General features: G+C 29.0%; 15 protein-coding genes, 6 long non-coding RNA genes, 2 other non-coding genes and 6 pseudogenes across 51 annotated transcripts; 13 read left to right on the forward strand and 16 right to left on the reverse strand.

The window, feature by feature from the left end:
• Positions 1-2,515: 2,515 nt before the first annotated feature.
• On the forward strand, positions 2,516-31,275 carry LOC149888608 (uncharacterized). Of its 2 annotated transcripts, none has more exons than XM_090087393.1 (16): positions 2,516-2,787; positions 18,669-18,770; positions 18,940-18,996; positions 19,185-19,212; positions 26,598-26,652; positions 26,743-26,894; positions 27,038-27,160; positions 27,251-27,298; positions 28,452-28,554; positions 28,678-29,037; positions 29,113-29,219; positions 29,316-29,407; positions 29,632-29,658; positions 29,751-29,824; positions 30,273-30,431; positions 30,658-31,275. In XM_090087393.1, exons 2-16 carry the CDS (start codon positions 18,678-18,680, stop codon positions 30,851-30,853), a joined length of 1,674 nt encoding a protein of 557 aa, XP_089943519.1. In that variant the 5' UTR covers positions 2,516-2,787; positions 18,669-18,677; the 3' UTR covers positions 30,854-31,275. The 2 variants fall into 2 exon arrangements, with proteins under 2 accessions (XP_089943519.1, XP_089943520.1); XM_090087394.1 differs by having other exon boundaries at positions 18,672-18,770.
• On the reverse strand, positions 9,261-10,070 carry LOC149888609 (uncharacterized). Its single transcript, XR_016452489.1, has 3 exons — positions 9,817-10,070; positions 9,467-9,561; positions 9,261-9,308 (listed from the first exon to the last, which is right to left on the reverse strand). It is a non-coding gene; the product is annotated as an uncharacterized LOC149888609 (long non-coding RNA).
• On the reverse strand, positions 10,646-12,601 carry LOC149888610 (uncharacterized; annotated as a pseudogene).
• LOC149888611 (zinc finger BED domain-containing protein 4-like) lies at positions 12,806-14,224 on the reverse strand (annotated as a pseudogene). Its single transcript, XR_016452487.1, has 2 exons — positions 13,398-14,224; positions 12,806-13,163 (listed from the first exon to the last, which is right to left on the reverse strand). The product of XR_016452487.1 is annotated as a zinc finger BED domain-containing protein 4-like (transcript).
• LOC149888612 (zinc finger BED domain-containing protein 4-like) lies at positions 14,222-15,264 on the reverse strand (annotated as a pseudogene).
• LOC149888613 (uncharacterized) lies at positions 15,922-17,710 on the reverse strand (annotated as a pseudogene).
• A 2,515-nt stretch (positions 31,276-33,790) lies between the features above and the next one.
• Positions 33,791-47,132, forward strand: LOC145187225 (uncharacterized). 11 transcript variants are annotated; one of them, XM_090087387.1, is made up of 16 exons: positions 33,798-34,080; positions 40,553-40,659; positions 40,788-40,844; positions 41,033-41,060; positions 42,656-42,710; positions 42,800-42,951; positions 43,085-43,207; positions 43,301-43,348; positions 44,628-44,730; positions 44,854-45,249; positions 45,326-45,432; positions 45,529-45,620; positions 45,852-45,878; positions 45,971-46,044; positions 46,453-46,611; positions 46,838-47,132. In XM_090087387.1, exons 2-16 carry the CDS (start codon positions 40,567-40,569, stop codon positions 47,031-47,033), a joined length of 1,710 nt encoding a protein of 569 aa, XP_089943513.1. In that variant the 5' UTR covers positions 33,798-34,080; positions 40,553-40,566; the 3' UTR covers positions 47,034-47,132. The 11 variants fall into 11 exon arrangements, with proteins under 11 accessions (XP_089943516.1, XP_089943513.1, XP_089943508.1 ...); XM_090087382.1 differs by having other exon boundaries at positions 33,801-34,080; positions 40,553-40,651; XM_090087381.1 differs by having other exon boundaries at positions 33,803-34,080; positions 40,550-40,651.
• On the reverse strand, positions 34,336-39,941 carry LOC145189507 (uncharacterized; annotated as a pseudogene). Its single transcript, XR_016452488.1, has 13 exons — positions 39,922-39,941; positions 39,634-39,706; positions 39,474-39,546; positions 39,272-39,394; positions 38,933-39,093; positions 38,717-38,827; positions 38,394-38,540; positions 37,538-37,758; positions 37,008-37,421; positions 36,698-36,845; positions 36,389-36,564; positions 34,684-36,261; positions 34,336-34,477 (listed from the first exon to the last, which is right to left on the reverse strand). The product of XR_016452488.1 is annotated as an uncharacterized LOC145189507 (transcript).
• A 137-nt stretch (positions 47,133-47,269) lies between the features above and the next one.
• Positions 47,270-48,533, forward strand: LOC149888614 (uncharacterized; annotated as a pseudogene). Its single transcript, XR_016452486.1, has 2 exons — positions 47,270-47,401; positions 47,526-48,533. The product of XR_016452486.1 is annotated as an uncharacterized LOC149888614 (transcript).
• An 8,564-nt stretch (positions 48,534-57,097) lies between these two features.
• Positions 57,098-80,669, reverse strand: LOC149888615 (uncharacterized). 3 transcript variants are annotated; one of them, XM_090088500.1, is made up of 24 exons: positions 80,448-80,669; positions 80,174-80,329; positions 78,821-78,925; positions 77,726-77,911; positions 77,346-77,473; positions 76,811-76,930; positions 75,993-76,217; positions 72,385-72,454; positions 72,231-72,304; positions 68,930-69,050; positions 68,517-68,730; positions 68,378-68,447; positions 68,228-68,301; positions 67,970-68,108; positions 67,023-67,085; positions 66,862-66,938; positions 66,487-66,531; positions 66,255-66,354; positions 65,860-65,934; positions 60,915-60,955; positions 60,709-60,795; positions 60,478-60,511; positions 58,740-58,810; positions 57,098-57,323 (listed from the first exon to the last, which is right to left on the reverse strand). In XM_090088500.1, exons 1-24 carry the CDS (start codon positions 80,590-80,592, stop codon positions 57,278-57,280), a joined length of 2,466 nt encoding a protein of 821 aa, XP_089944626.1. In that variant the 5' UTR covers positions 80,593-80,669; the 3' UTR covers positions 57,098-57,277. The 3 variants fall into 3 exon arrangements, with proteins under 3 accessions (XP_089944626.1, XP_089944625.1, XP_089944627.1); XM_090088499.1 differs by having other exon boundaries at positions 77,337-77,473; XM_090088501.1 differs by lacking the exons at positions 75,993-76,217; positions 76,811-76,930; positions 77,346-77,473; ... (2 more) ...; positions 80,174-80,329; positions 80,448-80,669 and adding an exon at positions 72,594-72,719.
• A 1,094-nt stretch (positions 80,670-81,763) lies between these two features.
• On the reverse strand, positions 81,764-117,596 carry LOC149888616 (NBAS subunit of NRZ tethering complex-like). 3 transcript variants are annotated; one of them, XM_090088502.1, is made up of 52 exons: positions 117,508-117,596; positions 116,974-117,046; positions 116,759-116,801; positions 116,582-116,665; positions 116,240-116,287; positions 115,876-115,919; positions 114,998-115,073; positions 112,516-112,570; positions 112,275-112,354; positions 112,042-112,098; positions 111,388-111,533; positions 111,151-111,251; positions 110,759-110,827; positions 110,532-110,660; positions 110,215-110,260; positions 110,021-110,076; positions 109,734-109,786; positions 109,512-109,602; positions 109,169-109,294; positions 108,663-108,718; positions 108,433-108,502; positions 105,682-105,807; positions 103,201-103,412; positions 102,961-103,039; positions 102,196-102,437; positions 101,447-102,050; positions 101,165-101,298; positions 100,799-101,087; positions 100,426-100,649; positions 100,068-100,180; positions 93,841-93,920; positions 93,564-93,739; positions 93,328-93,369; positions 93,126-93,213; positions 92,860-92,928; positions 92,490-92,705; positions 92,045-92,186; positions 91,830-91,903; positions 91,444-91,732; positions 87,929-87,995; positions 87,564-87,674; positions 87,208-87,400; positions 86,942-87,115; positions 86,719-86,802; positions 86,318-86,529; positions 85,954-86,062; positions 85,520-85,725; positions 84,951-85,200; positions 83,203-83,333; positions 82,809-82,929; positions 82,472-82,597; positions 81,764-82,357 (listed from the first exon to the last, which is right to left on the reverse strand). In XM_090088502.1, exons 1-52 carry the CDS (start codon positions 117,571-117,573, stop codon positions 82,091-82,093), a joined length of 6,819 nt encoding a protein of 2,272 aa, XP_089944628.1. In that variant the 5' UTR covers positions 117,574-117,596; the 3' UTR covers positions 81,764-82,090. The 3 variants fall into 3 exon arrangements, with proteins under 3 accessions (XP_089944628.1, XP_089944630.1, XP_089944629.1); XM_090088503.1 differs by having other exon boundaries at positions 81,948-82,357; positions 85,954-86,059; XM_090088504.1 differs by lacking the exons at positions 111,151-111,251; positions 111,388-111,533; positions 112,042-112,098; ... (7 more) ...; positions 116,974-117,046; positions 117,508-117,596 and having other exon boundaries at positions 110,532-110,672; positions 110,759-110,819.
• A 401-nt stretch (positions 117,597-117,997) lies between these two features.
• On the reverse strand, positions 117,998-119,198 carry LOC149888617 (ubiquinone biosynthesis protein COQ9-B, mitochondrial-like). Its single transcript, XM_090088505.1, has one exon. It carries the CDS (start codon positions 119,082-119,084, stop codon positions 118,122-118,124), a length of 963 nt encoding a protein of 320 aa, XP_089944631.1. The 5' UTR covers positions 119,085-119,198; the 3' UTR covers positions 117,998-118,121.
• Positions 119,199-123,802: 4,604 nt separating this feature from the next.
• Positions 123,803-126,672, forward strand: LOC149888618 (creatine kinase B-type-like). The gene is made up of 8 exons (XM_090088497.1): positions 123,803-124,042; positions 124,289-124,551; positions 124,957-125,103; positions 125,396-125,642; positions 125,722-125,878; positions 126,042-126,102; positions 126,196-126,254; positions 126,330-126,672. Exons 1-8 carry the CDS (start codon positions 123,837-123,839, stop codon positions 126,447-126,449), a joined length of 1,260 nt encoding a protein of 419 aa, XP_089944623.1. The 5' UTR covers positions 123,803-123,836; the 3' UTR covers positions 126,450-126,672.
• Positions 126,673-142,573: 15,901 nt separating this feature from the next.
• LOC149888619 (ubiquitin-conjugating enzyme E2 J1-like) lies at positions 142,574-145,759 on the reverse strand. Its single transcript, XM_090087738.1, has 8 exons — positions 145,543-145,759; positions 145,177-145,250; positions 144,858-144,989; positions 144,696-144,780; positions 144,399-144,504; positions 143,444-143,502; positions 143,195-143,259; positions 142,574-143,080 (listed from the first exon to the last, which is right to left on the reverse strand). Exons 1-8 carry the CDS (start codon positions 145,580-145,582, stop codon positions 142,799-142,801), a joined length of 843 nt encoding a protein of 280 aa, XP_089943864.1. The 5' UTR covers positions 145,583-145,759; the 3' UTR covers positions 142,574-142,798.
• Positions 145,760-151,776: 6,017 nt separating this feature from the next.
• On the forward strand, positions 151,777-153,303 carry LOC149888620 (uncharacterized). The gene is made up of 5 exons (XR_016452883.1): positions 151,777-151,941; positions 152,031-152,079; positions 152,154-152,231; positions 152,921-152,994; positions 153,171-153,303. It is a non-coding gene; the product is annotated as an uncharacterized LOC149888620 (long non-coding RNA).
• A 6,295-nt stretch (positions 153,304-159,598) lies between these two features.
• Positions 159,599-159,670, reverse strand: Trnag-ucc (transfer RNA glycine (anticodon UCC)). The gene has a single exon. It is a non-coding gene; the product is annotated as a tRNA-Gly (tRNA).
• Positions 159,671-164,220: 4,550 nt separating this feature from the next.
• Positions 164,221-164,292, reverse strand: Trnag-ucc (transfer RNA glycine (anticodon UCC)). Its single transcript has one exon. It is a non-coding gene; the product is annotated as a tRNA-Gly (tRNA).
• A 1,094-nt stretch (positions 164,293-165,386) lies between these two features.
• LOC149888622 (uncharacterized) lies at positions 165,387-178,255 on the reverse strand. 3 transcript variants are annotated; one of them, XR_016452501.1, is made up of 7 exons: positions 178,171-178,255; positions 176,345-176,469; positions 175,918-176,141; positions 169,161-169,209; positions 168,606-168,686; positions 168,325-168,397; positions 165,387-167,835 (listed from the first exon to the last, which is right to left on the reverse strand). It is a non-coding gene; the product is annotated as an uncharacterized LOC149888622 (long non-coding RNA). The 3 variants fall into 3 exon arrangements; XR_016452502.1 differs by lacking the exons at positions 175,918-176,141; positions 176,345-176,469; positions 178,171-178,255 and adding an exon at positions 169,459-169,531; XR_016452500.1 differs by lacking the exons at positions 175,918-176,141; positions 176,345-176,469; positions 178,171-178,255 and having other exon boundaries at positions 169,161-169,403.
• On the forward strand, positions 169,827-172,771 carry LOC145188587 (uncharacterized). 3 transcript variants are annotated; one of them, XM_090087427.1, is made up of 6 exons: positions 169,827-169,929; positions 171,195-171,487; positions 171,645-171,759; positions 171,948-172,002; positions 172,084-172,219; positions 172,403-172,771. In XM_090087427.1, exons 2-6 carry the CDS (start codon positions 171,260-171,262, stop codon positions 172,535-172,537), a joined length of 669 nt encoding a protein of 222 aa, XP_089943553.1. In that variant the 5' UTR covers positions 169,827-169,929; positions 171,195-171,259; the 3' UTR covers positions 172,538-172,771. The 3 variants fall into 3 exon arrangements, with proteins under 3 accessions (XP_089943553.1, XP_089943554.1, XP_089943552.1); XM_090087428.1 differs by having other exon boundaries at positions 169,880-169,929; positions 171,213-171,487; XM_090087426.1 differs by lacking the exon at positions 169,827-169,929 and having other exon boundaries at positions 171,112-171,487.
• On the forward strand, positions 175,420-183,327 carry LOC149888623 (uncharacterized). 2 transcript variants are annotated; one of them, XM_090087425.1, is made up of 5 exons: positions 175,420-175,532; positions 180,157-180,192; positions 180,840-181,697; positions 182,065-182,357; positions 182,489-183,327. In XM_090087425.1, exons 2-5 carry the CDS (start codon positions 180,159-180,161, stop codon positions 183,236-183,238), a joined length of 1,935 nt encoding a protein of 644 aa, XP_089943551.1. In that variant the 5' UTR covers positions 175,420-175,532; positions 180,157-180,158; the 3' UTR covers positions 183,239-183,327. The 2 variants fall into 2 exon arrangements, with proteins under 2 accessions (XP_089943551.1, XP_089943550.1); XM_090087424.1 differs by lacking the exon at positions 175,420-175,532 and adding an exon at positions 179,088-179,435.
• Positions 183,328-186,731: 3,404 nt separating this feature from the next.
• LOC149888624 (uncharacterized) lies at positions 186,732-188,401 on the forward strand. 2 transcript variants are annotated; one of them, XR_016452807.1, is made up of 4 exons: positions 186,732-187,303; positions 187,436-187,625; positions 187,743-187,946; positions 188,215-188,401. It is a non-coding gene; the product is annotated as an uncharacterized LOC149888624 (long non-coding RNA). The 2 variants fall into 2 exon arrangements; XR_016452806.1 differs by having other exon boundaries at positions 186,732-187,625.
• A 3,374-nt stretch (positions 188,402-191,775) lies between these two features.
• LOC149888625 (uncharacterized) lies at positions 191,776-193,539 on the reverse strand. Of its 2 annotated transcripts, none has more exons than XR_016452810.1 (3): positions 193,077-193,539; positions 192,663-192,890; positions 191,776-192,028 (listed from the first exon to the last, which is right to left on the reverse strand). It is a non-coding gene; the product is annotated as an uncharacterized LOC149888625 (long non-coding RNA). The 2 variants fall into 2 exon arrangements; XR_016452808.1 differs by having other exon boundaries at positions 191,776-192,096.
• A 295-nt stretch (positions 193,540-193,834) lies between these two features.
• LOC149888626 (uncharacterized) lies at positions 193,835-197,193 on the forward strand. Of its 2 annotated transcripts, none has more exons than XM_090088438.1 (4): positions 193,835-193,896; positions 194,057-194,090; positions 195,491-195,653; positions 195,973-197,193. In XM_090088438.1, exons 1-4 carry the CDS (start codon positions 193,883-193,885, stop codon positions 197,034-197,036), a joined length of 1,275 nt encoding a protein of 424 aa, XP_089944564.1. In that variant the 5' UTR covers positions 193,835-193,882; the 3' UTR covers positions 197,037-197,193. The 2 variants fall into 2 exon arrangements, with proteins under 2 accessions (XP_089944564.1, XP_089944565.1); XM_090088439.1 differs by having other exon boundaries at positions 193,837-193,896; positions 194,008-194,090.
• Positions 197,194-205,174: 7,981 nt separating this feature from the next.
• LOC149888627 (uncharacterized) lies at positions 205,175-212,951 on the forward strand. 2 transcript variants are annotated; one of them, XM_090088155.1, is made up of 4 exons: positions 205,175-205,493; positions 206,044-206,723; positions 206,826-207,495; positions 209,890-212,951. In XM_090088155.1, the coding sequence occupies exons 1-4, from the start codon at positions 205,355-205,357 to the stop codon at positions 212,700-212,702; spliced, it is 4,302 nt and encodes a 1,433-aa protein (XP_089944281.1). In that variant the 5' UTR covers positions 205,175-205,354; the 3' UTR covers positions 212,703-212,951. The 2 variants fall into 2 exon arrangements, with proteins under 2 accessions (XP_089944281.1, XP_089944282.1); XM_090088156.1 differs by having other exon boundaries at positions 205,203-205,493; positions 209,893-212,951.
• A 1,091-nt stretch (positions 212,952-214,042) lies between these two features.
• Positions 214,043-214,924, forward strand: LOC145188742 (uncharacterized). 2 transcript variants are annotated; one of them, XR_016452707.1, is made up of 3 exons: positions 214,043-214,206; positions 214,352-214,429; positions 214,597-214,924. It is a non-coding gene; the product is annotated as an uncharacterized LOC145188742 (long non-coding RNA). The 2 variants fall into 2 exon arrangements; XR_016452708.1 differs by having other exon boundaries at positions 214,384-214,429.
• Positions 214,925-225,815: 10,891 nt separating this feature from the next.
• On the reverse strand, positions 225,816-229,293 carry LOC149888628 (cilia- and flagella-associated protein 299-like). The gene is made up of 10 exons (XM_090087291.1): positions 228,861-229,293; positions 228,653-228,706; positions 228,165-228,241; positions 227,414-227,504; positions 227,252-227,290; positions 226,771-226,809; positions 226,626-226,690; positions 226,447-226,501; positions 226,214-226,288; positions 225,816-226,096 (listed from the first exon to the last, which is right to left on the reverse strand). Exons 1-10 carry the CDS (start codon positions 228,966-228,968, stop codon positions 225,998-226,000), a joined length of 702 nt encoding a protein of 233 aa, XP_089943417.1. The 5' UTR covers positions 228,969-229,293; the 3' UTR covers positions 225,816-225,997.
• On the forward strand, positions 229,264-236,834 carry LOC145188731 (uncharacterized). The gene is made up of 13 exons (XM_080065206.2): positions 229,264-230,167; positions 230,827-230,905; positions 231,075-231,391; positions 231,862-232,143; positions 232,337-232,468; positions 233,225-233,350; positions 233,669-233,758; positions 233,950-234,024; positions 234,270-234,508; positions 234,673-234,856; positions 235,004-235,226; positions 235,429-235,648; positions 236,444-236,834. The coding sequence occupies exons 1-13, from the start codon at positions 229,667-229,669 to the stop codon at positions 236,448-236,450; spliced, it is 2,475 nt and encodes an 824-aa protein (XP_079921332.2). The 5' UTR covers positions 229,264-229,666; the 3' UTR covers positions 236,451-236,834.
• A 2,703-nt stretch (positions 236,835-239,537) lies between these two features.
• On the forward strand, positions 239,538-242,474 carry LOC149888629 (alpha-1A adrenergic receptor-like). Its single transcript, XM_090087750.1, has 2 exons — positions 239,538-239,634; positions 240,913-242,474. The coding sequence occupies exon 2, from the start codon at positions 240,913-240,915 to the stop codon at positions 242,080-242,082; it is 1,170 nt and encodes a 389-aa protein (XP_089943876.1). The 5' UTR covers positions 239,538-239,634; the 3' UTR covers positions 242,083-242,474.
• LOC145188588 (methionine aminopeptidase 1-like) lies at positions 240,042-251,142 on the reverse strand. Its single transcript, XM_090087749.1, has 14 exons — positions 250,938-251,142; positions 248,906-248,957; positions 248,660-248,793; positions 248,164-248,224; positions 247,917-248,008; positions 244,049-244,132; positions 243,731-243,798; positions 243,352-243,422; positions 243,139-243,270; positions 242,933-243,038; positions 242,719-242,756; positions 242,228-242,293; positions 240,419-240,468; positions 240,042-240,306 (listed from the first exon to the last, which is right to left on the reverse strand). Exons 1-14 carry the CDS (start codon positions 251,052-251,054, stop codon positions 240,181-240,183), a joined length of 1,197 nt encoding a protein of 398 aa, XP_089943875.1. The 5' UTR covers positions 251,055-251,142; the 3' UTR covers positions 240,042-240,180.
• Positions 251,143-265,296: the final 14,154 nt, after the last annotated feature.

Consider the following 265,296-nt stretch of genomic DNA (forward strand, 5'->3'; position numbering starts at 1 on the left):
TCAGTTGAAAGCAGCTTTTTATAATGTGGACAATTTTCTCAACATTTTCCATTTGAAGAACAATAACCACTTTTTCAATAACATCATTTAAATAGACCAGGCCGTTGTTTGGATTCAAAATAGTTCTCAAATGACACACTAATCTCATTCTAAAAACCAGACGGAGTAAGTGGAAAACTCAAGGAAATTTTTCATGTCAGCAGTTTTTTGTTTCATTGTCAAGTATCTTTATCCCACTTATTTAAAATGTTTGGAACTCAAAAAATAATTTTTTTAAACTGCAAATGGGTTCATTTTAACATTTTAGGTCACAAAATTTTTCAAAATTTTCAACATAAACCTTTTACTGAGTTGGACTGAACTGAAAAACATTTATAGCCTGCAAAATGTGTTTGCGCTTTAGATGTGTTTCAGATTTGTAAATAAAAATATATTTTGAACAATAATATTTTGAATATTATTACAATTTAAAAATCAATAAAATGATATCAAGCAATGGCGTTAAATCTTTTATTCTTCGATAAGTTTACCATTTAGTTTAAACACACACACACACAAAAACAAAAAAAAACGTGACGAAAACTTGAAGAATATTTTTTTACATAATTGCGTCAAAAATCCTCAAAGGAGGAAACCTTCAAAAGACTTGGCATACGAGTTCTTGCAGTCCTTGCCAACTCTCCCCTCTCACTATTGCGAAGTTCATCGACTAAAAAGTACTTAGAACAATATCACACTTCTCATTCTGGACTGTACTAGGTATACAAGGAGTTTAGTGAAGAAAAAAATATCAAACCAGTAGAAAGAAAAGTATTCATGAAAATTTTTCAGGAACTGAATCATGCTTTTTATGCACCGTAAAAGGACAAATGCGATGTCTGTTGCTTGTTTGAAGTGAATCATTAGTATTGAGTTAAATATTGACATCTACCAGAAATTTTTTGAAAAGGAGCACACCCAAATGGAATGTGATTTAGTGCATAACACAGTTGAACAGAGCTTAAAAAAAGAAAGAAATTTATCTTCCTAGTGATTACATTAAATGCACAAGGGATAGCTGAACAAAACCTACACCATACAATGTATTTGAAGTGGATCACTTTTGTAAAGAAGCATTCTGAAACATCGACAATGGTATACTCATCAATACGTCCTGGAGTTTTTGCTGGCGATCCAACAGTGACAAACCTTCGATGTCTACGATACAAGCCCGACGGAAAAGTGTTCTACAAACTGGACTTTAACGAAAATTGGAAACTTCTGCCAAGAAGACCAAAGAAAATTAACTTTCCGATCACTTTCAACCTTCTCCATCAAGACAGGCTAAAAAAAAACCGAAGAAATATCAGTATTTTCAAGAGTTCAAAGACATTCTGCCGAGTGACTGCCACGCTTTCTATGATAACTTACCTCACTGAGCCTCAATAAACGTTGTTTCAATTGCATAGGACCTTCCTTTTTAATATGATATTGTAATATGAACTTGTTTGTAATCACGTTTTTTCAAAAGTCAAAATACTTTTGGTTCTTATTTTAGCATAATAGTGTTATAAAATGTGAGCCAGGAAGTTCCGTTAAGAACTGGCATTTTCCATTCACAAAGCGTACTGACATGTCAATAAAACAAATTTGCATTTAATGGTCAAAATTTTTTTATTGTTTTTTGCCCTAAAGAATAGAAAAATTAGGAACTGAACCATTGATAAACAAATTGATTTTTCTTGTTTTTTTCGAAGAATAAATTTAAACGTTAATCAAAATATTTTTTTCTTGCAGGGTTTTTTTTTACTACTTGTAAATATTACAGTTTTGAAAGAAAATAGGCCTACATATCCTTGAAGTTCGTAGGAAATAGTTTGTTTTGTTATTGGTAGTAGCAACTAATTTAATTTCAAATCTAGAAAAGTAATTTACATAGAAATTTAATCCAAGACCGTAACACCTATGTGATATAAAAATAAGGCAGTAGCGCCTAAGTGACACAATTTTAATAAAAAATTCACTTTCTTAAATTTATTTTACATAATAGTGTTATAATACATATTTCACATATAAGTAAGCAGCTTATATGCCTTTGAAATGAAAAATGCGTCTGTCATTCAGTTTTTTCTTCCTCCTGTAAACTTTGGAATTGATCACACAGAAGGTATTGCCTGCGCAATGACGATATCCAGTTAATATATCGCGAGGTTAGAATTATTTTGTTCCATCTTTAAGTTTAAATGTTGGGAGAAAGTTTTTAATTTTTTCTTAAAGTAAAAATTGATTAAAGTTTTAGCTATAATTTTTAAAAAAATAATAACTTATGTTTTAAAAAATTTATGTTTAAGCAAATTATTTAGAAAAAAATATATAAAATAATGCATATTTTAAAAGTTATTATTACTAACTAAAATTAACAACTCATTTTCTCCCAACTTATAAAATGGGAGATAAAACAAAGTAACTCTAACCTCGTGATGTCATTGGTTGTACGAGAATGAAAAATGACAATAATACTGAGAACCGTGTTTTTGAAAACGAATATCAACAACAAACATTTCAACGCATTCGTCAACATAGCAAATATAGAAGCGATTTTTGAAAACATGTAAAGGTTCATGTAAAAAAGTGATGAATGTAAATCTTTTTGCTGGTGAATTTTTAAATGGAGCAAATCTGTGAAAATTTTAAAAGAGGATATAGTTATGTTTCTTTGATTTGATTTTCCAAATTTCCCAGAATGCAATTTATTTAACTTGGATTTGGAGATTATTGTTTGTGCTTCAGCGTTTACTAGAGCAAAAAGTAACGAAGAATTCTATTTGTTTTTTTTTTGTTGTTTTGTTTTTTTGAATGTTTGTAAAAGGCATCTTTTTAAAGTTGTTAGAAGATAAAAAATATTATAACATCCCAATGAAAATTACGAGCAACAATTATAGATATTTAATTTCAAGAACTTGTAACTTACGTAACTAATTAACATTGCATAAAAAACAAAAATTAAAAATGACACTCATTGGTTAATCTTAAAAACTGGTTCGCATCTCTGACATGAGCTTTAAAGCATAAGCCTTATGCGCATAATATGTACAGAAAGTACACAGTGCACATTCTCATACTTGTGTAAATCTGCTTGCCAAGTGAGCACGCCACGAAATATAAACGTTTTATTCACGTATTTTATTCGGAAACACGATTAAAATACGTGAATAAAACGTTTTTATTTCGTGGCGTGCTCACTGGGTACCAACTTAATTTTAAACCAAGTTGACATGAAGGCTCCAGAGATAAACTCCATCAATGAACTCCAGATTTTTAAAATCCTTCCAAATAATGTTTTAGTTCTTTTTATAGTTCAAGTATAAAAATCCTTCACTTTTTTTTTTGATATTTTATTTCGCACAAGCATTCAATGTGGCATTATTATTACATTCCGGCGAACAAATTTTCTCTTTGCAAGTAATAATTTAGTGTTCAAATCAAGAAGCCAATCTGTTCTTGGCTCATTCCATTAAATAATTTGGCGATTAAAATTCAAGATATCAAACAGTTTTTCAAGTTTAGCAACAAATCTATCTTTATCATTGAAGCTCACTTTTCCCCTGGCAACTAAAGTGGTGTCCACCAACATTGTAGTAATATAATGCTCTAATGTATTACAGGATAGACAAATAGATTGAGTTCACATCGTTCATTAAATATTTTATTGGGTAGTTTCTTTTGCTTTTTGAGTTTATTTCTTTAAAAACAAAACTTATCTAAGAAGATCTTTTAGTGTAGGAAACTCCGATATCAGAAGATCTTTCCCGAGGCCTATATATTAAGAAAGCGTTGACCCGCTTTTCTTTCTTTTTCTCGATATCGATTCTGCTATGCTTCAATATCGAGATTGATCATTTGTAAACCTTTAGTGTATTGTTGCGTTATTAAAGAAACTTTTTTTACACGCTTATATTAGCGTCGTTTCCACAACTACCGCGAGTTTAAGAAAATTGTAATATGTTAGTTAACTAAAAAAGTAAAAAAAGCATTAGAAATGAATTTTTTGCAACCAACAAATATAAAGTTTTAAGAATTTGTTTAAAATTTTTCTCACTCTGAAACTTAAATCATTTATGAACTAACTTTGGTGGAACTTTTGAGACACAGTGTTCTAGTCTTATCGCATGTGTTTCACACTTATCGTATATTTTAAAATCTACTTTTGTGTCTGATTAACAATTCTCTCATGGTGCTACGTTTCAGATATCAAAACGTTCAATTTTGTGCTCGGACATTTGGATTTTTTTGTTTCGGCCATTTTAAAACGTATTCAATTGGATTTACAATATCTGTTGCTGTTTTTAAACTGAAACAAGTTGTTTCTGGTTCTGTTACCGCTGCAATGTTATAATCAACATTTCCACATAGGCATAATTTGCACATTTTCTACATTACAGCTTAGTGATTCATTTTCATTATTCTGTTGTACGTCATCAGACAACGTTTTGGTTTTACTTGTTTTATATGAGACTCTCTTTCAAAAAAATGATAAAGCTGCAGGTATTTAAAATCACCTTGATAACCTAAGTGATTGTCAGTTTTTTTTGAACTGCTCTAATATACTTGGATCATGGGCGCCGGCAGGATTTTTTTCAAGGATGGGGGGGGGGGGGGGCAAAATAAAATTCAAAAGTGATATTTCAAAAACTACAAAAATGCATCAATTAATCAAGTCATTTTATTAAACCAGTGGCAACAGAAAGTTAAAGAAAATGTAAAAATAAAAACACAAGAGTTAAATCATTGTTATTCAGTAAATAGATATTGTAGTCGTCTGCGTTCACTGCCAAACTTATTTACAATTTGTTCCATAAACTCAGAATATCTGGAGCGTATTTTTTCACGATGCACGCTCAGTATGCAAAGCCCAGACAAACGCTCATAATGCTAATAATGCTAAACTATACCAAATAATGCTAAATTATATAATAATATAATGATTAATAAAAAAAATTTATTAAATACAAATTAGACATATTCCAAAAAACAAAACAAAAATTAAAATGCAGCAGGTTAATTCAAGTTAATCAAATTAAATATATATAATTATAATAATCAACATTTAGCTAGCAAAAAACATAAGGTAATATATTATTAAAATGAATATAACACAATAAATAGGAAAAAAATAAATAGAAATACAATACAAACAAGAAACATTTTGCCAACAAACAAAAAAACAACAGCATAAAAAAGTAAATGAAACTGACACATTAAAAAATCATTTCAAAAATTTGATCAGTGCATCCAATTCTTTCTTGGTTAGTTTGAAGTTAATTTGTTTGCGTAAAAACTTTGTTATTGTAATTCGATTTCTTTATTATTATTATTATTTCCTTTATTTTCCTTTTTTTTTCTTCCTCTCTTCTTTTTGTTTTCTATATTTCTCCTTTATCTATTGTTTTTTTCTATTTATTCCTTTTTTATTTTTCTATGATCTATTTCTATCATATTTTTTAAAAATTTTATTCAAACATCTTTTTTTAAAAACATAAAATATGCCTTTATAAAAAAAGCTTCCGCCATCGTGGAAGTCATTGCATTCGATAGTAATATTTCATTTAAACTGTTGTTATTTCCATTACGGTGAGTAAACTATAAATGAGTTAAATTGATAAGATATCGAAATAAATAGTTAAAAGAAATTTTGTAAGTATCAAAGTTTGTTTTTTTGCTTTTCCAGGGGGGGGGGGGGCGCAACTGCCCCACCTTGCTCTTGCCTGCCGGCGCCCATGACTTGGATCAATGCACAATTCAGTATGGGATTATGAGAGAAGAAGCTGAGAAGTTGAAAGGTTCTGCTCTAAATAAGTTGTTGGAGCCTCAATTACAATCGGCACAGCTAATCTTTGACTAAGTTCAGTGTAGTTAACGCTATTAGTATCGAATAAAAAAACTCTGGTCTTTTCAAAACCATTTTTGATACTTGCCATAGAAGGTTTGATTATAAATGAATTTAAATGCTACTCGTATATTGTTTTGTTCCCGCCCTTCATTTTCGATGCGCCATTGTCGGCAAAAAGGTTTCCACTTTGCTTACAATGGCCAAAAAACAGTTACATCGAGTGTCTGTAAGATATTTGCTGCCTTTGGGAACTAAGCAACAAAAATTATTTCATTTTCAGAGCAAAATTCGCAAAGTTTGACAGAAAAATTTTCTAAAGATACATCTTGCTATATACAAAATTGTACCTTTTTTTTGTCGTGGCATTGTAAATATAATATTTGTTTTTATTTTTACAGTAAAAAGGCGTAAATCATTCATTGGACATACGATATGTATGGAATCACATACTTTTAGCTCATCCTTATCGTACATTCAAAAATACTACATTTATACAATGATGATGAGCAGTTTTATTAAAAATTGTTCATGTTTTAATTTGTTTATTGAGTTCAATTTAGAAATAGACTTTTACGTAATCCTTTCGAAACTGCTAAGCTTGCTTGAGAACTCCTTAATTGCTGTTAATTGCTCTGTTACTTCAAAAAAACTATTTTTAAGTATTTTTAATTCATATATATATATATATATATATGTTCATATATATATATATGTTCATATATATATATATATATATATATATATATATATATATATATATATATATATATATATATATATATATATATATATATATATGAACAACGTGGCCTAGCACTTCCATTTGAATACAAAGAAACCACAATACATTGTTACTTTTATGAATACAATATATATATATATATATATATATATATATATATATATATATATATATATATATATATATATATATATATATATATATATATATATATATATATATATATATATATGCTTAGGCGCCGAGTTCACGGGGGCAACAGGAGCAGTGCCCCCCCCCCCCCCCCAAGATAATCCGTAATAATATATTATTAGTATAGATGCCCCTGTTGCCCCCATGAACTCGGCGCCTATATATATACAGTGTCCGACAAAAAAAAAAGCTTAGGTAAACTCTCAAAAAATTACAACAAAAAAGAATGACAATCAAATATTCTTTACAATATATATATATTTTTAATACTATTTCAGGAAGAAATAATTCATTTCAATAGTGTATCTTTAATATTCTAGAAATATCTTTGGGCAAACTACAACCACATGTTTACGTCATTTTATTATTTGTCAATTAGAGCTTGACATGTCGAACTCCGGACAAATTTTTAGCGAGTTGTGAAAAAAAATATTTATTGTGAGCGAAAACGTAATCCTAAATTATTTTTCTTGCTTCAATTGTTGCTTTTTCTATCAAAGCACCCAAGTCGAACAATGCGCCAGACAACTCAAAAAAAGATAAGAAAACAACTCACTGAGTTTGAAAAGGGCCTAATTCTGGCATGGCATGAAAGTGGATACACTGACCATGAAATTGGAAAAAAATTGAATCGATGGTGCACTACAATTCGAAGATTTTTGTTCAAATATTATTTGACCGGAAGTTTTAAACGCAAAGAAGGGAGCGGAAGAAGGCGTAAAATAACTGTCAGAGAGGACAGATTAATTATAAGAGAGGTTCGAAAGAATAGAAAGATAACAGCGGCTGAAATAAAGAGAAATTTTAAACTGGATGTTGACGAACGGACGGTTCTTCGAAGGATCCATTCTATTGGGAAATTTAAATCTTACTGGAGCGTTATAAAACCATTTATTTCTGAAAGTAACCGGAAAAAAAGACTTCAATGGGCAAAGCAATATCAGAATTGGACAATCGAACAATGGAAAAATGTTTTATGGAGTGATGAGTCACCATTTTGTTTGCGCTTCAGTGGACGGTCGCGTGTTTGGCGGTTACATAATGAACGTTACGATCCATTAGTAACACAGCCAACAGTAAAGCACGATAAAAAAAGTGAATGTATGGGGATGTTTCACTTCATCGGGTGTTGGTCGTTTGTATAAAATTCCTGGTATTATGGACAGTAAAATGTACAAACAAATCTTAATTCATCAACTGATACCTAGTGCAAATGAGCTCTTTAAAGATAAAAGTTGGGTTTTTCAGCAAGATAATAACCCGAAACATACGGCAAACAATGTGAAAAATTATTTGAAGAACAAAAAATTAGTGGTTCTTTCTTGGCCAGCTCAAAGTCTGAAACCTATCGAGAATCTCTGGAGTATATTGGAAGAGTTGTTTCAAATTCTTCAAAATCAATGGAAGAACATTTCTGGGGAACTCTTACAATCATTTGTTGAGAGTATACCTCGTCGGTGCAAGGCAGTGATCAAAAGCCATGGCTTCACCACAAAGTATTAGTTTGGTCTATTTCGTTATTTCAATAAAAATTCTCAAATTTTCTTCATTTTTTTCTTGTTTTTTTTCTATCGAAGAATCAATGCACTAAGTAAAAAGATTTTGTTTATTTTTTTCTATATCAGTTGTAGAAATTTAGTTGAGTTCTCTTGCATGTATATATATATATATATATATATATAAGTTCGATTTTATAAAGTCAGACTTGAAAAATTGACTTGAGCGAGTGCGTAAAAGAGACTTGAAAATTCAAAAATTCTCGTTTTTCAAGTCTGACCTCAGTTCAATTTCGTTTCTTGCATTCCGTTCAGTCAGATTTGAAGTCTGACTTAAAATTTAAAGTCTGTTTCTTGCATTCGGAAGGAATTTTTGCTCTCTCAAGTCTGGTTTGAAGTCAGACTTGAAAACGGTCAATTTTTGGCGGTTTTCAAGTCTGCCCAGCAAACAAAAAGACATCTTTTAGTCGTCTTAAAGACGTCTTTTCAAGATCGTAAAAGACGTCTTAAAGATGTTTTAAAAAGGTCTACGTTGTTCGTCGAAAAGACGTGTTACTTAAGATTGTTTAAAGACGTCTTCCTGAAGACAGCCTAAAGATTTATTTAATTATATTTTAAGAAAACTGTGTAGTATTAATGGTAAAATTACGTTGCTACTACCGATTATAATGGGTATTAACAACATTAAAAACACCATTAAGCAAGTTCAAGTTCTTACTCTGTTTTTTAGAAACATTGTAAAAGAAGAAAAAGAAAATTATTTAAAAAAAAAAACAAGGCAAATAATTTAAAAATGTACATATAATACAGTTAGTTTGATTGTTACTAAGTATCTTTCTATTTAACAATTTATACAACATATAATAATATATATAATATATAACAATAAAAAAGAATTTCTTTTTTTTTAGTTTTGTTTTTTGCCGTGAAGGAGCATTTTTACAATACCGTCCAATTTGCTGTTTAATTTCAACATTTGAAACCTTTTCAAACCTTCTTTTTACAACTTCTAAAAATCAAATAAAGCATCATGTAGGATATATTTATCAAATATATTGGAAATAAATTTAACTTAACATAGATTTTTGACTAAATTAAAAGTATTAGAATTAAAATAAAAAAAAAAGATTAGAATTAAAAGAATAATTTAAACTTATTTTAGATTACCATCTATTAAGTCATACAGTTTTGTTGATAATAAACCAATCTTTCCACCAGAACCTTTTAAGTTGAGCTGTGTCAACAGGTTATTTGTAAATAATCTAAAAAAAATATCGAATAAATAATAAAATTTATGAAAAATATTAAACAATTTATAATTATTGATATTGCTATACAAAAAATAATTTAAAAAATTTATTCATGACCAATCTTGTCAGTTGTTTAAAATCTTCTTCATCTAAAAAACTGAGCTGTTTAACCTAAATAAAAGTTTGGCAAAATAATTATACAAAGATAACTATTTTCACTTTTAATTTACAAGGATTATTAAGTTTTATATATGGATAAAGATTTACCAAATAAAGTCGAACACAATCATCCTCTAAACTTTTGATAAAATCCTCATACACTGCAATAGTGTCTAATTTCTTGATTGCAAAATTACTATGGGGTTGTTTGTTTAAGGCTAAAATGAGCTCCTGGTTTTCAAAAACCTTTAAAACCATCTTGAACATCATGTGCTGGTATTCTAAATTATATGAAGAAATGAAAAAAGAAATATATAGAATGCAAAATATTTATTAATACGTTTTCAAAACTATCTACAACTATTATTCTTATACCTAAAAAAAATACAATGTGATTACAAACACACTCCACATTTTACTTACTGCAAACACACTCCACATTTTACCTACTGCAAACACACTCCACATTTTACTTACTGCAAACACACTCCACATTTTACTTACTGCAAACACACTCCACATTTTACTTACTGCAAACACACTCCACATTTTACTTACTGCAAACACACTCCACATTTTACTTACTGCAAATAAAAAAATCCAGTAAATGAGCTTACTTAAGATCTTTTTTAAAAATTTTTGGTACTTTGTTATTATTAATACATTTTCTTCTTATTTGAATGCCTGTCCAAGGCTGTGGCTTTAGCTCCTCGAGACCACAAAAGATGAGGGGTAAGAGGGAAGGGGAACTTAAAATTTTTTAGTTTGGAGTCTATAAAAAAAAAAATTATACATAAAAAAAAATTTGATTGTTCCATTTCATTTGATTGTGAAGGTAAAAAGAAGCGAGGCAAAGTTAAAGTTAACAATAAAAGAATATTCCAACTTTAATGAACAAAAAAAGTAGAAAATTCTAAAGTAATACATACATAGTGCACTAGAATAATACATAACATAGTGCACCAGAATATGAAGGTGATTGTTCCTCTGTTGTTGAATAAAGAAGTAAAAAAGTGTCAGCTAAAAATAAAAAATTCAGTAATAGTGTAGATTAAAAATATATAAATAGTGTAGATTAAAAATATATAAATAGTGTAGATTAAAAATATATAAATAGTGTAGATTAAAAATATATAAATAGCGTAGATTAAAAATATATAAATAGTGTAGATTAAAAATATATAAATAGTGTAGATTAAAAATATATAAATAGTGTAGATTAAAAATATATAAATAGTGTAGATTAAAAATATATAAATAGTGTAGATTAAAAATATATAAATAGTGTAGATTAAAAACATATAAATTTTGAAAAAATTGAAAATTAAGAGACAAAGTGTACCAGAACACAGATTAGATTGTTTGAAAGTAGATCCAGATGACAAATTAGAGTCAAAAGATCTTTTTAACGGTTTTTTCAACACAGATTTAAAAACTGGCGTAGGCAAAGGAAAATCATGTAACTCTAAAACATAGTAGTTTTATTATTTTTTTAGCATTTAGAAAAACATAGTAATTTACAATATAGATTTGACATTAAACAAATAAAAATAAATAATTAACATAAAAATAGTTAAATGTAATTATACCATTAACATTACTTTTCACTTAAAAGGTATCTTTGAAATACAAATATCTATTTCATCTTCTTCCTCTGCTGCTGTGGTGTAACAATATTCTTTTAGTTCCTCAATATTATCTAAAAAAATCAAAACTCTTGTAAATCCAATATAAAAATCAGATATTTTGCCAGCACATACATGATGGCAAAATATCTGATGTTTACTCTTTTACCCCCCCCCCCCCCGGCTATTAAATTTTAGAAAAAATTCCATCCAAGACAAGACAATTTTTTATAAAAGTTTTCTTTTTCACTACTTACGTTACGTAATATCATTCATTCAAAAAAAAGAACGTTCTATTTTCTTCTTTCTATCGTTACGTCATTATTCATTAAAAAAGAAATTTTCTTCTTTCTATCGTCACTTCATATCCTTTACAGTACTTATTTACTTGTATACGTTGTAATATCAGAGTGTAAGAACGAAATGGCGACTGCGAAAAGAATTTTTAAAAGGACAGAAAGAAGCCAATATAGTAACGTAGAAAAAATGGAGCTTGGAAAAATTGTGGAAAAGTTCAAAGAAGAGTACGATGCCGAAGTGATAAAAAAACAAAGGAAAGACGAAATACGATGCAAAAAGAAAACGACACGTACCAATAAAACCGACAACTGGATATGTTGCAAAGTCTGTCCGATTCTTTTATGCTGATTTGGTCGATGTTTAGACTTTAGTACTTCTTTATTATATATTTACTTGTTTTCAGACACTAATATATATGTTAATAATTAGCAAAAACATTACTTAGTTATTGCTTTAAGTATTTAAAAAAACTCGAAGTTTTCCAACCCCCCCCCCCCCGCTTTTTATCCAGTCCCCGCCCCCCCCCCCCGCTTTTTAAGTTTTAGTGATATTTCCAACCCCCCCCCCCCCCCCGCTTATTCCAACCTCCTCTTCTATTAGGCACCAAAGAGTTGGATTTATAAGAGCTATAATATATATATATAATGTATATATATATATATATATATATATATATATATATATATATATATATATATATATATATATATATATATGTAAACACACATAGTTTTGTGTGAAAATTTTATACCACTCTCAAATTTGATTTTAACAAGTTTATATTTGTCCTATGTTTCATCCACATCCAATTCATCTTTAATAGCTCTATAATAAGATACACATGCAGGCCAGAATAATATTTTTTTATCTGTATCTATCCACCTTCTAGGCACAACATCTTCTATTTCCTCAAAGTTCTCTATCCAAACAGTTCTTGCCCAAATCATGGTGTTAAACTAAATCATGAAAAAAAAATTTTTTTTAATATCAACAAAAGCCTTATAATATGTTGGAATAACAGAAATAAGTATATAACTTAAAGATCCAAACTATACAAAGAGAGAAGTTCAAAAACAAGAAATGCAAATTTAAAAAATATAAACATGAAGTATAACATATTTTAAGCATAATCGAACAATTTGTGTTTTGTTAGAAAGAAATACAAACTTTTATAATGTTATGAAAAGTAATAAAATATGTTATATAAAGCTGTGAATCTATTTTTTTGTTTCCATTTCTCCAAAAAAATTCCAATTCGCATGCACAAAAGCTGGATGTTCTCCGTGTTCTGCAGTTAGTCGGGACCGTGTCGGTTCATAATTATTTCCCCCAGTACTAAACAATCTTTCACTGAACACAGAAGAAGGCGGAGCTCCTAAATATTTTTTTGCTAGGTATGAGAGGTCTAAAGTACTATTGCTGCTAAAGTGTTTCTTTATACATGTTTCTTTGTAATTTCCCCACCATTTATAAGAAAATTCTTTTTGATGCAGATTAGGCAGTGATAAGTAAAAGTTTATTTCATCAACTCTATAAGAAATGTAAGTAAATAAAAAAATCAAACTATAATAAAAAATCCTAATTTTTATTGTTCAAAATACTAACCATTAATGAATATTATCAATATTATTTTATTTTCATAACTATTATTTATATAAAAATTCATAATAATTTGGAATAACATTTTTTTTTTAATAATTTAAATTAAATTAGACAAGAACAAATTGTAAGCAAAGTTTTTATTTTAAAATTATTACAACTTACATTTTTTCCTTTTTCTCAAAATAAATTTGTGTCTCTGTTGAAAGTTTTTTACAGTTCTTCGCTTTCGTTGATTTTTTTTAATTCAGGTGGTGTTTTTGAAACTTGATAAAAATTGTATATGCTTCTGCCATTTTTAATTTTTTGAGTGGAGAGCTAGATACTTGGGTTGATTCAGATGAAGCGTTTATTTCATCATCTGATATAGTTAAGTTGTCGGTAGTTATAAGGCTCTCTTTAATATCCGTTTTATTTAGCTTCATGTATTGTTCTAGAATATTTGATTTTATAGCCTCTTTCTCCTCATCTGATATGACATAACTCAGTTTGAATCTTGGATCTAAAACTGTAGAAATGTTCAGGCTTTTATTAAATTTATAGCCGGAAAACCTTGAAATAAAATCTTTTTTTAACTCTTCTATTATAGTTTTTATTTCACCTGCATTTTCTGAAGCATAGGCTAGGTACGCTTCCATTGAAACTATAAATGGAACAATTTGAGACACTGATGCCCTGTTTTCACTCATCTCTAGTGTAGCCGCCTCAAAATGCTTTAAAACTAAGATAAGTGTCTCAGCTAATAACCATTGTTTTCTGTAAGATTAGAGGCATTGCACTTTGGATTTCTGATAAAAAATAATGTCAGCGAGGTTTTTTGTTCAACTAACCTTTCTAGCATGTAAAATGTTGAGTTCCATCTCGTAATTACATCTTGTATAAGTGAATGTAGGGGTAACTTTAGCTGTTGTTGAATTTCATGTAGCATGTCCATGGAGGACGAAGAATGGTGAAAGTGTGTGGCAATTTTTCTAGCCTTAGCTATAAGATCATTCACAATTGTTTGCTGCTTAAAAAGCTCATCGGTTATACAAAGTTGAAGAGTGTGGATTACGCAGCTTAGAGAATTTTTTTCTAAACCAGCTTCTTTTATGGCTAATTTCATATTAGCAGCATTATCTGAGAGGACAAAGTACGCTTTGTTAGTTGGTATTTTCCATTCATTTAAAGAATCCTTTATAAATTTTGATATTTTTACACCTGTATGAGAGCCTGTTACTTTTTTAAGTTGAAGCACCGCTGTCATAGAATTAAACTCTGAGTTTATCCAGTGTGCTGATAAAGAATAAAAGCTTAGAATATTGTGATGTGTAGTCCATCCGTCAGTGGTGAAACTCAAAAAATCTGCTTTTGCTAAACCATTCATAATTTGTATTTTCATTTTTTCATAGATTAGAGGAACAACTGTTTCGGCCATATGTTTTCTAGAGGGCATGGCATACCTAGGTTCAAGATGCATAATTAGTTTGCTAAATCCTTGATCTGTAACTAAAGAATATGGCTGAATGTCTACGCATATCATTTCTCCGATAAGCAGAGTTATTTTTTGAGCTCTTTGATCACTTGATGTCCATTTCTTATGCTTATTAATAATATCTTCAAGCTTAGGTTGATGTTTTTGGTCTAGAGTAACTGTAACACTATTGCTAAAGGAATCTTTGCTGTTATCATTCTCTTTACTGGTTGAAGTAGCTATTTTTTTCTGTGTTCATTTTTTTGAAACCATTTAGATCTTCTATTTTCTGAAAAACTTTTACATGTTTTGCTTTCATATGTCCTCTTAAATTGGATGTTGTCATTTTTTTGCCAGATGAGCCTCCTCTTGATATTTTCATTTTGCAAAATTTACAAATTGCCTTTGAACGATTTTTTTCATCAATATCAAAATAGTCCCAGATTAGACTTTTAGTTGCTTTGCTCATTGTTGATTTGTTTTTAATTTATTATTATATCTAAGCTAAAAATGAAAATTCTATGTTAAAAATGAAAAGTCTTATTCCATTACGCGCCAGAAGCGTAGAATAAAAGAGAAAGAATTTTTTTTGTGTAATTTTACTTTAAATGAATGATAAAGTAGCATTTTAAACTTTTTTGTAATTTTTTTGCTTTTTCACTCTTTTTTTAGAAAATAAAAGTTTGTATAAACTTTGAATGAATGAGAATTGAAAGAGAAAACTGATTCATTCGAGACTCTTGCAGTTATTCTTAACTATTAAAATGTTTCATTATATTTACATTAACGTTAAATTAAAAACAAGTTTATTATTAAATTAAAAGCGTTTAAAAAATAAACATTCAATATAAGAGATGTTATATAACTTAATTTCGAACAAACATTTGCTTAAAATTTGCTAATTATAAGAAGTAATAATTATATAAAAACTTTCTTAATAAAAAAAAAAGACAAAATCGTTTTAATTCAAACAGAACGACATTTAGAAAACAAGCTTTTCATTAAAAGCATTAGCTCTAATTAATAAGAGAAAAGGTGGATAATAAAAATCAACAATAAAACTTAAAAAATGTTGTTTTGATTGTCACTGAAATGGAATCTAGCATTTCCATTCCAGTATATAATTCCATCCTATATCCAATATATACTACTTATTTGCTTTCAGGACCGATGCCGATGCATCATGCCTGTTCCCATTGGCATCGGCATCGGCCAAAAGTAGGCATTGGTGCACCCCTAGTAAAAACATGAATTATTCAGCTTCACTGAAACTTTTAGTTTTCGAGATTTTGTATTTAACAAAGATTGTATACTTTGATATTACTTGGCTATTTGAACAACAGGACTCTTTGAGTTTTTACTGCTTTCTTTAATGTCTGCATATAATTTTCAAAGGGAAAACAAGATATGTCATTTAGTGAACAATTAAATTTAACAATATCATCACAAATATGAAGTAAACAGTGAACATTGTAAACACAAAATGAATTTGTATATAAATGTTTGAATTGATAACAAAATAATTAATAAGTTCTCTAGCAAAAGCAAGATAATGTTTCCTAAATTCACTGTCTTCATTTAAGAGAATCACGATTGCAACATGCAATGTTAGAAAACGATTATAAATTTCTTTGCTAACAACACCCTTTAAAACTAAGGGACCAGTGTATAAGATAAATTGTCTGAACTCTGTTGTTTTCCACTGATCTAACTCTGAAAGGGAACGTGGTTGTTGAGCAAATTCAGATGGCATCATACCACATAAGCTTAATAGATAATCAGAATTTTTTTTATTTGGACATTTGAAAGTCTACAATGTTTTGGACCAGACTTTAAAAAAGTAAGTATGCGTCTTATTACACCAAGACAAACCATGTGCATATAATCCAAAATAAAATCAGAAGCACAAGATATTTTAAGTTTAGCTAAAGGAGTAAAAGATTTCTGATGATCAGTGTACTAAAAGGAATTAAACTCCTCAGTTAATCTTGGAGTTGATGGGTTGTTATCAATAAAAACCACTCTATGTTCCTCATAAAATCCTTCAATTTGGCATCGTTTACAGGAGTAATATCCTGTATGACTTTGTATACATTTAAGAAAAGAGCGAGAAGGTGCATCACATATGAATGAAATCAATTTTTTTATCATTATAGTATAAACCTTCACCAATTAATAATAAAGATTCTTTGAGAAAATCATTGAGAAAATCATCCAAGCAGTCTGGTTTACCATCACCACAGAAAAGTTCAATGATAAAAATATAGTTTTCTATTAGACCAACTATTGGCCATAATTGAAGATTAGAAGACTTGAAAAGAGGTAGCCCATCAACATTAATAGTAATAGATAACCCAGTACATTGAGATACATTTTTTAAATTCAAAAAATTATTTATGCCATCAGCAATAGTAAAGTACGCATAAATTCCACCACACTTCCTATCTACTGTAACAACTTTAGAGGGTTTTAAAAGGGTTCTTGCATCTTTTGGTAACTCTGAATGACAGTGTTTTTTAAGATTACTCAAAAGCTCGTTTAATTGGTTTTGAGAAATTTTGCTTTTGGAAGACCACATTGCCAAATCTCCTGATAATGTTTCTGTTGTCAAAAGTGGTGCTGCATTACAAGATTCAAAATTCTCATAATTACAACTCGAAGACTTACTGTTTTCTCCACATTCTTTAAAAACATTATTTAGGGCTTTACAAGGATTTTTAGGCTCAGCCTGAGAAGCATTAAATTCAGGATTCAAATTCGATGTACTATCATTAATATCTCCATCTTCAAATGTCATTATAAAATTCAACATACTTTTATTTAAGCGACGACGCTTCATTCGATTTTCGTTTTCCATAATGATACCTATATAAAACCTTTTGCTAGAATAATGATTTAGAGAATTAATATTGGTCGATATAAAACTTTATATGAAAAATTTCATATCTTTAAAAGACAAGAAGTTTATTCACGCCGAAAGTCTTTTTAAAAACGTCTTTAAGAAGACTAAAAGACGTCTTTTTGTTTGCTAGAATTATTCGAAAAATAAAGACGTCTTCTAGACGTCTTTCGAAAACGAGCAATTTTTCACGAGATTCAGTCTTTTAAAAGACATCTTGAAGATGTCTTCAAGACTTCATTAGAAGACAAGACCATTTAAAGACCTGAATAAGACGGTCTTAAGACGTCTTATGTTTGCTGGATGACTTGAATTAAAGATCGCTTTATGCATTCGCTCAAGTCGCACTTCACGTTTGAAGTTCGACTTCAAACTTGAAGTTCAGTTCTTGAATTCCACCCTAAATTTCTATTGTTTAAAAAAATAGATTTTTAACAATACTCAACTGGCATGGTTTGCAAAAAAACAACAAGGTTGCATGTGTTTCTCTGCACGTGTTGCACGTCCGTGGAAATCCAGTTTTAATTTTGTTCTCCAGATTATTTTCGGTTTTTTCTCGGCAATTTTCCGGTAAATGACATGAAAAAAGTAAAAATAAAGCAATGAAATATAACAGAAAATAATAGTATAATTACTCGGGATTTGATTATATTTGGTATAGATTGGTACTTTGCAGGTGACACTTCCTTGTGTTGTTAATTAATATCACTACGTATACATTTTGTGCAAATTTAAAAGTTGTGCTGATGCGTCTTACAATAACGTTGCAAATCATACGAAGAATAATATCATACCTCTAACCATGGCCGCCGAGAGGGGAGTGGACGGTGGACGGGGAAGATTCCCTGGGCCCCGTGTGTGTACAAAGAAATTTTTAAAAATAATTTTCAAAAGATTTAAATAGTTTTGACTTTTAAAAGGTTTAATTAATTTTTTTTTTTAATTTTCAATGCCCAGAGCACGCTTCTTTTGGTCCTGGGTATATAATCAATCATAATGAGGGCCCCTTCAGAAAACTTCCCCGGAGCCGAAATTTCTCTCGGCTGCTATGCCTCTAATTAAAAACGATGCATTTTGATTTCAGCAGCGTATAATGAATTTATGGCAAAAGGTGCAGAGCTTCATTCACAACGAAAATACAAGACCACTTCCAAAAATGGCTCTTTTCACGTTATTTTTGTTAACGGTAGGAAGGCTTGCTAATTTTTTAATATTTTGAAAGGCTTTTTAACATTTTCCTTTGTAATGTTTGATACATTTCCAAGTATTTACAAAAAATAAAAACCAAATTCTTTATGGAAGTAGTATTATATTACTTTGTCACTAAAATGTGATGATGATGCGTTTTACTTTAGTTTGTCGATGACATGACAATGACGACTTTATTTTCTTATCTTCCAAAGCTTGTAAAGGTATACTTTAGACGCCATAATGGAATTTTAAATCTTTATACCAGGTAAAGCGTTTGACCTAAAATTCAAAAATTGAAAACTCAAAATCTTTTAAATCTTCTCTTTATCTTCATTTGTCTCATAAGAATTTTTTTTTCTTTCAAAAAAACGGAAAAAACCTTTTTTTTATAAAACTTTTTCTTCTTTAGTGGTTTGGAACTGCAGAGATACAAACAGGTAATTTTATTACTCTGAACTTCTAAGATGAAACATTTAAACAAAATTTAAAAAAAATTTTGATATTTTTGTGTGCACTGCAGAAAAACTTCGATCTGACTTTTGTAGTAACGAAAAGGAAAACCTTTCACTTTGTTAAACAGTTTGTCGACATAATTCTAGTTAGTTTGGTGAACTTTTCATCTCAAACTTCACAAACTCACGTGTGTTTTCTTTTTTTACCTTAGCGAGATAATTGAGTAAGTGCCTTATTTTAAAAAAAAAATCAATTTATTGACGCATTTTAGTTTACAATACACACCTGCCCGGAGAGCCTTAAAACATAACAGTCATACTCAAAAAATAAAACCAATTGGGTTTGGTAGCCCACACATCCATGTTTCAAAAAATAAAAAAATTGAAATCATCTGCTTACGTCCAAGAAAAAAAATGACTTTGATTCTTCAGATTTTTTTGTTCCTTGCTTTATTGCCCGGAGAGCCTCAAACCACAAAAGACACATTCAAAAATAAGAAATAAATAATAAAACTGATAATACTATTATTGATATGCATAGTCTATACATAGAGGCTTTAAAAATAAAAAATTAAGCCATCAGTCAATGTGTAGGAAATCATTGTTACTTTGAACCTGTCAGTCATTTTGACCTTACTTTTAATGGAAACGATTTAAAGAAATCGTTTCCATTAAAAATAAGGTCAAACCACCATTTTTTCTTTGAATTTGAATCATTTCTAAACTTAAAACACTGCTGCAAAATAAAAAAACTATTAAAATAGTGTCTATAATTAAACTTTGGCAAAGGCTGTTTCGAAATTCTAAATAATATAGGTTTTATTTACTGTGGGTTTTTTTTACAGGTTAAATAAATAAATATTTAAAAAGACTTAATTTCGTAAATGAATTTTTGAATCAGTTTAAATAAATCCATAAGTATTTTCTCATTTGATTTTTTTTGTCACAAACACTTATTCTGAAGTAGCAAGGTTTCAATGTTCATTAAAGATGCAACAGACATACTTCACCTAAATGTGCTGGCTATTGTATTCAACCACACATCTTTCAAGCCAATTTCCATATTGTGGATGTAATTTTGAATGTTTGTATCTTTGCCACTGAACAGAAAAATCGTGATGAAGAGCTTCTAAAGATTGTTCACTGAAAGGACCAAGGGACTTTTTCTTCATTCTGATAAAATCATCAATGTGAAAAAAAAACAATGTGCACTTTTGGGGTCACACTTACAAATCCTAGACTTAAGAAAGATGTCCAAAATTCTTCAATTTTTTTTTCATATTCCTTGTCAAGGACGTTTCCAAAGCAGACTCATTCAACAGCACTGAAATTTTTGAATAGATTAATGATGGCCAAAACTAATGAATCTAGGTTCTCAAAGAGCTGATTTATCACTTCAATATTTTTCAGGAGTTTTTAGCAATCGTTGCCAGCAAATTGTCCGCCATGATATGGTTGGATTGTGATGTTAAGTCTTTTTGGCCACTCATCTGCTTCTGGCAATGCTTTTTTTAGTGCTTTGAACAAGTAATTTACTATCCCAATAAGCAGTTGAAGTTCCATTGGGGGAATTAGTTCGAAAATGAATTTGCTTGGATCAGCTTTTAGAAGTGGTTTATGGACAACATTGTTAAAAAACTTTGCCCTCCTAATGTCACCACCTTTTGAAAGAAAATCTGTGCAACAATTTTGAAGATCAGACAGCGTCCTGAGCACACCTTTTTCAACTAAGTTCTTTGCTTCACTATCACAGTATAGGCAGGGATGTGAGCTAGAGTGATATTGCAAGCCACATAAAATGTTAGCAACTTTCAAGTCGCAAGAGACCAGAAAGTCTACATTTCCAGGTTGAACAAGCTCAATAAAGTTTTTGATGTTGCTGTAATTCTCATGTAGATCCTCTACAACTGCAATTAGAAATTGCTTTTTAACTCCACTGTCTTTTGGAGCTCAAGAGATAACAATTTTTTTTGAAGGTGGACTGCTTGAATCATCTTCATCATTCATTCTTTGAAGACTTACTGTAAGCTTTAGGAAGTCTCCACCTCCATCAACCCCAACTTTTATGAGATGACCTGCTTGAAGTTGTCTCTTAAGTGAAATTTCTGCTAGAAAGTAAGAGAGATTTTTGCAGTGAACAACTGTGTACTCTTTGTGTGGCATTTTTTCGCCTGATGATGCAATTTTAGTTTTTGTAAAAAAATTTGCAAGTTGCAACCCTGCTTCATGAAAATTTGCTCAATAGTTTGGCTCAAAAAGAGACGATTTGGAAACCAAAATTAGCGTTGTTGAAATTATCTTGACTCCAATACTAGACATGCCTGTAGCTTGCTGAATTTGCACCAGGTCTTGGGCACTTAACTTATACTTTTCTGCAGTTGTTGATTTTGAACATGATGCTCCTTAAGACAAATTTTAAAAAACTTTGTAATGAAATGTAATCTTAGATCAGACAAAATAGGACCATTAAAAACAGGAAAGATTCAAAATTGAAATTACCGAGGGTAACAGGTAATGGACGACCTCCCTCAGTCACTGACAGCCTGATTGTAATTCTGTTACAGAAAGTTCTAGAACATTTAATGTCGTTAGGGATTTAATAGTTTTAAAAGTTTTTAACAGTAAAAACCAAAAAATTGTAAATATGTGTTTGCGGTTATTGATGACAGTTTTTGAAGGATATTTTAGGAAAAGTGTAGAGTATAAATGAAGGAGAAAATTTGTAACAGAGAGTTTTAGTTAGGAGAGAAGATTATTGCTATTAAGTGATTTGTTGATTACGAGAAAAAACTACACTGATTGTCCCACCTGGTGATGATTCTTGACCTTTGATAGTTGCAGAGGCTATCTGTTCAAAAACTTTTTTGTTTTTTGTTGAAATTTCTCTAAGGTTTATATTCAAAGAAGTAGAGTTGTATTTATGAGGTAAGCCTTTCCCTAGTGGTGACAAACAATCTCAACATCTTTTCAGGGGATTTGTGGGATTAGAAGTTGTAGAATTATCCAAAGGATGTTTTTCAGTCAGCTTTAGCTTACCAATTTGGCAAATCAGGTAGTTACAGTTGGAACCTCTTGTCACAGTTTTGACATTGATAGTTGTAAAGAGTAGGCAACTTCCCAGTGGGCATGCATCGTCCGCACGACGTCCCGTGGACGTCCGGCGGATGACTGTACGTCTTATGGACGTCCTACGGACGCCGTGTGGACGATGCATGTCCATTGGGTTGCCAGATACTCCTTTTTCAACCCTTCTAAGTTGGTTTCTACACGTTCCTCACATTCCAGTTGGAACTCTAGAGTCCAAAAAGTCAATGTCAGTTGCAAAAATGTTTTTGAATCTCTCAAAGGCTTTACCAGAAATTGATGAATTGCACTTTTTCATACATACAACACACACTGTTTTTCTACACTCTTCATGAGATTTGGCACTATTGGGCATTTTGAAAGGGTCAAAGTAAAGTTAAAACTGCAAAAAGTACTTGTTTGTGTTTTCATTTGATAAAGCACTAATTTTATTGTCAGCAACTAATAAAAAAATTTATGTTTTTACAGCTTCTTTATTTCACTATTAAATAAATATGTAACACTGTAACATTAAATACTAAGCAATAAAATGGACCTAGCTATTCAAAAAAGATGGGCTTAAAAAAACGTTTAAAACACTTGACTTTTAAAAGAAAGCGAATTAGCAGGTAAAGATACCCCTAGGGTTTTTCAATTTAAAATGGATTAACAATAAAAGCAATCTAGTTTCATTTTGTTTATTTTATATGGTTACTTTTTATCAAATTTTATTTTTTCTTGTGATTATCTATCAAATTTTATAGTTATTTATAAATAAGTATCATCTTTTCTTCCTTATGCGTTTAGGAAAGGAGCCAATAGCATGAGAAAATTCAAAGTCATTTTTTTTTCTTGGACGTAGGCGGATGATTTTAATTTTTTTATTTTTTGAAACATGGATGTATGGGCTACCAAACCTAATTGGTTTTATTTTTTGAGCATGACTTTTATGTTTTGAGGCTCTCCAGGCAGGTGTGAATATTTAATGTGTTTTTAACAGTGCTGTTATTGACTTCGACTAAATCGACTAAAAGCTGACTAGTTAAAAGTCGAAATAAGTCGACTTTGAAAAATCGGTTTCCTTCTAATCAACTAAAATTCGATTTAGTCGGGTAATCATCCTAACATCCTTATTTCTATTTTTTCACTTGATTTAAATTTTTCAACCTTTAATATTGTTATGATGCTGACCAATTAATAAAGAGATATCTTTAAAAGTTGTTTATCTTGTAAAGATCAATTATTTATTAAGATTGAGCCATAAGCGTCTGCGTCTCGTTATTTTTTTATTCGAGACGAGACAAAAGCTTTGTCCCAATTAGCGATAAAAATCGAAACATTTTCAACTTTCAGTCGAAATCCGGGACGATACCGAGAAGAGACGACATGTCCCGGAAAAAATAGGAGCTTTACAATTTCCTGGAATTTACATCTTTTTAACGGGATATAACGAGACATAACGAGACATACTAGTTAATCCTTAATGTGAAATTTAAATAATGAATTTCTGGCACAATTACCATTATTTATTTCAGCTGCTACTATTGATATTGTTTTACCATTTATATAAACATAGCTTTAGCAAAGTTAATGGTAGCAGCTGAAATCAGAGAAAAAAAAATTTTTTTAGGATTGTATTTAACTTTTTCCACTAAAATATCGTGCAAGAAGGTGATAAGTATGTGTCCAATGGCTAAGTTTCTGATCATTGAATACTGACCTCAGTTTATCGCTGAGGTCAGTATTCACTTCTAATGCAAGAGCTTGCTCTACACTCATATTTAAAGGAAAGGTTTTATCCAAAGTACCTTTAAATTTTTTGATCTGTAAAACATTTCACTTTTTTTAAAAAGTGTAATTCTTGCAGAGAGTAATAATAGAGCATAATGTTCAACACCTAGTTCTTTTATTTTTTTCTCTTTTCCTTTGTTCTCCAAGGACCACCCATTGATTATGGAGTTTTCCAGAACCAAAATAGCTAATGGAAACCATTGGTATTCTTTTTCTATAAAAGAATCATTATTTCTACCACATTGTTTTAGTTTTTTTCTTCACTTTTGAAATAAATCTATCTAAAGTAGCCTTAATTTATGTTCTCTTTGCAAATTTCTTCAGTTTTATTTGATTTCGTTAAGTAAATCCTTTCATAATCCTAATTTATCCACTCAAACATTTTTGAGTACTTGATATAATTTTTCACTTTACACTGTTTAACATTTTATGTCATAGTTTCTTTGGCAATTATCACATTAAGTTTCCTATGATGCTTAAGTAAATAATGTTACTTATATATTACAGGAAATACTGAAGTTGTTAAGTAATACTATTTCAAATATGTAGTACTTCTCAAATAATAAATCATTATTCAAAAAAAAAACATTTTAACAAATTTCTAAGTAGCATATAATGAGAAAAATATGTTTCTTGAAACTATATTTGATATGTTGAAACAAGTCATACAAGTAAAAAACTCAAGTTCAAGATATACAAATGTCAATGAGTCCATAAAAACCATTGTTTTCCGCCATTTTCATTTATTTTGATATAATAAACAAATGTTAAAAAAAGGCGGAAGACAAGGTTTTTATGGGTACATTTGTATTTCTTCAATAACTCCCTATACCGCAGGTGACCGCAGCAATCCCTTTCATATTCTAAAAGTTGAAGTGTTAATTAACTGAAAAAAAAAACATCTCCTTAGAACTCAGTGGAACATTTTTTTTTAGCTGGTATTTAAAACAAAAAAGTATTTTATTTTAGAAAATTCTTCTAATTTGAACCAAAAAAATAAGATTGCAATTTTTTTATTCGATATATTTGAAATATATTTGAAATATATTTGAAATATATAAAGTTAAAAGATTATCTTAAAAGTAAATACAAACTTTAATTTAGATTAAAAGGTTTCCATTTTTGCTAAATAAAAATCTCTCATTTTTTAGATTTCTTTGAAACTAATATTAAAATTTTTAACTTCTTTTAACCATAAAATATAAAATATAAGTTTTATGAAAAAACTGTTTTTACTTTTTAAATAAATGATCATTCTTATTTAATATTATTTAAAAAAGGGCACTATATTTACAAAAAAGATGTGAGGGGTTTATAACCGTTTTTTTGTTGTTTTGAGTCACTGTGCGTCATTTCTGGCTGGCAAAATAAACTTGGTTGGCAAAAACTCTTTTTCACTGCGAAAGCGCGAGTTAGATATCTAGTTAATATAATTGATCTGTCTTGTAACGTTTTATAATTATCCGGGACACAGTTTTTAAATTCCGAGACAAAATTTATTTCCCGATTTATAACTTTATTCCGGGACAACCTTTTCTTTTGTCTCGTTATTTTTTTCCGAGAAATTTCTCGTCTCGTTACAGTTGTCCCGGTTCATTTCGAGAAATCGGTTCCGAGACGCAGACGCTTATTGAGCCATGCATAAGAATATCACTTATAGCGGTTTTTAAATTAAACCAAAATATCTAAACATTGAATCTAATTTGCAGTATCGCATAAACTTAACTCTTAGCTTTCTGTATGTAGCACCGCTTCATTAATATTTCCTTTTTCTCATTATAGTAACCAGTTGATGCTTTTAAAACGAAATATTAAGTAATAAGTTATGACACTCAGTTAAAGATGTGAAAAAGTTTTAATAATCTGCTACCCCAAAAAAAGTTTAGCCGCCCCATCTGTCCCCACCCATCTACGTCACTTTTTTTGTTATTAGTTAAGCTTTTATTAATTTTTTGCTTTAATTGTTGTAAAAAATAATTTAAAATGCTTATCTATGTTTTTTTTCTTCTCTACTTTGTGATTGTAATTTTGTTTGTTTATTCGATTTTTAATTCATCTAATAGATCAGATGAATTAAAAATGAACAAAGAAAATGCTCTTGATATAACAAAAGCATGTGTTATTATGACAGTATTACATACGACCTGGTTTCTTTGTTTACTCTCTTGAAGTTCTATTTTTTTCATAGCATCTAAAAAATAAATTGTCAAGCAACATTAAAGTATATGATAATAATAAATTTTTTTATTAAAATATTTCAACTGAATCGACTTCTCGTCGAATAATTTTAAAGTCGTAACAACACTAGTTTTTAAGTAGTTTTCGCGCTCCTTTACAGATGTTACCTCCATCAAAGATAATAAGCTCTCGTCTAGCAGCTCCAAGAGCATAAGCGTGCAAATCAGAACCACCATTAGGCTGCAATAAAAATTTTTTTATAAAAGTATAAAAAGCATAAAAGTATAAATGTTCTTATAATTTTTACACTCATTTATTTTTTGATATTATTTGTCTAGGATATTCTGCCGGAATTTTAGCCTCTTCTTTGTACTTATCACGCATATTTAGCAGGTAATTCAACTTTCTTACAATAACAAACTGGAAAGCCATTCCTGTGAAAGTAAGTTATTCCGATTCTTTTTTTTTTTTTTTTTTTTTTAGTTGTATTTGGGGTTACATCGCTGATCATAAAGGAAGAAAATTTGCTTTACTCGCAACAACAAGCGGTTTGATGCTAGCCACTCTCGCCTTTGGATTTAGTACCAATTTTGCCTGGGCATTAGTTTGCAGAACTTTGCAAGGATCTTTTATGGGTTTGTTATTTATAAGTATTTCTGTTAACGCATTTTCCTGCGAAATGGAATTAGGCGCACCTAGAAAGAGGCGCACCTAATTTTGTTTTCGAAAATGTGTTGTCATGGCATTTAAAATATTTCTATATAAAATTATTTTTCAGGTCTTATTGTTATAAGTAAAGCGATCCTACGTGACGTATGCGACGAAACAAATATTGCATTAGCAATGTCCATTATGTTTACCGGCTATACAACAGGAGGAATGATTGGGCCCGGAATGGCAGGTTTACAACTATTTAAGTTGTAGCTAAAAAAAAGGCGAAACTTGTTTCAACTTTTAATAGATTTCTTCATTTAGATTTCTTTTTTTTAAGGTTATGTCGCTTTTCCAACAGATCTTTATCCCAACACTTTTCCTAAAGGTAAGGAGTTTTGTCACGTGACATTTTATCGCGGAAAAAATTTTTGAAAAACTTCGTCCAAAAAACGCAACAAACGATTTTATGTAGGTGTCGAAGAATGAAAACCCAGCCATGAAAATAAATAGTATATACCTATGTATAATGTTGTTTTTTTTAGAAAAGGTTGCACTACAGTTATTTTTTTGGGGACGTCGTTTTGTTTTAGAATTGATAAAGCTATTTAATTTTAAATGTTTTAGTTTTGTTTATATACAAGTAAATTAAGTTAACTCTTTCGTCCCACTTAAAAATAGATTTTGCAACTATTTATTTATTATGTCAATCAGTTTTTTTTAGTTTTTTTTTGGTAGTCTAATTGGGTGGGTTTATACAAATAATGCTCTCTTACTCTACTTGAATTGTTTAATATTGTTTTTATCAATTATTCCTCTTTCTGTTCTTTTTTTTTTTATACGAATATCTCTTCTTTATTTAAAACGGCTAAAATCTTCTGGTTATTGTTCTTTGATTAATATTTCTTCTGAATTCTGTTTAATTCCACTTCTTTTTCTCTTTTCTTCATAAAACTTCTTGTTTATTCCAATATTTTTCAAAAATTCTCTCTAAGATTCTTTTTAAAAACTTTCTTAAAGCTCTCTTTTACTTCTCTTTAAAACTCCCTCTTCTTCCTTCGTCTCCCTTCTTTCTGTAAAACTCTATTTTTTTTGAGCTTTTATAGTTTTGGGTTGTTTTCGGTTGCGATGCATCATTTATTTATGCATCATTTATTTATTTGGCCGGTTGCTGAGACTCCGTGTTTACGTCTTTTCCCAGTTGTTTTTTTTAGCTTTTCTTCTTTCCATTTTATCATTTACTTACATAACAGGTGGATCAATCACCATGTGTAAGTCTCCGGTCGTTGTTTTTAACTTCTTTTCGCTTGATTATTTATTTGCATGGCAAGTTGAATTAGTCTCAGTGTGTGTAGGTCTTTTCGTAGTTGTTGTTTTTAATTTAATTCTTTTTGCTTTATCATTTATTTATACGAAGGGTTGACGAGTCATCTTGCGTACCTCTCATATTTTTGTATACCATAAATGTTTATCATATATTGATAATGATAATGGTTCAAATTAAAAATGAATTTCGTTCAATTAAATTATTTTATTTCTAGATGGGTTTTTCTTTAAATTTGCAATTTTTCTGCCTAACTTTATTATTACTGGAGGATTTCTACTTTGCATCATCATCGCCTATAAATATATCCCTTCAGATAAGTAAGTTTTTCCATTATGTTATTAAACTTGAAATAAAATTAAAAAGAATATGTTGTGAAATTCATGACAACTTCTTTTTCAAACCGAAATTATATCTTTCACTGTCGTGTTTTCTTTCGGTAGGAAGTATTTCAAAATAGAAGACTTAAAACCGAATCCTGATCATTGCACCATCAACAACAATAAGTCGAATCCTGATGATTGCATCATCAACAACAATGAGTCGAATCTTGATATTTGCACCATCAACAACAATAAGTCGAATCCTGATCTTTGCACCATCAACAACAATAAGTCGAATCCTGATCTTTGCACCATCAACAACAATAAGCAAAGTAACAACACAGTTACTTACACTAAGACTGAATGTATCGAAGTTGAACACCTGGAAAAAGTAAAACACTTAAATTATAACACAACGACGCCTTGGTACAAAGTACTTCAGAATTATATTAAAAACTTAAGCGTATTAAAGTTGCTAAGGTAATGCTAGCTCTTTTGGTAACGGACAGTAGATGGTACAATCATATAAAAATAAAGATTTAATTTTTCTTTAAGAACAAAAGACTGCTTTTATGCTGTCATCTTGTATGGAACATATTCAATTGTAGCCATTGGATTTATTGAAATGTTTCCTGTGTATGCTGCCACCTCGGAACAATACAGTTTGTGTTTGACTTTTTTACGCTAAACTATTAGAATACACTTTTTTAATAATAAAAATATTATTTTAAAGTAATTGATTCATAAATTTTACTTAGATGGATTGGCCATGTTACCAAATGATATTGGGACGTTGTTTTTGGTGACATCTTTATTAACATGTTTCCCGCAAATATTTGTTTCGCCTAAGGTAACTTGTTCTAACAGTACTAAAAACACCTTTTGTATATCTAATTTATGCAGCTACGCTCTTGTTTATGCTAATATAATAATTATGCAATTAATTTAAGCAGTTAATTAATCTTTGCAACTGTGCAAATATTTATCAAAGCACAATCAATCAATTGATATGCAACGTCAAATTAAACGTTTGTTTATGAATAATTTATGTAAAATTTATTCTTTTTCATTTAGTTTTTGAATACATTTGGAGCCAAAAAAGTAAGTATTGGACCTAGATGTGAAACTAATAGCAAAAACAAGGTTCAGTTTTTTGACCTCCTCAAATAACTTAATGATATATTTCCTTTAAGACATTTTGTGGGTGTTCATTATTATTCGCTGTAGTATTATCGCTAACTCCGGTAGTTGGCAACATTAAACACAAGTAAGTTTATATGATGCTAATCTGTTTTTATATTTCAATATATTTACGGAAGAAGGATAAAAGTACATCAATCCAAAGAGTTTCCATTTCGTTTAAACTTCAATTAAATAAAACCTTGCTACTTAAAACCAAGTTTTATTCAATTTCAAAAAAAACTGCTTTAGCTACCTGTCTGTCAGCCTTTAGCTACCTGTCTGTCAGCCTTTAGCTACCTGTCTGTCAGCTATTTGCTTCCCGTACGTTAACATAACCTTCTTCTCTCTTACATCCTTCTTTGACAAACCTAACCATCTTTATTAATTCATTCTTTTACCTAAGCTTGATAGTCAACATCGTCATTCATTTTATTTAAAAGCTCGTTTTAATTAGTTTACTTTACCGAATATTTAAATTTTTTAAGAACAAGGTTGTATGGGCACTTTATATAATTTGTCTTTCAAAAATACAGAACCGCTCGTTGGTTGACATTATTGGCGCTTCAAGTAATTGTTGGTTTTGTGAACAACTGCTGCATGATCGCCGTTAACATGTTCATTAACAACTCAGTTCTTGCTGAAAATGTAGGCCTGGCCAACGGATTGGGAATGTCATCTTCGTCAATAGGGAGGTTAGAAAAAATGAGGCTTGTATTAAACAAATTATCAATCAGATATTATAACTATCAAAATCTATAATTTTCTTCTCAAATAATTTAATGATATACTTCCTTTAAGACAAATATTTTAACTTTTTAAATCTATGATTTTGTTGTTACGATGCCGTAGATTTAGATATTCTACGTATTCTCATCATTAAAAACAAGTTGATATAAAATCTCAACTATTTGGTTTCAGAACAATAGCACCAATTTGCTTTGGAAGGATTTACACGTGGTCTCTCAGTAACATTAGTTCACCTAACCACAATCAACAAAAGTTAAACTTTCCGTTCAACCAATATTTTGTATTCTTTTTAATGTCCGTATTGAGTGTTCTAAACGCAGCGTTTGTATATTTCTTTCCCGACACGTTGAACAGCAACAAGCGTTGAATAGCGAATCGATTGCGATAAGTAGTTCTACAGCGAAAAAGCGAACTTTTCACGAAGAGAAATTTAAAACGCTTTGAGTAAAATAATGTAAACATTGTTTGTTTGAAAGTTAATTCTATTCAATTTTTAATTACATATCTTGTTTGGTTATTTTTAAACTGATAAGTCCTGAGAAATAAGTGTACAAAGTTTAGGTCATATTTCAGTGACTCGCAGAAAAGCCCTGCTTGCTAAACTTATTCTCCTATTGAAATTACTCAAATTAGTCTACACAAATTGCAAGTACCTAGTCTCCCTTTTTAAACTAATCGAGCAATCTTTTTTTATAAGTAAAATTTTTGAAGAATCATTTATAAATAGAATGTCTGTATTGTTGATTGTCGAAATTTTTCGTTTAAAAGAAATAGCATTTAAAATCCTCATGTTTCCGTCGTCTTCAATGAAAGCCACCATTCAAGCCTCCGTTTTTGTTAACACAAATATTACTTGTATGCACATACACGCACGTACACGCACGAAAAGCAAGTTTATCTAATATAACTAATACTCGGGTGATTTAAGGCATGTCTGGCTCTTATCATTTTTCGGTTGCACCACTAAATATTTCTTTTGAGCATAACTTTTTTTGGTAAATAATAATCACTAAAATGAAAGTTGCCAGGCAAAAGTTGTTAAAAATAAAGATATTAATTTTTTGCGACGTAATGGGTTATGACGGATTTTGTCTTTTCTGAAAAAGGAGAATATCTTTAAAAATAAACAAAATGATCTCTAAGCACAACTTTTTCAGTAATGTTCAGTCTAACGGTAACACTTCAGTAATGTTCAGTCTAACGGTAACACTTCAGTAATGTTCAGTCTAACGGTAACACTTCAGTAATGTTCAGTCTAACGGTAACACTTCAGTAATGTTCAGTCTAAAGGTAACACTTCGATTATTGTTATTATCCACTTGTACAACTTGTGATTTGTGGTACGATTAGAAAATCCGACATTTTTATAAATTTCCGGCGTAGCTCCTAACACCACTAAAAAGAGCGAACCGTACTCAAAAAAGAAAAGTGATAATGTCAAAATAAATGTCAAAAATGTATATTTTGCTAGCAAAAAAAGTTTGAAGTTATTACTTATTTAGATCAAGAAAATTTACTAAATAAAAAAAACGGAACTTTTTTCTAAATGCAGACATGGAAATAAGTACCTTTTAAAAAATTATAAAAACAAATGACCAAACTTACTACTGTGATCAAAAAGTAAGGTGAATTTTTTTATAAAATGAAAAATCTTTATTTATTCTTCCAAATCTGTATCGTCCCCCTCAAAATAATCCCCCCCCCCCGGCCCCAATGCACTTTTGCCAACGTTTTTTCCAGTCTTCGAAGCATGCCGAAAAGTCCTCGGTAAGGATAGCCTTCAATGCGCGTGCCGATTCACGTTGGATCTCTTCAATGGACTCAAAACGATTTCCCCGGAGTGGTCTCTTGAGCTTTGGGAACAGCCAGAAGTCACACGGTGCTAAGTCGGGCGAATACGGTGGTTGTGGAGCAACATGGGTAGAGTTTTTGGCGAAAAACTCACGAAGAACCAGTGCTGTGTGCGAAGGCGCATTATCGTGGTGCAAAATCCAAGAGTTATTGGCCCATAATTCCGGTCTCTTTTTGCGAATAGCTTCACGCAAACGTCGCATAACGCTTAAATAATATTCCTTGTTGACAGTTTGGCCAGTTGGAAGGAATTTGTAGTGCACGACACCACAATAATCAAAGAAAACAGTCAACATGACCTTGATTTTTGAGCGACTTTGACGTGGTTGCTTCGGTCTCGGCTCGCCTTTTTCACGGTATTCACTCGATTGGTCGGTTGTTTCAGGGTCGTATGCGTAGACCCAAGTCTCATCGCCAGTAATAGTTTGTTTGTAGACGTCTTGATAGTCAGAAAGCATTGCTTCACACGTTTTAACGCGACGCTCTTTTTCAAAGAAATTGAGAAATTTCGGCACCAAACGTGATTTGAGTCCTCTGAGGCCCAAATGATCCTTCAAAATCGCTTGCACCGACCCAAATGATATTCCAACCATGTCAACAAGGTCTCGAATGGTTAACCGACGATTTGCAAGCACCAATTCTTTGATTTTGTTGATGTGGCGATCATCAATCGAAGTCGATGGTCGTCCGGAGCGTTCCAAGTCATCAACACGTTCTCGGCCTTCTTTGAAGTCTTTGTACCACTTGTAAACATTTTTTGAGACATAGTCTCTTCACCGAAGGCCTTTTGCAACATTCGATACGTTTCAGCAGCAGAAATATCATTCCGCAAACAAAATTTAATAGCACTTCTTTGCTCAATAAAATTAGACATCGTGAAAATCGCCGAATGCACTTTTGGTACTTCAGAAACAAGCGTAAACAAAAAAAAAAAATTATGAATTTGACATGTAATTTGGCGCAAATGTTAATGACATTCCTACCAACTTAAAAATAAAAAAGATTGGACGATTCGAATAAGGCGGGAAGTTTAAATTAAAAATTCACCTTACTTTTTGATCACAGTAGTATTAACTAAATTTATTTAATTCTAAATACCAATTAAAAATAATAAATTTATATACACACACACACACACACACATATATATATATATATATATATATATATATATATATATATATATATATATATATATATATATATATATATATAGATATAGATATATAGATATATAGATATGTGTGTATATATAATGACCACATGCTCTATTTTGTTTATAACGAATAACTTCAACCGACAGAAACCATTCTGTTTATGCGGTCATCAAAAAGCCTTTTAAAACAAAATCGCTAAGTATTACCGAGTTCTCGACACTTCAGTATCTAGATTTATATCATAGGCACAAATTTCACAGAAGCAGCTGTTTATACATCACGGACAAGTCTGGTTATTGCAAAACCCATTTCTAGTTTGAATTTGGATGTTTCTCTGGTTGCGTGGTAAAACGTGTTGATTGAGACCAATAAGACTTGTAAGCAACTTCAAGCAAAATAATTAACCGAATTAAACCGGAACTATTATAAAAAAGAAAAAAAAAACACAACAAAAGCAACCTTTAGGCTGTGTGTGTTCACATTGCCTAACTAATGGATATACGGAATAAACACATTAGACCGTTCACCGTGCAACCATGTTATAAAAGCTTTTGTCATGTTGCAGCGGGTGATTAAGATCCAAAAGGTATCATATATGTTTTTTGAAACTATGTTTAAACACTGTTTTGTCTTTTTCAAATGCTGCTTCAAACACCTAGTTATCTTGTCACATGATATCCAGCCATGAGATTTTTCTAAGAAAAAAATATATATATATTAACTTAAATATTGTAGACTCTAAACTTTTAAAGTATAACTACAATTTCAATGACTCTGAATTACTCAAATTATAAACTACTTTAAACTAAATAAGAAAGGTTTGTAAATATTAAAGAACTATTCAAGTTAAAATACTACACTGTAAAGTTATTGTGCATCGGCAACAATACAACTCAGCAGTCTCACATTCCAAAATATATTGAGGTATACGTTCACAATCACGGTGAAACCAACGTTCACATTTTCCACATTGCACCGTATGTCTAAATAGATTAATACAAAGTGTACAAATGAATTCTGAACAGAAGTAGCACAATAATATATATATATATATATATATATATATATATATATATATATATATATATATATATATATATATATATATATATATATATATATATATATATATATATGTAGAGAGAGAGATTGAAAAGCTGAAACAAAATTTTATTACTACTTCACTTACTTATCTTTGATAAATTTATCTGAAGCCATCCAAATTTGCCGGTATATGCAGTAAAGAGTAAACTTAAATTCTTTTTCTTTACAAAACCTTGCCAATTTTTCAGTATTTGGAAAATCATTTAACTGGTTTTCCACAATACTTTGAAGTAAATGGTTTCTCATTTCATTGCTTTCAAATGAAACAACATAGCATGGATTTGAGCCAGTAGAAGCAATATGCTGTGCAAATGCTAATGCAAACAAACCACAATCTACATTATTTGTTTGTTGTTGCACTGGTAAAACTCGTACTGTCAAGTTATCTTTGGAACACTGCATTATTGTACAAATTTGCCAGACAACACAATTTTTCACTTTTCCTTTAAACATGCTGTCTAAAAGACTTACCTCACCTTCAGAACAGCCAAAAGTGCTAATTGTCAGCCAATGTAAATCACCATCATGTAATATCTGTACCAATGATTCCTTTACCACTCAAAATGACAAATTTTGGCCCAAAACTGGATCCTGCAGACCAGAAACACCAGTTATCATTTTTTGCACTGAGTTGATAACAGTGTCTGACAACATCTGGTCGGTTGTAATATCTTTTATATCATCCGAGGAAAGATTTTTCTTAAAAAACATAGTTAATTTTTTTGCTGAATGTTCATTACCATTATCAGAAAGAACAATCACCTGGTTAGCAATAAACATTTCCTTGTTTACCGGCTCTTCAACAATTTCTTTTTTAAATGTGCCTGCTAAGTAACTCTCTTCAGTTATAAATACTTTAGAAGCAATGATTGTTTTTTCGTTCCGAGCTCCAACACGCTTTGTTTGAACTTTTACTGGTTTCCGAACAGAAATTGAAATGTGCTTATTTTTATTTTTTGATTTAACATCTGTTTCAGTAACCGGAATCCCAGATTCTCTAGCTCTTCCTTTATTCAGTTTGTCTATGAGAGAAGAAAGAGTTTTGTGTAACATAACAATTTAATCGGAGTTTGCCTCAAATTCAAAAGAGAGATTCTTATAGTATTAAGCATTTCCCTAACATCAACACCAGAATAAATGTGAGTATATTGTTGAGCTTCTACAATAGTCTCTTCTTCTTTTAAAGGCAAAAATGACTCTTTTAGAGGTGAAAATGACTCCATAGAAGATAACAAGGAGTTTGAAAATGTAAAAGGGGGTTTTTCTTGCAATATATCAGTCATCTGCATCCAAATTCAAGAATGGAGAATTTATGTAAAGTTTTGATAATGAATCCCATGACCAAGTAGGATACTTTCGGAATACAGTAAAGAAGTGTTTGCATGGGGAGCCTGTTAACATCCAATCATAACAAGTACATTTTGGTGTAGTGTTCTCATTACCAAAGTACACAAAGTATTTGTTAGACGACTCAATAGTACTAGATACAGCAAAGATACTTTCTTTTATCATTACAACACTGTTTAAATCCATGTGATCAGCAGTTGATCTTCGCAATAAGCAATGCTTAACAAAACTATGAGGTTAATTAAAAAGATATTTTGGCACACAGCAGCAATACCTTCTGTACTGTGCATCCATTTTAAAGTTGGCATCAGTGCAGCTAAATTGAATTGATAAAACACAATAAGTAATAGTTTTATAATAACATCATTACTATGAACAATTTACAAATTGATATTAGCCCCATCAAACATTAATTCAATAACTTAATTTTATTTTTAACTTACCTTTCTAGCTTATCAGTGAAGAATTCTTCAATCAATAAAGTTAACATGCCTGTCAATGAGAAGTTGTTATATTTCTTTAAATAGGAATATTTAAACGATTTATTTTGTCTTTCCATACCATTATTTGTGTTGCAATAAATTAAAAGACGATTTTGTCTGTACCATGAGATCCACCTCTAAATTAAATATAAAGCAATTCTACCTTCACAAGCCTTGCCTTAAAATAATGCAAACTCAACCAAATAGTTGTGATAAGTATTGGTCTCAAATAAAAGTTTAATTATTCAAAGTCATCCTTTTCTGAAATACTTTTTTTATAGGAATCCAAAAGGTTTCAAGATAATGTTCAACATTCTTAAAATATCATCTTTTCTGCTACAACAACCATTTGTTGTTTTTTTAATCCAACGATCCCATGCCTGTTCTCTATGAAAATCACAGATGAATACTTCACATCCTAATAAAATAACAAAATGTTATTAACGAGTAACTAGAACTTATGTTGCTTGAAATATAAATATATGAGATATATAATATAAATATATGAGATATATAATATAAATATATGAGATATATAATATAAATATATGAGATATATAGGGATAAAATAAAGACACACCAATAAAAACAGATTCCAAAGCACGTATCCCCTCATTACAATAGTCAGTCATGCAATATAAAGGTTGAAAATTGACATTCCAAGATTTAATAACATTGAGCGCTTTTGAAATTGTCTCAAAAGTTTCACTTTCAGATACAAATGTTGCAACTATTTGATAATTAACATTTGTTTTTACCACAAAGAAAAACAATGGCAACGAATATCGAGTAGTTTTGTATGTTGCATCTAAAAACACCACTTTGTAACCATATCTATGTAGAAGTTTTTTTTGCCAATTAGCTTGATATACAAACAAAAGCTCATCACTTCTATGACTACTTTTTGGATGAAAATGTATTTTCACAGAAGTATCAGCCTTCCACTTGCTTTTTTTTTTTTTTTTCTAAACAATCTTGATCAATGCTTGAGAATCTTTAAAGTTAATAAATTATATATAATAATTAATAATTAAAATTATTCAATGATTATACTAATCATCGAATAATTTTATAGATTAAACCAAAACTCAAAATTAAAAAAATTATTACCTGAGCTTTTGACTTTCAATACCTATGTGTGAACAAATGACATTATTTCTTGGGTAGAATCTTCTGTTGTTAGAAGGAGGTAAATCCTTTTTTCCAAACATATCACTCACAGTAATTTTTAAAAGTCTCTTCATCTCGCGAACATTTGAAACACCTTGTTTTACAAATTCAGAAATCTTTGCTGACAATCGATGATCAATTTTTTGAGAGAGAAGTTCACTCTGAAGTTTTAAACAACACATGATGTAACTAATCTACATTACTATAACTATATTTGTTCCCATTAATGGAGTACTCAAACATACATGTAACAAAAAGTTAAAACTATGTGCATGCAAAAAATAAAAAAAAAAACAATACATGTGTAGAAGTAAGCCTTACCATAAAAATTTGAATATATTCAAATGAGTTGTAAGAAAAACATTTTAAAAAATCCAATTTTATATCAAATTCAATTTCTGTTTCGGAAATTTTTTCCAGACATGTCTGAACAAATGTTGTACTCTATATAAATTATTTTTATGGTGCTGTTTTCTCATATTTTTCACATTTTCATGTAAAAAATATATTTGCTTTCCCTCTGAGTATATTTTATCCTACTTAAAGTTTTTAAAAATAACATTTATTTTCTACATCCTTTACATCACAGATAAAATTTTCTGCATTGTTGAATAATTATTTATTGTAAAAACAATTTTGGCCAAATTTTTACTTATTCTGGATCACATTGCTGTATCTATAATTTTAGTAGTTATGAACAAAGAAGACTATAATTTTAAAATAATTACTCAAATTTTATTTATTTAACAAAAATCAATACAGCCTGCAATATTCAATCAAAGCACAAAATAATTACCTTTCCAAAGGGATGATTTCTGTGACACATTAGGCAGTCAATTTCCACTTTAATTTTTCTAGAATATACTAGAATATTTTGTTTTGTCAAAGAATTTTTAACATCTTTTGACACTAGACTCTTGTAATAATTTGTTAGATTGACAACCTGAAAAAAAGTGACAGAATTGATCAGACTTTTTATGTGAACAATATTTCTATCTTTAAAATAAATATCATACAAAAATAACAAAAATTGTAAAATATCATGCAAAAATAATTTTTAAAAATTTCATACAAAAAGTGTAACTGGAAAAGTAAACTTAACAAATATCATTAAAATACCATTAAATTAGTAAAATATATAATCTCTTTCATATTAACTTTAGCTGGACATTCAAATTTCTTAGTGTTTTAAATAATCACATATTCGGATTTGTACCAATGATCAAGCTTCTGTAATAAAAAATAAAGACATTTACTTTTTTATTATTTAATATCTTAAAAGATTTTTAAATGAAATTGCAAATTTTCACAATTAAAATTAAATTTGCTTTTTACTTTTTGATTTTCTTTTGCTTCAATATACTTTTGCTTAGCATTATAATTCCAATCAAATCCATGATGAAAGTCAAACCTTTTTACTGACAAAACAATGTAAGGAGTATTACAAAATTCTGGGGATGTTTCCCATAATACCTTATGCTTGCGGGAAAATATATCTATATATATATATATATATATATATATATATATATATATATATATATATATATATATATATATATATATATATATATATATATATATATAGATAATAAAACACTAAGATACATATTACAACTTTATTGAGGTAACTCTGAAAAATCGTTTAGTTGTCATTGTTTCAATATTTTTTACCTGTACTACCAAATGCTTTTGGAGTTGAGAAAGCAGCAAACCAAACAGTATTGTATATCTCATAGTTATGAAAACATTGATTAGCTTCCTCAACCGAATTACATATGTAGGTATCAATTTTATCTGAAATGTGAATATCTAATTATTTCAAAATAAATGGAAAAAGATTGTAGAGCAAAAAATATCTAAAAATCATGCAAACTTGAAACTTTTGTAGGGTCATTAACAGATAGAACACAGCACTCAGCTTCTTCAACAGTATTGTAAATACAACTCTATCTGAAAATTTAATTTACATAGCTTAGTGACTTTTTAGAATAACAAAATTTAAAAATTCAGGTAAGTGATAAGTTAACCAAAACACCTTGCAAACTTAAAACATCTTCTGCCTCACCATTTGGTATGTCTGTGTCATCACAATCTGAAATATCTGAACTAATAACATAATTGTAAAATTTGATTACAATAAATCATTTGTTGTTTTTCTTTTCATTTAAATTTTTCTTAATCTAGAGTTTACTTCATTTGTTAAATGAAACAATTTTTTTTTTAAATTTAAAAAAATTGAATATTAACTTATATTTTCTAGATTGATAAAAATTTAAAAATATCAAAACTATAAAAATTTAAACATTTAAATTAACATATGCCTTGTCATTTCCATTTCCATTTCAAAATTTCTATTTTTTTAGCATCAAAACCTTTTATTTTCTCTTAGCTAAGAAGCCTGTAAAATATTTTAAATTAAAACGCGTTTTCAAAAATTAAATATTAAAATTGAATATTTCGCATAACTTAGGAATAATTATTTACGCATAATTATGTATTGAGAGTTAGCTGACTTTGATCGCATTTTGAGTGATACTTTCTTGCGCTTACCCTGGAATGGTATGCAAAAAAATAAAAAGGTTACATGTGTTTCTCTGCACATGTTGCTTTGCACGTGTTCTCTTCACGTGTTGCACGTGTCCGTGGAAAACCTGTTTTAATTTTGTTCTCCAGATTATTTTCGGTTTTTTCTCGGCAATTTTCCGGTAAATGACACGAAAAAAGTAAAAATAAAACAATGAAATATAACTGAAAATAATAGTATAAAACTCGGGATTTGATTATATTTGGCATAGGTTGGTATTTTACAGGTAACACTTCTTTGTGCTGTTAATTAATATATCACTACGTGTACATTTTTTGCAAATTTAAAAGTTGTGTCTTACAATAAACGTTGCAAATCAAACGAAGAATAATATCATACCTAAAAATGATGCATTTTGATTTCAGCAGCGTATAATGAATTTATGGCAAAAGGTGCAGAGCTTCTTTCACAACGGATATACAAGACCACTACCAAAAATGGCTCTTTTCACGTTATTTTTATTAACGGTAGGAAGGTTTGTTAGTTTTTTAATATTTTAAAAGGCTTTTTAACATTTACGTTTGTAATGTTTGATACATTTTCAAGTATTTACAAAACTATTACTTTGTCACTAAAATGTGATGATGATGCGTTTTACTTTAGTTTGTCGATGACATGACAATGACGACTTTATTTTCTTATCTTCCAAAGCTTGTAAAGGTATACTTTAGACGCCATAATGGAATTTTAAATCTTTGTACCAGGTAAAGCGTTTGGCCTAAAATTCAAAAATTGAAAACTCAAAATCTTTTAAATCTTCTCTTAATCTTCATTTGTCCCATAAGAATTTTTTTTTCTTTCAAAAAAGCAGAAAAAACCTTTTTTTTATAAAACTTTTTCTTCTTTAGTGGTTTGGAACTACAGAGATACAAACAGGTAATTTTTTGACTCTGAACTTCTTTCATGAAACATTTAACTAAATTAAAAAAAAAAATTTTGATATTTTTGTGTGCACTGCAGAAAAACTTCGATCTGACTTTTATAGTAACGAAAAGGAAAACCTTTCACTTTATTAAGCAGTTTGTCGACATAATTCTAGTTAATTTGGTGAAATTTTCATCTCAAACTTCACAAACGCAAGTGTGCTTTCTTTTTTTACCTTAGCGAGATAATTGAGGAAGTGCCTTATTAAAAAAAAAAAAGATCAATTTATAGACATATTTTAGTTAACATCTAATGCTTTTTTAATAATGTTGTTATTGACTTCGACTAAATCGACTAAAAGTCGACTAGTTGAAAGTCGAAATTAGTCGACTTTGAACTAGTCGACTTTTAGTCGATTAGTTCAAAGTTGACTAGTTTCGACTTTCGAATCGAATAGTCAATTAAATCGAATAGTCGATTTAATTGACTATTGGCTTCCTACTAATCGACTAAAAGTCGATTTAGTCGGATAATTATCCTAACATCCTTACTTCTATTTTTTCGCTTGATTTAATATTTTCAACCTTTAATATTGTTATGATGCGGACCAATTAGTAAAGAGATATCTTTATTAGTTGTTTATCTTGTAAAGATAAATTATTTATTAAGATTGAGCCATGCGTAAGAATCTGACCATTCAACCTTATTTGCTGTATTACATAAACTCAACTCTTATCTTATTGTATGTAACACCAATTCATAAATATTTCTTTTTTCTCATTATAGTAACCAGTTGATGCTTTTTAAAACAAAATGTTAAGAAATGAGTTATGGTTTTCTGTTAGGGATGCGGAAAAGTTTTATAAATCTGCCATTCAAAAAAAAGTTTATCAGCCCCATCTGCCCCCACCTCTCTACGCCACTGTTTTTTATTAGTTAAATTTTTGTTAATTTTTTGCTTTAATTGTTGTAAAAAATAATTTAAAATGCTTATCTGTGTTTTTTTTCTTCTCTACTTTGTGATAGTAATTTTGTTTGTTTATTCGATTTTTAATTCATCTAATAGATAAGATGAATTAAAAATGAACAAAGAAAATGCTCTTGATATAACAACAGCATGTGTTATTATGACAGTATTACGTACGACCTACTTTTTTTTTTTTTTTTTTACCCTCTTAAAGTTTACTTGGTTTATAGCATCTAAAAAATAAATTGTCAAGCAACATTAAAGTGTATGATTGTTTTAAAATTTTTCATTCGAATATTTCGGCTAAATCAACTTTTAGTCGACTTAGTCGATTTTAAAAATGTATTAGTCGATTTTGGATGACTTTGAAAAATACATTAATCGATTTAGTCTACAGTCGTAACAACAGTAGTTTTTAAGTAATTTTCGCACTTCTTTACAGATGTGACCTCCATCAACAATAATAAGCTTTCGTCTAGCAGCTCCACAGAGCATAAGCGTGCAAATCAGAACCACCATTAGGCTGCAATAAAAATTTTTTTATAAAAGTATAAATTTTTATAAAAGCATAAAAAGCATAAAAGTATAAATGTTCTTATAATTTTTTTTACTCAATTATTTTTTGATATTATTTGTCTAGGATATTCTGCCGGAATTTTAGCCTCTTCTTTGTACTTATCACGCATATTTAGCAGGTAATTCAACTTTCTTACAATAACAAACTGGAAAGCCATTCCTGTGAAAGTAAGTTATTCCGATTCTCTTTTTTTTTTTTTTTTTTTAGTTGCATTTGGGGTTACATCGCTGATCATAAAGGAAGAAAATTTGCTTTACTCGCAACAACAAGCGGTTTGATGCTAGCCACTCTCGCCTTTGGATTTAGTACCAATTTTGCCTGGGCATTAGTTTGCAGAACTTTGCAAGGATCTTTTATGGGTTTGTTATTTATAAGTATTTCTGTTAACGCATTTTCCTGCGAAATGGAATTTGAAAGAAACTCACCAAACTTTGTTTTCGAAAATGTGTTGTCATGGCATTTAAAATATTTCTATACAAAATTATTTTTCAGGTCTTATTGTTGTAAGTAAAGCGATCCTACGCGACGTATGCGACGAAACAAACATTGCATTAGCAATGTCCATTATGTTTACCGGCTATACAACAGGAGGAATGATTGGGCCCGGAATGGCAGGTTTACAACTATTTAAGTTGTAGTTAAAAAAAAACGCAAAACTTGGTTCAACTTTTAATAGATTTCTTTAATTAGATTTTTTTATCTTTTAAGGTTATGTCGCTTTTCCAACAGATCTTTATCCCAACACTTTTCCTAAAGGTAATTAGTAGAAACAGATTGCATTCTTGGTATTGCCTTTATTTTTGTCTGCGTAAGAATCATGTATCATGAAAATTACATTATTTTTTTATTTTTAAAAGTATATTATAAAATAACGTTATATTTTATTATTATTAACTATTATTCGTTTGTATGCTTTCCTCTTGTATATTATACTTTTATATATTATATTTCACATATTATATTGTTATATAATATCATTATTTATTTTGATACTATGTATTATTGTGAGGGCGGCGTTTTTAATAATAATTAAATGTTTTTGATTAGTTAGTTGGTTTAACTGTTTGTCCGTTTGTAGTATGTAGCTGTAGTAAGGTTTAGGATTTAGGGAGGTTTGGGTCTAGTGTTACGTGTAAAGGGTTAAGGTTGTGCTTGCCATCCTCAGTATATTCTATTATATAATATAACTAAATAAACGTTCTGTTAGCGTGTAATGGTTAGCACTCTTTTATTCGTTGCGTTTATGTAAATACAAAATAATGCTCTTTTACTCTACATATAATGTTCGATATTGTTTTTATTAATTATTCCTCTTTCTGTTCTTTTTTTTTTATACGAATATCTCTTCTTTATTTGAAATGGCTAAAATCTTCTGGTTATTGTTCTTTGATTAATATTTCTTCTGACTTCTGTTTAATTCCACTTCTTTTTCTCTTTTCTTCATAAAACTTCTTGTTTATTTCAATATTTTTCAAAAATTCTCTCTAAGATTCTTTTTAAAAACTTTCTTAAAGCTCTCTTTTACTTCTCTTTAAAACTCCCTCTTCTTCCTTCGTCTCCCTTCTTTCTGTAAAACTCTATTTTTTTTGAGCTTTTATAGTTTTGGGTTGTTTTCGGTTGCGATGCATCATTTATTTATGCATCATTTATTTATTTGGCCGGTTGCTGAGACTCCGTGTTTACGTCTTTTCCCAGTTGTTTTTTTTAGCTTTTCTTCTTTCCATTTTATCATTTACTTACATAACAGGTGGATCAATCACCATGTGTAAGTCTCCGGTCGTTGTTTTTAACTTCTTTTCGCTTGATTATTTATTTGCATGGCAAGTTGAATTAGTCTCAGTGTGTGTAGGTCTTTTCGTAGTTGTTGTTTTTAATTTAATTCTTTTTGCTTTATCATTTATTTATACGAAGGGTTGACGAGTCATCTTGCGTACCTCTCATATTTTTGTATACCATAAATGTTTATCATATATTGATAATGATAATGGTTCAAATTAAAAATGAATTTCGTTCAATTAAATTATTTTATTTCTAGATGGGTTTTTCTTTAAATTTGCAATTTTTCTGCCTAACTTTATTATTACTGGAGGATTTCTACTTTGCATCATCATCGCCTTTAAATATATCCCTTCAGATAAGTAAGTTTTTCCATTATGTTATTAAACTTGAAATAAAATTAAAAAGAATATGTTGTGAAATTCATGACAATTTCTTTTTCAAACCGAAATTTTTTCTTTCACTGTCGTGTTTTCTTTCGGTAGGAAGTATTTCAAAATGGAAGACTTAAAGTCGAATCCTGATCATTGCACCATCAACAACAATAAGTCGAATCCTGATGATTGCATCATCAACAACAATAAGTCGAATCTTGATCTTTGCACCATCAACAACAATAAGTCGAATCCTGATCTTTGCACCACCAACAACAATAAGTCGAATCCTGATCTTTGCACCACCAACAACAATAAGTCGAATCCTGATCTTTGCACCATCAACAACAATAAGCAAAGTAACAACACAGTTACTTACACTAAGACTGCATGGATCGAAGTTGAACACCCGGAAAAAGTAAAACTCCTAAATTATAAGACAATGACGCCTTGGTACAAAGTACTTCAGAATAATATCAAAAACTTAAGCGTACTAAAGTTACTAAGGTAATCTTAGCTCTTTTAGTAACGGATAGTAGATGGTACAATCATGTAAAATAAAAGATTTAATTTTTTTTTTAAGAACAAAAGACTGCTTTTATGCTGTCATCTTGTATGGAACATATTCAATTGTAGCCATTGGATTTACTGAAATGTTTCCTGTGTATGCTGCCACCTCAGAAGAATACAGTTTGTGTTTGACTTTTTTACGCTAAATTGTTAATATACACTTTTTTAATAATAAAAATATTATTTAATAATAATTCGTTCATAAATTATACTTAGATGGATTGGCCATGTTACCAAATGATATTGGGACGTTGTTTTTGGTGACATCTGTATTGACATTTTTCCTGCAAATATTTGTTTCGCCTAAGGTAACTTGTTCTTACAGTTACTAAAATCACCCAATACTTTAGTATATAAAATTTATGCAGCTATGCTCTTGTTTATGCTAATATAATGATTATGCAATTAATTTAAGCAGTTAATTAATTTTTGCAACTGTGCAAATATTTATCGAAGCACAATCAATCAATTGATATGCAACGTCAAATTAAACGTTTGTTTATGAATAATTTATGTAAAATTTATTCTTTTTCATTTAGTTTTTGAATACATTTGGAGCCAAAAAAGTAAGTATTGGACCTAGATGTGAAACTAATAGCAAAAACAAGGTTCAGTTTTTTGACCTCCTCAAATAACTTAATGATATATTTCCTTTAAGACATTTTGTGGGTGTTCATTATTATTCGCTGTAGTATTATCGCTAACTCCGGTAATTGGCAACATTAAACACAAGTGAGTTTACACGATGCTAATTTGTTTTTATATTTCAATATATTTACGGAAGAAGGATAAAAGTATATCTATCCAAAGAGTTTCCATTTCGTTTAAACTTCAATTACATAAAATCTTGCGACTTAAAACTAAATTTTATTCAATTTCAAAAAAACTGTTTTAGCTACCTGTCTGTCAGCCTTTTGCTTCCCGTACGTTAACATAACCTTCTTCTCTTTTAATGCCTTCTTTGACGAGCCTAAGTATCTTTGTTAATTCTTTCTTTTACCTAAACTTGATAATCAACATCTTCATTCATTTTGTTTAAAAGCTCGTTTTAATTAGTTTACTTTAACAAATATTTAAACTTTTTAAGAGCAAGGTTATATGAGTTAAGCACTTTATATAATTTATCTTTCAAAAATACAGAACAGCTCGTTGGTTGACATTATTGGCGCTTCGAATAACGATCGGCTTTGTGAACAACTGCTGTATGATCGCCGTTAACATGTTCATTAACAACTCAGTTCTTGCTGAAAATGTAGGCCTAGCTAACGGATTGGGAATGTCATCTTCGTCATTAGGGAGGTTAGAAAAAATGCGGTTTGTATTAAACAAATTATCAATCAAGTATTATAACTATTAAAATTTATAATTTTCTTCTCAAATAACTTAATGATAAATTTCCTTTAAGACAAATATTATAACTATTAATATCTTTGATTTTGTTTTTACGATGCTGTAGATTTAGATATTCTACGTATTCTCATCATTAAAAACAAGTTGATATAAAATCTCAACTATTTGGTTTCAGAACAATAGCACCAATTTGCTTTGGAAGGATTTATACGTGGTCTCTCGGTAACATTAATTCACCTAACCACAATCAACAAAAGTTAAACTTTCCGTTCAACCAATACTTTGTCTTCTTTTTAATGTCCGTATTGAGTGTTCTAAACTCAACATTCGTATATTTCTTTCCCGACACGTTGAACAGCAACAAGCGTTGAATAGCGAGTCGATTGCGATAAGTAGTTCTACAGCGAAAAAGCGAACTTTTCATGAAGAAAAATTTAAAAACGTTTTGAGTAAAATAATGTAAATACTGTTTGTTTTATAGTCTACTTTACACACGGCTGGGTATGTTGCATCATAGTCTATAGAAATATACCCTGGTCTGGAAGCTATTGTTTTATTCTTTTGTTTTCCGAGTTTTCAAAAAAAATCACGTGATCAATGTAGCTGCAAAACAAATATTTAAATGGCCAACGCCTCAAGTTACTCTCAACAAAATACACTAGAAATCTTCGTTAATTTCTTAAATAGCGACGATTTTAAAGAAGAAATTGAAATAGAAATTGAAGACACAGGTTCAGAGGTAAAAATCATATATCAAAAATAAATTTAAATCTTGTTTTTTTACAGTTTTAAACTAATCAAGTTAAAATTACTTATGTTAAATTACTTTCTTATGATATGTGTTATGTGTTACTTTTCTTTAGATTTCTGACCAATTAAATCAGCTTTGTCTTCAATGTTCAAAGTCATATAAAACTAAAGGAGGTCTCAAAAGACACATACGATCAAAACATATGACTAATAAAGATAAAATTTCTTGTATCAGCATTGAAGATATTGATTCATTAATTACACATGCCAAAAAAAAGATATTAAATACATCCTATTATCCCAATCATTTAACGTAACCTATTAAAGAATATAATTTTGTTGTAACTGATCACTTTTATGCTGAAACTAAAAAGTATTTTATTGAACTTTGTAAGTCTGGTGATGTAGAAAGATATTTTTCTAAAATATATGCAGACTTTGTTCATGGTGCAGAATCCTACTTTTCTGGATTGCAAAAGCCTTATTGCACTCTTTTTGCAACCAAATATGTGGATAAACTAATATCACATTCAAAAAAAGTAAAAGAGTTTGGTAATAAAGAACCCATTCAAGTTAACGCAATTACAGAGTCTGAAATGGATGCTTTACAATTTTTAGCTGGTTATGTGGTTAAAAAGTTTTTAAAAAAATATAAAAATAGCAAATACTTTAAAAACTATCAATCTCTTATCTTGTTACTAGAAAGTATGCTAACCAATGATATAAAACAAAAGTTAATTGATGTGCAAAACAGAGGAGGATTATCAGCTGTTAACAAAAACATGCAGCATTTATTTATTAAAGTCAAGGAATGTTTTCGAATAAAAACTGGTTTTTATAGCATTAAAAAAATTGACATTCCAAAAATTACAAATGAATTATTAAGGAATGAAGAAATATTATGCTATTATAATAGTCATTGCGATGCTTCAGGAATAGTTGTGGAGAAAGAATTAAAAAAAAATTTATTAGAAAATATAATGCAATTATATTGTAGAGTGCGCTCCTTTTCATTGGCAAAGGACATTCCAGAAAAGCATAAAAAGTATTTAAAAGTGGAAAAGTCTAAGGGACTTAGAAACAATATAAAAAAGGTGACAGAAACTTATAATATATATTAAATAAAGTATTTTAATTACAAATGTAGAATAAATAATATACCAGATAAATATATACAACTCATTAAATAATTTTTCTTCCAAATGTATGGTTATTTTTAATTTTGGGTAAATATATATATATATATATATATATATATATATATATATATATATATATATATATATACATATATATATATATATATATATATATATATATATATATATATATTTATGTATGTATGTAAAAGTTAAGGACTCCACCATCCCAAATTTTTATTATGAACATACTTTTGATAGGTATGAACTTTTTTTCAAGTTTGGACTTTGCACAATATGTGAAAGTGTCCTATCCAAAACATTAAAAAAAAACACAAACAAAACAGTCAGATGATCTCAATTAAGTCTTTACTTCAGGTGGAGAACCATCAATAATATGATTAAAATTGGTTTTACATGACACTGTATGTAACAGCAAATCAGGAGAACTTATGTTTCTAATACCATCACATATATTATAAGACAAAAGTTCTTGCAGTAGCAAAGAAATTGTTATATTTTTTAGAGATCTTGAATGTAATTTATATAGCTCAGTGCTGATTGGTAAAGATAGGTACTTTAATATCGGCCGTAACTTGAGTCGGAAATCGCCCTTGGTTTTTCATATACTATATAAACCCGATTTTTAGTCATGTCTGGATAGTGTGTTTTTTTAAAACCAGACTGCTCTTTAAATTCTCTAGATTTTAAAATAGGCTTGTTTGTATTTCAACATTGAATACTTAATCTTTTTATAAATAACTTGGAATATCTTCATCCAGCGTGTTGTTAGTGAAAAATTTGATTTTTAAAACAAGGTAAGTTTTTATTTTCAAAATTTTTTGCTTTTTGTGCTAGATAGTAATTTTTTTATTAAATATGCATGAGCATATATGTATTTAATTTACTTTTATGTATTTTTTATGTAAATAAATTACCCAATTTTAAAAATAAAAGCTTCCCAACGAATTTACCCACAAGTAACCTATTATTAATACCGATAATGGGCATTTGTGGTGTTGCACAATCCAATTTAGAATAAATGTTTTAAACACAAGTTTCTTAAACTACTATTGTTATTTTTTCAAAATATGGTTGAATACTAATTTCATGAAATTTGACTTTTTTTTTACTTAGTTATAATGATAATAAAGTGTAATAATTTGTGCTTAGCTTAAATGGCATAATAATTAATAAATCAATAATACTATAATTGAAATAGCAATGTCTTATTTATCGTACATTAGTTGCTAATTCAAAGATTTATTTAAAAATTAATACTTAGTAGTTTTTCTTTGTTTTTATTAAGTAGCCTTGTTAATTATTAAATATATAAAATCACTTTTTTTATTTCAGTTTTTTACAATAACTAGTTTTTGTGACATGGAGAAAATAATGAAAAAGGCAGAAGACTTTAAAATACCAGTAGATAGCCTCTTGGCTGACGTTGCTCTTGGTGATTTAGTTTTCTATTGATTCAGGTTCTGCATTTAGTTACCGGTATTTAAATATTAGACAAATGTTTACAATAGCATTTTATTTTAGTTATGCATTTTAATTTTTTTGTTCTTTTGAACGTATTATTTTTTATGATTAAATGTGTTTAACTTTGTTGTTGTCAGTTTTACTCCATTTTAAAAGATTTTCAGTATTATATTAATAATTATTATTTATATGAGCCTCCTTTGAGCAGACAAGTAATTTGTACCTTAAACATAAAGTTTATGTAATGAGTCATATACCTTAGAAAAATTCTTCTTTGCACTTAGTTTGTGAACTATTAATTTTTAAAATTCACCCTCGTCAAAATCCACCCCTACCCCGTTTTTTTTTTCTTATCTGATAAGATGTAAGCTATTTGATCTATAAAAAATGTAATAAAATAAAGATCTAATAATGATGAATCATTGTTTAAAATTTTATTACATTATCTCAATCTGTTTTTTAGTTATGCAGTTTTTAGTGCCAGTAACAAAATATTGGTCACGGTTTTTCTTAATTTTCTATAGCAGAAATTACCACTTTTACACGCGGAAAAAAAATCATAACTTCCGTCATAATTAACATAGACAGACAAATGAGGCGTCATAGGATAGCTCTCATTAAGCTCTATGTAACAGTATAAGTTTTGTAATTGTATTACTATATTGAATTTTTTATCAAAGTACCTAGTAAAGACCAACCAAAAACAATGCATGAATAATCTAAACTTGTGTCAACAAACACTTCAAACTTTGATGATAAAAACGGATTTTCTATGTGCTTAAACAGAATTGTTTCATCAAAAATACTAATTTCCCATTCATTCAACTTTAACTTTCGAATACGCATTTTAAATTCTTCAAAAGTATTGTATACAGCCTTGTTGGCATTTTTATTTATTGTTGCTATATCTTTAACTATATTTAAGTCCCTTCTTTCAGTTGATTTAGTAGTTGGATGTGATTTAACAGGTAAATTTAAGGTAGGAACAACACCAAGTCATAATGTTTTTCTTCCAGTCTCTAAAAAGAGACAACAGTACAGGTAAGTTTTTTTACATAAATAATTTTAACTTAATAGTGTAAATGACAAGTAGTCATTTACACCATTGAGTTGAAAACAATTATGTATACATATATATATATATTTATATATATATGTAGTTGTACTAACTAGTTGCATGTTGTTTCATGGATCTATTTAATACCAAAATGAATACAAAAGCTGCCTTGGCTACTTGGTTTATAAATTAGACATAAGACTAGTCTAAATTATTTAACGAAGTGCACCAACGAGAAGGTAAGCCATAGGACTTTGCACTCCATTTCTAAAATGATATACATTTTAACTATAATGATCATTATAATTACAATGCAATACCATTATATATTACTCATGCATAACAATATAAAATGTGACTCGCCATGAAAATTATGTACTCACTTGTAAATTCTATATCTTCCGGAGAAAAGTTTTTCTTGCAAAAATAAACATTTCCTTTTGTTATTCTTTCTTTTAATAATCCATCTAATGGACGGTAAATAGCAAGAAAATCAATCAACTTTTTCCTCCAAATGGTATGGTATTCATCTTTTCTTGTAGATATTTGAAATAGTCCAATATCCTTGTGTTTATTTGTATCTGAGACTGTGCACTGTGGAAGACAGCAATTTCTACCTGGCATTGCTTTTTTTTTTTACAAGTACGATTACTTAAGTTCAAATCTAGTTCTAAAAAGGACTGTTTAATTAAATTTTAAGTGAAAATTCCTTGATACGTCTTTTAACATTCACTAACTGGAATTGCTTAAAATATATTAGTTATATGTAGTTATAAAAAGTACTGTTTAAATAATTTATAATTGAAAATTCTTTGATATATCTTTTAAAATTCACTTCGACGGCTGATTTGTTTTGCAATTACATTGATCACGTGACCGAAAAAAAAATTAAAACAAAAGCTTCCAGATCAGGGTATATTTCTATAGACTATGGTTGCATAAATAAACCGAAAATTAGAAGGCCAGTTTTTCAGTATTTTAACTTTCTGTGTTTTAAAACGTAAAATAGTTTTAACAGTAACACTTAACGTTTCCTAAGTTTTTTAAGTTTAAAGTTTATTAAGTATTCGTTATTTAAAATTTTTTAGGATAACTCATCTGTGTTTTAAAATATTTAATATTTAATAAGTAATTAAATTATCAAATATTAAATTAGTAAAACCATATTTCACAGTTCATTTCAAATATATTCAGTATTGTAAAAAAAGTTAAGAACCACTAAATAAAAAAAAAATTTTTTCAAATAAATTTAATTAATTTTTATTCTAAAGATAATAAAATAGTCCTTTTCTTCAAACATATTAAATAGAACATGAGAAAAAAGATTTTTTTTTTTTGAAAAATAATTAATAGAACCTTTAAAAATAAGGATTAAATATTATGTGTTAGTTTTTTTTATATTTTTTTTGTGAAAAAGTTAAGAACCACAAAGATTTTTGTGCTAAATGCGGCGGAAACATCTTTTTTAATTTATTTTTACCTTTTTTGTTTAAATATTTTATCAATGACCTGAGTCATTACCAAAAAACCAATAAAAGTATTTAGTTCCAAGCAAAAAAAAGTTATTTTCTTTTGAAAAAATGAGCAGAAAAGCTATTACCTATGAAGATCGTGTAAAAGTGGTACACTTTCATCAGGAAGGAAAATCCGCTCGTAAAAATTAGAAATATAATAAAGCGATCACATAATTCAGTGCTAACAATCATCAAAAGATTCAAAGAGACAAAATCTTACGTTGATGATTGTCTTTTAATCAGGGTGGCGAAGAAAAATAGAACCATGCAGTCGCATGAATTAAGAAGGGTATGGAACCTTTCAAATGGACATCAAGCCTCGGCATCACTTGTGCGTAGGAAACTAATAGCTAACAATACGTTATGGAAAAAAACTGTTCTAAAACCGCGACTTACCAAACAAAATATAAAAAAGCAAAAAGAATTTTGCCAAAATGTCGAAGAATGGACAAAACAAAAATGGAGGACAGTAATGTTCAGTGATGAGATGAATATCAAGGATGATAACTGAAAAATTTTGATTCGCAGGCAGTCTTCAAAAAATTATCATCTCGATTGTATCGTTCAAAGAACAAAACAAGGTTGGAACCAAGGTAGCGGGTTGGTTGGAATATGGTGTTGCAAGACATTTAATGGTCTTGGTATGTTTAAATTGTTTGATGGTTGACTCAACTCTATTTATTACGTCTTTATTTTAAATAACAACTTGTTACCGTCAATTGATGCACTTGAGCAACGCTATTCGTTCATTTTTTAGCAAAACAATGCACCATGTCACAGGGCTAAAATTGCCTCTGAATGGATTGAAAGCAAAAATATTGAGCGTCTAACTTGGCCACCAAATAGCCCAGATCTAAATTGCATTGAAAATCTTTGGAGTTGGCCTGATAAAGATATTGCCAAGAAAGCGCCAAGGAGCCTTGAGAAGTTATGCAATATTTTATCAGCAATACTTAGAAATGTTCCCAAAAATATTTTAGAGAATTTAATAAATTCAATGCCAAATCATATAAATGAGTGCTTAAAAATTCATTGTAGAATTATACGGTATTAGGTAAAAATTACCGTTTTTTGTTCTGTGGTTCTTAACTTTTTCACAATTTTTTTTTAAATAAAAATTACCTCAAAATTTTAAATACATTTTTTTTATTTGTTTAAAAGTTTTTATCATTATTTTTTTTTTTTATTTTGTTTGTCTATTTTCTAAAATTTATTATTATTATTATTATTTTACCAGAAAAATATATTCAGTTAAATAAAAATTTAAAAACAAAAATAAATTGTGATTTTTTTTTTTGGTGGTTCTTAACTTTTTCACAATACTGTAATTTTTAACATTTAAAATATAACGGATGCCTTTATAAGATAGCATTTAGAGTTGAGATATAAATGATGTTTAAATTATAAACAAAATAATAGTTAAAACAATTTATTTGTGTAAACAATATATATATATATATATATATATGTTTATTCACTACATTTTATTTTTTCTTCTTTTTTCTATTTGTCTCCTTTTGAAAGATAATACAGTATCTTTGTGTTTGCTACCACTTACAATCTTTTGTTCATTATTATAAAAAATATTTATTACTGTTTGATTGACAAGAGGAAATTGCCACTTAAAATAAGTACCACAAAGAAATTTTTGGTTCAAATTATATTCATATAAAATATTTTTGCTAACTTTTCTGATGTCAAGAGTTTCCAGCGTAAGTAGACCTTGTTTTACTACATCAAGCATAACAAAGCAACTAATAACATGACTTGCAATTAACTTTGAGATTTTTTAAGTAACTTTCTGCATATCTAGCAATAAAAATAGCAACCTCTCTACTGTCTTCATCTAACTCACATTCCTGAATTTAATTATTAAAAAGTCCTGAAATTGAATTTAGATTCACTTCTGAATAAAAAGGTTTTAAATCCAGTTTTAAAAAGTCAAAGTTCTTTTTTAATAATGATCTCATTTGCAAAATTCTACCACTAAGGTAAAATCTACCATTGCGGTATTCACCAGATTGCTGGAGATACATTTCATCAAAAAGAATAACACAATTATTGCTTATTTTGTTCTCATTTAACAATATTTTTAATTATTTATTGAATCAATTCCACCTGATACTAACTTTTTTAATAATGACTTTGACGGTAAAGGAAGTTGTTCCAAAAGATGCGAAAAGCCTGAGATGATTAATACCTTTGCATTAGTGCAAAACGTAACACCTTTGAAGAATACGGAGGATGACTTTTAGATTTGAAAACGGTTAGTTTTGAAAATTCATTAACTAAATAATGGGAATTTCCTTCAACAAGGTTGTGCATATAAAAGACACAGACACCAAAAGACACCAAATTATTTAAAACAGATAAACTTGTGCGTTTACAATTAATGATATTTCTAAACCAATGAAGAAGTGGAAGTGGACAACTTTTTTGTAGTTTTACATGCAAATTGTTATTAACACTTATTGATTCGATAAAAGGAGTACAAAAAAGGAGTCTACAAAAAACAAACGATAATATAAAACAAAGCATATCTTTTAAAACTAAATCCATTTAGAGGGTTTCATATCTTTGAAAACTAAATCCATTTAGAGAGTTAGATTCATGAAGCATTTCAATGTTTTTTAATTTATCCATTTTTTGAAATGAATTTAAATTGGGATAGTAGAATCTCGATTAGTCGGTGGTTTACGAAAGTTAGAAACATTGAGGCATTACAGAAGATGGAATGCATGTTTCTTCAGAATAAATGGAAGGAACAGGTTTTAACTCATGTTTTAAAGTAACTCGTTTTCCATATTTTAAATGCTCTGCTTCAAAATGATGCATTTAACTGAATGTTTGCTTGGTTTCCAATCAAAACGACGTCCCTGGTGAAAAAAAAACGCTGAAAACTGGCCTTCTAATTTTCGGCTTATTTATGCAACATATCCGGCCGTGTATAAAGTAGGACATGTTTGTTTGAGAGTTAATACTATTCAATTATTTATTAAATATCTTGTTTGGTTATTTTTAAACTCCAAAGCCCTGAGAAATAATTATACAGAGTTTAATTCATATTTCAGTGACTCGCAGAAAAGCCCTGCTTGCCAAGCTTTTTCTCCTATTGAAATTACTCGAATTAATCTACACAAACAGCAAGTACGTAATCTCCCTTTTTAAACTATGTCTGGCATGTCTGGCTCTAATCATGGTTCGGTTGCACCGCTACATACTTCTTTTGAGCATAACTTTTTTTGGTAAATAATTCACTAAAATGAACGTTGCCAGGCAAAAGTTGTTAAAAATTAAGATAATAATTTTTCACGACGTAATGGGTCATGACGGATTTAGACTTATCTGAAAAAGGAGAATACCTTTAAATATAAACAAAACGATCTCTAAGCACAACTTTTTCAGTAATGTTCAGTCTAACGGTAACACTTCGATAGTTGTTATTATCCACTTGTATAACAAGTGATTTGTGGTACGATTAGAAAATCCGACGTTTTTTGTAAACTTCCGGAGTCGCCCTTAACACCACTGAAAAGAGTGAACCTCGTTAACGAAATTTTGAGATATAAAGTTGATTAGCGAAGTAAAGGTTTGTTTTTTTATGGGGCGAAACCACGTGATCAAAGTGACATTTTTACTTAAATGTTGAAAAGCTAATACTTGGGAAATGAGTCTCTTCTGCCGTTGGTAAAAAAAGTATATGATGATCAGTAAATAAAAATATCAGTAACGAGCAAACAATCTTGTATGGCCAATCTTTTATGGTTTCTTGTTGACCTGTGATTAAAAGATTTAAACTGGTCTATGAAATTTTAGATTTTTAAATATTTTGTCGCTGTTTCAAGCAAAAAAAAAAAAAATTATTCTCATGTTTATCTTTTTGTTTTTGGTTTTTACTTGAAAATGAATTTCATGTTTCACTTAATCTTTTCTAATTTTTGTGCTTCATTTACATATACTTGGTATATGTAAACTCAGTACATCTTAAAACCTTAAAAATATAAATACTTGCAGGTACAAACATACATGCATGCATACATACATACATACATACATACATACATACATACATACATACATACATACATGCATGCATGTATGCATGCATGTTTCTTCAAATTCATGCCGAAAAAAGATTTTTACAGAAAATCTAGTGAATTATCTCATTTTTTCCGTAAAAAGAGTTGTTGAAGCAAGAAAAGGATTGAGCAGTTTTCTCAAAAACCATCCAATATTTTGGAACCTCAAGTTCAATAAGAACATACACTTTATAATAGGTAAATATAAACATTTACATTTAGTAAAAATTATACTTTAATTTTATTAAATATAAATGTTTATATTTACCTGAATATTTTTGTCTATTTTATCGGCTGTTTCTGAAAAAACCATGTTGGACTTTGAAAACTGTATACTAAACGTCAGATTCTTAATGTGAAAACACGTCACCCGCGTTTAAACAAAAATAACACGAAAAAAACACGAAATTCTTTCAGACTGGCCTTAAATCACCCGAGTATTTACGCTCGACTATATACAAATTGTAATAACATAGCTACTCTAACTTCCGGTTCTTTTGCTTGATGCGGAAATTAAAAACTTTAGCATTTTTAAACAGACCAGATTCAACATTCAAACCACAATCTTAGATGCTGCACGACAGTTATTTATTACGTTTTCAACTGACTTTTTACTTCTCGCAGCATCAAACGCAACCTATAAAAAGATAAGAATATTTCTAATACTTGAAATTACTGAAAAATTTACCAAAAGCTATTATTGCTTTTACTTTATTTGGGTTTTAAAAAACTTTCCTTTTTTTAACTTGCTTAAAGAATATGAATAATTTTAAGTCTCTTACTCTCTTATTATTACTTATATTATTCACTTATTATTACTTATATTATTCACTTATTATTACTTATATTATTCACTTATTATTATTTATATATTCACTTATTATTACTTATATTATTCACTTATTATTACTTATATTATTCACTTATTATTACTTATATTATTCACTTATTATTACTTATATTATTTACTTATTATTACTTATATTATTCACTTATTATCTTGGATCTTGAACAGTATTACATATAATGCAGACTCTATAAGGTTTAAACTAAAAAGGGTTACAGCGAATGCGAGTGCGAATTTCCTAATAAATCTACATTCAGGTAAAAAACTTGAAGCTGGAGAAACAAATATATCATGGAGGCAACAGTTTGCTAGTTTTGGTTTCAACAAACGTTCAGAATTATTTGTGAGATTTGTCAAGAGCTGAGTGGTCACATCTATTTAGATAAATGCTTCGGTATATTATGCTGAACCACTTATGAATTATGATCTGGATTGTAGATGGCAAATATTCACGGCTTGAAATGTTTCTTGAAGATATCCACCTTCACAGCAGACTGAATAAAAAAAGGAAGCATTCGAGGCCATTTGAATAAAAAAAGGAAGCATTCGAGGCCATTTGAATAAAAAAAGGAAGCATTCGAGGCCATTTGAATAAAAAAAGGAAGCATTCGAGGCCATTTGAATAAAAAAAGGAAGCATTCGAGGCCATTTGAATAAAAAAAGGAAGCATTCGAGGCCATTTGACAGAACTAGATTAAACATCGTGAACGAGAGTGGATAATTGGTTCTAAATAATTATTTGACGGACTCAAGGAGAATAAATGTTAAACCGATTCTGTTAAATACAGAACTGATTGTCAACTCGGACTTAGTCCTTTCTTACATCGCTTCTGATAGTGTGCTCACTATCAGAACTTTCCCATCGGACTATCGTACGGATCTCACTAGATTGAAACTCGATCCTTAAAAGATTTGTTCAACTAAGGAGTGCAAGCAAGCCTTGTCAAATCACTGTCAGATTTTTGAAAATGTGAAATCATTCTATAAACTGTACCGATTAGCAATGTGTTTTAGCGTAGTGCCATTCATTTAATAATTGTCTGACTTTATAAATTATTTGAATAATTTTGTTGCGCCTATTATTGGTTTTAATGGTTTTCGTTTGTGATATAAAAACAATCTGTAATTAAGTAATATATTTATCGTGAAATTCGTGGTCACCCACGATAAATAAATGTATAATGGGAGATAGTAAAAAAGACCTACGCTTTTATTTCAGCCTGATACTTTAACTCTTCTTGTCTGATGGTCATTTCTCGGATTTGTTGTATAGAACGCTGTATAAGTGTATTTAAAAAATTTAAAACATACATACATACATACATACATACATACATACATACATACATACATACATACATACATACATACATACATACATACATACATACATACATACATATATACATACATACATACATACATACATACATACATACATACATACATACATAAATACATATAACACCAAATTTTTTCCAGTTTAAAGAATCACTTTTTCAAATTAGCTAAAATTTTTAAAAACGTTATTTACATTAATTCAATTCACAATAGATACCACAAAAGTTATAAATTATAACGGTTAAAATTTTTTTCTTTTTTTGAAAAGGATTCTGTGCTAATGTTTAGAAACTACTGAATTTCAATAAAAAAAATTACATTTTGATGATTTTTTATATAAAAAATCAAATATAAATTTTTCAAAAAAATACTTTCAATAAGACAGTATTTTAAACCAACATCACAACGATAACACATCGAATCAACTAAATTAATGAGAACATCCTGAGGAATGCTATACTAACACTCTTTAATTAAAGCAAATAATTGGTCTTTGATGGTTTTCTACCAACTAATTACCGATCGAAATACTCCAAAGATGTTGAATAGAATTGAGATCTGGGCTCTGTGAACGCCATCCAAGAATTGCGATTTTTTGTAACTTAAAGTGATCCTCAACAGATCAGACACAATGCTTTGGATCATTATCCTGTTAAAAAATCCAATTACGAGTCGTTTTATGATTTTCATGTGGCAGCATAATACTTTTCACGATGTCTAAATAAACACTCTGGTCTGATCTGGCTTTTGAATTTTTTGTAGATACCAGCGGTTTCGTAATTGGACGGCGGCCATACAGATTATTCTGATGTAGTCGACGTATAGTTGTATTGGAGCTACAGCTTCTGCCGTGAAACTGTTCCATAATTGTATTAAGTTCGACAGCAATCTTTCGAGGATCATTTAATACCTTACCAACAACCCATCATCCTTTTCGGTGGTAACTTTAGGTTTTGCGCAGACGAAATCTCTTAATAAAAGAACTTATTCCTGGTTTTGAAACATCGAAAAGTTCAGAGATCTTTTTTTCCATCTTTCTGTAAGACATTTTTTCCACTTTTACAGTGATTTTTTTCTTATTTCATTTGAAACTTCCTTTTGAAATTTCACCAAAAAAAGTTTCACAAATATTTTGATAGTTACACTTCACTGCTTTTCAAATATATTTAATATTTAATATTTTCAAATATATTTAATATTTAATATTTTCAAATATATTTAATATTTAATATTTTCAAATATATTTAATTGAATTGCTAAATTACACAAATAATTTGGCCTTTAATTATCCTTATGTTAATAAAAACATTATTTCATTTAGGATATGATACTCTTTCTAAATATTTGGCACCGAAGCCTTTTAAAAAAAAAACCAAGTTTAAACCGTTACAATTTAGCTTTTCTGGTTTTTGTTATGAGTTGAACTAATGTAAAGAGCATTTTTTTAAAATTTCAGCTGATTTTGGAAAGTTTGTAAAAAGTTATGCTTTAAAAATTGGGAAAACTTTAGAAAAACTTTAGTGTGTGTGTGTGTGCGCGCGCGCGTGTATGTGTGTAGACCAGACAAAGGAAAAATAAATAGCATATAAAAAATGTAGATTACCTCAACATTTTTTGCTCCTTGTCGAAATAGCATCCTTAAAAAGATCTTATAAGTTTTGATAATAGCATAAAGAAGATATAATAACAAAAAACAGGCTTGCAAAATAATCAGTATAATATTCGACAGCTGTTTAACATCTGAGAGCGAAAATTATTCAAAAGATTACATTTTACTTCTAGATTTCATACACTCGGTTTGAAATATTTACACAGTGATGGAAGAGTTTCTCACTTTTTAGTTGGGGTTTGATAGAGTGTCCCATCAATATTTTTTCCAATGCGTACTTCTACAATAAATCTTTCTTCATGCTGAGTATTCCTAATGACAAACATTTCTTCTTATAAGTGTAGAGTTTAATGTGCAACTTGGGTTTTTAACAAAAATGTAAAAAGTGATTTAAAAAGTAGTTCAGCCCAGAAAAAAATATATATATATACCCTTGAATAGAACTATTTTTCATCACAGGTATAAAATGGATCTGAAAAAAATATTGACAAAATGTTAGTTCTTTATTAAACTTCTATGTAAACAATTATATAAACAATCAATTATACAATCTTTTACTGTTTTGTCAGTAATATAAGAACAAAAGTAATTAAAAAGTTGAAACTTGAAGTATATGTACTAGTGATAACAGACTACACAATGATACTAACACGTCAGTAATCTTTTATAGTTCTTGTATAACAGGAAAGATAAAATAATTATGCAAAAAAGGGCCACTAATATTTGAACTCACTGCGAGTGTGTGTATATACTGTACTGTGAATAAGTTTTAGCCCACCATAATTTTATAAGTATTTTTGATTTTATCGTAAAAATATGAAGGACTTATGAAGTAAAATAAAAATCAGGTTTATAGACATATTACAAACAAAAATATCTAGAAATAATTTAATAAAACATGATACAAAAAGAAAAAACAATTAATACTTCGTATGTCCACCCTTTGCATTGATCACAGAAGCGAATCTCCTGGAAATTGATTCATACAAATTTGTAATGAATTTTTGTGGAATATTGTCCCACTCTCTTTTTAATAATCGAAGACATTCTTCGACATTTTTGGGGTTATATTCAGCCTTTTTTTTTATCCAAATAATCCCAAACATGTTCAATAATGTTCAAATCTTGACTTTGAGGAGACCAGTTAATTACTTCGAGAACTCTCTCCTCACAAATGTCCTATAAATATTTTTTGGCCACTCGGGAACAATGTTTGGGATCATTATTTTGCTTTAGAATGAAATTATTACCAATTAGTCTCATTCCAGATGGTATTGAATGATGTCTTAAAATTTCTATATATTGTTCTCCTGTCAGTTTGTCATCAATTCTGATTAAATAACCTACTAGAGATGATGAAATACACCCCCAAACTAAAACAGAACCTCCCCCTGCTTGATTGTTGGATGTAGACAATCAGGGCGATAGGCCTCTCCAACCCTTCTTCTTACATACTGTCGTCTTCTGCTACCGAACAATTCAAATTTTGATTAATGTGTATAGTACACGGTTTAACATTTCTTGCATCCAATTATTATGCTGTTTTGCATATTTAAGTCTTTTTCTTTATTGCCATGACGCTGTAAAGGCTTTCAAAGTGCAAAACACCCTCTTAACCCAGCTTTTAGCAAATGTCGTCGAACGCAAGATGAGGAAACATTTGTTCCAGTCGCAGCCTGAATGCCTTGGGCTAGTTCACTGGAGGTTTTTTTCCGATTTCGCAGAGACACATTTTAAAAATACTTTATGTCATTTTTGTAAGCTTTGGAGGTCTTCGACTTCGAGTTTTATCCTCAAGAGATCCCGTGTTATTAAACTTTTTTATAATTTATCTAATGGCTGTCCTTGAATATTTTGTTTTTTGGACAATTTGTCGTTGAGAATAACCTTCTTCATGAAGCATGATAATTTTTTTTACGTTCCAGTAGTGGAATTTTACCCATTTTATTACTTAAATAACAATAAACATAATAATAATAAAAAAAAAAACTTAAATTAGAATAAGTTTTGCTCTTAGAAAAACAAAAAATAATATTAAACACAAAGTATCTATGAAATATCTTTGTAAACTGTATTATCATCTAATATGAAGCCTTCGCAGCAATAAATAAACAAAAATACAAGAGCAAACTATAAACAAACAAGCTGATACGAATTGGGTTCAGACCAGCATTCAATAAAAATAAACACGTTAGATATCTAAATACTAAAATCTATGTAAAATTTTGATAAATATTGCTTTTGTTTGTTAAAATAGAGTTTAGTATTGTTTGAAGTTAGACATTATTTTATATAAAAAATAATCAGAAGCTATTATTCAAAATATGTTTAAAAAACATGAGTTTTAATTAGTGGGCTAAAACTTATTCACATAACTGTATATATATACAGTACTGTGCAAAAGAAAGTAGCACCTAAGAAATTTTTTAAAAAAATGCACATTTAAATAAATATAAGTAAATAATATTGAGTTTTTATTAAATTAAACTAAGATATTCTTTTAAATAAAACTATATTTATTTATTTTAGTTAATGATTTCGTTAATAATATAATTTTTTTATTAATATTTATTAGATGGTTTCAACTCGTATCATTTTTCACCCACTTATAATCTTTGCTCATTTATTGCGGACAAGGATCAACACTAGAAATTGATTACATCAATCACTGTACTATTTATTTATTTTGTTTAAATTTATTATTGTTAAATATTTTTTGATAAATAAGAATGTGGCGAAGAATTTTTAGTTACTGTTGAGTTCTCGCGTTAATTACAGATTTTTTCGTCTAAAAAAATTTTTTTTTTTTTCAAAAGTTTTGTTTTATAATAAAGTTACTTTTCAGTACTAATAAAATCCCAAAGATATCAATAAATGACAGAAATCGCATAATTGTTTTACACGAAGAGGGCTATAGTCAAGTTAAAATAGCCAAACGTGTGAATTGTTCACGAGCCTCAGTTCAAAAAATAGTTAAAAAATATAATGAAACTGGTGATGTAGTGATGAACCTATGTGATGAACAGTTTTTAAAAATAACAGCGCTACGAAATCGCAAGAAAGTAAGCGCAGAACTCGTTCAAGATCTTAAAAGAGCTAGTGGAACTTTAGTACATGCATCTACTGTGCGACGATCTCTAATAAAATCTGGATTAAAAGGCTGTGTAGCTATTAAATAACCTTTACTACGCAAAGGTAATAAAGAAAAAAGATTAAAATTCGCCAGAGAGCACAAAGAGTGGCAGAAAAATCAATGGGACAAGGTATTGTATACAGACGAATCTAAATTTCAAATATTTGGGACGAATAGACGTCAGTATGTTAGGCGAAGAAAGGGAGAGGCATTGAAAGAGCCATGTCTAGCATCAACTATCAAACATGGTGGGGGGAATATTCAAGTTTGGGGGTGTATTTCAATAAAAGGGGAAGGGGACATTGTTAGAATAACAGATAAGCTTACAGGTGAAAAATATAAAAATATTTTACATAATCATACTGTGCCTTCTGGACGACAACTGATCGGGGATTATTTTATCCTACAACAGGATAACGATCCCAAACATACTTGCAAATTAGTTAAAAAATTTTTGTCAAATCTGGAAGAGGAGGGAGTGCTTAAAACCATACCTTAGCCTCCTCAGAGCCCTGATTTGAACATAATCGAACATGTGTGGGACTACTTAGACAGAAAGAAGATGGAAAGGTTGCCAAAGAATGTAAATGAACTTTGGAATGTTTTAAAAGAAGAATGGTATAATATCCCCATCACATTTATTGAAAATCTGTATAAAAGTATAACTAAAAGGTTCCAAGATGTTATTGTAAATAACGGTGGTCACACTAAATATTAATTAAGTCTCTATGTATAGTTATAAATTTAAATGTTTTTAATAAAACTTGTATTATATTACACAATTTGATAAAAAATATGTTTATACATATATCTTTGCTTTAATTTCATTTTGTTTGACATTTTATCTTGAATATGTAAAAATTCTCTTAGGTGCTACTTTCTTTTGCACAGTACTGTATATATATATATATATATATATATATATATATATATATATATATATATATATATATATATATATATATATATATATATATATATATAAACCAATAGAAAATAGCCAACAAGTTTGAGGTCTCTAAGCATATGGGAAGTCACAAACAATTTAAACCTTTCTTCAACATTCTCTTGTTTATGAACTTCCTATTATTTGTTAGCCACCATTATGTGCTGTCTCTGACTTTCTTGTCTTGAAGTAGATAAATTTTCTGCAAATTTTTGAAAAATTCAATATTAGGACAAAATTTTTGTAAAACTTGAAACTAAATTGAAGATTCACAAATATATTATCAGAAACCCACGACAAAATATCTTCCTGGCCGAAATTTAGGATAAAAATCAGCTACCAGCTATTTATCCAAACTAACTTCTGCAACAGAGTGTTCTTGTCAATGATTATGTCACCTCTTTACATCAAAGCAAGATAGGGACATTTCATCAGTTCTTGTATCATTAGTGGTTTTTCCTCATCACCTACATTTGTGTCAGCAAGTGATTAAGTAACATCTTCTACCAAGTACCAAGTATGTTTAAGAAGAGAGTTCTTAAGAACCTAGCATTTCATGATATTCTTCCACATTTTCAGCAACTTCAAAACCCCTATTATTATAACTAATGTGCTGAGAAACCAAGAAATTTATAAAACAGCAACATAAGGTACCACTTTTTAACAAATTTTCTTTCCTTCTCTGTCATCAAGGCAAGTTTTTTGTTGGTATGTAAAAGCATCAATAAATATATTCCATTTACTGTTAACCTAGGCTCATGGAAAACAGGAGGCTGGCATTAAGAGAAGTCTATAATTTCATTGCCTCAGCTGAATGATCCTCAAACAACCTTCTGTAGTTCTGTCTTCAAAAAAGCTGTTCTGGATAATTGCATTTTCTTAGCCTCCTGTGCATGAAGAAGCCAGTTTGCAAAATATTCCAAATAGGGCACCCTACCACTTAAACTTGAGAATTAGGTGATTTGGTAGATGATCTCCAATAGCTTCTAACAAAATATAAAAATGCAGTTAATCCTTAAACTTAGCATCACTTTGATCAAAATGGATAACAGCAATAATATTCTTATTTCTTTCTGTCACATTATTTCATTTTCATGGGTTTTAGGATCATGCTGCATACAGCTACTTCAACTGCAATAATCATTGGAAATGTGCTGATAAAACTTGATTTAGGCAAAAACTAACAATAAGAATTTGCTCAAACTACATTCTAACTATTTTGTTGTGAATATATTTTGAAATATATGTATATGATATATTATTTAATATATACTAGGATATATGTGCTGATACTCACTTCATATTTATCATGCCTAATTTTTGGAGTATGTCTTTCGCACAAATCATCTATTCCAAGACGGATGTTATCTCTCTATAAAAAGAAAAAAAAAAAGAAAAAAAAAAGTTTGATTTTTTCAAAAAATATATAACAAAATAGGAATGAAAAAGATAATTAATATAAGATTATTGACCTGATATATCCTAAAAGATGTAAATGATTACAAGAAAACTTGTCATGATTTAAAATTCATTACCTAGCTCTTGTTTTATAGAACTTCTTTATTGATGAGCTTTTTAAACAAAATGATTTGATAAAAACTTTTTGGTTGTTTATACATCAAAATTCTATCGAAGTTTTTTTTAAACAAAAAATAAAAGCAGAAACAAAATTTAAACAATTAATTTAGGTACCTCCCTTCTTGTGATTTTAATACCAATAATACGTGCTGCAACATCTACTCCCACATAAATTACACCTCCCTCGCTTGAATTTAGTAAAGCACAAATTGTACTGTGGCAGAAAAAAGTGAGTTAACAACTTATGAAAACTTTAACAAGAATAGGAGTTACAAAAAATAAAAAAGATAAATATTTTAAAATGATGGCACCTTTGCAAAAAAAACAAAACTTATCAACAAATTACTTGCTAATTGAACTTGTCTTTATGTTTTGGACATCAGGTGAAAAGCTAAAAGAACAAACTTGCATATCATATTACACATAATGCTTTGTCATAGTGTCATAATACACAGCTGTGGTAAACCCTTCGAAACATTTAAAACTATGATAACTAAATATGTAAAAGAAGAAAATAAATGCATTTAAGATATTTTCTAGTTGAGAGATCTAGATTTTTAGTTGCTCCAATTATCACACAAACTAAACTCAGTTTTGTTGAAGCACTGGGTTCATAGTCTACTAGCTAATTCTTTATAGTTCATCAATTACACAAAATAGTTGAATTAAAATTTAAATCATCCAGAATATACCAAATATTTTAAAAGAGAAATAAACCCACAAAAAAGCATTTTTGCTATCTTCTTTGACATTAAGAATTTGTTGGAAACAATATTCTGAGAGCTCAGAGGTGCCATTCTATAAATATAAAACACAAGTAATATTTTTATCAGCCATAAATTTATTACCAGCTAAGTAACATTCTTTATTTAAAATACTTACACTGCCTTTGATGCTTTTTGAGTCTAGTGATTTATCAGTCAGCACGACTTCTTTTTCTGTTAACTTTAGAATAAAAAATAAACACTTAATTCTCAGATTAAAGAATTTATGACTGATGCTGCTGTGAGAAATCTATGATGAAAGATGTCAGCAACGAATTATAATTGCAATCAAGGATGTCAGCAATTTTGTTTTGCAAAACATATTATTAAAAAATGAGTAACATTCAACTCTTATCTCTGTTTTTTTTTTAATCTCTTTTTAATATGCATTTGGGTTCTTTTTCAGTTTTATCCAGAAAAGCAAAAATAAAAAATTTTTAGTTAAATTCAAGCTTCATTAATGAGTTTAATACAACTGACTATTTGGTTGTGTTAGGGATTGTTTACATATTATGTAATCAAGGAGGGGGGAGAAGCATCACTACTAATGCTTATGCCTGATTATGGGGATATGATGCCATAAACATGTCAAAAAGTTTAAAGGGTTATTTTTGGCATTTCTATCTTTTTGAAACCTGGATTTTTTAATTACAAGAATGTGCAAGATACAAATACTGATCTTTTTGTACTTTATTTGTGAGTTTCCCCTATTTTTCTAGCTATTCATCTTTGTCAAGTGTGTTTACAAAGTTCAAAAATCTAACTGTAATGAAAACAACTGAAAAGTGTTGAGTTTTCTGGGTTACTTTGACAAAATAATTAAAGTTTACTGAAGAATAGAAGTTTTCCAATCATTCTTTGTATCATAGCAGGGGATTGGGGGATAAATAATTGATGATGCATATTTGGGTCTACCAAATGATTACACATGATTATAAGGGGAGGGGGTGGTCAAAAATGATGAAAAACTGATTACCATAACATGTGAATGAACTAAAAATTTTTATTTTAAAACCAAAAAAACAGTTTTGAAATTCATGAAATTTTAAAGGTTGAAATGATTACCATAGGAACTAGATAAATGTCTTCACCATCAGTCTCTGTCTTATAACCAGAATCAGATCTCTCAACAAATTTATTCATCATATCCTTTATTGTCAATGACTTACATGTTGGATCTGAACTAGCTTCACCCTTGTGCAAGCTAAAAAAAAAGAAATTTACTGTTATAAAAAATTAAAAAAGTTAAAAACCCTTCACAAAAAGCTCTCAAATCTACCATCCATTCTGCAACCCCCTTGTAAAAAAAATTTAAATTCTCACACTCGTTTGCTTTTTCTTTCTCTTACTGCATTTAATACTTCGTCATTGCAAATTTTTTGAAGACCAAAGCAACCCTGAAAATTAATATCTGTATTTTTTTTAAATAGATATGTTTTTAGGAGCATCTAATGATGATTTTATTCTACATACCTTTAACCTGCCTACATTTCCCTCAATTATACTACGAACATCTGGAACATTCATAGGGTCAATCAACCTCCTAAAAATGCAATAATGAGAAAGAATGCTTAAGTTTAATTTTTTAGTTGCTTATTTTTAAAACTCTTACCATCCATATCGAATAAGATTTTTCATGACTGTCAAGAGGAGGTTCTTATTGTTTAAACTTGTAAAACTTGACTGATAAATTTTGATCAACCACAGCAGACCATTTGCATCTGCAATAATTTTTCGATTTGAAAAACATTTGGTAATTAGGTTGAGGAGACAAGTAAGTAGATTTGTTAATAGTTCATCGTTGTTCATATTTTCATGACACATCTCTGAAAAAAGAAATCACTTGCATTTCTCTTTCTAACTTTGTAAAAGCAAAAGAATTCAAGAAATATTTTAAGACAAGTAAAAAACAAGAAAAAAAATCAAAAAATCAAAATATTTAAAAAAATATATAGCTACTTTTGTATACATGGTTTATTTTAAATTTCTAAAAATCCAAATATAAAATTTTCAACAAAAATTTACCAAGAATATATTGAGTTCCACCCAATACACCTATTTCTTTTCGAATAATAAAATTGTGAGAAAGATTAGTAAGACCAGCTGCTGCTTTTATCAAAATATTTTTGTCAGGCAGATGACACAACTAAAAATAAAAAGTAATGACCATTCTATATGACATTAATACAAATAAATGCAATTGATTTTTTAAGCTTCTTAATTTTACATAAGTTTATTCCTGAAAATATCTACATTTTATCTTTAATTCACAATTCCAAAAAAAAAAATCCATTATAATAGTTACACTAATATGTCAGTCCCTGTGGTTTCATGCCTTCCCCTCAACTTTGTTTTTAGCACAGGACATCAAGTGGCCAGTGAAAGCTTTTTCTAAACTGACTGAAAAAATTGGAGTGAATTTTTAAAATATTTTTAGGAAATTTTAAGCTTTTTGGATTGATCAACACCAAGTGTTTGTTGATACATACTTTACAACCAATCAGCTCTCTCCTTTTCTGCTCATGTGTCAACATGTCACAAAAAGTTACAAGAGAAGAAAAATGTTTCTTTGTGTACTTACAAAGCATGCAAAGTGAAGGAAGACAGGGACGTTTTTGTTAGTTAAATAATTGTTGAAGTAAAAGACAGTTAATTGTTACAAGCGCTAAGCTCATCTGTTATCTAAAAAAATCTGTTCTGCTCTGCTGCTCATCTATAAAAATCAATGAAGGCATTTTTGTGCTTGATCTTTTCTGCTACTTTATCGGACCCAAACTCTCCATTATCTTTTTTTATTTTTTTAAGAATGCTTCTAAATAGTTGCTATTCCATTTAGTTGTTATTTTCAGACAGAAAAAAAGAAATTGCCTACCATTGGCATGTGCTATTTTCTTAAACATTTTAGCAAAATAGAAATGAAACTTTATTTTAAAACTTCTTTTTATTTTTAGCTAACACCAAAGATTCTATCGCTAAGTTTTTTTATATTGCTGATGTTGTGTTAGCTGTAAATTAGTTTTACAAGAACTTACTTAGTTTTTATTTAGTTGATTATCAGCCTATTATCATTATTATTTATATTTATTTTGAATTAGGAAGTTGTTTTGTTATGGGTTTCTATGGAGAAAGCATTTAGTTCAATACAACCTATAAGTTTTTAGCAATTAAAGAAGTTTTTTTATCTTATTTGTTTTTAGCTAGTGAGCTTTGCAAGCCAACTTGGTAAATTTAATTTGTTAAGCTATTTATTTTTTTCTTTTTTGTGATACTTTGGATTTCGACTATAATTGTGATTTTTATTTGTTAGTTATAAAATGTCAACATGTGGTATTAAAGTTACAAGGGTTTATTTGCAGGGTAAGTGAGGTTATTTTATTTCATTCAACTTTTTAAAATCTAACCTCTGTTGTTCTGCAGCAACATACAACAACTCAGTTTTTAAGTTGTTTCAGTTGCTTTTGTTGTTTGTTTTTGTCTTTTATTAGATTAATCGATGTTTACATTATTCCTGTCAAAGCATATGGTACAAGTATATAAGTCTTATTGTGTTTCACTTGAGTTACCTTTTGTCTAATAGTAAGAAATGTGGCATTTTTTAAGGGTAGTATTTGTTTTGATGTCTTTGAAATTATACTCATCTTTTATTTCATTCTATTTTATTAAATAAAATGTGGTAAGCTTAAATTTTAAGATATGTTGTGAGGAGGTCAGGGAGTGAAATTTGTTCTTTGAGTTCATACAAATTACTTATACATTTTGAATCTTAGTTACCTGTAATAAAATCTACTTTGAATCTATAAGACTATAAGACTTTAACTAATGAATTTTGATCACTTAAATCTGTTTTAACATCTAGTGGTTAATTTTCTATATTGCATTTAATTTAATTATGAGCTGTAAGTTTATATACTTGTTAGTGGATGTACATAGAAAGTGTTTTTCCCTTTCCAAAACCATTGGTAGAGATCTAATCAAAAGTATTTTAATGAGAATAAACTATCCCTAACATTTAATGAAGGAGGAGGGAGTCTAGAAGGGGGAGGTATGCTAGTTTGAATTTAGAAATGGAGGAGAGGTGAGGGAGTGAAGTTTTTTTAAGTAGATAAAATGATTTTATTATTATTTTATTTTATTATTTTATTGATAAAACTGATAGAGTTATTAAAAATGTGCTGTATGCAACTTTTTTCTTAAAATCTCTGGTAAAACAAGGGATAAAAGGATGAGGGGGAGGGGGGAGGGGGGAGGTTGCATGTATATATACTTAGTCAATCTTGGGAGAGAGTCTGACTAAAATGTTGATGACTAATGTTCTTTAACATGAAGGAAAAGTCAAATTGCTTTTTGTCTGACGCACATAACTTATCTTAAGATAACTTATCACATAACTTTATCTTCAGCTTTTGAAGTTAAATAGTCACTAATTAACTGTGTTTTCAATCAGCTACAATTTAAATATTCTGCTTATTCTCCTAAGGAGATTAAAGACGCGCATTCATTTTTTTGCTACATACAGTAGTAAGATATGCAAAGAAGTATCAATGCAAGGGGGGAGGAAGGATTTTTCAATTATATAGGAAGCTGAGGAAGGTTTTTGAAATAGGAGGGTTGTACAAACTTTTCCTATCAAACAAAGGAAAAGAATGAGGGTGGGTCTTGAAAGTATATTTACCAGTACAGTGGAATAGTGAAAACTTTCTGCATAATCTGTCAATTGTAAACTTTATTTTGCTCTCTATTGAGCTTAGAGATTCTAACAGCTTTCAAAAAGCATTCCTTGATAAATTTGAGTTTTTTAAAATAAATTTAACCTCCTTTCTTAGCTGAATATCATACTCTTTTTCCTATTCCAAGGTTTATATTAAGGATTTGCTCAAAATATGTCCTTTCTGTTCTGGTGTGAATGTAGGACAGGAAAAAGGGGGGGGAGAGAGAGAGAGAGAGAGAGGAGCTAATCCTCATTAGAACTACATTTAGGTGGGGAAGGAGAGAGATTAATATTTCCCCTCCCCTGTCTAGGACTTTAAGGGATCTTTTCATTTTCAACGGGAACATGGTGTGCAAAATAATGGAAACATTTTTCAAAATTTCAATCTATAACTAAAACAAAACAAATTGTAAATTCATCTGTTTTTGTTTTTTTATACTCACAGCTTGAACTTTATACATTAAGACTGAACTTTTATAACTGGGAATTGAGCTACTTAGCTCTGATTTAAAGGTTAAAATTATGTAGCAAGCAATGCTTTTATCAATTCACATCCAAAAAACTTAGAACAATTGAACAAATTGATCAATGACCAATAAAACAATAAAAAATAAAGACCTTAATAAGTGCTTCTGTCCCACCAGCTGCATGAACTTGAAGACGAAATTTGGTAGAGATATTACAAAGAATTTCTGAATAGAAGATTTTTAACTTTACAACTTTGAGCAAACTTTGTAGGTTTAAAAAAAACAAAAAGCAAACTGATATTAACCTGCTGCATGTTGAAGAACAATCGGGTACTTTGGAGGTACCTGAATCCCTTTTAAAAGACAAAGATTTGCCTAAAAAGTATAAATAAAATAAGTAAGATAACCACAATTAACAAGCAAAATTATCTTGAACTAACTTAATGCATGAATCAATAGCAAATGTTTCTCATTAATTATCTAAAATTTCTAATCCCATAGGTCCCATATTCACCATCCCATCTGTACAAATAACAACATCTGTACAAATGTATGTCACAACACATTCACCATTCCAGCAACATCTTCACGATATATGTCACAACACTTTGCTCATTGTTTTTATTTTATTGTATCTAAAGTATAACTTTTAAAAATTTTTGACTTTCCTCTAAGGAAAACACAATCCTAAGGCTGAAAATTGTTTTATGAAAAAAAATCTTTATTCTAATATTTATATTTCAATATTGAGGTCTGTAATTATAACCTAAGAAGAAAAATTTATCAGCAAAGCGGAAAAAAAGGATTTTTAAAGGTCCAATACACAAACATGAATATTTCAGAGGTAAAACACTTAATTGGGCGAGTTATTATTCAGCATAGATTATGTTTTTGAAAATCTAGGTATAAGGTATAATTCAGTAAAAAGTTCAGAAGCAACAAATTTTCCTGTGGTCAGTTTTCAAAAACATCACGGTTTGAAAAATTAAGAATACACTTTTTCTGAAGATTAAAATTTTTTCTATCAATTGTATAAAATTTATTTAAACAAGAATTGCTACTTTTTAACTGTTGTTACATGACATACAAAAGCAACTAAAAATTTAATGAAATAGGTAAAACTAAAAAACATTTAAAATAAAAAACAAAATCATTTACCTGAAAAAATAAAAAATCATTAGTTATTTCTATTTTTTGAGATTTTTTGGAAAGAAATTTTGTTCTTTAGTTTAAAGAAATTTCATATCCTACAAATTTAGTTGTATTGTCCTTGTCTTAATTCAAAAGGTGATTGCAATAGATACAATTAATTGATAAGATAGATGGTTTAAAAATCTTATGGATTTATATATTGAGAAAAAACAGTTTTTTTATTGGAACAATTTGACTGAACTTTTTCCTAGGTGAAATCTACATATTACTGACATTATGTAAAATCTATTTCTTTAAACAGAATCAGTACAAATATACAACATAACTTTTAAACTATTTTTTTAAAGTTAGATTACACTGAAGATAAGTGGTTTGCAAATAATTTAAAAAAAAAAAATTCTTTTTACAACATGGTTTCAGTAAATATATACTTTAGAAATGATTGAGAATTGAAAAAAAAGAAAGTAAATCTTGTTATCAAGTTAAATACACCAAATCCAAATGATGCTTGCTGCTTTGAAAAATTTAATCTGAAGAAGCACCTGATCAAATTCTCATGACTGTTTTGATAAAACCAGAATGTTAGTTTACAAAGTCAAGCTTTTTTTTTTTTACTTATTTCAAATTCAACTTATTGAATACACTATAAAAAGCTTTATTAAACAAAAACTTCAATTACATTATTTTGCAATATATGAAAAGTACAAAGTAAGTTTTGAGTTTTAAATTCGCTTGATTGTTTTTATCAAACCAGAATATTGTCCTAACTGGCTGGCATAGTTTTCCTTTTATTTTGTATATAATCACTTATAGCACTTAGTACAATAGCAGAAGAAACATTGCACAGATTGCAGAAAAAAATTGAACACAGAACAATGTGAAGATCATGAAGTGATTTGTATTGTAATAATTGCAAAGATGCTTATAAGGAAAGTAGTGATCTAAAAGCACTCAACTTAACATTTTCTTGGTTGTTCACTTCTAAAACAAGTAGCATATTGAGACAGACTCTAAGAAATGAAAGTTAGCAAAGATCAGGTGAAAATAAAACCAGAAAAGATCAGGTGAAAATAAAACCAGAAAAGATCAGGTGAAAATAAAACCAGAAAAGATCAGGTGAAAATAAAACCAGAAAAGCACAGAAAAGTGTAATGTCAAAGAGGAAAGAAAAAGCTAAACATTAAGTTGACTTCTTTTTTTTTTTTTTCATTTTAATAGTTCCACCACAACGCATTGAACAATTTTTAATTTAGACAAATATTTTGCTGCCTGCTCACCTATTCTGTGACCCATCATAGTTTTGTGTTATCAATGAAGTTTTTCCAAAAGTTAAATCTGTCATCAATACAGAAAACATATGCAATACTTTTTGGTTTAAACCTTTTTGATTAAAACTATGGAAGTATGAGCTAAAGTAATACATTTCTTTTCCGACAGTCAAGAAATTGAACTTTTGAAGTCTAAGTGCATAGCACTTTCATCCTAATTAAGTCATTTTCTTGGCACAACTCAAAGTAGTATCTGGTTTTTTTTTTGTTTAATGGTATTAAATTATTACCAGTTTTATTAAAGCATTTTTTTTTGTGAAACTGTATCAACTTTGGAAACAATTTGGATTTTAAAAAAAATTTTTGAAGTTCAAAACAATTTACATCAGTTTCTCTATTTCTTTCACACTGTATTTATAGTATTTTATTATAAACCTCAAGATGAAAAAAAACAGGGCTAGGCCTGTTTAGTGAACAAGCTGCAGAAGCTGTTCAAATTAAGAAGATGAGATTACTAAATTAAGAAGATGAGAAAAACTAAAAGAAAAACAAGTCTTGCGAGTCTTGCAAGTAAACAAGTATGGCAATAGAAAAGTTAATCTATCAAGCTTTCGCTCTCATACATTTAAATTACTGTGAGATTACTGCAAAAAAAGTTTTTCAGTTGAAGCACACAAACTGATAATATCAGGTTATGATGTTTGCAACATTACCCTCAAAGATGAAGTCAGAAATCCATTCAAACAAACAAGAAGCAAAAACACAATTCATTACTTTCACTAGTTAATGGAATGAGCTTTTAATTGGAAATGAAGAGAAAAAGTCCTTGAGAAATTTAGAAACAGATAAAGCTCCTTGTTTTCCAAACCAATTCAATGTATGATGTCATTTTTTAAAAAAATTTTAATATACTTCTTCATCAATGGTTTCTATGCTTTTAATCTTGTTGAAAGGAGGTTGAAGAATGAAGGAGAATGCTTTCTCTGCTTTTAATCTTGTTAAAAGGAGGTTGAAGAATGAAAGAGAATGGCATTACTAAAAAATGATCAATCAATAAAAGTTCAAACATACTATTTTGTGCTAATGAGGTATGTTATGAAAAACCAAACTAAAGCAATGCAGTGAAGAAGAATGATAAAACCCTATGAATATGCAGCTAAAAAACTTCAAAAAGTAGACAAAAATCAATCTTCAGAAATAGTTTAATGATGTTTTATGAACACCTCAAAATACAAATTAATTTTTTAAATGACTAGAAACATTTTTAGGACATTTTTACTTCTCTGAAAATTATAGAATTCCAGAGTTTGCAAATAATTTTTGATTCTAGAATTGCATTGAAAAGTCAATATTTTAAAATTTAAAAGATTGCACAAATAGTCAAAGGTAAAATTTTGATAATTTGTACAATCATTCAAAATTTTATCAAAATCTGAGATAGTGTTGCACACCTAGAAATCTGTTTAAAATAGAATTACATATATTGAACATACTTGATAAGGGATTTCAGTAATAAAGCCTGGCAAAGGAAAAAGTTGATCAGCATAAATCTTAACCACATGACCATAATCAACAAGCAAAACTAAGCAGCATTCAGCATCTTTTTCCATCACACAGCCACGTAACCACTTACATTTTTTAGAAGATGTAGGTAACGGAACACTCACTTTCACACCACTAATAAGATTGTCAATAGAACAAATATTTGATGCATAAATCTAAACAACAGGATGATTAAACAATAGGATGAATAAGCAATAGGATTATTACATGCTAGAGCGGACCTTTTACTGCACTTAAACTAAAAACAAATACCATAATTTAAACAATTTCTTGTTCTCTAAATTTTCAATACAAGTATATTATTTTTGATTGAAACTCAGAAGTATTCAGCATTTAGTGTTCTTTTTGGTTAAGAGAAATATATTTTAAAAATATAATAAAACATAATGTAATAGAACTTTTATGTTCATCCAAACTATGAATTTTAGAATTTTATACTTTTTCTAAGACTTTAAAGTAGAAAAAAGTTTTTCATGAAAAAACAACATGATTATTCTCAAAATGAACTTTTTAAACAACATGATTATTCTCAAAATGAACTTTTTAAACAAAGGAAATACCTGCATTTTTTAGGTTTTTAAAAGAATTATATTGAACTGAACCAATTTTTAGTTACGTTTGAAGACTTACATTTTATTTAAAAAAAAAACAGAGAAAAAATATTATTATTAATTATAAATAAATATTTTATCACAAAGATTAAATAACAAATCACTAAATTAAAGTTAAAGCAATTTTGAGCACTTACATAGTCTTCTATGAGATCAGATATTTTATCAATTTTATTGGGAGCATCAGAGTCTATGAATGCCCAGAAGCAATTCACATCAACTACTTTAGTCACATTGAAATCTGCCCATACCTCAGCCTAAATACGTTTAACAGATTTACAGCAACAATACAATGGTGCTAATTTAGAAAGATTTAGAAAAATACTTTCTAAATATACATTTCTTGTGGATATATCTAGATCTTAACCCATTTTGTGCTTACAACCCATCATTCAGATATCAATAACTCCTCAGAAGAAACACTTATAGAAAATGAAGTAAAACAAAGTTTCCTAAGAAAAACCATTCTCAGCATGAAAGAAACCCAAAAATGAGATTTGTACAATAGGAAGAAAACAAGCTGAAATTATAATTAATAATTTGCTAGCAGCAATTAGTTTACTTATTAGCAAGATCTGTTAGTCGCTCAATAAAAAGTTCAGTGGACTTTGTTTTCAAAAACTAAAAAAACAAAACAAAACAAAAAAAACAAACAATTCTCACATGACTTACAGCACGAATATTTTCTTTTTTTCTCAAATCAGGCCATGCAACACCTAACTTAATAAGCTCCTCATTTATATGAACATCAACAGATGTGGTGGTGTCAAACAGATCCACCATAAGTATGCTTAATTCACCTTAAACAAAAGGTAGCACCTTAAACATCACCTACAGTTCTCGTTAGAACAAAGAGTATTAAAATTAATTAGTAACTGTTGTTAATAGCAACAACAGATGTTTAAAATTCAACTTTAAATGGGAATGCTTATTAACACTAATTACGCTTGATCCTGATGACAGAACAATAAAGCTGCAGAATTTTTTTATCACACTGAATAAATTATCCAGAATTTTTAATTTTAACAAGTTAACAAAATAATTTATTTTACCTTCTTGACTGCTGCTTTCATCAAGATAAATTTTCCCTACTAGCTTCCGCCCTTCTAAAAGTTGTTTAGTAAGAGAAATATCTGTTTCTGTAAATGCATGCCTATCAAAACAGCAGTTTTTATGTGGACTTTCAGGTAGAAAAACACTGCTTAGTGTAACTACTTTTTCTATAACTCCATGACGCACTAAAAATCCAAAATATTTAACCATTAATTATATAGATTACTATAATATAATATACTAATTAATAAAAATTAAAATGTAATTTGATAACCAATTTTGTCTTGCATATAGTAGAATAATATTGCAATATTATTATTTTTAAATAAAAGTTTTGCATTTAAAACCTGAGCCCAAAATAAAATCTGAGCCCAAAAATATTGAGATACTATATCACTTATTCAGCTCGCATCACAAAAACTTTTTGAAATAAGCAAAAAAAAATTTTTTTTGTTTACAATGAAAAACTTGTTAAAAGTTTTTCATCATAAACAAAATGGAAAAAAAAATCATTCTATTGCCTGATATTATTCTATTTCTGAAAATGAAAGCCAAATCTGAAGAGGAAGTTGTTTTGCTGCATGCAGATATGATATTTCCACAGATAATGAAGGAACTTAGAATATCTTTGAGCACAATTTAGATAAACTTAAAAGTTTCTTCTTCTTGACCATCGGCTCTCAGACATTCCAAAAAACACCAACCACCAAACACCAACTGTTGTTGGTGTTGCTGACCATCTAGAGGCTCGTAGACATTCCAAAAAACACCAACTGTCAGACAGAAAAACGTTTCACTGTTGAGTCAGCAAAAAATAGAACTCATCACAAAGAACAATGCCAAGAAAATCCCTATGAGCTAAAAGCTTTTCCCCAGGAAGCTGTGATTGCAGATGATGGCTGATTACATTGATTAAATACTATAAAATCTTTTTATCTTTAATTTCATTCTTGAAAAAACTATTTTGAACATCAAAAAAATTTCTGAAAATTGTAAAAAATTGTAATTCTTTGCAACGCAACAGCAAATTAACTTTCCACACACCCCCTAGCTCTTTTTTTTCATTTAAAGAAGTTAAAAGCAAAAAATCTTACCCAACTCTTTTAAATATTTTTGACTTTTAGCAGTTATTAGACAAATGAGTTTAGCAGCCTGCTCATGCAGTAACAGCATTTGATTCAAAGCGGTTATTGATTTATCTAAAAGATATTAAATGGAACTCAAGAAAAGCATTGCCATCATAATTGATTAATCATTAAACCAGTAGATAATTAAATCATTAAAAACTAAATCATTAAATAATTCCTTATAATACTTTTCATGAGTTCAGCAATAGTAATAGTAGAAAATGCTGTAACTGATCGAACAAGTGTTTCTCTGTGTTTTTGCCTTGTTAGCCCCTTGTAACTAGTATTTAAAGCAGTTACCTATCATGTGCTTGTTAATGATTGGGAAAAGATTGCCTCAGCCTACTTTGTCAATATTATGTATACATATATTGCCTTTGTTTGTTAAGATTATGCATACTCTTATACATTTGAATAAGATCTCATCTTTGTCTCCTTTCCACAAGTGTGGTTAGGTCTAATGTTTCAATTCTTCTTTCATAGAAAAGATTTCTGATTGATGCCACCAGCTTAGTAGCTTTATGCTGAATTCTTTCAATATTTTCACAATCAGATTTGAGAAATGAAGACTAAACTGGAACTGCATACTTTAGTAATCGGTAAATAAAAGTCAAAGCAGGTGCCAATTTTTAGTCCATTTATAGACATTATGTAGATCAGCTTGAAATTTAATAGCACATAGTTTTGAAGATAATTCCAAAAACATATTTGTATCATCAGCATATAATTTGGTAACACTTAGCAGTTCCTTTAGAAAGTCATTAAAATAAAAAACAAAAAAAGTTGCTGCAATTACAGAACCTTGCGATACACTACTGAAAATGTCAATCCAGTCAGAGATGATCTTACTTTGAACGACTCTTCGTTTTCTATTTTCTAGGAAAGCTCTGATCCACTTAGGTATCAGACCAACAGATTTGTAAGTTTTCAATTTGGCTATCAGTCTTTTGTGTAGCTAACAAGCAGAAAGCTATATAATTTTATGTTTAATGAAAAAATAAAATTCCATAAACATAACTAAACTAACCTGGCTGCTTACACAAGAGTATAGCTTATATTTTTCTTGATGAAATGAAGAAAAGAATTTAGTGGTTCATGATTTAATTCATAAAAAGCCATGTTGCTCTTTTTCTAACTTTATGTTAAAACTTCATAGAAAAGTATTGAAATTATTGCATAAACAACTTAAAAAAGCTTTAGTTTAAAAAAATTTCGTAAAAAAAACTCACAAAAAAAAAAATACAAGAGAATTCGTAAAAAAGTTTTTTTTTTAAATTAAATACAATTAAGCATTAAATAATTATAGTATCAAAAACGAACCAGTATTTGTTCCAGCAGCCATCATGGCTAGAACGGGAGTTGCACCACTAAGATTAAAAAACATTTCAATGTACTGGTCTCCACAACTGCATATGTGCTGAATCAAACTGACAGCTAAGCTCAAAACAAGTTGATCATTTGATGAATGACATAAATCTACATTAGTTAAATACAATTTACATTTTTAACAGATTTGTTAAAAGAATATCAGTATTTCTTATAATGCTGCAAACAAAACCAAAATATTTTTAGCATTGGAATTTTTATCACATACGTATGAGCCCCTTTAACAACCCATCATTGCAATATGTATGAACGATCTGTTTGTTTGAAATAACATTATTGTGAATAACAATAAGAGATTTGGTTACTTCACTGCTGCTCTTTTGACTCCATAAGCCAATCATCATATCAGACATTTTTTGATATAATAGAAAACATTTATCATGGTTCTTACAACTTTTCAGTAACTTTTAAGCTGTATAAATATAAAAGCTGTATATATATAAGAAGAGTAAAAGAAGAAAAATATTAATTTAAGTACAATAATATAAAGTACAAATACTTAAAGAAAAAATTGATAATAATAGTAATATTAAGTATAAATGACAAAAATTATTAAACAAATTTGTTAAAGAGAAAAAATGTTTATCTGTAGACTGAATATCTGTAGAATAATCAATTATCAAAGAAGGATGAAGTAACACAATTATCAAAGAAGGATGAAGTAACACAATTTACTCATGAAAAAAAACTGACAACATTAAAATACTCTACGTTAGATTTCATGACAATTTCATCCATTTTCAGTTTGGAATACTTTTTGTTACTTTCATTCTAGAAAAGAAATCCAAAACCAAAAAATGGTCTGGAGATTTTTACTTTCTTTGAAATGGTTAAAAAAGAGTCACAAGTGCCACAACATGATCACAATGTTGTCACAAAGCAGAAACCTGACAGTCACAAAAATGTCACATGGAGATTTTAACCTTTCCTCTTTTTTTTAAAAATGTTCAAATTTAGAAATTTTTAAGCCGCTTTAAAAATTCTAAAGATTTAAAGTGTGTAGGATGGAATCCTGGAATTTTGGAAAAAAACAGTATAAAAGTGGGTGAACAAAACCATCTTTATGAAAGTTGCTTTTCATTTTAAAAATCTCATTCGATCAAACTTTTCACAGCATTAAAAATTTAATATTTTTATAAAACTTTAATTGAATGATGGGAGAGGGTATTGAAAGATCAGAAAATTAATTTCTAAACCCAATTATCCTAAATTTACCTTGTACAGCAAAAATATTCAAAACTACAATTTTAAAAGCCAAAAGAATTAAACAAATTAAAACCAGCAATCATACAAGTTAGTTAGTCATAATATACCAACAGTCAAATGAAAGGGAATAAACAGAAAGAACTAAAAGAAAAAACTTATTTTTGATAAAAGATTTGACATAAAAATCTTTAATTCCTGAAAAGTTAAGAACTGAAAATTATATTCAGGTTTTAGTTTAGAAATTCTAAAATTCATCGGACATTTTTTTGTTTTGAATAATAAAAACTCAGTGAAACAATAAAAGAAAAAAATTCGAAATAGAAAACAACTTTACATCCAGTAGAAATTCTTCATTTCATTCAAACATGTAAAAACAAAAAAGGGATGCCATTGTAACAATTATTTTCTATGGTAAAATCTATACCCACACCAACTATCTTTTTTTTCTGTAAAAAATATAGACTTAAAGTTGTATTTTATGCCAAAACTGTAAAAGGAATTATTCATAAAAACAAAAATAAATAAATGGCTTTTAAAATATTCCAAGCATATAATAAAAATATAATAATTTGTTTTCATTAAAAGAGCAATTTATAAATAACAACTAAATAATTTATAAACCAATGAAATTCTTTAAAATTAGTTTCATTTAAATAGAAATTTTTTTGCAAAATCAATTGCATTGTTAAGGTTCATGAACGATGGGTTCAGTTTAAAGAATTGCGCATGAATAGTCGCTGCTTCTGCATGATGACCATTTTTTGAAAGTTCCTCCAAAGCACTGTTCAATGTTTGCTCATCTTTTTTAAGAAGTGTGGACACAGTTGATTCAAACAACGTAGTATGAGCTATTCGATGAATTGATTTTGTCTCCATAATTAAATTGAAAAGTTCACCATCCATAACAACTTCCTATCAAATAAAAAAAAACTTTATTAAATACCAAAAATTATTTAAACTTTATTAGAAACCAAAGAGAGAAAGAATTAAAACGACATATGGATAATAGTATTCAAAGAGTTTTACCTGGATTGTATTTTTGTCCTTAAAGATCAAGTCATAACAAATTTGATTGTGACTGAGCAGCATAACCTTGAATCCAATATGGTATTGCTTCACACTGCACAGTTTCTCATAAATGACTTTGTAGCACTAAATGTTAATGAGGTATACTGTTTAAATTTATTTTTAGTTGATTACAATTACAAATGTGTAATATGATATATGACACATAAAAAAGCATGATAATTTACCTTAAAGATTTTTTAATTTTAAACAAAAATTATATATGAAAAGATTATTCATTAGCTTGTAAATAAGTTACTGCTTAATAACTAGCTTAACAAAAAAAAAAAGAGCTTACATCAGCAAAATGTTTGTTTGAGAAACAAGCTCTTTTGATTGTTGGTAAAATATCATCAAATTGTTGATAAGAAATCTGTTTGCAAATCAAGATTAACCAAGGATCATCCTGAAGCTCAGATCTTAAAACAGTTACAATTAAAAAATCTCTCATTTCTTTCATAAATCATAACTAGTTTTGTCATAACCAGTGCTGTGCCTGGTTGGAGGTGCCCTCCCCTCACTAAATAGTATGCAAACATATTTAGCTTCTTAACTTTATATCATCATGTAATAAAATCCTTAAATTAAATTAATAACATAAAATAATTTTTAATAAGCCCATTCTTCATTCTTGTTGCCCAGGGATTTGATGGGATCTAGGCACTTGTTATATCTTAGAACTAAAAACTTACACCACAAATGGAGGCCATGCAAATAAGAGCTGTTTAAGGCCAGCAATTTGCTCCAATTGAATCACTTCATCAGCAAGCTTCTTAAACAATTCAAATCTTTCATGCATACTTTTTACATCTCCTGCATCAATCTGAAAGATTACAAAAATTAATATACACTGTAAAATATAAACAAAAAACATCATTATTTATTTACAGCAGCCATATTTTATTCTTACAGATAAATAAAATCTCAAACTGTCAATTTAAGACATTCTACTATTGGTTTTATACCAATTTAAATGCATTGCAAAAATGAATTGCAGCTCTGATTACTACTACAAATACTATGAACTATCACTGGCTTTTGCATTTAAAATTATTACCTTCAGGTAAGTATCCTCAAAAATGGAAAGAAGCTTGAAGAATGTAATACCATCAAAACATTGAAAAAAAGGTAACAAAAGTGAATGGAAATTTGACACTGTATTGACACTGTAATGACACTGTACTCTACATAACAAATTAGATCAGCCACTAAAGGTCAAAGACAGACACACCATAATTTAAGCAGCAAAAATAAATACAAAAATTCTGTTACAAAAATTGCAACAAAATGGCAATAACTGTTAGAACAATCAGCAATTGTTGTTAGAAAAAAATTAAAATGTTTTTGTTGCCAGATCAATCATTGCATCTTAATCCAATTGAACATTTGTGAGAGCATTTGGATTGTAAAAATCAAGACAAAAAATTAGCAACCTAAATGACATCAACTCCATCATGGAAAGAGAGGGGAATAATGTCCAGGCAAAAACTCTCAAGACAAAGAATTGCAAGAGTATTTAACAGAAGTATGGGTGACATAGCTGCACAGGAGTGCCTTAGAACATGAATCCCAGTGGTAATTACCTACAACAGTAATTAGGGACTCCAAATACTTTGCTTTCACCTGTAAGGGTTAAAAGTTTTTCATCACATACTTAGTTTTTGCACTTCTAGGACCAAACCTGTTTGAGAGAGAACTGAAAGTGATAAGTTTGTGTTAAACAAAATAAACATCATGGAAAACTTATAACTTTTAAATATGTAATTAAACACTTCTGTTATGTAATTAAACACTTCTGACTTAATCAGCTTGCAAATGCACGACACTGCTATTTTCTTTCTTGCCAAAACCAGGAATGTTTAAAATTCTTCAAATCAAAAAAAATTTAATAAGATTCAATGTTTGTGAAATGTTCAAACTTGAGGTAAACAATATTATTAAGAATAATTGACAGTTTCAGAGTGGACAAGGCACCTACTTAGATTAGAGAGATATTACCAAGTAGGGGTGATATATACTTTTGTATTGCATATTTGTTTAAACATGTAAAAACCACTCAAAAAAGTCATACACTGCCATCTAAATTTCTGTACACTTAAGCATAAATTGCTAAACTAAAAAACAATATAAGTGGAGATTTGTCGTTTGGTTCAGCAAAAACAGACTTCAATCTGCCCTTATGGTTGGAATGCAAAGAAAAAACCACATTTAAAGAAAGTTAATTAGATAAAGCTGAGTGAACTTCTTTTTGCTTTTTCACCCAATAAAACATTAAAATTTTTTAAAACAAACACAATATTTGTTTGATTACTTAATTTCATATATGCTGGTTTTTAAATGCTGGTCTAAATTTTAATAAAGAAACTGTATATAATAAATAAATTCTTTGTAACAAAAAAAGAAGCTGATTAATATTGCAGTAACTTTTTTAAGAACAAACCTTAATATGCCATTTAGGGGCAATAATTGCATCACTTTGGAAGTACATTAACAAATGCATATCTTCAGATGAGAGATCAATATTTTTATTCAGTAGCTGGAGAAGAATAGTTTTTGAATGAGTAGCAACATTTATATCAGAACAAAATGATCTAGCAATGTCTAAAACATCAGCAGCAGTCACCAAATTACCACTATTCATTTGATGAACTTTTATCAAATGAACCAATTCTTGAAATGCTTTCTGTCCACTCCATTGGTAAAATAGAAAGTATAAAAATTTTAATAAAAAATTTAATAATCAAAATATTTTAAAGGTTTTATTATCATTAAGTTTATTAATTCTTTTAAAAAGTATAAGGATTACCTATTAGACATAAAACTCTTAATTAATTATCAATAAATAATAAATTTTGGTTACATTGACGTAAATTCTTAATGTCATTGTTACCAAAATAATTACTAATTACTGTCTTAAATATCAATACTTAAATATTGCTATACATGATTACCTATCTACCTATAGCTGTTTTACTGATGATTACCTATCCTTTTCAATTAAATAATTACCTATCACTTTCGATTATCTGTAGAGAGTTTTTAAGTACTTGAAATAATACTTTATGTAAATCTATTTCTTCTGTTTGGTACCAGGCTAGCAAACCAATAAGGTTAATTTCTTCCAAAGCAACAATCATTTCAGAACACAGAAGCTCAACTTTAGATAAATCTCCTGCTGACATATCAAGTTTCCTGACAAAGATATCTTTAGAAGGCTAAAAGAAAAAGAAAAAAACTTCAAGAACCTGTTTTATAGTTTTTATTGTTACATAATGTTCCACTAAACAATGACCAGAAATAAAATAAAAATACAAAAACAAACAACTTTTGGTTTTGACATGAAATAATCATGTAATCGTGTAATAATTTAATATATAAATATAATTATAAAACCATATAGTAATCTTGATTATAGATGGGAACATAAAGATAAAACTTTTTACATGGGAAGATTTTAAAAGATATTCTCCTTTAACTTTTTTCATGCATTCAAGATGATTTATTATGCTTTCAATGGATTCTACAGATTTCTGAGCTTCAGCCAACTTGCTACTGAAAAACATGATTAAAAATATTAAACAATTGCCTAAATTGGTTTAGAAAAAAATATTTTTAAAATACCAACAATAACAAAAAAAAAACAAGTTCAAATCAAAATTGATTTAATTTTTTATTTAAAATATGCAGATAAAATCTTGAAGAACAAATATTTTATTCAAAATTATTGCTCCATGTAAACTTGAAGGATTACTGATGCAATAACTTGAGTTGAGAAACTAAAAAAGAGTTGATAATAATTTAGCTTACTCATCTTGATCTTTAAAATTATTTTCTATAAGTCTTTTCTGCTGCCTCACAAATTTAAGGATTCTTTTGGCGATTTCTTGGCGTGAATCATCAGCAATTGATATAATTGAGAGCTCTGTAAAAAGCATGTTGTTGCTTAACTCTACAACATCAGTCAGTTCAAGTTTAGTGAAAATTTTTTGACAAGCTTCAAATCGATGAATCCAGTCCACCTATCATAAGAAATAAAATAGAGAATTTAGCATTTTTTCATTTTAAACTTTTGTAGAAAAAAAAGAGAAAAGAAACTAAAAAATGATCAACAAAAAATTTGTAATCAAAAAACATGGAGATATAAAATGATAGACATTAAAACATTAAATTACAAATAGTAAGCACCATGCAATAAAAAGACTCAATACCTTCTCCAGATTTTTCGTGCTCCAAAATTCATTCTTTGCATACTCTAAAAAGACTTTGTTTGGGTTGACATAAGAACCATCAGCCTGAATACAAAAAAGAAATACACATACTTCATATTGCAATATCAACCAGCATACTTTAATATAGCAACTTTATAATTTAAATGATTTTGGAATGGATTTTTGGAATTATCAAAGTTTTTTACAGATGATTTTAAAACACCTGAGGTATTTTAGATGCAATTTTGGCAAGAAGGTGCACATTGTTTTCTTTAATATGGGATTTGATAACTTCAAGAGGAGATCCACCATGAACAAGATCTTTGTAATTTATTGCTGATGCAGCAGCTTTTATCTTTTTCAACAACTTGACATGAGCATCAAGACTTAAATTTCCCTACAAAAATTTTAATGAAATTTTGGATTTTGACAACTTAACAAAAGAAAGAAATTCAAAAAAAAAAAAAAAAAAGTAAAAAATATATGTACTTGCAATACATGAGCACAACTGGTGCAATTTAATGCAAATACATAAAAAAGGAGCAACATGTTATGATCATAGCCATCTATTTCAGGGTAAATGTATTTTTGAAAGCGGAAAAACACATCTTCATTGTGCCCCTTCAACACTTCTTCCACACTCCATTTGTTTAACAAATCTCGTATAGTTTTTGCTTTTAATCTAAAATTTAAAAAACTTTTAAGCACTCATTCCTTCATCATCTAAATAATGAAGAAGGAATGAGTGTTTTATTCATGTAGACGGAAAAATCAATAAAGCCCAAGAAATATATAATTGAAAAGTTTTTCTGTAAATTTTGTAAAAAAAAAAAAAAACACCATACCCACTGTCTGTAAAAAGAAATTCCACAAATGAAAGCATGACTTCCCACCGTTGAATATCATACTTCTGAGCTAGCAACAGACAAATATTCATTTGTTCTTCCTCACAGCTCCTATAGCAAAAAAATACTTTGAGATAAAAAAAAAAAATTAACATACTTAATATCTTAAAGATAATTGTCTAGAAGTCAATAAACATATTAAACTTAAATTTGTGTTAAAAAGATATACTCCCATAAAAATCGATGTAAAGATATGAGAGAAAAATAGATAATTATACAGCTTAGAAAAATTAAAAAATGATCATTTTGATTTAAAAAAGATAAAAAAAAAAAAGGTTTTTGAAAAGATGCTTTGTATTATATACATTGCCAAACCAAGAATGGTTTCTTTTTTATAACTATTATCCATTGTAAATCTTTCAATATCAACACCTAAAAAATATAAACAATGTGTAAATATCTTTAAAAAACTCTCTCTTTACACATACATACATACATACATACATACATACATACATACATACATACATACATACATAAATGAAAGAATCAATCATATATATAAACACACGCACACACACACACACACACACACACACACACACACACACACACACACACATGCACACACACGCGCACACACACACACACACACACACATGCACACACACGCGCACACACACACACACGCACACACACACGCGCACACACACGCACACACACACACATATTAGTGTGTATCAAGAAAAAAAGTTTTTGATATCATATCACAAACCCTATAAATTTGATCACACATATGAAGGTATTCTGTGTGCAAAATATTATCTACAAGTATTAATATTAACCCATCCCTTAAAGACATGCAATTTTTTGATGAAGCAAACATTTGTATGATACTTCGCTATTAAAAAGAGCTAGATAAAAATATATATTTCTTTTGCACTAATTTTGCATAAGAAATATTTATTTTTTATAGTAGAAAATTATTTTCATATATTTTAGTATTTATGAGTCCATCCTGTTAACCAAAAAATCTACGCATAAGTCCAACCTATTAATAAAAAAATGTTGGCAATGTAGTCTAAAAAATGCAGGGACTCAGTCAATTATAAAAGTCATCTGCTCAGCTTATCTAATAACAAAAGCCTCACAATATGGCATTAGACATTAAGGATTACTTCATAGCATCTTTGGACCATTACTGGGGCAGTTACCAGTAATCCAAGTTTCAAAAGTAAATTGACAATCATGGCAAAAGCTCCATAATATGCTACTAGACATAAGGACTTTATACCTCTAATTGGACATCCAGTTATGAGAGATGTACTGAGAAATCTATTTTTCCACATCGAAAAAAAAAAAAGACTGTTTCTAAAAGTGCTAATATCACATTCCATAATGTGGAACAGAGTTCTAGCAAAAATACAGACTGCTGACACAACAGAAGCCTAACATTGTTAAAAAGATTAAAAAACTGTATGAAGAGTATCTAACCATCATGAGAAACATGAAAAGAAGCAGCAGTAAAAGAAATCATGCAGGAAAATTTTGCTGCAAAACTAGATGGTTTGTTTGATATCAGTCATGCTGACTCTATGTCAATGATAAAAAATGAAGAAGACAGAGAGTTCCTAAGACTGCAAAAGAGGAAAGAGTAGGTACTATTGGAGGCATAGACAAGACGTTGGCTAATAAACAAAGAAGAGCTGAGGAGAAGCAAAAGAAAAGAGAGGCCTACCGCATGAAAAGAAGAACAAGAGAAACAGTTTGAAAAGATGACATTACCAGCAGAAAGTTCATCAACTGAGGAAAATTTGGATGATAGTGATGAAGATGATGAAGTCAGTGACAGTAGTCACCACAAATGTGCTCCACATTAGATAGAATAAACACTAGCATTCAAAAGTCCACAATAATTTTTGCTTCAGTTTTGAATGAAGTTGAACCTTCTACAGCCAATATTTTATTATCTAAAAGCACTGTGCATTGAGTGAGACAAAAACATTGCAAAAACAGAGCTCATCAAATTAAAGCCTCTTTTGTTCCATCAAAGTGTGTGGTAAATTGGGATGGCAAGCTTATGCCCAAGAAAAGTGCAACTACAAATGATCTAGTGAATTGTCTGCCAGTATTGCTGACTTCACTTGCTGATAGATATATGAAGCTGCTAGGAGTTCCAGCTCTTTCATTAGGAACTAGAAAGGATACCTGTCAGGCTGTATATGAATTGCTTCATTCTTGAAATACACATTCAGAGGTTACTGGCATGTGCTTTGATACAACAATACCCAACACTGGACACAAAACAGGGGTAGCAACACTGATAGATGTGTTGTTGGGAGAAATTTACTCTGGTTGAGCTGAAGACACCACATGATGGAAATCTTGCTCTCTGATGTCTTCAACATAAACTTTGGACCATCATCTGGTGCTGACATATTTATGTTCAAGAGATTTAAACAAGCCTGATCAACACTTAATCATCAGTTTAAAAAAGATGCAACAGCCTCTGATACCAGCCACAGCTGAGGTGAGAAACTTCATCACACAACAATTGGAAGTTTCACATTCCAGAGATGATTGAACTTCTGTCTTGAACTTCTACAGTTTGCAGCTCTAGCAGTTGGAATTGAGTTGGAGGTAAGCTATACTGCTAGTTTCACTGATTTTTACTGCCAAAGTTGTAAATACATAAAAGTTTACACAATTTAGCGATTTCTAGGTGACAATCAGAAGACCAGAAGTCTACCATAGAGCCTAATGGATGGCTAAAGCCATTTATTCACTCAAGATCAAACTATTTCTGAAAGGAAACAAAACTGCTATTGGGCTAACTAGGAAACAGGTCAAGTCTATCAGTCGGTTGAATCGGCTTGTTGTGTCTGTGTATCTAGAGTCATGTTTTACATGCAAAACAGCAGCTAAGGTTCTTCTGAATGATGTGCTCCTGATACAACGTCTGAAGGCATAAGAAGACAAGCAAATTCAAGAAGCAGCACTGAAAACGATGCTTTGTTATTCCTAGTCTTTTTTTGCTGAGTTTTTAGTGTTTTTGTCATCATTTTTCTTTTAGCACTTTCATGTTTTTTTTTTCAAAGTCTTGTGGTGGTGAAAAAAAAAACACTTAAAACTTGTTTATTTGAAGGAAGTTTACTTCCAGTTATTTCAACTTTTTCAGAACCTATTAACTAAATTGGAGTTTTACTTCTAATATTTATTGAACATTCAGCAATATTTCTTAGTTTTACTCTAAAATCTTAAAAATCTTAAAAATCTGAAAGTTAGAAAAACAAATATTATATTAAAGTTGTTTGCCAAATAGTAAACACATCTGCAGTCTGCACAAAGAAAATAATGCAATTGAGATTAACAAATACTAATTATTAGCTAAAATAGTAAAAGTTATAAAATCTACAACTATATTGAGCTTCCTCTAAATATTGAAATGAGCCCAAATGAGCTCATATTTGCTCAGAATTATTTCTACATGTATTGGAACAAGATATTAAGTGGAAATATTCATTATATATATATATATATATATATATATATATATATATATATATATATATATATATATATATATATATATATATATATATATATATATATATATATATATATATATATAATTAGAACATGTAATTTTTTAACATAATTGCATATAACATAATGAATATATTTAAAAATGTAATTTATGAAAAGACTATAAATGTTTTATCTTACTATAAGTAAATAAAAAGTGTTACTAAAAAAAATATATCAGCATCAGATTTTGCTGTATTGAAAAATTAAACTCAAATTTGTCCTGCCACAACATAAAACTACATTTATATTTATGAAAATCAAGTAAAGTCAAAGATTTTTTTATCCAGATTACCTTTCCCTAATTTAAGCAGCATTTGTGCTTGCAACATATCCAAAATACTTGTCAAATTGGAAATAAGAAACTTAGAATGCTCATCACTTGATGAGTTTTCCATTTCTCCTAGCTGTATAAGTGAAGCACGTATTACATCAAGAGGCTTTGCTCTGTATAAATCATGCATGGAACCTGCAGAAAGCTTTTGGTGCTCACTATAAAAGTGAAGAGCGTGTGTGTATGCAGCCATTATAAATGTGAAAACACTTTTTCTTTGACATTGGAAAATACTATCAATGCTATTACCCTACAAAAGGAAATGTCAGTTTTAATTTCTTTTCAAAAAAATTACCTCAAAATAAAAAATTAAAAACCTAGTTGCACATATAACACTATAAATACACCTGCATATACAACATATAACCCAAAGACAATAATGAATCTTTTGGAAATGATAACTCTGCAAGACTTTGTAAATCTAAAACAGAAAAACTAGAGCTATATATACATTTTTACAGCCCTTCTTTATTATCTATCCTGGAGCTTAATATTTTTCTAAGAAAAAAAAAAAAAATTATTATAATTATAAATTAAATTATTTTTCTCTGTTTTATCTTACCTTCAGTAGTATTTACATTTTCATTTCTGTTGCCATCTTTATTCTCATCATCCCGCTGCTCAATCAACTTCTGGTGTCTTAGCATGAGACAGTGAAATAAAGTTGCATCATCTTTATGAACATCTGGATAAAACTCATCAATCTATTTAAAGTAAAAAAAAAAAGAAACAACTTTTCATTTTTTAAATGTTTTAAAATACTTTCATGAAATAACTGTAATAATTATATTTACAAGATAAAAACTTTTAATATTACTGAGCCACTCACCATAAAAGGAAAGCAGGTAGAAAAAGAAATACAAATTTCTTATAAAAAGCATAAGAAACCCCAAACATATATAAACCCCATTATTTAAGCAATCTTAATCAAAGCTCTGTGGCAATCAGTAATTTAAAACTTAACTTACAAAATAATATATTATCATAAGATTACTAGAAAATTTTACATTTATAAAACTTGTTTGCTTCATTCCTCCTAAGGAACAGTAAAAAGGATGTCTCAAAAATGCATCAACGACAGCAATTTGTTGAGATGATTCACTTGAAACATCTGTCGATTGCTTTACCCACTTGATTGCTTTGCTTAGCATGTTTGTACCACCCATGGAATGAAGAAACCTTTTTGTTGCACTTTTTGTATGCTTGATGAGGGATTGGTTGCTCTAAATGATTTTTTTTTTTAACTGACTTATTAAATTATTAAAAACTTATTAAAAAGTCAATCAAATAAAAATGGTTAAAAATCATGAGACATTCTTTCTTTAAGGAATCTTCTCTAAATTTTACAGATCAAAATCGTTATAAATAATTATTCACCCCATCTATAGTATCTTCAAAAAGATCATCCTCTTCAGTTAAATGCAGCTGTAGTTGCTCGTAGAGGACCTAATTGTAATCCATAAGTTCATTTCTGCTCAAAGAATTAATATTACACAATAGAAAAATATACATAAATATACCATTTGGCATTAAACTCTAATACTTTAATGATTAGCATATGATTAAAGTGAACTTTATACAGACTTGATCATAGCACAAATGATCAATTTTAATCAAGACCTAAGGAAAGTTGGGTGGAATACCTCTCTATCAATCATATTTTTTTTCTTCAGAACTTCCTCTATATGATATACTGGACAATAAGTCAAAGCAAAGCTCAACATCTTCAGTCTAAATACAACTACTTAAATAGAAAACTAATACAACCCACAAAATAAAAAACCCTGCTTAACAAATAATGGAACTATTGTTAATTGAAAAAAATAAATAAAACTTGAACCTTACTTTGTTGAATTGTTAATAAAACCAGTGGACTCCCCTAACTCTCTAAAAATCAAAATCAGGAACTTCAGCTACAGTTCTATATAAAGGTTAACCAATAAAAAAAAAATAGTATTTTTACTTCAATCTCATCAAATCTGCATAGAAATACAAAGATAATAAGAGTGTTTTTATTCATTATAGATAATTTTATATATTTAACTTAACTTTAGAAGATAAAGGAACACAAAAATTCTTACTTGCAAATTTGCCAAGCTTTACTGTAGCTGATATCAATTAAATGAAAGCATTGTATGGCACAAAAATCAAAATCTTCAACAGAAAATGATGACTCTGCAACTTTTAGGGTGATTTTCCCATCCCGTTCATGGTGATCATCTCCACAAATTTGAAGTAAACTTCCAAGCTTCTGCAGCTGTTAACAATAACATCAACATGTGAGTAAAAATTTTGTTATTTGCTAGAATTAAAAAGTTAGAAATAATAAGATTAAAAAAAAGTTATAAAAATTAATACCTCTGAAACCTTTTTATAGTTTGTTTTGCTTTTCTGTAAACAAAGATCAATGAGCTCTACTCTATCAACACAAAGTCGAACTATAAACAATAAAAGTATATTAGATACATTAGGTATATTAGATATAATGAAGGTTTTTAAAAACTTATTTAAAAAATTTGTTTAATATTAGGTGAGACACCTTCTTATATTATTTGCATTTATGTAAAATAAATCAAACTTTTTGAAAATGTTTAATTAATTGGAGGTCCCTACCAACAATATTTGTATTGAAGTTTAGCAACTTGTAACTAATTAGTTTTTGATAAACTATTTACTTTGAAAAGAAACAAATGAAAGGAAACAAATTTTTATAGAAAAAAAAACTGTTGAGGTGATTAAGATAATGGGTGGGCCAAATGTTCTGAGAAAAAACGCTTAGCTAAATATCTAGGTTTGCAAGAAAATCATTTATTTTTATACTGTTTTGTAGCCCATATAATTCTCTTTCTAAATAAGTAAAAAAATTTTCAATTAACATTCCACACAAGACAAAAAAATTGATCTTTCAAGGCATCTACACATTAATTAGACAAATGAGCAAAACCCATTTGGTGAAACATTTTCAAGTACAAAAAGTCACACAACCAAAAATGTATTGGATCATCAAATGCTTTGAGGATGGTCAAGTATATGAAAGTAAGAAAAGATAAGGTTACTCAAGTAAAAAGAACTTACAAAAGCAACAATAACTGTAACATTTTACAGAAAATACTGTTGGCATGAGTTAAAGAAAACTTGCTTCAAAGCTTGATGTCTCATTATCTTGCATTTGTCTAACTTTTAAAAAACTGGGTTTAAAATATCATATGAGACAATGCACGCAAAGTACAAAGTACAGTCAACAGCAACTTGAAAAAATACAAAAGAAGCTTTGCAAAGGAAAAAAATTTGCTGTTATTGACAACAAAAAAAACACATTACATTTTTAGATAATAACATGCCTGGGAATGTCAGATTATTTTCATGCAACAAACAAACTAGTCCACCAGATGTAAGATTTAAATGTAAGAAGAAGTTTGCACCAAACTTCCTTGTGTGGTTGGCATTACCCGGTAAAGGTGTTTCCACCACACCATATATAGGGAAGACCAAAGGTATGACAATCAATGCAAATGTCTATTATCAAAATTGTTTGCCAAAATTGTTAAAGTTCATTAAAAAAACATCATTTAGAATGATAGTTAAAAAATATCAATAGTAAAGTTGTCCAGACCATGATGGAAGGCATATGCAGTAAATTACAAAAAGTTAAAGAACAGAGACTATTTTGTGAATATTTAGCTTTCATATTTTGATAAAAAAAAAAAATCAAAATAAAAAACAATGTTGATAGAATTAAGTGTTTTAATTTTGTCTCAAAACATTTGGTCTACCCATTAAGTAATTAATTTAAGTAATTTTAAAATGTTGAGGCAACTTAACAAAATCAATTTATAATTGTGAAAATCAGTGTCTTTTTTTGCAACTGGTAGTGCTGTCATCAAGCAGGAAATTATTTTTATTCTTCATTTGTATGCAACTTGTTGTATTTATCCATTAAGGCCACTCCCCACACTATCATTTGCAACCTGTATGCTGTCAGAAATAAGATTGGTAGACTGGTATTTTTCATCAGCTGACCAATAAAGTTAATGGCAGTCCAATAATCATAATTCAAGAGTGCATTACTTCATTTTGCTTAACTTTTATCTCATCTCATGTGTTTGATGTCCTACACTTGGTCCACTTTGAAGATGAAAAAGCTGACCTTGATAAGTCACAATCAAGAACTCTTCATCACCATCTTTTGCATTGCATTCATTTTCAGATGAAGATTATTACATTTGTAGATTAACTTTTTCCTCCGTTAATTCTTTCTTCTTTTACAACTTTTTTTTCTGAATTATTCCTCCTGAATTATCAAAACCTTATCAACATTTCCCATCATACCACACCATCCTAGCCTGAATGAGTTAAATAAAAATTCTTGATGCTTGCTGATTATACCAATGGCTCTGGCATGAATAATATCAAATTTCCATCCTCTGGCATGATAATGTTAAATTTTTTTCCATATTTTTTGCTGATGACTTTTGGTTTTTCAGCCATATGATAGTTTCTCTCCATGCTGTTGGCTTTGCAGCTATGGAACAAACCATTACCTGGATGCAATCAACTTTTGTAGTATATAAACAGAGTATTGTGTGCAAAAATTGACAACTTATATTTGCAAATACAAATCAATAATCAAGAACAGCTCATTTTAAATGATTAAAAGATTTGATAAACAATATTAAGTAGCAATTGCTCAACTAATTTTAACATGCTAAGCATGCTTCTAAAAGAAAATAAAATTTTAAAAGTACAATATAAAGTTACCTTATCATACAGACAATACATACTCCTTTTATATTATATGGAGTATTTTTAATCATTGTTGAATATAAAATACTCTAGATAAAATTATCAGGTACTTTCTGTTTGATATAAAAAAGAATTGAAAAAAGAGTACAAATATTTTGGTCGGTATTTTGTGATGATTTGGTGAGTTTTTTTTTAATAAATGGTCAGCATTCTTTCATCAGTAAAAATATAATTTTGGGTCAGTATTTCAATTCAGTTTTGTCATATTTACACTTTAATACAATAAATGATCTCCAAATGTTTTTTATTTTGAGAATGGATGTCTTTCCCTTATAGTGTCTTTATCATTCACCACTCTATTAAATGATTCAAGAGCATTATTAGCACTTGAAATGTCTAAAGCTTTCATTATCAAGTCTGATTAGAATTCTACCATTCTGCTTTAAAGTACCCAGAAAATTCTGGTTTTCCATTTTTTTAAAAAACTTGAAGCTTCCTTAAAGATCTCTTTATTCTGACTTTTTTTGCAATGTTTTTATATCCTCAAAAAGTTCATCTTGATGGTTTTAGTTTGCCTCAGCATTTTTATCAAAATTCCAAAGCATATGTGCCCAACACCTCACATTATCCTTTTTGCCAAAAACATTAAAGAATGAAATAACATTAGAAATTTCAAATTGAATCAGCACTGATTAGCACTAATCAGCTGAGATTAGTATTTTGGGTTCATATTTTCCCCAAATTGACTTTTCTTCAAACCATAAGAAATACTTTCAAATATAAACTTGAAATCTGAAGTTTTTCATTGAAACAAATGGCCATCAAAAATAAATGAAAATGGCAATCCATATATTGGTGCCAACTAGTAAGACAGGGAACCCTTGCCAATTTAATTTGTATGTAGCATCAACATGTAATTTTTCTTGTCCTGGGGCTTGGCATAGGAGTCTTTTTGATGATACATTAGAGATTTTGACTCATCTTGGACATCATCACACACTTTTGTTCCAACAATCTGAACCAACAGAGTAAACAATTTTGTGATTTACAATGAAACTCCTCACTGTTGGGAACATTATTGTTACAATGTACCTTTTTGTGCCAAAGCATATGAATATCAAAGTTGTCCAGACCATGATGGAAGGCATATGCAGCAAATCCTCACTGTTGGGAACATTATTTATACACCATTATCTTAATTCACCAAGAAAAATGGATGTATTGCCATTTTTTTCTTTTTGTAGGCAGATATATTATTTTGTAGTTTTTTCATTTGAATTTGGTGGCCATTCTTTACAAGGATCCACAAGTTTTGTTGAATTCAGTCTTTACAAAACTTGTTTTATTTTGACATATTTTTACTATCATGTTCATGTCCAGTTTTGTAAATGATTACCTTGTCACTTGCTAAATCAAACAAAAGATAAACTACAGCATTAGATTGCTATTTACTTTTTTGAATGGCTTTATATCTATAGATTATTACATAGATATGATTCATTCTATCTTTAGTGTAATTAAATTTGAGAAAAAATGAAAGAAAGAGGAGGAGGGAAGGAGATAGAGAGAAGAAACGAGAAAGAGAAGTTGGAGAGAAAGGTAGTTTGATGAGAGAGCAAAGGTAGTTAGATGAGAGAGCAATGCACATCTTCTCTCTTCTCTTTCTATTCTCTTTCTTTCTCCTTACCATTTCTGCTTTCTCTCTCCTGTCTACCACTTCTCTCTCACCAAAAAATGCAATAAGCCTAAATGTCTGTAGACCTTAATGGCTCAAAGGCCTAAAACTTTGTTAACCTAACTCTAAGGACTTAACTGTCTGAGACTTACCTGTCTGATGAACTAAAAACTGTTTAGCTCTAATTGGATCTTTCTTGTTCAGGTATGTTTCAAATCTTATGCACTCATGTTTTTGTTTCTGTTTCCTTGGTTTTCAATTATGCTTGCTCTTCTATTGTATCATTTTCTTCTTCATTAGAGGACTTGTATTCTGGTGCAAATTTTTCTATTTTTTCTAACTTTTTTTGCTCATTTCTCAAATAGAAATCTTATTCATAGTTTTTACAAAATTATTTCCAGTTAAAGTTCATATTACTTTTATTAAATTACAAATCATTTTACTTAAGTTACAGATCATTTTATTTAAAATACAGATCAGTTTAATCAAACAACTGAATGCTTGTTTAATTTACTGACCAGTCAAAATTCAAAACTGATAACTAAATTAATAAAATGATAGCTAGTATATAATATTCACCATTAAAACCCTTATGCTGACCATCTCAATACCGTACTGAAAATTAAAAATAAAAAAAATACAGACCAACTAATTAAAAATACTGACCCATTAAATGATACCCTTAAAAAAATTAAAAATGGCTTGTGATTTTTTAAAGTTATATCACTTAATTTAAAAAGTATTATAGTTTTAACTAACAATTTTTTAAAAAAATACTGAAACTATACTATTTTTTAGGATTTAAAAAGGTTTAATTACAACTGATTAAGTGTAATATTGTAATTTCTGGGAAAAGTGGCAAAATGTAAGTAGTGGAGACTGGGGCTAGTTGGCTACAGCTTTAGTTTTTGAGTTTTGTGCATTTCTGAATGAACTTTTTTGAAGGTATCAAACTGCAGTTCAATAGAATATGAATTTGGCAAGCATGTTCAAGTGTCAAACATCATATAAAAAAATATTGGTGGCCCAAAAAGGCCTCCGAAAAAGAAAAAAATATGTGCCAACTTACCTTGGCTCAGGGTAAGTTGCCTATACTCTCAGGGTAAGTTTGCACACCATATAAAAAGAGACAAGTTTAGCAATATTAAGCATCTATTTCAAGTGCATCTTTTTTATAAAAACTCTTGATAATATTTATCCAACAATAATTTTTGACCTTAACTTTTATTGTCCTTAAATCGATCGAATAGACTTTTCTTCTATAAAAATAGTATCAACCGCATTTTTTGTAACATTTTTAGGATTTACTGGCCTGTCTACTTATCTTTTATAACTTTGTATGTCTGTGTACCTGCAGTGTTATATAACTTTAGTGAATTTACGACCAATGCAAAAAATTATAAGTTGACCCATGTTGCCATTTAGTCCTGCAATCATTGTGCCAACTAACCCCAAAAGCTTTTTGTTCACAAAATGGCATATAAATCCCCAAAAATGCAAAATATTGAGAAACATAAATTGTGACCAGTTAGAGTGAACCACACAACACCTACATCTATTCGAGTTTACTTGTAACTAATGCTATTGCTTTTTAAAATTGAAAAAATTATATAGCTACAAAAGTTACAAAATTTGTAAAAAAACACAAAAATTGCTATAACTTCTATACACATGCGCTTATAGCCCTGACACTACACTTAAAGATGAATTAGTTAAATAGGAAGGTTCCATGTGAATCTAGGAATTATCTGCTAGAAAGTTCAAAAGTTAAATGTAGTGTCAACTTACCCCTGTAGCCAACTAGCCCCGGTCTCCCCTAATAAGTAACCAAACTTAATGTCAAGATAGCATCCAGTATCAATTTAAATCTTTAACCATCATGAATTATCATAAATTCTTATAAATTAAAATAAATTATAAGACATAGTATCATATTTTATGATACCAAAATTTTCAGACTTTAAATGAAATTCTTTGTTAATTATTTTTTATTATTATTATTAATATATAAAAAAAAGACAGTGCCCCACTAAGAAAATAATCTTTTTAAATAAAAGCCACTCCAAGTTATAAAAGAGAAAATGTAAAAAGAGACAGTAAAACTTTAAATAAGTTTTAATTTTTAAAAACAATTTCACCATGCAAACTTCTTAAAAATACTTCTTACCCTGCAAAGGAAGAATAGAAACACCAAAAGTTTGCAGAATGACTGCAGCTTGAATAAGGTCCAACTCAGCTTGTATGCATTCAGGGTGGTCGACAATAAGAGAAAGACAAAACCTTTAAAAGAATAATAAAAAGACTAATAATACATACAAAAATAAGCAATTCTACCAATAAATTGTTTATTCTGCAGGATTTATTAATCAGGTCTTACAAACCTTTGTAATTAAAACTTGAAATCAAGACCAGTTTCATAAAAAATTGATGTCAGAAAATCATATTTTTAAAAAACTTTAAAGTACTAAAAATGAGATTTTGACAACCTAAGTAATAAAAAAATCAGAAGTATTTCAGCTGTTTACTTAGCATATTCCATAGAAAAATCAGTAACAGACGTTGCAGCATTAAAGTATTCCTGTGAAGCAGCCAACACTATTTCGATAGAGGTTTCATAACTCAATGTACAAGTAGTAGATGGAAGGTTTTTCTTGCTGACAGATGCCCCTTGTTTAGATTTTGTTAATAGCTCTCCAGCTAGACTTATAGATTGCATACATCCAGACCGTAGAAGACACGCTGCAAAAGTCTGCATAAAAAAAATGTTTTTGTAGCTATAAAAATTTTTAAAACTTCATTAAGAAATAGTATATTTTATCATTTCTTAAAATTTATTTGTAAACTTGAAAATATGTTAAAAAAGCTGCAAATAATTTGAGAATACAATAGAAAGTAAACCTGATGGCAAAGCATTTCATCAAAACATGTAAAAATAGTCTTAGAAAGTTTAATTATATGCTTTAGAAGAGTGTTCCATTCTTGGAATGTTGCTGAAGTTGACCTCATAGATGTATTCTTTAATAACATATGAATTATGTCTTTCACAATGATAGGGTTGTCTTTTATCTCTAACAGGTAACCTATGGTTTTTGGGCACAAATGATATTCTAACACTTCTGCACCACCTAAAAGCAATTCAAGTTGGTCCAATTGAAGATGAAGCTCTTGTATTTGATGAGATAAACATCTAAAAAAAAAATTTTTTTTGACAAATTTTTCTACTCAAACCACTTAATCTTCTAAATTCTTTCAAGGTTATCTTACCCTTCTTCTTTGGCTGGAAGACATTCAACTATTGAAAATGCAATGTTGAGTTGATCATGACGCTTGCATGCATAAATACAATCCATAGCCAACTTCATCCTTTCTGCAACATCTGCAATCAAAGGTTCAGTAACCTGAAAAAATCCATGAAGCAGTTTAAAATCTTGAGATTCATTAAAGAGGTAAAATATATCTGATAGTGTTAAAAAAAAAAAAAAAGAACAACAGGGAACAATTTTGTTATGGTGCAAAGAAAAAAAAGATTCATTTTAAGCATCTAACCTCAGGGGACGAATTTTGAAGAAGTTTTAAACAACAAGTCAAATCGGAAATAGCAATATCAACCATAAACTGATGAGTCAATTTTTGTCGAGTTTCTTTGCCATTTTTCTTCTCTATTTTTAACAAATAGGGATTTAGCAATTCTTTAAAATCTCTGATAAATGATTCATCACTAGTTTTTGACATAAGTAGTTTCATTTTTGATATGTGAGGAAGATCAATTATCTCTTTAAGTGTAAGGTTATTATCAATGTTAACATCATAGACTAAAACTCTCAGTGTTTCTAGATTGCTTTGCAAGTTTTTTAGTCCTTGAATGCCTCTCTGAATCCCAACATTAGTAAGCTGCAAACAGCAGTCAACTAACTTTGATTTTTCATCGATCTCAAATATTCTTTTAAAAAACCACTTCTGCAAAACTTGCTTAGAGCTACAACTCTTGAATTCTAAAAGATCTGGTTGAGTTTCGTAAATAAAAGCACCAAGATCATCTTTTGCATGGATATCTTGTATTTGCTCAATAATTGTCTTTTGTTCAACCCAGTCTATCTCTCTGTGATGTTTTTTTAACCATGGGAGAATTTCAGGTCCATCAGCAATTTCACTGTAATTAAAGAGAGGTTAAAATACCTGTTTGCACCAAAAGTGCAAAAAAAGTTTTTATTCAAAAAGCATATAATAAGTGGCCATTTATAGCTCATCTGCTGATTGTAAATTTAAAAAGCAATTTAAAACTTAAAATATTTTACCCAACTTCTGGAATAAGTGGCTCATATTCTTTGACATTAGCTGTCTCTGGAAAATTTGAAAGAATGGGCAACCAGTGTGGTAAGACTTCCTCGCCATGGTAGGAGAACAAATCCTCAAGAGCATATGAGTTCTCTTCATGAGCAAACTTGATAGCTTGATGTACAATATTACATGAGCGAAAATCAGAAAAGAACTTTGCATTAAACTTATCGCGAGCTTTAAAGGAGCCACCAAGTATCACCTAATTTTAAAAAATGCTTTTGTTAGAAGAATAGACTTTTTGTTAGATAGAATAGACACTTCACGTGTTCCCATTAAAATATTAATTACATCTGAATTTTAAAAAACTGTAATTGTAAAAGGGATAAAAAACTAAATTAAATTATAAAATTTCAGAATAAAAGAAGACAAAAGATGGCTTTTTATATTCTCTGCTATTTTTTTTTTTTTTTTTACATTTTATTTAATTGGTTTTAGATTAAAAAAAAGCAATTACATTTCATGTAAAACCTTTTTTATAAAAAAAATTGTATCAGAGATATTTAATCATAACTTATGTCACCTTCTCCACTTTATCTTTTGTTAAACATTACTGGCTCAACTATTTTTGGAGTTTATTAGAACCCTGTACACATTAAAATTGTGAAACAGACATTTTTCACATGAAAAAAATCTGATTTGCAATTTTTATGATTCATATAAAAAAAGTCTCTTTTATGTAGTCAATCTAAAGAGTTGATCAAGAAAATATAAAAATGACTTACTTCATATGTAGAAAGTCGATCAAGAAAGTGCAAAAGTTGCAAGTGGTATTTACAAATTTTCAATTGCTTTTGTGATAGTCTAATAAAACAAGATAACAAAAATTAAAACATCGTAAAATCTTACAGAAAATAAATGAAATCAATTACTAAAAAATTAATAATCCCATATAAACTTTTGGATGTAATTCAAACTTTTTTTGTTTTAACTTAAAGAATAGAATACTTTTATGTTTCACTTACACGCCACTAAACACTTTTTCAGATTTTACATCTCTGTCATCCAATTGAGGTTCTATATAGTATTCCATACTTTTTTCTGAATCTATATTTTGCAGAACTTCCCAACTTGTTCCCAATAATCCATACTTGATAAGCTCTTCAGTTGAGTCAAAGTCATCAGCAACACGAAGCAAACACTCATCTAATACCCAAAAGCGATCTTTAATCTTTGTCTAGACAAAAAAGAGCAATCTTTAGTTTTAGTTTCTATTATACATACTATTTCTTTTTGCTTTTAATTTTTTTTTTTTTTTCTTTTTAACCACCATAATTATTTTATTTACCTTTTAGTAATCATAACTTATATTTCAAATATAAGCAAAACATACTTTAAAAACATTCTTAGACTTTTAACATGCACATAAGTACAGTCTGAGAATGCTTATAAAATGTGAAGTGCATCTCATTTTATAAGCATTTTCAGACAGTACTTATATGGATTAGAGTTATGAGATCTTTTGAACTCTATATGGCCATTGCTTCTATAACATGAGAAATGTTACATTATTGATAATTTATTGATAGTCTAGTGGCAAAAAGGTCATCTCAAAAAAAAAAAGAAAAAGTGAAACACTTTAAAGCAGCTATGCACTTGATTTCACTGAATGCATCTAGTATATAGTCGCATGAGTTATTATTAAATAACTGCTTGCTGAAGGCAAGGTTTTGCTGTAGATTTACAATAAAGATTGCTGCAATATCAAGTTCACATCATGTTGTTAATAGAATATTTGATGCTTTAGAGTTCCGTCTTGTAGTAAGAGCATATAACACTCTAGAGTTTTATTTTGCACTGTGGTGGAAGCTTTTCACTTAATTTTTGGTAAGTTATGATAATTCTTGAAGTAATAAAAAGCTTTACGTAACTCATTCAGGAGTTTGAAATCATCCTGCCATCCAAAGTCTGCGTAATGAATAGGCTCAGTTTCATAGTTATATTTTTTTTAAAGACTTTTTGCTTAACCCCCTCATTAATTTATAATCAAACCCATGTCTATTTATTATTTATAAAGTGTTTCAAAACATGTTTTAGAATGAGATTCAGTATATCATGCATCCCAAATGTTGTGGTCTAAAGCCTCTGATTTCTATTTTATTTTGTATTTTATTATTTCCTTCTTACCTTACAGTTGATCTCTATATTCCTACCTGACTTGGAGTTTCAATTTAAATACATTTTTCATGTTCAACTATTTACAGATTCTAGCTGATTTATTTTTACTTTAAGACTCAGTTATCGCTAACTTAAGATGTTGACTTCACTCTCTTTTTTTCTTTTTTTTTCTTTCTTGACTCTTCATTTTTTACATTAAAAAATCATCTTTTACATTAAAAAACCTGACATTTGAAGGATATAATGACACTTGTGTATTAGAACTGTGATCAATTTCTCCTAAACTTAATTTGATTGTATATCATAAAATTTCAAAGTCATATGCTTTTAATATTAGTGATATCAAAAAAATCTACAGAAAACAAAAACAGAGCATTCTTTATTATTCCCAGTTTTATAAAGGTTCTTGCCACTATTTTTCTATAAACCTTCCAATTTTTCTTCAAGCAGATTTTGTAGAAACACTTGCAAAGTTGAGTTTGTTCCATAATTTACTTATTTCAATAGTAACTAACTTTATTCTTTCTTTTCTGCTTTTTTTTTTTTTTAATTGATGCGATGCAGTTGTAATGCCAAATAATAACATTTTTTTAGCATTTTGTTAAATGGCTATTCAATAAAAGGTAAACCTATTCTTAATGCTATACATATTTCAAATGAAACTAAAATTCTTGCCTATACTCTTAAACATTTCTCATCAACAGTTTTGCTATATTTATTAGACATACTAGATAAAACTGAAAAGCATGGATAAAATATATTAGTAGTATGCCATGCTTCAAAATTATTCTAATAAAAACACTTTTCTTATAAAAATTTACTGTATTAAATCTAAAATTGATTACAAAGACATTTAAATTGTAGAAATTACATAAAGTATGATATAAAAGTAAATATTTTTAATATTAGTGCATTATTTGACATTTTTAAACTCTATTCTATATTAGTATGATATTTTAATATACACTATCAATTTCTCAGGTTTCTAACCCACAGCTTATTTTAAATTAAAAAGTCATAAACCTGATGTACATCATATTTTTTTATGATAACTTGTCAAAAACCAATCCATCATATTTTAGGAAGTAGAGAACTATTTTCAAATTATTCGTAACTTTATTCATAAAAAACAATTTGTAATTAAATGCTAAGTTAGTAACTAAGTTATAGTAACTTATATAGCAACTAAGTTTAGTAGAGCTAAGTTGTAGCTTTTAGTGTATTAATCTTACATTAAATTTCCAAAAATTTTGAAAACTTCCTGAAAAAACTTCAAAATCTCTGAATGAGATTTTAAAAATTAATACAAAATATGCAAAAGTGATTACCAGGTAGTCATGTATTGTTATCTTTGAGACAGGCTTCTTTTTCCATTGCCATTGGTAGACTGGGTCTGTGTTCAATTTAAAACGTAAAGCTAAATCTAGAGCTTCTCCATAATGCTCAAGTTCAATCTAAAAAAATGTGTTTTTAAAAATTTATTCAGATTTTAACTTTAAAATCTTTAGAAATTTTAAAACAAATGGTTTCTTTTTTTTTTTTGTTCTTCATAAATTGATATTATAGACCACTATTTTAGATTATGAGACACTATGAAGAGACAGTTATGTTTCAATCAACACTGAATGAAGCTTAATGAATGAACTCAAATAAACCCTTCAGCACCTTTAATATTTCTTTATTGTTTAATAGCATTAGCTGTGAACTTATTGGTATTTTTTTATTGTTGAAGAAAAAGTAATATAAATTTCATTAAACAATAGTAAAAATAGGTTCATATAATTTTTTATTTACAAAGATAAATAGACTCACACAGTCAAACATCTTTAAGACCTCAATATCAATCACTAGATCAATCACTTTTTAAATATCTAATTTTTAACACTGAATTACAAAGTAACTTAAACGGTTATTTTTGTCATGAAATATTTTGTCATTTTCCAAATGCATCATTTTCATAAATAAGCAATTTTGCAAACTGCTTTGCAAAGAAGCAAAAGTATCAAAAAAAAAAAAAATTTTAAGCATTTTATTTAGAGTAGCTATAGTAGATGTTCTGTTTCAAGAATGACAGGAGTTTTTCAACCAATGGTGCTAATTATACAATAGAAAATAAATGACTTTAATTAAAATTACTTTTTAGAACATTTTTAATAGAAATAGAAATATTTTGTTTAAGGAAGAGACAATATCAAAGAAAGTTATGTAAATTACATTAAGTTAAATTAGGTAACTACATTAGATTAGGTTAAATCCAATGAGACTACACATTATTACACAATCATCTATTATAAATTCTTTGGAAATTATTGTTCATTTGTTTTATTATTTGTTGACCATACAATATTATTTTAAATTGAAATGCGTCAGTTGGGATCTTTTTCTAGAAGTTAAAAAACACTGTAGAAACTTGTTTTGAAACTTTTATTGATAAGTTGCTTCCATAATTAGTATTGAAAAAATAAAATAGATGTTACAAAAAGTGTGAAAATATTTGTAGCAACCTGTTAAATCTAAAACTACTATTAAGTTTTGAGACAACTGAAATGAGACTGAAGTGCTTGTCAACTTGATAATTTTAAAATCAATGAGGGCCAGAATCTTTTGAATGATGTTGCAGTTTTCAGGTAGCTCTCCTCAGTTGTAGTGAAAAGGAATTGGTGCTTAACCCATATGTCACAAGATGTTTGTTGAGTTAAAATTCTTTTGTGAGTTGGAGCTTGTGCACGAGCACTGGATTTATTCTTCTGTATTCCCAAACTAAATTTGAGGAAGTCTCCACCACTTTCAATGCCTAGCTTGATGATATTTGCAGTTGTAAAACTGTCTTTCAATCAAAAACTCATTTTAAAACTCTGCCAGAGCTTAACTGCTGGCTTTCTAATTTGATTTTTGTCATTGGAGACTTATATTTCAGTCAGGGTGAAGTGATCTGTGAGATTTCTTCCAACTTAAAGAAACTTTGAATTGAAGTTTGGAACCACAATCCTATTAGCAATTCAACCAATTTTTTGACATTGGTGTTAGAGAGCCCTGAATTTAGCCATAAAAAGAAATCCCTTTCCCAGAACTTCTTTCTAAAAACTTCTAATAAAAAAAAGTAGAACTAGCAATAGTGACACTTGCTTATTCATAGAAGATAGAAAAGTGCATGATGAGTGTATGTGATTATAATTTTAAAAAAGATCAACAGTTATATTAATCTGGTGAGTAAATATTTTTTGGAAAAAATTGACTACATTTTTCCTTTTAGTGATATAGATAAAAAAGATTCAGACAGTTTGTAATAAAAAAATAATTTTGTATACTATAAAATGCAGAAATCTGTTTGAATTCTGTCACTTCAGTTGTTTCATATGGAATGATCTTTTTGAAATCAAATTTCTCTCTAGGACGACCATCACAGATTTTAGTTTTTGCAATTTTGCAATTAGGAGAACTTTGAACATTGTACTTTGAACCTACTAAAGAGTTTTCTCAGGAAAGTTATTGATACTTGGATTCAAAATACTTTGGGTGTGATCTAAACCTTTGAATAAACACTAAAGTCTGTAAATTAATATTTAAAGATATTTTGAAGTTGTATTTTTTTTTTTTGAAATTTTTAATTTCTTCTTTAAACACACTGATGTTTAGATTTCAGTAACAAATAACCTTGCTGTAGAGTAGCACTATTAAAAGTTGATTCTTTCTTAAAGTATAGATTACACCATCATCATTTTTGAAACAGACCATCTGTTAAACCTACTTTAAAGAACTAAAAAAACTTTTTCTGAATTTCTTTTTAAAATTTGAATATCTTAACAACTGCTTTGAATTGGGTGCCCAAATTTTTGCATGAAAATTGATTCATTAAGTTATTCAACTGTACCAAATTTCAAAAAAACCAAAAAGGGGTTTGGTTAAACATCATTATTGAGTTGAAACTCAATACTCTACTCAACTACCAAGGATACTGACTTTGTAAGAATACAAATTTACAATGACAAAAAAAATTTGAAAAAAAAACTTTGAAAAAGTTTTTAAAATTTCTAGTGTTACTAAAAAAAAAAAATATAATTGAAAATAGCAGGAATCACCTTCCGTGAGAATAAATCTTCAGGAGTTGTGGATTTCAGGCAAACTAGTCGATATACATGAGTGAGAGTTCTTTACCATAATTATGCAAAGAAAGAAATTCAGTTAAATTGTTAATAACTAATAAATAAAAAAATAAAATCTAATTGCTTTTTTGTTTTTTTTAACTAATTGTAATTTAACTATATATTGTTTCAAGCTTTATAATGATTTCCAGCTCTTATGTTTTTACCTTGGTTTCCTCAAGCTTGGCTGAAATCTCTCAGCTTCAGTTAAGAAATAAAGCAACTAAAGACAAAAAAAAGGTTAAAATTATAGGTTTTTTTCATATATATTTGATATTTATTACAATTTGAGATTAATAAAATAAAAATCATTTTGAAAATGATTTTGTTTTTTATTTTTGTTTGTGCTTTGCATTCTTTTCATCCTTTTTTAGAATTTGTTTTACATTTTCACTTGCTGATTTAAATATTCTTCATAAACTTCATGTACTTTTATGATTAATGATAAACTCTTTTCTACAATTTTCTACTCATTTCATTAAATATGCACTCTTTCATTTCAAATATAACAAACTTTATATATTGTGAAATTACAGAGATGTTTCCAACAACACAACTTTTATCTTTTAAAAAATGAACTGAAATAAAGATAACTGAAATAATTTTTACATTGAATCATCAAATCTTGCTTTACCTGTAAATATTTTAGATTTAAATTGATAATGGCACAAACCTGTCTCATAATTTCTTTAGCTCGTAAATTGATTGAGACAGAATGATCATCATCATTTTCAGCTAGCCAGGCTTTAGATGGAGATTCAGCAATCTGTTCTGCAGTTTCATTAATAATTTTTTCACACTAAATTTGAGTTTGTGATAATGTTTTGAAAAGACACTATATCTGTCAAAAAAAACATCAACTTTTAGCAGTGCAAATTTTAATAAAAACTATAACTTTAAAAATCTTTTTGTAAACTTAAAAACAACTTTAAAAAATGACTAATAGTTAAAAATGTAAAAAACTGACTATAAAAATAAATAAAAACTTTATTATTAAAACAATGATACAAATATACCTCAAGGATTAATGCATATCCTTCAACAGCTTGACTTACAATTGGCCAAGGATCAAATTGCTCTGGCAAGTCACCCAACATATTTGTTAATCTAAAGAAGTAACTCAATTAAATACTGAACCAGAAAACTTAGATTAAAAGTTAATAAATTAATTTAAAACTGTATTAAAAATTACTTATTCAAAGGCTACAAAGGAAAAACAAATGACATTAAACACTCACGTTTTACTTGATGATATAGTGAGGTTTCCATTTGCACGTGCCACAATCAATTCCTGATGAGTTTTTAAAGGAAAATGTAAAAGTTCAGAAAAAGTATTATAATAGAATCCTATTCTCTCCTTCTGTACTTGCTTCCTGTACTTGCTTCCTCTACTCACCTTCTGCACTCACCTTCTGTACTTGCTTTGATTGAATTGAAAGCAATTTCAGTAAAACAGATCAAATTTGTTCAAACTCAATTGAAGACAATATTTTGGATTAAGAATTTTAAACAAAAAATAGCTTACTTTTGTCGACCACCAGTCGACCTCAATTACTTTGTGAGAATCATCTGTCACTGTAGCTGCACAAAATAAAAAATGCAAAGAATATTTCTTGTGAGCATCTTCTGTGCTATTTTAATCTTCATCGTTTAGAATCAATTGACATTGTTTTTCTATTTTGTTTTTTGTTAAAGCTATTTACAAAAAAAAAGACATACCTAGATTTTTTAAACTAGAACTTCTACGAAGTTCTCCACTTATTGGCTGAAACAAACAAAATCTTTAAAAAAGTAAAACAAAACTAAATTCTGAATGATTTTTTAAACAAAATAAATATTTATTATGAAAACTACAAATTGTAGAAATTTTTTTTTATAAAATGTTGAAAAATGTAAAACCATGTTATTTGTTAACTATCATGTGCAGAAGACACCTGTTGTAGGATTCAACCATTTAAATGATTAAAACATAAAAGATACACAAGCTTTTAAAAAGGAAAAAAGCTAAATGTGACTCCTAATATAATTAAAAATACCTGTTCAGATTGGTCCCAGGTCTTTATTAACTTCATCGATGGAACTTGCCAAAGACTGATTCTGCCATTTAAATGGAGTGCAACAAGCAAAGAAGAATCAGGAGATAAACAAATCTTGTGTATGCCATGCTTTTAAAAAGACTTTTATAAGAAATTTTACCCACTAAAAGTTATAAGTAGAAAATTGAAAAAATAAACTGATGTTTATAAAGACTTAAATTATTTACCATAAAATAATTTTTGCCTTCTGATTTCTTTATAGTAACAAACTTTTGGAGTAATTCTTTTCTAGAAACCTACAAATAAAAATTTATACATATTAACAATAGAGATAATAAACAATATGCGACTTTTTAAGAAATATTTATAATTGTGTCAAACATAAAACTTTTAAAAACAACTTTTATGATAATTAGGTCATTGAAAATAAATTTCTTTTAATAATTTAAATTTAAAAAAATAAATGTGATTTAATAATTTATATATAAAAAAAAATGTCTTTTAATAATTTATAAAAAAAAAAAAAAAAACCCATTTTTATGAACATTTAAAATGAATATTTAATACTTAATTAAAAATATTAAAAAATATATGTAAAAAGATCAACTCAAGTTAAAACCTTGATCAAAGATTTTCCACGGTCTTCTACCAAAGTTAGGTAAGGGTTATCACTCAGAAACCGCCACATGCTTATTGCGCATTGGGAACCATAGCATGAATCTAAATGTATAAAGATTAACCCACAAATAAACTATAAATTATGAGATGATTAATAAATACTAAAGCTGAAAATTACTCTTAATTTTACACTAAAAAACAGCATAGTTTTTCTTTTTTACACTACTAATAAAAGTACCTTCACTAGACTCAAATGGTTCTTTCCCATAACACCCAGCAACAATCAAAAGTTTAGTTTTAAAATCATAAACAGCAGACACTATCCCATAAGGATGGTAAGGAGCAAATGAAAATACAAACTTTTCCTCATAATTCCCTTGTTCACTAAAACAAATTGTTGTTCAAGCATGAAGCAAAAACATGAAAAACAATTTAAAAAAAAAAAAATATGAAATGAAACACTTTTTAAAACAGAAAACTAAGTATCAGAAATTTTAAAAGTGTAATAGTACAATAGTACCCAGGTCAGATGCAGCATAAAGGGAGGTTAGTTTAAAAACAATTAAAGTAACTTAGAGTAAAAATTAAAATTATTGAAAAATGTGCAACAACTTGATATTGCCCCTGACAAGGCCTTTTTAGGTCTTTATCTTTAAAGTGAAATTCAAACCTAAAATTCAGGTTCAACCAGTTCCCTGACCTTCCCCCTAAATCATCCCCCACTATGGAACAATATGAAAGTTAGAAAAACTTAGAGTAGCAGTAATATTGCAATGCATGCAAGGTAAGTGAAAAGGAAGAACAAAGTGCTTGTTATTGTAATTTTACAGCATAGGTAATTTTAAAAGATGAGAACAGACCTAATACTATAATTTTTTTAAATTTCACAAACCTTATGTTATAAACCTTCAACTTGCCTTGATAACTTATGATAAATAATAAGTCACTCCTAAAATAAAAAATTATAAAAAGTGAGACTCTAAACACCATTAAGAAAGCATATTTTTAAACTGATCAAACTTGTTTAACAGAAAAATTAAAATAAATCTTAAAAATGTAAGAAATAAAACAACTAAACCATGTTTTGTATTAAATTGAAATAAAAATGTAACAACAGTTAGTTACCATTGCTTGTCTTCTGAAGGGATAAAAAATAAACAGCTTGTAGCATGCCGTAAATTGCCAGGAAGATGAGCACTAGTGTTCTAAAAGATCCCAAAACTAAGTGAATTTCAAAAGGTTTATGAATAACAAGTATAACTTTATAAACTTTCCATCTTTTCAAAGGTAAAAAGTAATACATACCAATTGTAACCAACTTTTTTATTCCATTTATAAGAGTTAAAATAAAAACATTTTAACCTACATGAAATACACATTTTTCTGTCCCAGTTAAATCAAAAACTTGTACATCACCAAAGCTGAAAAATAATTAAAATATGTCATAGCAAGAAAAAACTGGCAAAGGTTGAATTATTAGGATTATCTGTAAAAGATAACAAAGTTCTAAGAGAGTAGCTCCAAGGAGAGTGTCTTTTGCAATCCCTCAGTTTATGCTAAAACATAAGTTTTTAAAAAGGCACTGATGAATTTTTCTAGAAGCACTGATATCAATTCTGCATTGGTTATTTTATAGAAGTGCTTATAATTTATGTTTGCAGATATGGAAAAATGTGATAATATTCTATGAAATTGTATTCTAAAAATGTTAAGGAAACATTCTACCTTATTAAGAGATGAATTTAAGGGATGGGATTCTATGTTTGAATAAATCTACTTTAGTCTCGAGATCTCTTTGAACACCAGTTTGATCATTTTGATCAAATGTACAGTAGCGTGCAAAAGTAACCTGACAAGCTCATAACTTGAAATAACTTTTGAATGAAAAGTCCAATTTTTTTCAAATTTTCACTGTAATGCCAAAAAATTGATCACATTTCTAAAACCTTAAAATAAAACATAAATTATTTTTAATTAAATAAACATTTAAATAAAATGTTTATTTAATTAAAAATAATTTATGTTTTATTATAAGGTTAGTTTTTTCTACTATTTTTTTCTGTCTGGATACATTTGCACGCGCATATTTCAATAAAATGAACTTTTAAGATCAGATTGCTTAGATTTAGTAAAAACTCATTTGTTTTTACAATTGTAATCAACTTTTTGACATTCCAGTGAAAATATGAAAGAAGTTGAACTTTTCATTCAAAAGTTATCTTGAATTATGTGCTTGTCCAGTTACTTTTGCACACTACTGTATGTAGAGTTGGGATTAACCAGCATTCCAAACTTCAGAAAAAAATGCTTTTTTAAGTTTTTAACACACAAAATCTTATATTTAAAAACAGTTCAAAAATTACCCTAATTTTTCTAAGCATTAAAAATATGGAGGCCATTTACATTGTCAAAATCTTTTTTTGCCCTTGACAGGTTACTTTGAAAAATAAAATTTTACTGCATTCACAATTGAAGTCACAAACTTACAATTTTTTTTTACAGCCTGTTTGAAACAGCCCTTATTTTCTAAAGCACATCGCCATTAGAGTTTGGCTGCAGCTTTGGCACATTTAGCTGCCCAAGTAATTTTGCCACAGTGTAAAACAAAGAACTTGACTAGTGACAATATCGCAACAATGAATGAAATTTTGAAACGGAAAAAATATACATCGTATGGATGTTGACCCAAATCTTTTTGTTTGACATGAGATCTTAGACTTTGACATGAGATCTTAGACTCTTGAAAATAGATTTCTAAAAGAAAAATTATGAGATACACATTTAAAAATGTCAACTGTGACATAATTGGAAAAGTTGGGCAACTATCATTAGTCATTTTTTGGATACATTTGACTTATTACTTAAAAGAGAGAATTTATGATTCAAATGGTTCATAACAGTTTGGAAGTGATACCAGTAAGTGATTATAGGAATACTTTCAGCCTTTGTAAGGTCTTTACTCAACTTGATGGCCTTCCCTCTCCTTTTGTATTTAAAGTTTGGTATTCAATTCTTTCCTAGCTAGTAGAGTTGTAGCAACAGGTGTGACTAAGGAATTAGTGCAAGATTATGAAATTTTAAGCTTTGGTTTGCAAGTATTACAGGAGGCACTCTTTTCTGAAACATGGTGATGTACTCCCACAAAATATTTTTTAACCTCAGCATCTACAACTGATGCAATAAAAATCAAATAAGCTTTAAAGGCCCTTTCAAGTTGCCAAATTGCTTCCTCTACTGTTAACAACAGTTACAAATATTTATGTAAATACTAAAGCATCAAAAAGCTTTAGTATATATGTAAATGGATTTATATACAGTATGGATTTTCAATGAGCTTAGTACATAAACACAAGAAATTGTGATGAATTAAGTTGAGCGCTTCAGGAATTTCATTTTACTTGGTTCGGAACATTTTTTTTGGAATTGAATAAACTTAGTTCACTTTTCCGAAATCCATATAAAAAAAAGTTTGAATTAAGCGATGAATTAAGTTGAGCAAGAAAGCCATCATCTCAGGAAAGTTTTGAAGCAACCTCAAACTGTGTTTTAAGTCCAAATAACTACAAAATATTTTTATTTTTCACAAAATGTTTATTGTTGTTTTTTTGCTGATATCTTTTCCTTTTTTTTTTGTTCATTCATAATTTCCTCTATCTACATTATAATCTTTTTAGAACTAGAATTGACATTATGGTGATTCCCCCTTTCTTTCATTTGTAGTGAAATTTGTAGGGTTACCACTGTGTAAATTTGTAGGGTTACCACTGTGTAAAAAAAACACATTTGCATGCTAAAAAATCAAAGTGTTTTCAACATAAAAAATTTTTTTATAAAAAAAATTTAATAACCTGTTTGAATAAGAAATAAGGCTTGAGTTGCTACTCCATGCTATTTTCCTCCATTGTGGACACAAATCTTTTTCAACTAAATATTACAATAAATGTTCCATGATTTATCATAAAAATAACTGCAATATCAAGAAAAATTGAACCATAATAATTTATTCAATTAAATACCAAGTAGATTATTGTAATGATTTCATAAAAATAATTGTTGTTGTCATAGAGAGTAATAATGAGACTCTTAAAATTATGGGGTGAAAACAAGAAAAAGATGAGAGAAAACCATCAAAAACACAAACACTACTAACTCTTAGTTAAAATTTAATGCAAAATTTTAACATTTTTTTCAAAATATTTTTTCACAACAAAAAAAAGAAAAAATCAACAAACTTCTTGATTTTATGTAATGATGTACAAGAAGAAGTTGATGACTCATTAGAGTAATTAAGTTGATGAGTAATTAAATTGCCTAATAATTTAATTCATGGATTTTTTTACATGCTGCGGTGTCAAAAAGTTTCTAAATGAGAAGTTTCAACAGCTAATAAGTGTTGAAAATGCCTTAGAGGAAAGAAATGAGTAAGAAAATAAAGAACAGGATAAGAAAAAATTTTTAAACAAAATACTAAATTAATGAGAAAGTATTTGAAGAAGACAATTACGCTGAACTCAAATTAGTTTTTATAAAGACTGTTTTTTTGAAAATCTTAACATAATTTGCATGATAAATCCAGTGTTTTATAGCTAATTTTTACTCCAAAAACAACCACAAACTTTAAATTGTTACCACTGAGAGGCAGAAAGATAAATAATGATTTGTTAACATTGTCCCATGACTACTCTGCTTGACAATACAGATTTCATGATAATAAATATAAGCTCACTTTTGCAGTTGGCAATAGCACTGGAGGAGTCTTCAGTCAAACTTCTGCATTATAAATGAATAAAATTAATTTAGTCAAATTGAAAGTATTAAAGTGGGGAAAAAAGTATAAAGTTTGCAAACATTTAATTATAGTAAACAAGTTTCATAAAAATAAATTCAAATTTACTCATTAAAAATAAACTCAAATCTTGTTTATATTGAAAAAGATTTTCTCATATCCATGCTATACTAAATTATCAGAAAAAATCAAAACCCTGAAGGTTTCTCCTGCTGTCTACATATTTCACCTTTAAATTCAAAGTTATTCTGAAAGTAAAAAGTAAACCAAAGTTTTGAGAAGCACAAGAAAACTTAATTCACACCTTATTTCAATGACATCATCTTGTAGCACTGCCAAGAAGGAACCATTACTAAAAATTGGTTTTTAAAAATTGCATTCTCTTAATTTTTTTACAATTTTGTTTCATACTAAATTTTATTGACATTCTGTCAAATCTAACACTATCTTTCAAGAGCCGCTTTGTTGTTAACATAATGGAGTATATTTAAACTTTTTCTTTATATATAAGCGTAAATTACTATACAATAAAACATAAATTTAAAAATTACAATAATTAATGAAATATGCATCAAGATCAAGTTTTAAAATCAATAAATGATTAAGAAATTATGGATGTAAAAGTAAAGTGTATGTAAAAGTAAACCTTGATAAAGAAATGTTCCACTCTAATTTCTTGTTGATTAAGTATGCAAGCTGATGGGGAGGACACCCAAAACTAGTCTGATAGCTAGTACATAGGATTATAAGCAATTATCAACAAAAACATATTATTATTAACTATAATGAATGAAACAAAATTACAATACAAAACAAATATTACCGTAACTTCAATCTCAAACTTTTTATAGCATACCAAAATACACCTAGGAAATTCAATATACATATCAACTATTATGTAAATATGCAAACTTAGATGTTTTCAGCATCATGTAAGCAGATAAGCAATAAAAATTTTTGATGATAATGTGTATAAGTAAATACTATAAGTAAATAAAATACTCATTTGAATATTCTAGATATGATTCTAAGAAATACCTTCTGTCACTTTCCATAACTTCTTTAACAAAGGTCCACGATATTGCTGCCAGAGCTCTACATCACTGCAGTTCTAATTAAGAAACACACAATCAAGGTGTAAGTCTTTTTAAACTTGTTATAGATTAAAGAGAAGTAAACTTTTCATCATCATCATCATCATCATCATCATCATCATCATCATCATCATCATCATCATCATCATCATCATCATCATCATCATCATCATCATCATCATCATCATCATCATCATCATCATCATCATCATCATCATCATCATCATCATCATCATCATCATCATCATCATCATCATCATCATCATCATCATCATCATCATCATCATCATCATCATCATCATCATCATCATCATCATCATCATCATCATCATCATCATCATCATCATCATCATCATCATCATCATCATCATCATGATTATCATTATCATCATCATTTTTATCATCAATATCATTAACAGTATTATTTTATATCTTTTGCTAAATTAAGACTTATACTATAAATAATAAACAACACTACCATCACAATAGGGTCTTGTACCCATTCATCATGAACAATAAGATCATATAGAATTTGATCATTCATTCCAACTGTTTATGTTTTCTAAAAATTATTTGTAGCATTTATGGTTTTAGATATGATACTCCCACTTAAAAAATGAATTCCATTAGTAGTAGTATTAGTAGTAGTATTTTAGTAGTAGTAGTAGTAGTAGTAGTAGTAGTAGTAGTAGTAGTAGTAGTAGTATATATATATATATTTATAAATGAACACATACACTGTAAAGAATGGTTTATGATATTTTGATGAACAAGATTTATTGCATTTTATTTTAAGAAACAAAGACCTATACACAAAACATTATATTAACTGTTCTTGGCAATCCTTATCATTCATTTAGTTAAAAAAACAATTAAACACAACTTTCTGAAAAAATTTTTTTAATAATATCAGTGCATATTTAAAAAACTGAATTCTTTCTTTAAACTTTCGAAATGTTTTTTAACTAAAATGTATAAAAAGAGCTTTTTATAAATCATTTAATACCAGTTTATATACATAACAAATGAGATTACTTTCTGTACTCTAAAATTCAATTTTTATTAACAGAAAACAAGTTTATATCCAATATTTTATCTTCTTGATCTGTTGTTTAGCCCCATAATATTTTGAGCTGTTGTTACACTAGCACAAACAAAGGAATAAGATCCTGACAAGAACTCTTCAAAAGAATGTTTGCACTTCTCTAACTGTTTTACTTCACTCATCCGATTATGTAAAAAAGTCCAAGTATCAGCAAAGTCTTTTGATTTATCATTTAGCATATAAATCTCTGTTGCAATGTATATGGCTGACAATGTTGCTCGCTTTGAATACCAACTCATATCTGTAGATGTATCACCTGCATAATACCAAATTTCATCCATCAAATGAGCTCCTAATTGAATACATTCTGTTGCTGCCATTGGAGAAGCCATTAGTTTCATAGCTTGAGGCCAAGTTTCTATATAAGGTATAATCATCTCCAAACGACTTTTGACAGCAAACTCTATGAATTCAGATTGACTCAGTGTGCTACTGCTGTCAGCCAATCTCTTCTCTGCAATTGAGGATAACTTAATAGAAAGTGATTTATTACATTCCTCAATAAAATGCAAAACTAAATCGATTGCACCTCTCCTAAAAATCCCTGTTGCAGCCACAGATAAATCAAGGCTTTTAATTGCTTCATCAATACTTGTTACAGTCCAACCAAATTTAGGTACAAATTGAAGAGCCACATTTAAGATTTGGCTGTTTATTTCATCATCATCATAACTATTAAAAGTGTTATTTTGTTCCTGATTGCTGCTAGAATTGTTAAATTGACTCGTTTGACCCTCTCTATAGATGTTTGGATCACTTGATAGGTCAAACTTCTCAGCATTAGTTTCGTTAAATTTAGGATTGGTATTTATCTCTTCAGCTCCATTTTCGCCGTCATTTTTGGATTTTAAACAAAATTTACTCGAACTGATGCATCTAGATATATTCAAACTGTACAGAAAACGATATTTATGAATTATTCGAAATGAACTGCAAACACTCAAAGACATTTTAGGCAATATAACTAACTGATTTGGTTTTTTAGATAGGTATATTTTTCGTTATCTCGCTTTTTTAGATAGGTACACTTTCGTTATCTCGCTTTTTATCGTTCTCTCGGCTATTTGTTCTCTTTTCGACCCAGTTTTGCCGATCCGAAATTGTTATTTTCCGCTTAAAGTAGGTAAGTGTGCAAAATTTTTAAACTATTCAGCTATTTAATTATTTTACATCATTGTAAAGAGCTTTAAATCAGTATAACGATGGTGAAAATTTCATAAAAAACTAATGATCCTACTAAAAGTTATGCCCACTTAAGTGACAAAAATTCATTATAAGGAATGCTTAAGAAAACTGCAACCAACTTAAAAAATTAGCGTTCGGCTTACGGTGGTTTTATAATAGAACTTCATTGTTTAGGTTTTAGCGCATTACTTTGTCTCGGTTATATTTTTGTTCAACTAATAACAGAATATGGTTTTTTTTGTGTGTTTTTGTGTGTAAATCATGTTTTGAATACTTTTAAAAAATCACCAATATTTTAAATAAAGTTTCATTTTTCTATAAAAACAATTTTTTAATGAATAAAAAAGTCAAATATACAAAAGGTTCATAAACTTAATTCCCCCCCCCCCCCCAACCTCTCCAACAGAAGAATATTTGGTACCTTTACTGCGTGCAAAAATAGAATATGAGCGTGTCATTATTTTGAAATGAAATTTGGCAGGTACATAGAAAATAGATATATAAAATTGATTCAAAAGTTAGAAAAAAAACCCATCATCCCTTCAATGTCAATTCACTTCCAGAACAGGAATGAAGTTTTCAATAGCAATGAAATCACTAAAAACGTTAGTAACTGCAAAAAAAAAAACAGATTGCAATAAACTTACAACACTCTACTTTTAAAATATTATCTAAGTCAATATAAAATTCTAAAAAAAAGACGAGAAAAATCCATCCTTACGATACCTACCTCGAGCACGCGGTGAAAAAATGGTCACAGATTTTAACTTTAAAATCGGTGCCGTAAATCGCAGATACGCACATACCTACTTAAAGCTCATGCTCATGGTTTATATTTTAAAATATGCGACACAAAATCCTCTGCGATGATTTATTCTGAAAAATCTCGAAAGAAAGGAGCGTTTAAACGTTTAAAACTGTAAAATTAATTCATTTATTTGGACATACGCTTATCGTATGGAAAATCCCAACCATGAATTTTCATTTACAAAGAGTGTTGTATTAAAGGTGACTACTTTTAGAATTAGAATGAGAATGTAAATAATGAGACTAAATTAAGGACATATTATTGATTAACTTAGCCAGTTTTAGTTTAAATATGATTCATTATTAATCTTAACAAATTGTTAATATATAAATATATTCATAAATATACTTTTAATGTGGAAACCAGGTGCGATAAATACCTTCACTAAAATTATTAGCATTCAAGAGCCTTTCTATCTAATTGAAATCAATCTAGTCATGCATCCCTTGGATTATTTTTCATACTAATACTAATTGCACAAACCGATAAGTAGGGAATTATTCTCAAAATTTTAACTCAATAGTCTCAATTACGTCGGAATACAATATGAAAATTTGGGATAGAATATTGGCCGTTGCTACTTAGAGCGCAATGCGCTCTATGCAGCCATATGCTATTCGGAGAGCAATATTTTGTACGCATGCGCTAAATTTTTTTTTTTTTTTTTTAAATCTTGTTGATGTTAACCCTATCCCTATCCCTATCCCTATCCCTATCCCTATCCCTATCCCTATCCCTATCCCTATCCCTATCCCTATCCCTATCCCTATCCCTATCCCTATCCCTATCCCTATCCCTATCCCTATCCCTATCCCTATCCCTAACTCTAACCCTAACCCTAACCCTTACCCTAATCGCCTATCTGACCAGCTTTATTGTGAAATATAAATCGCACTGTTATAATAAAATAATTGCACATGAGTGTTTAATATTGAGCTCTGAGCAGCTTATGGCTACGTAGAGCGCGTTGCGCTCTACGAAGACATTTCGTAGAATATTTGATACGGTTTCTTCTTTACAATAACCATTCAGTTGTTTTAGTAAAACCTGGCCGTGCTTAACTCTTTACCATCTAATTAAACTTATGAAAATAAATCGTTCCTTGGATTATGTTAAAACTTTTTCAAATTTAACTTTTATTTGTAAAAACTCGTTCATTATGAAAAAATAAGTAACATAGGAAGTTAGAAACGATTTCATCAACGTCATTTTACTGGGCTATTTTTCAATCATTTGAAAATGTCTTAATTAAGATTTATTAAAAAACTTATTTTATTTTACTAATGACAACTCTTCTCTGCAGATTAAAAATAGCTCAACAGTTGAAATCCTCAGGCGATTAGCTATGCAAGTCTACACAAACAACTTACTAGATTTGTAGTGGTATTTCATCTCAAGTCTACACAAACAACTTACTAGATTTGTAGTGGTAGTTTATAGCTGCCATATTTATTGCCTTAGTTTAAAACAACACGTTTTGATTTATGTTTCAAATGATTGATGAAAAGTCGCCATTCTTTTGGGTTATATTCCGGGAACAACATTTTTGTCAGAGGGCCTCCTATATTATTGCAGAATGCTTTGGGTTTTTACTTTTTGGTAAAAAATTACAGGAAATCTTTTTTCTCCTTCCAAAAAATCTATTTTTTGTTCCAAACATTTTTTCTTTAATGGAAAAAGTTCGATCTCTAAACAGGTCTTACAACTTATTTTAGTCAAAATGTTCAAGATATAGAGTTTTCGAAAATCAATGCCTTCACTTTATTTACCTTGTTTGATGTTGTATATTCAATAGGGTGGGTCGATTTTAACAACCTATACTGTCTCTATTCATGCATAAAAGTATTATAATAATCATTAAAAGTATTTTAAATGATATTTAGGTTCACATTTGATTCGACAGAATAAAATTAATATATCTATGTATATTTTATTATTTTCTATTAACATTACCTAAACAAATAAAAATTTTAGCACTTATCTTCATTGTTGTGTAATGCCCGAACTAGCTCTACGAATTTGGGAAATTCTAACTTTTTTCTTATAAAATTATAACTCAGGTTTTGGGAAAACTAAATACAAGTTTTTATAAATTTTAGTTTTTCACCTTGAACTTATTCAATACAAAGTCAAATGGTAATTGTAATGCGTAGAAAGGAGAGCTTATGACTTTCTATTCTTGGTTTCATAAGTTCATAAACCAATTTAACAAATTTGAAATAAGAATTGAAAAAAAGTGAAGTTAAAACGCTTTAATTATAAAAAGTTTATTTTTAAAATTTTCTCAATACTTTCAAATCTTAAAAAGAAGAAAAGTGTAAAAAATTGAAGAACTCTTTGCCAGAAAAAGCAGCATCTTTTGTCTCATTTTGACGAGTAGTAATTCATAAAAACATACTCATTCAAAAAACATTTGATATTTTAGCTTTAACATATCATCATATTCATATACACAATTGACCAAAACTAAGGAAACACATAATAAAATTTATAAAAGTATAACAGTACACTACTGACTATTTTGATTTCAAAAAAAAAAATATTGGTTTTGACAAAGTATAGTATAAGCGTCTATTCTATGCAAGATGGATATATATTGCAACATCAATATAACAAAAAATATATAGAAAGAAAAAAAAAAAAAATTTTCAACTTCAAAATAATAATAACTTTAGTATATCATTAAAAGGATTAGGATGAAATTTAGCGTCATGAATCTCCAAAGAAAAAAAAAAGTAATAATTACACTGCAAATGTCATTTTAACATTGGTATTAATATTCGAAATGAATAAAAAATGTTGCCGGAAAAAAATTTCATAGAGAAATGGTTTTAAACAAATTTTCTTCTTAATTAAGTTAATAAGTTAAACTTTTTGTTAAAATGATAAAAACTACAGTGATATAAATAAAATTTGTTTAACTTACATTCTAATTTATCACTCCAATCATCATTTATTTACAGTAATCATCATTTAAAATATTTTGTTAAAAACTTTTTTCATTTTTTAAAGAAACAAGTTAATCGTTCAAAAGTTTTTCCATAAAAAAACCCTTAAAACGAGTGTTACAACATCTGAAATGCAGTTTATCATTTCGCTATAAAATCTCACCTATGTAAGATTGAAAAATCCACAACAACTTGAAGGTTGAGATGAGAATGGTAATCCTGGAAAAGTGGTCTAATGTCCGGTGTTGACGGCACAACCTCGTCATAGCTCGTATCCACCTGTTCTTAATAACCTGAGTGTGTGTACAGTTGGGTTTTATTGGAATTAACAAATTTTCTTTGCTGAACGAGGACACCAATTATTCTGCCGCCCATGACCACGATGATATTTCTGGCGAAATTGTTTCGACGCGTCAATAATAATAATAATAATAATAATAATAATAATAATAATAATAATAATAATAATAATAATAATAATAATAATAATAATAATAATAATAATAATAATAATAATAATAATAATAATAATAATAATAATAATAATAATAATAATAATAATAATAATAATAACAATAACAATGATAAAATCTGTTAAAACAAGTTTTAGTAACCATTTCGTAGCAAATTTTAGTAACCATTTCAAAATGTGAGAAATGCTTTTTCGATGACGTCAAATTTTATTTCGAACAGTGAAAGTTCGAAAAGCAAATTGAAATCATTTTGTAAATTTTTTCAAAAAGCGAGAAAGATATTGAGAAATGAACAAATTGATAGCGTTTTGGACAAGCGCAGGATTCGTAATCGGCTATATTATTTGTAATTATATAAACAGAAAATGCCGGAAAGGAATTGAAACTGAGAAAAACCATCCCAGGGAACCACTGAAATGTTTCCAACAGGTCGTTATAAAAAACAATAACGTTTACACTGCAGATGAAAACTACCCTGACCTAAGAGAAAATAAGTAATCTTTTTGATTAAATGTTTTATATCGCTAATACACGTGTGTTTGGTCATCTCACGAAAAAAAAAACTATTATTTTTTTAGCAGTAATTGGCAAACGAGATTTGTTTTTAATATTCTTATCTGTTTAAAAGTTTCAGAATTAAATATTTAATCTTGAGATCAAAATGTTTTTCTTCCAACAAATAAATTTAAAAAGTTATGTTTGTTCTGATATTAAAGTCTTGATTGTTTAATTGGTTTTAGATCTTTGATGGCTCGTCATCTGACGAAAGAAACGTACTGTCAGTTATACAATATTAAAACTCCGTTTGGTTTCACAATTGATCAAGTCATACAAATTGGCTTAGAGAACCCTGAAAAAAATAGTTGCGGGATATTAGCCGGGGACGAATTTTGTTTTGATCATTTTTCGTCACTTTTTGATCCTGTTATTAGCGATCGCCATGGAGGGTTCAACCGCAGTTACGGCACTGCAAGAAAACCTTTTAGAACTCTTTTAGATGAAGGTTGTTCTTTTTGAAGTACATCTGCACCACTTTTTAATTATGATGACATAAAAAATTGCGATGATATTGACGATGATCATGATTATCATGAATATGATAATTATTATGATGGTGTTCATTATAACGATTATGATTATAATGATCAAAATCACAATAATGATCATGATGATGATCATAAGAATAACCATAATATTAACGTGATGATGATTATCATGATAATGATGATTATGATAATGATCTTCATAATCATCATCAAAATGTCTTTGTTTTAAATTACTTAACTAAATACTTAATTCAATATTATAAAACGATGAAATATTACTTGTAAAACTCTTTAGGGACCTTTTTTGACCAAATGTTCTGCTTTATTTCAGTTTTACATAGATACGATTTTTTTATTGATAGTAGTGCCATTCGACTCCAACTACGTAAAATCTTCGTATTTTTTAATAAGCAGATGCTTACAAGGCTTCAGATTTCCACCATCATGCAGTCGAGCAGAGTGTAATCATATCGAATCACTTTTAAAAACTTCACTTTTATCCTTAAAAGGTTGATTTTTTTGTTTTTTTAATCGAAAACGTTGTTTTCTAAAAAAAAATTTAATCTAATTTTTTTATGACTTTCCGATCTAAAAAAAAAAAAAAAAAAACTCAATTTTATTGCAGGTTTTTTTTTTTATTATTATTTGTAATTTTATCCTAAAGTTATTCAAAGCTATGGAACTCCCTAGGGAAGAGCTAACAAATCTTTGTATCGTGACTTTCAGTTTTTTTTTTGACTCCTAAAGCTAATTTACGTGTAAGTTTTTAAATGTTTCATTTAAATTAAACTATGTTTTCAGGATGTTATGCAGGAAGATACTTCAGTTTGTCCGAAATAACAGCTGACGTAAAAGCCTCTTTATCACCTAAATTGCAAACGGCCTCCATGATAGCTATAAACCGATCGCTGTCATCAGGGGGACCGGTACGCGGAAGGGGAGTATTTTATAACGCTCAGCTAAACTTCATGGCGTGGATAAACTTCCATGAACATCTGCGTATAATGTTTTGCAGCGATGAATCAAATATCATCGAATCTTACAAAAAGTAAGAATCTTTGTGCATGCGCGTTACAATATTGCTTGTGGTAATTGATAAAAACTTTTAAAAAGGTTTTTCTTTGCAGATTTCAATCTGTTATGATTGAACTTGAGGCAAACTTATTAGAAAACGAGCTAAAGTTTGTTGAGCACTGCAATTATGGGTACTTGTTGCCGTGCCCAAGTGGCATCGGAAGTGCATTACGAGCTGCTGTGTCGGTAAATCTCCCAAGAACAATCAGGGTAAATATACTCATTTGTAAATTACAAAATGATTTGAATTTTTTAACTTTTTAAAAAAGTTAATATAAGTGAAAAGTAATAAGAGAAAATTTACTGGTACCAGACGAGTGACGGCCTAATAACAAATAACGATAAATGCGCACATTTCATTTAACTTTATTAGCACGAGAATTTCTATGAGGTGGCAATAAACTTACGCTTACACCTCGGAGCAGAGGATCGAGGTAATCTTTAATTCCGCTTTATTCGGATTCTTTTAATGATTGCACATTATTGTTGATATTTTAAATAACATCCAGACGTTTTTCTTTGTACAGATGCATTGAAAAGAGGATGGGTAGATGTTTACAACAAAGATCGTCTTGGTTTCACGGAGGTAATATGAGTATCCAGCAAATGCAACCGTTACAGAGCACCAACACGCTTTTATAAAACACTGTTTTATTTTTAGGCTGAGTTGCTCCATCAAGTCGCCGACGCTGTAAACAAGCTGTGCGAAATTGAAAAGAAGTTAGAAGAAGGCAGTTCACTCTCTGACGTGTTGTCTTACAAAAGCATTTTTGATCAATAATGTCGGTTATTATTTCTCTCTAAATTTTTCGCGCTGAAAAGTTAATCAGCTTTCTTTGAGCTTTATTCGTTAAGATGCCATGATAAAAAATAAGTGGAAATGTGTAGAGAAGCTGTTACTATGCATAGGGACGATCCCGGTATTTATCCATCGAAGAATTGAAAAAAATCTTAAAACTTGTTAACTTAAAAATTTTAACCTTATTTTGAAATAAATTTCAGTATGAAATGTTGTAATCTTTCTAAAAAAATTTTTAATGTATGAAATGTTGTAATCTTTCTGAAAAAAATTTTTAATGTATGAAATGTTGTAATCTTTCTGAAAAAAAAATTTTAATGTATGAAATGTTGTAATCTTTCTGAAAAAATTTTTAATGTATGAAATGTTGTAATCTTTCTGAAAAAATTTTTAATGTATGAAATGTTGTAATCTTTCTAAAAAAATTTTTAATGTATGAAATGTTGTAATCTTTCTGAAAAAATTTTTAATGTATGAAATGTTGTAATCTTTCTAAAAAATATTTTAATGTATGAAATGTTGTAATCTTTCTAAAAAAAATTTTAATGTATGAAATGTTGTATACGGTTACACCCATTTCAGCGGGTGTAACCGTTTCAGCGGATGTAATTGTAATCTGGGGAAAAAGGTAATTCGTACCATAGCTTACCATAATGTTATTATTACTATAAAGAAATTGGTAGTATGAGCTCAAGAAATAGAAAAATATCCTCCCTTTAAACGAAATTTCCCTTCTTTTCAAACAACAAAAGAATCATTTAAGACCATTTTTGAAATTTGTTTTTGTAAATGCATTAGGAATGGAATCTCAGATAGAAACCAATCCATTTGTAAAAAAAAAAAAAAAAAAAAGTGGCTAGAATTGAGTAGGATTTTTGAGTTTGAGATTTTGACCAAAGTTCTGATAGAAATATAATAATAGGAGATGTTGGTTTGGAAACTTCAACTGTTCTCAAAAGACGAATTCAAAGAAAATAGAAATATGCGATATTAAAGTAAGAAAAAACAGAAAGCAAGTGATTATTGTCAGGATATTCAGTTTAAGAAAACCCTTTGCTAGAAAAAGATGAACAAACTGAAGGAAAAGAAGATTTCATGGAATGTGACTTCTCGGCTGAAGAAACAGATAGTTCAGACTCTGAGAGATGCTGTGTCTACAACAAGTATCAATATCTTTCTCTTAGGATATTTAGTAAATCGATCTGCTATTCTCGTGTTCACTATTAACCTTATTTTTAACTTTTCTATTGTGATTTTAAAGTAGTTGAAAAATATATACAAAAACCTGTAATTTTAGTGTTCTCGACATAAATCTGGTGACTCTAGACATCAACAAAAGTGAAAGAAAATTCATATGTTAAATTTTGACCTACAAAAACAACTTTTCTTAGATGAACAACCCGCCATATTAGACAAGTTTCCTCTCCTGAGAGCTGTAATTCACGAAAGAAACAGTGGGTTTGAGATTTGAGTGATAAACTGATCTCCTGATTGGTAGCTGCCGAAGATATTTTCGATATACCGTTTGGAGCCGCAATTTTCGTAAGTTCACTTCTGAATAAAAGCTAAAGTTGAATGAAAACCTGAAACCAAATAAAAAAAAATTGTTAATTAAATGTGTTTGGAATTTCATTGCCACATTTTTATTCAATATATTCTCCCTCTGCATCAATCACAGTTTCAACTCGACTCCTGAACCTAGAATAGGTGGTCTGGATACAGTTCTTGAACATCTAGCCCCATCCTTTCTTGATGTTAGCCTTCAAGGAGTTGACATGTTGTATAGACATTGACAGGCCATTGGTTCTACATACGCTTAGATTGAATTATCAAGATATGACAAATCTGGAGATCCAGGGGTCCATAACTCTTTTGACCGCGGTTTTGGTAGGTTCTCCTGAAGCCCCCCTCTGCGTCTTTTGGAATGTATGTGGAGGTGCTCTATCCTGCTGGAATACAAAATTGTCGTTTGGAGAATTATGGGCCGTAAATCATGGTTCTCCATAATTCCATCAATCCGTGGTTCTCCAGGATTCGAACGTACTCATTGTTGTCAATTTTTTGACCAGATTTGATGAAGATCAGATAAACTTTAAGACCATTAGAAGACTCAACATCATAAAAGAAACCGGGTGTTTGGCCTTGAATGTATACTTTGCAATCTCTGAAAATGTCTGGACTGGTTGATGACTAATAATAAAACGATTTATTCTACTATTTGAGACAGAATCAACAGTAAACTTTTCATCTGAGAAGAGGGTGGTTGTTGGTCTCATTTTTAATTAGCTCAAAAGTTTTTATTAATTTTTCAATTTTTTTTTCTTAGGATAAGAGGTAAAGATTAGCTTTTCTTTCCACCTAGAGCTCTCTTATAAATACAATATTTACATGCTATGAAGCTAAACTTGTAGTGAATTTAAAAAAATGAGTGAAATAGTTAATCACTAACTAGAGTTGTATATTTCTTATATTCGGAAAAATTGCTGCAGAACTGTATTAGAAAAATTACTGCAGAACTGCATCAGATACATACCAGGCTTTTTCGTTCTCATTTCTTCGTAATGCTTTCATTTTCTTGTTGCATTGGGAAAAAAAAAGATAAGCAATATACAACTATAACTATATATATACAACTTCGACTAGGAAATTAATAACAATCAAGTTTTTTATAATCTCAAACCGTTATAGCAAGATTCAGAAATATTACTTCCTTCTACTATTACTTTTACTATACCAATAGCATATTTCCACAAACTGTGTTAGGAAGGAGAAATTGCATATTCCCATAAACTGTGTTATAATATAAAAGAGTTTCTTATCATCTACAAAGTTCCTTTTCAACTGACAGTCATATGGACTACGATTATAATGCAAGTTTTCAACTGACAGTCATATGGACTACGATTATAATGCAAGTTTTCAACTGACAGTCATATGGACTACAATTATAATGCAAGTTTTCAACTGACAGTCATATGGACTACGATTATAATGCAAGTTTTCAACTGACAGTCATACAGACTACAATTTTAATGCAAGTTAACAAAAAAAACCATCACTTTCTTAACTTTTCAGGTCAGTGAGATTTCAATATGTTAAGAAGTGTAAGCTGTCATATCGGAGGAGCTTAACGTCATTAAAGTTCAACACCAACAGCTTAATCTTATAGGAGCTATTGCTCCTATAACATTAGGTCGTTGATCTAATAAAGGATTTTCATTTAGGCCAACGCTACTTTAATCACAAGATTAAATTGGCTAAACCTCAGAGCAACAGACTTTTACGGCGCCCCAGAAAATATTCTTTTTTAGTAGATTGCATATACATATACTCGTGAAAAAAGCAGAAAAAGAAAAAGACATTTACCATATTTAAATTGATCAGATTGAAGTGTAAAATAAGCGATTGAAAAGAGATTATGTGATTCTTTGGATAAATTTTTACAAATCGGAAGGTGTAAAACTGTCTGCATGCGATGAATACAAACAACTAACGCAAGAGAAATAAACAGTATGACGAAAATACGTCAGCAATTGTTGAACTTTGATGCTATGGCATCAAAGTTCAACAATTTGATGCTATACCGTATTCCGGTAATATCTATTATAAGTACGTATACGTCATCATTAACAAACTTGCATCATAACTATAAAAAATAAAGTGTGCCTACGCTAACATTAATTTTGCATTCTGTTCAATTTTAAAAAATTACAGGAAAAGAAAACATGAAAGAATTCTGCAGAGAAATGTTAAAAGATCCAAAAAATAATTTTATTGAAGAATGCCGTCATTTTAAAAACGTTCTGCGGAACTTAGTTTGAAAACAAAAATGATTCAAAAAATGACCTATTTTTTTAAATATTGTTGCCCGCAATTTGCAGCGTTGAAAGATATTTTTCATTAATTTAAAAAATATTATATTCGTCCTTTTTTGAGATCCCTAGAGAGTGATTTTTTTAACAATTTAAACGCATGATATAGTTAACCAGTTCACTTGAGAAAATGCAAGGAAAATAAATACTTGAGTTTAAACTTGGAATACCATACTAAGCTGATAAAATATTGTTATAACTTTACTACGAAAAAGCTTAATAATTTTTTTTTAATTATTTGCATGAAGTTTTAATTGCTAAGTTTTTTACAATATATAAAATGATTAATACAAAATTTAAATAAAAAGAAAAAAAATTCTCATATAAAATTTGACGTCCTCAAATTTTAAGTTAGTCCTTTTTTTATTTTCTTGCAATTTTGTATATCAGTTCATATTTTTGAGATTTGTTCAAAGTGATTATCTTCTCTTTTAACTCTAAAATCCCATCGTGTTCTTAAAAATATTAAACTTCTTATATGCATATTGCAAAAATTTAGTTAACTAGTTTGGTCAAGCAATCTGAGGGATAAAAACGGTTTTTTAGCATCTACATCTGTTTTCAAAGTATGCTACTCACGGTTATTTTTGCCCGAGAGTAGCATACTTTGAAAACAGATGTAGATGTTGTGAATTGGAATATATCCATGAAATACACCCATGAAGTATGTTAAAGTCAAAAAAAAGGTTTGCATTCGTTACAATGCAAAGCGCATAAGCATGAGCAAAGATGCTCATGCTTATGCGCTCTTCTTTGCGTATTTAACGCGCAAAATTATTATGCTTAGCTCCGAAATTGATCTCCTTGACCTTACAAAAATCTCTGATAAAGCCTTTATTTGATTTTATCTAAAATTGGATTATTTGACAATTAAAGATTCTATCAAAGATATTAGACTTTGCCTACAGATTGCTTAGATATCGTACGTTGTAACTTGTACTCCATTACATCTTTTCTTGTACAACGTGGCTTTAAAAAAAATTTATTTGGCTTTAAAAAAAATTTATTCGGCTTTAAAAAAAATTGCTTTGTGTTAAAAACTTTGATTGCTTTTTAGTTCTTCAAAAAATCATTTACTTGTCAATATTAAGTATCGCAGAACTGCGTTTGTATCGCAGAACTGCGTTTGTATCGCAGAACTGTGTTTGTATCGCAGAACTGCGTTTTTATCGAAGACTGTGTTTATTCTTCTCCACTTTCAATATTCTTCTTAATTGTTTTTATTTAAAGATCATAGAAGTGGAACAGTTTTACCAAATTTTTGTTGATGACTTTTTTTTTTTTACTGCCATTTTTAAGAATTCGCAAATATTTTTTTAATCTAAGGTTTGACTTTATTTTTTATAAGCAAAATTCAAAATGGAAGCAAAAACTCTTTCATTGTTATGAGTTAGGAATGGATATCTTTTAAATTACTTCTATATAGTAATAAAGATCTTTTGGATTGTTTAAACAGTACAAATGCTCATTTAAATTTAAGCTTTAAGGAGCCATTATAATGTTTATGTAACTCAACATCGTGTAAAACGTATCGAGCTTTTGACACGTTTTGCACGATGTTAAGTTATGTTCTTTGAAAAACCATACAGTTTCCTGAAGTTGAGAAAAATGAGGCTGATAGCAATCTTTTATCTACAATATTGCTTCGAATATCTCCCTTATTACCTGAAATTTTTCGAATCGTTATTTACTGTCATGCAGGTGTATATATATCATGTAGTGAACGTATATCATGCATTTTATATAATCGTTATGTAATAATAACACATTTCATTTCGTTTTAAAAAAAATACGCCCACAGTCTTTTGAAATCATAGTATGAAAACTATTAGTATTTTATGCAATTTGGCATAATTTTTCACCAGATTTAAGTTAAAGGCTTTCTAGCACAATCTGTTTTCGTTTCGCAGCTTATGTTTTTAGGTTCTAACTTTGCTTTGAGAACAGAGTTAGTCTTAAAAGACAAAAGCTGATGTCTTTATTTGTTAAAATAAATAAAGTGTGTTAAATATAAGTCTAAAACGAAAAATGTAATGTTATTTTCTAATCATTCCTACATATATATTTTGGCTTTTGCAATTAATATTGTATTTGTTGATTGTATTTGTTGAAGTTGTGTTATAAATGCGTAACGTTAAATACATAACCTAATAGTCTTTTCAGGTCACTGTCAACTGGGTTTACTTGGGACAGCAGGGGGGTAACTTGGGACAATAATATTATTTTAGTTTTAGCAAGTTTTACAGTCCTGATATTGAAATTGTGGAGTTTATTGGTGTTATTACTTAGTTTGATAGTTTAATTTAAATAATTATTATATACCTGTCAAATTTGCTAAATTAAGATTTTTACCCCAGCTATCCGAAGTTTTCCCATTAGTGTGAATTGTCACACTTATTGCTGCTTACGTGTGCGAATCGCAGTCTGTTTTACCTACATTTTTTGCTTAAGCATTAAAAAAGATTACTTTAAGACTTCCGCTGGACGTTTAAAAAAAATCAGCTTTTTAAAACGATAAAACTGTTCTTTGAAACTCATCTTTTTTTTTATTGTTATTAATATAGCATTTAACAATCAAAGTTTTTGATCAAATAACCCTCAAAGAACGAAAAAAAAAGGAGTTTTATTCAGCCATTGGGATGCCTTTTTACCATTATGAGTCAAACCCGAAGAGGTGTTTACTTAGAAAGGTACTTGATTAAGTCTTGTTACGTAATATCAATTTTATTTCTTGCTTTAATATTGTTTGCTTTTTCATTGAAAGTTCGCTAAAATGATTTCCTCTTCCGCTTATCAAAACCGAAAGGTCACTAATTATAATCAATATCGGAAAACTAAAACTTCAAATAACCACGAAAACATTAAACATTTGCAAAACAACGAAACAGCATGTCCATTTCTTGTTTTTTGATGATTTTGATTTTAAATATTTATGCTTTGTGTTTATTCTTTTTTTACAGTCGAAACGAATAGTTGAGCTCCACGTTTCCTTATTTCTTACTGGAATGTTATTGTTGATACTTTGCAGAATGTAAATTACTTATTTTAGTATTCATGATATGCAATTTCAGTATTCGTCGTTTGTAATAAACATAATGAAGTGTGACATGAAGAAATTGAAAGGCTAATAATTTTTCAACGAACGCTTCATTTTTTAATTTTTTTAAAAGATTTTATTCTTCTTTTGGAACGTATGATGAGTTTTGCTCCTTGCACAATTTTTTCTCAGTTTTAGCTAAAAACCTTGACTATTTATTAGTTTAAGACAAAGATTAGCTCTTCAAACGAAGCGTTGCTACAACAATTTTTGCTGCTTTTCTGATTTAATTTATAAAGCTTATCTTGAGGTCAAAAGTAACCATAGTTACTGATTGCTTCCTAAATTAGAAAGGTCGTTAGATTTGCCAATTATCGCATTTGTTTTGAAGCATTTATAAAAGCTGAGGTAAGTATATATATATATCATTTCACGAAGCACTCAAACAACTAAAAAAAAATCCTGATGGTTATTCAAGTTTATGTAGTATTTTATCAGTTTCTACTTTTTTTAAACTGAATTCCGCGATTTGATTTTTTATAGAAAAAAAATTTTCATAGTAAATAAATGATTTTTATGAGTCAATGAATCAACAAGTAGCAATATATTGACTGGATCATGAAGAAAGAACAAGAAACATCAACAACACCTTGCGTCACTGAGTTAGTTAATGAATTTGAAGGAAAGACAATTTTATCTTGTGAGGGCTTTTTGTTCATACAGCAGAAAAATATGTTTAATTTACCATTTTACGGTTGTAAAAGAAGATACTTCAAACTTCATCATGATTGTTTGTACATCATGAAAGAAAATATCGATGCATCTTCTGATGTGTATGCCAACAAAATCAATATTGAATTTGACACTGGGATTTTCCCAGAAGAAAACACAAGAATTAAGAAGAAATACAGTATTCGAATTACTCAAGGCATTCGTAGTTATATATTGCACGCTTTTGAAGAGAGCGACCGAAATACTTGGCTATCGATTTTATTGACTATTGTGACGAAAAAGGTTGTAAGTACTTTTGAAAATAATGCTTCAAGACTAAAGAACATGGCTTCAATAGGCAGAAGAAGAAGTTTTTTAGAAATGTTACCCTATTTAGGAAAAGCTCGAAAAACAATACAAGATTCAATAAAGGAACTGGACACAAATCAACTCGACAAATCAAAAAGTAAAAAAATGGCGTATAATCATAATTTAATGTCGACTATGAATTACGAAGTGTTGTTTGGATAAAATAATGCGTTGTTGATTTTTTTGCGAACTGTATTTTTACTTTAGTTTTAACTTGCGCGGACACACATGCACGTACGTAAGTAATTGCGCTCACTCGCACTTTTAAAACTATATTTTTATGTAAATAAAAACAATCGAAAAAACTCTTATATATGTTTTTAGGCCAAACTTAGTTTTTGTTTCCTTGCTCGTTTGGTTTGCTTATATAAAGCTTTTATATATATTGTAAATGTTCCATATTTTCTATTTAAATACGATGTAGGGTAAAGTTTTAATAAACGGACGAACGATTTTATTTGAACATTTGTCGTTTTTTAATTACTATCACTTTATTTCCTTTGGTAATTTTTCTTGTCATTAAACTTTTCCATTAAGCTTTCAGTTTTTAAACAAATAATTCTCCGATTTTTTGATACATTGGTATATTCTGATTCGGAGTTCAAGGTTGATGACCTGTAGCAAAGTCAATTATAGCAGCGACTTGATTAAAATACCTTTGTTTAATATAAAGTATTTCAATCAAGTCGTGTTATAATTGACTTTGCTATTATTAGCAGGCGGAGATCTTGTTTTAGGGAGTTTTTTGGTTGTTTTAAGGTGTTAAAATTGTCTATTGCATGATTAAAGTAACGGTTACATAACAAACCTTTTAATTATGTAGGGATGTTATGTTCCCGTTACATCATTATTTTACTATAAACGCTTCAAGAAGAATTTTACTTGTAATATGATGTAAAAATATGAAAGAAAAAGAAAATGACATAAGAACAATATTGGCACAAACATGATTGGTTTTACACAAATCTAAAAATTTTAAAAGCATTCCCTGCAAAATTCCCTATAGTTTCGTTGCAAAAATCTATTGTTTTTTATCTTACTCGTTTACTTGATAATCCTACCATCATAATCATCATCCTGGTTATCAACGTCATCATTAACAAAAGTCTTTTAATAGTTTTAACACGGATATTAAACTTTAATTTAATATCCATGTTTAACAGAAAAATTCAGTTTCTGCCAACTTTGTAAGCTTTGATTAATGCAAAAGAAAGTAACAAAGCTCCAAAATAGTTCCAATAAAAAGGTAACAGCTTCCTACCTTATCAAACAACTTCCTTTTTTTTAAATGAACATGTTTGGGTAATAAACTTTTCAACACCATAATGAATGCGTAACGTAAATTTTTTAAACGTTTTTTTTTATTACTATTTTCATACTTAAAAATTATTACGATTGGCTTATATTCGTCATTTAGCTTTTAAAAGAATGTAAACAACTTTTTGGAGCGAAAACTCTTTAAAAATTTTTGTCAAAAGTGAGCCTAAACCATTGAAAGTTTTTGAGAAAAGCTTAGTTTAAAAAACCTTTTCATATTTAAACGTTGAAATTATAACTGGAATTATTATGAGACTTGTAAACTATTCAAAGAAGTTTGTATTCTGTGAAGTTTTGAGCTAATTAAAGAAGTTTTGAGTTAATTAAAGAAGTTTTGAGTTAATTAAAGAAGTTTTGAGTTAATTAAAGAAGTTTTGAGTTAATTAAAGAAGTTTTGAGTTAATTAAAGAAGTTTTGAGTTAATTAAAGAAGTTTTGAGTTAATTAAAGAAGTTTTGAGTTAATTAAAGAAGTTTTGAGTTAATTAAAGAAGTTTTGAGTTAATTAAAGAAGTTTTGAGTTAAAGAAACTAAGAACTTGATCGAGATTTTGAAACTGGAAGTAATGGGGAGATTCAGGATCATGCAAAATCGTCGAAAACTCCAAAGAATCAGAACTTAACATAGAAAATAATATCGAAAGTTTGGTTGCGAAAGTTGAAACGTCCATAATGTAATAAAGTCACAATATTATAATCCAATATAAAAAGCTCCCGGTAAAAGCGCAAAAACATCCGGTTTAAACGGAAAAATAAAATTTAAGGGAATATTGAAACATTAAAGCTCTGCATAAAATCATTTTTAGTTAAATTGAATCAGATCTTCAAAAAACTTAAGGTTGCAGTTCTTTTAAGGATACATTTTTTTAACGTGAGCTATTGTGTGTAATGTAAAAATGTTTATACTAAAGAAAGTTAGTGTTTTTTCATCTTCAATATCTTTTTTTAACTTTACCACCTATAATTTCTGTTCAATTTTGAAACCTATATTTAAAATACCGCAGCCTTCAGTATTTTGCTGTTCTTTTCTACCCAGAATATCTTTCTCCTGAGAACTTTTTTCTTATGTAGTTATGTTAAAGCTGTTAAGATTTTATGAAGAGATTCTTTAAAAAAAAAAAAAAAGAAAAAATTGTGAAAATTTTTTGTTATCGAATCTTACTCTGTTAAAAATTATTATTTTCAAAGCGGTTCTAAATCCTTAGTGTTCTAATTATAAAAGTCATGCCTCAGAATTATCATGCCACATAATGGTTCTGAGACATGACTTTTATATACTATGTCTCAGAACCATCATGGCATAACATTCCTTTGCGTTTATATTACATGGTCGAAAATAAGTTTAAAATGAGTAAATAAAAATTCACCAACTGAGATTAAGAGCATCAAAGCGTGATAAGAAATTACGGATTTCTTTCTACGCCATGAACAAAAGAAAAAATAAACTTCATCTGAGGTTATGAATAAACAGACGTCGTTCGACGTTAAAGAAATCCATTTATTGAAAGTGAACAATTTTCATGCAGCGAAAACAGCTCGAAGAGCCAAAGCTCTGAGATTTTAACTAATCACTAAAATGAGGTAGTAGCTTACAAGATAATTATCAAGTTTCCTGATACTGATCCCGTTTTTTCATGCTAATCCGGGTTCACTGATTTCATTGACGTATTTACAGGACTTTATTCACTATATTCTCAATAAGGCGCATCTCTATTTGCAAGCGACAAGCGAATTAAAAACCTTTGGGGCCTTAAAAAAACCTTGGGGCCTTAAAAAAACCTTGGGGCCTTAAAAACAAATCTATTTCCAAAGTATGAGGAAATTTGCGACAAAAAAAAAAGGATAATTGGTTTTGTTACCAAGCAACGCTTAAAAGATTGTTATGGGACTTATCAAATGACTAGACAAACGATGCACCCGGTAGACCGTTGTTTAAATTGTTAAAAACAACTTGCAGGAATTTCTCAATTAAAAAATCAACGAACAAAATAATGGATTTGATGCAAGTGTATGCGTGAATGAAAATATAAATGAATTTTTTCCTCCTATGCAAATGCAGTTTAAATGGTAGATCATTATACTCTTCTTATCAATTTACATTCTTCTTAATTAAATTCTAATACGATCATGGATATTTTTGAGCTGCCACCTACTTAATCCTGTATTGCGTACAGATACTTAAGTATCAATTGATGCCAATGAATCATCTAAAATCATTGCTAAACATTAAGTTCCAAAAGGTTCTATCAAGCTTCTATTTTGAGGAACTCTCTAAATATATAAATGACATCCATAAACTCATAACATTTGGCAACAGCTGCTTTGGGAATATAAGCTTGTAGAGCAAATTCAGGGGCAAATTCAGTTTGTATTACTTAACAAAAACTCTTAACTTTGAGCGGTAACTTTTTTTTTTTTGCAGTGCGTCATGTTTTAAGCGAGAAAATCAGGTTCAATAATATTAATTGCGGAACGGGAAGTGTGCTTTAAATCCTGACATTATCGGGGTTTAAATCATGTTTCCCGGTGGTTCCCAGCTCCCAGCGAAGAATTTATGACTTTCTAATCCTTTAACTACGTTTAAAAACATAAAAAAGGCGAGAAAATGTTAGTTCAATGTGAGAACTTTAACAAAATGACGTTTATGTATGACAATTGAATAAGGATATTAGGGTTTGTTTAATTTTTTCCTGTTCATTTCAACTAGTTTGTGATAAAACAGCACCAAAAACACATGGCAACGTCTTCAAAAATGAAATTTTTAACAAGGAAATGCTAGGAAGATAAAACTCTTTCAATTTATATTAGGTCAGCTATACACTCAAACAATATAGAACAAGATTTTTTTGTTTTCTACTGGATTTTCAACATGACATTTCTAAATATTTTACACTTTTATTATAGCGTAAATATTACAGACTTTTTTAACCGTTCATTATGGCGCAAATAGCTTTCCATAAAGTTTTGACAAAAAAAAAAGTTGTAAATGTTACTGAACCAAAATAGAATATCCGAAAGAATTTTTTTTTCAGATATAAATTTACTTATAGTTTAACTAAATAAATCATTTAAAAGTTTGAAATTGAAAGAATTTTTCTGAATGGGAGACCAGCAAACATTTGTTTTTTTTTTTTTTGTGTTTTTAGAATCGAGAAAACTTTTTTATAAAAATATTTCTAATTTTTTCAGGATTTTGTTAAGAACTTCATAAAATCCGTCTTCTATAAGCGAAAAGAACAGAAAACCAAGATGTATTTTAAACTTATAAGTACTGTTCGCTCACTAGATAAAATTAAAATCTAAGGACACAATGAATTTGCTGCCTCTATAATAATAATTATAATTATAATAACAATAATATAAAAAAAACACGTTTTGATTGACATAAAACTATGATGGATTTATCTTATCAAAATGACTCAATATGGACTGGAGTAATTCTTAAACCATCAACATAATTTGTAAAAAAACATTTCCGCATTTAGTTTAAAATTAAAGTGATAGAATTTGAAGAAAAAGATAAGGAATTTGAAGTTTATCTTAAAAAATAAGAAAGAATGCGAGCCTGCAGGTATTGGAGAAGCAATCACCAGCAATCACCATTTTTGGTTTCATATTCCAAATAAAAAAAAAGATCTCTAGGGTTAGTGAAAGTACATTAAAACCTCATTAGCTGAAAAAAAAATTGATATGCAGATTGCCATGATACTATCAAAAGTTAATGTCTTTATAAGCAGGTAAAGCTCAACATCTATAAAACATATTAAACCTTCCACTCACTCATTATTCATCTAAAACCTTTATATGCTGATTTAACTCAAGAAAAACTTTTAAAGATACGTCAATATGATAAGAAACAAAACCAGAATGAGAGTTTAAACTGGATGATATGGTTGCGCATACTAAAATAAAATGTTTCATTTATGCAGTTAGAGTTAATGCTGTTTCAAATTTAATTGAAGAAAAGCATTTGTACAAAAACAATTTTCATTTAAGACAGTTAACAGGATTTCTGGTAACTAATTACTCTTTTAAGGTTGTTCAAATATATGAAGAATATCCAAATCAGCCAGCATCAAAAAATTCAATAAAAACTTTTCCGTGGTGCAAAAAAAAAAAAGATTCTGACCAAAAATGAACAATTTTTGATCTTGGCTCATTTCATGTAAGTAACAGTTTTTTTGGTAGGGGTTTGTAGCTTTAATATCTGATTTCTTTTACTTTTGGCTTACTTCAAAATATATATTTAAATTTTTTGTATCTTTGAAATTTGTAGTAAAAACGATACTAATTGATGCTATTTTCCGTTTTACTGGTTTTGTGTTCGAGAATAAAAAGTTACTAAAAAATGCTTGCTCAGCAATTTTGTGATTATTTTACTTGAACATTTTATTTTAAGCACACTCAAACACTTGTTTATGGTTACATGTGATATGAATATGATGCCTTTGGTCAACTCCCGTCCTCCACAATCTTGTGAGTTGGAATCTGTTTTAAATTTTATCTTAACCATATAAATCCACGATTTTAGAACGACCAGAAAGTTAAAAAAAAAATTTTATTGCATTGTTTTTTGAGACTCAATACTTCTCACGTAAGACTTTAGAACTTCCATATTTTATTACGCAATTTTTTTTTTACAATTTAGTCATAATTGCTTAGCGGTTATGTGGTTACAAAACTTAAAACTTTATTTGTGACCGGTTTAGGGGTCGATAGAACAGGGTAAAAGATATTTAAAAAAAAATTAAAAAAAAAAAAACAGCCAATATTTGACAAAGGAGATCTTTGGAAGTATTAAGTGGTGCAAGATGGAGTATGTGCTTGTTAAGCTGGTAGAAATATTCAAAAACTATGAGAATTTGTTCATGAGGTCTTCAGATTTTCTTAAAATTTAGTTGGTTACTAATTTTTTAAAAATTAATGCAAGATTTCAGGTCTAACTTTAAAACAATATGTGATATTGGGTTCCACACAACACGTTTCTTGAACAGAATGTCAGTTTTGTTAATAAATGCAACCAGCGAAGTTTTCGAGAGAGATGAAAATGGAATTTCAGATAAAACTGTTTGGTAGAAAAGAGGACATAAAATTTCAAATGGCATAATAACAGTCAATGCAAATGATACCGGAAAATCAAGACGGTGACTCAAAAAGCATTTTTGAACATGCCAAAGCAGAACCCGTAAGATGGAGAAGAAATAGCTGAGCTTAAAAAACTTGAACAATAAAAATTCAATTATTTTCATCAGGATTGACATAAATGTAATAATTTTGTTTTTTGAAAAATCTGATTCCTAAGAAAAACTAATACGTTTGTAACTCTTTTTAACTCATTGTAAGACAAACTTTTAAAAATAAAATTTTGAATCTAACAATTTTTCTGTTAAAATTATATGTGAAAAAAGTAAGAAACATTCTGGCCGCCTGATATTCGTGTCTCCTTAATAACACTTTAGACGTTCGAAATTACCCCTCTAAGGTCGTTCGTTATTTCCCCGCGGACACAAACAAATGTAATATGATTATTCTATTAAGGTTGTATTAAGGTTGTATTAAGGTTGTGTTAAAATACTCAAAATATAAAACATGCTCAAAATTCATTGATTATGATGCAACACCAACAACAAAAGGAGTGGTTTAATATCCATATAATATAATAGTGGTTTAATATTTTGAAGCTGCAACAGGAATGTTTCTCAAGTAAAAAATTATATGAAATTATAAGAAAAAGTTCAATTTATCGTGAACAACGTGCGCAGTTTCACTACACTACTGCACATCTGAAACTAAGCCCCTCTCTGTAGGCAAAAAGAAATTTTCAACTACCGTTTTTTATATATATATATATATATATATAATATAATTCATAAATGATTTCATAATTCTATGCATAGGATCATTTTAAGAAAAGATTATTTTTAAAACATCGATATTAAATATACAAAGCTGGAGATGGTGGACCCATGCAGAAATAAGACACATAAACGTAAAAAGTATTTTGAATGTTAAAAATCAGTTTTGGAACGCACAAGTTAATCATTATTACTTCATAGAGTTTTCACAAACTTGTCATTGTAATGACAATCATCAACTAAGTTAATTTAAAAATTGCTTTTAATTTTGTATTTATTTTAATAATACGAAACAGTTTTAGGGATATGAACAATTGGACTAACTGCATTAGCCATTGCCGGGGATGGTCTAGAGATTATTCTGTGGGAATGGATGGAGCCAACCCTACGCGTCCTAATTTTGTGTCTCAACCGACCTCACTCTTTTTACGTTTGTATATTGAATCAAAATTTAATAAAAATTAAATCTTCATGAAAAATAAGTTTATTCAATTTCTTTTGGCTTATAACATAAAACACCTTTTTTTCTATAAATTTTCGATTCTAATTTTTTTTAAGTGTACAGACATGGGTCTGTACACATAGTAGTAATGCAATTTATTGACTCAATTCAAGATTCCTAACATGAGTTACTCGATTCAAGGTTCCTAACAAAGTAACCATGACAATGTGCAAACCAGTAGTTCAACTTTTAAATTATTATTAATTTTGTGATTTCAAAGTTTGTTGGTAACAACAGGGCAACCGTCTTTCGCCATTTTATTTGTTTGTGAACTGCTGGTTTTAGCAATGTGATTTCGAATCAGATGAATGGAACTGCCGAATGCTACACATAAATCTGAAAGAAGTCCCCCGAAAATATCTTTCTCGAAACTTTTGTTGGGGTACGGTTTCTATAGTTCTAGAGACTCGACACGAAAAAAAAACAAAAAAACAAAACAAAACAAAAAAAAAAAAAAGGACTCATGCGCAAAAATGTTTCAACACAACAACAACAAATGTTTCAATTAAACATTCAACTTGCACAAATTTCTAGTATTCTCTCTAACGATATCGCTGCTCAACGATAATTTGTCAGCATTGGTTTGTTTTATTTAAACTTATTCGTTTCTTTCTTGTTGATTTCTAGCAATCTTAAGTTACTAATCTTGATGCTACGGATACAGTAGGATTTTATGTACTACCCGTCATATTTTCCTTTTCCATCGCTAAGCGTCGTACAACAAGCACAACTAAAATAGCAGCAATTATCCACATCATAGCCAACGTGATATAATCTGTACTTGTATAAAAAAAACTCCTATGAGGCACTGGTCTTGTAACTGGTGGAGCGTTTGCAGGTACGGTTTTCCTTTGTCGAACTTCAGAAGTGGGTGTGGGGATAGTACTTATGGGTGTTTCCGGGGATTTATTACTTTCTATTGATTTACTTTCGTTTGATTTGTCTGTTTCCCCCTTTTGAAAAACGTTAGAAAATATCTTATGCTATTGCAAAGATAAAATGATCTTTGAGATATCAAAATTTACTGAAAATAAAAAATAATAATAAAATTTCAATAGCAACAATACCTTAAAGCTGATCTGAGCTGCTAACTCCTTTGCTTCATCCATACTAGATTCAAAACCGGGTCTTGCTAAAATATATATAAAAAAATAAAAATAAAATGAATACTTAAATTCCTTTTAGGTCAGTAATCATAAACATTCTATTAAAAATAATTTAATCAAAACACAAAATAAAAATTAGCCTAAATAAGCTCTAGAAAAGCTTAGCAAAAAAAATTTGCAATTGTGTTAATGAAAAGCAACAAAACTCACATTGTAAAAGACACGTTTTATTGTTCATCTGACAAACATCACATGACCAATCAAGTGATCTAAATGTAAAGCTTCAAAAATACATCTGCTTGCAGAATTTGAAAAACACAAATCTCATATTTAAAGAATTTGAAAAACAAATAAAAAAAACACAGTTCTTTTGAATTGTAAATAAAATAACTAAAACACTTAGAATTGTTCATATTTTCCAACATAATTTTATTATATATTGTATTTATATATACATTTGAAGTTTGCTTATATAATAATTTAAATTGTATTTTAAAAAAAAAAATTAATCGTTTTATGCTATTAATCTATTATTTTACAATATCCAAGATGCTATAATTGGCAACTATGGAATGCTCACCAGCAAATATGATGATTAACATTTACAAAAGAAATTTAAAATTCTGAAGAGACATTTTTTAAAACTCCCTAATTTTCATTTATCTATGATGGATTCTTAAAGATAAAAAAGTGCAGATTAAAAAAAACAACAACAAAAAACAACTAAGAATAGTGATTGATAACATCATCCTAAGCTAGTAAAATAACTCTCTAACCCATTTATGAATGAGAAAGAAGTTAAAATTTGTGTAAATTTTATCATTTTACTTGGCAGCAGCTTTAAATAAAGGTTTTCATGATTTTAAACCATAATTAGAATTTTCAGTAAGCCAAGTTTATAATATAAGTGGTCTTGCTAATTATAACAAAATTGTCAAGACTAAAAATTATGTGTATTTTTCAATTAAAAATTGAGAAAACATAGATTGTTGAATAAGCGAGGAAATGAGGAAATTATCAATTATATTAAGAACAAGAGAGAGGAGTTACCAATTACACTTAAGTGTTATACAAAAAAAAAATCCTATGCTTTTATAAATAACACTTTATATATTAACATAAAAGTATAGTAATAAAAACAAATTGCATTGAAGAAAACAAGAACCTGGCTGCCATAACTCTTCTTTCTTCAGGAGTATAGTCAAGTGCTCCCAGTGCACCTTCCCCTTTTGATGGCATAAATCCAATCAATGCCAACAATACTGTCCGTACTAACATAAAATACAAAAAAGATAAAATACAATATCTTTTATACATCTATAAAAAAAATCTTTCTTTTATTTTTATGTAACAATACAACTTTATATATAAATTTAAACTTATATATAAAAGCAATTATATAATGTAATCAACTAGATGCTCTATAGAAAAAAGGTTTTGTGTTAATAAAAATATAACTTACTACTCCATGATGGCTGCCATGTCTCTGGATGATGAGCAGACATGCTCAAACAAATTTTTTTTCCAAGTTCAAACCTTCCATTAGGCTTTTAAAAAATTAAATCATGATTATATTTTAATGCTAAGGTACAATTCAAATAACACAGCAAGATCTATGACTTACTGTAAGCAGAATAATACTTGGAGGTTTCATGGGATACTCAGGAGGCAGTGTAATTTTTCCATGGTAGCGTCCACCTGAAAACTCTGTGTCTGGTGGACCACGAATAGTAAAATGCCATTCAAAAATATTATCCTGTAAAATAAAATTTTATTCTCTTATGGAGACAGTTGGTTTAAAATAAATACCATTTGATGTGCTTCCCAGACAACCCTAATAAAAAAGGTTTGGTATAATAATCAAAATTTTTATGTCTTTAATACAATTGCTTATTTTTATTTAATACTTAAAAATCTAACTTTTGATAAAAAGATATTTGTACCTCTAATGGTTGTGCAAAGTATTGTTCAGTTGGTTCGCTTAACTCTGCTGCTTCACGCATCAACCGCTTAACAGCTACAAGAAATGCATTAAGATTTGCACCAAAAAATAAAAAATTTATCAACAAAATAAATTACTGTACATATTTATACCAATACATACTATTTAATTAAGTACAAAAATAACTAGATTATATATGAACTTAAATACACATCTAAAAAATTGTTTAGGAAGGGTAAGGGTAAGAATATTTTAAAAAATACATTGTGAACTTAAGATGTACCAAGAAAATATGTTAGATATCTTTGATTACTATATAAAAAAAGCATAAATGTAAAATTTTAAGTGTATTTTTAAAATCATCAACCTGGGCTTTTCAGATTATACTTTTGATGGAGGTCCTCCATGTTAGAAAGAAGTTTAACTATATATACTGATAGTTGGAAATAATAAGTAAACAGTCGTCATGTAGTTAAGCTAAATAATATATCTCAGAAAAATCCAACGCATAATAAACTTTAGCAAAAAAAAAAAGCTAGCAATCGTTTTGATATCTGATTAGCTAATTAGATACTTTCGCACACTACGTGTTTTGTTTACGTACGTTTAAAAACACTTCCGTGTGAATATTGCGTCAGGCCTCGAATAAAAATGGATGATGGACCAACTTTTTATCTAAAAGTTAAATTAAATTTAATAAGATTCAAACTAACGAATTGTAAATAGTTCATTTATTGGACTCAAAAACGTTTTTCGCAAGTTTATGATTATTATTTAGTGCTAATAACTTTTTAACAATATAATGGTGTAAGAGAGATCTTAGAACTTTGGTTGGTTTAAACTATGCAAATAAGTTGAATATTCTTGAATAAGACACAGAACACTGTGAACCAAAGATCTCCGGTTTATTTCATAATAAAAACGCTACTTAAGTTTTTTCACCACCATTTAAAGTTACCTGTAACTTTATGTTTTTAGGAATAAACTTATGTTTGTGATCTACCTGTTTCCAGTTTCAAAAAAACAAATAAAAAAAAAAACAAATAAAAACTGAAACTTTTCATAAACTAAAAATGTTCGAATAAAAAGTAAACCCAATTCATTGTTTATTTAATGTTATCCAACTTTTTTAATTTTCAGGTCGCTTTAGAAAAAAGCCGGGAGACATGCGACAAAATCTAAAACCATCTCATTTTAACTTTTTATTTTTCATTAACCAGTTATTATTACGTTAGTAAATATATTATAATCTTTATGCTATTTGATGATGATGATGATGATGATGATGATGATGATGATGATGATGATGATGATGATGATGATGATGATGATGATGATGATGATGATGATGATGATGATGATGATGATGATGATGATGATGATGATGATGATGATGATGATGATGATGATGATGATGATGATGATATACAGCCTTTTTAAGATCAGCTAAACATCAATAATTTCCTCAATTTGTAGCAAATATCTTTGCAAACATTTCATATTTAAAGTAACGAAGATTTTGTACCAAAGTGATGCACGTGCAAATTAAGTGCAAAAGAGTTGTAAACGTCTTACAAATTCTTAAACTGTCTTTATAATTGTATTGTACCACAAATTTCAAAATAAATGTTCAGTTGTTACTTCTACGCATTTAGTTTTTTACTGTTGACGCAAAAGTCTTTGAAAATAACTGAACAACCTAAACGTGAAGATGAGTACTAAAAATTATCCCATTCTTGTCATGAATGGCACCACACCCAAAGACATTTCCAAGTTACTTAACAAGCATCTTGGAAATGCCTTTGGGTGTGGTACCAAAGAAAATAGATTTGAGAGAATAAAGACACTTCTGAGCCTCCTGAAGAAGAGACCAAAGACCATCCTCTTCTTAGATGAAAAGTTGTTTTCTGTTGATTCTGTCTCAAATAACAGAACCAATTAATTTATAAGTTATAAACCAGTCCAGACTGTCCTAGAACATATAAAGTATACATTTAAGGCCAAAAATCCGTCTTCAGTTACGATGTTTTACCTGATTTCTTCTGATGGTCTCAAAACAAAAATTTAAAGTTTTAGCTTCAAATTTTCATTTTCAAGTCACTTTTTTCGAGAACAGGTTGAAGTGGACCAATTTTGTCAGGGTATGTACATAATATAATTTCGGGAGAAAAATAAAACAATGCTTCATAATAAACATTACTTTGTTAATGCATTGTATAAATGGCTTTTATTGATACTTTTGTATATAAAATGATTTATTTGTAAGAAAATTGTCTGTGGTGATTGTGTTACTTAAGGGGTAAATTCGTCAGTTCCGCTGGATTGAATTGAAGAAAACATTTTATGAATAAAACATAACTTGGGACCCACCAAATTCACGGAAAAAAAAAAAAAAGTAAAAACCACAAAAAAAGCACAGCAACAAAATTTCTTATTAAGACTTCTTAATAAGAATTTTTTTTTTTTTTTCAGTGAATTTGGTTGGTCCCTAAACATAACTACTGTATACGACCGCAAATTTGGTTAAAAGTTCATTATTTTTTTTTGATAAAAACCAATGTAGAATGAGAAATCGAAGCAAAAAAAACAGAAAAATTCATTTTTTCGTTAAATTTCGCAGCTTTTTACTGTTAAAAGAAGTAATATGAAAACAGCTACATAAGAATAATTTCTTAATTTTTTTATCATGCATATTTTATCAAACTCTAATTCCTTAAAGATAGTTTTGATCTTTTTGAAAACTGATTGTCAATCAATTTGCAAAGTTCTCAGGTTTCAAAGTTTCAAAGTTTGTGCTGAAGTAAAGTTTCTAGATTGTCACATTTAGTTTGAATATCAAGGCGTTAGTCAGCTAAAGCCATGTTAATTGCTTTAGGGGACTGGTACCAAGAATAAGCTTGCAATCTCTTCAACAATTTATTTCCTGACTTGAATTTTCATTCTTTAGTAAAATTTGTGCAGCACTAAAAGCTTTTAAAAGCTTTAAAATAATTGTTTCGCATGACTATAAAAAGATGGGTGCTTAAGAAATTACAATTATGAAACACATATTCAAAATGTTTTCTTTTTGATGTTCATGTACATAATTTATCAGTAGTCATAAATGGAATCTACTGTAAAGAGAGCCTCATGGCAGAAACTAGCGTGATAAAATTTAGAACTGTTTAACTTATATGAGTTATTGTTAAAATAAAAGATGCTTGTATCTCGAGATAATTTTGTGTTATTTAGAGAAATTTCTTTGCTTTAAAATGCGACTTGTATATGCCTGAACCAAATATTAATTGTTTCTCAGAAAAAACTTTTTTAAAACTAAAGAATAAATAAATAAAATAAATGGCAAATATTCATCCGATAGCAATAGGAGTAATGCACTTTATTGAAATTTTAAGATGCATTGCTTCTTAAAGTTTAAGAAAAATGTTTTGTTTGGACCTTTTAAATCCCAGTTATTTGCCTTGCAGACATAAGTAATGTCCAGTTTACCTATCCAATATCGAATAGACTCTCCATTTTACCCTTAAAAAATGCATATAGTTAAATATTAAACCGCCCCACATATATTAACTTTCAGTATAACTTATAGCTATATATTATAAAGCTTTGCATTTATTGGTAAAGTTATTTCTTTACTAGGAATTGCGATTTCCCGGACTTTTTCCATTTTCATCATTTTCAATCTTCATCAGGGAAAATATAAACAGCTAATTAGACTTTTCTTTTTTTCTATTCATTTTTTGTAACTGTTTACGATTTTAAAGTAACTTCTGAGAAAAATCAGTGCATAGAGATGACAGTCTGTCAATCTAGTTCCAGTTGAACTAAACACCCTTTCAGCCACTACACTGGAAGGACAAATTGTTAAAAGCGCATTATAAAGCATATCTAAGTTATGAGATTTTTTATTAGTAGCTTCTAACAGATTGAATTCTTGATGCATAGTTGATTTAAAGCACTTGACTTTAAAAACATTTTTTTTACAAAATTTTCCAATATGGCAGCCATAGATTCAGATAACTGATTTATATTAATAATGCTATTGTTAAGTTTTCTATCACTATCTTCTTCTTTTGCTATATTTTCATTTTGCTATATTTGCTATAATTATGGGAAAAAGTCGACCAGCTATTTCAATCGCTAAATTTATCATAACTGCTTTAGATGGTATACTAAATAAGTCATCATCCGTATCACTTTTAAAAGACTGTGGATTATCTAAAAATCTTAGTTAACCAACAAGATCTTTTTTTCTTCTTTGACATATTTTTTCAATTAAAGCATTTTTAAGATCTTTTGCTAGGTAGCAATCTTGAACATCAAGTTCTTTAACCATAAAATTTTATGTGTCGTCAGCTGTTAATAAAGTTGCTTCCCTTCAGCAAATCATTTCAGAACCTAAGATAAAAGGTTCCAGACTTTTTGCTAATTTTTCAATAACTATAAAACAATAAGTTTATCATCAGACAACATTAGGTTTTCTAAACTGAAATCCACCAGAGATTTAAAAACTGCTTTTTTAACTTTAATAAATCTTTTAAATCAAGTCCCGGGATCCCGGAAAACATTTCCCAGGATTCCGGGAAATTGGAATAAAATTTTTCCCGGGAATTTCCCGGGAAGAATTACTATTCTTTACTTGAAACTGTAGTTTTCTGATTTCTGCTGTTCATCTTCTAATTTATTTTATTTGTTGTTTTACCATAAGCTGTTATTTATTATAAAATTTTACAAACATTTCAAGAATTTTTGATTCAGAAATTAAATAATTTACCAATCCGCGGGAGCTTACAGTAGTTTACTTTTATTCTGAGGCAAAAAAAACTTTCATTTTCATGCTGATGTTTACCAAATCAAAACTTTTGCGTGTTAACCATGCAAAGTTTGTATTTATGCTGTTAAATCGGTTTGATATGGAACTGGCAAGATATTGCAAATGTCTTAAAACTGTTCAATTAAGGTAGGTACCTGATAGAGTGGCAACAATATCAATCGTCTATCAAAATAGACGACTTAAGTTCATACAATGGTCTTCAGCCACTGGTGTTTACATAGTATAAAGGATTGGTGTTTTTTGTTTTTGTTTTTCCCAACCTCATTTAAAAATCCAATATTTAATTGGTTTTTGGCAGACGTAAAAGAATTGATTCCTTTATAACAAACAATAACTAAGCTTAATATTAGAAAAATTAGGAAAGTTGAGAATTTTCATAAAATTTTTTACATAAATAAGAATCTCTGTTTAAAATCGCAATGAGAAGTAGAATAGCTTTAAATGGTTTAAAAGTTATTCTACATCTTCTTCTACATTTCACTGCGATTTTTTTTTCAAAAAAAGCTGACAACACTAATTATCGTTCGATTTATTTACTTTTTAATGCTCTGAAATCTTTGAAAACGATTTGTTAAATAAAAACCATACTTAGATAAATACCAGTTTCATTTTCGAAAAAAAAGCATTCTACGAAAAAGAAGCATTCTAAATTAAAGTAATTATGAAAGTTACTCTTAATAATGGACTTTGGTTGTGGATTTTTCATCGATGCACAAGATCATTGTGAAATCGTAAACTATATCATCCTCCTCCATCCTCCTTTCAACGAATAGCTACTGTACTGTAACAAATGGCAAGTTCTTACGGAAATTTAAATCATACCGTTTCACTTATCAACAGGTTTATAGCTTTAAATGGCAACACCTCAGATAGTAAAACCGTTCAGATTTGGGTGTATGGATCCATATTAGATCTTCTCCTCTTTTACATCTATATTAGTAATCTTAATCTTTCTATCAAACATTTAAATGAAAACTATTTTGTTAATGAAAAATCAAAACTGATTGATTTTATAAGTCAACTGCCGAATTGATTTTTTAATGAACTTAAAATCGCTTTTAGAGCCAAAGATTGTATGGTATCAGTCAATCCATGGCCTCCTTTGCTTCATTTTATGATTTTTATAACATTTAATATTTTTTAACAAACAAAAATATAGTAAAAAATATACAACCGAGAGGTTTTTCCTTTAATTTTGTCCACCAAAAAAAACGTTTTTTTAATTTTAAATTCTTGGACTTATGTAAAAGAAAAAAAAGTTTTTGTCGCGATCGTTTTTTTTTTTTTTTTTTTTTCACAAAAGTACAGCCGTTTGATGCTATTTAATTCCTTTTACATTAAATTTGGTTTGAGGCTGTTGTCTCAAAGTATAAATTTTTGTGGATGGTTTGTTTCTATTCCCTCGATACAAAAGTTTTATTTGATACACATCATCGAAACACGCAACTACAACGCCTACGATGTACGTATTAAAAATTGGAAACACGCGCCGAAAATTTAATATAATATAAGTATTATATTGGGGATTTTAAAGGAATTTGATGAGGCATGCTTATGAAACGTATTTGAAAGATTTAATGTAAATGTTATCAACTGTAGTATTATTTAAGAGACCCTATGGAAAAAATAATATTTTTGAGGAGTTTTTGATTCATAAAAAAAAAATCTTTTGAAAAAAAGAAAAAAAAATGTAACACTTTTTATCTTAATAACTTTTCGTCGAGCGTTTTCTTGATTGGAATCTTAAGAAGAAGATTAACCGATGCTTACAAGGATTATAATAGGATCATGTTAAATTTCGCCGGTGACATGCTTTAATCTGATATTTAAAGTTGTCGTAGTTTAAATGATGCAATAAAATTATTTGCTACGAATTAAATAAATTTCATTGATTCTGAGATTTTTAAGGTGAAACAAGTCAAGGATTTGAAAAAGGTATTTCTAGAAAACGTAAGAAGCACGTTTTCTGTCTTTTAAAATATTTTTCATTTGATATATTTTCATATTTTACACGGTTTATTTAGATGAATCGCGTTTTCATGGTTTTAGTTTTATTCTTAATGATATTAACAGGTAAGAGTATTAAATTATATTTTAATTTCAACAAAAAAGTTAAGCAACTTTTGCATAATCATTTTTATGTTTAGTGTGTGAATCCCAACAAGGCTTATACTGGGACCAAGCTTCAAAATCTCTAGTTAAACATTTCAAAACTCGTCATCAAGGTTAGAATACAAAATATTATACATAAACACTTCTTATATATATATATATATATATATATATATATATATATATATATATATATATATATATATATATATATATATATATATTGGGGGAGGTGGTGGGGGGAATGTTGCATTGGGGACAGTGTTGTTTATAAGTCTGGAAACATTAATTCAACTGTGTAATACATATTAATTTTCATAAATGTTACTCTTTCATTTCTCTTCATTTATTTGCGTAATAACTGATCGGTAAATCAAATCGTAAATGAAATTTAATAGCAATCTTGTCAGAAGCAGTACTGTTAGCAGCATATATATAGCATATATAATGTTTCTTAAAAGCAGCAACAAAATTAAACATAAATGAGCTCGACAGAATGGTTCAGAATGTCACATTTTAGGAAAATATTTTACCTTCGTTATTTTTATAAAGCTACGATCTTAGGATTTTTAGTGAATCCTCCATATACCTTAGCCTTACCTTATGTACATCACTGTGTTACCTTTATCAAAACTCTGATGCGGCCCCCCTGTGGACGAGGGAAATCAGAAAACTTTCAGATTGTATTTACTCAAAATACCCTTACACAACTTTTTTAAAAAACTCAGAAAATCTGAGTGTGACCATTCTATAACTCGTATTTATTAGTTTTTAGCTTTCATTTTACTTGATTTTTTTATAGATTCTCAGAATTTTGACAAACAAATTGACAAACTGGTAGACGACATCATTGAAGATTTACTTAAAGAGAAATAAGTAAGAATTTACAAAAGTGCATTTCAGACTTTAATTTATTTTTATGTTCATATTAAAGACTTAGTAATTCATATTTAAGTTCATATTAAAGTTATTACTTAGTGTTTTAAATTTTTTAATTTGTGTTTACTAAAAAATGTTTGTTTATAAGTATTTTTATTGCTATCTTTTAACAGGAATCATTGTATGAATAATAAATGGATTATCAAATTGGCATCAAAGAGCTGTCAATACTCAATATCATTATCTTTTTTATTTATTACTTTTCATTGATTTTGAAAAAAGTAAAAAAATATATTTTTTATGAGAGATTACGTTTATTTTGTGATTTTCCGAAATGAATGAAGTTATTTGAAAAGTGGGATGGTTTCTGCCATAATTGCAAATGTTTGTTGTATTGCATAAAAATTTGTTTTGAGATAAAGGATTCTTTTACTTGTTTTACAGATTAAAAATGCTGATTTAAATCAATGATACGAAGTACGAAGTTTTTTTCTGGAGAAGTAAAAAATTAGAGATAATTAGAATTTGAAACTTTTTAAAATAAACTCCCCCCCCCCCCCCTTTTTTTTTTTTTCTTCCACTGTGCAATTTTCTAATAAAAGCTGTCTGGTAATAACGCTAAAAATCAAATGTTTATTTTCAAGACACGAAGAGATTATTTCGGGTTTGGAGATATTATAAGTATGCAACATGCACGTATATGGTATACACATTCAGATATACATACGCAGATATACATGGATACGCCTATACAAATACACATTTGATACACACAGATTTATTTACATCAAATGAAGAATAATTAGTAGTTACGGGTTCTTTTATATCATGATAGTCAAGAACGAACTATTATAAAACTTAGTCTGAAAGCTTATAAAAAAGTTTAAAAAAATCTTAAAGCCTGAAACTCGGTAGTTTTTAAGGAATGTTCATTTAATCTAAAAAGACTTATTTATAGTTAGATTAAACGTATGGAATCTCAGAGGATCAAGAAATATGTTTAAGTACCTTCAGCATAAATGCTTTACAACTTTTACCACATTCATTAAAAAAAAAAAAAAAGAAAAGGATATCAAATTTTTTCTTTTTTTTTTTTAGATCGTTTTTTTTTGTTTACATAGCTTTTGTTAAACTTTCAATTTTTTAACAAAAGCGATGTAAAGTTCGAAATTATTTAGACCAATCGTTTTTTAAGGGCTGTTTACAAAAATTAACAAAGAGTTAGACCGCGTTGATTTAAAGATACTTTTAGTGGATCCACTTAATTTAAGCCTATTCAAATTGAGTGACGATGTGTTTTAATTTGATTTTAGTACAGAAAAATGATAAAATGATTAATACAAGTCCGAAGAAATGAAACGTTAATGTGAAAAATATTTAAAGAACTATATCCAATTATCTTAAACCCATTCAAAATAAGTGTCACCATTTTAATTTGATGAAAGTATAGAAAAGTTTTGAAAAAATACTAAAGTCCGCAATGATAATTGCCTATGGACTTTTTAAAATATTTTGAGAGCCATTTTCCTTATACTTTGAAGAACTTCTGAGAACAGCTCATCTGTTATTAAATGTAGCGTATTTTATTTTTTGTTTCTTCAAGTTATATATAAGTTATATATTGTATATAGATTTTGATAATTTGTTTTTATGTTTTAAAGCAAATTTGTCTTCCTTTCAAATAACGTTAAAGTTGTTTTAAAAAAAGCTGATTGTTAACAAAAGAAAATAAATTCGCAAGTAGATCTAAGAAAATTCATTTTGGACGAGTGACTTAAAAATTGTAATGTTCCAATTAATTCACTACCATAGAAGTGTAAAGGAAAAGAAAAAGAAAGTATAAAGTTTAAAGGAAAGCGTACAAAAGCGTACCTAATGAAATTATTGTTTAATGTACAATAAATCCTTATGATTTTTGCAATCATTTGGATTTTGGTAGGTCCCTTCTAAGTCTCTAACAATACCCTGCTAGCAATTCTAGACTCCATTTCCTTTTGAAGCGTTTTACCATTAAGAAAATGTTCTGATGGAAGCTCTCGCCTTGTTCATCACTCACAGATTTGCTAAAAGGAAATCCATTTTTGAGTCCAACATATATTTTTTTAAGGAACCCATAGCTTTATTTGATATTGTAAGTTAATTTGTTAAGCCATTGTAATTTTCCGCTCTAGAGTTTTTCTAGAAAACATCATTTACGAAATGTCATCATTCACGAAAGATTTCCAGACGACTTTTTCTTGATTATTCAGTTTCTCTTCAAGGCTTTTAATCGTTTGTCAGCTCATGTATTTGTGAACCTACAAATATTTGTTCTTCAATTTTGCCTCCCTGAGTTTGGAAAATTTCTCTTTCAGAAATAAAATTCTACTTCAGGTTGGGTTTTTTATATTTATTATTATTTTTTTTTCAATAAATTAGGACGGGTCAATACTGTAAATTAAGTCAAAAAAATTGTCAATTTCTTGCAAATCACTATTTTTAGCTAAATTATCTTCCTCTAAAATGACAATTAAAAAAATATTTGATACAGAGACGATTGTGTAATCTGAAACCTTTTTTCATAATTATAAGAAATCCCATTTGACAATCAGCAACATACTTTTTATCGAATGGAATTTGAATCGTAATTTACCTTTCAAGACAAATAGTTTGTTTTTTTGAGGCACAATCTACTTTTCAGTTATTGTCGTGTATTCATTTATTTGTACCCTTAAGTTTCTCATTAAGTGATTTTAACTCCTGTTTAAAATTTCTTCTTATAGCTTTGCAAAACGATAGAAGATATTCAACCTTCATTATTTGCTACTACAAACTCGTTTAATTTCGCAAAAACCACTGAAGTGTCTTTTCTGTTTGGTTCATCGAATTCAACTGTTTCTAAGCCTACTCTAACTTCAGTATTTGGATGTGTTTGGATCATCTGTAAGTATCACCCAAAGTACTGCAGGATTTAGCTTTACTAATGCAGGATCAAGAAATTTTTCTACTTCTGTACCTTCTTTTAATTTTTCAACAAGTTTAAAGCCATCCTTTCTATCTGAAAATCCTGTGCCTTTTTTTATGACAAGTGTGTTTTCAAGTTCATCAATGCCGAACTTTCCTACTTCAGCTGTAACAAAGCCGTTCGACATCAGTTCCTCAAAAGAACAGCCCTCTTTTAATTTTACTTCTGGAAAGGGACCTTCTTTTGATTTTAATGGTACCAATAACGTACCAAGCTTTACAGATAATTCAAAGGGTGGCTTTTAAAATGGAACATTTGGGCTGTTTTTAAATGGCGCTGCACCTTCACAAAAGAAAAAAATCCCCATTCTCCCAAATATATATACTTAATTTGTTGTTGTTGACTTTGATTTTGTACTTTTTATTTAGAGTCCTGTGAAAATAATGCAGATGATTACAAAGTTCTTATTACTTTTTATTTTGTAAATTTCGGTCAAAATTATGATTTAAATGATTGCAGTTAAAGTATTGATATTATTGTGCTATTATTGAAGAAAAATTTGAAATAATAAACAATTTGAATTCACCTTAATTTTGTCTTGGAAAGTTCACATAGAAAGCCTCACAATTTCTATTTTTAAAAAATGTTGGTATTATTTCGCAAAGGTACGTCACTTGTAACAAAGTGTTAAGTACAGTAATTTCAACTAAATTTTAATGATTTTTTCTATGTACTATTAATTTGTTAAGATTATTCATTCAACTTGCTCAACTTGATTGTGTTGAGAAGCTCTATTTTTTTATTAGGAAAAGTCAGACAAATATTTTGTTTATCAAATAAAAGTTAATTTCAGTCCAAAAACATCCCTTAAGAAAATGTAATGCTCTTTAACTGATTTTTTAAAACTTTTTTTTAATGATTAAAAAAACTTGTATATTGAACCGAGAAAAGAAGATTGAATATTCATCAAGATGCTTAAATGAGATACTTTTTTTAAAGATTTAGGAACAAACAACACTGATAATAATTCACTAATCTTTTTGCTGTCACAACTTGATAAAGTTTCTATTTATAACTATATTATAATTTAATTTATTTATAATTTCAATGCTAAAGCTAGTTATACAACTGTGGGTCATTAGTTTGCTGTTATAAAGAACAAATCTATATAAGATAGTACTTTAAAAAACTATAAAACTATTGGTTTATTTTTAAGATAGTATTACGATGCAAAGAAACAGAAATGTTGCGAATGAAACCTACCTTAAATATACATAGCAATTTCATCTCAAGATACTCAGTCCTGAAATCCATAATTGCAGAATTCGATCCTTTTTTATATAATGATTTGATATCCAAGTGAATAATTTTTATACAAAAATTTACGTTTGAAAACCCAAAAGACGTTGGTATTAAAATACTAAAAATTTTTTAAAAACATCATTCTAAATATTGGTATCAAACGTCTTTGGAAGCATTGTTTAAATCATAGTTAGAGTCTCAATGCAACCAATGAAAAATTGAGTTTTTTAAATGTCTCATGCTGATAGGCAAAGAATTTTATGTGAAATATGTTGAGGATTTACAAGTGAAAGTCTTTATTAATTGAAAGAATTTTTATGAAAGGATTTTTCAAGTAACTTTTGAACATACAATGAAAAGTTGTTCTTTTATCCAATCAAATATATTAAGGTAAAGCTAAAAATCAAAATTTGAAAATACATTCAAAAATATGTTTAAAAAAATTAAAAATAATATCAAAAAAATCTTCTGTGTTCTAATCATAACTTGAAAAATTTTTTTGGCGTGGTACTTAAAAAAACTTCTGAACCAAAAATTATTTATTGTTTAAAATTGTTTTGTGTTTAACTAATTCTGAGAAAGTTTTTGAAAAATTTGTTGCAATAAAAAAGAACTGGTTTAATAAAAATTTATTGCAATAAAAATTTTGGTGCAATAACACAAAAAATCATTAAAATTCTTTTTTTTTTTTTAATCATGGAAACTTTTTTATTTTTATTAAAACCTTTTTTTATCTATAGAATGTTAACGTTTTTTTTGTTTCGAAAGAATTTTGTTTTTGCTTTTCATTTTTTTGGTTTAATAGGTGTTGTCATTTAACTTTACTGATTTTTTGTTTTCTTCAGAGTTTTTTGTGTCAATTACCTAAGAGTGTTAAAGAATCACGGAAAACACAGGATAAACAGACAACATGGAAAGGAATTTAATAATAAGACCTAACTTTTCACCAAATCATAAAAGATTAAGTTCAAAAATGAAGATGAAATGTTTTGGCAACAGATTAAAACACGTGGTTTTATACATTTTAAGCGAGACTTGGATCCAAGTAAAAAAAATGGCGACTCCATCTTCGAAATTTATAGCTGGTTATAATGGAAATCCAATCATGAATTGCTTCTTTAAAGATTTAGGACACTCATTTACTAATGAGTTGTATAAGAATTTGTCTTTCGAAGAAGTTGGTAAAGAAAATCAAGATGAACAGATAAACCAAAGCTTAAATGGTATTCAGAAGTATGTTGTGGTAAAAGATATTCATAAAATGTCATATTTTGCAATTAGCTCGAATCATCAAATCGTGGATTGAAGATCGTGAATTGGAAAGAAAGACGAGAAACCGAGAAAGAGGTCCGTCAAATTTAAAACTTAATCAAAATGTGATCTGGGGAATTGATGAAAACTCTGAATACGCTTGGGATATCGAAAAAAAATTAAGTGTTTTCAAGTCGACAATCGAAGAAGTCAAAAAGAGATATGGCTACAAGACTTACAAGAAACAGAAGATCCGTGGAACAAATCCCAACAACAAATCATCGAAGTCGAAAAACTCGCTTGAAAATTGCATCGAGAAAAGCTTAAAGTAAATCAAAAATGGGAGATTAAACCTATTCCCAGTACTAATGCGTACTGAGTTGCAAACTCGACTGTTCGACAACCCCCAGGTCAGCAATTTTATACTATCCCAAAAGGAACAAAACCTGACATTTTGCTAAATGCAATTAAAACTTTTTTAAATGCAATTATAGCAGGATTATGATTTAGCAAGCCATCTGTTCATTTGGTTTCAAAACTCAGCCATTTTTCAGGAACGGAAAAATGTTTAAAACTGGGACTAATGTCTATGATCCGAAAACATGCCAATCCGCCCGTCTTCTGGCCTGATCTTGCATTTTGCCATTACTCTGGAAGCGTAATCGAATAGTATCAACAAAATGGCGTTAATTTTTTCACAAGAAACATGAATCCAGTATGCAAGTATGAAACGTGAGCTTTATAAAAAGGGCGAAATTGCGTTAGATAAGTTATGACAAGTTTTGTGGCTTTTGTAACACATGTTGCACTTTGACAATTGCGTTAGCAACTTTTTTGTTTTTTCTGGACATATGCTCAGGGTTTAAAGACAACCCAGTTCTCAATCGTAAGTATTTGTTGAACTGATCAAATGCGATTTGGAAACTCTGTGTGATATTTTAACTTTGCATAAAGCATCTTTTACATTTCATCTATTTCCTTAAGAAATAGCGTGAATACGTAGTCATGGTATTATTGAAGGATTAAAACCAATAATTGACAAGAAACGATCACCGGAGAATACGGCAAGAAAAATTTTAAGAAAAATGAAATTTACAAAACGAGTGCGTTAGCCGGGAATCGAACCCGGATCTATTGCTTGGAAGGCAACAATGCTAACCGTTACACCACCAACGCTTAAAGTAAGTAGTAGAATAAATATATTTAAAATCAAAATTTTTGCAATAAATAAAAATTAGGAACATCATGACTTGAATTCAAACGGCCGGTTATCTCACTATTCAAGCGAAAAAATTAGAAGGGTAATTGTATTAATTACTCTGCTAAAAGTTTGCCCATACATATCAATAAGGCATTCGATCCACGAAGAATTTTTTAGCGTCGGGATTTCGCAAAATTTTGAATTTAAGAATCCCGGTATTATTATAAGCATAAAATTTACTGGAATCAAAAAGTTCATTTTTTAAACGTTAACAAAAATAAATCAAATGAAAGGCAATTGATTGAGACATTAAAAATTTATTTAAAAAACAAGGAAATATTTTATTTTCGTTGCAGTTTTGAAAGATGTTTTTAGGAAGCGCAAAAAAAAAAAAAAAGCGCCTCCGAAATTTCATCTCCCAAACCGTTTCGAATTTTTGTGCAGAATTTTTGTCCCGCAGACAAAAGTTCTTTTGTCCAGCAGTAGATGATTTTTTTTGTATTTTTAACATTAATGTCCCATATCTAACTTGCTGCATCAGAGATGTCTTTATTTAGTAATAAGATTTACTTAACAAGTCGCGGCTATACAGGCCAAAATTGACATATCTTAAGCTTAGAGATGAGATGGAAGAACTTGCCTCACCCGCAATATTCTCTAGACATCACTCCAAGGGATTATCACAATTTCCGTACTCTGCAATTTCACATGTCAGAGAAGAACTTCGATGATGTTTGACATCTCGAAGGCAGCTTCTACTATGATGGGATTCACTTCTTGCCTTATAAATGGAAAACTGCTAATGATAATAATAGTGATTTTATTATAGATTGATTGCGTTTATTTCATGAAAGTACGAAAAAACTTTTTTTCCAAACTAATAATTAAATTAGAAGTTAAGCTAACCGACCGAAGGCTAACCAGCCGAAAGCTTACCGACCGAAAGCCAACCAGCCGAAAGCTAACCGACCGAAAAACTGAGCGAAAACTCGAATAACTTTTAACGGTAAATTTTTTTAACAGTTAAAGTAATAAATTCTTAAAAAATTTTTTAAAAACTTTTAAATTTTAGAAAACCTAAGAAAAAATTCACACCAGGGACTGTCAGAATGCAATCCTGCAATTTCAGAACTATAAAAACTCTTGGGATCCTGGGATTGCTAACGTTAATAATAAAAGTTTAAACAAAATATTTAAAAGTTTTCAAAAAAAAGCAACTATAATTAAGGTTTTAAAATCTGTCCCGGCCAACTTTATTCTTCGGTAGAAAAAACCCACCGTCAAAATTTCTAGTAGAAATACCACCTGCTGTTTGTCAATCGTGAAATATTCTAAAATGTCCTTAATAAAAAAATATTAAATATTCAAGTGATTATAAATATATTTTACATAAGAAAGTCAACCATAACTGTATAAAGAGAAATGAATATAAAAAGAAATAAAGATTTATCTTTTTTTTTTTTTTTTTCAACTCCTCTACAGCAAATATAGTTATTTCAAATTAGAAATTTTAACGAGTGTTTAAACATAGCAGATGAATTCATGCATGTTACATTACTGTATATAACCAAAGAACCGGTGCTCAAAAGTACAGAATTTTTGTTATTGAAAGCTTCTTGAGTAGTTTTGGCTAATGGAAAAAAAGTGTCAAATTCAAAATTTAATGAAACTTCAAACCACCATATCTTTTAAACCCACCAGGAATTAACCCTTCATATTTTCAGGTTTTCCTTCTGGTTTTAAACATTTTCTGGAAACTTAAGAAAATCCAAGAAAAATTTAAAGTACATCCAAGAAACCTTTTTATTTCAAGAAGCTTATTTTGCTTAATTCTTATTTAAAAAATGGTTCTCTAAATAAAATCAATTACGATATTCTATGTACAGCGAGCACAAACGTTTGAATGACGTCATTAAATATTGGTGCTCATGGAGTTATTTTCACCATTTCTTAATATTTTTATAATTTCTTTACCTTTATTTATTTCAAAATTTTTTGCATGTATAAAATTTTAGTAATTTATAATGTATTTCATGAAATATATAAACTACCCTTTCTTCTGCAGATGATGGAGCTAGGTTTTGAGACAAGTCCCAGTGACCGATTGCATTCATGGCAACCAATTCCAATCAAAAAATATTTACGTCACCACATTAATGTTACATTCCATTTTGACAACCGTGAAATTCCTTAGTGTTAATATGAGAAATCTTACGAGGTGTTTGCGTAATAATTAAAGATTAAGATTGCTTGCGTTCGTAAAATTACACGAAAGAAAAAAACTAACGCTATCCAATTGAATTGTGAAATTAAAATTCCCACGTTGATTTAATTAATTCTTAACTTCAATTAGTTAAGTAATTTGTCCGTCGGCTCGTTATAACTGACATAAATAATTCGCTCGAATTTTCTGTTAAAAATTACGAGAATCATCAATCAACTTATTGCTATACTTTCTCGTTAAGTTGACATAAAATTTCGTAACAAGAGCCTTCTTTCTCTAAGTCCGAGACCTCAGTGTTTCTTTTCTCTTCCAAGTCATCAATTGGAACGGAATTGCTTCCATTCTCCGGGTGCTTATACTGAAGATGGAATCTGATTCTTGAAGTGGTACCCTTTGCCTTTCCAAGGGTCATTTACTTACCCTCAGACTCACATGCATTTGGGCTTGACCTTACTACCTTCGTTGACTTTACCAAACTATCGCCGTTAGCATATTAATGACACAAGGAATTTAGAATGTTAGTGTTGTTGAATTTGGAATTTAGAATAAAATTTGAGAGGAATTAAAATTTGCTGACGAACAATTAGGAGGTTCGGAAGGGAGTTGGTAGGAGCAGCAGCCATTTCGCGAATTTTAATTAAGTTGAAAAAAATATGTAATATTTAGTTTGATGACATAAAATTTCTCTTTTCAGAATTAAAAAATATAAACTTTGGAGATTTTTGGTATTGATAAGTTTACAACAGAACAACGAGTGAAAATAATTGAATTTTACTTTGAAAATAGACGGTCAATTGTTGCAACGCAAAGACCGTAATATTGAACCTAGTGATGCGTTTTCAAGAGCATGGCTCAGTAAGTGATAGGTCTAGAAGTGGATGAGGTCGTTCAGTACGTACACGTGAAAATACTGAAGCTGCGAGCCGTAGCATTGAAGAGAACCCAACCACATCCACTCGAAGGCGTTCTCAAGAACTTGGCATCTCACGGAGTTCTCTGCAGCACATTCAAAGAGACTTGCACATGTACCTTTACAAGGTTCAATTAGTGCAATCTTTACAACCACCAGAATTCAAAAATGACTAAATTATACTGTCAGGTTTCAGAGAACTGCAAAAAATGACAATGAGTTTATTCACAAGTTGATCATGGGATATGAAGCTCATTTCCATTTAAATGGACATGTGAATAAGCAGAATACCATATTCTGGGGCACAGAAAATCCACGCCAAGTTCATGCGAGTCGATTGCACCCGGTAAAAGTCACAGCATGGTGTGGAGTAACATCAGATAGGGTTATTGGGCCCTTCTTCTTTGAAGGTACAAATAAAAATGCTGTGACTGTAAATGCTGAGAGATATCGAGACATGCAAGCAAGTTTTGTTCAACCTCAGTTAGCAAACATGGCAGGGTATTGGTGGCAACAAGATGGAGCAACTACACATACCGCTAGAACCAAAATGCAGTTGTTAGCTGCAATATTTCAAGATCGGATAATCTCTCGTAATTCCGATTTTGAATGGCCTACATGTTCTCCTGATTTGACAGCACTAGACTTTTGGCTTTGTGGATATCTTAAAGACAAAGTGTATGCAAATAAGCCCCAAACTATTCAAGAACTTAAGGCAAACATACGACAAGAAATTCTTTCCATACAACCTCAGATGTTAAGAAGTTTTATGGAGAATAGCTTAGAAAGAGCTCGACTTTGTGAAGCCGAGAATGGAGGCTATTTAAGAGACATTATCTTTCGTAACTAAGTTAGAACTAACTTACAGACTCTAAACTTTGTAATAAAAAAAGAATTAATTAAATACAGTCATTTAAGAAAAAGTTATTTAATTTCTAAAATATAAAGTGACTTATGAGCCACCTAGTATATTCAACAATACAAGTAAAATTACCAGTGAAAATATGACTGGAAAAAAATCTTTAAAAATTTACAAGAACTGATCTGAGTATCTTTGATCTTAGTACGCTGAATGAAATTTTGTAAACCATTTATAAGAAGCCGAATTTCATTTGTTACAAATTTTAACTCAAATTTTTAACGAAAATCTTGTAGCTAACGTAAAATTCATATCATTAACATTAAATCTTGCAGTTCTGTTAGATTCTGGAAGATCGTAAATTATGAATCTCAAGTAATGATGTTTTAACGAAAAATGCAATTTATTTCATCGATTTTCAGAATATTAAAAATTTCCTTGTTCACGATTAGGCGTCTTTTCCTTGTTTTATACTATTTTTTCTGTGTTAAATTAAAATTCGTTCCAGAAAGAATTTGTAGTAAAAATAGCCTGCGTCAGCCGGGAATCGAACCCGGATCTATTGCTTGGAAGGCAACAATGCTAACCGTTACACCACCGACGCTGTAATTTATATGGAAATGTTTTTAATATTTTTTCATTTTCTAGTTAGTTTTTCAGGGTTAGTCAGAAAAGTCAACAGTTTTTACGGAGACCAGAGGAGGTTCTTGTGGTGTATAAATCAAAAAAAATTTTCAATAGTTAATAATCCGATTTAAATATTCGGATTAAATGATATGGCAACAAAAAAGATATTAGATAATCGTTATTTAATTTTATAGTCTATTTTTAAATTGAAGTATAGTTTAATGAAATTATATGCTGTCAATGAAATATCGAGCAAAAACATATCGAGAAATAAAATAAATTATCACTATTTTTTTTAATATTTATCTTTAGGCTTAGGCTAACAAAAAAATTGCACAAATCTGGAAAAAAAAAAGAAAAAAAAAAAGTAAGCTTTGGCGCAGTCAAAAAACTTTCAATAAAAAAATTCTAGTAAAAGAATACTAAGGCACCACATCCTCCTCTTCTCATCCTTTTTTTTTAAATGATCTTTGTGAAAAAGTCTTTTTTTTTTTTGACGAAAAAGTTATACGCAAATTTAATATACTCAACTTAGAGTTGATAAGTAAAATAAATAAAGACATTCCAGTTTTAAAATATTTCTAACAGTTAAGCACGCCAAGTTGGCGCTTGATGTACACTAGAATGGTTGCAAACTAATAGAAGAAAAAGCTTCATTTGATAGCGCTTATTCGTTCATCATCAGCAAATGAGTTTTAAATTTTAACAATTTGATTATCGTTTGAAAATTAGTAAAGTAACGACTTTAGCCGTGATATAATTTTTGACAAGTTTTGTATTAAAAGAAAAAAAAAAAAGCAAAAACAAAACCCTTTTTTTGTTTTAAATTTAAAAATAACAATAATATTGTTCGTTTTAAATAATAAACTTTCTGTAATAATTTTAATGTAATAATTTGTTTTATGTTTTAATAAATTAAATTTAATAATTTTCTTTAAAAATTAAAATATTTAAAACAAATAAAATACACATTTTAAACATATTTAAAATGTTTATTCTCTTTGTTTTGAATACTTTAGTTTTCTTTGTTTTAAATATATATTTATTCAATTTTTTTTTAATGTTGCATCAAATAACTAAGTTTTCATAACAATGGTCTTTATGCTGTCTTACGATTTGCATTAAGAACACTGGAGAAACTTCAAGGTTCACAAACCAGGAAGTTCTATATTTCTGGGAGAAAGCAAAGTATACATTATCCGCAAAGCCTTGAGCAGTCGCGACCAAGGTTTGTTAAAACCATCATCTGTTATAAACAAAGTTTCATAAAGTTATCTAAGATAAGATATTATCTAATATAACATGGCTTCTTTTGTTTTAGTTTTGATCAAGTAAAACTCTGATGATGACGAAAAAAACACTTAAGATGCTTTCGTCACAAATCAGCCTAAAAGAACGATTAAAATAACAATTACTCTGTATTGTATGTTTAATTAATAAAGGTATTATTGCTAATTTTTTAAGATTCTGTTTCAGACTTTTAGTCTATAAATATAGATGAAGTAACTAAATTAAATAATTTTTGTTATCTCCCTTATTTTCTACCTAAACAAGTTGTTCTAATAAAATAATATTGATCTAACTTTGCAAACAAGTTAAAAAATCAGCTATGTCATCATTAAGAGCAGTTAAAAGCACTGCATCATAAAAAAATAATAAAATACTTTCGATTTTTAAAATCCACATTTCTCAAAAGTTGTGACACGTCTTTTATCCCCTGTGGTATTCAGATATCTCGAAAATTTGTATATTACTAAAAATGAAGAAAAAGTCAGTAACTTTTATAGCAAATTGCTGAATACTTTTATCACCTCAATCAACTCTACCTGAATCTTTACATCCATGTATTTTAGAAAAGAAAAAAAAAACGATGAAAATTAAAAGTCATATCAGCATGTATAAATACTAGTAATAAAGATAATGATAAATGGACTCTACGAAGGAAAAAAATAGAGCAATCAATTTTAAAGTCAGACTACGTCTGTTTTCTCATAGTTTTTTCTTTCTGCATTTTTTCTTGGACTTGACAATTTTTTCACTTATTCTTTAGCAAATTTATTTGAAGTAGTTTTTAAGAGCGAAAACTAAAATATTTTTAAGGATAGTAGTTGTAACTACATTTCAGGTGCTTTTTGTGACTTCAGGACCGATGAGGTACGACTTAACGTTATCCAATCAAGCTTAATCTATGCTAAATTTGTTTTTCTGTTAATTTGTCACTTTTTACGCGATATCTTAATATATATTTAACCCGAAGAACAAAAACGCCAAAATGGAGTAAATGTTTGCTCGCTTGAACCGACTACAATACCAAATGATTTGTATATTTTAGAAAAAACTTTCGCTTTTCTCCCTTAATAATTTAACTTATTTAACATTTAAATCAGCACTCAAAGTGAAAAAGTATACAACAAAAAATTTAACTTTTTTCAACAAAAAGAAGAATTAAAAAGTGTTAACACATTTAACTCCATGAATTTATTTCGATGAATAATAATTTATTGTAATGAATAATAATTTATTGTAATGAATAATAATTTTTTGCACAAACAGAAATTTATTTCATGAAAAAATATTACTTCATTGATTATGTGAAAACGATTTCATTAGAAAATAGTTTGAAAATAAGTAAATTTGATTTCAACGTTTTTTCTTCAAAAAGTTCTCCATTCTCCTTGATGGATAGTTTTACATAAAAGTGGTGTTCTTTTCGTCAGTTTTTCAAGAGTAGTAATTAAAAGCGCTCTCAAAAGTTCGTAGAATTTCCCATAGATAATGAATTAATTTTGGTTCAACCCGTGGATGATCCTATAACAACTCGAGGTATCATTAGATCAAACATTGGATATTCACATTTTAAGAAGGTAGACAAATTCATTTTAAGCCGTGATCTATTCATTTAATATTTTTTTTTATTGGTAATTATTACAACTAAAATAACAAAAAGGTTATTGCAATAAAGTTTTTAAATAAAATTCAATCTATTAAAAAGAACCCCTGAATCAAGCCGAATTACGAGCTTTAATACACGATACAGAGTCTTATTCTGTAAACTAACAGAGTCTTATTCTGTAAACTAACAGAGTTTTGTTCTGTAAACTAACAGAGTTTTGTTCTGTAAACAATTCAACCACATTTTACTAAAATTAACTAAAGTCTGCTTATTCATTGTTTCATAAATCATAAGTTTCAAATATCATAAAAAAATTTAAGAGTTCCTTTGAAAATATTTTTCTTTTACAAGCTTTTATAAGTTGTAAGATAATCGATCTTAAGATATCTTTAAACGGTTTTCTAAGTCGAGGCTTGCAAGTTATAATTTAATTAGAATATGTCGTAGGCTGGAAGATATAACTCAATTAGGTTCTTGTGTCAAAAACAACTAAAAGACAATAAACACTTTTTATCTAGAATAATTTTAACGAATTTATTTAAATACTTGAATAATAATGGTTAATGATTAAAATCTCCGAGCAAAACCAGGGGGTAATCAAATAGATTCTTTATTCTCAATCCATTTCTATGAAAATATAAGGTATAGAGAATATTTATAAATTCATACATACATACATACATACATACATACATACATACATACATACATACATACATACATACATACATACATACATACATACATACATACATACATACATACATACATACATACATACATACATACATACATACATACATACATACATACATACATACATACATACATACATACATACATACATACATACATACATACATACATACATACATACATACATACATACATACATACATACATGCATGCATGCATGCATGCATACAGAAATTCCCCAAAATTTCAGATGAGAATGAGCTAGATATATATTCAGCAAATTTCTTAGTTTTTTCATACTAATAAAATAAGAAAAAATTCGTAAGCCCATTTTAACCCACTCCAAAAAAAATCACTGGACCCCCTCTTCTTCCGCTAGCTACAAAATTCTGCCTATGTCAAATATATATATAGTTTTACCATTTCTCTTTCATTATTTCTTTCAAGACTTGATCAACAACGTTTTCAACGAGATTGTCCATAAATTTATCACCTAAAAGATGTTAACTTAAAAATTTCGATTCACATAATTAAAATTTCGATTCACATAATTAAAATTTCGATTCACATAATTAAAACTTCGATTCACATAATTAAAATTTCGATTCACATAATTAAAATCCTTCTTAAACCTCACTACTCCACCTTTTTCCTTATTTCATCTACCTCATCAACCTAAATCTTGATAACTTTCAACTAACCTTTTAAATTATAATTTTTTATATTTTTTGTTTCAGCTTTGAAGTCATTTTCCCAGAATAAACCTTCTTGTGATTTACACACTAAAACGACAACAATTAAGCAACATCAAGTAACAAAAATAAATTTACATTTTAAAGTAGATTTTTAAAAAAGAATGTACATAACTTTACCACATAACTCCACTTCTTATTTCATAGAGTTTATCAATTAGAAAAAATTTCTAGGTAGTCCTTAAGAAGGACTTATTATACAATTTACACCACGAGCTTATCGCAAAATGCTGTAAATTAATTAATGAAAAAAAAATTACTGTAACTAATGCCGGAAATATTAAGGTCGTTTTAAATTTAGTAAAAATTGGTGCTACGAAAAGAAACTTCAGTTGATATTTGAAATTTGATAATATAGCTGCGAAAAAAGTGCTGTTGTTATAAATTATAAAGCCAATGGAAATGTGTTTAATTTTGTTAATAACTTAGCACCCTTGAAGCTTAGTTAAGTTTAGGACCTTTGAGATACTCATTTATAAAATTTAGAGAAAAAATGTCGCATACCTGTAAACGTCAGAAACAAAAGTACCAAAATGAGGTATAACTGCTTCATCTAAGTAAAAAAAAAAAAAAAAAGAAAATGTCAAGTGTTGAGTCCTGTGTTGAATCTTATTAAACAATTATGGATATAGAAATTATTAGATCCTATTATAAGTATATTGCAGACAACACACATCACAGGTTTTAGCCAAATTTATAAACTTGTATTTGTAAAAAAATGATATAAGAAAATTCAACGCCTAAAAAAAACTCTTTCAGTTTTATGAAAGCAAACGACTGAAAAATGTTTTTAAAAATTTACTTATTTTTTAAACTTATTTCGCAGCGATTGAAGCTCTGTGATTGACGTTTGTCTGCTTTTTAGAATTGATAATTATCTTTTCAAATCAGAGTGACGCTGCGATGCTTAATATAGTCTACATTTTTTTGAGATTGGCAAGAAATAGAGCGCTTTTATTAGACACAGGCCTGTAAGAAATACACAAGTCATATTTTCAACCCATTTCTATAAAATTTCATGGGATAACTTCAAAAATTTTAATTAGTTATATTTTTTAACTATTCTCTTTAGTTATACTACGGATCAGATTTATTTTCTTCAAACGAACTGGATTAAAGTTTTTCCATTTAAAAAATGTACTGGCATTTTAATTCGACAATTTTTTTAATCAAAGTTGGAATTCTATTTGAAATCTGCTAAACAATACGTCACTGACGGCCATTTTACTTCATTTCTATAATTATTCGTGATCACAAGTAACATGTGATTAAGGTTAGTGAAAACAGTAAAATATTCTAAACATTACTCTGATCAGATGATTTTTTATATTGCTATGTGATACCATATCTGAAACACCAGTTGCTATCTTTAGGAATTTTAGTGCTGCAGAATTAATAAGGCAAATTATCACAATCAGTTTAACTGGAACAAATTTTCTTTTGCTCAATACCACAAAAAGTAATTATGAGTTTACTGGCAACGTACGACAATCTGTTTAAATGTGACAAATTAATTTCATCAGCTTTTAGGCTAATAGTACATAGAAATAATTTTCCAATCCTCATTCCTCCGCAAGCTGGAATCGAGTCTATGAAACAACCCATTAAACATTGGACGTCTTTAGACGTCCGGTGGACGAAGAAAACTGACCAGTTTTGTTTGTTCAACGGACGTATAAGGACGTCCAATGTTTATCGGGAGAGTGAAGTCTGGAGATCGAACAAAATATCTAGCAAAAAACAAAACTTTTCAGCATATCCAGACCACATGATGATCTTGATGATGTAGACAAAGTTCCGCGAATATTTGGCCGAGAAGAGCTCAGTAATCTGAGAGGCTTGAAATTGTCCGTGATAAAGCAGAACCTCTTGCTTCTTAAAAGTAGGATAAGCTCTTACTACAGAATTATCTCCTAGTATGTAATTATAATAAAAATATCTGGAGCAGAAACATCTATAAAAACAAATAATTTTTACTATAATTATATTGAATCGTCTTTTCAGAGATCAAAGGTCTTTCAAGCATAATAATGGGATTTGTTCATTTATTCTTCAATCAGAAGTTTAAAGCTGGTTCTATTTACACAACGGCAACTCAAAAAAAAATCTTTCAAATTTGTTTCATTTTTATAAAACTAATCCTTATAAATTAACAAACTTAGTAAGAAAGATCTGTAAAAATATTCAAGACGAATTTTTAAATCATTTTCTGGACTTACAATCAGACATTTTGTTAGCAAAATACGATAAATCGTTTAGGAAGTTGCAAATCGTGAGAATGTCAATTTAATTCCAATAAAGGCTATAGTTCATAAAATAAAATTTTCCGCTGCCAACCTTTCGCTAGAGTGAATATAGGTTGAGTAATGAATAATATAATTACGATTATTAAGCTTTTTTTTTTTTTTTTTCATTTTTGTTTTTTTATAGGATATTTATTTGTTTATCATTTTTTTTTTTTTTTTTTTTTTCTTTTTAGTTTCTCACAAAATTTTAAAATGTTATAGAATTTTCAATAACTGATCCCTTTATTACAAGGTAAATTTATGCCTTAAGCTTACATCCATCAAACTTGAAGATCAGTGTAAAAAACTTATTCAAGAATGCAGTCTCAAGTTAATCTAAACGACATTTACCAAGAACTAGATTTGAACCAAGATGGTTTGACCATAGAAGAAGTGTTGCGACGAAAAACAAGGTTGTTCGTTGGGGGATTGAAATTTTCTTCTGAAGACCGAGTGTTGGTTGAGTACTTTTCAAAATTCGGCGATATTAAAGAAGCCGTGATCATAAGAGATCGTAATAACGGGTTTTCTAAAGGATACGGATTTGTAAGTTTGTTGATTTTGTAAGTCATTACGAGGGTTATTAGTAACTATAATACAATTGCAATAACTAAGAATGCTACAAGTTGTTGAGGTTTTTACCAAATACTTGGTGAATGGTTTTAATTTTAGCTTTATATCTTAAGGAAATATTTTTTTGGAGGTAACGATGACAACACACGAGAGTTCGTTAAAGGCAACTGTAAATAAGTCGCCTAAGTTAGATGGCCGAAAATGTAACGTAAATTTTGCCTACATAGGAGAAAAGAAAAAAGCAAGTAAGAACGAGATTATATTTGCGTTTTAAAATCTTCCTTGTTGATTTTTTCGATGCAAGTAAACGTCAGGCCAGGAAAACGTTAAGCTTTAAGAAACTAGAATCTTAGACTTCTTGATTATGAGAAAATTGCAAGTTTTGAATTTTTGTAAGTTTTTAAAAAGTATAAGCTACAAGTTTTCATTTTAGTAAAAAATAATGAATTTGCATCAAATGTAGCTTCTCAAGTGCGTAACCAAGTCAGGTGCGTATTTTAAAACGATTGACTTTTTGTTAGTTGAAACTCTTAAAACATGTTTAAAATTGAATTTTTTTTTAATTTTAGCAATGCTAAAGTTTTAGTAGAGAATTTTTATGTTGAACCTAATGCTTCAACGTTATTTGGTAATCAATATTACTCAGTCGTGCCAACTCATCATCAGCCAATCCAATACATTTTTGTAAATGCAATCGAAGAGCAGGTACAATGTTTAAAAATATGAACTAACGCTTACATACAGTATACATGATTTTTATTAAGTATTCTGTAAAACACTTTAGAATATAAATTTTTCAGACCTTTATTTTTTAGGAGCAGCAACTCACAATTAATGACTTGGATAACCATAAAATTTATTTCTAAAAATCAATATCGCTTTCTTTAGATCTACCGCCAAAATGTTGCACATACAATGTGCTCTCAACTAGTCTCAAGTAATCTCAATTCTTCAGCTCACTTTAACCAGATTCCTGCTCAGTTTATAGTGCATCCTTCTTCATATGAATATCCTTCACTATAAATAGTACTTACCATACTGCGCATCGAGACAACAACCTTAAACTGACTTTAACAAGCATTAAAAAGTTCTTCAATTCTCCATCGGCTGATGTTTTTAGTCATTTTGCCATCCTCTCCAAATAACGCTATTTCTAGGGAAAATGCGCTAGATAATGGTGGATTTCAAAATATTACAGAAAAAAAAAATTCTTTAATGACTCACTTGCTTTTAATGAGTGCTCTATTTATTTGTCAATGTTGGGATATTCTCTCCTGTAATTGACTGCTAGAATTATGTATTATATTTTATCAAATATTTGATCTCCGTTTTATATTTCAGATACATTTAATTATTCTTTGTTTAAAGAAATAAAATAATTCAAGAATTCAAAGGATTATTTTTTTGATTTTCTTTTATTTATCAGAATTTAAATAAATTTGAAAAAATTGAAACGAACTGCTTATTTTTTTGTCTTGTTATTCAACGATTAATAGTTTCATTTTTTACCATTTTGATTGCCTTTTTTAATAATTTCTTTTACAAAGCAGAATACTATTATAAAAACAATAAAACAAAAAAAGACGTAAAATGTCTTTAAAGAAGTTTAATATATTGATTGCTTGAAATAAAAAAAAGCAAACGTTCTACAACAACTTTACTAGCATTTAGTTTATTAACTCGAAACCACAAGCACCTCAAAAGGTGTCACCTCGAAATCTTGAATGAATAAAGCACCACCTTATGTATATATGCATTAGTAAAAATAAATAGAAATATTGTCCAAGTTTCTCAACTTACATTTTTAGAAGAAGCACTCACTATAAACATTTTTAGGTTTGCGCAACAAAAGATTTTCATGCTTTTATATAAGACATATCATCCAATCAAGAAAATATTTTTGTAGATCCTCTTTTAAGAAGATTTTGGTAGATTTTTTAATACCGCTTCTTTTAAATTTTAAATACTTGAGAGACAGAATAAGTTAGGGGCAAACAGAAATATTGTCCGAAAACTTCACTCCTTAATCTCCTTTAAAAACTCTAACATCTCATCTTCATAACATGTATTATCTTAATTTTACTTATTACACATACGCACATGCAAACATATACGCACATGCGCACATGCACACATGCAAACATACACACATACACACATGCAAACATACACGCATACACACATACACACACACACATATTCAACAGCTTTTTTAAACAACTAACGAGCAAATAGTTATATTTGTCATTACTTTAATTTTCTTTAAATCATTATTTGTTCATTAAATTTTCAGCATTTTTTGCTGAAAAGTTTAATGAATAAATGAGTTCAAAATGTTAATCACCAATGTGTTCCTCTCATAAAGTGTAAAGTTATTTTTAGAATTTTCATCCTTTAAATTTAGAAAAGTTGGAAAGTTGTTAACGTTAAAAGACTTATTTGAGTAAGAAGTCTCTAGTTTAATTTCTGGAAACATAGCTCGCTATGAAAAATGCGGCCGAAAATTTTTCATTGTGCTTCCTCCTGTTTTTAAGTACCAGACCAAAAACCAAAATAAAGTCAAAAACTATAATGTTCAATATGCTATTCGCAGCAAAAAAACAGTTTGAACTGTTTTTTCACAGTAAACTGACTTATTTCCTCGTTTCAAATCGTTTTTCTTCGTTTCGACTATTTTATCTCTACAACGTCATTTCTTCGTTTGAAAAACTTATTAAACGACAAGTAGACATTAAAAGTTTGAAACTGTGAACTTTGAAACTTTTTGATGACCGTTTTAAAAGTTTAAAGTATGAAACAAAAGATTTTTTGATTTAGTTTCCAACTCTTTTTTCCTGCAAGTCTTATTTTAATTGCCTGCTACAACTGAATCATTCAACCTTGTTCCCAGGGTTTAATCAAACAATCATTAACGTGTTGCACTGAAGGAAATAATACTCTGATTTCACATTTCGCTACAATTTTTTAGTGTTTTTCTCTCATAATTTATAATTAAACTTGTTCTGTGAAATTAGGAAGATTTGTTAGTTGTGTAAATAAATATGAATTTAAATAAAATAAAAATTTGAAACTAAAAGCTATATTTTAAAAAGCTAGGTAATGAACCATAACAATTAATCAGTGATGCGTAAAGCACGAAAATGTTTTTCAACTTAAAACAGTCTCCATCTAGCCACACCTGGGCGAGGTCAGGCTGTAGCAAACTGCTTATTTTTTAAGGACTTTGCACAGAACTTAATGAGATAATTACATTTGATATCTTATGCAACTATTTTGACTTGCCCATTTTTTGTATTGAGAAAGGAGAGATATTTGAAAATAAGAGACATAAGAAAAAAAAACAAACCAAAGTAATCAAAACAATAACAGAGCATGAATCCCTTATCAAATATTATTTTCAACAAATGGAATTTATTTTTAAAGTACGGGTACATTTTAGACCAAATATAGGATTTTACAATCAATAAGATGTCTAGATGACAGGGCTTTCAAGTTCAAATATAGTTCTTACCAATAAATTTAATCTATCACATTTGATAAGATATAAATCTAAGTTATGTATTTTTTATTTTAAAAACTTTGAGCATGTTTTTTTGATTAAAAATCATTTTTTTGTGCAATTTTATTTCCAACATTAGTTTTTAGGCTGCAAAACGTCAATCATCACTCGGTTTATTTTCGTGTGCTTAAGCTTTGAGATTGGCCTTGTTTTTGTGCGAATAGCTGCATGGCCTAACGGTCATAAATTTGCACGGTAAAACGGATTTATTACCGAGCCGTAGCAGTTGCATTTGCATTAATTGCACCTTAATGAAATCTTTTAAATGTTTACCAAATCAAGCGTATTAAAATCTGCATAATTATGCAGAATAAATCATTGAATGTTAAAACTGCCTTTGAAAGTAACTATATTCATTGGCCTCGATCGATTTCAAGGGCGGTTACTGGGACTTTTTGGTTTGATCACTGAAGGATTTCGCACATTTTATCCAGCAAATTTAAACAGCAACTCTGGACGGTACGTCTAGTTTATGTAACTCGTTATACCCTTGTTTAATCATATGTAATCTAAATTTTGTTTGGAATGCGTTTTAATTGCTTATTAGACGTAATTAATGAAAAATCTAATAAAATTAGTTTGCACACTTTGGTTAATTAAATGTTATTAAGCTAATGAATGACGTTTCGAATGCGGCTTACATTTAATGTGCCACACTCCTGACAGCATCAAAAAATACTCATAGTAATCTCTTTATTATGATTGAAGAGTGGCATGTGAGGAGATCGAGAAAAATTAAATGCATTTGTAAAGATGTTGTTATATAAAACCTTAAGAGATTGCCATAAGTTTAAGTTTAATAAAAGGCATTTCAAACAGCGAGATAAAAAAACCTGAAGTTTACCTCAAAGTTAACAAAAATTAAGATTTTTTCTCGTTCCAGTCACCACCAATGTTTTCTTTTTCTGGGCATCACCATATACAGAAATTAAACGCAAGAAAAAAATCCTGAAAGATACAAGTTAGAACTCCTCCATAAATATGAAAACCGGTCTTGCTTCAAAACCTTTTTGGCTCTGAAAACTCACAAAACATGTCGCCTCTGGAAAATAATACAGCCATCAAAATCTAAAATTTTAAACCGAATTCTTCTCAAGAAAATAAATATTGAGAAGATAAATTTTAATGTATATATACTTTTTACAAATTTTGGAATGAAAACTTCCATACCAATAAGTTATTTTTTATATTAGAGCGTAACTTTACAAGTTACATCAATTTAATTTACAACGTAGAAAATCAGTTACTTTCTATCCATTTTATACATTTACCTTATAGATTTTTCCGTTCATGAACGATAGAAGGGAAATGTTATCATTTCGTTAAGTTTACTGATCTATGAAACTGATCTATTTGCAGTTGCAGAAAACGGCGTTGCATCCTTGCGTCGTAGCGTCTAACAGAAAAATAACATCGTCTGAGTTAACCAAACAATGGAAATATAAAAAAAGGACCTAAAATTGTTTTGATGAGTTTCTTACTTTAACGCGTAGTGCACTTTACAACAATTACAAATTAATATTACTTAAATTTTTTCAGATCCGGTCTTTGTTATAATCAATTCTTAAATTTTATAAAATAAAACGGAATATTAATCGCTAAAATTTAACTTAAATTTAAACTTCAATAATAAACGTTTCCACTGAATGTTAGTTATACAATATTATAATGTATACATTATCGTAATGAGCGCATTATCATAACGATTATTGTATCAAATATTATACCTACTTTTTATACCAATTCTTTGTCACCAAAATCTTAATAACATTTTAATTAAAATTATATTTCATTAAAAGAGATTTTATGAATATAGTGTAGCATTAAAAAATAGATAGAATTATTAAAAAATTCATCTGCACTATCAAAATGAAGTGAAAAAAAAATATGACAAAGATGAAGATTGGTATATTTAAAAACGCGACGCCGTTGAAGATGGCGGTTTTCTATGTTATGTTTTATCAGTTGATTTTATTGATGAGTGAATATTTGAATAACAAATGCATGCTCCAAATTTTTTAAATTAATTTTTTTCCTTTTACCCTTAAAATTAAGGAAATAATTATTTTTAAACAAAAAGTTTCACAAAATATCAAAATTTTGTTTTTATGTTGACATTTCAATGCTTTTTTTCTCTCGTTTAAATGTAAAGCACTTACTACAAATCTCGGTGTTTCCCAACTCGGGGTTCACGTTACACAGGGAACAAAAGATTAAGCTAACCGTATGACGGCTCTCACCTTCTCTAGTGAAAAATTTAATTTTTGTATATTAAAAACAAGGTATACTTATACAAAGGACATAAAAATATCATAAAAAAAGGCTGGGAGACAATGACCTATCTGATGTTGGCATGTTGTTTACAAAATCACATTACATGTAGATTCTTAGCTTCAATCCGTCTCATTTATTTAGTTTCCCATGCTATTTGTTTCGTGTAGAAAACTTTTAAAGCAATTTCATTCAGCTTATATTTTCTAACTTTGACTGGCGATTCCATTAAAAAAAAAAAAAAGATCTTTCAACAAATACACGTTTGTTATCAACCCTAAATCACTATTTATGGTTGATGACAAACGAATTTTGGAGCTAAAGCAATATCTCTTTTTGCTCTATACACACACACACACACACACACACACACACACACACACACACACACACACACACACACACACACACACACACACACACACACACACACACACACACACACACACATATATGTATATGTATATATATATAATGTCTGTGTGTGCGTAATGTATATATATAATAATAAGTAAGTGATTAAAAAAACTGACTATGTTCCTTTACAACTTGTATTTAGATTTTTTAAGTTAAATCAAGCATTTTTCTTCACATTTAAAAATTGATTTGGTTTGAGAGGCACGCGAAGTATTACTTTTAGATCGCCGACAAAAGTCATTAGGTCTCTAAATAAGTAAAATAGTCCTCGTACCATTTTGTAAACATAATCAAAGGTTTTTATTTGTCGAAACAAGCGCAAAGAGGAATTCTTTACAAAGAATTTCTTATTATTTTAAATACAGGTGAGTAAGATAAAATCACATGTCAAAATTTTTCGAAAACTTACAGCAAGTTATCGCATTCTATCGTTTTCTGCGGAAATAAATCCTGTGAGAGAAATTAAATTCCAGCGTAAAAAAGATCATTAAACCAAACGATCATCAATGAAAACAAAAAACTTACTGTTAAACAAAGGAGACAATTTTCAACATGATTCTTTTTGAGTTTAGGCGTGATAAACAAGCTCCTTTTGTTTTATGACTGTCTATGTTTAAAGGCCAACGGCCTTAATCTTACGTTACTTCCTCTTAAAGTGAAGCCTTTGTAAGGTAATTTTTAAAGAAGAAAAATTTTTTTATATGGAAATACTTTAAAAAAGTAAACCAAAAATAAACACTTTTTTCTTTGCTTGTTTTTCCTTTAAAATAAAATTTACCTCTAAAATCAAAAGAAGAGCAAATAATTTACAAAAGACATAAGCAAATTAGAATATTCAAAATCCTGGAAATTGAAATAAGAAACGTCAAAAGTTATCTAACAAAAGATGTTTCCTAAATTTTTAGCAAACTTTAAGATGTTCAAATTCCGGCGTGAAGAACTTCGTTTCCCATATTTTACAGAGCAAGTCAATGCGCAATGCGCTTGACGTGGCACAGGGTGGTCACCCGAACGCAATCTCGAACTTTGGGTCGAAAAGCGAACTCTCTTGCCAACACATTACCTTTTTTAGAAAAAAATAATTCTTTTTCTATAAAATTTTTTTTTGATAGTAATTTAGGGTAACTTTCATCACAACTAAACGTTAGTCCACCAATTAATGAAAGTTCAACAACGCTCGGTGCGAAGTAAACTCAGCATTATCCTTTGCGGCATTTTCACCCGCAAAAGATCATCGAAAGTTGCTGCGCCTCTCAAAGGCTATGTACTCAAGATGTGCTTTCGAAAATGTGCCTAAGACAACCGGTTAAAAAAAAATTGTGTCTTGAAGATCTATTATCGTTATCGTTGAAGATCTATTATCGTTAGGCTGCGTTTTTTCGTTTTTATGTAGCCTTTTGTTTTTTCGCGAAAAACATTTTCCTAAGCAGTGCGTTAATTTATTTCAAGTTCTTATAAGTAAGATTTTGTTGATGGTATTTACTAGCATTATGAAAAATGAAAATAATTCTTTCAAATTATTAGAATACTAAATGATAATTTATGCAAGAAATCTTTTTGCATAAATATATTAAAACTCATTAATATTCTGGCTCATTTCACCCACATTTGAACTCAAGTCATTGGTACGATGTCATGTTTATAGGAAATTCGGCAAATAATATCGCTAAAGAGGTATATTTTTATTACATAATTTAATCGCCATTGTATTATTGTTCTTATTGCCGTTGGAATTTTTTTAACAATGTACAATTATTATAATTAGTTTATTTCTTCATCATTAAAATTTCGTTTTTCTTCTTCGTATTTTCTTTATTTTTTTTAATTACTTGTTCTTGTTTGGTTTATTTTTCAATGAAAAGTAAATTAAAATATTATTTTTCGATAAAAATTTATCAAATTAAAATATTACGCCGCTAATTTAAACATTCGGCAGTTAATTTATGTTTCCGTTCTGTTTATTTTTCGAGATATGTTTCGTTTTATACGTTTTTTACTTTTAAGTTTTTGCAAGGCATAACAATAGAATGCTATATTTTTTAAAGCTTAATAGTGTCATTAAAACCTCGCGTTAAATTTTGCGAATAATGCGAAATTAAATACGAAATTTTATCGTATTTTCATACCAAGCAAAACAGCAGCCTATTTATAAAATGTCAGCTCACTGTATTTAACTTGCTTATAAAACCTTTAGTGAGCAGAAGAACTTTTTCCCATTACAAAAAAAAATTTTATTTATTGTCAATAAAAGGAATCACGTAAAATTTAATGGAGAAATCTCAAAAACTTTTGGAAGTCACCTGTAACCTCATGGAAGTCACGTGTCAAGCCGCATGAATTTTTAAAAAAATTTGTAAATAATTTTTTTTTAATTTCTGTTTTTATTTTATTTTAGCGATGCCATTTCAAGATACAAAATTTTCAGTCAACGGTAAGAGGTTTATCTAATCTTCTGGCTATTTCTGAAATTTCTTTTAAATGGAGGAAGCTCGAATGTATATCTATTTGTCCTCATGTATATCTGATCAATCTGAACGTCAAACGTCAAACTCTTCAAAAAATGTTTTCATAATTAAATTTAATCATCCTGTAACAAATTTGTGAAATCGTAAGTTAAATTAAAAACGCAGAATCAAGAAAAATTTGTTTTATTTATATGTTGCTTTTCTTTTCCCATCGCCTGATTTTTTAAACGCGTAAATGGCATTTTGAAAGCAGGGGAGGGTGTTTGAAGAAAGTGTTCGCAAAGTTAAACGTGGCAGTATGTCTCTCATTAGATTCATCTTGAGAAAATACAAATTCAGTTCCGTATAGAACAGTGGAAATAAATATTACAACCCATTATTATCAGTGGACACCAGTTTATTTACTAAAGTATTCTGGAAATACAATTTACTTCTAAAAAATGCTATTAACAATTCCATAATGAAAAAGAATAAAGACGGATTTGTAATCTTTTTCTTAACAATAAAATAAGTGTTCATCTACATCGAAATATTTTCTAAACTTAAAAATTGCAACATTATTTACATAGGTTTAAGACTTGATTAATGTGTGAAATGCTTTTTTACGACTTAGATCCTGGTGGAGTGAATCAATTGGGTGGAGTTTTTGTCAATGGTCGACCTTTGCCTGATTACATGAGACATCGTATCATTGAACTGGCCCAATGCGGAGTAAGACCTTCAGAAATATCTCGTCAATTGTTAGTTTCTCACGGATGCGTCAGCAAAATTCTAGGACGTTATTATGAAACAGGGTCCGTGCGACCAGGTGCTATAGGAGGCAGCAAACCAAAAGTTGCCACACCAAAAGTAGTATGTCGCATTGTTAAGTTAAAAGAGGAAAACCCTTGTATGTTTGCTTGGGAAATTCGTAATTCTTTGTTGGCAGAAGGGATATGTGACAATGGTAACGTACCAAGTGTAAGCTCTATTAACAGAATATTACGCAATCATGCCGCGGAAAAGGAAACTAAGGAAGCTAAATACAAACAAGAAGAACTTTCTAAAAACAATAGTTTCGGCATGATGAACGGGTTCACGTTCGGAAATTTCGGACCTTTTAATGGTCTTAACGGTATGACTTCAAATCAACAGGATCAAAATAATTATGGACAATTCCCTTTTGCTTTTAACACTGGTTTCCCGATGCTGGCTAACCCTATGCAGCAGCAGCAACAGCAACAGCTGATAAATCTACCAGTGAATCAACTTTCGCCAGATAGAAAATTTAAAAACAACAATGAGGCCCTGCAGCACATGGCCAATCAACATTTTCATGAACAAGCCTTACAAAATAGACTTTGTAATGATTTACCACCGCCACTTGCCGAAGATCCTTCTATACATTCTCACCATGCTTTGCAATCCAACGATATCTCACCGAATTCTAATATTATTAGCGGAGATATAAAAGACGAAAGTTATCATGAAGGTAGGGTCTTTTTTTTTTAAGTATATTAACAAAAAAGAGTTTTTAATAGAATCAAAATAGACTTTAACATATATTATAACAGACGTTACTAGAAAATAGACTTTAACATATATTATAACAGACGTTACTAGAAAATAGACTTTAACATATATTATAACAGACGTTACGACGATAATTTAAGTATATATTCCACAAAAAAACATAATTGAAGTAAAATCATGTTTTAAGCTGCAATAATCTTTAAAAAAGCTGTTTAATGTTTATTTAACATTTCTAAATTAATACTTACAGTTCCTACATCCTATTCATAAATTTAAACTATTTTATAATTAAAACTGTTATTTTTCTTATCATTTTTAATTTTCAGATGATCGACTTGTAAAACTTGGTTTATCTCACGCTAATGAGAATTCAGATTCGCACCATCACCATATAAACGATGTTGACATCCACCACGAATTAACGTCTCACAGTCACGAAATATTAGATCACAGAGGACTTAAACGACACATGGAAGAATCTGGGATGCGGAGCGAAATCGGAAAGGAAGAAAACAATAATATTAAATCAGAAGTTCGGCAACTGTCAAGAAATCGCACAGAATCCTTGAGTCCAGAGATGAAGAGGAAAAGATTCAGCGAAAGTCCGTTGTCGAATGAAGTAAGTTTTCAAAATTATAACCGCAAAAAAAGATATTAGAAATTTATAAATGTTAATAAATATTTAGTGCCATTATTATTTGGTAATATATCTATTATTTATTTGTTTATTATAAAAAATTCTCTTTTTAGCAATGGATAAATCAGCAAAAGATTTCACCCACGTGGTACAAGTACAACGTATTTCCAAACTCAAACAATATAGCAGCAGTCAATAACATGAATGCGGCTCTAAATCAAATAAACGGTGCATTAAACTCCTTTCAAAATATCGCTCAATACTCTAACGGGTCAAACTCTTTAAGCGGCCTGAACTTAAATGCTTACACAGCAGGATTAAGTAATGTGAACTCTTTAGCAACTCTGAACGCCATGAACTCCATGGTGAACGGTAATAACTCTATAAATACTTTATCGGGGTTACAAAATTTAGCTGGCCAAGGTGTCACGTGTTTTACTCCGACTTTTGAAAACGATCGAAACCTAACTCATAGCGGTCTTAATGGGTTAGGAAACAATGCGGATTTTAATTGGTCGAACAATTTTGTCGGAGTTTTATCGGACGGTACACCATTTCAACAAGCTGTAAGTTTAACACCGAACGGGAATAATGGTTTAGCAAACTCTTCTTCCTTTGGATTAAATATGACTTTCCCTTCCGTTCCGAAAAATGTAATGCAAGGATCTTCATCGCCGACAAATTCGGTGTTTGCCGCAACTTTGTCATCATTGCAAGGACAACAAAATTTGTTTAATTTTCAAACTCAATTACATAACGGAATGCAAACAGTGCAATTTCAAAGACCTGATCAACTTGCAATGAAAATGATGGGTCAGTCAATGGCTGCCTTAAGGGGCGGTCACGTGTCACATGGAAATTGAAAAAAATTCGAATTTGTTTTTTTTTTGAGTAAAATCCTCTCCCTGTAAATTGAATTTCGTAGAATTTTTTTAAAAATAATTTAAATTGATTTCGGTAATTTTTATGTAACAAAAATGTTTATTTAAATGAGCTGATTAACGAGACGTAATGCGCAAGCGCAAACTTCAAGTTTTATTTAATTGATGCAGTTAACACTGATATTTCTTTCGTAATTCTAAAATTTTTCTCCGATTCGCAATCCTCATTAAATTACTAGAGGTTGTTTTTTTTTTCTTAATCTGATGTATCAAAGTGATTCATAATTTCGACAAACGTGTTCGGAGGTTTGTTTAAAGCCAACTTTTTGGCAAAACAATTTTCTGAAGAAATAAACCTTTCTGATTATGGTGTACACAGTTGCCAAAGTATGAAAGCTTTGTTTCCTGGAATGTAAAATATCCTTTTCTTCCTTCAGAAAATTGTTCTGGCTGGAAACGAGCTTTAAATTGTCAGAAAGTAAGTGAAAACGCACGCAAATGATATAATGATGAATCGACAAAAACGCACGCAAATGATATAATGATGAATCGACAAAAACGCACGCAAATGATATAATGATGAATCGACAAAAACGCACGCAAATGATATAATGATGAATCGACAAAAACGCACGCAAATGACATAAACTCTTTGAAGATAAAGATCACAAAGACTTTTAGAGATACCGGTCAAAAGCTGGTACAAGATGAGGTCATTTTTGTCACCAGAAGTTTGTATATTGTGAGAAGAAATGGTGTTGATGCTGATAAATCAAAACATTTTTTTCATAAAGCTTAAGTTTTTGTTCAAAGCTTTCAGTTATTTATATCTCAATTGCATCACCGTGACCAATGTCATTTATTTTTGCATAAAGTACAGTTATAAAGCTCTACTGAGCTTTTTCAATAATTAATGATATTCTACTATTAGCCCAACTTCCGATTAAAAAAGAAAAAAAAGAAAAAAACATAAAATATACCTCTCTTAAGTTTTCATCGTGTTTTCTATGACGTCACAAACCAAGCGCGTCACTATTTTTGAGCCTTTTACTTGCGGCAACAATTTTCTCTTTTTTCTGCATTTAAAGTAAAGCGATATTTTCATAGTTTTTAATGGTTTAATGAACACGTTAGTAAAGCGGATAATAGGAATAAGTCCCCCCCAACCCCTCTTCCCAATGAGGGAGCATCGCTACTATGGTTACAAAATTGATTTTTGTATTGCTTTTCTATAAAAATATGGTTAGAACATTTACTTTTTTGCAAACTTAATTCAATTTTTCACTCGATAAGAAACTTTGTAATACTGCATGGCAAAATGTTGATGTAAGTTCAATTTGTTTATATAGTTTTAACTTCAGTTGCATAGTTGTCCAATTTGATGCGTTTTTTATTGAAAAACTTTATTTGCTAACAGTCTTTATGATGTTCTTTTTTAAAGGAAGTCTGTCAACTATTACAGTTCAACAGGTTCAGACTTTTTTTTTCCTTCTAGAAACCTGCTATTTTTTCAGTGCTTTTCTCCATTTTTTTTATAAAGCTTCCAATTTACTGATGAACTGTTGAAGATTTTTAACAATATCGCAAAATGTATTTTATCTACTATACTTAGGTTGTAGAACAACACACTCAACACTAGTATGTTACAAAATTACCAGTAAACTTTATCCTGCAAGTTGCTTTTTGAAGACAACTCAAAAACCTTTTTCACTTGTAACACTCTTCAAAAATTGTAGACGAAAACGACCAATGCTGCTATTTCCAACGCCACCTAGTTCATGCTTTAAGCATTTCAACAGTTTTAAATTATATGTATATTATAAAAATGTTTTTTCAATATATGTTCACCAGGGCTGTGGAGTCGGAGTCGGAGACGTGGAGTCGTAGTCGGAGCTCATTTTGGCTGGATTCGGAGTCGGAATCGGAAAAATTGTACCGACTCCGACTACGGTTTAAAAAAAATCTTTCAAAGTTTCATAATTTTCATAAGGATTTTATAGATGTTATTCATTAAATTATTTTATGTTCTGTCAGTTTAAAGCACAAGTATCAAACTCTAGCCCTCCAGTTGTTACAAAACTACAAATCTCAGGATGCTCTGAACGTTGACACAATGGGAATTGTAGTTTGCAACAACCGGAGGACAAGGAGTTTGACATGTTATTTTAAGGCCTTTAAAACAGTGATAAGCAATAGAATACTTTACTGCTTATCACTGAGAATCACAAATCACCTCCCTTGCACTCTCCTCTACCTTCCCTTAAACTAGATAACTTCATGATCCCCCAACTCCCGACTTAAATCGTCTGGCTACATACTTTTAGTAGAAAGTTAGGCGTGCCACCACAAAGCACCAAAGAGCTGCTCCACAAACAGAAAGACTGTAAGTGTTTAATTAACTTTGTTTCTCTGGAGAGAGAGAGTATTAGAAAATTAGTGATTGAAGAAGCTGTTAAACAAAAAGAAGAACTTAATGAACCTCTAAAGGGACGCTTTGTGTTTCTTAACATAGTGTTTCTTAACTATTTTGCAATCAATGTCTAATTTTTTTTTTTAAATGAAGTAGTTACCAAGACATTTGCAGTAAAAGACACCAAAGCTAATCACATCAATGAATTCTTCCAGGTCTTAGTAGAAAAGATTCTTAAAGAATATGAACCTAAAGAAGAAAAAGTTCTTTTTGTCCAGTATTTCAAACATGATTTTGACAAATTCATGTTATTAGTGACTGCATAAGAGTTTATTGCATAACAAGAGTTAAGAAAAGTTTTTTGTTTAAAAAATATTTTCTAATAAATATTGTTTAAAGCACTAAGTGGTTGGATTATTTGTATCTTAGTGATGAAATAGCCAATGTTAACATTTTACTACAGTATATTTGTTGTTACAAATTGGTTACTTATGAAGGAGTCGGAGTCGGGAGTCGGAGTCGGAGTCGGGAGTCGGAGTCGGAGTCGGGAGTCGGAGTCGGAGTCGGTCCTTGATAAAATCAAGGAGTCGAAGTCGGAGTCGGAATCGGAACAGCAGCTTAGCGACTCCACAGCCCTGATGTTCACTTGTTCGAACTAAATAATCATGACAAAATGTCATAATTATTTAAAGAAGTAAATAAACACTGAAAATACTTTACTTTTTCTTGAAATACTTTTGGATAAAATGGTAGCCTTTAATTAAGGAGAGATGTGGGGGCTATTAGGGGGTACAGCCCTGGGTCTCACTGCCTTTTAAAAAAATGTGAGGGCGAAAATTTTGTTAAATAATTTTATTTAGATATTTTATCTTAGTGTGGTTTAGAGAGTGATGCAGAAGTGTGGGACAGAAATAGTGACAATAAGGGTGTGAGTGTGTTTGTAGCGCAAATATAGAATGTGATGTATATTAGTCAGTGTGCAACGCAAATATGGTAGAAGCGCGGTAGGACCATCAGACTTTTCAATAATAATTAATAATAATAATGATGTCTTAATACAAAATAAAAATACTTACTACTGGTTTTTCTTCTCATACTTATCTTTCTTAAATATTCTTAATTATTTCTCATCAATATATATTCTCTTAATATTAACTTATGCAAATAACAATACATTGATACAGATAATAAGGCATATTTTAAGTCACTCAAATATCTTTTCTTACCAACTCTTCTCGTAAGGTTCTCTTTAAAATTTCCATAAACTCTTTTCATAAAATCCTCTTTAAAATCTCTTAAAATTCTTTACTCCTTCTATTCATCTCCTACTCTCTCTCTCCTCCTCCTCCTTTTTTCTTCTGTTTCCTTCTCCTCTTTTTTCCTTCTCTGTCGTCTCTTTTTTTGAGCTTTTTATAGTTTTTGGTTGTTTACAGTTGCGTTACTTATTCATCATTTATTTATATGACAGGTTGAGTAAATCTCCGTGTGTACAACTTTTCTTAGTCGTTGTTTTTAAGTTTTCTTCTTTTCACTTTATTATTTATTTATATGACAGGTTTATGAATCATCGCTTATACGTCTTTTCATAGTTGTTGGGGTTTGCAACTGACTTAAAGTTGAACCATTTAGTGCACAAGGTTTGAATGTTTTGTATTACTAGGGGTAAGAAATTATTCTATAAAATGTTTTGGCATATGAAATGAATGGCAGTAGTATAATATTTTAAGTGTAAATATGTAGTATACTGTTTATGCTGGTTATCATAACAGGACAGTTTCTTATGAATATGTTCATTCTTCGTGAACTGAATATAAGTTGACCAATCTTGAGCAAAGACAGGGAAGATTGGAGGCATGTGTTGCTAGTGAACTTGTTGATCAGAATGTCTGTCATACATAATTTCCTATCTTTACTTCTCTGCAGCAATATTCTGAGATTGAAAAGCACCCAAATAATATGGTAAGTTTTTATCAATTTCTGATTATGTAAGAATAGCCATGATGTGTTGCTCTTGACAAGGGAACATAGTGTGAATGATGGCGTAATATATTTAAGTTGTTAACTGATCTTTTTTAGTTAGCATTGATGAAGAGTGAAGGAGGGTTGACTGTCTATGAACAAGCCTATTGATCTTTTGCTGTAATGACTTACAGCAAAAGATCAATAGGCTTAGAACACACGGGAAGCTGAAGTTTTTGATAGCCTGGAAAATCAGCGTTAGAAAATCAGTGTAATCTACATCTACTGTGAACAATTGTACAAATATGAATCTGTTTGACTGTTAGTCAACAGTTTGACTTGTAGTGTTTGACTTAACAGTAAAATAAAGTAAAACTATTAATATCTTTTTACATGCAGATATAATTTATATTGTCAATGCGGCTATATCAAACAATACAATCTCTAATACATGTGAATCTCTAATACATGTGAATCCATATATTTAGGCATAACTATAGTAAATGGTTATATAGTTATAGATTTAAATGACTATTTATTTACATATTTTTTCTCTTTTTTTTATAAGTATTTATTTAAATGTTTATAGTTTAAACTGTTCACATTTTCCCTGGCACCACGTCTAAAAAGATAGAACTGAAAGTAGCACGATTTTTTAATAACGCCAGGATCGCTCTGGTGGTCGTCTGCAGCGCTGTAAGAAAAAGACACTTGAAGTTTTGATTGAGGAAGAGAGTAAAAACGTCTATGAAGGAAATAATGACGACAGTGAAAACAAAGATCCTCGACAAAAAAAGCAAAAGACTTAGAAAACACTTTTATAAATAAAGATATGTAATGATGATTTATACAAATATTATTAAATAAACTGTGTTAAACTATTGAATATTACTAGTTTAAAAAAACAACCACGCTTTACTACTCATACAGGATGAGTAGTAAAGCGTGGTTTTTTTTTTGGCCGCTTTAGGGCTAGTCCTTAAGGGACCCTGAAATTTGGCATTTTCATTAGGGTCCCTTAAGGGACCCTGAAGTTTTTTTAAGGCGTGATGGTAAACTTTTTTCAAAAATTTAGACTCAAACTTTAACTAGTTAAGAAAAAAAATTATTGTTTAAAAATGCGGTTAAAATGTATATACAGACCAGGAAACAATAATCTTGAAAACTGTCGTCTTTAACTAATTCTATCAAAAGAAGTTATGAATATTTTTTTTTAAGAACAAAAAATACACTGATGTCTTGATTTGTGGCGATTTTTATTTTCCATCTTTAAATTGCAAATGGAACAACGAGTATCAAAGTGTTAATGTCAGACCGAAATTTTATCAATTGTATTCAAGAAACTTACTTAACACGACATGTTATAAAACCAACATTTCAGCTAAAGTTAAATGGTTATACAAATATTCTAGATCTAATTTTAACAGCAAACTAGTTTCAAGTTTAGTTCACACTGTGGAACCCAAAGAGAAACATCAAATTCTGAACTTTAACTTCAACACCATACCAATTGATCAAATGCATATAGAAAACTCAATTGAAACCACAAAGCTACTATTTAGAAGAGGAAATTATAAAAAATTCACAAAGTTTTTGAATAACCATAAGTGGAGCGAGGATTTCAAAAATTTAGACGTCAATCAGAGTTATTTAAAGTTTATTGATATTTACGGGTTGCGATGAATGTATACCTAAATAAAAATTGAACAAAAGAAATTTCAGAAGCAATAGAAGATCTTTATGGAAGAATAAAAATTGAACAAAAGAAATTTCAGAAGCAATAGAAGATCTTTATGGAAGAATAAAAATTGAACAAAAGAAATTTCAGAAGCAATAGAAGATCTTTATGGAAGAATGCACAACTTAACCACGAAAAAAGACTGAAGAGAAACCTTTGGTATCGTTACAAAATATCAGATTTAAAAAATAAAGAACTAAATCAAGAATATAAAGAAATAAATAAAAGAGTAAAAAATCTAGTTAAAAGTAGCATAAAAGCATACGAAAAGAAAATCGCAGAAGAATCAAAACAAAACCAAAAACAAATTTATGCCTATATCAATAGTAAACTTACAGTTGAGGACCACATAAGGTCACTTATAACCGATAAAAACGAGTAATCTAATGATGTATAGTTGATGGCTAACTATTTAAACAGGTTCTGTTCCGTATTTACAGATGAAAACTATTTAAACAGGTTCTGTTCCGTAATTTACAAATGAAAATCTTAATGTTATTCCATTATGTGAAAGTGTAACAAATTCAATATTTCCGATTCCTTTGTTCAACGAAACTGATATACCAAACAGATTAACTAAATTTAATGTAGACAAATCTCCAGGAGGTGACAAAGTTCACCCATTAGTTCTAAATAATTGTGCTGAAAGTCTTAGCAAACCGTTATGCATTATTTTCAAGCGATCGCTGGAATCGGGAACACTACCAGAACTTTGGCTCGAAGCAAACATTACATCGTTGTTTAAAAAGGAGATCGCTTAAAGGCTGACAACTACAGACCAATCTCTTTAACCTCTATAGTATGCAAACTAGTTGAAAGTTTTGTCAGTGATACAATAATGAAATACCATGTTGATAACAATTTAATAACCAAAGATCAACATGGTTTTATAAAAATAAAAAGCTGCATTACAAACCTGCTAGAAACCTTAGATATGCTTACTGATCTTAAAGAAAAAGGTATCTGTGCTGATATTGCCTCTTTAGATTTCGCAAAAGCTTTTGACTCGGTTCCGCATAGAAGATTAATTCTCAAATTGGAGTCAATCGGTATAAAGGGGTTATTACTTAATTGGTGTTTGTCGTTTTTGAATAACAGAAAACGAAGAGTTGTTCTAGGGAAATATTTATCAGAATGGGAAGCTGTAAGAATTGGAGTACCGCATGGATTAGTTCTTGGTCCTTTACTTTTTTGTAATTTTCATCAATGACTTAACACAGAGTTAATAAAACATGCGTTCAACTATATCGACAAAAATACTATGAAACTATTATACACATCACTCGTGCGACCTCACTTAGAGTATGCATTTCAAATATGGAACCCATAATATGCTAAAGATGTTAATCTTTTAGAAAGAGTCCAAAAATGAGCAACTAAAATTTGTTTCCCAAAAGGTGTAAGCTATGAATAAAGATTACAAAATATGGAACTTTCAAATTTGATTGATAGAAGGTTGCGAGGTGATCTAATTCAGATGTTTAGATTTTAGAACAATAGAGATAAAATAAACTGGCATAACGAACCTAAAAGAATAACTACGAGAGGGGCATGATCAGAAATTAAGAAGATAATATGTAAGACACTCACTTTCTAGGCATAATTTCTTCACCAACCGCCGCGTTGTAGAAGCTTGGAATATCCTAGATCAAGATGTTATTAATGCAACTTTTGTAAACGATTTTAAAAACTAAAACTCTTTAATGAAAAATGATTTTAAAAACTAAAACTCTTTAATGAAAAATGATTTTAAAAACTAAAACTCTTTAATGAAAAATGATTTTAAAAACTAAAACTCTTTAATGAAAAATGATTTTAAAAACTAAAACTCTTTAATGAAAAATGATTTTAAAAACTAAAACTCTTTAATGAAAAATGATTTTAAAAACTAAAACTCTTTAATGAAAAATGATTTTAAAAACTAAAACTCTTTAATGAAAAATGATTTTAAAAACTAAAACTCTTTAATGAAAAATGGTTTTAAAAACTAAAACTCTTTAATGAAAAATGATTTTAAAAACTAAAACTCTTTAATGAAAAATGACTGTTATAGTCTAACATCTACTGTCGTTGGACTCATTTTTCTTGGTAAAACAAGAAAACAGCATTTGATTTATATTATATTATAAAATTGCAAAATAATTGCTGACTCTGCATGTTTATGGGCACACTGATAGTTTTAATTTATTTATGTTGAAAGTTTTTCATTGCACATGTATTTAGTCAAATATTACACTGAAAATCAAAGGATTAACAGTTTTAGTTTTTGTAGGCCAGTACCACTTTAAAGTAGAACAATAATTCTATACAAAAACAGAACTTAACATTATCATATTGTCAATTTTAAAGAAATGCTTACCATTTCCTTTTTCCATTTCTTTACAAAATCAAGTTTAGGGAAGTAAATTGACTTAATATTTTCCACATTATCAGAAGTATTTAATTAGCCATTTTGATACAACATTCACCAGCTGTATTTATTCATCAAGATTAAAAATAAAACTTTGAAGGTCTGACAGTTGTTTTTGCTTTAATATAAGTTCATGATATTTTTTAGAACAGATGCTGCTATTATTAGTTTCATGTCAAAAAAATACTACAAGTTGTTCAAATTCAATTCACCTTTTAATGTCGAATTTCTTTTATAATAGCTCACCCGAAGCTCCTGAAATACCAAAAAGTGCACAAAGAAACTCATAATCACCAAAGATAAATACTGTAATGTTCTTATCCCTAGATATATAAAAACATCATATATATGTATTTTTTGAAATCAGTAACTCTACAATATATATATATATATATATATATATATATATATATATATATATATATATATATATATATATATATATATATATATATATATATATATATATATATATATATATAACTTATTTCTCTTACTTATACTTCATTCTTTGCTATAAAAAAAGTTGAAAATGATAGTATTTTTTTTAGCTATTTAGATTTAAAGTATTTATAATCTGGTAGCTCAACTTAAAACTTCCTCCACCATAATCTCCTACAATTTTAACTTGAGTATCTTTTTTCAGGAATGAACTTATGATGTAAAAGGCCATTTCAGCTGCATAAAAACAAAAATATAAATAACGTGGCAACTTTCAAAGATGTACATATTATATAAATCTTATTTTAATGCTGTAAGCTACTAGCAGTGTTAAAAATTGCGTTAATGTAAGAGTATAGCATATGTCATTTGAAATTGTCATATTCTACATTTGCTAAACTAACTTTTTTTTTTAAAGATTTTAGTTTTTGCTTAGTTAACTTCAGACCTTTCTAGTGGATCAAGATTTTTGAGAATATGTGTTGATAGATCTTTTACATAACCCCAAGGTGCTAGATTTATTTCAAACTTTCCATTCTCTTCTTTGTAAAAGGTGAAAGGAGTATTTTCAATCACATTTTCATCTCCAGACCAGGTTTCAGCAACTATTTAGAGAATACCAATTTATAAACAATGCCAGCTTCTTGAGTTGTAGCACTTGTACATAGTTTTGAACCTGCCAAAATCAATACTATATTGTCATCACTTGTTAGCCATCAACGTAAAGTAAAAAAATTGAATGCTCAGTAAAACTTGCTATGTTATGTTGTATATAGACTAAATTTCAGTATTAAAAAAAAAAATATGGAAAATCTACGGTCAGATTTTATTTTATTTTGACTTTAAAATTCTCAGTTTTTACCTTTATCGACAGCTGCTTTTTCAGTTCTTAACATTAGCGCGAAATTAAATTTCAAGGTTTTTTTAAGACATATGTATACTTTGCTTATAATTGGAACTATTCCAATTTACATTTTTTAAAGAAGATTTCTATTTGTAAAATTGTTTGAGAAAACGTTAGGATTTCCACCACTGATAAATCATAAATTTTTTTAATGTTTACATCGCTTTCGATTTCTATTTCTGGATCATGCGCATAATAACTTAGCGCAGTTGCTCTTTAAGTTAACGACCGTGTATTCCGCACGTGTTCCTATTAAAAGAAAACTAGTCCTAGTACATTTTCGTCATATTAACCTGTTGCAAACGGCACACGATATGAAAATCGTACTTTAGCCCTTCCGACACGTTGTTTAAAACCTTGATAAAAGTTCCATTTTATAATTTACAGCGCCATTCTTGTAAACAAAAAAAAATTTAAAAAAAAAAAATTAAAAATCATCTGAGACGTGATAACGATAGCGACATTAATATTGTATCTAATTTTCTAACAGAGTCGCATATTTAATAACTTTATCTATTCATTAAAGAACGATTTATATACGTTATAAATTTATAATTATAAATATAATTATAAATATATAAAATATTAAAGTTGACAAGTTAAGACTTTGGTAAAACAATTAAAAATTCTCATTCGAAGAAAAATATAATTGCGTAAATTATTTATAACTCATTGTTATGATTTGTATGAAATGGTTTTTTTTTAAAAAAAGAAGAATGCTCTGTATAAACTTTTTTTAAAAAATAAATCGTTGCGTTTAAACTATGGACTTCAAGAGGTAATTAGATATCTAACTCCAATAAAGTTTTTTAAGCGTCCTAATTAACGTTTTTTCCAATCATTACGATTACAAAATTTCATTCGTTGTTTTTTTTTTTTTTTATTTCAGACCAGAGAGCGGGAAAAATTTCTTTCGTTGTTTTGTTTTTTTATTTCAGACCAGAGAGCGGGAAAAAAGAAAAAGTACAAGATGTAAGACAAAATATTTGATTAGTAATACTAAAAAAAAAAAAAAAAAAAAAAAATGAACTTGATAGTTTATTCAATGTTTCATATTTGGCTGCACATCATTTTAAAAAACTTTGCAAGAGTTTGTTTTATTTTCTCATTACTGGATTATGATTTTGATCTTTCAGTTGTTCCAAGAGTTTGTTTTATTAGAAAAAAAAATTCACGTATTTTAAATATAAACAAATCCCCTTGTTAAAATATATTAAGAAACTTGATTATTTCGCTCTCAATAAACTTCGTTCGTATTACTCACAAGTAATATTACGCATTTAAAGAATGTATTATACACTAATATATAAATTGTCAATTAAAAGAAAGGATAAAAATGGAAGGATGGTTCTGAGTGCCAGAACCAAATGTTTTAGGTTTTGAGATTTTTTCAATCAGCAGTTTAAAATTTTTTCTTTACAACTTTTTTTGCTTTGTAAAACCTAAATTTTGAGAGCTAAAAGTTTAATTAGTTAAAAATGAAAAGAAAAGAAACAAAAAAAGACAACTAGGGGAACCTGTTGAACCTCTGACCACTTCTTGCTTCCGGGTTTTTTTTTTTCTAGACTATTGAATCAATTTAAACCATTCAAAGTTTGTGCTATTCTCTTATATTTTGCACCAAAACTATACCTTTGACTTTTTTCTCAATCAACCAAAAAGAATCATTTTTGAGCGTTTTAAAAACGTAGTCAAAAGGTCAAAGGTACAACATGTACGTTGTACCTTTGACCGAGGTGTGTTGTTCCTTCGTCCATAATGTCATTAAGAAGTAATCATGAATTATTTGGACTATTACAGCTTCGTTATATGTTATAAAGAAATTTCTAGCTAACCACATGTCTATATATATATATATATATATATATATATATATATATATATATATATATATATATATATATATATATATATATATGCTCTAAAAGTACGATTTAGCCCTACGAAGCACGTTTTTCATTTTATGGAGTAAAAAGAAATTTTTTTATAGAACATTTTCAGTATTGCAAATTTTATTACGTAGTTTATTAGTTATTCGATGATATACTCGATGATATATTCGATGATATATTCGATGATATATTCGATGATATATTCGATGATATATTCGATGATATATTCGATGATATATATAGTGGGTTGCGTAAAAGTTTTTTAAAAGCTCGACTATCAAAATAAAAAACTAACAAATAGTTCATGAGCTCACTTTTCTATAATTTCCTAATTTAAGCAACTATGATTAGGCACTTGCATATATAGACAGTATAGCTAGCCTATATGCCCGTAAATATAGAGTAGATAGAAGTGTCTTTTTATAGGAAGCAAGGGCACCTCTTCGTTAAACCATATATCATCCATATGCTATCCTTTAGAACTGGAAGAGAAAATCTCGTCAGAAACGAAAAGAACGTTTACTAGAACAGAAAATAGCTATAGAAAGACGACCATCATCAGCACCTGACGAAAATAGCAAACCAGAAATCAGAACTGATCGTCCTAAAACGGGACTTACAATGAAATCGTCAAGTTTTTCAAGTAAAACTTAAATTTAAATTCACTCAAGATTAAACATAAATACATTAAAACACATACATACATACATACATACATACATACATACATACATACATACATACATACATACATACATACATACATACATACATACATACATACATACATACATACATACATACATACATACATACATACATACATACATACATACATACATACATACATACATACATACATACATACATACATACATACATACGTCCATGCATGCGTTTATGCTACATATATGCATACAAGAAACAAATAAAACTTACAGTTTTGCAATCAATCGTTTCAGCAAAGCAATCGTTGACAGATGATAAAACAAACAAAATCGTAGTTCTTCTAAATAATCAAAAACCAACTGACAAATGGAAAGATTATGTCAAACTGTTATATAAAACTGACAAAAATGAAGTAATAACAGCAAATGACGATCAAGTTGATTTAACTGAAGATTTTAACAACTGCGAGAACACTGTTAAATCAGAAACAAGGCAAAGAAAAAATTTTAAAGAGTTTCGTTCAGTATCGTCAGATTCCGATGATGTGGACGACGAACTTGACGAAAGTGACTATGTAGATGAAGACGAAGACCAAGGCGAAAGAGCGGGAGAAAAATCTGGAGATTATTCAAATCATGAAAGAGAAAGTCTCATTGAGCCAGATGACGGCAAATCGACAACAAAAGGAGATGCTACTTCGTGCATTACAGAAGGAGATGCTACTTCCTGCATTACTATTGATTATGCCAAGAACCAAGATCTAACCTTTCTAATTTCGGAAAATACTAATGTCATCAAAACCAACCCAGAAATATCTTCGGACGCAGTAGAAGAATTTAAAGAAGAAGAATATGAGGAGTTAGATAAAAACCAAGATGAATTAGTAAAGCTGAAATCTTTACCTAAGAAAGAAATAAAAACAATTTCAGATCTATTAAGCGATACAGACGGATCAGACCAAGAAGATTTGATTACTTCAGGTAGCCAAACAACCAAGATTCTTGAAGCCGAAAGTGCCACCCAACTCAATCATGAATGTATAAGTTTGAAAGATAAAAACGGAGAAAAACAATTTTTAAATGAACCTTTGCGAAAAAATTACAAACATTTTAATCCAGTAATTATTCCTGTGGAATTTTCTTCCAAAAACACGTCTTTAAGCAACACGCTCAGCGAGGATTCAACCTCTTCGATTGCGTTATCTAACGTAGACAGTATGGATAATGTCATTGACGAACTATTGAGCGAAACGACGGTAGTATCAATTAGACCCATTGTAAAAAAGATTCCGTTAACGCCAAAAACGAATGCGCTTGATGAAGAGCTTGATGATCTTCTTAAAGAGCTGCAAAATTAAAACTTTAAAAAAACTTTTTCTGTTAAAACTTTTTTCATTTAACACATAAAAAAATTTGACTCAAAAATTTTAAAAGAGAATGGAACATCTGCTGTGTAAATAGTTAATAAACAAAATCTTAAATGAGGAAATAAAAGTTAAACACATCTTTTCATCCAACTTCATTTGGTTTTAGACCTCCATCTGCTGAATGTGAAATCATCATAATAATTTAGCGGTAGCCTTAATGATGGTCTCAAGAACTTTGCACCACTACGAAGGTTTACGGAATCGTCGAACTCTTGGCTATATAATTGCCTTCCGTGAGAATAAAGATTGTTGTCAAACCTGCCTCTGCGTACAGTCATACATAAACACTTAAAAGATATTGAATGAAATATTTAAATAGAATATAAATAAAAAGATTTAAATGATAATTAAATATATTATCTAATCTTAGAAATAAAAGAGAAAAAACTCTTCGGCCTCCAGGATGGTTAGGAAATTGCCGATAGTCTTCAATTAATTGAAAGTGATGTCCTTTTCTACCTCGTTCTCTTTACTACTTGATAATTGCGACCTGTAAGAAACCCGTTTGAAAACCACTCCAGTTACAATTAATGTGTACTATTAAACTTTCAATTCATCAATTTGTTTGTTAAATTTATTTGTTAAGTTATTAAATTTTCAAATTTAATTTTTTTCAATTGATTCAATTAAATATAGTTTTGGCAAAATCAATACTCAAATTAATTGTAAAATATTTATGCTGAAAAAGTTAAATAATTTTTTAAACACACGCAAAAAAAAAAAAAGAATTACCAAACAAATTAACTTATGTATGAATGTATAAAAACATACATGAAGAACTTTTATTTAAAAATCATATTTATCATGTTTATGTTACCGATCTACCGTGTTTTTTTTTTTTGTTTTTTTTTGTTTTTCGCCATCATTTATTTTGTAGAATTATTGTATAAGAAGCACTTCATAATATTTAGAACAAGATTGTTTAAAAATCTAGTAAAAATGGCAAGTATACCTTCAACTCCTACATGCTCTTAACTGTTGAAGAGCTCACAGTATCAATACTGGGAATTCAAATCAAAATTGCAGACATCACATCGAATTTTGTTCTTCACCTCATTTTGAATAGGAAAAACTGGGAATTGTTTCCAGGATTTAATAAGTAATTACATTAAATAAGGGTTAAGTCAAGTGTTTTCAAAACTGGGCTTAAACGCAATTATATAACATGACGCAATTATATAACATGACGCAATTATATAACATGACGCAATTATATAACATGACGCAATTATATAACATGACGCAATTATATAACATGACGCAATTATATAACATGACGCAATTATATAACATGACGCAATTATATAACATGACGCAATTATATAACATGACGCAATTATATAACATGACGCAATTATATAACATGACGCAATTATATAACATGACGCAATTATATAACATGACGCAATTATATAACATGACGCAATTATATAACATGAATTCATTTTCTGATGTCTAATTACCCTGACAAAAAAAAAAAAATTTTTCTCTGGTGTCTAAAATTTCATTACTAATTTTAGTTGTATTTTTGACGCAGATTATAATAATACTATCAGTTTACTTCTATCAGCTCTAGTTTTTGAGATATTTAAGATTTTCTCACCCAACGGTTCTATCATTGAATTATATTAACAGACCATAGTTTCCCAGTATATTTCTTCGGGATTGCATTAATTGTCGAACTTTTATTTTTGAAAAATTTGTTCTATTTATCAAAAATTTGTTCGGTTGTATTTTAGATGTTGTGATAAATTGAAAATTAGAAGTTAAAAGTTTTTGACTTGGCATAATTACGAAGATAAACTAAGATAACCAAGATAAATTTTGGGAACCTCATATCATGTGTTAAACGTGAACAGAACATCTGCGTCAGTGGATAAATGGGAAGACAAAGTGCATGAAATTTGGTATCCCGACGGTGTGAAGAGAGCAACGAGACCACTGTGATGATTGTTATTTTTGTTCGGTTAATGTTCAGGGTATCAATAAAAGCAACCGTACTAAATGGGTATATCTTGATCAGGATTTGACAAGACGATGCGTTCCTCATTTTGAGGAGATATTGCTACCAATTTATAAGAATTATCCAGATTCATCATATGAGTCGGATTAATCTGAATTTGAAACCTGCGATAATCAAAAAGACTTCGAAGGACCTTCATCGTTAAAATCAGGTTTCAGTCAGGAAGAGTTGATTGAACTCATCAGAGACCTCTGTCTGACAAAATAGTTGTGGTAATGCATTGTCAGTATATACGGTAATAGAGTTTTAACATTATCAATCTTTTTCTTCGATATTTTTAATGATGTTATTATTTTTTATTTTAATTCAGCAAGTGATGTCTGCAGTGGTCTTCTTTTCTTTGCAATATTTACTTGCTTGTACCCATCTTTATCAATTTAGTGTTTGATATAGAAAATCTTAATGTTTTCTCCATTAAAGTGATAGAAAACTTCGTATGCTAAATCTAATCTTTTACCATCGTTTGTATGTGTAGTCCTTTTAATATTTAAAGACAAAACTAAAAAAAAATTGTTACTTCAAATGGTGTTTTTTTGTTTGCTTTGCTACTTGCCATTCTCCTGGAGAATAAATTTGTGGTTCTTACTTTCTGTGACATTTTTCAATAAGATCAGCTTTATCCGAAGGAAGATGAGTATGGCCATTGTAAGAGAAAATTGTGAGTTATACTTTTAATTTTTTTCTCTTTTATCAACTATAACCAGAGGGCCATCAGTAGCCAATTTTTGTTTTGTCTGGGACAATTATCAGTGAAGTCATTTACTTCAGTTATTTGCTTAAATACTTTAAAAGAATGGATGCTACTTCATCACTTCCTTTTTTTACTATATTTTCTGTCCTAAAAAACATGTGACTCTTTTCCAATGTAGTATCATGTATGCCAAAATTATAAATCCATATTTTTCTACAATGAAATGCTAGTTATTAATTTTTGGAGTGTAAAAGCCTGTTGTAAATCGAAAGTTGTAACTATTTTCCTATTGTTGTTTTTTGAAACTGCCGTTTCTAATTTATGACCAATTTTGCATTCTGAACAAAAAAAATTTTCGTTCTGCCTTTCAATTCTTCAATCCATAAACATTTATTTTTTTTAGGAATTCATTTTTACATATTTTAATGCTCTAGCCATTAAAATTAATAAAATAATTTGCTTTGTAATTTCTACTAAATTCATTTAGTTTTGTTTATGTCTGTAAAACTTGTTCTTCTGAACGATATTTACGCATCCAAATAGATAACTGCTCTGATAACTCCCATGATACTAAATTCTAGAATTCATCAAAAATTCAGCGCCAATTTTTCCCTGCATTTAATTTTACAACCACAAGATGATCCTAAAATTCTGAAATAACTTTTTAGTTTTACCACTAAAATATTCGTGATTTAGATTACGTTTGTTTTTGTGTGCTTTCATTTTTTTATCTCCTGCGACTCTTAGGTTAAATTAAAACACCGGTTCCGATGTTTCGTAAATGTCGTATTTAACACAATTTGCAATAAGATGATTTTAAGATTGTGGCTCTAGTTTTAAGAATTATGTTAAAACATATTTTTGACTATTGCGTATAAAATTTATGACTATAAAAATGATAATTCCTTTTTGAAAAAATTTGTCATTGTTTCACAATTAGCCCTATATTTTATTGCAGGAAACCCGAAAAGCGTGGCTTCAGCGACATGAGTGACTGAATTTGGTAGATATTATTATATACATATATATATATATATATATATATATATATATATATATATATATATATATATATATATATATATATATATATATATATATATATATATATATATATATATATATATATATATATATATACAGTTCTGTGAATAAGTTTTAGTCCACCATAAGTTTATAACTATTTTTGATTTTATCGTAAAAATATGAAGGACTTATGAAGTAAAAATAAATCAGGTTTATAGAAACATATATTATAAACAAAAATATCTAGAAATAATTTGATAAAATATGATACAAAAAGAAAGAACAATTAATACTTCGTATGTCCGCCTTTTGCGTTGATCACAGAAGCGAATCTCCTGGGAATTGATTCATACAAATTTGTAATGAATTTTTGTGGAATAGTGTCCCACTCTCTTTTTAATATTCAAAGACATTCTTCGACAATTTTGGGTTTATATTCTGCCTTTTTATTATCCAAATAATCCCAAACATGTTCAATAATGTTCAAATCTGGACTTTGAGGAGGCCAGTTCATTACTTCAAAAACTCCCTCCTCACAAATGTCCTATAAATATTTTTTGGCCACTCGGGAACAATGTTTGGGATCATTGTCTTGCTGTAGAATTAAATTATTACCAATTAGTCTCATTCCAGATGGCATTGCATGATGTCTTAAAATTTCTTTATACTGTTCTCCTGTCAGTTTGCCATCAATTCTGATTAAATCACCTACTCCAGATGATGAAATACAACCGCAAACTAAAACAGAACCTCCCCCATGCTTGATTGTTGGATGTAGATAATCAGGGCGATAAGCCTCTCCTACCCTTCTTCTTACATACTGTCGTCTTCTGCTACCGAACAATTCAAATTTTGATTCATCTGTGTATAGTACACGGTTTAACATTCCTTGCGTCCAATTATTATGCTGTTTTGCATATTTAAGTCTTTTTTCTTTATTGCCACGACGTAGTAAAGGCTTTCGAACTGCAACACACCCTCTTAATCCAGCTTTTAGCAAATGTCGTTGAAGCAAGATGAGGAAACATTTGTCCCAGCCGCAGTCTGAATGTCTTGGGCTACTTCACAAACCTCTAGTTCACTGGAGGTTTTTTTCCGATTTCGCAGAGACACATTTTTTAAATATTTTTATGTCATGTTTTGTAAGCTTTGGAGGTCTTTCACTTCGAATTTTATCCCCAAGAGATCCCGTGTTTTTTAAATTTTTTTTATAATTTCTCTAATGGCTGTCCTTGAATATTTTGTCTTTTGGACAATTTGTCGTTGAGAATAACCTTCTTCATGAAGCACGATAATTTTTTTACGTTCCAGTGTGGAATTTTACCCATTTTCTTACTCAAATAACAATAAAAATAATAATACAAAAGAAAAAAAAAAACAAAAAAAAAAAGTAATTTAGAAAAAGTTTCTCTCTTAAAAAACCAAAGAATAATATTAAACACACAGTAACTATGAAATATCTTTGTAAACTGTACTATCATCTAATATGAAGCTTTCACAGCAATAAATAAACAAAAATGCAAGAGCAAACTAAAAACAAACGAGCTGATACGAATTGGGTTAAGATCAGCATGCAATAAAAATAAACACGTTAGATATCTAAATACAAAAATTTATGTAAAATTTTGATAAATATTGCTTTTGTTTGTTAAAATAGTGTTTAGTATTGTTTGAAGTTAGACATTATTTTATATAAAAAAATAATCGGAAGCTATTATTCAAAATCTGTTAAAAAAGCATGAGTGGGCTAAAACTTATTCACAGCACTGTATATATTAACGTTGTGGGGGTGAAATTACTTTTATAATTTCGTGTTTAAGTTTACTATAAAAATATAGCCTATTCTAAGAAAAGATAACTAAATGATGATGAGTTGCGCCAAGAAGGTGAAAATATTTTTAAGGAAAAAGAGAAAAACATGACATGTAGCGTTGACAACGTAAATGACATAGCGATGACAACGTAAATGACATATAGCGATGACAACGTAAATGATCCATATTTTGTAGACGATTTTTCTGATTCATCAGAATGTTCTTCTGAAAATAAGATATAGGATGTCGAAGAAGACAAACAAGTAGACAACCCGACTGCATTCTAAATGGGTAAACGTAACTGGTGAACATCACCAAGTTTTTTAATTTGATGTTGTTTAATTTGATGTGCTTGTAGGACTATATCTTAATTTGGATTCATCAAACGCAACTATCAGTTTATTTCCTGTTTCTAACAGAAGATTAACTTTATTGATGGTTATTGAGTCTAATAAAATGCTGCACAGGTATTAGAAAAAGCTGGTTCTATAAAAGCAAAAAGGAGACTTGCCTGTATCAATGGTCAATGTTTTAATAGTGTATAATTACGGAAGAAAATAGTGGAATTACAATTGAATATTCAACTTTCAGCCTTTAGCTAAAACTAACTTTGACTCTTTCCCTAAAACAGAGAGAGAAAAAAAGTTATAAAACCACACGAGAAAAAGGAAAAACAGAAGAGAAATGCAAAAAAAAAAAACAAAATTAGAAAAAGGTTTTTTTTTTGCTATAAAAAAAAAAAAAAAAAAAAAAAAAAAAAAAGACGGAACAAGAATGTAAAATAAGAGTAAAACTAAGCAAACGAGTTACCACTGAGATTCTGATACATGCCCTCATAAGTCTTTTATTGGTATTGTATGCTTTCTAAGCTATTTTTGAATTTTTAAAATTTGTAAAGTGTATAGAATTAGTTTTTGTTTATTAATCTTTGAATAAATAATGTTTCAAATATGATTAAATTTTCATTTATTTTTCTTTTTCTGTAGCGACGAATCATAAATACACAAGTTGATACACATGCCAGACAATGTAGACAGATCACACTTTACTTTAATAATCAAAAGCCGGCAAACAATTCAGTTTTAAACCAACAAATTTAAGTGTCCACCGGCGCGTTATGCGCGTCAAGGCAACGCTCATACTTGTACTTAATTTACGCTGGAAGTCTTTTTTGGTAGATGCAAAAGACATTCATTTTCTTATTTTTTTGGTAGATGCAAAAGACATTCATTTCTTATTTTTACGTTCTTCACTGTGACAGTCGAACAAAAATGAAAATTTCTTAAACTTTTATTTACAGAGGTGGAGCAAACACTTAATGTCAAAGTGGGCGGTAGTAAATATTATGGGCCCAATTGCTTAAAAGACATCATGTAAGATTGGTTAGACGTCAAAAAAAAAAAGAAAAACCCTCCGCTATGTAAGCTACTCTTTTTATAAAATACTCAGTATATTATTTGACTTTTGGCCCCATGAAAGAATATCGAACACGTGGGCGCCGGTAGAAGTCTAATTCTGACAAATTTTGTGTTCAGTTAAAAAATTAATTCTCATATAAACATTTTATAAATCAGATCACTAAAAATATCACTATATATCAACAAGATTATCTTTTTTAAATCCACTTTAAGGAATTTTTTAAATATAGCGAGCCAGGAGAGACAAAATTTTAAAAATTCACAGCCGAATGATTTAAAGGCGCGAAAACCTAAATAATCTCATTAACTTCCATTTGTCGTAAAATTTCATTTTCAATATTCGTAAACAAGAAAGTTGTCATTCATATGTGTATCAGCTCGAGGGGGCTTAAAAGCCACACGAGCTTTCTGATATCTGGGGGTCTTGGGATAGCTACCTAATGGTTAACAAGAAAATCCATACCTTCTCTTTACTTTTGTTAAATCTTATGAAAAACTGCTTTTTGTCGACTACTATTCATGAAAACTCAGAAATAAATTTGGTGGGAAATATTATCTGAAATGTGCCCTAAACAAAGATTGTAAAACCTGTGAACAATTTTCAATTGCATTATTTTATTTATATTTTACTTTACTGCTTTGTAATTTAGTTTGTTTTTGTTAAAATGTTAAAATGTCTAAGTATAAAATTTTCAAGCAGATTTTTTTTTTTGTTCCAATTTTTTACAACAAAAAAAAATCTACTTGAGTTGCAATTTCGGGATCCATTAACAGCTAAGGGTTTTAGGATTAGGCTTGAGGAGGTTGGAAACCACTCTTCCAAAAGGTGCTATTTGGGAAGAGTGGTTTCCAACCTCCTTTTCAATATTTACTAGCGATTTAAAAACCGGATGTATATTAAATTTGATTGAATTTCAATACCTAGATTTTTATTTTTCATTCATTTTGTACCTTTTTATTTATCTAAGTGCATATTCCCTTTTCTTCTTCCCCTTATCATTTTTTTTTAATCTAATGAAATTGCCATTTAAGGAGAAGCCGTCAAGCGTGCAAATAAAACAGAACTCGCTTTTTACGCCCGAACGAACACTTAAATCATACTGAACAAAAACTCTCAACAAAAACAAACGTAATACAAATATTGTTAAAAGCAAAAATAACTTTTTGGTAATTATTGACGGATAATCCAAAAAATCAAACTCTCCGCATTGCCATTAAAATTTATATTATAAAAAAGTTATAATAGTTTAAAAGAATATGGTGGTGGCCGAAAAAATATGAGACGACTTTGTTTACTACTACTGCATTACCTTTCCGCTGTTGTGGACTGCTCACTTAAGGAAGGTGTGACAGAGTTCTATGATGTTGACGGATCACCAGTCCATATGATTGTATCCGGCAGTGTATTGGTATCTGGTAAGGTTGCTTAGCTCTTAATTTTGGACTCATAACGTCCAGTCATTCCTGTAGCATCCCTTCCAGTCATCCCAGCAACTCAATCTTAGAAATGCTCTTTCTGCAAATTAATTTTGCGCTCAGATTCTTTAGACGTAAAACTTTAAAGCCAAAAAAAAACAAAAACAACAACAACAATAAAATCGTTAACAGGATTGTGTTTCGGCCTAAAATAAGCATTGAAATAATTTCAAAGTAAGTAATAAACTACAGAAGAAAAAAGTTGCATAACAACTATCAAATCTGTAACAAAAAAAATTAAAAAGAATTTTTTTTTTTAGTTTTTCGCCTCTTTTTGATTTATGTTCCATTGTTTATGGAGGAACATAAATTAATATTATCTTAAATTATTAATATAATTAACTTATTTTTGGAAGAAGTTACTCTGGCAGATACCAAGATTTAATTCAAGGAGGAGGGAGTGGTACCTGTGTTATTAAAAAAAAATCTTCCAGGTATAATTTTTAATTGGTTGTGGCTCTGGTTTAATGCATTCATTCGAATATTTTAGACGAACAACAAGAAAAGGGTTTACGCAGCAACATACCTATTAAAAATACACCCTTTAAGTACAAGAAAAATGAAGTGCTACAATCGAAAGCAATCACTGACGATAACGACATCCACAGTCGTAAACATAAACAAAGAGTTAATATAAAAACAATTAAAAATAACCGTAATAAACACGTTCTAAGAAAAAAGAGGTTAAAGGGTTCAAAGCATAAAGCTTCTTCAAAAGTTAGAAAATATGCATACGGAAAACACGGAAAGCTTCCTAGTGGTTTTTACAAATATGGTAAGCAAACACACGAAATAACTGGCCCTCATCATAGGTATGACGCATCTAAATATGAAAATATCTCAAACGATTCTTCTGTGAGTGGGATGGTGCGCGACGAAATCCCCAAAAAAAGTGATAAAGGTCCACTTCAGGCTGAACGTAAAACTATCTACCCACCTCCGTCAAATATGTGGAAAATAAACAAAGAGCTCAGTGTGACCCAACAGACGCTCGAAGAGAAAGGCGTTCTCGGAGAAAGAAGAATCAAAACTAAAGGTACCGGGGTTGCGGATGAAGTTGACTCTATCGAAGCTCAGCTGGAGAACGAACAAAAAACTACGTCTCAAGAAAATAATTTGAAGTTTCAAAGCTCTACTCAACACTCTTTACCAAACTCTTTACAAACAAAGGTTAGTTTTGTAAATGTTGGTGCTTTTGTTATTTTTAAACCATATTTAATGATAATTTCATAAGATGAAAGATTTTATAAAGACTTTTATGGCCTATGTTAGATCATGCCCTACCAAGAGCTGCGTCACACTGCACACGCTTACGCTCTTGACAGAAAAGGACAAAAAGAACAACATGAATCCCAGCCGAATTCTATGCACAGAATTGAAGACCACTTGATGAACCATGAGGAAGGGCAGTTTCACAAATTAGCGGAACAAAAGTATATTAATGGGAAAAATCTAGATAATAAACAAAAGCTGATTATAAATAACCAGTTAAAATTACGTCACACGGAGGCCCTTTTTCATGCAAAGCACGCACTCGCTTTGCCTCATAAAGTTACAATGATTAAAATGCTTGATAAAAATAATGAGGAGAGTAAAAAGATAAATACTTTACTTACGCCACCAAAATACACGAAACAGATTGTTTTGAATTCATTCAGCGCGCATTATGCACCAGAAGGAGAACAAGAAGCTGATGCAAAAGCACCAGAGAGATCGACCATGACGTTAGAAAGTAGTCAATCAATGGCTAGAGGTGTTGAACCAACTAACACTGACGACTCATCAGCAGCTTCAAAGAAAACAAATCCTTCCGAAACAAACACCATAACAGTTGAAAGTAAACCTCAAGAAGAATCAACAGACGCATCAATATCAGAAAAATATACCGAAAATCTTCCAAACACTGCCACAAAAGAAACGTCTTTTCTTCCCCAGATACAAGGTAAATCAAACTTTATACCATTTTTATATATATAGTACCGTCAAAAATTATTCGAATGACATTGAAATTTTTTTTTTTAAATTCTTGAGTTTTATATTTCTTCTACTTTTATTTTTATAATTTTGGTAAATCATGGTTACATAAATGTGAATAGATAACTTCATTAAAAGAAAATCAAAAATTTAACAATGTTTTCATATGGTCTCAAGTGGGTGTTTACGGTTTTTTAACTTAGATTTACTCTTTAAATGAAAGATGATAGCTTCCGCTGTTTTCAACACCAATCTCCATGTGAAGGTTATAGACGCAAAGAAGCATAAACATTTAGCTTTTCCCTTGCGTTACATTTTTATTATATTACATTTTTATTATATTACATTTTTATTATATTACATTTTTATTATATTACATTTTTATTATATTACATTTTTATTATATTACATTTTTATTATATTACATTTTTATTATATTACATTTTTATTATATTACATTTTTATTATACTACATTTTTATTATATTACATTTTTATTATATTACATTTTTATTATATTACATTTTCATTATATTACATTTTTATTATATTACATTTTTATTATGTTACATTTTTATTATATTACATTTTTATTATATTACATTTTTATTATATTACATTTTTATTATATTACATTTTTATTATATTATATTTTTATTATATTACATTTTTATTATATTTTACATATTTCAAAAGGTTAAGTTATGGTATAACAAATGTGCAATAAAATTTCGGACAAAATTAAAACGATCATAACGTTTTATTTTTTTTGAAAGTTTGCTCTTTATTAATTTTCAAACCTTATTTTCTTCTCTTTAAAAAATCGCTAAAAATAAGGAAAAAATTATACTCTTTAAAACGAATAATTAAGTTCTTAAATTTTTCCTTACTTTTATCGATTTTTAAAGTGCCAAATCAATATGAGCTGAAAAAGCGTGTGTACGAATTTTATAATTTGCATAGAGATAAAAATAAAAAGTAAAAAAAGCTTTATTTAGAAGCATTCTCAGGAAGAAGGATGTAATAGATCATTTGCTTTTAAATATATCAAAAATGCTGAACAAGAAAAATTAATTGTCGAAAGAAAGGAGGTGGTTGTAAGTCTAAATTCAACACTTCAATCAATAGATAAAAAAAACTTATTTCAATCATTCAATCTTAAACGGGAGATGTCGCTTACAAAAAGCTTTCCAAAAAGCTAGGACAACCTCTTTTGTAATGCCCAGCGGTCAAACGTTCAGTGATCAAGGTGTCGAACATAATTGTGAAGAAGAATGCTTAAAAAGTATACTTCTTCCATTTATTAAAAACATTACAGAAATTTGGTAAAATATGGTCCAAGATTCAAAAATGGTCCAAGATTCTTTCAAAAAAGGACAATCCTGCCAACTTACCAGAGGCACGTTCTAAAAGAAGATGACGTTCTAAAAGATGACTGGAAAGCCAAAGCATCAATCAGTTAAAAAAAAAATTAACATCAATAAAAAAATTGACAAGAAGAGCATGCAAGAACTTTCAAGATTCCCCATCAAAAGAATCGATGTGATAGGAAGATATAACATCAAATAATTTTTTTTTTTTTTTGGCATAATATTCATTTTTTATTATCCAAAATTTCATCAAATAAAGTTTACTTTCGTTAAAATAACATGGTTTTTTTATTTCGACCAAAATATTATTATACATATATGTTTTTAATATACATATATGTTTTTAATATACATATATGTTTTTAATATACATATATGTTTTTAATATACATATATGTTTTTAATATACATATATGTTTTTAATATACATATATGTTTTTAATATACATATATGTTTTTAATATACATATATGTTTTTATTACACATTTGTCATGCAGAACGCGGCGTGAATATGTAAAGCGGTTTTTTTACCGCCTAAGGTACATTAATGAGAGCAACTAGTAAATTAATAAACTCATTAATTTGTTTTTTATGTAACTAATTAAAAATAAGAAAGTATATATTTCAAGTGATTTTCTTTTTTAATTTTTCTTCTTATTCTTAAGTAAAGCATTGAAAACTTTAAAAGTAGTGTCATTCGAATAATTACGGACGGTAGTATGTATATTAATTACGGATGGTAGTATATATGTAAATGTAAAGAAGAAAAAATTTCTTTGGGAAAATTCCGTAGATCATTTGTCCTAAGACTTTCTCAGAAATATAAAGTAAACTCAGTTTATATTTTCAAGAACTGAAATTTGCTGATTATTTTTCTAAATTTTTTATTTTAATAATCGTTTAACGCAATGATTATCGTTTGATTTAACTTTAATAATCGTTTAACCGGATGATTATCGTTTGATTTAACTTAAGTTCTTTACATTATAAAGCAGGCCCCCAACCAGGTGTACAAACTGAAGAAACTGTTCAACAAACTTCACCGAATATTGATAGCCAATCGTCAGTAGATGCTGAATATACGCAAACTTCAATGGAATCTCAAGTGCCTAGACCATCAGCAGCGAATTCCGAGTCGCTGAAAAGAGAAGGTGCTGAAGAAAACTCGCAATCTTATGAACAAAACGCTGTCAACTTTTGTGATTCATGTGAAAATGTTGAAGATGTTCAAACTAAAGCTGGCCAAGATAGTAATTATAATAATAAAGATTTGCAGGCCGATAGCATTGATCAAACAAACCAACATCAACTCGCTAATTTAGCAAATCAAGTTCAAAATAATGGCTATGAAGGTCCTGTTAAGCAAACTGAAGATGTGATCAAAGAAGAAAGTGAAGCTACTCCAATAAACGAAGCAGTGCAGAATCTGTCAGGTGTTCTTCAGAGCAAAAATACAAAGGACGAAGCAGCCTCTCAAAGAATCGATATATCAGCGAAAGAAAATGAACAGTTTGTTTCTGCAAGAAAGAACGAGGATGATGAAATTACGATTACTGCAGAGACTCCACAAGAAGCAGGAGTTCAATCTGAACCTTTTCAAAACACTACTCTTACCGCAAAATCTTTAACTTCAGAGAAATCTAATGAAGTGCAAAAAAACTTAAATCCAACAGATATATCGTCGAACCCACTAATTGCAAATAGCGCAACTTCTCAATCAACTTCTCCAATAGTTGAAGAAGTTCAAATGCACCAAGCTGAGAATACTTCTCCTTTAGCAACTAACACATCTTCAATTCAAGTTCAACTTCCAGATTCTTCTAAGATTGTTGGTAGTGAATTAGTCCAAAAAGACTCAGCTCTCTCAACCGAAACAAATCAAAATCAAGGAGCACTAAAACCTGTCGAAACTGATAACTTTGGTCATGTTCAAAACCAACAAGAAATTTCTCTTATGAAAAATTCAAACCAAAAGGCTCAAGAGCAGTTTTCAAAAGAAAAAGAAGAAAAACCCGCAAACTTCTTCATGCAAAACACAGAACCACATTTTTCTCATTTGGAAAGTAACCAAGTACAGATACAATCTTCGTATGGTAAAAATAAAGTTAATAATATTGGGTTCGCCGTAAATCCAGAGGATGTTCCATTTGATAATAAAGTTGCTTTTGCTCAAGCAAAGGAGCAGGAGCAACTGAACGCTGAGGCTCAAAACAAACCTCCCATTTCTTTAGGCGGAGACTACTCACTTTTTAGACAAAATGATTCAGCATCACGCACCGAGCTAGAAAGCTATGCATCGCCAGCTTTTGAGAGTGTTTCATCAACAGAAAGTGAACCTACAAATGAAGTGCTAGCAAAGGATGAGCAGCTGCGGGAAGAACCGCGACCTCCTTTTTTTCAATCTGATGCAGTCGGAAAGTTTGAAAACTCTGATCCTTCTCACTTGAGTGTTCAAGCAGACACACAAGGAGAAGCTTTATCAAGAGCTGGTCTTGCAAAATCTGTAACCGATGTACCAAAGTATAAAAATTTGCAATCACAAGTTTTTGAAAAGTTTTCAACACCACAAAACATTGAAAGAACAAAAGCAGATCAGTTTACCAACCCATTAAACTCGACAACAATATCTGCATTCAGCGGTGAATCGCAAATAAGCAACTCTATCGACGACGACTCATACAATACAAACGGCGAATATTTTTTGCCTGCGGGTGTTAATCCAGGTGCCCAAATGTCTTCACAGATGTTGGACCTGTGGAAGTTAAGAGGAATAGCTCCTCAAAGAGGTGTTTTACGTGGAAAAATTGTGAACAAAAATTATTTTAAACATGTCCACAACATTGCAGTTGAAAGAAATAATGCAGTTTCAAAAAAAAAAATTACCGGATCAGTATCTAGACATTGGAGTCGCATGAGACAAGTTCCAAATAATGTAATGTCTGTTTTGAAGCCGAAACATCCGACTGGACCAAGTATTGCATATCAACAAACTGTTCCTGAAGAAGTAATGAATTCATTTTCCAAACAAAAATCATTAGAGAAAGTTAAAAGCAAGGTTGATGAGAGTGACGAGATAGAAGAAGATAAAGGACTAGATGAGAAAGGGTCTAGCTCTTCATCCCCTGAAGTATCTCCAGCAGTATTTTCTCCAGTACCTCCTGCACCATTGCCTCAAGCATCTCCAGAATCTCCTGCATCGTTTTCTTTAGCATCTCCTCCATCTTCTGTTACAGCATCCGCTCCAGCATCTCCTCCAGTATCTCCGCCAGTATCTCCTGCACCATCCTCTGCACCATCTTCTGCTATAGCTCCTGGATCAAGCAGTGCTGCTCATCATGAACAATCCAAACCACAAACATCTGGCTACGGGTATGGTTCAGGAAGTGGCCATGGGTATGGTGAAAGAAGTTATGGATGGGGTGGCGGTGGTGGATGGGCTGGAGTCCCACCACCCAATGGTTTTCCGCTTCCTTCATACAGTCCCCCACCAGGTTTACCAGATTTTCCAAAAGTTGGGCAAACTGCATCTCTTCCTGCAGGCAGTAGCCCTAAGCTTATTCACCCAGTAACAATGACATCCTCAGTTCACTCTCCACTACCTAATTATTTAGAGAATAAAAAACATCCGTCAAAACTTAAATACAACCCTAAAATGAAAGTAGGCTATAAAAGCTTATTATTAACCAACAAAGTTCCAGCAAAAGCTGATATTTTTAAAGCAAGTAAAGACCAAAAAGTCAGAGTTCCAGTTAAAACAAAAAGTGACGTATTTCCAAATTCAGTTACGATTAGAAAAAAACGTTAGATCAGTTTTTTTGAAGATTAGTTTCAACAACAACAAAAAATAGATGTGACGCCAAAAATAAGACCCGTTTAGAGTCTGCTTATGCCTGTGCTCATTAGCATATGAAACAGATTCTTGTTCATTAAAAGAAAAAAAGCCATGAATTAAGTTTTATCAATTTTTGAAATCCTGTGTGTAAAAAGCCACGACTGCACAATAACAAAAAACTATCTGCTTAGAAAAAATGAAAAAAGTAGTTCCACGTGAAAATGGATGAAAAGCAGAAGACATTATAAATATCATTTAACTTAATGCAATAATATTTTTTTATTACAAATATTTATATTTAAATTATTGATTACTATTGTCTTAAATGAGATGTCAGTAGCCATAAAAACTAAGGAAATTTTTAAAAGATATTGCTCCCAGATAAGTAAATCCTCTACATCATCAAATCACTGTTCCTCTAGTCAATTCGACCTTCTGTACATTTATCGGATCTTGTCTTCATCTAGTAAACTGGATCTTTTATTTTTCCATCAAAAAGGACTTACTGTTCCTCTATCGGAATTTCTCTTATGGAAAAACAGTGTGGATTAAAAAGAGCGGCATCTTTATAAGGCTTCAATTAACTAAATACAAATACAAGAGAGCGTTGTGAAGGAGAACGAAGTTTGTTACAGTTGAACATTTTTTATGTTTTAAATAAATGTATTTAGTTGTTGCAAGTTACGAACAGATGAACAGCTAGATGAAGAGATCACCAGCGAGATAAAAAAATGACCAGCTAGAATAGTATCTCTTAGTGACATGAGTAAGAAGCTTATTATTTAAAGAGTTCAAAAGCTAACAAAAATTTTTTGATAAAAGCTTTCCAGACCATTTAAGTTCAAAGGAATAAGAAAGAGATTTAAGTGGAATGCTTAGCAACTATATAGCGATTCTAGGTAAGACCATTGGGGAATTTAGTGCTGGGGAATCTTTATCTTCCAGCATTAAACTCTCTGATAAATTACCAAACAATCTATAATATGGAATTTAGAAAATTTAAATTTTTAAATTTAATATAAATAAGAGCAACTATGAATCAGAAAAGAGTCCCCTTGACCAGTCTCAAATCATCGTAAACTTAAACGAAAAGATAAAAAAAATTGGCTTTGAAAAAGGAGAAAAATGAAAGCAAAAGCTTTTGAAACTTAAAAATCTTGATGTTTTTTAATTTCAAGTTATTAACTTTTTATATCTCTACAAAAACAATTCATATGGGGATTACTTTCACTAATGCATGCTGTAAAAAATTTAATAATAAATTATCATAAATTATATATGGCATCCATACAATAATATTTAATACTTATAAGTTGTAGAAACCTATTCATTGATTCATTCTTTCGCTCATTCGTTATTCGCTGATTTTTTACTATAACTTCTTCGATAAAAGATCTACAAAGAAGTCATTATTGGTATAGGTCGACGAACTCCGATAACAAATTAAATTGAGTTGAGTCGCTTACATTCGTACGTGGTAAGCAAAGTAGCCGGTTAAGACTTTCTATAACATCATCGGGGTATTTTATTTAAACATACAAATAACATTTTTTAAACTCTTTCGATGAAGTAAAATAATTTGACACCATTTTTACGTTATTCATTCAATTGTTTACAAAAAGATTTAGAAATAAAAGAAGATAAAACGATTTAGATGTAAAAGAAGATATCAAGATATAGAAACAAAAGAAGATATCAAGGTTTCATTTACAGTTTAATTGCCTCAAACTTTTATTAATTGCTCTTTTAAAGGTCAACTTGTTTTAACAAATATTTTTAAAAAATTTAAAACTTTTTTGTTTTTAACTTCTGTCAACTTAAATTTGTTTTGATAAATGAGACAAAAACTTCTTTACTTTTCCCATAGGGTTTTCTGAATTGTAGGAAGAGCAGATGAACAATTGAAAAACGATTTAATTTATCATTTATTGTTACTTACAAATTAATCGAAGAAAACGTAAACGAAAAAACGCTAAGTCAAAACGGTGCGCCAGTAAGTTTTAAACATGTTTGGGAATTCTGGTTATAAAGATTGCCTCGGATCAATAACACGTGATACAACAAGTTGTCTGGTTTTTGCTGCAATAATGCTTTGCGTTTTAGCACCCGTGTTAGTTCTTAGTGAAGTGATGTGTATGCCAATGTGTTTTTGGTGTGCTCCTGTTTGAGTAAAAAATACAAATTCTTCTTTGTAATGTGTGACCATTCTCTTTTGAAATGCCTAAAAAAAAAAGAATGCGGGAATAAATTTATTTTTATACTTTGATATTTTACAAGAATTATGCTATATAAATTGTCTTCAAATTTGAAAACAATTTTTTTAAACGAAAAACGATATTTTAAAAATAATTTTTCATGTTATTTGATGGATGAAGATGGTACTCTTTCAAAAAGACTACCATCTTCATCAATCAGATACCATGATAAGAACCTTGGTAATAAACGTGTGATCAAAATTAACAAAAAAAATTATTACAAAATTATAAAAAAAAATGCAAGAGATATTATTATAAAAAAAATGCAAGAGATATTATTATAAAAAAAATGCAAGAGATATTATTATAAAAAAAATGAAAGAGATATTATTATTAAAAAAATGCAAGAGATTTATTATAAAAAAAATGCAAGAGATATTATTATTAAAAAAATTCAAGAGATATTATTATTAAAAAAATGCAAGAGATATTATTATAAAAAAAATTCAAGAGATATTATTATAAAAAAAATGCAAGAGATATTATTATAAAAAAAATTCAAGAGATATTATTATAAAAAAAATGAAAGAGATATTATTATTAAAAAAATGCAAGAGATTTATTATAAAAAAAATGCAAGAGATATTATTATTAAAAAAATTCAAGAGATATTATTATTAAAAAAATGCAAGAGATATTATTATAAAAAAAATGCAAGAGATATTATTATTAAAAAAATTCAAGAGATATTATTATTAAAAAAATGCAAGAGATATTATTATAAAAAAAATTCAAGAGATATTATTATTAAAAAAATGCAAGAGATATTATTATAAAAAAAATGCAAGAGATATTTTATAAAAAAAATGCAAGAGATATTATTATTAAAAAAATGCAAGAGATATTATTAAAAAAAGAAATGCAAGAGATATTATTATTAAAAAAATGCAAGAGATATTATTAAAAAAAGAAATGCAAGAGATATTATTATAAAAAAAATGCAAGAGATATTATTATTAAAAAAAATGCAAGAGATATTATTATAAAAAAATGCAAGAGATATTATTATTAAAAAAAATGCAAGAGATATTATTATAAAAAAATGCAAGAGATATTATTATTAAAAAAAATGCAAGAGATATTATTATAAAGCATAATAACGACGAGCTCTTTTTTTGAAAGTTTTGATTATTTGTGGCCCGTCCTACAAATAACCAAAACTTTGCGTCTGAGCAAATGGAATTGAGCAAGCGGTAATCTACAGAAATCACAACTTTAAAAGTGTGAATGAGCGTTGCAAATGTGCAGAGATTTTTAATCATTTTTTCTGATGTATTTGTCAATGACTTAGCATGATTTTGCATAGATGAGTAGATTGCCCATGGTATAATATTTTTTGAATTGCGCTCGAAAAATCTTTAAGGAAAAAACAGCTCTTTTAGTTTTACTCCTCAGTGAATCCTAATTCCTTTGCCTAACATACTTAACATTTTTAGACTAAAAAAATTTGTCATTCCCTGGTGGATGGTATAAGGGTTTTATGATACTAAAATGTATTCAAGTGGCACATATTATATTCTTAATTTTCAAAGATTCGATCATTAGTAATGTTCTATATGACAATTTGGTGAATGCCATCAACTACATATGGGTGGTGTCTATCAAAGGTCTTTGTGAATGCCATCAACTACATATGGATGGTGTCTATCAAAGATTTTGTTAAAGTAATTTCATATAACATCTTTCATTCATAATTTTTTAAAAATCCTATTTAATTAAATAGTATACAGAACTTTAAGTTGATATAGAACCTCTTCGTTGACGTCCATAAAGATTGTCTTGAAATTAAAAAAAAAAAACCGTGTAGGGGAGAGGGGGGGGGGGGGGCAGCTTTGAACATTTTTTAAACTTTTTTTTATAAACCAATATTTTAATTATTCAAACCTCTTTTTTTCTTCTGAATAGTCAAAACAATGATTAAGGAATAAAACTGCAGTGTTTAAATAAATTTTGAGCTAAAAAATAAGTCAGAATATTTATTTCTGCAACATGTGCGAAAATGTTCAAAACTGCCTAGCCTGAGGTAGCTTTGAACACACCTGGGGCAACTGGGAATAACTAGTGATTAAATATTTTTTTTTTTTAAATAAAGCATTGATTTATTCTTAAATTTCCTTAAGTTTAAGTTTCTAATTGTAAAAATCAGTTATTTTTTCTTAATTATCTAATCTTATATTCTAAAGAGTTGATCTAACAAAAGTTATATAAAGCTATTTAAGCTGTAAATAGAAGCATTTGTTTAAAAAAACAAAAACTTAAAAAACCAACTAAACCTTAAACTTCAAAAAAACACGATTATAACATGAATGGAAATGGATTAAGTTTAAGTTGGGTATGTCAAGCCATAAAATGAATTTAGAGCTTTTTATTAGGTTGTCTCTTAACATTATTTCCTCATCTTTATTAAATACTTGTGCGACAGTATATTTAGTTCTCAAACCAAGCTTGGTCTTAGATAAAAAGTTTTCATACTTCTTTATTCTGTAATGTAAAGTATTACGTTTTATATTATAAGTTGTAGCAGCTTCGTTTGGTCTCAATTATCCATTTGCAACTTGGAGAACAGCATTGTTAACATCATCCTCTATGACTTCTGTAACTCTCTTTTTTTTTATAATTTTGAACCATTTTTATCTTTAAATAATCAAAGTTCAGGCCGTAATAATCAAGCAATAAAGTGCGAGAGTTTAAACAGCGATTCAAAGGTGCCCCATTCATTTTATTCAAAACTACCCCAGTAGCGATTTAAATAATAAACGATGATTTTTCCAAAACAAAATTATCTCAACGATTGACATTTTCTGCTTAATTGTAAATCTTATGAGTTATCCTATCTTACAAATGTTATTAAACATCTCACTAGTTAGAAACGTGGTCAAAAAATTCTTACAACTTTATATCAAAATGTTTACGATTTGTCCTCAAAAACAAACCAATCATGTATTTTGTCCATTTTATGCCAAATCCCAGGAAAGACAGGTGACAACTACGAGGGTAAATATTATCTTCACAAAATATTTAGTTTTATTAAGTTTAAATACAAAAATGCTTCAAAAATGCATTTTTTCAAAGCTGCCCCCCTCTCCCCTATACAAAATGATAAAAAAATTATTTATCTTACAAAAAATATATTAAAAAAACATTTTCATTAGAAAGCTTTTTGAAGTATTTGCGTGAGTTCTCACATTTTGGTTCCTGTGCTTCCTCAGACAGTGTCCAATAGGAACAGGCTTGTTCTCTATTGGACTACTGTTTTAGGAAGCATATGATTTCCTTTCATGCACTCCAGCTGGCATAGAAAGCTCCGCTACTTGGAAAACCAATAACTAAATGTAAGAGTTCCTTTATCTCTATCTAGATTTTTTTTTTTCCTATGTTTTTTTCCTTAGTTACTTTCCTTTTTCTTTTGTTAGCTATAGTATGAAAAAATCCAGAATCTTCTGTCCCCCACCTCCTTTCCTGACTAATATGCATGCTCAAATCTCACTAATATGCAAGCTTCAAGTGGGTAATCCCCACTCCTATGTGGTATTGGCACAATTAGTAACTCACTGAGAGTAATAAAGAAAAGTGTATCTCTGTTATTGTATTAAATAATGTTGGGGAAGATGCTGGGAGATATTTTTAATACTTTAAAACCTTTAAGCATCAATAACCAACTTGTTTCTCTCACTATTAATCGGTTTAAGGATATCTAAGGTATTGAAGATTGGTGAAAAAAAACGTCGTCCGCAAACTGTGCAAACTCTAGGATTTAACAAAATTGTGACAGCAAGCAGTACTAAGGAGATGAAATTATGCCCAGGGAGGTGGGTATCGATAAGTTAGGCATAAAGACAAAGGCTTACCAAATAAAAACTAGAAGTTTGTTTACTCGTTTTTTAAGAGATATCAGATGTATCTTACATCAGAGATTAGTGTTAAACAATTGATTCATTGCCAAGATATTTCAAACATCAAAGAAAATTCTTTTAATTAAAATGATCGGAATCTAAACATTGATTCATAGAATTCAGAGAGGTAGACGTCCAGTATCTAAGATGGTTTATTGGGGTGTCTTTTAGCTGCATTTTGTAAGTAGAATTATGAATTTAGGAGTTTAATTTTAAAAAAACTTCAATTTATTTTCGATGAGTTTTAGTTATAAGATTAAATTTCTTGGGTTTTTTGTTGTAACTTTGAAAAAAAACAACTCGTAGCTTATACTTTCTATCTTTAAGTTCTCTACGCTGTGATGAAAAAATGTATGCTAAATGTAGTAGAAATAAATTTTAAATATTTTATTAGATTGTCTTTTTTACTTCCGATTTGGTAGTGAGGACAAAGATTGTCCTCACGACCAAAATGGTCAGAAATATTCAAATTTTATTCCAAATGAAATTTAAATGACTAATGAAATTGTGCCACCATTTAGGTAAAAAAATATTCCTTATCAAGAAGCTTAACAAGACTTAACTAGACAGTTTAGCTAAAAAAGGTTGAATTCAGTTGCTCACTCTATCCCAAAGTGGAATTTAGAGGCGTCATAAAATAATTTGCAAGGCTAAAAACTTTCTTAAATGTGTAAGCAAATTTCTGCCTTCGTTTTAATAAAAATAATAATAATAATAATACAAGATAAGAAATATCAAATTGTTTGTTTTGTAAGTCTTATCAAAAATATTAATCTTGAAGTTTTTTATTAATAAGTTGTAAGTAGTTTTTCTAAGGAAATTTTTCGTCTACAACAATAATTATCAAAAAAAAAAAAAAAAGAACACTATCAAAATCATGTAATGGAATGTATACCTACGGTGTCGTATAAAAATATTTAACTACAATTTTATGACATCATTGTCAACAAACATCCTTCTATTCAAACTGCTGCTGCTAGTAGCACCTTTCACGAAAAACCCAGGGCTGAGATTTGATTTCCAAGTATTTTAAAATGTTTATATTGATTTTTCACGAATTTTTTTTCGGCCTTTTTAACTTCCATCCTTAAGAACCTTCAAAATTATTTCATTTACTTCATGTGCTATTTTTATCACTCTATAAATTATGATTCGTTCTTCATATATTTCATTTCTGTTGGTTTAAGGAAATTTTTAAAGAGCAAACTGAGTTAGTTTTTATATTATTAGTATTGGTGTGGAGCACTGTGCATCGGCTGACAACATTTCTCTATCGTAATTGTTAGCCTCAACTAAAGGAGCAGAAGCGAATTTTAAATCTTTGAAGAAAAATCGGACTCAAAATGATAAACCTCTGAGAGATTTATTATTTTGAGCATAAGTTACAACCATGAAAGGCATTGACATTGATTATCCGACTGTTATATTTTCACAGTTGCGCAAGTACGACACAGAAACCATTTCAAAGAAAAAAAAAAAGAAAAAAAGAAAATTAGTATTAACAAAAAGAGAGCATCACAAGGTCATCAGAAAAGTTGTAATACTAAAAGATTAAACGCTCTTCTTAAAATTCTAATTCATCAAAATTAAAATTATCTCCACGACGTAAAGTTTATTGCTCCTACAACTATCATGCTATTGTTATTATAATTGCTCCTACAACTATCATGCTATTGTTATTATAATTGCTCCTACAACTATCATGCTATTGTTATTATAATTGTAAAACATATCTAAAAGCAAACAATCGCTTTTTTCCAAGAGGACGTCACTCTTATTAGTTATAATTTCCCTTTAAAAAAAATAATTTACAGTTAAAGATCTAGAAAACTTATCGTTTGTTGTACATAAAATCTTTACACTCGAATTATAAGATTTGTATACCGCGTAAACTAATTTTATAGAATATTATCGTTATTTTTTGTTTTAGAGGACTTACAAATAATTTTCATTCCTTTTTTTTGTTTGTTTGTTTTAAATGCATATTTAAGCTAAAATGGATTGAATTAATTCTCAGCATTTATAAGACCTGTCTTTATGAATAACAATTTCAGAAATGTGACAACGATAGGAATATAAATCGTCAATTTAATATTTTCGGATATTTTTTTATTGATTATTTTTTACTTAGTATCCCGGGGCGATTTTACGGGGGTGTGTGGGGGGTGTTACACCCCCCTAGCAATTGTAAAATCAAACTTAAAGTCGGTATTTTTTTGAAAAAAAGTTATAGTCGGTAAATTTCATGGATTATTTTTCAATATGATTTTTATAGAATTTAAAAACAACAAGTTTTTTGAGTATTTTTAAAATCTGCTTATATACGATACTTGCGATATAATTACCTTCTACAGTGGCGATATCTATTTTTAGGATAGGATTTTTGAGTCGGTATTTTTAACATATTTCACCCCCCCCCCCCCCTTATGACGCAAGTGCGACAGAATTTTTTCTCCGACCAAATACTATATAACTCAACCTATATCGAATTTAAATTTTGCTACTAAGTTTGAGTTTTTTATTGTGTCATTTAACTGTGATGCTTGAAAGAAGATATATTTCAAGAACTGTTTTGCTCTTAATATGAGATTGATGTTTTATGATTGATATCTGTGTTAGATATAAGTCGGTTTGCTATATCGCGAGGTTAGAATTATTTTGTTCTATCTCCAATTTTAAAAGTTGGAAGAAAATGAGTTATTAATTTTAGTAATAATAACTTTTGAAATACGCATTATATTATAAATTTTTTTAAAATAATTTGCTTAACCCTTAAATGCCCAAAGCAGCATAAAATGCTCAAAAAATTCTGATTTTAGGTACAAATAATCCTACTTGCTATAGAAAAATGGGAAAAATTTTCCTTGTCATAAAAATGACGTCAATGCACTTTTTTGAAATGTATCAAATCTGATACAACGGGCATAATTGTACTAATATTTTAAACAACTTTAATTTTTTTGACTTTGTCTTAAGTGTTCTAGCCTATTTAACGTCCTAAGTTGAAACAGATTTCAAATGATTGTAGATACTCAAATTATAGGGCCAGGGAATTTAAGGAATAAAGATAAATAATTACACTCAACAGTTAGAGGTTCACGAATGAAGAAGTGTCTTCTTTATTCGTGAACCTTTAATTGTTCCTACAAAATAAATGTTACGCTTCCTCAATTCCACTATCAAACTATTCAAACGTCATTGAAGTTGTGTTTATCAGGCAGTGAAGAAGTCAAATTGAGTACTACATCTGCACTGACAGCTAAACTTGTATCAGAAATGCTTTTTAACTTCCCTTGATTAATATCAAAGTCATACAAAAAGCCTGAAATGCCACTTCGACCCCAAAGCTTGAACCCCCACTTATGTGACTTTTTAGGCAAGTACTGACACATTAGGGACTTCCCTTTAAAAGGAACCATTATCTCATCAACAGCGTGAAACTCTTCTGGTGAAACTCTCAGAAAGTTTTGGCGAAGCTCTTTCACCCATGTTTGTAACTTTCATATGCGGTCATTTGCTTTTTCTTCCTCGGCTATTTCTAAACTGTTTACAAAATGAATATTCCAAAGAATCTTTTCAAATTTGTTCCTTCCCATAACTGAAGAAACCCCGTCATAGGTCATAAATGTTTCCCAATATGATCTTCGACTTGGGAGCCTTACCAAACCCATCCTGAGAAATACACCAATAAACTTCTCAGTATCCTTTCTTAGTATGCTTTTTTCTGTACCTTTTGATTGCAAAATATAAATATTTGTTTGCTCTGTGGTGTTTTTCAGCATCTCATCACTAACAAACAATTTAAAATATTGAATGGGTGTTTTTTCCATATCTAGTGTTGGTGTCCAGGCTCCTTGAAGTTAACGTCATCTAGGGGTTCAAAGTTCTTACTTCTCCATATAAAAGTAGTTGGTGTAGTATTATTTTTGTTAATAGGTGTCTCATTAGCATTCTCATCTGGTCTTGATGCTATACATGCTAATGGCTCATCACCACTTGTTGAATCATATTCATTCTCACTTACTTCTTCAATATTAGTATTGGCTTCATCATTTCCCAAATCAAACTCATTGTCACTTTCATCACTCTCCCCAAAATCACTTTCTCCATCAAGTACATAGTTTAAAATATCAGAGACAGTTATCTTTTTATTTTCATTCATCTAAACAAATATACAATAAAACTTTTTTCTATATTTGTTTAAATGAATAAAAATAAAAACTTGAACTTTTTTGAAAAAGCTTTCATACTTAAACGGCAATTGTATCAAATTTGATACATACAAATGCAATTAGCAAATGTTATGCATATTTGATAACCAAAAGGCATGAAATAGTTTATAAAGTTTTCCTGCTCCTTGATTCTAAAAAAAAAAAGTAAAAAACAGCACAAAAATTTATAAAACCAATATGAAATAGAAGTAAAAACAACACTTGGTAAACACCACGTGAACCACTCCTCGCAAATGCCGTTTTCAAATGTTTATAAACTGAAAAATCTACCCGGATGAAAAGTACTAATTGTACAAAATCGAAAACTCACTTCTCAAATTTGTAACAATGGGTGTTTTCAGATAAAAACAAGCTTCCATTTAAAAAATACAGTGGTTTAAAATTTGTGTATCAGATCTGATACCTGGGGTCATTAAGGGTTAAACATAAATTGTTTAAAGCATAAGTTATTATTTTTTGTAAAATAAAAGCTAAAACTTTAAACAATTTTTACTTTTAGAAAAAATCAAAAACTTTCTCCCAACGTTTAAACTTGGAGATAGAACAAAATAATTTCTAACCTCGTGATATTTCAAGCATATTTTTATTCCTTTAAAAAAAGGTTTGTTTAGCCGGATTTACCGGTAATAAAAATGTTAAAAACTGGGATTTTAATAATGAAAAAATTTAAAAATTCCATGCCCTATATCCTCCCCCCCCCCCCTTCTCCTCCTGCCTGTAAGGAAAAGTAATCATTCATTGTTTCAAATTTTTTACTTTATATATTTTGCTTAATTTATTTACAACTTCATTGACTTTACTGTAAGCAAACTGAAATATCAGATTATTTTATCAAAATATACAAAATCGCTAAAAGGGCGGCGACAGTAACATAAATATAAATAAAGCCACAGCATTAAAAAAATATTCCATGCTAATGTTTTATATTTTATGTATAATATTTGCTGATAGTATTAAGTAGCTGACCGGCGACATTCTCTTGTACATTCCTTGCGAATGAGTGAAGCTCAAATAAATATTTCTTTCAATATTTTTTAACAAAACTGAGATTTAAGCTGCAAAAAGATCATTGCAGAACGCGTAAGAATCTTAAAAAAACAAATTATACAAAAGCACCTTCTAACATCATCAGTGATAAGTGATATTAACACTATTTATGCTTGCAATTAAATGCAATGTTTTGTTTAATTTTTCGAATAAGTTTCCAGAAACTATAAATGCGAATCAGTTTTAGGAACGTATTTGATGATCCCTTAAAGGAGAGAAATATTTAAGAGAAATTTCTGCGTTCAAAATCTATGACGCGCATTTGGAAGAGAGATAAGACCTGATTAACGAATTTTCGAATGAAATTATCTTTGCGAGCCATTTGAAATACCTTAAATAACGCTGTCAAAATCATTTTCAGTAGAATGGTTTCCATCGTTCTATAGTTTATTTTTAAAATGTACGATCAATTATCCCTAAGAGATCCCCTAAATTAGTGTAGTTAGGCATGGTCACTTAATCTTTACGAGATTTTTGCAACAACTTCATAGTAAAACTTCTTAAACAGTAAAAATAGCGATTTTTTATCAACTTACATTTTAAAAAACTTTCGAAACGAATTACGTTTTTTAAACACCTTTTTTAACAATATAATTTGTATTGGGGTGGGAGGGGGTATCGTTGATTAGGACCTTGAAATAGATATGCCACTTCAGTTGCAGTCACTTCATAACGCTTATCAGGATTGCGCGAGCATAAATTAAAAAATCTCACGAAGGAAAATTGTTAATTCGATACCAAACCAAGAGATTTATCAACATTTAAACTCGAAGCAAACCTAAGCGGCGAATTTTAGCTGAGCAAATATTTCAAAATACTTACAAAATCTTTATTGAAAGTGAGACTTTTCTCAAACAAAAATTTTTTGGAAAAAGCTTTGTTTTGGAATCATCATAGGAGACATCAAGAGTAGATTATTCCCATTAAAGAACATTATTAAATTACAAACTAAATGCATGTGATTGCGAGAAATAAATTAATAAAGTTTGTCTGCCAAGGTGAATTATGAATATTTGTCATTGCGCTTATGATGCCGTCTTCAAACATACTATAAATATAAAGTTACGACAATCTTTTTCTTCCTCTGTTCATTTTATAGTAAAAACTCGAGCAAGAAAAAACATTTCAATTTTGAAATATTACTTTAGCTTTTTTATAATATTTATTTTTATTACTATTTTTTTTTTTTTTTTTTAATTTTGAGATTTTCATTATCCGAATGAGTTTTTCGATGCTTGGAGCATCAAAAAAGATATTTTACGGCGGTAATAAGCTTCTTTCTACTGCTTTTCCATTATTTATGCTGCGGTAAAAGGAAATAACAACTCTCCGTACCTGTCATTTTGTAAGACTTAATTTATTCATCTAGGGAAAGTCTGTATAAGACTCCGTCAAGCTGACCAAAATTAAAATCATGATAATTTTTTAGCAGTTTTTTTAGTAAAAATTGCTAAGACAAAATGAGAAACGTTAAGAACATCTTAATTAAGTTTTCAACTTAATTTCTTAATTTGCGTTATTTTAGCAAAAAACGAAAATAAAACTTTAATACACAGACTTGTTTTAAGGTGTTAAAAGGCTTCGGTGAAAAATGTTAGAATCCTTGCTTTCAGATTTCAAACAAAGTTTTCTAAATTTAATAAAGTTGATTTGCTATAATTGTATAGAGCACGCATTTGAAAATATCTTTAAATATATAAGTAAAAATGTATAACAATTTATAGAAAATACTGAAAATCTCCCTAAACTATCCAATCTGTTTCTATGCCACTTAAAAATGTATTCATATTTAAAACCTTTTTAAAAGCTTTTTAAGGAGAAAACATGAATATCGAAAAAAATCATGTTTTCCTTCTTGTCACATGGTCGTATAGTACAACTTGTATGTAATTTGGAGATGTAATAGGAACTCTCGCGGAGTTATCACCAGGAGAAATTGCCTTTAAAATGTAACGGGAAACAAAATTAGTTGGTTAATTTGTTCCGGATTTATGATGAAAGAATTAAAAAATTTTAAAGAAAGTTAATTTTAAAGAAAGTTAATTTTAAAAACTTGCCTTTGGATCAACGTTTAAAATTTTTCTGTCCTTTTTATTTTTAAACAACAACCCCTTCATATTTTCTGCGATCACCTGCACAACAAAATCATCTCGCATAATTATGTTGTTTTAAAAATTCACAACTATGTAAAAAAATCACTAAAACTCATATTAGATTAAAAAAAAAAAATTATTAGAAAAATCATTTTCTATGAAAAATAGTCTATTTACATAAACAGGAAACACTATACCTGATAGTTTGCTGAGGAACGAGATGTACAGATGTGTGTATCCCAATTATAAAAACTAATTAATGAACAGATCATTTAATAAACAAAACTTATTTTCAAAAAATTTACAATAACATCAGGTTGTTCATTACACTTTTACATAAGTAAAAAATTAACTACATAAACGTTTAATTAATTACCTTAAATCAGAAGGCCGCGGTAGAAATCGCTTTTTTTCAGAAAAATACAATTCAAAATCTTCATTCTGTAAAAAAAAGTTATGTACTTTATTATGAGGAAGTAAAATAAAAGAGATTGTGTGCTTGCCAAACAAATATGCTTTACCTTCAATCTGTCTGAATAATCTATATATCCGGATATCTCCTGTAAAATTAATTAAAAAGACATTCAGACACATAATAAATGTATTTCAAGTAAATAATTAAGTTTTGAAAGAAAGCATTGAAATTCAAAATATTAAAATGACTTGTTTATGAAGTGATGCCAAATAAGTAAAACTTTGTTAAACAATTGGTCCACTGGTAACATAAAATACTTTTAAATCATGGCTAAATCATCAAATAGTCTCTTACTTCAATAATAGTCTTACCAAAAAAATACTGTTGCATGAATATTTGAAAAAAGGTTAAAAAAGTTATAAAGTATAATTTAAATTTTATATATATATATATATATATATATATATATATATATATATATATATATATATATATATATATATATATATATATATATATATATATATATATATATATATATATATATATATATATATATATAGACAAATTTAAAACACAATGCTTACTTGACCACTAGAATTTCTGTCTCTAATAAAAACAATTGTCTAAAATCAAATGAAAATAAAATAACAATTTTTTTTCGATTAAAGTAAGTGGTCTCAACACAAAATTTTAAAGGCGTAAAAAAATCAAAAATACACATTAGAGAATTACTCCTAAAAACTTACAGTTAGCTTTCCACTTCTATTGGCTTCTTCTCTTGCTGCTAGTGCACTTAAAAGTGGATCAACAATTGTCTTACCAACACTTGCTAAAACTCTAAAGAAAAATTATCAAAAAGAAAACAATAATAAACAGATTAAGAGATAAAATCTAAAAAAACTTAAATGAATATTACTTTTAATCATTATTTACAGGATATAAAAAGCTGAAAAGATATTATGCACATTAATATCAGTACTGGCACAAAGTACTAGTTAACCAAAACTAAATTCAAGTCATAAGAAAATGAACGAAATTCTTTTATATTAAATGAACATTTTATAAACTAAATACAGTGAAAATGCTTTCAACTTAAACATGAGTAGTTGTTAAAAGAGTTATTTCACAATTTATTCTCTTTAAGGCTAAAATAAACCTACATAAATCCTAAATAAATAAAAAATAAACACTCTACAAGTTTAATTTTTTATTAAAATTTATGGTTTATTTTTAAATTATGATAAACAAACTTCAATCAAACAGTTCAATGATTAAATCTAAATTACTTTACAAAATCTTTAAAAAAAGATTCAATCCATGGTTTTAAATTTTTCAGTTTTAAATAAATAATTTAAACCATTCCCAACACTCCTAATACAACCCTCTTTAAAAACAAAAAATCTTAACTAAAAAATTATGCTTTGCCTGTTGCAGCTTTAAGAACCTATTTTACTTTTTGTTTTAAAGTAAGCTTTACCAAAATAAAATACTTTATACTTCTGAGTGTTACGTTTAGATAAAAGACTGGCTTCAGCTGCTTGTTTTCGAGCAATAAATTCTTCTCTCTTTAAAACCTGATACAAAATTTTTAAACAATTGCTTTAAATTGCAAGTTGCCACCTACTTAAAAGATAATCCTTTCTATTACAGTGATCATACATGCATGAATGCATACATACATACATACATACATACATACATACATACATACATACATACATACATACATACATACATACATACATACATACATACATACATACATACATACTTACATACATATATATATATATATATATATATATATATATATATATATATATATATATATATATATATATATATATATATATATATATATATATATATATATATATGTATATATACATAAAATTTAAGTCTACCATTCTAAGCAATAATATAAAGAATTAAAAATACATGACATTTATAAGGAAATAAAAAAATTGAGAGATGAAAACATATACCTCACCACTACCACGATAACCAAGTTCAACAAGCTGCCTTGCTAATTCTTCATCCTATATATATATATATATATATATATATATATATATATATATATATATATATAAATCGTTGCATATCTCGTTAATTAGATAGAAGAGATTGCATAATTTACATTATATGTATACAGCTCAGATAAAATAGAGTTCACACTTCATGATTCTTTACCTCTAGATAATACAAATCTAATGGTGTTATTTGACTGTCTAGGAAATCTTCGTATTTTTCAAACTTCAAAACGATATTGTCTGAAACTGTCACCTTACCATCCTCCATATTTGTTTATTAGCAACCAGTGCAATAACTTGACACTATAATCTTTATTTACTTTCAGGTTATAGTAAAAATGATATAAGAATAAATATTTTTTATAGTTATATCATATTTATGATTATCATGTGGTGCCATTTACGGTTGATTTTTGGGGTTGTTAATTTTATGGGAAAATATATTCACAAGTCAAAAAAGTGTTATTTGTTTACAAAACTTTGTTATGTAAAAACCGTCCATTTAAATTAGACAACCACGTGACTAAATACAATTCCTCAACTGAGTAACTATTGTGAAGTTCACTATTTGTTCAAAGTCAAAGCGAGAAAAACGTAAACAGAGAAACAAAGCATCGGTTTAAGTAGGTCATGAATTGGTTGCGTTTTCTTTGTTCTTTCTGCTTGATCAAATAACGGTTATTTTCGATGTTTTTCATACTTTGAGCATTCCTATTATCTGGCTACGATGAAGATTACTCAAGCTTTGCACACACGCAAGTTAAGTAATATATTAAACTGATCGACAGTTGAAATTTTTCAAAAAAAAGGCTTTGAAAAGTCTACTGAAATAGTTCTACAAGAACTAAGAAAGACGTTTTCGAAAATTAACAATGATTTTGTTGTTTTATAAAAATAAGTTCATCAATGTTTAGTTTCGGCTTTATTTGAAAATAGTTTATTTTTCACACGTTACCCAAACTTAACATGGCAAACGCAATAATGGCACATCGTTTAGATTCCCAAAATGATTCCCTTCGGGAAGTTATTGATTGGAACTTGCCAATGGAGCATATCGATTATGCAGACTTTAACAAACTGAGCCTGGAAATAGAAATTAGAAATAAGATGTGGGAAAACGAAAGTAAAAGGAACATTTACCAGCAGCAGAGCAGCTCAAGTTCATCACCAATACTCGATCAAAACCAAAATGTTTCAAATGATATTGCTCATTATATAAATGAAAATCACACAAGCAACTCAAGCTTAACATCCAGCAAGTCTCATAATGGAAAGTTTTCAATGGCAAATACAAATCAAAACTTCACAAGTAATGGTAACTACCCGTCAAACCAAAATATGATATCAAACTTCTCATCAATGTCATTAGGAGGTTCTCCTTCAAGAAATCAACATTTAATGCAATCATCAAATCTTATTCAAAATGAAAATTTATCAGAAAGTGGACAAGAATATGACAGCAGAATGGTATACATATATAAATATATATATATATATATATATATATATATATATATATATATATATATATATATATATATATATATATATACACACATACATACATACATACATAGATATATATTTACTTATGTAGTGGATATTTCACTTTTTTTTTCATTATATCAAATATTAATTATGTTGAAATTAAATTCTATGAATTTCTTAAAAAGATTTTTTTTCAAAAACAAATTTTTATATTATTTCTCATCCATGATAACTTGCAAAGTAATTTAGTAGGCTTTGTAAGAACATAAGAATACAATTGTTGTTCTCCATTGTTAAGCTCTTTTAGATATAGGAGATCTTTGTATTATAATAGTAATCCTAAGAAATTAGGTTTAAGAACTTTTAATTACTTGTTTAAAACTAATTAGTTTTACCACTTTTTTATGTTTAAAATTAATTCTCATGTTAATAGTGATTTTTAGAACAAAGTTTAACCCAGTTTAAAGATAACTCGCAGATTTTTTTCTTGATTGCAGATTTTTTTCAATATTGAAAACATGTTTATCTAAACTGAAAAGTTCTTTTTTATGTTTAACACAAGTTATAAAATAATGTTTTCTATAGAGTTAAAATAATTTATTATCATTCTATAAGATTTTTTTATTTTCTTGACTCAGACAAATGATTCTTCAAGTCTAAAAGAAGAATTGTTTGAAATGAAATCAATAATCACTAAGCTGGTTGCTCAAACAGAAGGTATATGTTTTTAGAAATATGTAGGTTAGATGGCTAGCATAGTGCATTTTATAAACAGTTTACCATAAGAAAACATACTAATCTAATGCAAATACTTTAGTTATAGTTTAAAAAAATCATGATTTTTATTTTCTAGTGTCAATTCTAATCCTCTTCAATTTAATTTTAGATTTGACTGGCCTTCCAGAGCCAGTACATCTTGTTCTTAAGCTAATTCAACTAGAGTGTAGCCTTCAAGAAAAAGACATAACTATATGTAATTTAGAAAGCTCAGTGAAAAAGTTGAAACAAGAAGCTGACAAACTTAAGGAAGAACATGAATTTAAGCTTTCTTCACAACAGCAAGAAACAAAATTCTTAAAGGAAAAAATTGATTACAAAGCAAATCTTGAAGCCTCGATTAAAAGTCGAAGTAAAGAAACAGTAACAAATGAAAAAATAGATAAAATGGAGAAATTAAGTGAGCAAGTTGAAAAGCTGAAAGAAGTAAGAATTTTATGTAAATTATTTTTGTTTATTTTAATGATTTTACTAATGAAAATCATTACTGTATCTTTTATTCAAGCTCATCAAGAGGATGAGTGATATCAGGGCTAACTTACTGTGGTTGGCCTCTGAAGTCCAGGTACTGTTACAAAGGAAGGGGATTAGTTTTTCAGTATGCTACTCCTCTTAAAAAATTTTTACGTATGTGACTGAGAAAAATTTATGTTTTCTTTTTTTTTTTTTTTTTTTTTTTTTTTAAAAAAAAAAAGTTTATATGAATTTATTTATAAACAAAAAAACACATAGTAGTCAATAAAAAATTTTTTGCCACTCAATTCGGTGGGCTCTTACCCAGTGTGAAACCCTTGGTAAATTTTCTGCAACCCTAACCTCACTTCTTGATGGGCCTGGTCATATTATTGCTTGCTAAGTTTTTAAATTGTTAAAGGCTTCTGAAACTTGTTATATAGAAAATTAAAGAGATGGAGAAAACTAATGCACAAAGTGAGCAGCAGTTAAAGCTGCTTACGCTTGAAAAGACTACCTCTCAAAAAGAGGTTGACAGTATGCAAGAAGTTATCAAAAATCTTCAGCTAAATGAGCAAACCCATAAAATTGAAATAGAGCGATACATAGCAATAGAAAAAGAGGGAATGGATCGTGAACGTCAAGACAGATATCTCTTGTTGGTAGAGCAAAACAAACTCAAACATAAAATTGAAAAACTTTCAGAAAACTGTAAGTCATATCAGGTGAGACCTTCTTGCACTTTTATGGGAAACTGAATCTTATGAAGGCTTACTCTTGTTGGTCACTCATTGATTAGATTTTTGTTTGACTAAAACCTGAAATTATAACAAAGCATAATTAATTTACATCTTATGATTATTTTTACTTGGTTTTTACTTTTAGTCTTGAATATATGAATGGCTTTTATCATTGTAGATGAAAAATGAAGAATTGTGTCGTATACAGAATGAACTTGAACAAGAGTGTGATCAATTTCGAAAACTTAAGAAGATGATACAAGATCATGGTTTGCCTAACCATGAACAGCTTATTATGCTGCAGCAGCAGGTTTCTTGTTTTCTACATTTGTTCTTTTTGGTATTTGCTTCTTCATCAATCTTTAGGTTTTTAATGTGATTCCTTTGAACACACAACTGATCTTGAATATCCATAAATGGTGTTGGGTGACACATGATCTTTGTTGGGCACAGAATTACTTATTGCTATAGAACTCAAAACAATTAAAATAGTATTTCATTGTTTTCAATAATAAAAGTACAAACTGTCATCCATGCAACAATCTAGAAAAGTTCAGATACCAGCAAAAATTTATTAGAAAATTGGAGATGTTCACAATTAATGTAATAAGGTTAAAGAGCAATGTCTGTTATGGGTTTACAATTAATGTAATGGGGTTAAAGTGCAACATCTCATTAAAACTATATAGTGTTTTAATTTCCACAACCAACACATAAGCATTATTTAGGTTTTAATATTACTTAAAATGATACATTGAAATTGGTCACATCCTGTTTTCTATTGCATAAAGTTATTTTATCATTCGGTCATATAAACTTTTCACATTTTTATGGCAAGTGTTAATTAAAACTGAGGAGTTATTGAAAGTCTTAGAATTTACCTAAAAGAAATACTTATCATTAATAATCTCTATTTTATTTAATATTGCTTTATAAATTAGGTTTTTTTGTTTTCAATTTAAATTCTTATCTGATGTTTGTGTAATATTGGTATCCATTAAATTTAGCAGTGTTATTTTTTTTTTAAATTTAAGTCTATCATTTTTATCATTTTTAAAACTATCAGACAGAAATGTTTAAAGATGATGTTTTAACTGAACGCAAAGATCGAGAGAGAGCACAGGCTCAGCGTGAAAAGATGCGTAGAGATCTTGAAATTCTTCAAAGTAGAAATCAATCTTTACAAGAACAGGTTTGTAGTTTTTAAGCATTAAGATGAATGAAATTTATAATATGGAAAAGCAAAAACAATGAAAAGAGAATTTATCATTCAAAACAATGTTTGTAGTTTTTATTATAGTTGAAAAAAATCTTTAACTGCAAAAAAAAAAAAAAAAAAAAAAATCTCATCAAAGTAAATTCAACCTTTAAAATATGGTGTTTCTAAGAATAAAGTTCAGGACAATAAAATATGTGCTCTATAACAGAAAATATTTCAAAAAAAAAATTTGCTTATGGCTAATATAATAAACTTCCTATTCTTTATTAACTTATTGTTTGGTGTTTTCAGGTATATAAATACCAAGAACATATCATGAGACTGAATACTGGTGATAGAAGAATTTTACAGAACCAGGAGTTCTTGCAAATGGGGCATCAGGTATTTTCAAATATTATTTCACTCATTTGTGTTAGTTGTCAGATTTATTTGTCAAATGTTTACTCAAAAAATTTCTAAAGAAACTTTAACATGTGAAAATTTTTTTCTTATGACAAAAGTGCACTGACTTAAATCAGTGAAAAATCTCTTTCCTAAGTTCTTTTAGTTCTACTGTAATTTTATTTATTAAGGTGACACGCTACAAACCACCCAGCTATCCTGCAGTCAATAGTTGGGATCTTGACTCTGAGTTTGTTGGTATCAAGGTACTAAGTGTTTTATTTTTCAATTGGTTTTGTTTTAATATAGAACTAAGATTCGCTTCTCAGGTTAAAGGCTATTTAAATTAGTGTTCATTAAAATGACTATATGTTGTATAGGTTTTTTATTATAGCTAAAAAAAATCATTAACTTCAAAACAAACAAAAAATAAGGTCTCTCAATCAAAATGCAACTTAAAAAACAGTTTTCTTTTGTTATATTGTTTGTTTAAAGCAATATTTACTTTTAGGGAGGAAATAAATTTGCTCGTCAACTTAGCAGCCCTGCTTACTTCAATCCCAAGATTCGTATGGGAACAGATATAGCTACAAATCTGTTAAAAAACTCTGCTGTAATTAACCAAGACCCATCAAGTCCTGTTCTAAATGGGCGACAAAGTTCTCCAGTAAATGATCCATCATTAACAAGACAATCAAGTATGAATGGGTTTCCTAGTAATGGTAGAGGAGTCTCAAGAAGACCTCAGAGGTTTGTTTAAGTTGGATTCTAAATAACCATAAAGTTTTTATCCATGTATAATGCTGCTGCATATACCACTCTTTGTTTGAATGCAATCAGATTCTACTTTCAGAAAAATTTAAGTACAAAATTTTTTCTTTTTTTGGGAGGTCTTTTATTGAGTTTTCTTTTAGTTTTGGTGATATAACTGACTTTGATCAATGGTCACAAAGACAAGGATTAGCACAACAAACTAGAAATCCTATTCCCATGTCAGCAATGAATCGATCTCCAAGATCTCCATTACTAGGACAAAACAATGACCCATGGATGGTTCCTCCAACTACTGTTGCTAATCAAGCACGACAAGTTGGTCAGGTAATTCTTTCCTGAATATTATAGTTTAAAATTTTGTGAACAAAACAGATCTTATTAAAAAATTTAACCAAGTTAACTTCAAGATAAACAGCCACAATTTTGGCTTGACTTAACCTCTAATTGACTATATCTAATCATATTTTAAAGGGTGGGGCAAATGAGTTCAGTTATGTGAACAACATTTGGTCCCAGCATGCTCCTACATTACCAATTATTTTTAATGGTGAAAGCTTGAATAATAATGCTGTGAGAATGCCATCTTCCTCTAACTGGCAATTAAATGAAAATCAGTATTCAAGTCACAGTGATCGAAACAATAGTCCATATGGTGGACAATCTGACAGACTAAATGCCATGAAAAACTTTTCAGGTATCATAATTGATATGTGTGTTCTGTTTGATATGTCATGCTTTTTTTCTAATTGATATGTTATGTTTTTTTTTTGTTTTTTTTTTGTTTGTTTTTTTTTTTTTGTTCAAATTAGTTATTTGCCTATTTAGTTTTTAATTGCTTTTTTATTATAACCTTTTAATTACTTTTTTTAATAAGTTTCTCAATCATATTGAATTAGGTGTTGACTCATGGTCTACCTGTAGTGATGACATGAATAACATATCAGGTAGTCGCACAGCAACTCCTGTAGCTAATCCATCAGATTACATTGTAAAAGAAGATAGAGAAAATCTTGAAAATGGCATGAGAGTTCCAGGAAGCTTCAATTGTGGCAAGTGCAGTGCACGCTATCATGATACGGAAGCATTCCGAGGACATGTTGAGAAATGTTTTAATAAGTATGTCTGTTTTACTGACCATATTGATTACATTGTATATATATTAGGGATCGTCGGTTACAGTATACGGTATACTAACATTACAGTATACTTTACCATATACTTGGTATATAAAGAGTTAGTATACAGAATAGTACACCTGTTTACTTTTATTTGTGAAATATTTTTTGACTTTCTTGATAATCTGATAATTATATTTTCTTAATGAATTAAATTACTGGACCATGTCTATTATTTGACTTTTTTAAATTCAATTTTTGTTTCTTAGATTTACTTATAAAAACTTTATTTTGTTAAGTTGTTATATTTTTATACCAGATTGTTTGTGCTGCTCTTCACCGTTTTAAGATTTAAGATTGTTTATTCCATGGATATCTCTGATCTGAAATAAATTAATAATAATAGTAATAAAAAAAAATTAATAAATAAAAAGTTTAGTTTACGTTGTACTTTATGGTATACTTTACGGTAAACTGTACACTAAATTTTTAGTATACCGTAGACTAGCGATCCCTAATATATATATATATATATATATATATATATATATATATATATATATATATATATATATATATATATATATATATATATATATATATATATATATATAATGTTGGGGATATATTAGTGCATGCTATGATCATTAACTGACAACTGAAGGGTATATCCTCTATATTTTACAATAACTCTACAATTAAGTTATTACTATGGTAATGGTAAGTTCTTGGGATACCTTTGAACATTGCTTTCAAAAAAAAAAAAATTTTAATTTTATATTTTATTTATTTGTAGCTCTTGAAAATTTTTGACTCGTCATCAAGTTGCAATCGCCAAAGAATTCTTATGAAATCCACAATTTTTTAGGTAGTTTTTACTTTTGGTTTTCTTTGTTTTATAAATTTTCCCCCTCGACCTATTTTCTGTTTCTTAGTTAAATTTACAAAAGAACAGAAAGCAGGTAAATAATATAAATTATCGATAAAATAAACAGACTTATGAATATATATTTAAAAAGAAACTTTTTCAGTTTTCAAATTGCCACACAGTATTATAAAAGTATTTTAAAGAATTTATTATTAAGGTTTTTTGTGTAATATATAAGATAGTTTTATGACGCCCATTTTTTAATATATTAAAATCAAATGCACGTCTATTTTGAAAAGGATGTCCAAAAAAAAAAAAATTATTATAATAAGAGCAGATTTAAAAACGATTATTTTGAAGATGTTTTTATCGGGAAATATTCCGAGAAAATCGTGTTGCCTTTTTAACATTTTCTCTTGCCCGTATTTTTCTTTTAATGGTATTCTGGTTCTTTTTGAGAACTTTCTTTTTTAAAAGATATTTTTTTGTTACCCTAACTTAACGTTCGTCGTTGAGCCCCAACCACAACCACCACCATTTGTTCATAGGCAGTACATTTTTTCAAATATTGTTTGCGATATTTGCTTTATCATACGTCATACACTTCGTTTTTACATATTTTTTTTGTTTTTTTTTTTTTTTGTTTTTTTTTTGTTTTTTTTTTTTGTTTTTTTCGAATGAATTTATTGATTTTTTTGCGACTTATTACTTATTTAATTATATTTATATTTTCTACATCGTTTCAATATAAATTTCCGTGGTAAAGATTGAAATTTTTAGTATTTTTTTATCTTTATTTTTATTTTTTGAATTTTATTTGTAGTCGAAAAATGATGTGCTACTTGTTGTGGTGCACATCGCGCATTTCGTTTGTTTGTTTTTGTTTGCTTTTTTTCTTTTGCCGAAACCAGGTTGTTTCAGCACTTAGACGGTTTGCTAATTCCGGGGGTTTGCAGGTTTTAGGAAGCTCAACGGTTTGTTTTCTCTATTTTGAAACTTATTTGAAAACGAGAAATCTTTTTATATAAGTTAACCCAGTAAACTTTCTTTTCTTGTCGCTGAAGCAACCTTTTACAAACAACCCACATAGAAGATAAATAGTCTTTCTTCGTTTAACTTGATTATCTTGCTATTATAATATTTCTCAACAAGACAGTTTCTTATATCTTTTGTTCCTGTGTTTTTCGTTTGTACTTTTTTTTGTAAAATAGTTACAGCGCTAAGTAATTGTATTTAACGCAGAGTCATTTTTTGTGTAGATTTTTTTCTTAAGAGTTTTTTGAAATATATTATTTAGAGAGAAAATAATAGATTTAAAGATATTATTAAATAATATTATTTACAGTTTTTATTTTAAAGTAGGGTGAAATTTTTTTATTTAACATTTTTTTCGCTTTCAATTTGAAAAAACTTTGAAGAAAATGCAAATTTATTTTTTCGAAGTTTGTTTCGATTCGAGAAAAAATTTGTGACGCTATTTAAAGCGATTTTTCCTATAATTAAAGTTTGTCTCTTTTTCACTTTCGTATAAAAAAAAAAATTAATTAAAACATGATATAAATATATTTATAATAAAAAATAAAGAGAATTTTATTAAGAAAAATTTTCCATTTGAAAGCAACGCAAAAAACTGGCTTCGAAAAAGTAAAGTTTTTTTTTTGTTGCAAGAGTAAAGATGATTTTATTTTTTTTTTTTTTTTGCTCTTTTACCGACACTGTTATTTATTTTATGTTATGCAAATAAGATTTAATATATTTAGAGCGTTTATTAAAATGAGACTGAGAATTTGTCACTTTTTATTAGGTTAGAAAGTGATTATTTTTTGCTTTGTTTTTGTATAGAGAGTGTGACCAAATATATTCTTTGAATTATGTAACTGTTTTGTTGTTTTTGTGGGCGTTACTAGATCTGCAATGTTATCGCTATATTCGGATTATTTATCTTTTTAATGATTTTTAAATTTTAACTTCAATGTAGAAATTTAAATATGTTTTTGGTATAAAGGGAATTTGTAAAGCAAATAAAAAATTGATGAAGCTCTAGCGCGAAATTCATAAATTTATAACAAAACGAACTAAAAATTGAGTAACTTAAACTTATTAAAATTTCAAAATACAAAAATTTGAAAAAAACTGACGATTGCACATTTTTATTTTGGAATATAGAAGCTCTTCAAAAATAAAAGTTCTTTAACACCAATAGTACCGTAGAGATTGTCGTAACACCAATAGTACCGTAGAGATTGTCGTAAGACAAATGAATAGTGTCGTAAAACGGAAAAATGAAAAATATTTTTAGATGTCTAAACGCAGTGAATACTAGTTAAAATTTTATACCCACTGGAGAAATTTATCACTTAAAGTTGATTTTCTATAAATTAATAGTTTACAGTAAATCGATTTTACATAGTAAATTCTCTGCCAAAATTTTAGAGGCAGTAAAATTGATTGTTGAAATTTAAATTAGTCTTGAGAAAATAAACTCCTTAAAATCAAAACTAATTCTGGGAAACGTACTGTTAAGTCTTAGGAGCAAAGTTATTTAAAATAGAAAAATTAGGTTGTCGTGTTAGTTTAAGGAAGTAAAATTCGTTCCGTCTAGTGCAACCGCCCCCTGAGACACCTCTTTTTTAAAGCTTCAAGAATTTCTTCTCTTCTATTACGACATAATTCTTTTCTTTGAAATAACCGCTTTATAGCAGTTTTTACAACCAAGCTCTAACCAAAATTTGTGGTCTTTTATACAGTTAAAAATATTTTTGAAAACCAGTTTTTTTATGTACCACCATCTTTTCAAACATAAAGTAAGTTTTAAAAAATAGGTATGATTATTAAAAATAGAAACGTTATCTCTAAACTTTGGTTGAAAGACTATGACAATTGATATGCTATAATACTTATTATATTAACAGCAGAGATACTTTGATCTAATTTGTAACTAGTGATTGCGCATCTCAGGAGATCTCTCCAGAACATCTGGTAAAAAAAGTTTCATTACAGTGTTTTTTACATGTCACGTGATTTGCAGTAACTTTTGAAAGATTTCACTTTGAAATTAGTTTGATGTCGAACATCTTTGCGCTGTCTTAATAATAGTGTTGACAGTGTTGATAGTGTTGGTAAGTAATGTTTGGGTTTTTTAATTTTCACAGTTTACAACCCACATTATGGCCATCAGAGGTAGTGAAATATATATTTTTTTTTTTAAAAAAAAAATTTTTTTTGTTTCAGAGCAATGAAAAGAATTAGAACAATTTTATTACAAGAGAAGTTTCCTGAGCTTCTTTGACGATAAGAGGATTCGACTGAGTAATAAAACGAAGAGAATTCTTTAAATTGTTTTAAACTGAAAAAACGTAATTGAACCCGCATTCCTAAATAAAAAAAAAAAAAAAAAAAAAAAAAAAAAAAACGTTGAAGAAATACGTCTACGAAACCTTTTTGGTAGTAAGCCAAAACTCGGTAATGATGGTCGTATAGTAACATGCAATACGATCATCAGGGTGCTTAGGGAATCAAACTATTGTTTAATACACAAAAGATGGTGTTGTGTAAAAAACTAATTAAACTGCACATAAACCAATAAAATATTGCGCAAAAAATCACGTTCAGTAAAATCAGTACTTTTTAGTAAAGAAGCTTGGGAACTATAAACGCAAAATTATTCAAATCTGTATTCCATCTAGTTGATCCTGAAAGTAAGGTCTATTATTTTTACGAGCAGTGAGAATTTCGACACCAGTTTCAGTAACAAGAAAGGTTTGTTCGAACTGAGCAGATCTACGGCCATCCTGAAACAAGATAATTGAATTTTACAAATAAAATTTTTTTTGTTTTCGTTTGCTTTTACTGTCTTTTTGGTTTGTTAAAATGACAAAAATTGAACTGAGCCGTAAGCGATACCTGTGTTACAGCAGTCCAATTGTCAGGCCAAGTCAAATCTCGCCAAGTACCTTACAAATGAAAAATGTTAAATGAAAAGATTTAATTGTAATCACTGACTTAAAAACTTTATCTAAATAATGTAAATAAAAATTTTTTAAAAAAGCCAATCTTGTCATTTCATGATATTTCCTTTTTATCCTTTTTTTTAATCGATACATAAAATGAAAAAGTAGATTAAGAAGCCTTAGAATACTTTCGTTTGTAATAAACAAAAGCAGAGATTGGGAAAACAGCATTTGCAAAGAATAGAAAAAAATCAACACAAGAGATGCTGTATAAATATTGCAATAAAAATATTGCTTTCACTTATGTTGGATTCAATGCATTATACTGATGTCTGATGAAAGCATTGAAAAAAAAAAAAAAAAAAAAAGTAAGAAGTTTAAACTAAACATCATGAAGAACACAGAGGAGTGTTACAAAGGTTAATGTTGATATCTTTTCTTTTTCAGATGATCTCAACCATGTCAGTTTTACGAGTCATAAATATCGGCGTGTTAACAATATTTAGCCCGATCGGAATGGTACTTAACATTTTAGTTCTTGTCGTGATACTAAAGCACCGAGAATTACGGACTTGCACGTATTTTCTTTACGCACACCTAGCATTTAGCGACATAATCATTACAACGATCGCTACTTTTGCGAGCGTCTTACTTCATTTAACTGAAAAGTTTATATTTTGCCAAATAACATTATCAATTGTAGCTGTAGGCTATAGTCTGTCAATAGGAACAGTGAGCTTACTCTCGTTGGATAGATATATATACATAAGAGAGCCTCTGGCGTATGCACAACAAATGAATAAACGCAGAATTACGTTTTATATTATATTTTTATGGGGAAGTGCAGTAGCTACACTATTGCCAATCGTTACAGGAATAGCGTTTGTAAAAAGACAATGCTCCAGCAAGGAATTTCAAAAATGCATGCTGACTCGCATCGTAAAAAAAGAGTTCTTACTATGGGTATCTATAGGCGTAACAATTATACCGATAGCTGCTACGAGTTATTTAAACATACAGATAATGCAAATGGCGTCGCAGCATTACGGGAGACTAAGAGCCTTAACGAATTTAAGCCATATAAAAGTAGTCCCGTCTTCAAGTCAATCAGAGGTTGAAAAGAAAAATAAGGGAAAACAAGGGGATAAAAAATCAAGCAAAACAAAGTCAAAGAACAAAAAGTTAACGGAAGATATATGGAGCCCAAAAGCTGTGCGAACCACATTTTTAATTGTAGTAACATGCATTTTGTGCAATCTTCCATATGCAATATTAATGTTGGTAGAAGCCGTAAGTGACAAGAATTTTAATTATAATACCATTAAGTATGCGTATTCTTTATATCTGCTTACCTATATCCAGTCCATCTTAAACCCAATAATCTACACAACTACAAATGTAGAGCTACGAACTTTAACGAAGAAAACTTTATCGTGCTTTAACAGAGAAAAAGAAATAGTAAAAAGACGTTCAAACACTACAGCAACGTTGTATACAGATACAAGTAGTACAGGATCGATTGAACCAAAAAAAGAAAATAACGATATACATCAATCTTTTTCACGTCATTTAAATGAATTATCAAGAACTCTTGGGACACAGAAAAGTATAAAATAAATCTGCTCTGTTTAAAAGATTTCTTGTTTAGACAAGCTGCGTAAATATACGAATAAAAGATTATTAGTACTGATGAGATTAACATCACAAATTAACAAATGAAAATGGTGCTAATACAAGCCAGTCAAAAAAAACGTTTTTATACCTTGGTTTATCATAGGTTCGATTGTAAATACGTGACCAGCCTTCATTACACCAACTGCTTTATTCTCTAGAAAAAGACAATTATTTGGAAAGGAACTTTTTTTTACATAAGAAAGTCATTCCTTTCATCATAATATTATTTGCTATAAATAGTTATTTTTAATTTTTGTATTCTTTTTGTTGAACTCGTTCTAAGTGAAAAATTAAATACTTTTTTAAAAGTAAACAATGAAGTAGATCCAAAAAAATTATATATGCTTTAACTATAGCAATGTAACTATAGCATATATATAAAAAATATATACATGCCATAACTATAATACGACAGATCCTTTAAAATAGAAAAATCATAGTAAAGCAGAATTTTTTTAAAAAAAAAAATAAGAGATGAACACTTAAATAAAACTATAATAAATACGACCAACATACTTGCATAAAAAATAATAAGAGATGAACACTTAAATAAAACTATAATAAATACCACCAACATACTTGCATAATGAGGAACATTAGGAGCAGTGTGAAATAACCTAAGAGCAACAAAATTATGATCAAATTTTATCTATAGCAAGAATCTCTCATGGAACAACTTCCTTTAAATAAAATTAATTGCTAACTTTTCAACATCGAACTTAAAAGTATTTAAAAACTTTTTGGAAACTGGAAACTGGTAAAATAAATCCTAATAAATTGAGTAACTAATTACTGGTGAATTCCGTGACCACAATAAGTTCGTGTTACAGAGCATCTATTAGCATGTGCAACATTTTGTATATACTGGCCCATATCTCTGTACCTAACTCCAGGTTTTACTAAAATATGAAACTATATACAAAAGAAAAACATCACTACAGATTGTGAAACTCATTAGAAATAGGTAAACAAAATTTGACACCTAAAACAAATACTCACTTTCATTTGCAGCAGCCATTAAGCAATCATAAGCTGTTTTTACCAAAAGTTTTGAATTTTCATCAACTTCTCCAACGAACATAGTTTCGTTAAGATCTCCATGAAAACCATTATAATAACAAGTAACATCCACTAATGAAATAATGAAAAAACAAAACTCTAAAGTGAAAAAACTTCTTAGTATGAGTAAAAAACAGAGATTTGATTACTCACAGTTGATAATATCTCCCTCCTCTAGTTTACGAAGGTCAGGTATTCCATGACAGATAACTTCATTTACAGAACTAAGTACAGTAAAGATATCAAAGAACAACTTTCAACTAAAATAAGAATATTAACCTAACACAACAAAATATTTGTTTAACAATGCCAAATCGGATGAGAATATAACCTATGTGATACCAATATGCAAAAACTGACCCATGATTTGAAAAAAACAAACAACTCTTCAAATATTAAAATAACACAAGTTTATAAAGAAAAGAGTTTCATCAAAATTAAATGGCAAAAGTGACATGCTTAATACAAAATTATATCTGAAAAATAGTGAATGACAATAAGATGATACAGTCAGTTAATACATCAGACTTACGTGCAGCAGCTTTTAGGAAACTGATAGTAGTTTAGAGGAGAAGGATAGCAGTTTCTTTCTATTGTTGCCTAAAGTTCAAACAATTTAAAGCTTCAATTTGCATTTACTTCAAAATATTTATTCAAATGTTTCTGAAAATCAAAATTGCATACATACATACATACATACATACATACATACATACATACATACATACATACATACATACATACATACATACATACATACATACATACATACATACATACATACATATGTAATTTTGAATAAAGAGAAAGTTATTTTTAAATAAAGTGCATAAATTGAGAGAAAAATGACCTCATGGCAAATTTTATCAAGCTCATCAGTTGTAATCCCTGGGCGCACAGCCTTTGCTACAATGTCTAAAACTTCACGGGCTAACTATAAAAGAATTAATTTAAAGAAAAAAGCTTACAACACCTAACACATATTTAAATAAACGTTTTATGGAATTTATAACATACACATATCAATAGTAATTATATGAAATCTTTATTAAAGTTTTTATTCACGAAAGTGAAAAATATTTCCAGTTTTATAAATTCAAAAAGATAAAAATAATAAATGATAAGAATTAAAATAATAAAATAATAAAAATGATAAGTAAATACCTAAGTAAATTTGGAAATTAATGCAACTCTAAATAAAATTAAAATAACTTTTCAAAAATGAACCACAGAACCACATTTTTTTAAAACTGAATTGTTCAACAACAACAGTATTGTAAGATCATAAATCATAAACAAAAAGTTAAGTAATTATACATAAGTTCTAGTTTTTTACAAACATTTTAAAATATTACAATAAAAACAAGTGTTTTCAACTTTTAAATTTTAATTTTTTCTATCCAACCCCTCAGATTTCCTTCAAACTTGAACCATTGTACTGTTATTAAATATCAAAAAATATAAAATTTTAGCTCCCAGCTTTGAACAGTTCAATTATTATAACACTTTGAAATTTAGCTTAAAATGCCCTATTCTTTTCCCATTATGGATTTTATGGTATTACTTTTTCCTGAATTATTTATAATCTAGTAAAAGAAAATAGTTGAAAATTAGTATTTTGCTATTATTTAGGGTGCTGAATTCAAAAACTTCTGGTCATTTTTTGATTTTAAAGTGCTCAAGACAAATTTTCTGTACTGTTAGCATGGCTTGTGTTTTCACTAATTCATGAAATTGCCTAACTTATGGATTAAAAATTTTTTTTCAAATGAAAGAAGAGTTCTAGTAAAAGAAACTGGCGGAAAAATGGTTCTTGACATTTTTTGAAGTTTTAAAAATATGAAGAAAATAATCTAATTCAAAGTACTTGATGATTAATTTTTTATTTAAAACTAACAATAATTTTTTTGCTCTGTTATCATGGATGATGCTTTCACTAACTCCTGGAGTTTCATTGAAATTTCATTGATCCAAAACTTTTTTCATGTGAAAGAAGAGACTAAAGTCATAATACTAAAGTCATAATACTAAAGTCATAATGCTAAAGTCATAATACTAAAGTCATAATACTAAAGTCATAATACTAAAGTCATAATACTAAAGTCATAATACTAAAGACATAATACTAAAGACATAATACTAAAGATATAATACTAAAGACATAATACTAAAGACATAATACTAAAGATATAATACTAAAGACATAATACTAAAGACATAATACTAAAGACATAATACTAAAGACATAATACTAAAGTCATAATACTAAAGACATAATACTAAAGACATAATACTAAAGACATAATACTAAAGACATAATACTAAAGAATAACAAAATCTAAAAGTCCAAGTCTAGTTTTAAATGTTACCAATGAATGTTACAGAATGTTATAAGTTTAAAAACAGATTTTGAATGGAACATTCTGTAAGATTGATTGGCAATATCTAAAGCTATAATTAGACAGACTTTTAAAAATTGTCATCCTTAAATATTAGGATAGCTAAAAAATTTAAACCTATGTGTAATACAACTCCAAGTATTAGGGAGAGTGTCACACATGCTAATAGAATAAAAAGTTTTCTTAATTTCTTGAATTAGGTTATTTCCTTTAAATCAACACACTTTGAAATTTTCAGGTAAATTAAGAGAGGAAATTGTGGAAAAAAATTTTGTTCTTACAGATTTTGCCCAAATCAACCAAATTTTTGAATATTGCTTCTTTGCAAAAATTAGTTGCATTTTTGAAGAAGAACATAGATTAGCCACTATATGATCTACTTCAAAAATGCAATTACTGCCACCTTTGGAAAATATACAAATCTTTCCTGCCAATACAAACAATTTATGTGGGTAAAACTTTTCCAATCCTTCAGAAATTTAAATTCATTTTTGCTTAGTGTAAATGACACTATAGTAACACAACAGAATCTCTTAAACTTTTAGTCAAATTATCATACCATATGTTAAATCGGAACATGAACAACTGTTGGATGTATCTAAAGGTCAAACAACAGACCCTGTTCTTAAAAATATTGAAAGAAAATAATTTCATGATCCAAGTATCAGCAATTATTACAAACCTGTTTCAACATTTTGATTTAACAGTTAATGAAGAAAAAACCATTAACAAATTGAAATTAAATTGAAGCTGTCAATTTTGAAACCATTGCAAGCTATATGGACTGTTCAGCATTATGATTATCTCAGGTCCTATAAACATTATGATATAATAGCTAATGATTGGAAGGCAGCTGGAATCACAAAGGCAATAGAGCATGACAATAGACCAAACATCTACTCAGCTGCTATTGACCCATTAGAAAACAGAATTGTGTCCATTCTGCTTGAAAGTGAGCATCTCAATTCAAAAGAATTGTCAAACTTTATGGCCTATAATGATGATGATAGCAAAGAAGACAAAGAGGAATGGGAAATGAAAGATGAGCCAGTAAGAAGTATCTTTTCAATATTTGAAGAAGAGATTGAAGACAAACTTTATCTATATAAACTAGTATAGTTACATAAGTATTATATTTAGTATTTAGTGTTTTTTTTTGTTTGTATATTGAAATACACTGATTAAAAATCAGTTACTTCTTATGTGAAAAAACTCCATCTGCAATAAATCTCAATTTTGCTTTAATAACTTTTATAAGCAACTGTAAAAATTCAAATCAATTTCTTTTAGTTTTAATTTAATGTGATTAATCAAAACTTGCTCTGTTGAAGCTTTCCAATCTCCCTCATAAACCTTTTGAGTCAAATATTCTCAATTGGTTCTGCTTGAGACACATTTGGTGGGTTAGATTCCTTATCGATATCAACATTCGTCCATCAAATTTAGAGAATCCTTAGAGCAATAAGAACTTTCTAACTCTGGTCAAAATAAATAGTTAAAGTTGCCATGTTACTTGTGAATACTTGTGAGAAGTCATTCTTCTAAACATTCATTGACATAACAACATTCTTTGACATTGATTGATGTATTGAATCCTACAGCCTTGGAAGTACAAAACAATGACTTGGACATACCATGTTGAGATAATGCCATCCACATAAACAATTTTTTTGGAAATTTCTCTTTTCCTACAAAGCCAACACTTTCTGGAATATTTCTCTTTGATTTTTATGCAGTATGCAGAACTTCCAGACATGTTAGCGCCTGCAAAACAAAAGTAATTTTCATCATTGATGACCAGAAGTGATATCGTATTTAGAGTAAATTTTCTGTTTCCTTAATTTGTTTTGACTTTATATAGTGTATTTGGGAGTCCTTTCACATTTTCTGTATTGAATATTAATTTTTTTAAATTGACAACCATTGCCAATTGATTTACACCAAATTAAGGATTGATCCCTTTCTTCATTGTTGGCAAATCTTTAGTTTGGCTTCCTTTTCTCAATATCCAGGATGTTGGATGAGCATTGTGCTTTTTATCAAAAAAAGACTGATCAGTTGCAAATCTTTTTAATTTATCATAGATTATACTTCGAGCTAATGATTCTTTTTCAAAATGATTTACAATTTCAATATTTTTTATAGTAAGGTTTTCTACAAAAAAATTTTTAGACATTTTAAAAATGATTTTTATTCTGCTATTTTTATTAGTATTTTAGATAAATGTGTTTTAAATAATCAAATAAACATTTCATAGATTTTTTTTTTACATATTTTACATTTACAACAAATAAAAATTTGCATGAAAGAATTGCAAACCTTGCACACTACTCTCATTCCCTCAATTTCTTTTGATGTGAGCTGAACAATTTGAGTTGATCGTTTTGATGTGATTTCACTTAGAGGCAAACCTTTTAAGAAACACACAATTTATATTTGAATTCAGAAAGGGTCAAGGTCATAATAGAAAGTTATAAATAGTGGATAATAATTTGACATGTGCACTACCTTTAGAGAAAATTTTTGAAACTTCAGCAAAAAAAAAAAAAAGCATAAAAAAGTAAACCTTGCTCATGGTCAGCATAATCTGGTCTCTGAATGTGTTTTGGAACATGCCGCTTTTTGCTCTAAATTAAAGGCAGTGAACTTAAATAATTAAATAGAAGACTTTTTTTATATTTTTACTTATATTTAGTTTTTCTAACATCAATATGTAGAAAAATAAAAACTTGAAAATGTTCAATAACTGATAAATTTTTTTTTTTTTTTTTTTTTCATTTTAACTTTTTACATAAGAAAAGAAATATATGTGAATATATGAAAAGAATATAAATGAAAGGCTATTTCAGCTTCTTTTCTTTTTTTAGAATAAATTTTAAATTTAAACATTCAATATTCACTCATACATATATACTATAAACTATATATATACTATAACATATATACTCATAACATATATATATTATACATATAACTATATAAAAATTTTAATTACTTAATGCAACTAAATTTTGAATAATCTTGTCTAAAGCTTAGAAATACAAATAATTAAAATAGCTTACCAAAGGGTATGATGGTCGAAGTTTTCCTGTGTATTGAAAATCGGGCCATGGATTTTGTGTTTTCACATTTCCATGTAAAAAATCAGAAACCTGCTTTTTAGACAGCGCTTCACTAAGAGCATTAACTTGCAATCCTAAATATTTTAAAGAAACTAAATTTTGATCAAACTTAACATTTTAAATAAAAACCTTTGGAACTAAAACAAATTACACCAAAATGATTAACTTAAAACTTGTGTCAAATACCAGTTTCTGAATGAATTTTTTTATGTTCTTTCCATGCATTCTTGAAACATGCCTTAAAAAAAAAAGAAGAAGAAGAAAAGAGTGATGGTTTCAAAAGTCTGAAGGATTAAAAGATACAGATGCTGCCAAATGGCTTCTAAGGAAAATAAAATCAAAAATTGAAAGAATGAAGATTTTTCCATATAACAAAATTTATATCCTTTCAATGTAATTATCAATTTCTATTTTTTTAATTTTTTTTTTTTTGAACTAAGTTCAGTTTGTTCTATGAATAAATCATTAAAATGTAAAAAATAATTTTATCTGCAAAAAAGAACAAAAAAGCAACAATTATTTTAGTAAACAAATGTTTCTTATTAATTAGATATCTTTATACATAAACTTTTAAGTATAATTAAATTTAGAACACAAAGAAAATAAATATTTATAAATTCTTATAAAGATTTATAGGGATTTTTACAAGTATTTCTTCTGAACATAAATTTTAGAACATATAATTTTATATTTATTTTTACATACTGTATATACCTGTGTTTAAGTCAAGACTTTTAGCTGTTTAGAATGGATCAAAAATGTTCCTTAAAGATAAAAATATTAATATGTGGAAAACACACCTTGACTTATTCATTTTTTTATAAAACATTAAAGTACTCTTTCCAGTTAATATTAGTTAACTTCTATACCAGTATATATGGGAATACATTGATAACTGTAAAATATATGCAAGTCCAGAAATAAATCTTTTAAAGTGGAGTAATAAAAAATATTAACTTTCTATAACCTATGGTATTGTACCAATACCTGAGGTTCAAAAGGACATAATTAGCATACTGTAATTTTAGAATTAGTATAATGTCAATAAGACAGAAAGCGTTTATCTAACATGAACAAAACTGCTTGCTTTAACGCAAAAAAGTAAAGAATTTCTAGCAAAACTGCAAAAATTCTTAGATTTTATCTTCTACAAACTGAATTAATTTCATCTGTAAAATCTCTAAGTTAATCTTCAAAAATTGTGTTGAGAATTAACCACATAATCTTTTTAGACTTATTAATTTAGATCAAAAAATGTAAAAAAAAAAAAATTGAAATGAATACTTGAAAATATTAGATCTGTTTTATTTAGAGGTGAAATTATGAATAATTTCCAAGAGTGTCTATAAAAAAATATTATGAAATAAATAAAATGCATGGCTAAGAAATAATTTCTTTAGAGCACATATTTATACAACTTTCTTGCAAGATGTTTACAAATAAATATTTATTACATTATGAAACACTTTTACATCATCATAAAAGTCTTTTAATCTTTATAAAAATTCATTAAACTTTTGGTTTGCAAATCAAATTATAATATAATTATTGGCCTCTTGTGTACGTTTGCTCTATATGTATGTTTTAATGCACTTTTTTAAAGTCTTCTTTTATTCATATGTAGTTTTAGGTTTATACATACCTAAGATAACGCAATCTCAAATAACCTGCACAAGCAGTCTTGACATATTCTGCTATATTTGACAAAATAGATTAAAATAAGCAACAAAAGACTTCCATAAACATATTTTCATTATGTCAAAACTTTAGTGCTTTATCATTCCAGCCAAGATGATAACTTAGTTAGAAGTCTACAAAATCATAAGAATCAGCTGAACTGCAAAGCTTAGGGCTAAAAGAATTGCAACAAATAACTTAACAGCCATGAAAGAATTTTTCAACTAGGCAGAGAGATGGCGTTTCGCTTATCTTTTCTGCGTACACTTCCTTTAGACACTCTGACATCATAAACATCAATAATAATTTAATAGATTTGAATAATTTTAGCCGATATTGTTGTAAGTTGTTTAAAGAATCTCCTCATGTAGAGGACCTAAATAATTTATCGTTAAGCTAAAGGATATCATTGTACAATATAACAGATGTTTGCGGTTCCCCTACTTAAATAGAGGCACCTAGGTATATAAATTGTTAATAACCACGCAAACCGTTTTTAAGGAATAAAATATTTGTATGGTTACAAAAAAATAAAGTTTACTTGTTCACAGAAATAGCTCCCACTTAAACCAAGTTTTAAACACGTCGGGCATTGTAGATTGGCAGGCTTGTTACAGTTTGGACTTGAACAGGTTTTGTCGTTTAATGAGTCTGCCATTTTAGTCCCATGAGAAACGGAGTGAACCGTACCATTTGTAGTAACTTATAAACCACTTCCTACGCGTACGATTTTCAATGAAAACAACAGAGAGCTTATTCACCCAACTTTTTTTTTGCGTAAGTTTGGCGTAACTTTGGCGTAAGTTCAAGACAGTAAAAGTCGTATTCACCAAACTTGCGCAGTTGCGCTTCAAAAAAACTTTCGTAAGTTTTTGCGTAAGTATAAAACTATCGGTAACCCTAAACTATTGTATTCACCAAACTGAAATGGTACTCACCAAACTTTTTAGAAACTTGCTCAGCTCAATTTACTCAAGAAAAGTTACGCTATGAGCTGCTTTAACTTTGGCGTAGCTTTAAAATCACTAAATAAGAAGAATATTTTATGATACATATGTAGTTCTATTGTCAGATTGATATATTGTTAGGGATCTTAACATATGTAAGTTATATATATTATAGTTAGGGTTAACAATAATCACATATATTAACAAAAGATAACTGCATCATAATGATATAGCATCATATTAAGATGTTACATTATTATATTTATTAGGCTTAATATATCTTATATGAGTAAATCTATTATTATATAATATATACTTAACATAGAAGCAAAAAAATACATTATGCCTTTATAGCTCTTTAACTTTATTTCATTTTTTGCTAACTAACCATAGCATAAACAATTCCTAATTTAAATAAAATTTTCGAGCTTTTTTCGAGGCAAATTATAAATTACTTCATCATATGACAATGATTTCGCGAGATCATTTTCAATAGACAACATCATAAGATTTGAAAGTCGCTCTTGGCCCATAGTGGCTCTGAAATGGTTTTTTATTATCTTAAGTTTACTAAAAGATCTTTCACCCTCTGCAACGGATATTGGCATTGTGTGAAAAATGATTAATTATTATTCGTAATAATAAGTATATATATAATATATAAGTATATATATAATATATACTTAGCATAGAAGCAAAAAAATACATTATGCCTTTATATATATATTAGTGTGATAGAAAAAAAACTTTTTTTATGAAACCACTTGCAATCGAGGAAAGTTTATGAGTAATTAAAGAATATAAATTGCATTTTTGATTTTTTTTAAAAAAGTTCCCCCCCCCCCTCCTTTTCGGAAGAAAAAAGTGACTAAATAATTTTTTTTAAAAAAAAAAAAGACATGTGTTTTTTACTTTATTTAAAAGAGTATTAGTAATAACTAAGCAACTTTTATTAATTAATAAGATACAGAACAGCTAGCAATTTGTCCAAAATGTACAAAAAATGTTTAAAAAATAGTTTTTGCTATGAACTTCAGGTTCAAAAATTCAATTTTTCTTGATTTCGCATGAAGTTCCTCCATCAGTTTTACAGCACGTTCAGCAATTTGGTTAGATCTGGGAATGTCAATTAATGACTCTTCGACTGACCAATGCGTCTCCAAACACTTAACTGCTTTCTTGCATTTTATCTTCATGAGTGAGGTAAACAGTTCATTGAAGGACGCTTCATTGTATTGTTGCGAATGGAACCAAGCATTTGCCCATTCGTAGCAGATGAAGTCGCATGCTGTAGTGAGGATATTGCGCCACTCTGGTATCAGAAATAATGCTATAACAGCATATATCGCACGTGAGTTCCACCTTGCCTGGTGTAAATTTGGGAGTTTCTTCCAGCTGATTATAGGCCAACGTGAAGTTGTTTTGTAATGACGATATGCCTGACATAGTTCAAATAAGAACTTAAAATCATCTCGCCATCCAGGGTTCTTGCCTGTGTTAACATCATCTGTAGCAACGAGGTGGTAATCAGCCTGAAGAGAGACATTTTTTCTGTTAATTTGTTAATGAAGGAATAGTTGAGTTCTGGTTTAGTTGTTGGCTCTTGAATAAGAAAATCCATGACATGCTTCAGAAGGAGGTTGAGCACATGGTGCTGACAGCCAATATATTGTGGCTTCTGAAACCCCTTGCTCAAGACATCATCCTGTATGAGCTTTACAACCCCGTGCAAACGACCAGTATTTACTGCGGTCGTGTCGCAGATTATCATGCGAATATTTTCCCAAGCATCGTATTCATCAATTAGCTGATGAAGTTCCTTGTGAATGGCCGCGGCAGAACCACTCTCACATTTAAGAATACCGAGTTTGATTTCGGTTGTCAAATTTTTCAGCAGAAAAACTTGATACTCTTCCCCTTGCATTCTTTTACCATCAAACTGGAGACAATAGGGATCATTGCTTTGAAGTTTTTGAACAATTTTGGTTTTCATTTTCTGTCCTTCAGAGATTACTGGTTTCCAGACACCCGCCTGACTTGGAACCGGCACATCATGACCATGTTCAGCAATGGATGCAAGAACGTTATGTGCTTTATGTGTAGAAATGTTGTTTTTCAGTACTAGTAAACCCGCTGTTGTAGTGCTTGATCTTTGGTATGTTGGTTTGCATTCAGGAGAAGATGACGTGGAAGAAGAGGTTGGCGACTCGGTTGAAGAATCAGAGGTTTCAGAATCCGAAGATTCTGAGTCACTTTCATGTGTTTGTGTGGGTTGGGATTGAGAAGAGCTGGCTTGAGGTTGAGTTGTTGATAGTCGGATTCGTTTTTTTGGGTGGATTGATTCCAAAGGGGCTTGTTTGATCATTGAATAACCAATCTTTCCTCCACTCTCAACTTGCCTCTGGTAGAGCTCTTTATCCTCCGTGCTTTTCCATTCTCCATTAACGTTAGTGACATCAAATAACTGAGAAAGTGTTGCAGTGAATTTATCAGACAGTTTCTTTTTGTTTTTGTCATATAGATCAATCAGACTATTGAGCTTCTTTCTGATGAGTGCGCTGGATAATAGTGGAAAGTCTAGAATTTCCCTCCAGAGCAATTCTATATCCGTAATCATAATTTTGATTACGGATATAGAATAAAGTGAAGTTTCCAAGAATTTGACGGTTTGTCGGCATCCGTGTGAGATTGGTTAGCTTTTCAACAGATGGAATACTTGGATCTCTTTTCTGTTTAGAAAAAGAGGGAGATTCTTCTTCCAAATATACCTGTTTGACTTTACACTGTTGCTGAAATTTCTTTAAGACATTTTATTGACAATCTTGCACTGAAAACAAAAATATTCAAACGAGTTCACACTTCACACGGTATAGCAAAATACCGTGTGAAGTGTGTCAGTGAATATATTCAAAACAAAGATAATAAACAACATCTATTAACAAACTACTAAACTAACAACCATCTGTAAATGTCTAGTTTATAAACAAATGGAAACAGCTGATTGGAATGTGCTTAAAAGCAATATAGAACGTCATATAAAAAGTCAGTGTGAAATTGAAACCGATAGTCAAACTGTGCGATGTGCGCACAAAAAAAAATAAAAAGGTGGTGGAACTTTTTTCAATTTTTTTAAAAACTGATGTTGCTACTGTCATCTACCTACAATTGTTCCTCTAATGTAAAGGGTTTCAGTTTCGTAACGAAAAATAATGATAATAGTTATTACCCTAATATATATATATATATATATATATATATATATATATATATATATATATATATATATATATATATATATATATATATATATATATATATATATATATATATATTAGGGTAATAACTATTATCATTATTTTTCGTTACGAAACTGAAACCCTTTACATTAGAGGAACAATTGTAGGTAGATGACAGTAGCAACATCAGTTTGTCAACACTTTACACTATGATTTATCACCAATCACATTGACAAGCAACCCAATTTCTTCAGAAGCAAAAGTACTAATAGTGTTAAGGCTTTTATCAACTTGGAGTTTTCAAGCAGTAATTGGTAAGAATTGTTACTCAATGCAAGGAAGATTAGCTATAATCTTATGGTTCTTTATTGTTAAATATGCTTGTTATTAATGGACTGTTATGAATGGAGCTTAAAGCTGGTGCTTTATACAGGGTTTTTACTCAACCTGGAATACCTAAAAAACCTTGAGGTAGAAAAAAATCCCTGAGAAAACCTTGTTGTTAATTATATCTAAAAAAATTATTTAATTTATGAAGAAACAATACTTCAATTTCACAAAGTGCAACATTTTTATAACAAAAATTGAAGTTTTTTTTAACATTTTAAATAGTGCATCATAGTTATTTAAAGTTTGAAAACATCAAATTATATAACGTAAGTGCTAAACTTAAAACAATATAATATAAGGTCATATAGTTTATAATAAAAGGTCATGTAAAAAAGCATAGTTTTGTGTTGGTTAAAGGTGGCCAGTTGTTCTAACATGATGCCAATTTTTTCAAAAAAGGTTTTTAATGCTCTCTTATTTTTAAACATTTTAACATTTTGAAGTTTTTTAGCTTCTTTTTTTTTAGAAAAGGGTATCCTGCTTTGAACTGTCAGGTTGTCATTGATGCTGATGGAAAGTTTAGAGATGTTGTTGCAAAGTATCCTGGATTGTGCCATGATGTTTTCATTTTTTCTAATTCTGCATTAAAACAGACATTAGAATATGATCGAAATGCAGGCATCCTTTTTACAGACTGTTTAATCACCCAACTACACCATAGGAAATATATTTTAATAAAGTTCACTGTCAGGTACCTAGTGATGTGGAGCGAGCCATTGGACATTTAAAAAACTGTTGGGGGTGTTTGCACAAAAGTGGTGGAACAATTCAGTACACCCCAACAATTGCTGCAAAATAGTTTTTACTTGCACTTTACTGGAAAACCTTTGCATTTCCTTAGGATTAAAAATTCTAGATGACATTAACTTTGAGGACAATGATGAAGATTATGTGCATAGTTTTCAATCTGAATTAACTCAAACCAACTAAATTTGACTTGGTATTTTAAGAAGGACACAAATTAAAAACTATGTGTTTGCAAATCAAAGGCGATGATATATATTTTAAAAATGTTGCATGGATGCATGCAGGATATTTTGTTTTAGATATGACATTTTTAGGCATATAAGCTTAAGTATGTTCATGCTTATGTCAAATGAGATTGATTTGCAAATATAAAGAAGTGATTGGAGTCTCAGAATAAGAATACACCAAAAAGTTTGCTCAAGTAAACCAAATGTCAGGGAAATGTGTTAATAAAATAGCATTAACATACTAAAGTGCAGAGTTTGCACATTCCCTAAAAGTGTCATATCGGAAATATCAAAAAAGCACACAGGTCTCATGAAGTGTTGTAGTTTCCGTATACAATTTTTCAGTTTTTTAGATATCTATGATAGAAGTAAATATTTATGGCAAGTTTAATTGTATGTTAAATGTAAAAAGCTACAAGTTCTTTATAACGTAATTGTAGATCAGATTAAGCAATTCTGAACCCCTCTTTTCCTCTTTTTTATATGTAATGAATGTAAGGTTTGCAAAATTGCTTGATACTATTGCATATATCGTTTTGGTAGTTATAAACCTTAAATAATGTGCTAATTTTTTAAGCAAAAAATGTGTAGATATCTTGCTTTATCTAATTATGTACCAATTTATTTTATGTTAGTAATAACTCATAAATTCAGTTATTTATTTTCTGCGTCAGCCGCAGCAATCGTTTCCAGTGAACAAGCAGTTCTTTTAGCGGAGTTGGCAAAACTTTCTGTAGAGGTTGCAATGCGAGTCAATGTTTCAGCAATACTTTCAAAGAGGAGGCTTTCGCTCAGAATAGAACGGCTGAGAACAGTGGTTACACTCTGTCCGGCTGCAACAGTTTCCTCTCCAATTTTTGATATGTAAGCCATATAGACGACAGCTTTCTACTGGTAGTTTTTCTCACCGGTTTTTTATATCGGTGATCTTATAAATATTGCTAAATTAGATGAGAAAAAACCAAAACGCTCAGTCAAAAAGAATCGCGACTTTTTAATAAATATACAAATAAATAAATTTTATTAATTAAAGTTGAGACATAATTAGAATAATTAGAATAAGAAGGCAAAATAAATGACCTAAGAAACTCTTAACGTTACTTTTTTTTATTCGTTAATCATTTAATTTTTACAAAACTAAAACCAAAATAAATTTCTTTAGCCGAGAAATTTTAAAATTAAAAAACAAAAAGAAAAAATGACCATTATTTTAAAACTTTTAACTGCTAATAACTAATTAATTTATGAGAGTTGAGAACTTGATAACGGCTTGTTATTTTATCAGTTTACGCTTTTTTACCTAATAATTTTTTTTTTTTTTTTTGTTACAGAAGTTATATGAATTCATCTTCAGAAAAATATCCTTTGATAAAGATTTGCAATTACGGAAACTTGGTTTATTAAAAAAAAAATCAACTCGGTTGTTTTTTTGCGTAAGTTCAGCGCACAGTGCACAGTGGGCCAGTAGGTGGACAAAATGGGAAAAATTTTAGTTGTCTAATCTTGAAAACTTATTTAATTTTAATATCTATATATATTAGGAGAAATTTATTGATAACTTATTTATATTAAATCCCTTAGTTACCAGGACTCTAAGCATTTGAATATTGAAATTAAAAAAAAAAAAAAAAAAAATTTTAAATAAGTAATTAACGGTGATATCAACGTTGTGTTATATTTCAATTACATCTACGTTTTTGAAACAAAAAATTAGTACATGTTATTCTAGAATATTTAGAGATAAGAAAAACCAAATGTGTGAAATAAATTTGTCATAGCATGTTATCTCAGTTATACTTTGAAAATCACAGATTAAAAAAAAAAATTCCTTAAGAAATTTGTTTTTTGCCGCACTATAATTAATAATTACCACAATTTGCCATGTATTATCTTATATTTATTTGATCTATATGATGCTTCAATTGAGTTTTAATTGATTGCTCGTCCCCTTAAATCCCCGTTCAGATTTTATATATGTTTTAACTTGGTTGCTATGGTACTAAATTTTGCATGGCAACAACTCATTTTTACATTAACGTTGTTTTAACAGTATTTTACATGCGCTAAGTACACAAAATTGGGGGTATGTATTAAAATGAGATTCACAATTCTTATGAGATTATTTTTTTTGGTTAGTAAGGATACCTTACTCTGCATAGCATAGCAACAACATATTTTTGGTAGTTGTTAGTAATTTAATTACTAACACTAACAGTAATTTAATTACTTTTAATTTTAATTACTAACACTTGTAGTAACGTAATTAATAACAAGTATTAGTAGTCCGGACGGCATATATATTATAACATTAAACTTTTAAATACAAAATACTTGTTACAATAATAATTTAGATATGGTTTTATTAAACTTAGACATTCATAATTTTCTCCAAAAAAACAATCTTAGTATTTCAAAACAATATATTTCTGAAGATATATTAAAATTTATTCAGCCAAAATTTGCTGATTTTAAAGACGTTGATTTTAGACATGCTGTTCAACGATTTGTTTACTTGTATAAAAAAAAGTCGAAATCTGCAAACTATACTGTCAAAAATTTTGAAAAGAAGTTTGTAAGCTGGCTTAATGAATATTTAATTGTCAGAAAAAAAGACAATGAACCAACTGCAAGTAGACGTGGTCGAAAACCAGTTGCATTTGATAATAGTTCTAATAAAACTAAAAAACGGCGTGTATCTTGTTTAAGTGAATCTCATTCATCCAATGAATTATTTTTTGCTGCTAATAAAAAATTTAGAGATGAATCTATTACTATTGCTGCCAAGAACGTTTTAAATATTTCAAATACAGATAAAGCAACTAAATATTCAGCAGACGAAGCACTGGCTTTATTAATTGATGCAAGTCTGACAAAAGCTTCCTATCAATTGGTTAGAAGCGGAGCCTTGGAGAAAGAATATAACATTTACCCTGCTTACAATGATGTCAGAGATGCAAAATTGAAATGTTATCCTGCAAACATAACAGTGGAGGACTATTCAGCTTCAGTTCCTTTAAAAGATTTAATAATTCATACTTTGATAAGAATCTGTGCAGTTCGGGAACCTGTGCTAAGGCACTTGATATTGAACGACAAAGCAATAAAAACAATGACACTAACGTGTAATGCTGGTTTTGATGGTGCTACTGGCTAAAGCATTTATAAACAAGTTTTATCAGAACCCGACATTAACAGAGATTTAAAGCGTGAAGAATCATTATTTATTACTTGTCTAGTACCATTAGATTTGACTGGATTTAACAACAGCAACGAAAAGGTGCCTATTTGGAAAAATCAAAAGTCGTCCTCCACAGGCAATTGTAGACCCATAAGATTTGCATACAAAATGGAATCCAAGGAATCTGTGATTGAAGAAGATCAGTACATTAAAAGTGAGATAGAAAGCTTGGGAATGATTTTATTTGAGGTTTGTAGATCTTTTATTGAAGTAATTTGTATTATTGAACATACAATGATTGATGGGAAGGTTCAAACGATATTATTGTTTTATAATTTTTTGATGCAATTTAAAGTTGACAATGTTTTCTTGCACTATTTTTGCTTTTAATATTCCTAAAACATTATTTACCTAAATACTCAATTGTTATTCAATATAGGTGGGTCAAAAATCTGATAAAATATTCAAATATCTATTTACCACTTTGTAACTAAGGAGAGTATCCGGAAACTAAGCAATATAAGTATCCATAGCAACTAAATTTAAAAAATTATCACTTTTGTAAGAAGTGTGATTTCATATTGGTACTCATGACAAATTTAGTGAATATAGCACTTATAAAATATCTGCAGATAACAAAAATAGGTTGTTGCTAAGCAAAATAAAGGTATCCATAGCAACGAAATAAAAAAATATTACCTTCATAAAAAGCGCAGACATCATATTAGTACTCATACTAATTTTAGTGAATATAGCTCTAATATTAAATTAGTTACGAACTTTGTCCAGTAAAAGTGAATTCTGGCCCACTGTGCAGTGTTGGTATGTGCGTATCTGCGATTTACGGCACCGATTTTAAAGATAAAATCTGTGACCATTTTTTCACCGCGTGCTCGAGGTTGGTGTTGCAAGGATGGATTTTTCTCGTCTTTTAGAATTTTATATTGACTTAGATAATATTTTAAAAGTAGAGTGTTGTAAGTTTATTGGAATTTGTTTTTTTTTTGCAGTTACTAACGTTTTTAGTGATTTCATTGCTATTGAAAACTTCATTCCTGTTCTGGAAGTGAATTGACATTGAAGGGATGATGGGTTTTTTTTTTCTAACTTTTGAATCAATTTTATATATCTATTTTCTATGTACCTGCCAAATTTCATTTCAAAATAATGACACGCTCATATTCTATTTTTGCACGCAGTAAAGGTACCAAATATTCTTCTGTTGTAGAAGTTGGGGGGAGGGGATTCACGATTATAAGCCTTTTGTATATTTGACTTTTTTATTCATTAAAAAATTTTTTTAGAAAAATGAAACTTTATTTAAAATATTGGTGATTTTTTAAAAATATTCAAAACATGATTTACACACACACGCACACACAAAACCATATTCTGCTATTAGTTGAATAAAAATATAACCGAGGCAAATTAATGCGTTAAAAACTAAACAATGAAGTACTATTATAAAACCACCGTGAGCCGAACGCTAATTTTTTAAGTTGGTTGCAGTTTTCTTAAGCATTCCTTATAATGAATTTTTGTCACTTAAATAGGCATATCTTTTAGCAGAATGATTAGTTTTTTATAAAATTTTCACCATTGTAATACTGATTTAAAGCTCTTTACAATGATGTATAATGATTAAATATTTGAATAGTTTAAAAATTTTGCACACGTACCTACACAGTGACTCAGAACGATCAAAAAACGGTAAAAATTAAATAAAATTTGACATAAATCGTAAATCAATAATGCTATATATCAAAGTAATAAATTTTTGGGTCAAAGATTTCAACTTTATTAATAAATTTTTTTTTTTATGCGTAGCTTCGACGCGTATAACGCGAGCTTATGCGCGTTTAAGGTGACTATACGCGTACAAAAATTTTTTTTTTCAAGTTTTAGAATCATCAAGACAAACACATTATCTTGATATATTACTCTACTTGATATTTTTATTAAAATGGTTTTTAAAGGAGGTTGAGAAAAAAAAACTGTATTTATTACATTCATTTTATTATTTACATTACAATTAATTTAATAACTTCATCTGGTAACGGTTTTCCTCGATAGCTCTTATGTTTTCAAAAAGATATGCTTAATACTTTTGGATCTGATCTTACTAGAAGGTAGTGCATCTGATTCATCATTGTGTTTAACCTTGAAATTTTTTGCCGTGTGCTTAAGTCTAGAATTTCTTATCTGTTTATTTAAACTCTCCAATGCATCTTCCGAATATACCTCGATTAAGAAAGGTAATTTATGTGATATGGAAGAACTATGAAGCAGCAGTTTATGTTCAGTGGGAGGCATAACATACCAGTCGTACAAACTCACTATACGTTTAGCTGTTTCAGTGCAGTATAAATCTAATTAATTGATATTAATAGGATATCCACAAGATATGGTTATGAGAATATTATGCAATCTTTCAATTATATCACATTCAACTTTAGTAATTTCAGAAAAAACTTTACTATTTTTAAATGCTCTTCTGGCAGTATTGCCGTCATTGGTATTTCCAGACCCAGTTTTAGGCATGTCAACATAAAAGCTTAACCGTTCTCTAAGAGTACCTGAATCTGTTTTTTTTTTTAAGTCTACAGATAATTTTTCCTCAATTGTTTTTGGCTTATACTTTTTAACTTCAATTTTATAACTCAAATGAAGAATAAAATCCAAGCATTTTATCCAGCAATGCAAAGCTGAAATTCCAAGCCCCAAGGCTAACTCATTTCAGTTTTTGCTTTTAATAAATCAACATTGTTCATTTCGTTGGGTTTAGCATTGCAAACATTGCAGGATAGAGTGGATTTTGTCTCTGTAAGTGCGTTAACTACTTTATTATCAAACATTGTAAGATCAACTCTATAGCTGATATTAAAGGTCACCTTTCTTCCTGCAATATAAAAAACTTTGCAAAACGTCTTTAAGGTATTTATTTGAATTTTTAGATCTGATTCTTCTTCTCTGGATAAAATTGGACTCTCTTTTTTATATTGTAAATGAAGAGGTCTACAAAAGTGACAACTTGAAGGATTTGCATTTTTCCAAATTTCGCCATCTTTTACTCTGAGCAATAAAGGCACAAAAGCTGTACTAAAAAGATTTTCTGATGGAGCATCAAGCCAAAGTATTTCTGTTTACAAATATTTTGGCTTGATGCTCCATCAAAACCAATCTTTCCATATAAAACTCCAAATATTTCGTTACCTTAACCAATCATTTCAGTTATTCTACTTACAGTGTGATCTAACATGCTTTGAAGAGTACACTTTGCAGAAATTTCAGAAAAATGTATATTCTCAGGATAACATTTCAATTTTTCCACCAAAATATCGTGCAAGGTAGGATAAATATGTACATTGTGTACAAGAGCTGAATTTCTGATCATTTGATATTGTTTATCGCTGAGATCAGTGTTCATTTTTAATGCAAGAGCTTCCTCTACACTCATAATAATGGGAAAGGTTTTATCCAAAGTTTTATCAACTTTTTCTATCTCTAAAAGATTAGACAAATTGTTTTTTAAAAAAGAAGCTTTTTTTATTTTCTCCAGCAGCATTTGCACTTTTTGCAGAAGCTAAAAATAGAGCTTCATGATGTTCAGTGGCTAGTTCTTTTATTTTTTTTTTCTTTTGCTTTGCTCTCCAAGAACATTCCATTGCTTATGGAGCCTTCCAGAACCAAAATGACTATTTTTATTGTTCATAAGGTTTCTTTGAAGCCAACGATTTTCTTTTTGTATAAATGTATCATAATTTCGTCCACATTGTGTTAGTTTTCTCTTCACCTTTGAAATAAATATAACTAAATCAACCTTTACTTTATTTAAGTTTTCTTTGCGAATTTCTTCAGTATTTTTTATTTCATTAAGTAAGTAAATCCTTCCATAATCTTAATTTATCCACTCCTAATTCACGTATATTTGGGATAAGATCTAATCTTTTCATTGTTATTGTTTTTAAGAACCATCAATATAATAAAACTAATATATCAGAAACATCTTAAATTACATTATATATTTTTTTACTTTAGGGGAGGTAGGGGAGCATTGGGCAGTCGGGAGGTTTGGGTTTTGTTTTCTACCATAGCACTATAGTTTTATAACTGGCAACACGTGTTGCCAATTATAAAACTATAGTGCTATGGTAGAAAACAAAAAATATCTATAACAGATTGTGAGAAATGAGGGGGTGCCCAAACCTCCCGACTGCCCAATTCTCCCCTACCTCCCCTACACTGTTCAAAATTTTATTTTGTAATGGCTTTAACAATTGTCACATTGTTACATCCTGCAATAACACTATATTACTAAGTTAACTTTATAATACAGTAGCTACTAAAGTTGTTCAGTTGAGCTTTTTCAAACATGTTTTACTTATCAAATAATAAATACTTTTAAAAATGGCGGAAAACAAGGTTTTTAAGTGTTTATCAACACTTTTATTTCTTTAATAACTTCCAATACCGCAGGAGACCGCAGTAATCCCTTTATAATTTAAAAGTAGAAATGTTAATTAACTAGAAAAAATGTATATATTTTTGGAACTCGGTGGAACATTTTTTTAGCTGATATATAAACAAAAAAAAATACAATTACTTGCGACCTTTTTTTTAGAAAAGTCTTTAAATTTAAACAAAAAAATCAGACTTTTTTTTTCTTTTGAGTAAATTTGAAAATCCTCTTTTTTAGTTAAATAAAAATCTCACATTTTTCAGATTTCTTTGAAAATAATATCAAATTTTTTTACTTCTTTTAACTATAAAATACAAAATAAAAGTTTTATGAAACAATTATTTATACTTTTGAAATAAAAAATTATTGCAATTTAATATTATTAAAAAAAGGGCACTTAACTTATAGAAAAGTTGTGAGGGGTTTATTACCATTTTCTTTGCTGTTTTGAGTCACTGTGCAGCGCAACTTATCCGCAACCCTAACTTTACGGAAATGCTGCGAAACATTGGTGAATACCAAATAGCAACATGAACTTACGATTTCCGTAACCTTAGTTGAGCTGCGCAAAAGTTACGAAAGTTTGGTGAATAAGCACCCAGGGTAATTCCGCATCAAATCACCCAAAGTTAAGACTTTTTTTTCAACGGGTTTAGAAATTTCCTAGTAAACATTTATCCTCCGTTGTTTTACTGACGCCCACCTTTCAACAACCCTTTTTAAATCAATTTTGTCCAACATATCTTTATTAGTATTAAGAAGCATCACATTTTGAAGTCGATCAGCGTGCATTGTGGATCTTAAATAGTTTGCTAAATGTTCGTTCATTTGATGATGTACTTATTGGTGCTGTTAACATTAATCTTAATATTTTATTTATAGTTGGCAAGATTTTCTTGTGCATTTCTGATACATTAAAAATATCTGATAAATTTGAAATATCTTTACAATGATGAACCAACACTAAAAATTCAGAATAAATTCCTTATCAGTTATCTTAGCTGCATCACAGCCTGGAGGAAATAGTTCTATAATTTTTTTAAAGTCATCTACTAAGTATTTGGTACATAATGGTGCTTTTAATAAATTAAATAACGGTTCAATGGCTGAAATACATTTTTTTTAATGCTCAGAAGACAAACAAACTAGAGAATCTAAAACTTTTTTGAACTCTGATCTATAAAATGTATGAAAATTTTAAAAACCGGTAACCGACAATAAATCATATATAGTTGACCTTTCTCCTACAATCGAAACGGGATTATGATTAACTCTTAAGACTTTTAAAAGTACGATTAACTTATTATACGATTAACTTTTAAAACTTAAAATTGTAAGTCTTAAAAGTTAATCGTAATAGTTTTAAAAAACTTAAAATGCTGTAAAAAATTGAAAGTAAATATTTTAAAATGTAATCGCAAATATTAAATCACTCTGTATTGCCGACTAAGGTCATTGAATCCGTTTTGTGCCGACTAAGATTCAGTGTTTGGGGGGGTGTCAAACACCCCCATGCACCCCCCTATCGCCGGCCCTGATGACAAATTATCTCTGTAGTGTTATTGTAGTGTGAAAAATATGAAAAACAATTAGTACGAGATTTTACATTTGACTTTTTTAAAAAGGTTTGTATGATGAATTGGGGCAAGTTTGGACAACTAACTTTTTTTTTTACTTTCTTCTTTCATATCTATCAGTTAGAAAATGTTAAAATTA

Source organism: Hydra viridissima, unplaced genomic scaffold (assembly GCF_058129835.1).
Source record: "Hydra viridissima isolate aposymbiotic clone 2 unplaced genomic scaffold, HvirCarnegie_v1 scaffold_5, whole genome shotgun sequence".
In the NCBI taxonomy this organism is placed as follows: domain Eukaryota; kingdom Metazoa; phylum Cnidaria; class Hydrozoa; order Anthoathecata; family Hydridae; genus Hydra; species Hydra viridissima.

What these genes read in the sequence shown, in the direction of transcription:
- LOC149888608 (XM_090087393.1), top strand. Translation starts at nt 18,678, where the DNA reads ATGAATTTATGGCAAAAGGTGCAGAGCTTCATTCACAACGAAAATACA. An exon ending in ATCTTCCAAAGCTTGTAAAG is followed by an intron (nt 18,997 to 19,184) that starts GTATACTTTAGA and finishes TTTCTTCTTTAG; the next exon opens with TGGTTTGGAACTGCAGAGAT. An exon ending in TCATCTTCGTCAATAGGGAG is followed by an intron (nt 30,432 to 30,657) that starts GTTAGAAAAAAT and finishes ATTTGGTTTCAG; the next exon opens with AACAATAGCACCAATTTGCT.
- LOC145187225 (XM_090087381.1), top strand. Translation starts at nt 34,051, where the DNA reads ATGTTGCAGCGGGTGATTAAGATCCAAAAG. An exon ending in TGCCACCTCAGAAGAATACA is followed by an intron (nt 45,433 to 45,528) that starts GTTTGTGTTTGA and finishes AATTATACTTAG; the next exon opens with ATGGATTGGCCATGTTACCA. An exon ending in ATACATTTGGAGCCAAAAAA is followed by an intron (nt 45,879 to 45,970) that starts GTAAGTATTGGA and finishes ATTTCCTTTAAG; the next exon opens with ACATTTTGTGGGTGTTCATT.
- LOC149888615 (XM_090088499.1), bottom strand. Translation starts at nt 80,592, where the DNA reads ATGTCTGATATGATGATTGGCTTATGGAGTCAAAAGAGCAGCAGTGAA. An exon ending in CTGATCTCATAGAAGACTAT is followed by an intron (nt 76,218 to 76,810) that starts GTAAGTGCTCAA and finishes CCTGTTGTTTAG; the next exon opens with ATTTATGCATCAAATATTTG. An exon ending in AAGACAAGTTCAATTAGCAA is followed by an intron (nt 66,355 to 66,486) that starts GTAATTTGTTGA and finishes TTTCTGCCACAG; the next exon opens with TACAATTTGTGCTTTACTAA.
- LOC149888616 (XM_090088502.1), bottom strand. Translation starts at nt 117,573, where the DNA reads ATGAATGATCAAATTCTATATGATCTTATTGTTCATGATGAATGGGTA. An exon ending in CCACTTATTCCAGAAGTTGG is followed by an intron (nt 102,051 to 102,195) that starts GTAAAATATTTT and finishes CTTTAATTACAG; the next exon opens with TGAAATTGCTGATGGACCTG. An exon ending in ATGAAATGCTTTGCCATCAG is followed by an intron (nt 100,650 to 100,798) that starts GTTTACTTTCTA and finishes TTTTTTATGCAG; the next exon opens with ACTTTTGCAGCGTGTCTTCT.
- LOC149888617 (XM_090088505.1), bottom strand. Translation starts at nt 119,084, where the DNA reads ATGTCTTTGAGTGTTTGCAGTTCATTTCGAATAATTCATAAATATCGT.
- LOC149888618 (XM_090088497.1), top strand. Translation starts at nt 123,837, where the DNA reads ATGAACAAATTGATAGCGTTTTGGACAAGCGCAGGATTCGTAATCGGC. An exon ending in TAGAACTCTTTTAGATGAAG is followed by an intron (nt 124,552 to 124,956) that starts GTTGTTCTTTTT and finishes TTTTATTGATAG; the next exon opens with TAGTGCCATTCGACTCCAAC. An exon ending in TTCACTTTTATCCTTAAAAG is followed by an intron (nt 125,104 to 125,395) that starts GTTGATTTTTTT and finishes CTATGTTTTCAG; the next exon opens with GATGTTATGCAGGAAGATAC.
- LOC149888619 (XM_090087738.1), bottom strand. Translation starts at nt 145,582, where the DNA reads ATGGAGGACCTCCATCAAAAGTATAATCTGAAAAGCCCAG. An exon ending in ATGGCAGCCATCATGGAGTA is followed by an intron (nt 144,505 to 144,695) that starts GTAAGTTATATT and finishes ATTTTATGTTAG; the next exon opens with TACGGACAGTATTGTTGGCA. An exon ending in TAAAACGTGTCTTTTACAAT is followed by an intron (nt 143,260 to 143,443) that starts GTGAGTTTTGTT and finishes TATATATTTTAG; the next exon opens with CAAGACCCGGTTTTGAATCT.
- LOC145188587 (XM_090087427.1), top strand. Translation starts at nt 171,260, where the DNA reads ATGCAGTCTCAAGTTAATCTAAACGACATTTACCAAGAACTAGATTTG. An exon ending in TTTCTAAAGGATACGGATTT is followed by an intron (nt 171,488 to 171,644) that starts GTAAGTTTGTTG and finishes ATTTTTTTGGAG; the next exon opens with GTAACGATGACAACACACGA. An exon ending in TAAATGCAATCGAAGAGCAG is followed by an intron (nt 172,220 to 172,402) that starts GTACAATGTTTA and finishes CGCTTTCTTTAG; the next exon opens with ATCTACCGCCAAAATGTTGC.
- LOC149888623 (XM_090087425.1), top strand. Translation starts at nt 180,159, where the DNA reads ATGCCATTTCAAGATACAAAATTTTCAGTCAACG. An exon ending in TACAAAATTTTCAGTCAACG is followed by an intron (nt 180,193 to 180,839) that starts GTAAGAGGTTTA and finishes TTTACGACTTAG; the next exon opens with ATCCTGGTGGAGTGAATCAA. An exon ending in AGACGAAAGTTATCATGAAG is followed by an intron (nt 181,698 to 182,064) that starts GTAGGGTCTTTT and finishes TTTAATTTTCAG; the next exon opens with ATGATCGACTTGTAAAACTT.
- LOC149888626 (XM_090088438.1), top strand. An exon ending in AAAAAGAAAAAGTACAAGAT is followed by an intron (nt 194,091 to 195,490) that starts GTAAGACAAAAT and finishes GCTATCCTTTAG; the next exon opens with AACTGGAAGAGAAAATCTCG. An exon ending in GAAATCGTCAAGTTTTTCAA is followed by an intron (nt 195,654 to 195,972) that starts GTAAAACTTAAA and finishes CAATCGTTTCAG; the next exon opens with CAAAGCAATCGTTGACAGAT.
- LOC149888627 (XM_090088155.1), top strand. Translation starts at nt 205,355, where the DNA reads ATGAGACGACTTTGTTTACTACTACTGCATTACCTTTCCGCTGTTGTG. An exon ending in CAAACTCTTTACAAACAAAG is followed by an intron (nt 206,724 to 206,825) that starts GTTAGTTTTGTA and finishes GGCCTATGTTAG; the next exon opens with ATCATGCCCTACCAAGAGCT. An exon ending in TTTTCTTCCCCAGATACAAG is followed by an intron (nt 207,496 to 209,889) that starts GTAAATCAAACT and finishes TACATTATAAAG; the next exon opens with CAGGCCCCCAACCAGGTGTA.
- LOC149888628 (XM_090087291.1), bottom strand. Translation starts at nt 228,968, where the DNA reads ATGGAGGATGGTAAGGTGACAGTTTCAGACAATATCGTTTTGAAGTTT. An exon ending in TCTAAACGTAACACTCAGAA is followed by an intron (nt 227,505 to 228,164) that starts GTATAAAGTATT and finishes ATTTTTCTTTAG; the next exon opens with AGTTTTAGCAAGTGTTGGTA. An exon ending in ATTATTCAGACAGATTGAAG is followed by an intron (nt 226,691 to 226,770) that starts GTAAAGCATATT and finishes TTTTTTTTACAG; the next exon opens with AATGAAGATTTTGAATTGTA.
- LOC145188731 (XM_080065206.2), top strand. Translation starts at nt 229,667, where the DNA reads ATGGCAAACGCAATAATGGCACATCGTTTAGATTCCCAAAATGATTCC. An exon ending in TCTTGCAAATGGGGCATCAG is followed by an intron (nt 233,759 to 233,949) that starts GTATTTTCAAAT and finishes TTATTTATTAAG; the next exon opens with GTGACACGCTACAAACCACC. An exon ending in CTGAGTTTGTTGGTATCAAG is followed by an intron (nt 234,025 to 234,269) that starts GTACTAAGTGTT and finishes ATTTACTTTTAG; the next exon opens with GGAGGAAATAAATTTGCTCG.
- LOC149888629 (XM_090087750.1), top strand. Translation starts at nt 240,913, where the DNA reads ATGATCTCAACCATGTCAGTTTTACGAGTCATAAATATCGGCGTGTTA.
- LOC145188588 (XM_090087749.1), bottom strand. Translation starts at nt 251,054, where the DNA reads ATGGCAGACTCATTAAACGACAAAACCTGTTCAAGTCCAAACTGTAAC. An exon ending in GGAGGGAGATATTATCAACT is followed by an intron (nt 243,271 to 243,351) that starts GTGAGTAATCAA and finishes TTATTTCATTAG; the next exon opens with TGGATGTTACTTGTTATTAT. An exon ending in ATTGGACTGCTGTAACACAG is followed by an intron (nt 240,307 to 240,418) that starts GTATCGCTTACG and finishes ATCTTGTTTCAG; the next exon opens with GATGGCCGTAGATCTGCTCA.